Source organism: Kogia breviceps, chromosome 3 (assembly GCF_026419965.1).
Source record: "Kogia breviceps isolate mKogBre1 chromosome 3, mKogBre1 haplotype 1, whole genome shotgun sequence".
Lineage (NCBI taxonomy): Eukaryota > Metazoa > Chordata > Mammalia > Artiodactyla > Physeteridae > Kogia > Kogia breviceps.
The window spans coordinates 149,514,772-149,800,992 of record NC_081312.1 but is presented as its reverse complement, the minus strand read 5'-3'; the positions used below and the strand labels follow the sequence as shown (position 1 = coordinate 149,800,992).

At 47.8% G+C, this 286,221-nt stretch overlaps 3 protein-coding genes, 1 long non-coding RNA gene and 3 pseudogenes across 9 annotated transcripts; 5 read left to right on the top strand and 2 right to left on the bottom strand.

The window, feature by feature from the left end:
* Positions 1-27,462: 27,462 nt before the first annotated feature.
* On the top strand, positions 27,463-41,664 carry MFGE8 (milk fat globule EGF and factor V/VIII domain containing). The gene is made up of 9 exons (XM_059056474.2): positions 27,463-28,010; positions 30,727-30,855; positions 31,242-31,373; positions 33,424-33,605; positions 34,026-34,181; positions 34,875-35,019; positions 39,314-39,498; positions 40,619-40,774; positions 40,896-41,664. The coding sequence occupies exons 1-9, from the start codon at positions 27,938-27,940 to the stop codon at positions 41,031-41,033; spliced, it is 1,296 nt and encodes a 431-aa protein (XP_058912457.1). The 5' UTR covers positions 27,463-27,937; the 3' UTR covers positions 41,034-41,664.
* Positions 41,665-44,305: 2,641 nt separating this feature from the next.
* HAPLN3 (hyaluronan and proteoglycan link protein 3) lies at positions 44,306-60,231 on the top strand. Of its 3 annotated transcripts, XM_067029872.1 has the most exons (6): positions 44,306-44,444; positions 44,627-44,928; positions 52,473-52,653; positions 54,533-54,901; positions 57,325-57,627; positions 58,545-60,231. In XM_067029872.1, the coding sequence occupies exons 3-6, from the start codon at positions 52,530-52,532 to the stop codon at positions 58,829-58,831; spliced, it is 1,083 nt and encodes a 360-aa protein (XP_066885973.1). In that variant the 5' UTR covers positions 44,306-44,444; positions 44,627-44,928; positions 52,473-52,529; the 3' UTR covers positions 58,832-60,231. The 3 variants fall into 3 exon arrangements, with proteins under 3 accessions (XP_066885973.1, XP_066885975.1, XP_066885974.1); XM_067029874.1 differs by lacking the exon at positions 44,306-44,444 and having other exon boundaries at positions 44,871-44,928; positions 52,473-52,823; XM_067029873.1 differs by lacking the exons at positions 44,306-44,444; positions 44,627-44,928 and adding an exon at positions 48,726-48,819.
* Positions 60,232-61,177: 946 nt separating this feature from the next.
* ACAN (aggrecan) lies at positions 61,178-122,014 on the bottom strand. 4 transcript variants are annotated; one of them, XM_067029869.1, is made up of 19 exons: positions 121,427-122,014; positions 113,465-113,581; positions 95,562-95,638; positions 93,427-93,810; positions 92,319-92,493; positions 90,880-91,007; positions 88,632-88,925; positions 87,205-87,609; positions 85,198-85,372; positions 84,570-84,697; positions 83,177-83,470; positions 81,135-81,350; positions 74,949-78,245; positions 66,885-66,998; positions 64,971-65,129; positions 64,463-64,545; positions 63,455-63,599; positions 62,477-62,659; positions 61,178-62,103 (listed from the first exon to the last, which is right to left on the bottom strand). In XM_067029869.1, the coding sequence occupies exons 3-19, from the start codon at positions 95,629-95,631 to the stop codon at positions 62,027-62,029; spliced, it is 6,327 nt and encodes a 2,108-aa protein (XP_066885970.1). In that variant the 5' UTR covers positions 95,632-95,638; positions 113,465-113,581; positions 121,427-122,014; the 3' UTR covers positions 61,178-62,026. The 4 variants fall into 4 exon arrangements, with proteins under 4 accessions (XP_066885970.1, XP_058912456.1, XP_066885971.1 ...); XM_059056473.2 differs by lacking the exon at positions 113,465-113,581; XM_067029870.1 differs by lacking the exons at positions 113,465-113,581; positions 121,427-122,014 and adding an exon at positions 120,734-120,893.
* LOC136793842 (uncharacterized) lies at positions 121,321-221,048 on the top strand. Its single transcript, XR_010839817.1, has 3 exons — positions 121,321-121,783; positions 215,863-215,924; positions 217,222-221,048. It is a non-coding gene; the product is annotated as an uncharacterized lncRNA (long non-coding RNA).
* LOC131753899 (U6 spliceosomal RNA) lies at positions 137,746-137,845 on the bottom strand (annotated as a pseudogene).
* A 3,347-nt stretch (positions 221,049-224,395) lies between the features above and the next one.
* LOC131752530 (myeloid-associated differentiation marker-like) lies at positions 224,396-226,296 on the top strand (annotated as a pseudogene).
* Positions 226,297-233,960: 7,664 nt separating this feature from the next.
* Positions 233,961-235,010, top strand: LOC131752900 (myeloid-associated differentiation marker-like; annotated as a pseudogene).
* The last annotated feature ends 51,211 nt before the right edge of the window (positions 235,011-286,221 follow it).

Here is a 286,221-nt window from a genome sequence, read left to right as displayed (position 1 = left end):
ATTTATTTTTTCACACTTCTGGAGGCTGGCAAGTCCAAGATCAACGTACCAGCAAGCTTCATTCTGAGGCCTCTTCTCTTGGTTTGTAGGTGGCTGCCATCTCTCTGTGTGCTCATATGACCTTTTCTTTTTTTCCTTTATTTTAAATTTTAAAATTTATTTACTTTTTTTTGGCTGCATCATTGACATGTGGGATCTTAGCTCCCCGACCAGGGATCAAACCCATGCCCCCTACAGTGGAAGCGCTGTAAGACACCGCTTGGTTAAGCGGTGTCTTAATCACTGGACTGCCAGGGAAGTCCCACATGACCTCTTCTTTGTGTGAGTGAATAGAGAGAGAGACAGAGAGCTCTGGTATCTCCTCCCCCCACCCTCCTTTTACTGAGATATAATTTACATACAACACTATAAGTTTAAGATGTGATGATCATCTTATCATCAAATCATCAATGTGATGATTTGATACACAAATATATTGTGAAATGATTACCACAAAAAGCTTAGTTAAAACTTTTATCACATCACATAATTACTTTTTTTTTTCAATGTGCGAGCACGTAAGATTTACTCTTTCAGCAACTTTCAAGTATGTGATACAGTATTGTTAACTAGTCACCATGCTGTACATTATCCCCAGAACTTATCCATCTTATAACTGGAAGTTTGACCACCATCACTCATTTCCCCCATCCCCAGCCCCTGGCAACAACCGATCTACTCTTCTGTTTTCTGAGTTCAGCTTTTATTACATTCTACATACAGAATTTGCCTTTCTCTGTCTGACTTATTTCATTTAGCATCATGCCCTCAAGGTTCATCCACGTTGTTGCAAATTGCAAGATTTCCTTCTTTTTCATGGTCTAATAATCTTCCATTGTATATATAAACCACATTTTCTTTATGCATTCATCTGTTGATGGACACTTAGGTGTTTCCATGTCTTGGCTATTCTGAATAATGCTTCAGTGAACATGGGAGGGCAGGTATCTCTCTGAGTTAGTGATTTCATTTCCTTTGGATAAATATTATACCTAGAAGTGGGATTGATGGTTTATAAGGTAGTTTTACTTTAAATTTTTTGAGAAACCTCCATACTATTTTCCATAGTGGCTGCACTAATTTACATTCTAACCAAAAGGGCACTGGTGTCTCATCTTCTTGTAAGGACACCAATCCTATCAAACTAGGGCCCCACTCTTATGACTTTATTTAACTTTAATTACTTCCTTAGAGGCCCCATCTCTAAATACAGCCACACTGAGGGTTAGGGCTTTAACATATGAGTTTCGGGGGACACAAACATTCAGCCCATAATATCACCCATTTCTTTTTACTTTTGTAATATGGCTATTAGAATATTTAAAATTACAAATGTTGTTCACACTATATTTCTATTGGCAGCACTGGACTAGATGTTGGGTTTAAAAAAAAAAAAGAATTATAGTGGGCTGAATGGTCAACACACCCACCCAAATATGTCCATGTCCAAAACCTGTGAACGTGACTTTACTTAGAAAAAAGTGCTTCACAGATGTAATTAAGCTAAGGATCTTGAGAGGAGGATATCATCCTGGATTATCTGGATGAGCCCTATTTCCAATGACAGGCATCCTTATAAAAGACCCACAGATGAGAAGACACAGAGGAGATGAGGAGACAGTGTTACCCATGGATCCAGAGATTGGAGTGATGCAGTCACAAGCCAATGCGTGCCTGGAGCCCCCAGAGGCTGAAAGACACAAGGAAAGATTATCCTCTCCAGCCTTTGCTTACACCTTGATTTCAGACTTCCGGCTACCAGAACTGTGAGAGAACAAATTTCTGTTGTTTTAAGCCACCAAGTTTGTGGTAATTTGTTACAGTAGTGCTAGGAAGCCAATACATCAATAAATATCATTTACAGTATTAGGACACAGAATTGTGATTGGATCCATAAAGAAATAAATGTAATTCTTTGTACTACACTTGTGCTCCTTGAAGGAGCTGTTCTAAGAATCAAGGTCAAATGGATTCTTGTTTATGACACTCCATCTATTTCTCAAAATGATCTTGTTTCAGATCAGTGGTTGCTTTTGGTCAGAGAGGACTGACTGGGACATGAGGGAATTTTCTGGAGTGATAGAAATGTTCTTTATCATGATAGTGGTGTAAATAAGTGATGTTAAATGAGATTACACATTTGTGGCAGCTGATTGAGTGGTACTGTTAAGATCTGAGTACTTTTCCAAATGTATATTATACCTCAATTTTAAATGAAACAAACAAATACTTTCTGATGGGGTTCAGGGCAGGGAGCCCCAAAATTTGACACTGTGGCATGTTGACCGAGTTAAAGTTACTTGAGAAACAACAGGTGCAAGGACACTCTGACCCTCCTCTCTGTACCCCTGAAAACAGGAAATAAATCTCCCACACAAAAGTCCCTTCCCTGCATCAGGAGGTTAAGAGACACCCTTGTCCGCCAGAGATAAGGAATTCAGGGCCCAGAAGGCTGTGTAAACAAACTCTACTTTGTTTCTTCACTAATTATTACCCAAGCCTAAGTTCCTTTGTCTTGTCAGTTCTTCACAAATTTATTGTTTCTTTGTCTAAAAGATATAAAAGCTGACCTGCTTTGGTCATTTCTTTGAGTCTCATATTTCTATGAACTCCCATACATACCAGATTAAAATTAGATTTTCTCCTGTTAATGTCACGTGTCAATTTAATTATTAGACCAGCCAGAAGAACATAGAAAGGCAGAGGGAAATTTTTTCCTCCCCAGCACTTTATATATGGATCACGACTGTCTTATACTACTTTTTGTTTTCCCTAGAGTTTTAAAAATTGCTTCCCCGTTTTTCATTGATGGGGAGCAAAGAACATCTCTTTCATAAACATTCTCTGTTGGTTGAAATCTACTTTCTCCTTGAAAGCATTCTTCATGTAACTCCTGGACCTCTTGCTCTAACTGAGCCACTAATTTACAGGTCTGTGGACAACTGTCATTCTGGGATTTTTTTCCCCCATTATGCATTTCTTTTTCCTGAATTCCTTTGTCATTTTGCTAGAGTTTGTCCTTGAATTTTTTTTCTTTTTTCCAGAAAAGGTGCATGGGAAGTCAATAGTCTGAGTCCTTCCATATCTGAAAAAAAATTTTATTTGATCTTTTGGCTGGGCATACAATTATAGAATAAAACCAACATTCCCTGAGGACTTGGAAGGCATTGTTTCAATCTTCTAGAATCCAATATTGCTGATGAGATGTTTGAGGCTAGTTGGATGTTTATTCTTTTGCAGGTAACCTGTTTTTCCCTCTCCAGAAACTTAGGATTTCTTTCTTTCTTTTTTTTTTTTTTCATTATCCTTAGAGTGCTGTAATATCATCAAGGCTGTGTCTAGTTTTTTTGGAGTTTTGTTTTGTTCCTTTGTTTATCTTGCTTGACACATGAGTCTTTGCAAGCTGAAGATTCATGCCTTTCTTCAATTTATGGATATTTTCTATTATTTCCATCCTCTCTGTTTCCTTCCTTCTTTTCTCCTCTTTCTCTGGAATTTTCATATGGACTGTTCTCCTGTCCCTTACTTTTTTTTTCCCCTGTTTTGGAATTTCTTTATTGGCTAGCCCTTCAAGTGCTGGAGTTTCCCCAGCGACCAGCCAGAGGGTCTCTTGTCACTCATCACTTCCTCTCGGGGTGATCACATCTACTCCCATAGCTTACCTCCCTCCTGTATTTTGAGGCCTGTCCAAACCATAATGCCATAAGTCTCAGGAGTTCAGACACAAATTTCCTTCTACCTGCTCAGTCCACACAGTATTTCACAGATAACTAATAATCTTAACGAAAATCACTTCCTTCCCACTTGTAAAGAAAAACAACACACTCCTGTGTGTCTCCTTTACTCTCAGTTTGCTACTACAACACTTCTGACACTTCTGGTTGCCATATGTGTATTTGTGTTATTGGGATGGGAAGTTCTCATATTAAACAATTCTGTGACACCAGCCAGATGTCCTACAATTAGGTCAATTCTGACACTATCTACCTGGAGATAACATCAGATCCACAGGTTAAGCACTTCCCCCCTTCAGACACCCATTGTCAGTCACAGGTCCAGGTGGTCACCTGGGCTTCTGACCCACCAGCTATAAATCGGAGGTTCTCGCCACCCCTTCCTCGAGTTTGATTCATTCCTTAGAGCAGCTCATAGAACTCAGGAAAACAGTTTACCTACTAGTTATTTGTTTATTACAAAGGGTAAAGGAACAGCCAGATGAAGAGACTCATAGGGTGAGGTGCAGAAGCATCCTGAACACGGGCGTCTCTGACCCGGTGGAGTTTGGAGTGTACTACCATTCTGGCATGTAGATGCGCTCTTGTTCATCAACCCATCCTTTTGGCTTTTTAATGGAGGTTTTATTACATAGACACAATTGATTAAATCACTGGCCATGGGCAATGGAACATACTTTGCAACTCCTCTCCCCTTTGCAGAGGTTGGGGGTGGGGCTGAAAGCATCAATCCTCTGTTCACAGGGTTCCCCTGCCAACCAGCCCATCCTAGGGGCTTTCCAAAAGTCTCCTCATTAATATAAACTCTGGTGTGATTGTAAGGGGCTTGTTATGAATAACAAAAGGCATCTTGATGGGTCTTATCACTTAGGAAATTCCAGGAGTTTTAGCAACCCTGTGCCAGAAATGGGGGAAGACCAAATATATATTCTTACCATAAATCACAATAGCACACTATCGTTTCTCCAACTCTCTCCACATCCTTTGTCCCCTGTGTCAGTTAATGTCTTCACCGCCCACCCAGCCTCTCAGACACTGGCAGACACCTGCTTCTGTCCCCTAGGCCTCAGGGGAGTCTCCTACACCCACAGCACCTGTCCCTTCCTTTCTGTGCCATGGGGTCTGGCTCTGTTCCTGCCCGGGTTCTTTACTATCACCTCCTCCAGGGCTCCCTTTCTCTGTCCCACTATTTCCACTGTCCGTACTTTTGCGGAAATGAGAAAAGATGGGGAGGAAGGAGTGAGGAGGAGAAGGAAGTAGGAAGGAAGGAAAGATTAGAAGCTGGAGGGGTGGGTCATTCCTGACGATGGGCCTTGATCTGTACACTTGGTTTTTTTTTTTTTTTTTTTTGCGGTACGCGGGCCTCTCACTGTTGTGGCCTCTCCCTTTGCGGAGCACAGGCTCCGGACGCGCAGACTCAGCGGCCATGGCTCACGGGCCCAGCTGCTCCGCGGCATGTGGGATCTTCCTGGACCAGGGCACGAACCCGTGTCCCCTGCATCGGCAGGCGGACTCTCAACCACTGCGGCACCAGGGAAGCCCCCGTACACTTGTTTTTATACTGCTGGAATGAGGATAAAATCATGCTCACGGATAGCCTTAAAGGGGAAAAGAGGTCAGCAAAGGGCGACAGGCATGCTGAGGGGTGAATGTGGAAGGGGGTCATAGAGAGGTCCGGGAGAGGAGGTTCTGGAAGAGGGGAAAGAGTTCCCCAGCTCACTCTGTGCAGGGCTTTTTAGAACAAGTGTGTGTGGGGGGAAGGGGAATCCCTCCTTCTTCTCGGAAACCCCTCACTGAGGGAAACACCCCTCACTGAGGGAAACGCCCCTCAGTCCCAGCCCCCTCACTGAGGGAAACCACCCTCAGTCCCAGCAGCCCCACAGATAGTGAGGATGGCTCAGATCTGGGAATCCAGGAAAACCTAGATTGGTTCTGGTTGGACAGGAACAGGGTGGGAGAGAGAGGGATTTCTTTCAAGGAATGGGTTGATGGGTCTGAAATTTCTAGGACAGGCTGGCACGCTGGAAACTGGTGCCGCAGGAGTTTTTCTTACCCAGGAAACAGATTTTGCTCCTACGACATTCAACTGATTGGATGGAGCTGACTCACATGATGGAGGATCATCTCCTTTACTAAAAGTCAACTGACTCTAGTTACTCATGTCAACAAAACATTGGGCTGGCCAAAAAGTTCATTCGGGTTTGCCATACACTGTTGCAGAAACCTGAACGAACTTTTGGGCCAAGGCAATAGCTTCACAGCAACTCCTAGATTCATGTCTGATTAAATACTGGATAGTCTACCCTAGCCAGGTAGACACATAAAATTGACCATCATAAGAACAAGCAGATTTTGTGTTTCTATTTCAAGGCAGCAGAGAATCACGTGGAGTGGAAAACAGCAGTGTCTTCACATGACTCACCATTTTGAATGAAAGTCAAGCAGTTTCCTGAGGTTTAGCTCCTGTTGATTTGAAAGCCAGTTAGTTGGGTTTCACAAAAGTCCTGATGCTTTCCCAACACCAGTGCTTTCCAACCCGATGTTGGATAATGATGGGATGGAGACTCAGATTATTTCCGGTGTTTGAATTTTAATAGGAGTGGGCAGGATAGGCCAATAGGCAAGCCATGACACCATCTTGGGGGAACACTGCTGGGTTAGTCAGCTTCCACTGGGTTATGGTGCACTAACAAACCACACCCACATCTCAGTGGCTTGGAACAGCCATGGCTTGTTCCTCACTCACGTTACATGTCCGTGGCTACAGCTCTGTCCATGTGACTGCTCATTCCAGGACCCACGCTGAAGGAGGATCTCCTACCTGGAACCTGGTATTCCCACGGCAAAAAAAAAAGAGCAAGATTGCTGCAAGAAACACGCAATGGCTCTTCAGGCTCCCGCTTGGAGCTGGCATCAGTCACTTGCACTCCCATCTCATGGGTGGTGCTAAATCACAAGGCCGCGTCTGACACTGTGGTGGGGAAGGTACCCTCTTCCCTTCGTGGTGGAGATGAACAATCCTTTTACAGGAAGGGAGGGCAGCGGATAATGGGAACCACAGCACAGTATCCCAGGCCCAGTCCTCTTGCTTCTCAGAGTTACAACTGGCCTCTTTAACAGAATAATTTAACCAACACAGCTGATAGTGAAGAAAATCGTTTTACACCAGGGAGTCCATGGGAGGGAGCACAGTAATAAAACCAGGTGTTACTGACCCGGGTCCTTGGACTCTTTAACCAATAGAAATTGATAAGAAGCCAGATGAGAAATTTAGGCAAGTCTTTACTGGGACTCCGGCTGCAGCACGAGGGAGAGAAAACGAGCAACAGGACCCTTGCTTGCTCCCTGGAGGCAGGGGGACGAGCTGGTCCCTTAAATGGGATGACAGTAGGGACGGATCAGTGAGTCTGGCTGGAGGGACGGCTTAGGGTGTCTGCCCACCCTCTTTGTGGTGCTGTGTGCAGGGATCACGCACAGGACCCAGCTTTAGCTCTCAGCACCTCACAAATGGCAGCTGGGTTTTGGCCTTTTTGTATCTTGTTCATAATTTGCCCTAACTGTGCATGTATACAGTGATTTTTAGCCCCTTATAGTTCTTTGTGTTTCGTTGCTCAAGGAGATGTTTGTCCGGGTGCAAGCACTGCAGCGAAGGGTCCCAGGTCCCAGCCTACCTCATAGGCACTGGGTGAAAAGGTCAGAACTGGGACAGAGGGCTCTCTTTCCAGTTCCTGATATTCTGGCCAGGGTGTCAGAAGGAGGCCCAGCCCTCCTGGGGCTACTGGGATTTCCCTCTGGCCTGGGCTTAGGGCACTGCCCTCCCTGAGGTTATAGGGTCAGCCCATCTGGGACCTTGGTGGTAGGATTTTTTTGGGTATTTTTTTCCCTAATAAAGCGAGGGGACAGAAGGGATGAGCTGGCCACACTGTCTGAAACCTCAGGAAGTGCTGTGGTTTGGACTGCTGTAAACATCTGAATGCAGTTGGTGTGGTACGGGCAGATGCAGACGGAGAGGAGAACCACACTCTGGAAGCCACAGGCCCCGATTTCTCTGTTTATCATTTCCCCCTCAGCCCTGCCCCTTGTTTTGGTAAAAGAATCAGATTGTTAGAATAGTAGAATTTCAGATCAAAAGCAGAATTATATAATCATAAAAAGTAAGATTGAAAGGGACGGTGGGTATCATCTGGGTGCAGTCTATTGAAAAAAGAAAGCCCAGATATGGTCCATGACCAGCCTGAGGTCTCCCAGGGAAAACTGAGCATGCTGCATCCCGTCACCCCGGCGACCCAGCATCCAGTGGGTACTGGGTCTGTGTTTGCTCAATGAGAGAAGAATAATAAGGTGGACTCATCCATGGATCCCACTCCAGGACTTCTGGGCGACAGGGCTCTCAGTGAAGGGCCAGGCAGCAGTGTAGAGGTCTTCAAGATCTGAGATTCCTCCTTTTGCTTACGTAGTGGTGGGGAAGGGCACCATGATGCCTCTCCCGATTTGTGACTCCAGCTTTTCAAGATTGTATCAACTCAATGGAAAAGCATTTTTGGATGTCCTGTGAATAATCTATGACCCACATACCCAGCTAGCAAATCAGCACACTAACTCTTGGGCCTATGGGTCTGGCATTTCTGGTGGGGAAATAGCAGAAGTGTCAATGTTGTGGTCTGGGGGAAGTGAGACTCTGAGACTTTACTTCTATTTCCTTCATCCAGACATTCCCAAAGCTGGTGCTCTGAGATTCCACTTTGGAAGGTGAATGCTTACAGGTGGGAATGGAATGTAGGAAATGCCAAATTAAATAAAATTCAACAGGTTGTGTTAACAGTAACAAAGCCTATCTTTATTGAGCCCTTACTACCTGCCAAGCATTATTCCCAATGCTCTAAATGTACTTACCTAACAAAACGCCCATAAGGTAGATACTGCTATGAAAACACTGGGGCACAGAGAGGGTCAGGAACTTGTCTAAGGTCACACAGCTAGAAGACAGTGAGAGCTGAGATTTGAACCCTGACAGTCAGGCTCCAGAACCCACACTCAGCCTGTATCACATTACCTCTAGCAATGATTATCACTATTGATTGAGCACTTACCTTGGGGGTGGGAGTGGGGGAGCATTTGGCTAGTGCCTTAGAGCTACCATATTTCATTTACTCCGGAACAATCCCTTTAGGTGTGAGGTAATAGTTCGACTTAATGCATGAAGAAACAGGCTCAGAGAGATTGAACAACTCGCCCAGGGTCCCAGCATTAATTTGTGGTGCGACTGGGATTCCAACATTGACTTGATTCCCAGATGCCTGCTTTCCCAGGTTCTTAAATGTTGATAATTGTTGAAAGTGGATGATATATCCAAAGGGCTTAATTTTACTATTCACTTCACTTGTGTGTATATTAAAATTGCTTTTAAAAAAAACACACCAACTATGCCCTTAGCCACTGTATTGTCCAAATCCCACAGGTTCCTGTGTGTTTCCTTGATGGGTCAGGAGGGAAAGAGGGGAAGGTTAGACCTGGGTCAGCAGAATTTCTTTTCCAACCATAGAACCCCCCTTTTTTTCTTTGAAGCATTGTGTGAGACAGAGATTCTTCCTTTTTTTTAAGAATTAAAAAAAATTTTTAAATTTATTTTTGGCTGCTTTGGATCTTCGTGGCTGCATGCAGGCTTTCTCTACTTGTGGCGAGCCGGGCTACTCTGCGTGCCGTGCACAGCCTTCTCATTGCGGTGGCTTCTCTTGTTGCAGAGCACGGGCTCCAGTAGTTGCAGTACGTGGGCTCAGTAGTTGCAGCATGTGGGCCCTAGAGCACGAGGGCTTCAGCAGTTGTGGTGCACGGGCTCCGTAGTTATGGTGCACAGGCTTAGTTGCTCCGTGGCATGTGGGATCCTCCCAGACCAGGGCTCGAACCTGTGTCCCCTGCATTGGCAGGTGGATTCTTAACCACTGCGCCACCAGGGAAGTCCCAAGACAGTGATTCTGAGCCCTTTCTTTGGGAAGCGGATCTCTCTCTCTGTGGGGATACCCAGCCCTGCCTGGGTCTGTGCCATCAGAGAGCTGCCTCCTGGGTGGCTCTGGTCCTGGGGCTGGGTATCACCAGGAAGTCGGGAGGAGTGGGGGAGCTGGGTCCCATGGAGCTGGCTGTTAGAGGATGTGCTCCAGACACTGTCCAACCAGGCACTGAGGAAGCTTCGCTGAGCCGTGGCCTGGGATGTACAGACACACCCGGGGTACAGGAGAGGGTCCTGAGTATTTCCAGGTCACTGCGGGAGGTGGATGTGTCACGTCAGGCTGGGAATCTATTACCACAATGTGTCTTTGTCACACACCTTTTCATCTGCAGGACACTTTCCCACACAGCAATTCACTTTATCTTCATGACACTCAGGTAAGGTGGGCCGGGTGGTGTCACTTCCTCCATTTTATGGCTCTGAGAGAGGAATGTATGTGACTCACCAAGGTCACACCATCAAGGTCACACAAGGGAGAGGGGGATGTGACCCCGGTTGTCAGTACCCTTGCCATTCTCTCACCCAGCATCGCTGGGTTGGAATCTTTACTTTTGGGGGATCTCTTTGGTCTAGAAAGTGTGGGTGCAGCTGGAGATCAGGTGGGCATGCTTGGAAGGGACCACACAAGCAGGAGGGGTGGACAGAGCTGGGTGTGAAATGCCTGCCTTCAGGAGAGATGTGTTCTTCACGCAGGCTCTGGTTTAGGATGGCAAGAGGCTGGATTCTTGAGCAAGGGAGGCTGGAAGTGGAGGAGGAGCCATAAGGAGGGAGAGAACAGGTGCAGGAAGGGATTCCAGGGACCCCTGGATCTTGCCCGGTTTACCAGGCGTGTCCCTCTTGTGAGCCCAGCCTCCACCAGGGGCCGCGGGTGGAGGGATGCTGAGCCTCCGGGCCGACTCGCCCCTGGGCCGCCCCTCTCCTGCGTCCTCCCCTCCCACATTCCATCAGCCACTGTTCCGTGTACTGTTGTTTATTTCTGCTCTTAAACCTCCTCATTATTGTCTTGTGTTATCAGCAGGGGTTTTACTATGAGTGACACTGACCTTCTTTGGTTCTTTATTCCATGACTTTCTTAAAAAAGAAAAGAAAGAAAAAGAAAAGAAAAATAAGTCATTTGGATGTTTACAAAAAACAAAAGCAAGGTAGGGTCCTGTCATCTAGGCTTGGAAAGGCAGAGCCACCAATTACACTTCTGGGTAGGGGCAGAATTGTGATTCTGGTTTGATATTTTTTGTTTGTTTTGGTAAAACATGCATAAGGTAAAATTCGCTATTTTAACCATTTTAAGGTGTTCAGCTTGGCAGGAGTTAGTACATTCACAATGTTGTGCAACCATCACCACTGTCTAGTTCCAGAACATTTCTTCACTCCAAATGGAAACCTTTAATCTCTTAAGGAGTCACTCCTCATTCCCCTGTCCCCTACTCCCTGACAACCACTACTTGCTGTTTTTCTCTATGGATTTTCCTGTTCTGGATATTTCATATACACAGACTCATACAATACATGGCTACTTGTGTCTGGCTTCTTTCACTTAGCGTAGTATTTCTAAGGGTCATCTATGTTTCAGCGTGTATCAGTACTACACTTCCTTTTATCGCTGAATAGTATTCCATTGCATGAATATACCACATTTTGTTTATCCATTTATCAGGTGATAAACATTTGGGCTGTATTCCACCTCTATTGTGAATAGTGCTGCCATGAACATCTGTATACGTGTCTTTGTTTGAACATCTGTTTTCCATTCTTTGGGAATATATCTAGGAGTGCGATTGCTGGATTGTATGATATTTCTCTGCTTAACTTATTGAGGAATCCTGGTTTTGATTTTTGATATGTAGTTCGAATCCTAATTTTAATGTCAGTTCCCCATAGAATACATGTAGAGTGATACCAAGCCACTTTTCAGGACAGGGGTCCCAGCTCATACTGTTAGCAGCCTTGCCTGCCAGGCCAGGGCTAAGAGACTATCTCCCCCATGGGCCTGCCTGCACCCCCTTCCTGCCTCTGGCTCCTGGGAGTTTGGAGAACAATAATGGTAACAGCCAGCAGGCATTCAGTGCTTATTATATTCTAGGCACTGTTCTGGATAAAAAATGTGAATGAAAGGACACTTACCCTTTTATTTGAACCCCTGCCCATGGCTACCTACATTGTCCATTTTAATATGACTTCAGTTGTTCAATAAAAATGTCTAGGTGTGTATGGGATTGCGAGGTTATTTCACAAGCTTTGGCTTACTATGTCCCTGCCCCTCAATCACTGTCGGAGGATCATGTGTCTGAGGCCCTGCGACCAACAGGAGAGGCGACATAGAATAGTGATTGCTAACATCTGGGTTCAAATGTGGTCTGCACCACCTCTTAGCTGTGTGATCTGGGTCAGCTTCCTTAAACTGTCTGTGCCTGTGTTCTCCATCTAGAAAAATGAGCACATCTTCACAGGGTTGTCGTGAGGTTGATAAGCCTTAATACATGTAATATACATGTGCACATCCTAACTCCCAGAACCTGTGAATGTGACCTTATTTGGAAGAAGGGTCTTTGCAGATGTATTTAAGGTAAGGATCTTAAGATGAGATCATCCCAGATTATCCACAGGGGTCCTAAATCCAATAACAAGTGTCCTTATAAGAGAGAGAAGAGGCAGAAACACACAGGGAAAAAGCCATGTGAACACGGAGGCAGAGCTTGCAACAATGCAGCCACAACCCAGGGAATGCCTGGAGCCACCAGAAGCCGGGAGAGGCGAGGATGCACTCTCAACCTTGAACCTTTGGAGGGAGTGTGGCCGAACCATCACCTTGATTTTGCATTCTGGCTTCCAGAAGTGTGAGAGAATAAATTTCTGTTGTTTTAAACCACCAAGTTTGTGGCTTGTTATTTATTTTTATTTACTTATTTATTTGTGCCGTCACAGGAAACTAATACGCCACTTAAAAAACAGAACTCTTGCTAAGTGCTCGGTGAGTTAGTGACTATTATATAAGGGTTAGCTATGATCTTGTTTGCTAGGTGGTGTGAACTGCAGTCCAGGGTGTGCCGGGCCACAGAACCCTTCAGGCCTTACTTTGAGACTAGGGAGGGCTCTGCAACTTTGGAAAGGATGTGGTGGCCCACGTTTCTATCCCCAGAAGACACCCCTTCCCAGGGAACCAAGGATTGACCCAGAATTTCAGTCGACCTCTGGACTCGGGTCAGGTCCCCCAGCATCATGGAACATCTGGTCACAGGGAGATACTCCGAGGAGCTCTTCTATCAGGGCCCAGGTCTGGGGCTGCTGCTTTGAGGGCCTTTGGGACAGTGAGGACGTTCAGCCCACACTGCCCAGGGACAGAGGGCGAGTTGTGACCTGGTACAACCGAGGCCGGCTGATTCAGGGACCTCACTTTTGTCTACTCATCTCCTTGGCAGGTCACGCATGAGGCCCTGGCCGGAAACGCGGCCTCCAGCTGTGTTCAGTTGTGGTGGCGTTGTTCTTAGGGGAGGAGGAGGCTGAAATTCAAGGAATTTCCAAATGGAAATTGGAAGCAGCTGCTACACACAGTCAGGACTTTCTATTGTCAGACTTGATTTTAAGTCATTAAATACATTACCTTGTTAATCTTTAGGACCACCCCGTGCTGTGCGTGCTATTACTTTATTGCCCTTCTTAGGCATGGATCCAGGTTTGTGAGGCTCTGAAGCTTATAAAATTGGGGGGGCCCTCTTTAAAAAAAATTAAATAGCAATTATATAATAATACAAAATTAGGTCCAGAACCCTGACAAATGAAGGGTCGCAAAGCTTCGTTAGCTTTGCAAATGCAGAAATTAAATCTACAAGAGGCTATTTGCCCAAGGTCACACAGCCTGTAATCAGCAAAGGGGGACCATAAAGCCAGCTCTGCCTGACGCTTCACCATCACACTGCCCTTCCCTGCAAATGAGAACACACACACGTAGCATCAGGTATGTGCCAGTACTGTTCTAAGCACTTTAGTATGTGCCAGTACTGTTCTAAGCACTTTACATATTTTAAACCATTTAATTCTCACAACAACTCTGTGATGTACAAGTTATTTTTACTCCCCACTTTTGTATCTGAGGACATTGAGACACAGAGCAGTTAAGTAATTTTCCTGAGGTCACACAGCAGTAGATGGGAACCCTAAGAGACTGGTTTGCTGAGACATACAGTTGGAGTTTGTGGTAAACAGAGCCTAGAAGGTGACCTTCGGTCATCTTCAGTACCAAGTGCTCTTGGCTTCTCTAAGACCTTAACTTGTAACCCCAGCCAAAACTTTGGGTCTCAGCCTGAACTTATGGCAACTTTGTCAAGATCCAGGGTTTAAAAGAGAATAAACTGTACCTTAAAGAGATAGGGTGGTGAGTTTATCAGAACTCATCTTGTTAAACGATATGTATCATATTCTTTTTTGTTTTTAAGATTTTTTTTTGATGTGGACCATTTTTAAAGTCTTTATTGAATTTGTTACAATATTGCTTCTGTTTTATGTTTTATTTTTCTTTTTTGGGCATGAGATATGTCAGATCTTAGCTCCCCGACCAGGGATTGACCCCTCACCCACTGCACTGGAAGATGAAGTCTTAACCACTGGACCGCCAGGAAAGTCCCTGTGTCATACTCTTTGACCCAGTCATTCTTGTCATAATCTTTGACCCAATCTGCTCTGAAGAAATCATCTTAAGGATGATGTTTTATGCATAAAAATGTCAACTACAGAGTAAAAACTGGAAAATAATTCAAATGTTCCACAATAGCAGAATGGTTAAACAAATCATGGATGAAGAATTGGACAACAAGCAGACGTGATGTTTACAGAGTTATGATAACATAGGAGAATACTTACATCATTAGTTTAGGCTTTAAAAATAGTTTATAAAATTATATATGTAGTTTATTATATATCAAGGCATAACACATTATTATAAAACATAGTGGCTTAAAACAACACAAACATTTATTATCTCACTGTTTGTGTGGGTTGGGAATCTGAGCACAGTTTAGCTGGGTCCTCTGCTTCTGAGTTTCTTGAGAAGCTACAAAGTGTCAATCAGGGCCGTGGTCTCATCTGAAGACTCAACCGTGGCAGGACCTGCTTCCAAGCTCACTCACGTGGCTGTCGGCAGGATTCAGGACCTCAAGGCTGTGGGGATGAGGCTGCCCTCAGTCCCTTGCTGGGTGGCCCTCTCTATCAGGGCAAGCGTATGAGAAGAGTCAGAGAGAGAGAATGCCAGCAGGATGCAATTCAGCCCTTTGTAACCTAATCTTGAAAAACTGACATTCTGGGAATTCCCTGGCAGTCCAGTGGTTAGGACTCCATGCTTTCACTGCTGAGGATGTGGGTTCAATCCCTGGTTGGGGAGCTAAGATTCCACAAGCCGAGTGGTGCAGCCAAAGGGAAAAAAAATTTAAAAAAAAAAGAAAATGACATTCTGTCACTTTTGTCATACTATATTCATTATAAGCAAGTCACCAGCTCCAGTGTACACCCAAGCAGAGGAGATTACACAAGGGTGTGACCACCCAGAGGCGGGGCGGGGGTCAATGAGGGCCAGTTTAGAAGGCTGCCTATCACACATGGCACAATTTTTAACTTTGTCAAAATTGCATCCATAGGACAAAGATGAAAAGAATACAGGTGGCCGAATGATGATGTGGTTCCTTCTGGGTTAGAGGATTAAGATATTGTTTCTTTCCTTGTTAAAATGCTTCCTTATTTTCTAAAGTCCTGAGAAGGAGCATATAATTCTTGTGAAAAGATGTTGCTCAGTTTTATTGACTGCCCAACCAGGGAAGAGTCTGACCACTGTGAAGCCATGCTCCTGTGTGGGGTAGAGTCAATGCGAGGACAGTGGGCACAGGATCAGGCCACCTGTACCCATTGCCTTGGTCTTGCCCAGGAGTGGGAATGGAACATCCTGACTCTGAATTTGAGCAGCTGGACCCAGAGGAAAGAGGTAAACTGACACCAATGAGTTGCGAGCAAAAACCCTGGGTGACCTCTGGCCCATCCTGGATGCTGCTAGGGCAGGACTGCAGAGGCTGGCTTTAGACCCCAGTACTCTCATCTGGAGGATGAGGGGCCAATTCCCCAAAGACAGAGCCTGCTGCCTTGGTCTCCCCAGCTGAATACGCCAAACTCATTCTCAACTCATATCTTTGCTGTCACTGATCCTGCTTCGTGGAAAGCCCTCTCCTTTTTTTCTCTGCTTCAAGGCTCAATTTAAGATCCACTTCCTCATGGGGCTAGATCACCCCTGGGGATCCCAACTATGCAGTATAGAGTTACACCACTCATCCAACCTTTGGTCCTTTCTGTCTTGAAATGCCTCTTCTCCCCTTCTCTCTTGCAAAACAATAGTAGCTGATAGAGCTATGGGTCAGGTGCTTCCTATGGACAGTTTACATGCCTTCTATGGATTATCTCATTTAATCCTCAAAACAAGCCAGGCAGCTGCTTTTATCAAATCCATTTTCCAGACAAGGAAGCGGAAGCTGAAAGCAGCGTAGTATCTGACTTGAGGCCACATAGCTGGGAAGCAGCAGGGCCAGGACTCCAAGAACTTATACCAGTCTGCGCTTAACCTCTTTGTTCCTGACCTATCTTCAGATTAAGCTAGAAGCTCTAAGAGGTGCCTTAGACCTCTTGATGTCCCCAAGGCACAGCTGAATGGCTAGAACTAACTGGGCATGCAATGTCAGTGGAGAAGTGGGGAAGGGAGTGAGGGCATTTTGAAAAGGTTCATCTCCAGCTGATGCCGAGCTTGGAGTTGGGAGGAGAAACCACAGATAGAAACGTGTTCCCTCTGCAAATGGGCCTCTGGGGTGAACCTGGTCTGGCAGGAGGCTAGATTCTGGATCCAACCTCATTGCCGTTAGGCCCCAGCCCAAAGTCCTGCCTTGATCAGCCAGGGTCTGGGCCCCTCGCTCTTCTGAAGGCCGACCTTGAAAGCCAGGTCATCATGGAAGGGTCTGACTTTTACTTGGTGCTGGTGTCTGCAAAGATCTTAATAGTTTTTCTAGTTTCTACAGAGGTTCCCAGGCCCCTGGGAACAGGATTCCAGTCCAAGATCTACCATCCATAACTTTTTTTTTTTTTTGCTGTACGCGGGCCTCTCACCGTTGTGGCCTCTCCCATTGCGGAGCACAGGCTCCGGCCCAGCCGCTCCGCAGCATGTGGGATCTTCCCGGACCGGAACACGAACCCATGTCCCCTGCATCGGCAGGTGGACTCTCAACCACTGCGCCACCAGAGAAGCCCTACCATCCATCATTTTTAGCTGTGAGACCTTGGACAGGTCCCTCTGGACCTCAGGGTCCTGCCCGTTCCTGCTCTGCACTGTTCCTTGTTCAGCAGTGCGAGCCAGTGCACATGTGTGTGTGTGTGCGTGCGTGTGGTTGTAAACCCCACACTCTAACACCACTTCCTGTCACGCACTGGGCGTCCTGCTGGCATTTTATTTATGTTAACTCACTTCATCCTCGCAGCAATCCAGCGAGGTACTCACTATTACCCTTGGGTTTTGTTTTCTAATTCAAATTCTATTTTTTAATATAGAGTAGTTGAAGCAATTCAAAACTTTAAAGTTCCAAACAGTACACTCTGAAAAGTCTCCCTCCCTCCCCTGATCCTCAGCCACCCAATTTCCTTTCCTGGCGGCAATTTTTTGTTTATCCTTCCAGAGTCGCTTCATGAACACACAAGCAAACGTGTGTAAATATCATGCCCCTCCCCCACCTTCTCCAGTGGTGGCACGCTATCCATGCAGTCTGCACCTCGCCTCCTTTACTTTGCAATATACCCTCTCCTCATTATTTTAAATAAGAGGACCCTGAGGTTCCCAGGATTATGGAGCGGGGATGGCTAATCAGGACTCTCAGAATGCAAAGCCTGTGAGGTGCTGGTTCTGGGAGGGAGCATCCACTGGCCTGGGCCTCCTGGGTGTGCCTATTCAGGGCTTTTCCTCAATGGGCCTGGGCAGCTCTGATTGCCATACCTCCCGGTGCCAAGAGAGCTGGGAAAGAACCAACCAGTGGCCCAGCCTGGCAGAAGGTTCTAGGATCTGGAGATAAAAGGGTTTTGTTCTCTGTTCCCTGAAGACTGGCAGAAGTTGGCCTGTCCGGCTATGCTGCCTTTCTCTCTGCTCTCTATAAGAGCAAAAACGTTTTCTCTTCCTGCCAAGACCTGATGGCAGTTCGGCAGGTCCTGTGGTGGTCCCTCCAAGGGCCCGGCTCCCACGCCTCACCTCCTTTTGATGGCCTTGCTGGCGATGGGCAGCCACGGGGGTCCCTGCCAAGGCCTGGGGACCTGGCCTCCCTGGGAATGTGCATCTGCTCCATGTCTGGATCTAATTGCTGTGCTGGGAAGGAACTCTCCGTGCCCATGGTCTGCGCCAAGCGGACTTCTGGGGTTGGCACGGGGGTAGGAGGCCAGAGAGAGCTGGCTAGCCCGGCTGATGAGGAAATGTCGTCGGTAGATAAGTGTGTTTCTCTGCTTTTCCCTACAAAGAGCCCCATTGGTGGCCTCTCTGTCACCTGCTGTCCCCCAGGCTCTCTGTTCCTCAACAACACTCAGTCTGAAAGGTCCACTGGGAGGCTGCAGGCTGCTTCCTTCCGGTGCACTTGCTTCCCAGGGAGCCTGCTCCCGTCCAAGCTCGCTGGCTGAGGGAGGGTGGCCGGGCTGGAGCCTGGGAGCTGCCCACCGCTGACGGTTCTGATGAGGTTTCTTCCCAGGAGAGCCAGTGTCACAAACCAGGATCTATTCTTTTTGCCCTCAGAGCCTGGGCTTGCAAGCAAAACACCAGCAGCTGTGTGCCCAAGCAAACAGCAGGTGGGAGGTTTGTCTGGGTCGCATCCTCCCAACCGTGAAATGGGCACAATAAGGAGATCTGATGACTGTGAGGGAGCCCAGATGAAGCAGGGACAGGGGCAGGCTACAGCCCGAGTCTCTATGGGGGAAGTTTGGCTGGAAGAGAAGAAATAGAGGGGCCTGCTGGAGGGTGGGGAGAGGAGAGGGCTTTGTGTTGCCTGGGGTCCACACTTGCCCCCAGGGGAAGCGGGCTCTTAAACTGGCATTCGGGAGACATACCCCTAGGCATCTTCAGCAGTGAGTCTGTCCTTTGAGGGATGGCAAGGAGGGGCATCCAGTGTTTGGAGTATAGGGCCTGCCCCCTGACAACTGAGCAGCACGATGTGGTCTGAGCCCACTTCAAGGGGCTGCTGGTGGCAGCTTGAGGTAACGCAGGCCGGAGATTTCAGTAGCAGCAGTGGGGAAAATGGTCAGGGTGATTGGTGTGGGCAAGAAAGAACCTGTCGATTCTCTGCTCGGGGGAGGGAGGATGGCAGGACAGCAGTTTTTCAAGAATTCTCTCGGAAGTGCTGGGGAAGCCAACTGGGGACTGTCACTCTGAGGACACAGGAGCCAGGAGCCAGGTGCCAGTGCTAACTCTGAAGGGGGCGGGCTTTGAGACAATCCTCCACATTCATCAGGGAGGTCTGGCAACTAGTGGGCATCCACTTGCTACTTCAAAGAGGAAATGGGTTCTCAGAGTTCTGCTGAGATCCCTGGCATTGAAAAGCTTTAGAGCTGCAGCTGGGAGGCCTTATGGAGACAGGCATGGAGTGTGCGGTGTGTGATTCCAGCTGTTTGTCTGGTCTCTGAGAGCCACTGTGGTCTTTGCTAGAGTGTGTCACAGGGCCCCTATCGCCATCTGCCTTGTTAGCCTTGGATAAGCTTGCTTTCCCACTTGGCTTTGAGCCCCTTCTGGTCACCTTTATGTCCCTTTGGCACTCAGCACCAGCCTGGCGGTTACTAAATGCTCAGCATGAGGATGGAGAATTCAGTGAATCATCTGTAACTTTCCAGGGCCACTTTGCAAGGGTGGATAAGTAATCTGGATCAACTGTGGCTAGTAATTTGAGGAGTCCCTCCCTTCCTAATAGAAAAGAGGTCTTTTAGTAAATATAATAAGGCAGCAGAGTCAAGTTTAGAGGTGATGCGAAAGGTCTGCCTGAACAGCTGACTCTCACCTTGATGAATCTGACGGGGCCTCCAGCAGGCTACTAGACCCCGCGCATCATGTAGCTGGTCGTAGTTACCCCACCACAAAAATGGTAGAGCCACAGTTCCATCTCACTTTGGAGGAGTCAGAATTCCATGGCCTTCTCATGTGCTAATGTTGCCTTGGGGCCAGCAGGCACTCAAAACCTCTTAATTTCCTCCTGCCCCTTCTTCTCCAAGTATCTGGGGAAGCTGGGCTGAGGTGAGGGAGAGCATCTTTGCAGACCTGGGCAGGTGAAAGCACACAGGTTCTGACTTCTTCCTGAGTCTGCCCCCAAGTGAACGTCCCCATTTTCACATCCTGGATTGCCACCTTAGAGCTGATGATTTTCACATCTATCTGTATGGATCAAATGGCTCTCAGGAGCTTTGTAGCCAACTTCCTGGATGCTTTACGACATCTCAGCTTTACATTCCCAAACACAAAGATCACCGGAAGAACGATCGCCCCCTTTCCCTCCCCCCAAGACCCGAGATAGAGAGGCGAAGGAGGAGGAGGGCCACCCTCCGTTAAGGATGCAATTGCGCCTTTACAAGTGGTTATTTCAGAGCTCCAGCCGGCTCTTGAGTGCAGTCTTTAAGGAGTCTGTTCTGTCTGGGACGCTTTGCTTCCTGGCAGCCCAAGGGGCTGGGGTCAGGGTGGTGTGAAGTTCTAACTACTCAGTATCTGAGGGCCCTTAGGGACATTGTTTTGTCCTCCTTAAGGGTTGGGTGGTGCTATTTCTGAGAATGAATGTTTGCCCTTTGGAAACCTGGGAGTATCTGATTCAGCAATGATGCACTGGATTAGTGGGAAAATGAAGACGCTTTTCTGCAAGTCGCCTTGCTGGTGAGACCTTGAAGGGGTCTGGCCTTGGTGGGCCAAAGCTTCCCCAGCCAAAGGCCACCACACTGTCACGAGTCCCCAGGGCATTTATCAATATTCTAGGTTCTAGAAAGACAAATAGATGCTAGAATCTTAATTCTAGAAAGACAAATAGCTTAGACCTGTGGAAATGCTGGGGAAGGAGTAGATTCTGGCTCCAGGCCTGTGTCTCAGGGAGTTCCTCAGCTGAGGTTAGCAAACACTTGGAGAGTGAGGATGGGAGGGGTGCAAGGCTAGGAACTGGCACACACACCTCCCAACAAGGGTCCCCTGAGAAGGACTTAATGTCTTTGGATCAAGAGATTGGCAGTGCTAGGTAAGGACTTTAGGAGCTCCAGGTCTTGTTGAGAACTGGACAGTAAAACAAGATTCATTACAAACCATTGTTGACAAGGAAAAAAACTTTTCCTATGTCCTCTTATGATCTGTTTCTGAGGGCCTGTGAATTAAACTGACAAAAGACAGATTAACAAGAATTTATTTACACACAGGAGTGCTCAGTGGTGAGTAATTCAAAGGGGGGTTACAATTAGGGGTTGTGTATTAACTTAGCAGGGGAAAGGGAAGAGGGGGAAAAGGCTCCTATGGAAGGAATAGGCTTCTCTAGGAGAACTAAGGGGACATAAGAATGTTTGTGATAATATTTGTCTAAAAATGTATGAGTGGTCTTTCTGTCTTCTTCAGAGCCCTAAAACTCCTCCAGAGAGGGGTTTATGGTAGGTTTACTCTTGGTCTCTTCCTGGGAGCAGACCCACCCCAAAGAGGGCATTTATGGTAATCCTCATTTCTCAAAATTTTCTGCTTTTAGTCATATAGGGAAGCTCCGAGAAGGCTTCTTTCTGCATCTATTGAGTTTCAGATGTCTTCAGCTTAAAATAATCTCTATACCAACTCTGAGGTTCTGAATGGGCCCTCACACCACCTGGCTTGGCAGTTGCGCAATAAATATTTTTGAATGACTGAATGAACACAGTAGGGATTAGGTAGGGAGGATGTTGACTGATGGCCAAGCATGTGTGACACCAGGGATTGGGGCAGGAGATGTGGTCCAAATTCTGCTCTCTGGTGAGAAGGTTGCCCCATACAGCCAAGGTGGGGTCCCTCTGGGCTCAGCAGCATACTTAGAATCTGGCAAAGACTGGGTAGACCAACTTCTTCACTTTGCAACTTTACAAAAGTTTATCTGACATCTGCTAGGACTTGGGAGTTGAGTGCTAAGAGTTTTTGGGGCCGGAGCTATAGAGGAGTAGGTTTGGAGCAAGCGATCAGAAATTTTAAGTCTGCTACTCAGTTCATTGAGAGTTAAATAACAAAACTCAACCAAGTAAATTATAAGGATCTAATTGGCTTTATTGAACAATTCATAAATTGGGCAGCAACGCAGGTAGCAAGTAGAAAGGAGCTCTGCTGAGCTGGAGAAAAGGAAAGATTTTTAAAGGCAGAGAGGGGGCAGAAAAAGGAAATTCTTAGCAAAAAATGCATTGTTTCAGGCAAGGTTGCCCTCCTAAGGGGGATGGAATATCTCATTAGTGCTGACCAGGTAATTTCAGGTTGGTTAAAGATTACATTCCTGGGGGAGGTTGTAATTGCAATTAGGTTAGGTATTAAGTCTTGGTTTGCTAAAATGGGGCTTTAACACAAGTGATTCCATTTTGGACCTGTTGTCTCATTTTTTTTTAACAAGAGGGTTGACTTTTTCTTGGGAGAAATGGCAAAATGAGTGTCTGACAAATTCTCCTGGGGTTGCTGACTTGAAAAGGGGGCAGTAGTAGGAGAAAGAAGACAGGTCAGAGACAAGGCACCCATACCCTTAAAGGAAGGTCCTTTCAGCTGGAGGCTGAGAGGGTGTTGCTTGGGGGTTGGGGGGTGAGGTTAGCCTGTGACAAACCCTCCTGGGCCTGTGCTTTACTAACTACCCCTTGACCCTGCCCAACCTGGGGCTCTGGCTTCAACCCTCCCTGGGTTGATTTCCAAGAAAGGACTTGATGTTCTTCCGGAAATGGCCTTGCTCTGGACGCAGGCAAGAGATGGGTTGTCCAGATGTCCGGTTGGCTTTGAGCAGAGCGCTATAAAAATAGATCTTTCCAAGGCATTTCTTCCACATCCTTTCTGCTCTGTAGACCAAATCCCCAACCCTGGTGTGGGTGTATTTCTTTTCCACACAAGATGCTCACTCCTAGAACTGCTCTGGACCAGCAAGGCAACTTCCTTTCATGCCACTGACCTCCTGGTAAGGAGGAGGAAAGGAAGCAAACTTTGAATGAAGAAAATAAATGTGCCTGATTAGCAGCTTGGTAGAGTCACCAGGCAGGTAAGATGGGAAGCTGGGGCTCAAATCCAGGTCCCAGGTCTAAATCTTTCTGTAAAACACCCAACTGCCTGTCTCAGAGGAGCAGACAAACCAGGTGGGGAGACATCACAGGGCGCCACTCAACTGTACACAGGACACCATTGGCTGCTCTGAGCATCGGGGCTTCAGGAGTTCAGAGAAGGGGAAATGAGTTAGGGTGGAGGGAGTCACCAGGGAAATTAGTGAGCACAGTGGTCAACAGAAGTCCCAACAGAAGTGAGGAAAATCACATAAAGGAACCTCAGAATTTGGCCCACCCATTTGGTTTCAGAGAGAAAGCACTTTTACATTTTTAAACTGAAAGCATATTTATTCCCCAACGCTGGTCCCTGGCCCTTGGCCTTTGGCTTGAAAACAAAAGGAGGTTGTTCATTCCCTGGGCTGAGATATTTGCTCACAGATCATGATGTGTGCTTTGAGCATGTGGTCTAGGAAAGGGGGTGTGCATTTGGAAGTGTGAGGATGGGACTGCTGTGCTCTTCTGCTCCAGCCCATGTGATGCCTGCATTCTCAGATGCTGGAGAGCAGAAGAGGAGGGGCTGGACCAGGCAAACTCTTCCTTCCTCTCCACCTGGATGGAGTTGGGCAGTGTTGACAAATACATAATTGTAAACCGGCATCTTAGAGAAAGCGTAGACCTCAGAAATCACCTGTCCTCACTGTGCCTCTCAAACACTGTCCCCCTGACACATGCCCTTTGCTTAAATCTCTCCAGCCACAGGGAGCCCACTGCCTAAAACACCAATCTGTCTCCCAATGCATACATAGCTGCTGTCATTGGAGAGCATTTGAGCACTTTCTGGATGCTCCAGGCTCGTCTTATATTCTCCCTGTCCTAGAACCAGACATTTCTCCAAGGAACTCTCATCCCTTTTATTGGTGAATGGTATTAGAGACCAAGGTCTGAGCACTGAGGTGCTCATTGCTACTGGGGTGTCACTGTTTCTAGTCCCCCTCAGCAGACAGAGCTAGGAAATAAACATATGTATTATAACTCTTTTATATATACATATCTATAATAATTTCTATACCTACCCATCTGTATCTAGGTTAAGTTAAACACGAAGTCCTACTGGTATCTCTGATTAATCTAGTACCATGTGGATTATTCCAGCCTCCTCCCTTGCTTATCTATAACTTCCTTCTCCAACAGTGAGAAGTCTGACTCCTACCATCAACCATCCATTTACTTACTTGTTTAAGCCCCAGCATACATGCCCGTGTTAACCAGAATCCCCATGAAAAACAATTTTAGTGACTTTTATTGACTTTACTGACTAGGTTTCAGGGATTATGTACAGTTCTGTTTGTCTTTAGTCTTATAGTTTCCAGTCAAAACACTGTTTTCCAAAGTTACTTAGGTCAGTTCCTCTCCACTCCACTTCTCTCCTCATATAACAACAACTCAGACTGATGTTTTGTCATACATTTGCAATAAAGTTAGATTTTTTGTCACAATCTGGTGGCCCCCAGCATCCCGGTTGATTTTTTTTAAATTTGCATATGTTAAATTTCACTCTTTGTGCTATAGCGTCTATGTATTTGGCAGTTGGGTAGCATCATGTGTCCACCATCCTAGTATTATACAGAATATTCCATCACCTAAAAACTCCCCCATACTTCCCCTTTGCGGTTAACCACTCCTGCTTCCCCAAACCCCTGGCAACCACTCATCCATTTTTCATCCCTGTAGTTGTACTTTTCCCAGAATGTTATGTGAATGAAATCATATAACATTTAGCTTTTCTGGTCTGTCTTCTTTATCTTAGCAAAATGCGTTTAAGATTCATCCATGTTGTCGTGTCAATCAATATCTCAGTACTTTTTATCACAGATAACTCTTCCATCATATGGTTACACCACAGTCTGCCAATTCACCTACTGAAGGACATCTTGGTTGCTTCCAGTTTTTTTTTGGTTTTTTTTTTTTTTTGTGCGGTACGCGGGCCCCTCACCGTTGCGGCCTCTCCCGTTGCGGAGCACAGGCTCCGGACGAGCAGGCTCAGCGGCCATGGCTCACGGGCCCAGCCGCCCCGCGGCATGTGGGATCCTCCCAGACCGGGGCACGAACCCGTGTCCCCTGCATCGGCAGGCGGACTCTCAACCACTGCGCCACCAGGGAAGCCCTCCAGTTTTTGATGACTATGAATGAAGCTGCTGTAAACATTTGTGTACAGCTTTACATGTTGACATATGTTTTAATTCACTTGGGTAAACATCTAGAGTGTAACTGCTCCTGGGTCATATGGTAGGTCTATATTAAACTTTATAAGAAACCACCAAACTGTCTTCCATAATGGCTGTACCATCTTGCATCCTCATGGGCAGTGAATGAGAGTTCCTATTGCTCTGCATCATTGTCAGCATTTGGTATGCTCAAGGTTTTTTGGATTTTAAACATTCCAGTAGGTGTGCAGTGGTATTAAATGGTTGTTTGCATTTAAATTTTCTTAGTGAAAAATTACGTTCAGCATCTCTTCATATGCTTATTTGCCTTCCATTTATCTCCTTTGTCAGTTTAGATCTTTTGCCCATTTAAAAAGCTGGATTGTGTGTTTTCTTATTTTTGAGTTTTAACAGTTCTTTATTCTGGATACATGTTCTTTACAACATATGTGATTTGCAAGTGTTTTCTTAGTGTGCGGATTCTTTAATTCTCTTAACAGTGTTTTCACAGGGCAAACTGTTACTTTTGATAAAGTCCAATTTATCAATTTTTCTTTCATGGATCCTACTTTTAGTATTGCATTTCAAACTCATCACCCAAACAGAAGTCCTGCAGACTTTCTTCTAGAAGTTTTATAGTTTTCCGTTTTAGAGTTAGGTCTATGATCCATTTTGAGTTAAATTTTGTATAAGATGTGAAGTTTAACTTTGCTTTTATTTTTTTTTTGGCATATAGACGTCTGATTCTTCCAGTACCATTAATTGAAAAAAACATCCTTTTCCCATTGTATTGCCATGGCACCTTTGTCAAAATTCAGTTGACCATATCAGTGTTTACACTGGGGTCGATTTCTGAGCTCTCTGTTCTGTTCCTTTCTCAGAGCTTTTGCTTCCTCAGATCCTTCTAAGGCTGGCTTCTTATTCAGGGTCAGTGTGAAAGTTACCTTTTTAAAGAGGCCTTTCCGGGCCACCCTGTTTAAACATGTTCCCCTTTCCTCCTCCTTATTCAAATCACATCATATTGTTGTGTTGTCTTTGTAGCATTAACTAAGACCTGAAATTACCTAGTACTGGGTAAGAAAGTGTTCAGGCCAAGGAGATACCATCCCACTGAACTCTAATCACATTTTTCCAGTGTAAAAACTACACAAGATTTTTGTATATTAACCTTGTATTCTGTGACCTTGCTCAACTCATTTATTGGTTTTAATAGACTTTTTTTTTTTTGGTGTGTGGATTCTTTAGATTTTTCTGTATATGAGTGTGTCATCTGTGAATAGAGACAGAGATACTGTTACTTCTTCCTTTCCAGCCTGGATGTCTTTTATTTCTACTTCTTGCCTAATTGTCCTGGCTAGAACCTCCATTGCAGTGTTGAATAGAAGGGGTGAGAGCAGATCTCTTTATCTTGTTGCTGATTGTAGGGGAAACATTCAGTCTTTCACCATTAAGCATGATATTAGTTGTGAGTTTTTCATAGATATTCTATATCAGGTGAGAAAGCTCCCTTTTACTCCTGGTTTGTTGATTGTTTTATCATGAAGGGGTTTTTTACCAAATGCTTTTTCTATGGCTATTGAGTTGATCATAGGTAGTGTTTTTCCTTCTGAATAGTTTTAAGAAGGGCCTCCTGCCAGTAGTTACGTCTGACTCTAGTCCCAACTTATGTATCAACATACCTGGTACGGGAGATATCTGGCTGCTCTTTTTTTTTTCCTGTGTCTAGTCTGACTAGAACACTATTATTAAAATTGTTATTATTATTTTTTGTAAATAGGTAATACGTACAAACGATAAAAAAGAATCATTTAGGAAAAAGTCAACCATGACAAGCAAGTCTCTCCCACTCTGACACCCTGGTTACCTTCCCCTTTAGCAACCGCTATGCTCATTTCCTGGAATATTGAGGTGCTTTCCTGCTAGGAGGGCCAAGGTGAATAGTTGCCCCAGAGACTTTATGGCCTGAAAATCCTCAAGTATTTTCTATGTGGCCCTTTACAGAAAAAGTATGCTGATTCCTAATTTTTTTTTTTTTTAGTCTCCTACCATTTCAAAGGATGCTGCTATGATATACTATGATATTGTTGTGTAAATGTCATTTTATACTTGTGAGTTTTGGTAGAGTGAATTCCTATAAGTGGAATTGCTAGGTCTTACTGTCTCAGCATTTGTCATTTTCATAGATACTACCACACAGCTCTCTTGATAACTTGAACCAGTTTACATTTTCTCCAACAATGCATGCTTGAGCCTGTTCCCGTAGCCTCGCACTAACGGTGCGCTAATAATTTGATACTTGCCAATCTGATAACTGAAACATGGTACTCGTAATTTGCGTTCTTCTTATTATGAATAAGGTTTAGCATATTTTCTGAAGCCAACAGTTAAAAAATCAAAAAGCGAAGAACAAACAACTCCTTCTGAGCCCTTACTAGGCAAGTCGACTCAGGACTCAGGGCCTGGTCACCAACACCACGCGGGATGCCGGGCGTGGCCGGGGCTGGAGTGGGTGGCCGCGGAGCCCTCGGTTCCCCCCATTCCCTCCCAGCCGCGGAGCCCCGCCCCGAGTCCGCCTCTGGCGGGCCCGGGCGGAGCACGTAGCCCAGTGGGCGGTGCTGCGCTGCCTGATTTATTCCCGTCCAGGAGAAGGAGTGAGAACCGCCGGGTCTGAACAGCCCAAGCGCCGGGTCTCGGGCCCGCATCTCCACACCATGCCGTGCCCCCGTTTGCTGGCCGCGCTCTGCGGCGCTCTCCTCTGCGCCTCGGGACTCTTCGCCTTCTCCGGTGAGTCGATCGCGCCGCCCTCTCGCCCTCGCCCCTCCTCTCCGCGCCGCTCGGAAGTTCGCCGCCGCGCCCTCCCTCAACTTACAGTGTTTACAAACTTGGTCAAAGAGCCGGCGCCGAGCTGAGGGGCGACCTCTACGGCTGCGCCCGGGAGGGAGGCGGGGATGCTCTCGGCCTCTCCTGCTGTCTCCGCGCCTGAGGGCTTTTGGCCGGTGATAGAGGCTTGAGCTCTGGGCGGGGTCTCGGGACACTGGGTGACAGCCCAGCCTCCCCCAGGGAGATGGCTTACACAGAACAAAGGAATCTGCTGTGTAGGGCCTCTCTTTTCCCATCTGTAAAATGAGGCCATTGAACTGTGTCTGACTCGCGCACTCCTCCCCCCAGGAAGTTTCTAGGACTCTTGTATTGATAAGTCTTCTCCAGCCAACTTTCCCTGGTAACTCCCTTCCCAGCCCTGGCGGCTGGTCAGTTCACTGGAATTTTATCTTTTGCTTAAAAGTAGGTGTCTGGTCAGATAAGCGAAGGGCTGGGGAGTCGGTGGAATGGAAGGGCCTCCAGCTGGGACCCAAGAGGGGGCGAGGAGCCTGAGGAGGGACTTGGAAAAGGGCTCCCTCCTGAGGTGGCGGGTCCTGACTACCCCCCTCCCCCTGCGGCCTTGGGCTGCTGCTTTATCTTCCTTGGTCCTCCTCCCCCGCCTAGGACGCATCCTGCTGGCAGCTGGGCCTCCAGCAGGGTGGTCATGAGGATGCCCTATTTGCTTCACAGTGGGCTGAGGAAAGGGTGCCCACGGGGTGGGGGGAGATGGCAAAGACTCTGCAGGCACCCCCTCCATCATTTTCTCATAGAAATAGGATCGGCTGAAGCAAGTTGGGGGTGGGAGGGTGGGTCCCAGATGAGCCCTGGCTCTGCCACCCGGTGCCAGTCTGACCCCCAGGCCTGGAGTGGAAGCCTCAGGGCACTCCGAGCTCCCCCGAGACATGGAGAGCTGGCTGGGTCTTAAAAGTCCCTTGCCACCCCTCTCTGGCCCCAGAGTCTGAGCCCTGTCAAAATGTCCCTGGGGAAGTCTCCCAAAGAGGGTAGGACCCTGACATCCCAAAGGTGGTTTTGCGGAGGGTGACCTGGCTTTGTGGAAAGGGGGAAGTACCACAGCTGCAGTGTGCAGGTGAGTCAATCAAGGGCCTGCCAGGTAGGGGAGACCTTTCCCTTTCCCTTTTTCCCACTCACCTGCTTTGCCCTGGAGCAGTACAGGGAGAGGGCACTTTGGGAGGGGGAGAGAGGGGAGTTAGACCTTGCCAGGTCGGGAGCCCAGGGCTCTGGCCATTCTCAAGCCTCTGCTGCGGCAGCGCGGGCCGCCTGTCAGGTCAGGGAGGGGATTAACCTGCTATTTAAAGCCAATGACTAATAGCTCATTGGGAGCCACCTTAAGCTCCGGAGGCCCATGCTGAGGTGGAGCTCTGAGGCCTCCATCGCTCATTAACAGTGTTCCCTTCCCTGGAGCCCCGGCCCAGGTCTTTGGGGCTTTGGGATCTCAGGGGGGCCTCCAGCCTGGGATGGCTTGACTCTGCAGGGAGGAAAAACGATGTCTCATGTTTTACCCCAAATGACGGGTTTGGGTGTGGGGTCTGAGGCAGCCCTTCTGGGATGCTAAGGTCAGCTGGAAGGTGCTCCACAGGCCTGGTTGACCTAGTAGGCTGAAGTTCACTTGAGTCAAGGGACTGGGGACAGGCTAACAGTGCACATCTGTCATCCAGGCCCCCAGCGAGAAGCTGTGATGTCCTGTCTAGCCCTCTTCCTACCTCTAGTCGTTGTCCAGTTTTTCTCAAATCTGCCCTTCCTTCTCACCCCTTCGCCTGACTTCCTGTCTTACAAGGAGGCCTGTGACAGCCTCCTTGATGCTCTCCTGGTTTCCTACCTCACCTGCTCCTGTCATATTTCCACACAGAGCCAGAGGGATCTTTGTGTAGCCACAGGTTGCCTCCCCACCCTGGGCAGCACATCCACATCTCTGCAGATGGCCTTTTCTTGACATTCTCCATCCCCAACTAAGAAATGGCTTCTCCACTCCCACCTCATGCTTGAGAATCTGACTTTTTTTTTTCCTGGTGGGCGATGGTGGGGAGACTAAAGGAAGGTTAAGAGCCCTTGTTCTGCTGGATGAAAAGTCTAAACTTGTCATTCTTAAGAGTCCCTACCAGTCTCCCTTTTCAGTGATGTCTTACTGTTCTCCAGCATACCATGTCCTCTGTGCTTCTGCTTTTCTGAAGAAAGTTCTTTCCTCCTTCCCCAGCCCGACACCCTCCCACTCTGACTTTTTTTTTTTTTTTTTTTTTTGCCATGCCACAGGGCATGTGGGATCTTAGTTCCCTGACCAGGGATCGAACCTGTGCCTCCTGCATTGGAAGCACAGAGTCTTTACCACTGGACCACCAGGGAAGTCCCTTCCTTTCTGTTTTAAACTAGCTCAAATGTCCCCACCTCTGAAACTTCCTGCTCCCTGGCAGAAACCATCCTCTGCTGGCCCCTCATGCAGGCTTCTGTCAGAGCTCTGACACCCTCTTCATTACGTGGTGACTTGTCCACCTCTTTCCTCTGGCTTCTCGAGGCCTAGACTGCATCTGATTTCTCTGTCTCAGGGGCCCATGACGTACATGGTAGTTGGCACCCCAGATATTTACTCAATGAACGACTTGTTCCTGACTCAGAACTGTCATTGCAGGTGACTTCTGTGACTCCAGCCAGTGCCTGCATGGTGGGACCTGCTTGTTGGACCAGGACAAAACCCCCCCCTTCCACTGCCTCTGCCCTGAAGGCTTCACGGGCCTCATATGCAACGAGACTGAGAGAGGTACCCGCCCTGGGCCATACCTGCCACTTCCCACTGGCTCCCAGTTGCAGCCCAGGCTGCTGGGCTGAGCTCCTCCCGAAGTGGACACTGGTCCCCAGCACCCCTCCTGTTGCTCGCCAGCTTTTCCCTGGAAGCTCCCAGGCCACTTGGAAAGCTGGGTGCTTCCTTCACTTGGGCTGACTCACCTACCTGTGACCCTTCTTGGCTCCAGGCTGGCCCAGGCCCCATGGGGCAGATTGGGAGGGGGGAGGGGCGAGATGGTTGGGGGAGGTGGACAGTGGGCCGAGTTTGGGCAGAGGGTCCTTTTGGGCTTGGCCCATGTGCTGCTGCCTGGCCCCAGCTCCTTCCTGATCACCTGCCCATCTCACCTGCCTCCCTCTTCCCAGGTCCCTGTTTCCCAAATCCCTGCCACAATGATGCCGAATGCCAGGTGACTGACGACTTCCACCGAGGGGATGTCTTCACCCAGTACATCTGCAAGTGCCCTCTTGGCTACACAGGCATCCACTGTGAGATCGGTGAGTATCTGGGGGTGCCTGTTCCAGGGGGCAGACCCTGAGCCACAGTCCTGGCAGCCCAGGCAGTGTGCTGGCCTTATTCCTGCGTCAGGGTGCATTGAGGCCGGGGTGGTGTCGGAGGGAGGGGCGGGGGACCCTGTTGTCCCTCCCCAGGCTTCTTCCTGCCTGGCCTTCTCTCCTGGGACTGCAGGCCGGGCCTGATGTCCCTGCAGGGGAGTGAGGGCTGGTAGTAACTCTAGAGGTCGTGGGAGTGTTATTTTCTGTCACCATGAACCAGACACACAGCATTAGGGTAAAATCTTGGCCTTTTTCTACCAAGAGGGGAAAACCAACAGATTCTTAATCTTTTGGGGCCCAGGAGGTTACTTAATAAGGTTTGAGCCTCAGGATCTGACAGTTCTGGCCCAGGTTTGACCTCTGGCTTCATCACAGAGCTCTGAGAAGAGGGAGAGGCCTGGGCAGGCTGGGTCATCCCCTCACGGCCAGGCGCTCAGGGGCCCTGCATGTGCACAGGGGCTGACCCGCCTGGCCTGCTTGGTCATCCACGCGGCCACAGAATGGCGCTGGGCGGGTACCCGGCAGACCTGGCCAGCGTTGTCTGTGCACGCCGTCTCCCTCCTGGCCTGGCTGGGGTCCCTGCCACAAACCAGGAGTCCTCCTCACTTGCCGTGGGGTGGGCGAGGCCATGTCTAGGTACAGGGGTGGGGGGAGTAGGGGTGGCGGTGCCAGACGTCTGCAGTTCGGTGGGTCTGTCACTGAGCACTGTGGGCAGGGGCAGGCCGTCCTGGTTTAGGCAGATGTGGAGCTGGGCTCCAGGAGGAGGAGGGAGGGCAGGGCCAGCCCGGTGGGAGCCGGCTCCTGGGGGAGAGCAGATGAAGCACCTGTGAAGCCCTGCATGTTAGAGGAGACAGCCCTGAGGGCCTGGGCCCTGGGCCCTGGGCTGAGGCTGATGTGTCTGAGATACTGGGTAGAGGAATGCAGGGGGGTGGGGTCGCCAAGGCCAACGGAGCCCTGGGTGGGGCCAGGTGGGCCCACTGATTATGGTGCTGGGAGCCCAGGTAACCCTGGGTGTGCCTGACCCCTCCTTATCTGTTACATGGTGTGTTTCCTTGGAGCCCACCAGGACCACACAGGCCCAAAGAATGCACGTTTGGGGCCCTCTGGGTGTGGGATGGGGGCTGTGTGGACAGAGCAGAGCAGACCTGGGCTCAGGTCTCTGCTCAGCTAGTGGCCGGCTCTGATCTCGGGTGTGTGGCCTCCCTTGTGCCTCACTCTCCCTGCGAGAATGTCAGACACCAAGCTTGGCGTGAGCCTGGGGTGTTGGAATAAGAATTGACCTGTCCCGGCTTCTCTGCTTAGGAGCTGAGCCCCAGGCACACAGGCTCGGCCCCCAAGGACCATGTCGCTTGGCCAGGGGCAGCTTCCCAGATGGCTGGGTCAGGACCAGTAGCTAGAAGGGGCAAAGGGTATGAGGGAAAACAGAATGGCACTCACACCCCATCCAGAAAACTCCTGCCAGTGGGATTCTAGAAAACTCCAGGCAGATGTGCTTCTTGCTTTACGTGCAGTATGAGTACTGTTCACTGCTGTCTGAGGCGTTGCTTCTTCCAAAGCCATCCTCCTGGGGGAGCCAGGGACTGGGCTGGGTGTGGCCTTCCTCCTGATGGGGCGGGGGCACGAAGGAAGAGGAGGCCACGCTGGTATTCACTCATCAGCCCACCCCCACCTCAAATAATGGCTGCTCCATATCCTGTAAAAACGAGACCACCTACTGCAGCCTGATGGGGGACACCAGCTACCAGTCACAGCAGTACCATGAGTGCTGGCCTGCCCTAGAACCTTCTGGCAGCCCAGGGTCCCGACCCCCAGTGACTCTGCCCGGCCCCTCTCTTCCTCACTGTGCACCTTGTCTTGGTACCTCCTCCTTGGCCCTCATTGTCCCTTCATGGTCTCTGCTCTGGGTCCCCGGCAGAGGCCACACTGTCTTGTTCTTGTGTCCTCTGGGCCCCGCCTGCTCGGGTGGCCCTCTGACTGCCCCCTCCCCCCTCAGTCTGCACCTCGCCGCTGGGCATGGAGACGGGCGCTATCGCCAACTCCCAGATCTCCGCTTCATCCATGCACTTGGGTTTCATGGGTCTGCAGCGCTGGGCCCCGGATCTGGCCCGCCTGCACCTCACGGGCATTGTCAACGCATGGACATCCAGCAACTACGACAGAAACCCCTGGATCCAGGTATGGAAGGGACAGCTCAGGGGTGCATAGCGTGATGGAAATGGAGAAGGTGAGATGAGTGCACCTGCATTTGGGGGTCACCACGGGAGGGTTCATAACCGGGGTCCAGGTAGCATGGTAGCAGGTTCCCACGGGTGAAGTATCTTTAAGTAGAAGGCAGCTTTGGGGGGCCTGGAGTGCGTGGGTAGGATGAGGGGGAGTGAACGCTAGGCTGTAGAGGGGCTCTTTGCACTGTACGAGGCCTCTGGAAGCTTGTCCTTGTGTGCTTCCCTGAGCACTGGGTCCAAAACCTGGAGAGAGCCAGATGAGAAAGCCACCGTTATTTGTCCTGCTTGGGTTGTTCTCCTTCTGGGCTGGGGGAGTGATGGGGGTGAAAAGAACCTGGGAGATAGGGGTTCTGTCCTTCCTGTCCTGGTCCAGGTGAACCTGATGCGGAAGATGCGGGTGACAGGCGTGGTGACGCAGGGTGCTAGCCGCGCAGGCAGTGCCGAGTACCTGAAGAGTTTCAAGGTGGCCTACAGCACCAATGGGCGCAAGTTCCAGTTCATCCAGGGTGCAGGGGACTCTGGAGATAAGGTGAGGTTTGTTGTGAGCCCTAAAGAAGGGCTGTGGTCAGCAACCCCTGGGGCTCCAGCGCTGTTTGAGGGCCCCCGATGAGGTGAGGGTGTCCTGGGTGATTGGCCATGAGGTGGGTTTTCAGGTGTATCTTGGTTTGAAGAATTTGGGAAACCCAGATTGTGCCCATGCTGTGTGGTTAAAAGTAATAGCCCCACTTTATAGATAAGAATAGTGAGACTCAAAAAGGTTCAATGACTTGTTGAGGGTGGTGGTAGTGGTGGATGTGGGATGCATTCAGAGCTGTCAGGGATACCATGTACAGTCATACAGGTTGTACACTGCTCAAGGGTGTCATTACTAAGTCAGCACCATTCATGTCATGTTTGTGTACTTCTCTCTGTGGGAAAATTGTTATAAAAAAGTCTTTTCAGAAAGGAGTACCTTTCCTAATTTGCACAGAGGCACCCTATAGATCATAGGTGGCCCTGTGTGAAAGATGGGGGTTTATGCCCAGGCCCCATAGAGACTAAGGAAGATCTGAAAAGGGGAATTTGTGTGGAGGGCTGTGAGGTGGCCAGAGGAAGGGCTGAGCCCCTCCTGGCTCTGCTAAGCCCACCTCTGCCTCCAGGCCCAAAGAGGAAGGGGAGACCACCCCAGAAAGTGGGACTGCCCACACTGACCCACTCCTCCAATCTGCCTCTTCCTTCCTAGATATTTATGGGTAATGTGGACAACAGCGGCCTGAAGGTCAACCTGTTTGAAACCCCTCTGGAGGTGCAGTATGTGAGACTGGTGCCCATGATCTGCAACCGGGGCTGCACCCTTCGCTTTGAGCTCCTTGGCTGTGAGTTGAATGGTGAGTGCTGGAGGCTCTGTAATCCTCGGAGATGGCTTTCCCTGCCCCCTCTTTTCTCAGCCAAGCTGAGCTGAGTAGGGTGGCAGCAAGGCCCAGGAACCTGGGCTCTCACAGGAGATGGCCACAAAAGGGATCACCTGGCCATCAGCAGTCCTGCCCAGGTGTTTGCTCTTTGCTGGTTGGTAGAGGAAAAAAGACACCACTTCAATTTTCAAAATATTTTCACTTACTCTGATTGGTTCCTTGAGCTTCTAGAACATGTAGCATTAGTTCTGTTTTGCAGATGTCAGTTCCATGAGGACAAGGAGTTTGTTTTGTCCACTGCTGCATTCCCAGGGCCTAGAACAGAGCCTGGCTCATAGGCACTCAATAAATATTGATGGATGAGTGAGTGAATGAATGAATGAGGAAAATGAGGCCCAGATAAATTGTTTATCAGAGGCACACAGCTGGTAGGTATTAAAAGTTGGTCTGAATCCCTGGGCTTCTGACACCTACCCATCCACTTCCCCCAAACCTGTAGCCAGCATTCAAGAGAAACATGGGGACTTCTAGGGTCATAGGGCTGGAGATGGTACTTTTTTTTTTTTTTTAAGATTTTTTTTGATGAGGACAATTTTTAAAGTTTTTATTGATTTTGTTACAATATTGTTTCTGTTTTATGTTTTGGTTTTTTGGCTGAGAGGCATATGGGATCTTAGCTCCATGACCAGGGATCGAACTTGCACCCCCTGCATTGGAAGGTGAAGTCTTAACCACTGGACCTCCAGGGAAGTCCCCTGGGGATGGTGATTCTTGTTGCTCTTTCCGGAGAGATTCTCAGATGGAGGGATGGGGGACCAGGAGGGGATAGGTTTCTGCTGAGTCATAAAAAATCTCACCACTGGAGAAGGTCAGGGTGCAGAGGTTGGACTGAGGGCCTTGTCTCTGCCCAGCTCAGCCCAGCCTTGCCTTCTTCTCTTGAGGTCTGGATATTTCCCTCTTTTTGCAGCCACAGTGCCACCTCCTGGCCACCGGCAGAACTGTAGGGCTCACTAGGTAGAGCTGCAGAGCAGAGGTGGCTCTCTGTCTTTCTAGTCTTAACCGAAGACCCACCCTCTGCTCCCCCTCCCAAGCTCTGTGGAACCTCTTTCTGTCATCCCGTTTTAGTTACTGCCCAATACCACTCAGAGCTCAGTTCAGTGACTTTCTGTGTTTAGTCTTTTTTTTAAAAGTATGAACTTGAGCCAGCATATTCTTGCTCCCAGGGTCACTGCTTTTTGAGCCTAATTGTTCTTTTTTTTTAAAAAAAATATTTATTTATTTATTTAGGCTGCTCCAGGTCTTAGTTGTGGCATGCATGTGGGATCTAGTTCCCTGACCAGGGATCGAACCTAGGCCCCCTGCATGGGGAGCATGGAGTCTTAACCACTGGACCACCAGGGAAGTTCCCCAAGCCTAACTGTTTTAAGTAGGGAGTTAAAGACTTTGCCTTTTGCTAAAAGGAAATTCAGGCAATTGCTAAGGGACATAGTCAGGTCTGGGGCCCCCCACCCTGGGCTTCTCTCCCTGGAGTCCCTCACTACTCACTGTCATAGTCTGAAGCCTTTGGCTAATTGCCGGCCTAGGCCTGTCACAGCAGGTTACCTCCAAGGCCAAGAGAGGGTGAGTCTGGTGAGCCGAGGAAGTGAAGTTGTTCTGTCTGCTTCCCTCCAGGACTGGACCATCTCCTTTCCCTTGTAGGCATTCCGGTCACCTGGAGAGAGTGTTGGTGTGTGCCTGTGTGCACATGCGTGGGGTTGAGGTCTGGGCATTTCTGGGCATGCCCTGCACCAGGATTCCTCTTCACCAGCAGGCAAGGTGTCCTTGGTGAATTGATTAGTTATTTAACTCAGTAGACATTTATTAAGATATTTATTAAGCTCCTTCTGAGTACCTGGCTCTAGGGAGCAATATAGGTGAGATCCCTGACCTCATGGAAATTGCATTCTAATGAGGGAGACTGATGTGAGACAAGGAGCAAATAAAAGAAAGGTCAGATAGCAGCAAGAACTATGAAGGAAACATTAGAGGGAGATGCGATGAGGGTGATTTGGGGTGAAGAGAGGGAACAGCATGGGGACTGCTGTGTTGGGATGACATTTGAGTAGAGGCTTGAATGATGGAGATCAAGGCGTGTGAAGAACTTGGAAAGGTCATCCCAGGCAAGGAATTGACACGTATGAAGGCCCTGGGTCATGTGAAGGATAGAAGGGAGGCCAATGGAGCTGGAGCCTAGAGAATGAGGGGTAGCTTGGTGGGTGATGAGGCTGGAGAGGTGGGCAGAGATGGACCAGGCAGGGGCCACGTAGACCACTTTAAGGATTCAGGTCTTTATCCTGAGAACAAGGGGTAGCCATTGTGGAGGGAGTGCTAATAGGACAGCTAATAGGACACGATTAGAGTTGGGTCTAGAAGAGATCCCTTAGGCTGTATAGGGAGAATGGGGGCAGAGGGCCATTGTGAGTGAGGGGAGAGACATGTGGGAAGATAAGGTGGCTTGGATCAGGGTGGTGGAGTCAATGGATTGGGCAGGTTAGAGCCTTCTACTAAAGTGAGCTCCATGGACCAGCAGGATGAGCGTCATGTGGGAGCTTGTAGAAATGCAAACTCCCAGCCCCACCCTTGACTTTCTGAGACAGAATCCTCATATTAACAAGGTCCCTAGGTGATCTGTGAGAAGCACTGCTCTGTACCTCATTTTATAGGTGGGGAGTCTGAGGAGCAGAGAGGGGAGGGACTTCCCAGGGTCATGTAGCGAGTGGTGGAGCTGACAGTCCTGCTCTCGGTTTGATGCCCTGCCCAGTGCATTTTATGTGGAAGGCTGTCTGACATGCCGTAAGTGATGGGGGCATGAACTGCTGGAAGCAGATGATCTGTAGAAGGGTCCACCGTGGGCAAATGATGCCTTGACGTCCCCTGCAGCATGCTCCAGCCTTGGGCCGGCCTCATGGCCCTCCAGGTCTGGAGCCGTGGGATGAGCCACCTCCCAGACTCTCTCTGTGGGAGCAGGTTGGAGGTTACCTGGTGCACCACCGTCACGAGGAGATGGTATGATTGGTCGGCATCAGCACACTCTGGAGGCAAATATCTTCAGTGGCAAGGGAGCGAGCGTGTGGGAAGACAGTGAGGTAAAGCACTGGGTACTATAGTCAGCTCCCAGATGGAGCCATGACTTTCCAAGCCCACTCTCCCACTCCTGATTTTGCAAAGGGACAGGCAGTTGTGCAGTGGTGATTCTGCCACGTGTGAGACACGCCCATTGTTCCTTTGGGAGTTTTATCTCCTGCCCGTTCCCAACTGTTCTGGCCACCTGCAGGTGCAGAACAGCCTGGCACATTCCTGAGTGTTTGGAGCAGGCCTGAGTGAAACCAAGGCCAGCTTCTCAGGTAGCCCTCCCAGGCCTCTCTGACAGCATGCCAGGTAGTGAGTGTGTGAAGGCCCTCTGGGAGGGGCTGTGGAGCAGGGATACAGGGTTGTTCCTGAGCCCCAGGAATTCTGACTTTTCGGCTTCCACCTTCTAGAGAGCAGGAATGTTGTCCTGCTCATCGCTGGGTCACCACCAGGCAGACCTTCACGGCTCTGGGTGGGTGCAGGAATGGTGGACATAGTGTCACAGTGTGACATGGTGATTAGGAGTGTGTGTGTGTGTGTGTGTGTGAGAGAGAGAGAGACTTGGGCACAATGCTTAATGTCTCTCAGCCTCAGTTTTCTCATCTGTGGAATGGGGTTACTAATATCCTCTTCGTTCCAGTTTTTGTGTGGTAGATTAAATGACTGAAATCAGCATTGAGTCAGTGAGATGGTTGTTATTAGTACTCTTGACAGTTATCCTAGGACTCAGCGGTGTGAGTAGCAGCTGTACTGTAGGAGTAAAAGAGGAAGTGCTGTGAGTCCAGAGGAGGGAGAAGTCCCACCCAAGTGAGGTGGTCAGGGCAGGCTTCTTGGAGGAGGTGTCCCATGAGTCAGGCTTGAAGGAGGGTGGAGGTGGTGGATCAAAGCCTGCCGTGGTGCAGAGGGAGAAGAGCGGTGGGTGATCTGTGCAGAGCAAGTGAGGGGCGTGGGGTGGGAGCTGAGCTGAGGAGTGGGTGGGGCTGTCAGTAAGCAAATAGAATGGTTGGCCCTAAAAGGTGGAAGGATCTTCTGTCTGTTGGCCAAGAGGATGCCAGAGGTCGGTCAGGAGCCACAGAGTTCTTTCCCCTTCACCACCTCACGCTCACACCCCTGGGAGGCTGTGGACCCCAGATCTGGGTGACAGCACCCCCCTTGTTGGCAGGATGCGCTGAACCCCTAGGCCTGAAGGACAACACCATCCCCAGCAAGCAGATCACAGCCTCCAGCTTCTACAAAACCTGGGGCCTCAGTGCCTTTAGCTGGTATCCCTCCTATGCGCGGCTGGATAATCAGGGCAAGTTCAACGCCTGGACCGCCCAGACCAACAGTGCCTCTGAGTGGCTGCAGGTGGGTCAGGCTCCCTCTGGGGTGCAGGGCTGGGGTAGGCTGGCATTGGGTGGGTTTGGGTGGGGCTGTTGGATCTATGACCCTGGCCCAGCTCAGGCTGCTTCTCCCCAGAGGGAGTTTCTGCATGGCCCTGATTGTGTTCGGCTTTTCTCCTTCTTCCTCTTATATCCCCACCTTTCTTCTGATTCTGTAACTCAGAGCGGGGATGGTGGGGGAGCTCAGTGCTGCTTCCATCAAGGCCCCCAGCCCAGCTGGTGAGTGTGTGTGTGTGTGTGTGTGTGTGTGTGTGTGTGTGTGTGTGTGTGTGTGTGTGTGTGTGTGTGTGTAGGGGAAGGGCCACCTCCACTGGCTGCCACAGGGTGATAAGGCTGAGCCCACAAACAGCAGGGCAGGACGGAGGAGGGACACCTCAGGATTTCTCTGCCTGCACTCAGAGGATGCTCTCTAACTTGCTGTCTGAGAACACACCATGTGACAGCCCTTGGATTTCATTGAAATTGGGAAGCACAGGAGAGTCATGGAAAACCAGAACATCCACTCATTTTATAGATGAGGAAACTGGGTCCCGGCAGGGTGAGGATTTGCCTGGGTCTCACCTGCGTGTTGGCAGTGAGTTGGGTTTGCAGCCTGGGTCTTGGCACTGCCTGCACAGCTGGCGGCTCCCTGGGATGGGCAGGGAACTGGGGGGCAGGAGGGGCATCTCTAGGCCCCAACAAGCACATTAGCCTGTGGGGCTGGGTTCCATGAAGAGCTGCCTGCCTTTGGAGTCCCTCAGGACCAATGTCAGGCTGTGGACAGCCCTGCAGGGGCCTCAGGAGCAGATCATGTCCCTATAGGCTATGGCCTCCCCTGTCCCTGTTCCTATCCTGTGAGGGGTTGGCAGTGAGTTGGCTGGAGCCCAGCCTCTGAAATCTGAGCTTCATTGCAGCAAAGTGCTTAACAGTGTCTGACAAAGTAGGTGGGATTATTTATGCCCATTTCATAGATGGAAAATGGAGGCTCTGCCAAGTGAAGTACTTTTCCCAAAACTAGATTGTCTGCCCAGTGTGTCTGCCTTTTCCCACCTTACTGGAGATGGTCCAGGCGAAGAAGATGGGGTGGATTTTTATTTTTCCTGTAGATTGACCTGGGCTCTCAGAAGCAAGTGACAGGCATCATCACCCAGGGGGCCCGAGACTTTGGCCACATCCAATATGTGGCAGCCTACAAGGTGGCCTATGGTGACGATGGTGTGAACTGGACTGAGTACAGTGACCAGGGGGCCGTGGAAAGCAAGGTGAGTGTGTGTCCAGCTGTCCTTCCCTCCCCACTCCAGGGGTGCCCTGCGAGTGGGATCTGGGGCCCTGAGGGGAGGAAGGCTGGCTCTGGGGCCCTCCTGACCCCCTCTCTGTCTCTAGATCTTCCCTGGCAACATGGACAATAATTCCCACAAGAAGAACATGTTTGAGGCGCCTTTCCTGGCTCGCTTTGTGCGCATCCTGCCTGTGGCCTGGCACAACCGCATCACCCTTCGCGTGGAGCTGCTGGGCTGTTAGTGGTAGGCCCGGCTGCAGTGACCGCAAGAGCCGTGGGGGCACCTGCCCCTTTCCTGGTCCTCCTGGCCTTCTGGGCACCTGCTGCCTTTTCCACCCGCCCTCCTGATTGTAGCTGACCTGGGGGCGGGGGTTTCAGTCGTCTCTCCCTCCCTCCCTCCCTCCCTCCCTCCTCCCCCTCCCCCTCCCCCTCCCACGTGCCCCTGGTGCCTACCCCTCATGCCATCCCATTTTCTTAGGCACGGAGGGCATTGAGTAGGTCTGGGACGGACAGGGAAGGGCGACGTAGGGTGCGTGGGTCCTCCCTAGCGCCTCTCCCACACCCCCCATTCGCAAGACCCTGGAGGAATAGGCCCTGAGGCCCCAAGCTGGAGAGTGCTGGTCTCCTGCCCCTCAGCCCTGGGGCATGATGCTGCCACTCTGCTGCTGCCACCTAGCTCCCCGACACTTCCCCCTCATCTCCCTGGAGACCCCTCTTGACCCTCCTCCTGAAGCTGAGAGAGACAGAAGCGGGTGGGGTGGGTCTGTGGAGAGATGGGGGAGGAGGTGGCTGGGCCTGGAGGGCCCTCTGTGCTGGTTCTTCACCACCGAGTACACAGGCAGCTTCCAAAATATATTTATATCACCCACTGAACTCTCGCTGTGGTTCATCATTGCTCCGTCAAAATGGGCTTTGACTTGGGCTGGTGTCCCCACCCTGAGTCCTCCCCAAGCCCCAGCATTCTTGTGTTACCTGCCCGACTATAGAGAGGGAGGAGACTACTTGGGGGGGGGTCCCACTGGAGGGGCCAGGACTCTTCCCCTCAATTCTCCTCCTCCAGACCCATGCAGCCCCAGGGCCATCGCTGCTGCCAGGTGAGTGCCTGGGGCGGGGCCTGTGCAGAGGTTGTCTTCACAAATGCCTTTGCTCCCTTCCCACGCCAGGAAGACAGGCAGGGGCTGCTGGTTTTCCCCTTCGGTCATTGCCATTTTCTTTGCAACTGGAGCGGTGGGCTGGAGAAACTATTAGAAACTCAGTGAACCTGCGCTGCTTTCAGAGCTGCAGGAGCCCCAGGGCAGGGGGGTGGGGGTGGGGGTGGGGGGGTGCAGTGTGGGATGGGAGGGGCCAGGGCTCTGCCAAGTGGGCGGGGCGTTCCTGGCCCGGCACACTGGTTCCTGAGAGGCCACTGGCAACTCCACTCCAGGGCTGGGAGGAGAGCTCCAGGGGTACCCCTCTCCCCCCACCCCCTCACACCATGCAGGGGCCATCAGGAGGTGGCCAGTGGTAGGCAGTGCAGGCCAGTGATCCGGAAGTGGGGCTTGCAGATAAAAGAGGGACTGACTAGCTGGGAAGGGGCATATGAAACCACCCTAGTATTCAACACCTTGGGACACAAGATGGATTTTCCGGAACAGACTTTGGGAGCCATGCCTTTGTACACATAGGCACCTCTAGGCAGCAGATCTGGCCATGTGGCTGTCAAAGGGAGGGTGCGGCTTTGTTGGAAGTTCATCAGAGAAATTAGTCTGGAAGTGGCTCCCCCCCAAGAGCTCCTGTTGCCAGGGCTTCTTGGCTGGGCAGGGATGGAATAAAAGGCCCAGGCTGTGGTCTCTGAATGAACTGGGTTTGTGGGGCTCCCCACCCCTGGGAGTCTATTGGCTCACTTCTTCCTGTTTCAGAGCTCTCCTCTGTGGAGCTGCATGGGTTAGGTTTGAAGTCAGTCTTTCTGGGTGGTTGCTGGCTTTAGGACTCCCTCCTGGGGGCATTTCCTACCACCCAACCTGTTCAGGTCTCTCCTGGGGACTTAGCAGACAGTGGGAGAAACAGCTTTTTCCCTCCTGCGTCTCTGCTCTTGGATGCCTCCCCAATAAGTAACTGCAGCTCGGGCCTTGTTAGAATGCAGGAGTCCCACTTGAAGAGGGGAAACCAAGTGTCACTCCCATCTGTCAATTTGTCCCTCTTTGTGGCATTGAATATTTTCTGTGGGCCAGTCTCACTGGCTGGTTGGCTGGGTGGGCTGGTGTCACAAGCCCCCCACCTGGACCAGGAGATCCAAGGTGACTATGGAATTGCCTAAGCCACCCCTTAGTCCCTTCTTCCTGGTCATCTTTGCAGCCTTGGATGTGTTGGCCACAGCCTTCTGAAAGTCCCCTTCCTGGGACCCTGGACCTGGGCCCCCTCCCTCCTGACCCCTCTGTCTTTGGCTCCTCTCCCTGGGCAGCCCCCTCCACTTCCACACTGTTCACTATCACCTCCACAAATTTACTTTTTTATTCCTGACTGCAGTCCCGAGAGCCAGCTCTGAGATTCCACCTGCTGGCCAGCCCTGCCACTGGCTGGGACATTAAACTTGCCCAGCTGTTACAAAACTGGCCTTCTCTGCTGTCCATCCATTTCCCTACACGTGTGGCTGTCAGCACTGGCATCTGTTGACCCACCTCTCCCAGGAGTCTAGATTCCTTTCCGTTCCTGGTTTAAATATAGTGGAGTGATTGGGAGTGCAAGGCCTCAAGCTGGAGAACCTGGGTTCAAATATTGGCTCTGAGTGACCTTGGGCAATTTACTTAAATCTCTCTGGGTCTCAGTTCCCTATCTGTAAGGTGGAAATAATAGAACCGACTCCATGGCTTGAGACTGATGGAGAGAATGTACATAAGCACTGATGTAAAGCCTGGCCCATCAGAGGCCTCAAAACCTTTGGTCATTGTTGTTAGAAAAGCTTGCAACTTTCCTAACTGGAACTCGTGTGCTGTTTACTTCCCCCTCCAATCCATCCTGCATCCACTGCACAGACTGGTCTCTCTTCCTTATGGAGGAACTTTCATTGGCTCCCTTTTGCTCATCAAGCTGGCATTCACTTTGTGCAATTTAGCCTTGTCCACCACAGCTCTTTGTGCTCTGATTTGCTCCTGGCTGTGTGTATGTAATGCGTGTGTGTGCGGGCACGTGCACACACACACACACACACACACACACACGCTGTCAAGGTGTATTTAGGAAGAGGCTCTGGGTTCAGTGACCACTTGGCCAAGGCTGAAGGACCTCCTTAGGCTTTGCTGCTGAGGAAACGAAGGGGCTGTCCAGGCCAGGCCTCCTGTTTGTCTGGAGGGGAAAGAAAACACCCTGTCCAAACAGGCATCCTGGGAGGTGGCTGCTTGATGGCTGTGCTGACAGATGTCAGGATTCTAAGGTAGGGTCACCCCTGTTGGAGGACCAGTCAGAAAGGCTTCTGACCCACCCCCCCCGTGGGCTGCTGGGATCACCATCCCCCATCCTGTGCTCCCCCTCCTCCCAGGGTTCATTCAAGCCCTACCTACTATGGACAGCATCCCTGTGCCTGACACTGAGTTAAGAGGCTGACTGGTGATTTCCTGACGGTCAAACTCAGAGGCAGGAGGGATGTCAGCGCCCCCTTGCCTTCTATAGGGGGAAAGGTGGGTATACAGAACTCTCACCCCTCCCTCTCCTGAAGGTGGGGGGCAGCCATAGTCCACCTGCAGTGTGGAGAGGGGTTCCACCTGCTTAGTCCCAATGCTTTTGGTAAACCGGAGCGTTCTAATGAGACCCTCCCTCTACAAACTGTCCTCTTCCATCCTCTCCCACTTCTTTCTCCCAGATGTGACAGCCTCAACTCCTGGATACTCCCTTCGCAGTGCGGCCAGCAGCTCTGCGGGTTGGGTGGTTTCCAGCCGAGTCTGGAGATAGCCCAAGTCTGTAGCACCTCCTCCCTTTGGGCCCAGCCCGAGGGAGGGAAAGGGGCGTGTGTTCCTTTAAGGGGCTGGCCCGGCGGGAGCGCGGGGATTTGTCCGCTGCCGCTTCCTTTCTGGCCATTCAAGATCCCCAAATCCGCCTGATTCCTCGGACCCTGTCAGCCCGCAGCCTGGAGCGCTCGAGACGTCGAGGAGCCGCCTGGGGACGGTAAGTGGCTCAGAGGTGGCCGGGCTCCTGGGCCCCCCTGTGGGCCAGTTCCTCCTTTCCCGCTTTGGGTCTCCTGCAGGCCCCACGCCTCCCGGGGCAGGGTTAGGGAACCGGCCGGAGGAGTGAGCTGGGCACCGTGGGGCCAGAGCAGAGCTGGGTTGTGATCGCCAGCGCCGGTGTGGGGAGCTCCCTCGGCTCCAGTGGGTTGAGAGCAGCGCGGGGCGCAGGCTGACTCTCCTGGGACCTTTGTGCATAGACCCCGCGAGGAGGCAAATGCCGAGGGAAACCAGTGGCCTCCGAGACCACTACCCGGGTCCCCTCTTTCCCACCGGGAGCCACCGGGAGCCACCGGGTCCCTTCCTGTCTCATCCTGCCGCTGTCCCGCAGCCTCCAGCACAGCGCAATGCCCGCCAGGCTCTGCCCCGGGGCATCTGTCCGATGCTTCCGGGGGCCGCGGGAACCCTGGCAGGGGCTGGGGACAACTCGTGAGGCAGCGGGCAGGCGGACCTGCGCCTCTCGGCCTCTGCCGGCCTGCTCTGGCCATCCCAGGGAAAGCGCAGTGGGTGCCTGTCGGTTTCAGGCCCGGGTTCACCGGGGGTTTCTGTCTTAGGGACAGCAGAGGGGCGGGGAGGGCGGAGGGTAGAGCCCTGGGCGGGAGATGGGTTCGCTCCGGGAGGAATTTAGGGCTTTTGAGCAGCCAGGAAGGAAGCAGCTCCGGGCACTTGGAGCCAGCTCTGTCACCAGCTCGCTGGGTGGCCTCCAGCAGCCTGTGACCCGGTCTGGACCTTGGCGTCCGGCGCCGACCTCCGGAGTGCCTTTGCCCTCTGCAGCGGGGGGAGGTGATTGAGAGGCGCCCTGGCCCCTTTCCCGCAGCCTTGCCTGGGCCAGTGGGCTGGGAATGCTGGTAGGAAACACCTCCAGCTTCCACCTTCCGGGAACTGCAGGTTTCAAAGGCCCTTGTAAGCCTTGCCCAAACAGGGGGCACCGAAGTCAAATTCCTCTCGGGGAGCCGGGTCTGCTGGCGACCTGGAGAGCAATGCTGCCCTCTGCTGGTGTCTGGGAGACCTGTACTTCCCAGCTGTGTAGTCGGGGTGGTCCCGTGGAGCTCCATCTTCCTTCCAAGTCAGGGTTCAGCTTATTCCGGTGTGTGGAGGGGTCCCAAGGCAAGTGGTGCTAGGAAAAGCAAGGGATGGGCCGTCAGGAGACCTAAATTTTCTCTAACCTGTTTTCCGAAGATAAAGCCTTGGGTCTTCACCTCCCTTGGCCTCAGTTTTCCCAACAGTGGCTGCTTCTCTTCTAGACAATGAGAGAGAACAATCTACTGAAATCTTGTGAGACTCACTTTGTAAACTGTTAACAGTAGTAATCATAGCTAATATTTTTGGAGTGCTTGCCCCCTCCAGGCAGTTTTCAAAGTGCTCAGTAGCCATTCTCTTCCTTAATCTTCACAAAAAGGTTTTCTGGTTGGTATTATTGTTGACTACCACTTTACAGATGAGGAAACTGAGGCTCCGTGACTTGCCCAGCGACAGACTGTTAGTAAGTGGGTGGAACCAGAACTGATTCCAGGTGGCCAATCTGATTCGAGAGCCCGAAGCCTGTCACTATGTCTTCCGCCAACATGTATTAGCTACTATTTGTTGAGCACCTGCTGTGTGTCAGGGGCTGAAGAAAATTCATCTTTATAATTCTCACCACAGACCCACAGGGAGGTGCTACTATAATTATTTTTTACAGGGGAAGAAGTGGAGGCTCAGAGAGGTTGAGTAACTTGCCCAAGGTCACACAGCAGGATGCAGGTGTGTCCAGCCCTAATGCTGGGCCCAGATCTGTGTGGCCAAGTCTGGGCGCCCCAAATCAGCTGTAGCCGCTCACTGCCAAGGTGACTGGGCTGGACTTGAACATGGGCCTTCCAGCTGGTGACATCTCTGTGGTGGTCCTGAGGGGCTGATGGCCGGGGTAGCTAGCCTCAGGGAGCAGAGGCCGTCCATCGCTCCCCTTAGTGGTTGTGGTTGGGGATTGGCCCGGGGCAGGGCAGCAACTAGGCAGCAGTTACCACCCCTGATTCACACCCAGGACTCTGTTCTGTGTTTTAGCCTTGACATTCAGGGTGGTCCTTGTTCTCAGCCCCTGAGCCTGTTAGTATTCTGTTAGTATTCTCTGGAGACAAGGAAACTTCTGTTCAGATGAGTCCAATGACTTGCCCAGGGTCACTACTCCTAAGGAGGGTTGTAGCTCCTGGACACAGGCTGATCTTTCCTTCAGACTCATTTTGTTTTTCCTGGCATTCCCCCACCTATTCTAAGGTTGCTTGACTGCTGGGTCGACACCCCAGAGGTCTGTTAACCAGATCACACCTCTCCATTTGCAGCTGCGTTAATAAGCCAGGGAGTAAACCAAGGTGGGTGCTCAGACCGGAGAAGTAATGGAGAGAACTAGGGCTGTTTGTAGCTGGAAAGGAAGAGCCAGGATGAGGAAATGCACTTGACTGAGGTACAAAGATAACCAGAATAATCCTTTTAGAATGTAAATCAGATTCATGACACTCCTCTGTGGAAAACTCTTCCGTAACTTCCCTTCTGGGCTACAGCCTGGGGCCTGTGACTGCTACTTGGACCTCATTTCCTGCCACCCTCCCTTTCTCTATCTCTGGGCTCCAACCTTACTGGCCTTCAAGCTGTTCCTGCCATAGGCTTTTGCCCTTGCTGTTCCCTCTTCCTGCAAAGCTTTTTCCTGGGATTTTCAAAGCTCATGCCTTCACTGCCCATCCCCTTCTCAGGGAGGCCTTCTTGACCCATTCTGTTGACAGGACCCCCCCACCCCCTGCTTCATCCTCTTCTGTCACATGCCACATGTTCATTCACATCACATTATCCCACATCGTGTTTATTGTCCGTCTCCCTCACTAGAGGGTAAACCCCACAAGGACCCCTGGTTTGTAATACCAGTGCCTAGAACCATGCCTGGCACATGGTAAACGCATGATAAATATCTTTTGAATGAATGCGGTCAAGTCCCAGCTCCTTCATCTATTACCTGGGTAACCTTAGCCAAGCAACCTAGCATTTCTTTTTTTTTTTTTTTTTTTTTGCGGTTTGCGGGCCTCTCACTGTTGTGGCCTCTCCCGTTGCGGAGCACAGGCTCCGGACGCGCTGGCTCAGCGGCCATGGCTCACGGGCCCAGCCGCTCCGCGGCACGTGGGATCCTCCCGGACCGGGGCACGAACCCGTGTCTCCTACATCGGCAGGCGGACTCTCAACCACTGTGCCACCAGGGAAGCCCACAACCTAGCATTTCTGAATCTCAGTTTCCTGGTCTGTACAATGGGGATAATAATTCTGACATTGTGTGGCCTATAAGCAATGATGTTCATGAAAGTGTGTTGACAAGTAGAAGGCAGCCCTTAAGTATGACATATTGTTATGGAGATTGGCTAAAAACAGTTCAACAGAGTCCTGCCTCTACCACCTCCAGGCCGTGTCACCTTTAGACAGTTGCTTCATGCCTCGGTGTCTCTGTTCACTTAATTCACTTGTGGATGAGTTGGGGAGAATGAAATTCTCCTTGCTGATCAGGGTGGGGGTGGGGAGCTCTTGGGAGGATCAAGGGAGCTGTTGGATGTGGAAGCCCTTTAAAAGCCAGGGAGAAAGTGTGTTGCCCAGGCTCAAGGCTGTGAGTGTGTGCCGGGGTCTCTGAGGCTGGGAAAGGGTGCCTCGGAGACTTACGCTCTGCGGTTCTGGAGGGCAGAACTCTGGTTCTGGAGACACCAGAAGGTGCAACGGTCTGTTCTGCCTCAGCTCGTGTTTCCGAACTGTGAATTACCTCATCCGTGGTTGGTGAGAACCCTGGGGGAACAACGTCAGTAAAACATGGAATCGCATTGGTCTGGTGGTGAGTTTTTTCCAGCTCGCTAATGTATTGGAGTGACTGAAACAAGAGTTCTCACAATGAAAGAGAAAACCTTAGCAATGTATGAATTCCTTAAGATAAATGCTGCCAGTCCTGCAGAAAGTGCCTTTCTTTAATACAGATGTCCCTCGCTATCCAAATGCTTGCTATTCACTGTCCAACACAGAAACCAAATAGATTTGAATAACACAGCATCCCTCCCTACCTGGATCCCCCAAATTCTCAATATCCAAACTCTTGCCATCCCAACTCAAGGATGCAATAGATTTGATGAGGGAGGAATGCCTGTACAGCTGGTTTAGCTGCTAAACAGAACTTAGCATAAAGTTTTCTGATAAAAGTTGGAACCAGCTGAAGAAGTTGCAAAGACATTTCCTCTGTGTTAAAACAAAACAAAACAAAACATTGAAGAAGGTGACTTCACCCTGTGTCAGATTTTTAATTTTGGTAAATCATTGGAATTTACCAAAATTGGAATCCAATGCCCCCAAGGACCTACATGTTGAAGGAAGAAGCACTTGCACCAGTGGTGGGTGAAGTCTGCAAAGGACTGATTGATGGGACGTGGGGGCCAGTGTCAGTGGAGTGTTAACGATGCTGGGTGTTTTTTTTTAAGGATTGCTCTTGTTTTTGTTAGTGGTCTGGTTATAAAGTTGCATATGTTTTGAGTAGTCTGCCCCAAACTTATTTTTCCCCTAACCTTGTTATTTTTTAATGCATGATTTTACAAAAATACACATTTTTTTTTTCCAGGCAGGCGAAGATCACTTTGTGGCAGAAATGCCTGCATTTGCTCATCCTGGGGAAGCTGTTTCTCACTGGGGAGCATCTGTACTAGACGAAGTGCTAGAAAGAGGCTGGAAACGTTGCAGGTGGAGGCTGGGGAGCCCCTCTGCTCCGGGAGGCTCTGGGTGCTCAGGGACAGGGTGGACCCTGGGACATCCAGCCTCTCCAACCTCATTCCACTTTTCTCTGCATTCTAAACATGGAAACCCAAGGAAGGGAAAGGAAACTAACTCCTATGAGGACCTGCTCTGTGCCAGGCACTGGACTATGTGCTTTATACATATCACTTTCCCTAGTTTGATATTGTGGTTCCAGGCTTTGGAGCTGGAGTGCGTTCACATCCTGGCTTTGCTGCTTCCTAGCTGGATGACCTTGGGCAGATTATTTAATAATCTTTCTGTGCCTTGATTTTCCCATCTGTAAAATGGGGATACCAATAGGTCCCACCTCTAGAGGTTGTGGTGAGAATTAAGTGAGATAGTAAGTGCTCATTAAAGTCAGCTGTTAATATTTTTATGCTGATCATAGCAACCCTGTGGAGTTATTTCTTAGGCCAAGTGTGGCTAAGCTACGTTCATGAAGAGACTCAAATGTGGTTTCCTCTCCAGCAAGAGCTCCTAACTGTTCTGGAAACAAGAATGTTTCCTTCACAATCCCACCACCCTTTCAGGCCAATGCATTTTTCTTTTTCCTCCCTCCCTTCCTCTCCCTTTCTTTCCTTTTGCTGCTCCCTCCCCTTTCGGTTCCTGTTCACAGGCATTCTTAGGGCCACACACTTACAATCGTAGCAGAGTGGCAAGTCTATGTTCTGCCTTGTCTATTCTAAATGACACCCTAAGCACTTTCCACGTTGCTGCATGATAATCATAGTCATACTTCCAAATGCCTGCTGTCAACTCTGGTCTTTCTGCCCTACTTTCCACTCAGCCCCCAGAGGGATGTTTCTAAGATGTAGGTCTGATCCTGTGGCTCCCCTGCTTAAAGCCATTACTGGCACCCTAGGGCTTTGGGGACAAAGGACAGGCTGCTGAGTCTGACACACACGGGCATCTAGACTCTGGTCCTGCCGACCCCTCTCCCCTCCTTTCCCCTATATCAGCCAGGGCCTTGGCAGGAAGCAGAATTCACCCTAGATGTTTCCAATAAAGAGATTCTAATGATGCGATGACATTTAGAGAGGAAAGCCAACAAACTAAGGAGTTGGGGTGCAGAGACAAGCAATGGCAGTCGGTGCCCCCCTGGCCTCTAGGGGAAAGGGGAGGAAAGAGTGTTACAGAGCCATGAGAGTGGTGCTGGGGAGAGGAGCCTCCCGGCAGAGTTGTGATCCTGACGGGACACTGGTACTGCAGAGACACAACCTCTCTCCCCTCCTGCCCACCTCCCGTGTGTGCCTCCTGTTGGCTGAATCTAGCTGGAAGCCAGAGGGCCTGGGGGCTTGGGAGGAGTGATCAGTGCAGGGCAGAAAAGAGCAGAGATGGACCAGGGCGTCGGGGGGGGGGGGCACAAATGGACAACTGGCAACACACCCCAGCCCTCCACATGCTCTCTGGCCTCTGAACCTTTGCACTTGCTGCGCCCCCTCCTGGGCAAACCCTGCTGTCCTTTTCCACCTGGCTACCTCCTGTGTCTTCAGTCTAGTTTTCTGTACCTTATCTTTGTACTCACCACACGATATCTCCTGCCTATGACTCTGCCCCTTCCCTGGACTGAGCTCCTCCAAGGTGTGACCCGGCCTTTTAATTGTTGAGAGTACTCAGTAAATGGCAATGAGCAGGGCAGGGATGGGGGGAGGTGAGTGAGGCACTAGCTTCATGTGCAAATTTAAGGGAGGGGAGTGTGTGTGAAAAAAAACTCAATAATCAAGACATAATATTTTGGGACTCCCCTGGTGGTGCGGTGGTTAAGAATCCGCCTGCCAATGCAGGGGACACGAGTTTGAGCCCTGGTCTGTGTGCCGCGGAGCAACTCAGTCCGTGCGCCACAACTACTGAGCCTGCCCTCTAGAGCCCACGAGTCACAACTACTGAAGCCCGCGCTCCTAGAGCCCGTGCTCCGTAACAAGAAAAGCCACCGCAATGAGAAGCCTGCATATTGCAACGAAGAGTAACCCCCTCTTACCACAACTAGAGAAAGCCTGTGCGCAGCAACAAAGGCCCAACGCAGCCAAAAATAAAATAAAATTTTAAAAGATATAATATTTTAATGCAATAAAAAAAATGGAATCAACAAACTACAGCCCATGGGCCAGCTGCCTATTTTATTTGCATATCCACTGAACCTGGAATAGCCCCACAGAAGTATTCTAGGATAGTATTAAATTTTTTTTTTAACCTTGACCCAGGATAAGAAATAATTTCACACTGTGACCCCCCCCCCACCTCATCCCTACAGGTGTTTCTGGACTGAAACAAAAGCTCTGCAGTGCAGGACTCATCTTCACTAACTGTGAATGCAACCTGATGTTTTCTAGTCTAGTCTAGTCTCTTGGATGTCATTAAAAAATGCCACTCACAACTTTTCCAATTCAATCCCGGTGTTTGAAAAATAGTGATACTGTCATATCATCCTGCTTAATTTTCTCCATGGTCTTTTTGCTGCCTCCTAACTCCTGTTTAGGACTTGTTGGCTTGCTTGTTGCCCATCTTGCCTGCAGGGTGCAGTCCCCTGAGGCAGGGACCTTGTCTAGCTCATCACCACTGTCTCCTTGGCCTCGAGAAGGGTGCCTGGCACACAGAAGATGCTCTACAATTTCCTGTCGATCGAGCGAATGAGTGGGTGCTGGAACCCAGGGATCCCCGTCCCCCTGCCTCAGGGCTTCTCTCACTGGCTTGTTTTTCTCCTCTTCCCAGTCTGCCCCAGCCCCAGCCTTCCCTGGGACGCCTGGGCTCCGCCACGCGCACGGCGCCATGGGCCTGCCGCTCCTCGTCCTGCTGCTTCCGCTGCGCTGCGTCTCGGGCCTGCCCTTCTACAACGGCTTCTACTACTCCAACAGTCCTAACGGCTGGAGCCCGGGCCAGGGCCACGGAGAAGGTGGGTGGCCGCCTGGGTCAACTTCTGGCTCGGCCAGGTGACGAAGACCTGTCCTGGCCCCTGCAGTGATGTGCAGGTTCCAGGTTGGGGCAGGGGCGAGGGTATGAAGCCAGCAGCCCCTCTCCCAGCTGTGCAGTGCTCCAGCCTCATTTCTAAGATGAGCAGAACAGGTGTGGTTTGGTTACTCCGTGTCTGCTGGGCTCTCACATGCGGAGCCAAGTGCACTGTAGGACAGTCATTTTTGCTTTTTATACTTTCCCCAAAGTCCTGCCGAATATTCCAAGATTCTGCTTAAACATGACCTGCCCAGGTCTCCCCACTGGAAAGGGGGTTTGGGCTTAGGGAGATGTGAGTCTGAATTTCAATTTTGCCGCTTACTGGCTATGTGGCTTTGGGCAGGTGACTTTTTATCAGTGGTTTTACACATCTACTCTGTGTCAGGCATGCTTCTAGGTGCCTTACATATGTTACCTCATATGATCCTCACAGAAACCCTGACATAGGCGAGGCCTTGTTAGATGTAGCTGTTTTTCAGCATGAGCTCCTCTGCAGGGACCCTCCCTGTCTGTCTCCTGCTTACCCCCGAGGCTACCCCCTGCCCCCACCCTGTGTACCTCCAAGGTCTCAAGTCCAGACCCAAGGCCATGAGACCATGAGGCCCCTATAGAGGGCCTCAAGTTAGAGATGGGCCAGCCTTAGCCCATAAGCCTGGTTCTTGTGGTGCATGGGAGGCTCTGTGTTTCTTTGTCCCTCTGAGCCCTGACTATAATCTCTAGAAGTCCTGGCCTCATCTCACCTGTGTTTCCGGGTGTTTGGGAAGAGTCGTGGTGGACAGTGGACAGAGAGTGAAGGGCAGGCTGTGGTCTCCTGTGGCCAGTGTGTTAGGGAAGGAGACTCAGGGGGATTAGAGTCCCAGCCACCCACCCATCTGGGGGTGCTCTTGCTGCCCGCTACACCAGTTTGCTTCTTTTTTTAAAAAAAATATTTTCTGTTTTATCTTTTTTAAATTTTTGGCTGCATCGGGTCTTAGTTGTGGCACGTGGGATCTTCCTTGCAGTGCATGGGCTTCTCTCTAGTTGTGGTGTGCGGATATTTTCTCTCTAGCTGTGGCGTGCGGGCTCCAGAGTGCGTGGGCTCTGCAGCTGTGGTGCGCAGGGTTAGCTGCCCTGCAGCACGTGGGATCTTAGTTCCCCAACCAGGGACCGAACCGGAGTCCCCGGCATTGGAAGGCGGATTCTTTACCGCTGGACCACCAGGGAAGTCCCCCAGTTTGCTTCTTATACCTAACAAACCTAGTGGCTTAAGACAACAGCCATGTATTTTGCTCATGATTCCATTTTGGTCAGCATTTTGGGCTGGGCGCCATCTCTTCAATCTTGGCTGTGCTCACTTAATTGAGCGTGCCTGCGGTTGGCAGGCAGATCAGCTGGGGGCTGGTTAGTCTAGGATGGCCTCAGCTGGGATGGCTTGTCTCCGCTCTCTGTGTGGTCTCACCCAGCAGGTGAGCCCAGTCTTGTTCTAATGGTGGTTGGCAAGGTTCCGGGAGAAAGAGTAGCCTCAGCAGGGCCTCCTGGAGCCTCGGCTCAGAGCAAGCACCACAGAACAGTCACTTCCACCACATTCATTTGGTCAAAGCAAGTGGCAGGGCCAGCAAGGATTCAAGGTGGCCGGGGCAGGCATAGAGTCACCTCCTGATGGAAGGAGATGTAAAGTTGCGTTGCAGAGTGTGTGGATATAGGGAGGGGTGCAGCACTGCGGCCATTCTTGCAATCTAGAACTCCTGGGCCTGGCGGGAGCTGGGAGTGAGGGTGGGTTTGGCCTTTGCAGGGGTACAGACGTGCTGCAGCGGGTCCCCATCTGCACCCGCCTCTCCCCTCAGGCATCTTCAATGGAGTGAAGCTGGTGGTAGAGACGCCTGAGGAGATCCTGTTCTCCTACCGTGGGGCCAACGTGACCCTGCCCTGCCGCTACCACTACGAGCCGGCCCTGGTCTCTCCTAGGCCCGTACGCATCAAATGGTGGAAACTGTCGGAGAATGGAGCCCCGGAGCAGGACGTGCTGGTGGCTATTGGGCTGAGGCACCGCGCCTTCGGAGACTACCGAGGCCGGGTGCGTCTGTGGCAGGAGAGGGAGCGTGAAGTGTCACTGGAGATCCGGGACCTGAGGCTGGAGGACTATGGGCGCTACCGCTGCGAGGTCATTGATGGGCTGGAGGATGAAAGTGGCCTGGTGGAGCTGGAGCTGCGGGGTGAGAACCCAATGGGGGCTGGGTCCTGGGAGCTACAGGGAGAGGGCTCTGAGAAAGCATCCAAACCTCTGTGCTTTCGGCAGATAAACGTTTAATCCTCAGAACAACCTCAGGAGGAAGCTGCTCTTATTCTCAGCCCCATTGTACAGCTGAAAAAACGGAGGCACAGAGAGGTCAAGTCACTTACCTAAGGTCACACAGCTCATAAATGGCCGAGTAGGGGGTTTGACCTCAGGCAGTCAGGCTCCAGAATCCACTACTCCCTACTTCCTCTTGCTCACATCCTGTTCAGAGAGAGGGGGACAAGAGCGCAGCACACAGCTGATGGAGACAGAGCTGAGATTCAAGCAGGGTTGGCAGGCAACACAAGCAAATGAGGCAGCCCAGGGTGAGTGATAGGGAATGGTGGGGGGACTGGGGCACACTCCTGACCCCTCATCCCATCCGAAAGGAGCTGCTCTATTCAGGCCCAGCTGACGATGCCACATCAGAAACAGGCCTAGTGCAGCCAGATTTTCTGATTTGAAGAGAGAAGCTTATATTTTTATGTGAAATCTAACTAAAAAAAAAAGCAAACCAGTGCTGTGTAAGCCAGCCAAACTCTACATACTAGATCTTATGTATGGGTCCCTGTTGTGATCTCTACATGACTCCTACCTTCTCTGTCCCTAGGATGGGGCTGTGTGTCCTCATATATCTCCTACCTGTTAGGGAGGCAACTGGTGGGTATGTAGAGAAGGGTGACCTGACTCCATGTCCATCCCTTCCCAGCTGTGGTACCCTGGGTCAGTGCTTCACCCCCAGAGCTGCAGTCCCCTCACATGTAAAGTGAAGAACAAGGGTAGTTCCTCCTTTACCTCCTTCGAGGAGATGAGGATAAATGTGAGTCAAAGGCCTATCACTCAGTGCAGATCTTTGCCATCATCAGCCGCATCCCCAGTCCACGTGGCTTAGATGGTGGCCCAGAGGTGGCCTATGAAGTTGGGGATGGTGGGGGATAGGAGGGAGCCTGTGAGAGCCATTTGTCTGGGGACCGCAGAAGCAGCCTAGAGAAACAGGGAGCCCTCACCGTGTTCCTGCGGCTGGAAGGGCTGGGAATTTGGGATGGAACCAGGCATGAAATAAGCCGCCTGCAAACACACATGAAGGTTGTGTGCTGATTGTCGAGGCCCAGGGGCCTCTCTGCCCCCTCAACCTGGCTCTGCCCAGGGGCCTGGCTTCCTGCCTCAGGTGATATTGGGGGTGTGGGGCCCAGATGTTCCCAGGCCCCTGGCCACAGGAAGGAGATTCTAAGGACTCCAGGCCCTGCTTCTAAACAATGCCAGTCCCAGGCACTAGGGACACCGCCTCTCCTTAAGGTTTCATCTGACTTGGTAGAGACTGGATCTAGGGTGTTTAAAAATTTTTTTATTACGGTAAAGTTTCAAACATGAATGGTGACTTTTGAGGGAGCCTATGGTACCTATAAGACTCTGGCACCAGAAAGGGAAGCCCGCTGCCCAGGACCTCCCTGACCTTGAGCCTCCCCTTTATTAAGACCTTTTACCATCCCTCCTCTTCCCCTGAACTCCGCCTGTCCCACATGGAAACTTGTATTCTCCTAAGAAGCTTCCACATTAATGTTAGCGTTAATGTAGATGATGAGGTCTCAGCTACCGACAGGGAGAGCCAGAGCCCAACAGTGCTCCCTCTCCTGTAGATGGCAGTACCTCCTCACTGGTGTCTTGGTTCAGGCTGCTGTAATAAAATACCGCAGTGTGGGCGACATAAGCAACAGCAGCAATTCATTTCTCACATTTCTGGAGGCTGGAAGTCCCAGATCAGAGTGCCAGCATGGTCAAGTGAGGGCCCTCTGCTAGACTGCAGACTTCTCGCTGTGTCCTCACACGGTGGAAGGGGCTGGGGGTGGGGGGTGGTCTCTGGAGTCTCTTTTAAAAGGGCAGTAAGCCCATTCATGAGGATCCCACCCTCCTGACCTAATCACCTCCCGGAGACCCCACCTCCTAATACCATCACATTGGGCATTAGGATTTAAACATCTGAATTTGGGGGAACACATTGAGACCATAGCACTGGGGTTCTTGCAACAGCCCTGTGAATTAGGCCTTAGTCTCATTTTGTAGTTGGGGATATTAGTTAGCTGATTAATTCATTACCTTAACAAGCTAATCGTTTTCTGAGTACTGCTGTGTGCCAGTCTAGCTCTGGGAGGGAGGTGTAAAGCAGATATAGGCTCTGCCTCAGATTTGGATGTTGGACAGGAGATGACAGGTTTACAGAGTTTTTCTGAGGGATTGTGTGTGTGTGTGTGTGTGTGTGTGTGTGTGTGTGTGTGTGTGTGTGTTGAGGGGAGCATCTGTCCCAGTAGATTTGGGTCTCCAATCAGCTGGGACCATTCAAGCTGCTTTTTCCTCCCTCCCCAGGTGTGGTCTTCCCTTACCAGCACCCCCAAGGGCGCTACCAGTTCAACTTCCACGAGGCCCAGTGGGCCTGCGAGGAACAGGATGCGGTGGTGGCTTCCTTTGAGCAGCTGTTCCGGGCCTGGGAGGAAGGCCTGGACTGGTGCAACGCAGGCTGGCTGCAGGACGCCTCTGTGCAGTACCCCATCACGCAGGCCCGACACCCCTGCGGTGGCCTGGGCCTGGCACCCGGCGTGCGCAGCTATGGCCCACGCCACCGCCGCCTGCACCGCTATGATGTGTTCTGCTTTGCTGCTGCCCTCAGGGGTGAGTGGAATGGCTGAGCACAAGCCTGCGGATGGAAGGGCAGCGTCTGCGGAGCTTTCAGACCTCTCTGCCCACCCTGCTGGCACCTTTACCTGGAGGTCTGGAGCACCCGCACGTGTTGAAGCCATGTCCAGCTGAGGTTTTTTTTTTTTTTTTTTTTTTTTAAGTTTCCTGGTGTTCATTAGGGATGCTCTTTATTTTATTTATTTATTTTGGCCGCGCCTTGCAGCATGCGTGATTTTAGCTCCCCAACCAGGGATTGAACCCATGCCCCCTCCATTGGGAGTGCGGAGTCTTAACCACTGGGCCACCAGGGAAGTCCCCCAGCTGAGTTTTGAGTGCTTTGCTGCTGTTGCTTCACACCAATCATTGGTTTAGTCATTCATCAAACATTTCCTGAGTGCCCACTATGTTCTGGGGCCAAGGCTAGGCACTAGTCATCATAAACAAATAAAACAGTCTGTGTTTCACAAAGGAGCTCATTTCATGGGAAGATAAATGAATAAAAACAAATTGGTTCCGTGCCATATCCCAAGTGCTCAGAAAAGTGCCTGGCACATAGTAGGTGCTCAGTAAATGTCTGAGTGAATGAGAGACTCTGATTGGTCCAGCAGAGGTGGGGCACCAGCCCAGGGTGCAATTAGGGAAGGCTGGGGTGGAGTACCGATATGACTGGAGGAACCCCAGCCCCATGGCAGGTAGGATGGCACTCTCGGAGAGGGGATGAGGACTGGGAAGTTATCCCCCAACAGTATCCACGGGGATGCCCACAGCCTGGCATCTCCCTAGGCTCAGAGAGCTGTCAGGTCTTTGGGGGCTGGTTGGTGGGGTCTGGATGGGCTGGCATTGCTCCAGGCCCTGTTGTCTTCTCTGGCTGCCCACTCCACTGCCCAGCTCTCACACCCCACATCCCACAGGGCAGGTGTACTACCTCGAGCACCCTGAGAAGCTGACACTGGCAGAGGCAAAGGAGGCCTGCCAGGAAGACGGTGCCCAGATCGCCAAGGTGGGCCAGCTCTTTGCTGCCTGGAAGTTCCACGGCCTGGACCGTTGCGACGCTGGTTGGCTGGCAGATGGCAGTGCCCGCTACCCTGTGGCTCACCCACGTCGCAACTGTGGGTCCCTGGAGCCTGGGGTCCGAAGCTTCGGTTTCCCAGACCCACATAGCCGCAAGTATGGCGTCTATTGCTACCGGCCCCGCTAGCACCCGGGCTCTAGCTCTGTACTCACGCCTACCCCATCCCCTCACGGGCTGTTATTTATCGAGTAGTTCATTTTCCCTTGCAGGTTGGGGCAATTTTCATTTTGTTTTTATACTTTTCAACTTAAAAATTTTTTAAATACTATTTTTTTGTAAATCCCACCGATCCCAGATCTTCCCTTTACTCAGGTAGACACCCCAAGGCTCTCCCCCTCCATGAATTCTCCTGTCCCTCTCCTCCAGGACCTTTGAGGTTCATGGGCTCACGAGGGCTCTCTGCCATTGCTGAGTCCAGCCCCTTTCCCTGCCCCTGGGAGGCTGGCGCCCAGAGCTGGCAGTGGCACGAGATGCCAGGGCGTGGTGGCTGCAATCCTCCCTCCGCCTCAGCCTGAGGGAGGAGAGGGCATCCAGGGTGGCTCTGGAGCTGGGCTTTGGGCCTTGCAGCCTCCTGCCCTCTCGTACTTCTTTGGCAAGCAGCTGGCCCACATCAGCATGGCAGAGGAGCTAGGGCTGGAAGTGGGTCCCTGGGCTTCTGTGTGACATACCAGGGAAGAGAGAGACTTTCCTCCTCATTTTTTCCTTTCTTAGTTCCAAAGAGTCCATATTTTGTTCTCATTTTTCCCTATTTGGGGAGCAGCCCTCAGGTGTGTCTACTTTTTTTGTACAATAAATGGTGCTGTGACCCCTTCCTTCACCCCGAGTCCGTGCTCTGGGTCTCACTCTTTATCTCATTCAGGCTTAGGGCCCAGCTCCCTGCCCGGTGGGAATGGGGGACCCTTCTGTCCCAGACTTCAAAGGTCGACTGGGTCTGTCCACTGGAGTGGGTGGGAAACGCCATGGTCTGCACTTTGGGCTGCCGTGGTCTGGCCTTGCCTGCCCTGGGGACACCCTGCCTCCGGGGCTGGCCTAGCAGCTGGAGGTGCTGGCTCGCCCTCCCACCATCCCACTCCCGGCTGTGAGTCTGTGCAGACACAGCACAAGAGTGGGAGGTACCTCTCGGGAGACCAGAGGAAGCTGTGCCCTGCAGAGGATCTTGGAGACCAGCCCTCTCTGGGCCTCACCCTCTGTCCCCCCCTGCCCCCCATGTCAGCCTCAGGAAACCAGACTTTTTGCCTCTGCACAGGCACAGCTCTGTCACCCACAATCAGTACTTCACTCTATCCTTCACGTAGCCCAGTGCTTCTCAAAGTGTGGCCAGCACCACCATCTTCACCTGGGAATGTGTTCGAAATGCAAATTTCTAGATCCCACCCCTGACCTGCTGAGTCAGAAACTCTGGAGTGGGACCCAGCACAAGCCCTCTCGATGCTGATGCAGGCTCAAGGTTGAAAACCACTGACACAGTTGTGTTCCCAATGAATCAGTTAATTAATCAATAAATTGCATGATTATTGAGTTCCTACTATGTGACCATTGCTGCATCCTCTGCTTTTGTTCACTGATCCTTTCCAGAGCTGCAGGTAACCTGGGTACACAAAAATATTCACCAACAAATACTCAACCACACACGTACACGCCCAAAGAGACACTAGCAGACTCACACTGGCACACACTAACCAACACCCAGACACCTTCATAAACACAGAATCAATGCCCGCTGAGCAAGTGTGATGAGAGGGTGGCGCCGACCCGGCCTTCTAAGGAGAAGGCTGGCGGAGGGTCACTGCCTGGCGTGCACACTCCAGCTCGACTCAAGGTCTGTTGAGGGAAATCCATAAACAGTCGAAATCGTTTTCGTTGATATCCTACAGCCTACTTAAGGGCAGGATGCCCAGACCTTTGTGCTAGCAGCTAGCTAACCATTTGACCTCCAAAATGTATAAGCAAGATTCACTGTTCCTAGGCTGTCTGCAGTTTTTTTCTTCCCTTTTATAAATCCTGATTTTGCTTCTGTTCTTGGACTCTCTCTACCAATCTACTCTTCCTATATGAGCAAACAGTGTAAATCAGAGGACCAAACTCTGGATAGTGGCCAGATGTCTCACTTGAGTTGTTCTTTGACAGCATGCTAACTGGCAAATCCATACACAGCACCCGTTGGCTGTCTCTCTCTCTCTCTCTCTCTCTCTCTCTCTCTCTCTCTCTCTCTCTCTCTCTCTCTCTCACACACACACACACACACACACACACACGCACAATCCATCATACGCACAGGTACACTTGTGAAAATAAAGCACCACAAGTGTGACTGTCCCAGACTTTCTGATCAGACAGGATTTGCAAGAATTTGGGGTCATTTGATCAAAATGTTTCCCCACTGCCCCCATACCTAAGAGCCCCTTCAGTTGACCCTGGACCATGGTCGCCTTCTCTTTAAATTAAGAAAAGAAGGGAAAAGAAAAGAAATAGATCTCTTCCAATGTCTTTATTATCATTATAATTATCATAATCTTTAGTTTTCAAAAATATAAATAGGTGCACGGAACCCTGGTGCCTGCACGGTCCCGGGGGTGGGGGAGGGGGGGGAGGGTTGGGCGGCACTCCCACCGGGAAGGAAATGCCCCCTGCCCAGCCCTGCCGAGATCGAGATCCACACCTGCTAGGGTGGCAGACCCGGGTAAGATGACTCTGGAAAAGGGACCCTCGGAGGGAACCCGACCCCCACGCTTCGGAAGATCCCTCGATGGCTCTCTCCTGCCCGCTCACCTGCGGCCGGAAGCCACCCCCTCTCCCCCAGGCTTCTCCCCCCGCACAGATGGCGCAGCCCTCCTACTCCGTCTCTTCCCATACATTCAGCTGCGGTTCGCACTCTTCATGCCCTCAGGCCTCTGCCCCTTCCTCCCTCCTCCCTAGCTCTCCCTGGAGGTGAAAGAACCAACGATTGCACTGCTCTTGGATAAAGTCAGGAAACAAAAAAATTACCTTCTTTATTTAACTTAACCCCTCCCCTTCTCCCCCTGTCCCTGCGCTGGTCCCTGGAAAGGCACAACGGGAGATTGAAGAAACGTCTCTAAACTCAGTCCACGGGTAACAATACGTTTGCTTTGCTTTGGCATTTGGGAGGAAAATTAGATGCAGTTTTGGCGATTTGGGGGTGGGTGGGTGGGTGCACACACAATGTGGGATTTATTTTTTTTCCTTCTTTAATGGAATTCCTTATATGACAGAAAGCGACAAGGAGAGGACACCATCCCTGTGGGATGTCAGCCTGGCAAGGCTCCTGGGCTCAGCATCCTGGGCACGTCCTGGAAGCTCCTCTCAGTGGGCCCTGCTGAGGCGGCTCCTCCGCAGGGGCCGTGAGCTCCGCTTCTGTAGTCTGCGCTTGTAGGTAGAGGCTGGGGTGAAAGGGAGATGGAAACATCTGGGTGAACCCTGGGAAGAAAGTGGGCCATCCCAGCCTCTCCCCGTCCTGCCTCTTCTCCGCTGGCTCCCCTCCCTGCAGAAACCATGGGCTCATGAAGGCAGCCTGAGGCTTTACCCACTTCTTGGTTTTGATTTTTCTTGGAACCACCTTGGGCTAAGGGGCTTCGGGGCTGGTGTTGAAAAGGAAAGTGGGCCGCCCGCTTTCATCTTCACATTCTCAGTGCAAGTGAGCCCTCCCTGGGGTGCAGCGGACATCTGTGATTGAGCCCATGGATGGTGCAGACAGCGGGGGACAGGGAGGAGGACGTGTTGGCGGTATGTAACGCTGTGTGGGGCGATGCTCACGGTCTGTGCAGGTGATCCGAGGCTCCTCCCAGTGTCCGCTGGGCTGGCATCGGATGGTGGGTACATGGCGCTGGACAAAGCCCTCGGTGCACTGGTACCGCACCAGGGAATTGATCTCATACCGGTTCTTCTTCTGCCCGAAGATCCTGGCGTGCTCCACCACAGGGGGCTCTCCGCAGGCCACTGAGGGGCAAACACACCCTTCAGGAAGGGCTCTCAGAGGGTCTCCCATGATGCCCCATGCTGGTCATGAGCCAGTATGGCCCCCTCTGGCTGTGAGGAGATGGGCTCAGGGCCCAAAGAAGGGGCACGGAGGCTGAACACCCAGCAGTGAGCCCTGACTGCTGGGGAAGGGGTGCTTTCATGCTGCACTAAGAATCTGGAGAACACTGGTTCTAACATTTGGGTTCCTCGATGATTTAGAGCAGCAGTAAGGGAATAAAAGGGAGAAAGGTGGGGAAAGAGGGCGAGAGCCGGGCAGACTGTCTGTGACTTCTCTATGAAAACAGTGATGCAGGGGAAAGGGGGAACTAAAGGAGGCCTTGGGGGCCAGGAGTGGGAACAGGTGGGGAGTGTCCTACCCGCACCTAGGTGTCCACAGACTTAAAGCTGATGATCAAGGCTGAAAATTCTGACTCTACCACTGACGGGCTTGGGAACCCCAGAGAGGGAGGCTCCCAACCTATGTGTGATTGTGGGTGACTTTCTGTGCTGATATCCAAGGCGCTGTATGTGTGGAGGGGAGTCTGTCCTCCTGTGACCTTCACCCTCTCCCTGTCCCTAGTGGGCTGGCCCTTTCCATCAGTTCTGGGACGCTGGTATTGGGAGTGGCCCCCCAGGTCAGCTCCAATCTGCTAGTTGGGCAGGTGAGGTGACCTCAACAGCCAGGAGTCCGGGTGACTTGCCCCAGGTCACACAGCAGGAGCCTGGAGTCTTGATTCTCTCCACGCTGCTAATCCCTCCCAGGCTGCTGCTTACCTGTGCCCTTTTTACACGTGAAGGGCAGCTGGTAATTGCAGGGAACGTCATTCCACTCGCCCTTCTCATGCCAGATCATCACCACGCAGTCCTCCCCAGTGGCAAAGAAGTTGTCAGGCTGGTTGGGGCGCCAGTTCTCAAATTGCTGTGGGTGGGAGTGGGGAAGGGGTGAGGAGGGGGCAGCAGCAGTACAGCTTGGCCGGACCCCTGCTTTCCCTCCCCATCAAGCCCCTTCCTGGCAGTGGCGCAAAGACTGCTGGGAGTCTGGTCAGGGTTGTCCCAGGTGCCATGGAACCCACGCGCCCTCCAAAGAACTGCTCATACTGCCTGGCTGTGGTCCTTATCAGGAACTCAGAGCCCCCAGGACTCACGGTCCCTGTTAATGAGCTGGTGACGCCCTCCTCTTCCACATGGGCCAGCGGGGCTGGTCACCCAGGCTGCCTGCTTGGGCAGGACTGGGAGGTAGAGATATGGCTCCCAAGTCCAGACTCTGCCTTCCCAGGCTTCTCCCTCTAGCCTGACTCAGGGACAAACAAGTCCCCTTTCCTCTAATGTAACTGCTCCCCTCCCCCATGACCCTGTTCATATTCGCCTCTTCCAGAGAGCCCTCCCTGAGGTCCTTTGCTGACCTCCATCATTTACTATGTGTACTATTCACCTGGCATCTATGTTGCTTTCTATTTGTCTGTCTGTCTCCTTGAGTGGACTCGAGTCCTCTGTGGGCAAGGAACCACTCTAAAGCTTCCATGTTCCCTCTTGGTGGTTTGCCTTCATTCATTTATTGCCTTCCTCATCCCTCACCCTTCCTTTCATGCCATTATTCAGTTGTCCAGCCCTGGGCTGGTCTCTAAAGGAACAAGAACAAGACACAATCTCTGATCTCAGGGCTCCCGGTCCAGCAGCTGCTCAGTGAATGTTTGCATGTGATTTGAATGTGTCTCTCTCTGGGGGTCTTTATTCATCTCCTCTGGGCCGTCAACTATCCCGTGTGCCCCCAGCAGAACTCACCAAGGAGTGTCCATCTGACCAGCGGAAGTCTCCTTCGATGGTCTTGTCATTCAGGCCGATCCACTGATAGTCCTGAGCATTGTCTGGAGAGAGGACGTGGGTATGGGGCGCCCTGAAGGTGTCTGAGAAACTTGAGCTCGTAGAGACAGAGGGGATGGAGGGGTGGCAGGAGCTGGGTGGGCTCCTAGGAGCGTGACACCTGCCTCCAGGGTCCTGACAAGGGTCTTAGCACCTGCATGTTTGGAGTGCATTTGGACCATCTCCCTAAGCTGACATGGACTGGTAACAGCCTCGGGGTTAATCCAGGGCTGACCCTGACAGACAGTGGGCTGTCCTGGGTGCAGCCAGAGCCGGTGGCCCCTCAAGCTGCGGAAATGCCCTTCCCTCCCTCCCTGCCCCCCGACCCCTGCCGCCTCACTGGGCCCAAGTCCGCTGAGTGCTGTCAAGGGAGATCCTTCGCCCATGTGACCATTCTCCGCTTGGGCCCCTGAGGCCCGGCCGCACTCACTGTTGACAAACTCCTGCTCCTCAGGGGTGACGATGCTGCTCAGGTGAGACTGCTGCTTCCGGCACTGGCCCTCGGCGTCCACCCAGGTCGCCCGGTCGGGGAAGTGGCGGTAACAGTGGCCCTGGAACTTGGTCCAGCCCTTCTCACACAGCTTCTGGTCTGCAACACAGGTCAGGGGCTTGAGGAGAGGGCCTGGGGGCTGACTGGGGATGGTGTCTGCTGCCCGTCTCAGGGCAGGGATTCCTGCGTTCACCCTGCCTTCCGTGTCACTCCCCAAAGGAAGGGAGAGGCCTGACTGGATCGGGGCTCAAGTTGGAAGCCAAGAGGCCTGGCCCTGCCCCCTCCTCCCCCAGGAGCCTCTGGGAAATGCCAGGGACCCTTTCTTTTCCTGATATTGCCTCCCACCCCCAAAGCTTTTCTCCTGTCGAAGTCTGCTCTGCAGGGCTGGCAGAGCTCAGCAGCCAGGTAAAAAAGGTGGGAAGGTAGGAGGTGTTGAGGCTAAGGAAAAACATGGCTCAGAGGCTCTGAGGGGCTCCAGGGAGAAAGGGAGCTGCGGGGAAGTGTGTGAAGGGGGCAGCAGCAGGCAGTGCTGGGAGCATGAAATGGCCTTCTCCCTGTGGCAAATATTCTGGCACCCTGGGGAGGAAATCCTTGTAACTCTCCACTCCCACCCCAGACAAGACCCCATGCACCAATTTCTTGGAGTCTTGGGGTGAAGGTGGAGAATGGGAGGCTGCAGGGAAGGAGGGTCCAGGCCAAGTCTTTTCTTCCAGAAGTTCCTCCACCAGTCTGTAACCTTGGCAGTGCCTCCAAGGAACATGCAATCCAAAACTACCTTCCCACTCTGATTAGGAGTTTCAGTTGCTGTCTGGAAGTTTCTGGGATGTCTAAATTGAGAGTTCATTGAAAATGGTTTTGAGCCCCTAAACACTTCCAGTTCTGCACGGACCATTGCTACTAGCAACTGCAAGCTCCATCTCCCCCTTTCTGAGCTCGGGTGGTCCTGAGATGGGGAGACTAGGAAACACTGAAGGTGAGAGGGCTCAGTCTGGCCTCAGGAAGTTCCTGGCCCACAGCTCCCCTTGGCAGGGCCTGGCCCAGGTGCAGAAACTGAGGGGTTGGCAAGGCCCAAGAAAGGAAGCTCAGAGCCCTTGCAGCGAGGCTCTGTTCTCTCTGGCCAGCCTTTTGCCTTGCACAAGGAAGGGAGCAAGGAAGTGTGGACCGGAGTGGCACTGACGTGGCAGCTGTCACGGTGGCAATGAGGACAAGGTGACATACAGCTGTCCTTGTGCACGCGTGACTTGAGCATGCTGGTGACACGGGAGCTCTCAGACAGACAGACCATAGCTCTTGCCAGAGAAGAAGAGGAAGGCAGCTTGACCAGTGTGGCACGGTGGCTCCCAAGGCCATGGTGGGGCCACAGAGGTCCCGTGGGCAATACGGCAGGCAGACACATGCCCATGGCCATGCTGGGAAGATCCGGGGCTCTCATCCGGAGCAAGAACCAATGACTCCCACCCATAGTGTCCTTCAAGACAAATCCATGGAATTGGCTCTGTCTTCTTAGTCTGATGCATGCACCAACTTTGCTGGTGGCATCTGGAAGCCCTGGAGCAGGTTAGTGTTTGAAAGGTCCACCAGAGCCCCACCTTCCAAAGTGCAGGCTGGCCCGGCCTGCATGTCTCTTCTGCAGTCAGATCAGCCAATGCCCCAGAGGAGGGTTTCCGCAGGGAACAGCAAGAGAAGGAGTGAGAATGAGTGGGGCCGACTTCTCACTTGTGGCCCCTGAAGTGGCTGTCTGGATGGATCTTGGGGGCCCCACAGGGCCTAGAACCTGTGGTTAGCAAGGAAGGATGAGGGAGGAAGAGGGGGTGCAGCAGTTAGTAACATTAGCTGAAGCCGAGACGGTCGTACCGATCTCACACAGGTCCCCTTGGTAGCTGGGAAGGCATAAGCATGTGAAAGAGTCGATGGCGTCCACGCAGGTGGCTCCATTCAGACAAGGGCTTGAGAGGCACTCGTCAATGTCTGCAAGAAACCAAGGGCCACCATTAGGACTCCTGCTGGCAACTGCAGCTTCACAATTGCATGGCAGCTTCTTTATGGGTGGCCAGCCCTGCTGCTCTCCAGAGCCCCGGATTTCCTAAGAATTGTTGCTGCTGCTGCTGCTGCCGCCACCATTTTGGAGTGCTGAGCCAAAGATCCAACAAGGGTTTTCTTGGATGTGTGTGGTTCTGGATGGGCAAGCTTGGAGCATTGGAGCCAGGTTTCCCAGTGGGTGAAGGGATCTGCTGCTTCTGAGGGCAAATGCCTACTGTGAGAGTGAGCTTGGAGTTCCTCCAGGACGTCTTCTCTTGTGAATATTTCAAGAGGCCTTGAGGTCTGAATTGGCTCTCAAGCATGGTGGTGAGCAAGGACACTGGAATTCCAGTTCTTGAAGCTTGGTTAGAGCTCTTTCTTTTCCTAGCTTCTTCTGTAGTTATGAACCAAGGAAAGAGGACAAGGCCGTGCAGTACTAGAACAAACAAGCTAGAAGTGGTTCACAGACTATAGGATCATGAGAAAATGGCAGTGTGGGATATCCGCATGAGACTTGTTAGATTTTTTTTTTTTTTTTTTTTGGTTGCAGACACCTTCTTTGTCTTCAGTAAATAAGATTCTAGAGTATCTTATAAAGATGAAGCCAACATTGTTATCTTGGGGGAAGGGACAGAAACCCAGCCTAATATTTCCCCATGTAATCTCCTTCCAGTTTAAGGCCTCAGAACATGGACATCTCCAATGAGTCATGATTTCTAGAAGGGCTGCATCCTGGCCAGTGGGAGACCAGTGTTTGAAGCCAGTGAGGCACTTAGTAAGTGGCCACCCACCAGCACCAGCCTGGGATACTGGCAGGTCCCCATCAGCCTCTGTTCCCCAGAAGACTCTTCTTTCCTTCTGTTCTTCTGGTCCAGGATGTTCTTTGTGATCCAACTTCTTTGTGGGACTTACATTGGTAAGTCATTGGCCATTGCCTCAAATTTTCATCCATTAGCCAAGGTGAGAATTGAAACTCTTAATCTGGTCTTTCTGCACTTTCAGAGAGGCCAGAGACCTAGAGGATCCTTCTATTCTCTTTGTATTTGTTCTCCAAAAACACTGGCTGGGTTACTTCCTCTGGGAACATGATAAAAGGTATTGTGAAGCTCCTCTTCCTAGGGGATTAATAAAATTCTGGAATGAAAGGGTTCCACTGGCTTATGGGGGCAGCATGATATGTACAGCTATGTTCATACAACCTTCAGGACCTGGCATGTCTGTGGGTGGTCTCCACGTAGGCAGCTCCCTAAATATGTTCCAGGACTTAGTTCTTACCTCTCATAAGCACAGACTAGATCTTAAAGTCAGTCCTCTGATAAGAAGATAAAAGCACTTTCTTCTGGTTCCTTTTCACTAGTGCATAGCCGATGTCATTTAGACCAGAGCTGGGTTTGTGCAATGCGAGGCCTGAAAATCTCAAGTCCTCAGGTATGTCTCTCTTCCCATGAAGTTCTTGACTTTATTTCAGGGAGTGTACACCATGGGCTAGAAACCAACAGTTCCAAGTTTGAAACTGTTCCAAGCAAAACCAAAATGCATGGAGGAACGGACTGAAATCCCAGCATGCACTTGGATTCCCAGCATGCACCAGGATTCCCAGCAGCAGCAGCAGCAGCAATAGGTCAGGCCGGTGGGCGGAAGCTGGGGGAGGTTCTCCTGCTTCAGAAAAGCTACTGTTGTCTTTCGTCCATTAGCGTCATTATGGAAGATGGGAAGCACTGGGCAAGGGGGTATTAAGCAAATGTAGGCGCTAAAGCAGTTGTACAGAGCAGGGGACAGGAGTGGCCCGTGGGGAGAAGAGCCAGACATCAACACTGGGGCTTCTGGCCAACCCATGCGGGGAAGGGCGGGAGTGCGGAGGCCCCGAGGGAGGTCAGGCCAGGTAGCTTCCAGCGGTCCCAGAAGCTTATTTCACATCACTCGCCCCCACAAGGCGGCCTGAGGTCTAGGACAGTTTTCCTTCGGTGTTTGGCCAGGGCACAGGATCTGAGAAGGCTGCAGGGACTGAAACTCAAGGAACCAGGTTCCTGGGCTCAGAAGCTGTTTTATGCAGGGCCCTGGATTCACAGATGAGGAGGAAAGGAAGGGCCATAATCCTGAAGACCAGAGAGCCTGTGAGTGGCACTGGGGCAGCTTAGAGAGGCCTTCAGCAGTAGGGAGAGGGCTGAGCATCCTGTATGGGGCCTTCTCAGGCTTGTGGTGCATCCTCTCCCCTTCCACTGGCTTGGAGAGCCACTCTGGCCCTGATTTGCCCACCTCTTTCTGTGAAGGCAATTGGAACATTGCTTGTCTTCTGGAACCATGAGAAGAGTTGGGCTGGGCCCTGCTGTACTTTAGGTGCCCCAGACAAGGTGACAGCAGATGGAGGACAGGAAGGGCTTTGGGCAATGGGCATACTGTATGAAAGTAGAGAGGAAAGAGAGGGAGCCAATATCTCCCCCAAATCTTCTCTGAGCCAGACACTATGTCTCACACACGCTTATCCTCCCAGCGGCCCTATGGCATGGACGTCACTGGGCCATTTTACAGATAAGAAAACAAATGAAGTGACCTGCCCATGCTGGTAAGTGGGGGAGACAGATTGGAGAAGATGGAGGAGACAATTAGACCATGAGGATGAAAGTTGGGCCTCTGTTCCACATGGAGAGAGAGAAAGAGAGAGAGAGAGACACTGGAGGCCTGGATCTCAGCATCTCATGACCATTTCTGCTGCCCCAGCCAAGGGCTCACCGGTCATCACTAAGCAGGGACTTTGAGTCCTCTTCTCTCTACTCTAACCAAAAGGGATGGTTTGTTCCTGAACAAGGCCCTCTAGTGATATCTCTAACTTAAGGGAGAAAACAACTGAGAACCCTGGTAAAGGTGAGGGAAATAAAGATACTTGCAAATAATCACTTTGGCGTCTGAGTTGGAGACCACAGGTCTCTACCCTGAAGGGGTCTTGCCCAGCTGTTGCCTGGATCAGAGCCCAGGATTTCCAAGTTAGAGCTTATTTTGTTCATAGAAACGTTTGAATGAAGTGACAGCAGGCACTTTTACTCAAGTGATACCCAAACAAAGGGGTTGCCACTCGTAAATAGCATGGTATGAATGGTACCCCTCAAGTTGTTCAGTGTACAACCTGTGCAGCTGTATGCGGTGACCCTGGACATGACTTTCTTGGACAAGGATAGGGGGAAATTCTCCTCAAGAAGCACAGAGACAATTTCTTAGCTCAATAGATGCTCTTCACCCTTCAAAGACCTAGGATCAATCAGGATGAACAGAATTGAATACATACACTCACTTTCTGGTGTATCACAATCGACAGAAGGATTACAAGAGCATATTTATCAGTTCCAATTTGCTTTAAAAACAAACATGATTAGATTGAAAGTATGTTATAGTTATTTATACTATCAAGTTGTTTATATTTTTAAACTTTGATCTTGAATGTAACTTTAATATCCTGCTAAATTCAATTAGTTGCCTGTTAAAATCTGCCCATGGACTTCTTGGTTAAGTCAAGTCAAGAAGGTGTAATTTGTATTTTCACCTGTAACCCTGTATTTTCACTTGCTTGGAAAGCACTTCCCCCCACCTCCCAGGGATAAGGTGTCACTGGAATTCAAACATCACCCCACTAGGGGGAAAGACAGGGTCAGGTCATAGATCAGAACCCCAAGTCCACAAAGTAAAAGATGTCAGTTAAACAGAAAAGAGGCTGATTAAATTTTAAGTTCATGCCCTTCTAACCAAGGAGTTTAGAGAAATGCAGGCAATGCCAGTGATTCCTGGCAAATTGGACATGAGATCTGATTTCTCAAATTTAGCTGCCCATTAGAATCACTGTGGTAGTTAATCTTTAGATTAAAAAAAATTACCACCAGCACCAGAGCCCCCCCCCCCAGACCAAGTGAATGAGAATAGCTCAGGGCGGGGCCCAGGTATGGTGCTTTTAAAAAGCATCCCAGGTGATTCTAAGGAGCAGCCAGGATTGAAGCCTCGGGATCAGAAATCTAATCCCCACAGGAAATACTGCATTAGCAGTGGAGGTGGGGAGGATGCTTCTGCTTTTTAAGTGGATTCGAATAGGATAGTCCTGCATTTTTTTTTTGGCCACGTTGCTATGCATGCGGAATCTTAGTTCCCCGACCAGGGACCAAACCTGCACCCCCTGCAGTGGGAAGCGCAGAGTCTTAACCACTGGACAGCCAGGGAAGTCCCCAGTCCTGCTTTTGATTGCTAAAGAATCTAAGTATTCATTAAACATATTTATTTTGATGTAAAGAGTAGAGATTAATAATTTATCAAGAACTTATTTGTGCAACGCTGACTAAACAAGATGACACTGATCTCTACGGTCTTTTAACAACCTGTGGTTCCCAGTTCTAGAGCCAGATGACAGGTGGGTGATCTGTGGATACTGGACACCTTCTGCAGTCCTTTTGGAAGCACCAGATCTTGAGCTTGAATTGAACAGGAGTGACTTGGGACCCCAGGGGTAGAGTCATGGACAATGAGACCCCAGATTTTGCATGTGGATGACTCTTACCACTTGCCCTTTAGAGATGACAAAGCTTTTTGTAATCAGTGGCTTGAGAGATGGGGAAGGGGAACTGGTCAGATGTACACAGATGATCTTAATCCTCATAGCATTGTTTCTCAGCTCTGCCTGCACACTGGAGTCACTTGGGAGTTTAAAAAACCCCAGTGCCAAGGCCACAGGACCATTCCAATCAGAATCTGTGGGAGCGGGACCCAGTGCCAAGGCCACAGAACCACTCCAATCAGAATCTGTGGGGGTGGGACCCAAGGATCAGAATTTTTTTGAAGCTGAGAACCACTACCTTTGACCCTATTTACAAATGAGGTAGTCAGGGCTTGTCTGTGTCTAGCTGGACCAACTCCAATTCTACAGCTGTTCTTCATTCTGGTTCCCCTGAAGTCTGGCTTCTAGCTCTAAGACCGACAACCGGTTGTTATGTTCAAGAGAAGTCTTCTTATTTAACCGAGTGTGTTCAACAGCGAATACCTCAATTCTTGATTGGACTTGCTCATTGAAGTTAGGCAAATCACTTAACCTCTCTGTGCTGCAGTTTCAAATGGGGATGATTACCAAGCTCTCAGAGCTGCCTAGGAAGAAATTGTGGGAAAGAAAGCCCTTTGGAAATATACACCATTAGAGAAAAGCTGTCCTTATAGCAGATTAGTTAAGGGCCATTGTCACCTACTTCTAATTTCAGAGGTGCCAGGACATGAGCCTTGCTGTGTGACTTCTGATACCAGTGTCACAGTTTTGCTTCAAGCATCAGGTTGGGGAAGCAGTTGCTAAGAATGGAGAGAGGTGTCGGAAGATACCAAAAGAGGGCAAGGGGGTTCTGGTCCTGGCGGCTGCCCCCACCCCGGAAGTCCTGTCGGGCTCTGAGTCTGTTCCTCGCTGACCCAGGCTGAGCTGGCCGACAGAGCTGAGCTCCACAACACTTCACCCAAGATGGGCCCCCTGCTGCTCTCCACCTGCACACCCAGACGGGTGTGTGTGTGTGTGTGTGTGTGTGTGTCTGCACACCTGGCACGATGACCCCCAGGGGCACTGCTCACGGGACAGACAGAGCCACGCCCACTGCCAACAGAAGACTTTGTGTGCTGGAAAGCGCACAAGGTGTCCCCAAGTTTTCATCAGGGGCGGGCTCTCCCAGGACAGAGGCAGCGCTCTGCCTTCCCCTTGGGGGTGGATGACAGAGGAGTATGTCTATAGCCCCTGGGGTCACTGTGGCTCAGTGGGTCCCCTCGGTAGAAAGGCCAGGACCTTCCAAGGAGAGCCTACCTTCTCTGGCCACGGAGGCCCATAGCGTTCTCAGTTACGACCCCGCACACGTGGGCAGAGGCTGACCCCAAATCGGGAGAGAGTGAATAGGTATTCACCTTAGTGCCTGTTTATATAAACATACATATTTCCTGTCTAAGTGCCAAGGATACAGCATCTTTATATTATGAGTATGTAATGTATTATGAGGTGTTATTTTGCATATATATTAATGTCTACAAACACAGAATGCTTCTTTGTGTATGATGTAAAGGTATTTTGCATGTGTCCTAGGTATGAAGCCCTTTTAGGGAAGGCCTTGGGTCTCTGATGCCTGACTTCAGACAGGGCGGGGCTAAGGGCCTGGGAGCAGCGCAGAGAGCTAACCCAAGAATCTGAGCTTGGAGGGGACTGGGCGTTTCTTTTCTCAAGGGTGGTGATGTTAATGTGCTGAAATGTCCTCATGGCCACAGGCCTCACGGTGTTCAGGGAGCGACAGGTAGATTCTAATCATCTTGTTTTCAGGGCCACCTCCAATCAGAGGATCCCCCAGGCTCCTCACTCATGCCACAATCTGCTTGGGCAAACAGGGGCCCCAAGGTGGTGGGTGCCCAGGGATGGGGCACTGCTGGGTCACAGCTGACCTGCAGCCATAAATCCTGGAGCTGGGAGTGACAAGCTCTGTCTGTGTCATCTCCTTCAGGGCAAGAAGGGGACCCAAACGCCGCCCAGACGCAAGCATGGAGGGGACCATAGGGGCTTTCCTGGAGGGCTCCACTCTGCATGATGCAAGGCAGCCTCCATGGAGATTCCCTCCCAGGAGCTGTGGGGCATGACGGGGTCTCAACACACACCCTAGGTCAACGTTTCTTTGAAGTCTCAAGTTTTATCTTCAGAATTCCAGCACGTTTTGCATTCTACTCATAAAACAATCATTGGCTCGACAAAAAAAAGAACTACTTCTCAGTTTAATTACTTGACTCTTTTCTCCTAAACCTCCATGTAGACCAGATGCTCTAGAAAGACGTGCCGTGTTTACCCTGTGACTGCTGCCCAGCACGTCACTGTGTACTCTCCTTCCCAGCGTGAGAAGCCTGAGCCCCAACTGACCTTGGTTGCCGCCTCCCAACCCCTCTGCCTGCACCCCCCATGGCCAATGAGGCTCTCACCTATGTCGCAGTGCTTGCCGGTGTGGCCAGGGGGGCACAGGCATATGATGTGTCCCTCCGTCTCCGGGCAGGTCCCAGCACCGCAGGGCTCCTTGGCACAGGTGGTGGGGTCTGCAACCCCCGGGGAGAGGCTGAGCATCAAGAATGTAGCTGCCTGGGGTACAGTGCAGCCTCTACGACCTCGAGGGTGGGGCCTGAGGCCCCAGAAGCCCACAGGGCTGGCTCTGGGTCAGCACGCTTCTGAGGACTCTGTCCTTCCTGATCCCCAGTATCTGGGAGCGGTTGGGGGCTCTCTGACTGGGGAAGGTCTCTCAGTACACAGGGGGAGGCAAGGGATTCCCAACGCAAAAAGCAAAGGAAAATCATCAGCCTCTGGTGCCCAGTGCCAGGTTTGTGTCAAGGTGAGGCCATCACTATAGTACAGAGGATTCACCTGCACAGGGTGAGGGTGGGGAGGCAGGGTCTAAAGGTGGGACACAGCCAAAATGACGCTTCATAGTTCCTTGAACTGTGCAGGCTTTCACCCTGCACAAAGCATATACTGGGGCATAAATGTCCTCAGCAGATTCATTCTCTCATCTCACGCTCACTCCATGGGAAAGGGGCGTGAGCAGAATTTCCAGCACTATCTAAATAGTACTTCCCGTGCCAAGTACAGACAGTCGAATTCACGTATAAATGTTTGTGTCATGTAACTCCACTGTAACAACAATAATCACGAATCTACAACAAGTGTGCACTGTGTGCAAAGTATGATGCTTGTTCTCTACATATTTATATCTTGCTTAATCTTCCTTGGTACTATTCCCATTCTACAGATGACGTTCAGAGAGGTTAAGAAACTTGCTTGAGGCTGCACAGCTCATCTGTGCTCAGAACTTGAATCTACACGGCTACAGTCTGAACTACCCAAACCCATTTAAAGGAAAATAATCCCAACAATACCTGCCGTGGTTGCCTCTGATTCATCTGTCCCTCCTGGAGAGGTTGGGATGGAAGCATCAGCTGGGGAGGTGGGTGTTTCGGCTGTTTGGGTCTCTTCTCCTGAGTGCACGGGGCTTGAGGACTCGATTTCTAGATGCACCTCTGCAGGGTTCTGGGTCTGCTGAGTCCACTTGGATTCCGGGATGGTGGTGCTGATGACAACATCCAACCCCGAGGTGTGACCAGACAGGTCTCTGCTGATTTCAGTCCTGTCTCCAGAAGCCATGGGAGTGGCCGAAGGTGAGCCTGATGCCTCTGTGCCCACATCATAGGTGGTGGTTGACTCCCCACTCACTTCCGGGGCAGCCAAGCCCTCCCTGGGGCCTTCCTGAAAGGCTGAGGTGCTACCTGTCACTCCCAGGCCTGAGGCTCCCTCCAGATCAGCTTCATGGAAGGCGGAGGTGGTTCCACTCAGATCAGGGGACCTGGAAGCGCCTCTGCTGGCCTCGGGGGCGGCAGATGCTCCCACCTCAGCCTCAGGATAGGGAGACGTCTCGCTGCTAGATTCTGGGACTGATGATGCTTCTACTCCAGACCCGGGGAACCTTGGTGCATCCCCAGATGCAGAGGCTTCTCCACTGGACTCAGAACGCTGGGGGTTGTATGTTACAGGGGGTCTCTGGCCCAGTTCCTGGGAAACAGTTGGTTCAGTAACACCCTCCACAAACTCGGAAGTGATTAAAGTAACTTCTGGAAGTCCTGAGGCCTCCCCACTGGTGCTCGTGGGTGCAGAGGATTCTCCGCTTACATCAGTGGTGCCAGAAAAGTCCCCACTAAAATATGGAGTACTTGATGGCTCTCCACTGGGCTCTACCAGTCCAGACTGAAGTCCACTTAGGTCCAAAAGTCCTGAATGGTCTCCAGACATGTCTGGTGCTCCAGAAGGGGCACCACTAAGTTCCAAAATGCCCGAAGGCCCTTCTCCTGCTTCTTGGGCTGTTGGAGCCTGGGTTACAGATTCCACCAAAGTTCTGTCTACAAGAGAGACAGTGGAGAAACCAGATGGAAGTCCATGGGCGTCATATGCTCCAGAGGGCAGGCTGCTCCCGCTCTCAGCTCCAGAGGGCTCTCCACTGACCTCAGCTACTCTGCTTGGCAGGCCACTGAATTCTGGAGGCTGGGGTGTAAACCCACTGGAGTCAATTACTCCAGAAGATAGTCCACTGACATCCACTATCCCAGATGTGCCTGAGAGACCTGCCTCTCCTGAAGGGAGGTCACTGAGGTCCACGGACCCTAAACCTTCTTCTTCTTTAAATGTAGTTGGGGTCACTTCAACCAAACTGGTGTCCACGAATGTAATGCCAGAAGATTCACCACCGCCACTCACGGCACTGGAAACCAGGTCAGGGATTCCGGATGTTGTCCCACTGAACCCTGGTAACCCCGATGGCTGCCCACTGAGATCAGGGGTCCCGGACGTTTCTCCACTCAGGTCGGTTATGCCAAATGGTGGACCAATGCCAGAAAGAACTCCAGAAGCTTCTGCGCTGATTTCCGGTTGTCCAGAAGACAGTCCACTAAGCTCAGTCACACCAGATGTTTCCCCAGAAAACCCTGATGGCTGCCCACTGACCTCAAAAAGTCCAGATGTTCCCCCACTAATGTCAGGAAACCCTGATGGCTGTCCACTGACATCAAAGAGTCCAGATGTTTCCCCACTGATGTCAGGAGACCCAGATGCCTGGCCACTGAGTTCAGCTCCTGAAGAGAGTCCGCTTGCTCCTCCACTAATGTCCAGTTCACTGAAGGGCAGCCCAGATGTTTCTCCAGCACCACTGATGCCAATGGTTCCCCTTCCTTCTAGTTCACCTGCAGTGGTGGCTGTGACCACTTCCACCAATGTAGTATCCACTAGGGAGACAGTTGGGAACCCAGATGGAAGTCCACTGAAGTCAGGAAGGCCAGAAGACGGGCCACTTCCAAGGTCCACCCCAGAATACTCACCACTAAATCCAGAGGGAAGGCCACTTGCTTCTGGAGCTTGCCCACTTCCTAGAGTTCCAGAAGGTATTCTGCCAAGGTCCAAGACTCCAGAAGCTGACCCAATCAAGTCTTCTTTTCCAGAAGTCAACCCACTAAGATCCTCAGCTCCAGAAGCAGAGATCTCCAGACTTTCCCTTCCAGAAGGAAGTCCACTAAGGTCCCCTACTCCAGAAGCAGAGGTCTCTAGATGATCCTCACCTACGGAAGGAAGTCCACTGAGGTCCTCTACTCCAGAGACAGAGGTCTCTAGACCCTCTCCTCCAGAAGGAAGTCCACTGATGTCCCCTACTCCAGAGGCAGAGGCTTCTGGACCTTCTCCAGAAGGAAGCCCACTGAGGTCCCCTACCCCAGAGGCAGAGGTCTCTAGACCCTCTCTTCCAGAAGGAAGTCCACTGAGGTCCTCTACTCCAGAGGCAGAGGCTTCTGGACCTTCTCCAGAAGGAAGTCTGCTGAGATCCTCTATTCCAGAGGCAGAGACTTCTGGACCTTCTCCAGAAGGAAGTCCACTGAGGTCCTCTCTTCCAGAAAGGAGTCCACTGAGGTCCCCTACTCCAGAGGCAGAGACTTCTGGACCTTCTCCAGAAGGAAGTCCACTGAGGTCCTCTACTCCAGAGACAGAGGTCTCTAGGTCCTCTCTTCCGGAAGGAAGTCCACTGAGGTCCCCTACTCCAGAGGCAGAGACTTCTGGACCTTCTCCAGAAGGCAGTCCACTGAGGTCCCCTACTCCAGAGACAGAGCCCTCTGGGACCTCACCTCCAGAGGGTAACCTGTCAACTTTAGGAGTGCTGGTCCATGTAATTATATCTTCATCTCCTGAAGCCAGTCCGCTTTCCACAGGCAGGCCTGAGCCCACTGTAGAGGTGAGCCCACTGAAGTCAAGGTCTTCAGAGGGCAGTCCACCTGCAATCTCCCCTGAGGGTTGCCCACTGGAGTCTAGGTGTCCTGAAATTTCTCCACTGCCTGTGAAGTCACCACTGACTTCAGGCATCCCAGATACCTCCCCAGCGCCTGGCAGCTCAGTCCTGCTGGGCACTGGGGCTGAAAGTGTGGATGGCTCCTCTGAGGGGAACAGCTCCTCTGAGGGGAACGGTTTCTCTGAGGGGAACGGTTCCTCTGAGGGGAATGGCTCCTCTGAGGGGAATGGTTCTTCTGAGGGCAACGGCTTTTCTGAGGGCAATGGCTCCTCCGAGGCTGAGGGCACTTCCGTTGCAGAAGGGACTTCTGTGCTCTCCTCTGTTGCTGTGCTAGTGGGAAGCCATGTAGGAGGGACCCCTGGAGGAAAGGAAGAAGAAAGATGAGGTGTGGATTTAGTAACTCTGCCCCACTTTAAGCTCATGCAGAGAAGCTGAACTCCATTCCTTCCACAGTAAAACTTTTCTCTCAAGAGCTCAGAGATGTGTCCAGACATTTGCTAATGGAACCTCGCACAGCCTCTTGGGAAGGATGGGGACCAGAAAACTCCCCTCCACCCTCAGGCTATGCCTTGTGAGACCCTAGAGGGCTCCATTCACACTAGCCACAGAATGTGGGGGACTGGCTGCCACTGAGGACAGTCAAGGTCACCTTTCAAGTACTTCCACATTATTACCTCATTTATCTAAAACCATGATTTGTAAAGTGTGGTCTCCAGACCATCAGCACCAGCATCACCTGGGAACTTGACAAAAAAGCGAATTCTCAGATCCTACCCCAGCTCCACTGACTTAGGAATTCTGGGGCGGGACACGGCACTATGTGTTTTAATAAGCTCTCCCTACCATGCTGATACTCCTTGAAAGTGGGAATTGTTCATCGGGACCCATCCCTCTGAGGCTGAGAGGGCCAGGTGATGTTTGCAAAAATACGTCAACTTTTTCAATTCTGAGAGCCCTATTACAGAGGATTTGGAAAATATGGAATAAAAAAAGAAAAGAACAGAACAGAAAAGAAAACCCCGCCATCCTAAATAATCATGGTTACATTATTTTCTTTCTGTCTTGTTTCCTTTGGCATTTAAAAATAACTAGCGGGGATTATACCTTGCATGTATTTTTGGGCTAATGTCCCAGGCATAGAACATGAGCACAGAGGGTACTGGGTCTCAGTGGGCAGGTTTACAGCCTACTCTCACTTAAAGGAGAATCCTGGAGGGGGGTGGGAAGTTCGATATAGCAGTGGTGACATGCACGATGATTTTAGATGGATATATATACACACACACACATACATGTATTGGGTTGGCCAAAAGTTCGTTTGGATTTTTCTGTAAGAGGCTATGGAAAAACCCGAATGAACTTTTTGGCCAACCCTATATATATATATATATATATATATATATATATATATATATATATATATATATATATATATATATATATATATACACACACATACACCCCCCCACACACACACACCACATATCAGAAAATAGCCACTTACAGATATGGTATAACATTTCTCTTTGAAATACATCTATGTTTCTTTTCAAAAGGAAGTCAATGTAAAGAAAAAGATACAGAGTTAATAGCAGTAGAGATGGTTCCCCAATAAGGCTCAAGTCAGAGAGGTGGTGGGGAACTGAAGAAATATTGGAAAACACTTCTATGGGGCCACTGGAGTTCCCTCCCATGGATAACTCCCGTTAGTGGCTGCCCGAGTCCTGTGCCAAGCCACACACTCATGCCAAAGAGGACTTGGTTATTCTTGTCCTGGTGACGGTCAAGGAAAGGGCCTCAAGCAGGTGTGGCTGCTGGGTGAGGTCATGGGGTTAGAACCCCACCTGCTCCACTGATGCACCTTTACGTTCTGGTTTTGCATTTCCAGCACCCAGAGGAGCACTTGGTGTGGCCAAATTGCTTGGGAACTGTGCACTGAATGACTGGATAAATTAGTGGGAAGCTTTGATATATTCCTTTCTTCAAATGCAAGTACCCCTGGGTGAGCCGACTCTAAAAGGTGCACACAGGTGACTGTGCATTGCTCTAATTCAGCCTTACCCAAAGTGGGCTATGTTTAAAATGCTCTGTGAAGGGGCTTCCCTGGTGGCACAGTGGTTAAGATTCTACCTGCCAGTGTACGGGACACGGGTTCGAGCCCTGGCCCGGGAAGATCCCACATGCTGCATAGCAACTAAGCCCGTGCTCCACAACTACTGAGCCTGTGCTCTAGAGCCCCCGAGCCACAACAACTGAAGCCCATGCACCTAGAACCCGTGCTCCACAACAAGAGAAGCCACCGCAATGAGAAGCCCTGAGAAGCCCACACACTGCAACGAAGAGCAGCCCCCGTTCGCCACAAGTAGAGAAAGGCCATGCGCAGCAACGAAGACCCAACGCAGCCAAAATAAACAAACAAACAAACAAATAAATAAATAAATAATGAAAATGCTCCATTAAAAAGAAAAGACCCTGTGATCAGATTCATTTGGCATGCACTGAATACATTGCCCCCCTCTGCCTTACAGTGCATATTAGCATATACAAGGCTATAAGAAGGTCTGCAGTGGGGGAAATCTGTATCTTCCTGTAAGCCAGGATTTCCCAAACCTTATGGCTACAAAACACTTTTTCCAATAGGGTTTGGGGTCTTCCGATTTCATCCCATCAAGTCCCATCTGATTTAATCATAACAGATTTCCTCAGCAAGTTCTGACTGAGGACGCCTGACCCAGAAGAGGGACACGGAAGGAGAAGCAGGGCAAGGAGACAGGTGACGGTCAGACTGCCCACAGCCACCCACTGCCAGGCCCTTTCCCCTCTACTGGAGCTCCTCCTGCAAGAGAGTTTTTAAGAGGTTAGAGAGTAGGGGTGTAAATGCAGGAGCACAGAGTGGGAGCCCTCTGATTGACACAGTGCTGGGCATTTGGGGTGTGTAGCTGGAAGACAGTGCGGAGAGAGAGAGAGAGACAGAGAGACAGAGAGAGAAAGAGAGAGACAGAGAGAGAGGGAAAGAGGTGTGTTTTATGAACAAAGCTGCCCTTTCTCTCCCTTGGGGGTTGGTCCTAGAGGCCCGCTGAGGTGGCCGCAGTTGCCCACAGTGGCACACTTAGCTAGTGTAAGGGCTGGGGAAACAGAGCACAAGTCCCAGGGGGAGATGACCCTGCCCTCCCCCAACTGGGGCACACCCTAGGCTGCCAGGCGTGTGATGCATCGGGACGTGTCCCGGAGCCCGAGCCACACAGACCTGGCAGTGGGGAAGTGCCTGCTGGTGTGTAGGCGGGCTCCCATTCCGTCTGGTTTTCTGGCTCTGTGGTGAAGTCTGGGATTGCAGTCGTCTCCTCCCCAACAGGGACAGCAGCCACGCTGGGCCCCACTTCAGCAGTGATCCAGTCTTCCACCTCAGGGCGCTCTGTGGGTGCGCTGCCCTCCTCTTCTCCTGGAGAGGGCACCGCCGAGATGCCTAAAGGGCATGTGGGTGGTGAGGGTTCCTTCTTACCAGTGACCCAATCCAGGCTGGCCCTTCTTGAGAGGAACTAGGGGATCCTGAGGGGGGCCAGGCCTGTGCACAAACCTTGCTGGTCCTTGGCTTCCCACCGCCCCACCCAGTCCAGTAGGATGGCTCTTGTCCTCAATTAATAAGAGCCGTTTGCATCAGCTATATCGATATGCACGCACCATCGGCACTTTATTTCAGGGTGGTCTGGGGCACCTCTTCTGCAGAATCTATTATACCTGCCAGGCGTTGTTTAAAGGTGTTATGTATATAAAATCATTTTATCCCACAATGGCCATGTGAAACAGACACTATTATCTCATTTACAGATAGGGAAACTAAGGCACAGAGTTAAGAGACTTGTCCAGTGTCAGTGGTTTGTAAGTGATAGATCTAGTCTTTGGACCCAAGTATCTGGTGCCAGACTCTCTGCTCTCAAGTACTGCAATGATGTTGCCTTTCTTGGGGACAGAAATTATATTCCAAGTGTGTCTGGATCAAAATCAGGAGAGTGCTATTTAAAATGCATGAAGCCATCCTGGCACTGATGGCTGAAGGCAGGATTCATTGACTGGGATAATTGTTCTGTTTTAGTGGGCTAGATTGGGAAGGAAGCCAAACTTCTTGGCAGTTATATAAGAGGCTGAGTTTACGGAGGGTTGGGCATGGATGGTGGAGATGCATGGGAGGAATTTACTGGGAGGCTAACTGGCTTGGCTTCTAATTCCCAGAGCAGGGAGAAGGGTACTGGGGCAAGAGCCTCATCAAATCCTCTGGGAGGGGACTGGCTTTCTTAGGCTGGCAGAAAGGGACTGAACTTTCTTTGAATTAGGTTTTAAAAAGGGACCTGAAAGTCTGGGAAACTTTGGGGCACTCAGGGTTTTTAAAAAATTAACGTTATTTTGAAATAATTACAGATTCACGGGCAGTTACAAATATACTGAGTTTTGATGTATAATATGTAAAATATGGCACAAGCCATTACTACAATCTACATTCTAGGCAGTGCATCTAGACCCGTGGACCCTGTGAGAACTCATCCAATCAGAACCCAGAAAGGCCTTGGCCATGCCCTGGCCATGCCCACTGAGTTGTTTGATGACATCACTCTCAGAACTCTAGTAACATGGCATCGAGTACCCAGCATGGATCAATTTAAAATGTGAATTTTTGGCGCTTGGTGAAGAATAATAATTTGACTAAACTCATCACAGAAATATTTAAAGGTAAAAATTTGACAAAGGTGTACAAATTAAAACAGTATATATATGTGTGTGTGTGTGTGTGTGTGTGTGTGTGTGTGTGCTGTGTGTGTGTGTGTGTTATTTATTTATAATAATAAAGGTAACATTTACTGAGCATTTATTGTGTCCTAGGCACTATGCCAAGCATTCTGTGTGCACTACCCTTGTTAAACCTTCCAGCAACTCTTTGAGGTAGGAACTATTGTATCACTATTTTATAGATGAAGCAGAGGAACAGAGAGGTTAAGTGACTTGCATAAGGTCACATAGCTACTAAGCAGCAGAGCCATGATTAAAATTCAGGTCTGCCTGATCTTAGAGCCCAAGTTCTTACTCATTTCTCTCTATGTGTCTCTGGGAGCATTTTAGAAGGATGTGCTTGCCTTGGGGTCAAAGCCTAAGGTCATGCTAACTCCAGAGCTGCCCCTGCCCAGAAAAACTGACTTTTTCCTCTTTGCTGTGATGGATGGACGGAGGTCAGGAGGGATGAGCCAGGGGAGTCACCACCCCAGACAGAAGGGGTGCCGGAGGGGAGGTGAAGGCACATACCTCGGAAGCAGAAGGCGTGGTGCCGGGACAGCGGGTCCAGGAGGCCTGTCTGGTTGGGGTAGAGATAGACGGTTCTCACACCTGGCTTGTCCCCGCCGCAGGCAGGCCTTGGGGTGACGATGGGGTAGCGGAGGCTGCCGTCAGATAGCCAGCCTGCGTAGCACTTGTCCAGGCCGTGGCTCCAGGCAGCATAGAGCTGGCCCGTGGTGGCCAGAGTGGCGTTTTGGGTTTCACAGAACTCCTGTGCTTCCTGGAAGGTGAACTGCTCCAGGCGTGTGGCGAAGAACACCTCCCCTGGGGGCAGAGGCAGATGGCAGGTGTGACCCTCCACCCTCATGGCCAGAGCAGCCTCTGCTCACCCAGGGGCAGGGCAGCTGAACTAAGATGAGTTGGTTTCTCACCATGGAAAGAACCTCCCCTGCTTCCCTCCTTTCTGGATTCTCCAGTCACACTTAGACACCCCCTCCTCTGGTTGAGAGAACTCCCTTGGGCACCCTGTGCTCCCCTAAACCACAGCACTTAATCACTGAGCACTGAATGTTGTGGACCTGCCAACCCACCCGCCCCACTGTCATCCCCACCCTGTGAGCTCATCGAGGGCAGGAGGCGGGGCCTGTAGCCGCTGTTGGGGGTTGGGGTCCTAATACTCAGAACAATACCCGGGTCTCTGTCTGATTTGGGGGAAGGAAGTTCACATTTACTGAAAACCTGCTTATACCAGGCACTTTTCATGCACGTCTTATTTAATACTCAAAAAAGTCTCTGACATAAGCACAAATCAGCCACATTTTATAGATGAGGAAACTGAGGCCTAGAGAGGTTAAGTAACTTGTCCAGTTCCCAAAACAAGTGAGGGGCAATGTTGAGATCTTTCCTGAATACGAGCATTTCCAAAATTAGGTCACTGGAACGGTAATTTGGTGATTTTAATTGAAATGAAAAGAAATGAAATAAGACCAAACAAAGGGTCTGTGTTTAACTAAGCTTGGGCGATGCTTGGTTAAGCAGAGTTAAAGAGATTTTTTTTACTGCAGGACTTCTCAGAGCCTTTGATTTGTTCGTGGGCATATTGGGATTCTCCATGAGGCAGAAGGTGTATATAATGCTTTTTGGTATAAGTAAATTAATTCATTTATCCATAGTACTTATTGCTTTTTCAAGAAACCAATGCTCCCCTGCAATGCTGGGGAATCCACATGAACCATCTGGGAGGGAGAGGAGGGGCCTGACCTGAGAGACTGGCTGGGAAGCCCTTCTTTCTTAAACAGGATCCTTCCCCTGCTCCCCGCCCAGGTGGGAATGGGATTAGGTGGGTGGTAATTCCCTCTTCTCTGTGTCACCCTGTCAGCGCCCTGCCTGTCTAGAGACCGAAATGTGAGAACGTGGTCTGTACCATCGAGTCTGTCCACGTAGCAGTAGACATCGTAGGTTTCTGATGGTGGTCGCACGCCATAGGTCCGGACCCCTGGGCTGCTGTCCTTGTCACCCACACACGGGGTCCGTGGGCTCACAATGGGGTATCTGCAGAGGAGGATGGGAGGGGCGGATGAAGGCCTGTTCTGGGGGCTGGGGATGCAGGGCCTCAGAGTGTGGCCGGCAGGTCTCACTTGGGGACTTGGGCAGGGTGTGTCTTCTGCTGTCCGGTGGGATTCAAACCAGGAAGGAACCTCTCATGCAGCACATTGCCTGTGTGGCTGGGGGAAGGGTCTGGGGGCCCCTGGGGGATTCCTGGCTTCAGAAGAAAGCCCACGGCATGGAAGGGCCAAGCTGGGGAGGACTGCGGGGCTTGACAAGGAGCTCTCTCTATGTCTCTTGAGGTGAAATGGCCAAGGAGTTAATGTCACCTGAGGCCCATCCCCACTGTCTCAGAATATGCCTTGATTCTGAGGGAGAAATTAAGGGATTCGCCAGAAACCACTAATTAATGAGCATGCAGTGTGCTGGGTGCCCACTCTGGCTCCCCAAGCCTGACCTCTCATGGTTGGGTTTGGGTTAAGAGGGGAGCCCAGCTAGTCTGTCACCTGACGGTCTGGTCCTGCAGCCAGCCAGCATCACACTGCTCGTAGCCTGCTTCATAGGCGGCCTGGAGCTGTTCGGGCGAGGCGATGACAGCCCCGGTGCGCAGGCAGGCCTGCTGGGCCTCCTCAAAGGTCAGTGAGTAGCGGGATAAGCCCGGGCGGTAGTGGAACACAACTCCTGGGTCGGGGAGGAGAGGGAGAGAAGGAGAGACAGGTCAGGCTCAGGGCATGGACCAGGTGCCACAATACCAGTGACTGTGGTGCCTGGTTCTCAAGGCTCTGCAGGTGCGGAGGGAGCCCTGGCTCCTGGAGGAATGACCTCCCTTCATCCCCTCCTTCCTTTCCTACTCCCGATCTGATTCCTAGTCAAGCTAGTCCTCTCTGCTTGTTCAAACCACTCTCGAGAGAGAGAGCCTTCTAGGACTCTTCTGCCGTTAAGTCTTCCCAACCCTCCTTTCTGGGCTCCCCACTCCTAGGATGCTCATTTTTCCCATTACTCTTTAAATCAAATGCATTTTCTCTTATGATGGAAAGAATAAACAATCATTACAGAGCATTTGGAAAGTACAGAGAAGAATAAGGAAGAAATCAAACAGCCACTGCATTTCTTCCACTTGGCCCAGGGCCCAGGGTTCAGGGGGTGGGTGGTCCTCCTGAAAGTGGCTGCAAGAGTTTGTGTGGGTGCACTGGGGAGTGAGCTCATAGCTTTTGCCAGATTCCCAAAGGGTCTGCAGTCCACACGGCTTATCCTGCAGCCCCTACTTACTCTGACTCCCCCATTGCATTCAACTGGACACACATTTGCTTTTGACACTGCCCTGGGTGACTGGCCTGTTTATGTCACAGCTATGGATCCCAAATCTGAGTCTGCCCCTGTTCTTGTCCTGTTCTGGGTTAGACGTTCATGTGTCCATTGGCACCTTCCCATGTGGTGGCCACATGGAGAGAGCGAGGGTCTCTCCAGCCCTGGGCCAACCCTGGGAATCAGCTATTGTTGGTGTTACTCCAAAACTTCTACACAATTCTTCCTTCTCAACATACTGTATTAATCTGGGCAATTCAGGCTGAAATCTCACTTGGTGGCATCGTGGGTGTGATGGTGGATGGCAGTGTCCATTTGCCCCTCCTCCAGGAGGGGACACCACCAAGGTGCTTAAGGAGGCCACCCCAGTACGTCCTTCCTGATCACGGACTTGAGTCTGGGGACCAGCTGGGCTTTATGTGATGTGACATCCTAATCATCCAGACACTTATTAAGCACCTGAAACACCATCATCCCAGAACTGGGGTGGCAAACATCTTCTGGAAAGGGCCAGACAGAACACATTTTAGGCTTTGTGGGCTAAATGGTTTCTGCACAACTATTTAATCCTACCATGATAGCCCTAAATGGCCACAGACAACATGTTACCAATGGGTGTGGTTTTGTTCCAATCAAACTTTATTTGTGGACAATTAAAGTTTGAATTTTATATAATTTTCATTATATGTCACAAAATATTCTTCTTTTGACTTTTCCCCTCAAGTATTTAAAAAGATTCTTAACTCTTAGTTCATAGGCCATATAAAAACAGAGGATGGGCTAGATTTGGTCCACGGGACAGTTTGCTGACCCCTGTCCTGGAGGGTCAGTGCTGTGAGAGGCCCAGGGGTCACCCAGTGCAGCCGAAATCAAGCAGTTCTATTCTGCGGAAGTGCCTGATGGGGGTAGGAGGGCCCCTGGGAAAAAAAGCCCCCATTCTCCATCACACTTCACCTCTACCTGTCGATATATACCACCTATGACTTCATTGGAAAGAAATGCTTTGTGGCAAAAGAGCCATAGACACACAAAAGAGCGTGGGTATCACTGGTCTGGCCCATCCCCCTTGTTTCACAAATGAGAAGAGTCAAGTCTGAGAGGAGGGAGGCCTGTCCCAGGTCCCAGGTCAGGCTAAAGGTATAGAAGACCCCCAGGCCAAGCTCTTTCCACCTATCCCCGATGCAGCCCCCTGAGGGGCGGGCACTTACCCCCTGGCAGTCGTGGCTGCCCAGGGACCTCGGTTGCACCTGGGGCTGCAGTCACCTGCACGACGAGGTCCTCGCTGGTGAAGGCCGTCGGAGCACCCAGGCCAGGTGTGGACTCCTCGGGAAAGGCCCAGGGCCGGGTAGCCTCTCCGGTCCTGTTCTCGGCCTCAGAGAAGGTGGTGGCCCCTACTTCGGGGGCAAAAGTGAAGGGCTCCTCGGGCTCCAGGGCGGTAGGGGTGACGTCAAAGACGGGTTTCACCGTGAGGATCATGCTGCCTCGGGCTTCACCCTCGGTGATGTTTCGGGGCAAAGGCAGCTCCACATCAGGCCAGGTCACCGTCTGGATGGTGATGTCCTCCTCACCACCCACCCCGAAGAAATTTTCTGGGATGTCCACAAAGTCTTCACCTGGGCCCGGGGGTTAAAGACAGGCATTAGTGCTCAGCCTGGGGCTGGCTTGGGGGAGATGCGCAACGGATCGCCTCCTCCTCTGCTAAGGAAGGAAAACACCTACTGTGTGCCTGGTACCTGGCCAGGCCCATTGCAGGGGGCCTCATCGATTTGAGTATTTATTATAGGGGTGCCCACGGTTTCCAGACTGCACGAGAATGCAGTCACCAGAGCATAAGACTGACCAATCAGCTCACTGCTTGTAAAACCATCTTGTTCCAACATCCCTTCCTGATTAATGCCAGCCAGTTGTCTCCTTACCTATCTTGTGAGTATCTGTTGACCATCTGATGTTATAACTAGCCAACCGGACAATGTAAATCAGCTACAAAGGGAAATGGAAAAATCTTCCCAAGGATGCAGGGGCTCATGAAGTTGATGAAGGTGACATGAGAGAACTGCCTGCCTCAGTCATGAACAAACGGGGGTCTGGCAGAAACAAGCCATTGAGTAATTAACAAAGAGAGCAACTATGAGGATGCTAGAACTTCAAACAGGGTGGTAGGAATATTGAAAGGTTAAGAGAAGCTTTGGGGAAATCCTAATTATTTTTACACAAGGTACCCTCTTCATCTAAGATCAGGCTGTGGAAGTTAAACATGAAATGAGATATGTTGTTGTGCTAGCACCAGTTTTGTCATAAAATTTACTCAACTCCAAATTATTCATTGTTTTTTTTCCCCCTCCAATAATTAGCACTTAATTGTAAGTATAACCTAGACTGTGTAAAATATAAGATAAAAACATTTTTTAAAGTTTTAGTTTAGTTTTACTTTTAGGCCTGGGTATGCTGCAGCCTCCAGTGCTTCTACCTTAGTTCCCCTAGGAACCCGTGAAAATAGGGGGTGCTAAGATAAGGGGTTCAGGTACCCAGTGGCCCTTTGGAAGGGGTAGAAACCAGCCCCCCACTCTCAGATCTCATCCTCTGGGCCCGAGTTTTGGTGGCACAATCCCCCTTCTGGCCTCCAGCCCAAGCCCACCTGTGTAGCAGATGGCGTCGTAGCGGGATGAGGGGTCGGGGTATCCCGTCTGGTTGGCGTGCAGGTAGACGGTCCTCACGCCCAAGAGGTTGCCCCCGCAGTTGGGCCGGGCCTTGGAGATGGGGTAGCGCACGCTGCGGTCGGCCAGCCAGCCGGCGCTGCACATGTCCATGCCACTCTGCCAGGCCAGGTAGAGCTGGCCTGTGGTGGCCAGCTGGGCGCCCAGCCGCCGGCACTCGTTGGCTGCCTCCTGGAAGGTGAACTTCTCTGGGGATGTTGCATAAAAGACTTCGCCTGCGAAAGACACAGCCGGCAGGGTGAGGAGCTCCCTCCCACGCCTGCCCCGTGTCCCCAGGGAGATCCATGTGGTTCCTCCGGGTTTGGCCTCTAACTTCTCAAAGCCCTGGTCCCACATGTCTGTATTTCAGATCCTGCCCTCCACTTCCTATGGGCTTTTGGGTGGGGTGATGTCAGTTTCCTAAAACAGGGACCAATAAAGAATCTGCCAAAAAGACAAAGAAGTGAGGAAAGTGCAGAGCAAATGTGAGGCCCTGGGAGGAATCTCCTGCCGGAAAGCATCTTCGCCCACACTTTGCTATGGAACTTCCTACCACCGGGGCATCTCTCCTATGAGTCAAGCATTGCCCACTGGAACAATCTTTTTTTTTTCTTAAACTGATTTAAAAAAAAATATTTATTTGGCTGCGCCAGGTCTTAGTTGCGGCACGTGGGATCTTTGTTGAGGCATGTGGGATCTAGTTCCCTGACCAGGGATTGAACCCAAAGCTCCTGCATTGGAGTGCAGAGTCTTAACCACTGGGCCACCAGGGAAGTCGCTGGAGCACTCCTTTTTTTTTTTTTGCGGTAAACGGGCCTCTCACTGTTGTGGCCTCTCCCGTTGCGGAACATAGGCTCCGGACGCACAGGCTCAGCGGCCATGGCTCACGGGCCCAGCCGCTCCGCGGCATGTGGGATCTTCCCGGACCGGGGCACGAACCCGTGTCCCCTGCATCGGCAGGCGGATTCTCAACCACTGCGCCACCAGGGAAGCCCATGGAGCACTCCTTTTTACAATTCCAAATTCTGATGGGAAAAGCAGGCATCAGACTTTGACCCTAATAGCAGTGTTTCCCAAATTGGGGTCTCTAGGCCCCGAAGAGTCCATCAGGGCAATGGTGGGGGCCTGTGGGCTCTTTTTCCAGTTTTTGAAAACCTAACAAGGTTGTGCTGCAGGGAGGGATAGGGTGGTGGGCATCGCCCCGGGGGTTGCTCTGGTTGTCCCTGCTCAGTGGCAGCTCTGGTTGGCCCTAATCAGTGTCCTTAATTAGCCCAGAGTGGGAACACAAATATTCGTTACTTAATCTACCGGCTTGGGCCCTGGGGTGAGAATGAGGAAGGGGTCACGGTGGTGAGGAAGCTGGGGGCGTTCCCTGCCTCGCGGTGGGCCAGGTCGTCAGCCTTTCTCCTGCCTGGGCGCAGCCGTGATCTCGTGATCTCGGGGTAGCGGTGGAGGTGCAGCGTTTGCAATGTCGAAATGGGTGAACGAGTGCTGATGGGGGAAGGGGTGTCATCCACTTGCCTGGGTAACTTGCTCAGCTCTGACTGTGACCAAACTTAACTCCCTTTACAAACCAGAGAAAGACGATAGGTTCCTTCTTGCTGCCCCTGGTGCTCTCCAGAGCTAGCCCGTTGGGGCGGCCTGGATAGGGCTGGGGGCTGGCAGCACAAAAGCTGAGAGAGGGCAACTGGGAGGCCAGCTCTCCCGGGAATGACATTTCTGATAGGCTCCCCCTGGAGTGGCCTGGGTGGGAGGGGGTCCTTTGTGAGGGTGACAAGGCTGAGCTGGGCTTTAATTGTGCGGTGGAGCTTGGGACAGCGATGGGCTGGTCAAGCAGCGGGGGTCCTGGCTGGGAGGAACAGTCGCAGGTGAGAGACCAGCTATAAATATTCTTGGGCCCAGTGATGGCCCAGTTTGCAGGTACCTGGGGCCACTGAGGCCCTCCCCAAAGTGGAGAGTGAGGGGGGCCAGACCCTTCCTTCCTGAACTCTTCCCTCCCCCACCCACGCTGGGCATGATGAGGCTGGGGGCCAGGGAGGTGGGAGGGGCAGGGGCGGGGAGGAAGGCCGTGTTGAGTGTGTGATGTCCTGGGTTAACGCCCTGCCCAGGAGGAGGCCCCTGTGATCCTGAGGGTCAGCAGGATGAAGGGATTGGGGAACCGGCTCTTGGGAGGGGGGTGGGTGGCCTCACCCTCCATCTCCTCTGCGAAGCAGTACACGTCATAGGTTTCATTGGTGTCGCGGATGCCGTAGGTTCTTACGCCGGGAAACTCATCCTTGTCCCCATAGCAGGCTTCCCTCGGAGTGTGGATAGGATACCTGCCGGGAACCCAAAGTAGGGATGTGACAGTCAGGAAATGGAGGGGGCCAGTGGCCCGTGCCCTTGTATCCTCCTCCCTTGTGGGAGGAAACGGTGACTTACTGATGTGTTTGCTGAGATCTGCCTAGATCTGTGGGCTACTTGTTTCTATAGCCTTTTCCCCAGCTTTATTAAGATATGTTTCCACCGTTACTGGTGATTAAAGGCGGACCCCTTTACTGAATATTTATTGGTACCAAGCACGTTCTATCAGGAGCTTGCAAATCTTTTCTGTAAAAGGGCACATAGTAAATATTTTAGGTCTTACAGGCCATAGGGTCTTCATTGTGACCCTGCCATTGCAGTGCGAATGAAGCAACCACAGACAAAATAACAGGAGTGGGTGTGTTCCCATAAAACTTTGTTTACAGAAACAAGGGGTGGGTTGGATTTGGCCCATGAGCCATAGTTTGCTGACCCTTGCTCTGTATCATGTGAGTCTCACATCAGCCAAATGAGGTGCTATGACAGCTCTATTTTAAACTGGAAGAAACTGGGGCCCAGAGATGTTAAGCAATTTGTTCCAGGTCACACAGCTTCCAAGTGTCAGAGTTGGGATTTGAGCCCAGCTCCTTCTGAGGCTGAGGTGTGGGCTCTTGCACTATGCTAGGCTGTTGTCATATCTTGCTTTAAAAAAAATGGCTAATGGGTTTTGTGTCCTAAGATCTTTTGCCTACCCCAAGATTACAAAGGTATTTCCCTTTGTTTTCTTCTTGTGGCTTTGTGGTTCTGGCTTTTGCATTTAGAGCTCTGATCCACCCCCAATGAACGGTCTCATCTTGCTTTTACAGGCTTGATCACACAATTGCAGTCCCTTGAAGGCAGGGCTCTGACTGTCCTGCTGCGCAACCTGTTCCTCAGCAGCTGTGCTCAGGGAAAAATGCACCAAGAAGCTTAACTTACGTATGTCTTGCCTTATCAAAGACAAACTGAATGTAAAGTGGTTTACAAAAATGTATAAACGACAAAGGTTTAAAAAGATGTAAGTGAAGAAATCATGGCCAAGGGAAAAATGAGTAGGAAGAATAATCATGTGTAATTTGCTTGGAGAAGATGTTCATGTAGTGCAAAGTTGCTAGTGGTCACTCACTCCACCGCAGGACAGAAGACCAATGATTTGGGACTGGTCATCGGGGCCTGACCTAGAACTGGTCAAGGCATCCCTTCAGCCCCAGCTGAGGTTGGGCTCTGTGTCTGGCTGGCACCAGCTCAGCGCTGTTCAACGTTCCAGCCCATCATCCACCCTACTCCGATGGTAGCCTGGGGCTCACCTGACAGTCTGGTCTGCCAGCCAGCCGGCGTCGCACTGGTGGAAGCCGTCCTCATAGGCGGCCTGCAGCTGCTCGGGAGTGGCGATGATGGCGCTGTTCTGCAGGCAGGCCCGCTGCGCCCTGTCAAAGTCTAGGGTGTAGCGTGTGGAGATGGCTCTGTAATGGAACACGATGCCTGCAAGACACGTGATGGCAAGAGAGCAGGTCAGGCACAGCCTCTCGTCACCCAGGCCCTTGCAGAATTAGGGCAGGAGTCAAGGGGATGTAGAGACATCTGGTCGGGCCCCTAGCTGATGGGTAGCTCCTGTCTCCACATTTGCATGTGGTCCTTCTGCCTTTCCTGGAACACCTCTGGTAATGGGGAGCTCACTACCTCACAAGGCACCTTTTTGGAAACCTGTGATAATTCTGATAATCAGAAAGTTCTTTGACTTGAACTAAAGCCTGCCTCCTTATAATTTTTTTCTGGTCATTCCAGGACCCTATATTTGCTTTGCAGAAAGGGACACTTAGAGCTCCATGCACCCTCAGCCCAGGGGCATCCTAGTGGGAATCCTGTTTAAGGCACAGGCAGGAGTGGACCGTCTTTGGCAGAGTCTCCCAGCAGGAAAAATCTGGTGCTGACTGGAGTCCTGGAGCCAACCAAGGACAACCATATTCCTTGGCCCATCGAGAGCAAGGGAACCAGGGAGTCCTCATCCCTTTCTTTGGCTTCTGGAACTGGAGGTGGGGGAGGGAAAAGACACCTGGGTAGAGAGTCAGGAGACTGGGGAAACTTCATTCAGGCAAGTCACTTAACCTCAGTTTGCTTGTCTGTAAAATGGGGATGATCACAAGGTAACCGAATCACAGGACTGATGGGAAGAATAGACTGTCATTTACATGCGACTGTGACCCTGAAGAATTTAATTCATTTAAATTCCAGGGAGAGTGATATTACCAGCTCTGTGTTACAGAGGAAGCAACTGAAGTTAAGTAACTTGACTGAGGTGCAAACCATCAGGGGGAGGAGCCGGGATTTGAAAGCCAGACAGCCTGGCCCGAGAGAGGATGCCATTCTGGTTCTTCCTGCAGGTGAAGCAGGGCCCCTGTGGGAGGAGGCTCTCACCTTTCACCACGACCTCCAGGGTGGCCTTGCTGTCCTCGATGCCGTGCATCACCTCACAGCGATAGATCCCAGAGTCATTGGACCTCAGGTTCTGGATTTCCAGGGTGGCGTCGCTGGGGATGGCCGGGTAGTTGGGCAGCGTGACCCTGTCTCGGTAGGCACTGTTAACCCGCACCTGCCCTTCAGTCGCCACCAGCAGCACCAGCTCCTTCTCCTTGGAAATGCAGCTCCACTTGATTCTTGGGGCGAGGGGGGCGGTGGAGGGGGCGGTGGTCACGGGGTGCATGGGGTCGATGAAGTAGCAGGGGATGGTGACGGAGCTCCCCAGGAGGACCCGCAGCGGGGACGGTTGAGGGATGCTGACACTCAGCGAGTTGTCAGGGTCTGCGCGGGAGACACGGGGGTGGGAGACAGACCTGTTAGTGCCCAGAGAGGACCACCCAGCCTCCCTGTCAGTGCTTCTGGAAATGACAAAGTCCCACGAGTGTGCTGGTGTCTATCCTGTGCCATATGGAATTCCCTTTCCAGAGCAGCTTTCTCAAGACCTCCGGTCTCTGTGCCTCAAGACAGGAACTATGGAGCCAGAAAGGGCTGCAGAGGAGGGCAGGGGAAGCTTCAGAGGGGAGACCACCTCTCTGTTTCTCAAACTGGGATACCCAAAGCGATGCCAAGCCATAGGATAAACAGAACCCATCTTCCTGGAGTGACAGCTTGACTCAAAAATTGGCAAAAAATTATCTGGGGATAGAAAAAATTATTATAGGGAGGAAAAAAAATCCACACAACTTTTAAAGCTAAGATATAAAAATATCAAATACTTAAAGAGGTCTGCTTCAGGCTCCATCCTGACCTTGCAGGAGGATGAATCGTTCTCTTCTGCTGTTGGGGGATTGCGAGCCTAGCTGGAGAAGCATCAGAGAGGATCGGACATTTAAGTCCGCAAAGGGTCAGACTGGGGTGGGTTGGGGTGGGATATGATTAGACTCCACAAAAACACATGGAGAGCATTGATAGGGAAGATGCAGCGTGTCTGCCAAATCCTGTTAGAAGTTAAAGATCTTCCTGGAATTGGAAAGAAAGATCCTTTGAAAAAATAGCACCTTTCATGGAGATTCAGACACTTATTGAATCTTTTTCTCCAGGAGAACCTAGAGGTTGAAAATAAAGATGTTTCAGGTTTTTGTGGGTGGCAGATACATAACAAGGCAGGGAAAGGGGAGCCAGGAATGTTTGGGGTGAACTCTAACCTTCTGATGTCCTGGTCGGTCACCACCAGGCCCTTCACGGAAACCTCCCTCTCTGATACTCAGCCCTAGCACATGATACAGTGTGGTTTTAGTGGTGGTGGTTCTCTGGGGACAGCTGGAAGTGACAGCAGCGCCTGGCTCTAAAGTTTTTAAAGCTCTCAACCAACCCTCGTGAACTGGGTGGCCTGTGTGGGCAAACCACCCCAGGTTATAGCCAGGGGTGGATATTTGTGGGTCCCAGAGCAAGAGTACACATGGAGACCCATGGACCATATGTCTAAATATTTAAAAGCTATAAATCAAGCCAACAGATTGTTAAGTAAAACATGTTCTATCTTCTTATTTGACAGTGATACTTTTCAAAATGAAAAGCCAGATTCAAATTTAGAATTCTTGGATTCCTTAGAGTTTTGCATTGAGATGTGTTGGCCAAGCTGGAGGAGGGGAAATCAGGACCCCTTCTCTTCCCACCACAGCTCTGCACTTAGAGGGGTCTGTGTGTACCCCAGTCCTCACATTCCCAGCTCTGTCTACACTCAAACAGCCACCCCTTCACCTCTCAGACTGGAGGCGTGGTTCCTCCATGGGAGGGTGGACCCAGAGGAGCGAACCATGCAGCCCTGGAAGTGACTTGGGTCCAGCTGGACAGGGAATTGTGGGCATTCTGGGTACCCAGAGGGAGCATAGATCTGAGCGGACACATCTCACTGGCCCGACAGATTCCTCATTCTTTAGGGAGCTTTGGGGCTGGAGGAGGGTAAGAGGGGCCTCTAGAGTGATGGCCCAGAGTAAACGCCAGGGCTAGCAGGACTAGGTTCGGCTCCCCGCCACCAGAGTCCTGTCCTCAGTGACTGCTGGTAGATGAGACATGAGCGGGGATGCCCTCACCTGAAACTTCTGCTGAGATGGCTGCTGCGATGACTCTCAGAGTCACAAACACGAAGAGTAAAGTGGTCATAGTTCACCTGGAAGAGAGGAGTCATTCGGAGGTTCAGATACACTGAGGTTGAGGGTCATGTGTCACATGACAAGTGTGATAAACTCCTGGCCTGTGGATCTGAAATTGCATCAGGATAAGGAGGCTATACTGTATAAGCACAGGGAACTCTGCTCAATACTCTGTAATGACCTATATGGGAAAAGAATCTAAAAAAAGAGTGGATATATGTATCCGTATAACTGATTCACTTTGCTGTACAGCAGAAACTAACGCAACGTTGTAAATCAACTCTACTCCAATAAAAATGAAAAAAAAAAAAAAGGTAAGGAAGCTGCATGTGACTCGAGAGATATCTTCTCCAAGAATCCCCTCCTCACAAAACCTTCGTGGATTTCTCAGTTTAATTACCGGTGTGAGGCTGGAAACCTCCTCCTACCTTTTCTAGGGAACCTCTCATCTTCTGACCAACAAAGGCTCATCCTAAAGGATCCCTGCAATGGTTGATTTTCTGTCAACTTGACTGGGCTCAAATATTTGGTCAAACGTTATTCTGGGTGGGTCTATGAGGGTGTTTTGGGATGAGATTAAAATTTTTTTAAAAGGTTTTTCTTTTTTTTTTTTTGATGTGGACCATTTTTTAGTCTTTACTGAATTTGTTACAATATTGCTTCTGCTTTTTATGTTTTGGTTTTTTTGGCTGTGAGGCATGTGGGATCTTAGCTCCCTGACCAGGGGTCGAACCCACACCCCCTGCATTGGAAGGCGAAGTCTTAACCACTGGACTGTGAGGGAAGTCCCAAGGATGAGATTAACTTTTAAATTGGCAAACTGAGTAGAGCAGATTGCCTGGCTAATGGGGGTGAGCCTCGCCCAATCAGTTGAAGGCCTGAGTCAAACAAAACGGCTGAACCTCCCCCGAATAAGAGATAATTTCTCCTGCGTGATGACCTTCAAACTGCCTTCAGACTCGAACTGAAACATTGGTTCTTCCTGGGTCTCAAGGCTTCAGACTCAGGCTAGAACAACACCCTGGCTCTCCTGGGTCTCTAGCTTGCCAAAAACCTCAGTAATCATGTGAGCCAATTCCTCAGAATAAATCTCTTGCTATATGTATACACACATCCAAATGGTTCTATCTCTCTGGAGAACCCTGACTAACACAATTCCCCAGGCCCGGAAAAGTGACATGAGTTACCCAACCTCCCTGATGAAATCTGGACCCGCCACTAATTTCAAATTCAGGAATCTTGTGCATTTTAGGATGGATGATGCTCCAAGATTTGGGGCACAATTCAGGGGCCTGGTTCAAGTCAGGGGAAGGATGCTCACCCAGAGAGCTCTGTGGGATGGACAGATTAATAATTTAGGAGAGAAATGAGAGCCCAGGATCCCTGGAGCCCTCTTGCTGGCCCTAACAATGACTTCATGTGAATTAGAGAAACAAACTTTCCTTATTGCCATCTGCTGGAAAACTGTCACGCTAAGTATACTAATCTTTGAAGGGCATCCCCTGCATAACTGGGATCCTGACTCCAAGTGGGCGAGTGCAGGTAGACCCCAAGAAAACCCATCTGAATTTGCAGGAGATCAACCAGAGCCGTGGTTCTCAACTTTGGCTGCACGTTGATATCACCTGGGCTTCAGCCTGGTCCTCAGACGTTTTAAAAGCTCCCCAGAAGGTTCTAACATGCAGCCAGGATGTGGGCAGTCACACTGCCGATGCCTGTGACTTGCACCCCATGACACGTGCCCGTGGATGTTTACTGAGTTGTTCTGTTGGATGGACCTGCATTGGCGCCTTCCCTGCCCTCCTCTCAGTCTGTGAGTGTTTAGTCTTGGTTTAATGAGTGTTTGCATGTTCCGCCGGAAGGAGGGAGGAAGCCTGGAACTAAAGACAAGAAGGGAGCTTTCAGAGGCTGAGAGTAATGCCCAACTGAGGCTGCGGCCAGTGTCCCTGACCTTGACTGTGTCAGCGTCTGATGGCCCAGCAGGCGTCGCTATTGGCTCAGTCACCATCAGCTGGGGCCGGGTGGATGTGAGGATGAGGGCCTCCTGTGGTCCCCATCTCTGGAATCTGTGCGGGAGGGGCGGGCAGGGCCCAGGACTCTGGGGACCCTCTTGGGTGACCCCAGTCTGTCGTTTGAGTGATCTTTCCACTGCTATCCTTCATTCATTCCACGTACGCTGGGCCCCTGAGGGATGAAGGGCCGTCTGTATGGGTGCTGCAGGAGCCCCAGAGATGGAGCCATGAGGCACAAAATGAGTGGGAACTCTGGGAAATCCCAAAGGCTTAAGAAGGAGCCCCTCTCTTCTCCTCAGGGATTTTTCTCCTTAGAGGCTGTCTTCAAAAAGAAAAATCTCTGGGGCTCCAGGTTCTGGCTCTCTCAGGTCCAGTGTGATCTGCCACGGCCAGGAAATATTCCCCCGGAGGCTAAAACGGTCCAGTGTCTCCTTCACTGTGAGGAGGGGCTAGGCTTGTGGGCCCCCCTCTTCCCAGAGCCTCAGGGAAATTGTGTCCAGACACAAGGCCGCCTGTTCTTCCCTCAGAACACCCTTCACGGGGAAGTTCTGTGTATGTTTTCGGAGTTGTGCTTCTTTCCTCGCTCTCTGAACAAGCCTGACATTGTCCGGGAGGCAATGGTTCTCTGTGGGGCTTGGGCCCGCTCTGTTTTTCTCCCTGGCCTCGGCCACGAATGAAAAGGGCAGGGAGTGGGCATGGGGGGGGGCGGGGTGTGGGCAGAGAAACTCATTTTATTTCTTCTTTTTTTTTTAAGACAAACTTTGGGATAGAAACATCGCAATAAATATGCTCTTGTGTTTGCGTGTGTTTTCTCAGCTGTAAAGAAAATAGGGAGAAATTCCATTCTGTCTGGGTTCCAAGTGTCCCCAGGACTCACTGAGCCTTTATGTGAGGAGATGGAGTTTGCCAGTCCCGTCAACAGGGAGGCCTTTCTCCACGGGAGGCAGAGTTAGGTGTGGTGAGGGGATTGGGTAGCTGGGACTGAGGAAGGGGGAAGGGGGCGTCTGAAATGGAGGGAAAGAGGAGCCTGGAGAGTGGGAAGTGGATGCTGGGTGAAGGCAGGGGTGTGTGAGTGGAGCTTCTGTGGGAGCCATGTGTGTGAGGTTGGGTTCATCATCAAGGAATCGGCTTTTTTAAGGAGAGAATTATTAGGAGGCTTGATGGGAGAAAGTAAGCTTGCTAGTGCTTTGAACCTGAGCTGAGGCTGTGTGTGTGTGTGTGTGTGTGTGTGAGAGAGAGAGAGAGAGAGAGAGAGAGAGAGAGACCCATAGCTGAACACAGGAAAACCCTCCACCTCCTCATCAGCTAGACTCTGTCCCATGGTTGCCAACCCTGCTGGGCCTTTGACCTTTATCCCATCAGATTATGGGATTGAATGGGCAGCCTTCCTGCTTGCCCTGAATTCCTATTCCAGCAACGTGCAGTGGAGACCCCCAGACCTGGGTCCGAGTCCTGGCTTGGCTACCTCCTGCTCTAATAACACAGGACCCACCTCCACCGCTGTTTCAGAGACCGAGTAGGATAAGGTGCCAGGCAGGCCCTGCTTCTGGAGGGCGGGGGCTATGTCTCTGGCTTGGCCCAGCCCAGGGTCTGGTACTCAGCAGGCATCCACCAGCGCCACTCTCCTCCCACCTCCCTGGTGTCAGGCCTGGGTGAGCCCCTCAGAACGTGGGGACTGGAGAGAGTTTAGTGGTTACAGGGAGGCTTCTTGCCCTGGGATGAGGGTTGCACTAGATGACTTTCCAAAAAGAATAAAACTGTGTTTGCTTCAAAAACATCACCACCCTAGCAAACATTTGGAAAATAAGGAAACTAGAGAAAATAAATCACCATAATCCTCAATCCTAATCCAACCATTATTCATGTTTTGATAGTTTTCCTTCTGGTCTTTTTCCTTAGGCATCTACTTGCGTTTCATGGAGTTGTAATCATTTTGCATCCTATTTGCTTCTTCCACATACATAGCACAGTGGACCAAATGACTGCTTTTGGTTCCTTCAGAACTGATGGCTTTGGGGTTTTACAATCATGACCTCACTGCCGGAAATCCTTTCTATGTGGCCGGGACAGGTGGTCTTCAGCCTCTAATCGAACAGGAAGTGCTCATTCCTTCACGGGGTGACCCACCCATGGCTGGATAGCTCCAATTGTGCTCAATATATTCCAGGACAGAGTCAAGGTGACCCACCCCTATTACAATTTCCACCCATGAGTTCTACCCTCAGGGACCACACTAAACAAGCCCACTCCTCTTTTATGGGACTCATGCCAGATCTTCAGGGGTCTACTCTGCTCTCCCATCTGCTGTTCTCCTATGGAGATATTCCTAGTTCCTTCAAATGTTCCTCATGTGGCTTCTCCTCCCTCCCTGGAGCCACAGAAGGTCAAAGCTGGGATAGACTTCAGTGAACATCAAGTCCAACTCTTCCATTTTACAGGTGAAGAAACTGAGGCCCAAGGAGGTAAGTGATTTGCTCAAGGCCACACAGTAAGTTGGAGATGGAGCCAGGACCAGCGCTCTGGTCCCGAGTTCTCAGGACTGGCTGTCTTAATGCCAGGTTTGTGAGCTCCACAAGGCGGCGACCGTGTCTGCTTGTTCCTCACTGTCTCCCTGGCCCCCAGCAGAGTATCCAGCAGAGAGAGAGGGCAATTAGGAAATATCTAATGAATCAATGAATGAATGAATGAACACATGGGGGCCCAAGCACCTTAGAAGTCACCTCCTTCAACCCCAAGGCTCTGAGGGAGGAGGGTTGGGCTGGAGGCCCACATTTGTTGAGCACCCATGAGGGACACAGCCCTTTGAGGGAGACCCTTTTGCAGTCAATAAATCTCAGCTAGAGACATATATTGCTTGCTTGTGACGCGCACCGCAGTAATGATTCGTGCTAGTGCATCAGTACAGTGTGTGACTTTGGGAAGGTCACAGTCCAGGGGCTTCCCTTCCCAGGGCTCCAGGGAGAGCCAATGCTTGGCACTGGTCACGATGGGAGTATTTACACCACGGAAATCGGGAAACACTACAAACAAGGGCTTTTCTTTTTTTTTTTTCTTTCCTTTTTTGAGAGTGGGCTTACCAGCACACTCTTGGAAATTACTAACACTAAATAAAGACGGCGGCCGGCGGAAGGGTAATGAGCACATCTCCTTTTCTAATGAAGCCTTATTCCTCCTTCATTTTGCTGTCCTGCATGAGTTCTGAAGCTGACCCTGAAACGAAGGCCAGTTTGCCAGCCTGAGGGCAAGGTGGGCTCACAGTCACCTCCATGTCATATTCCCAGGCCCAGCCTGACAGCCACATTAGTGTGGACTCAGCAAATGTTTGCTGGTTAAGTGAATGTATTCACTCCCCCTTCCCTGACCCTGCAGGGCCCCTGTGTCCTCCATGAAGCCTCATCAGACGCTGCCCCTCAGTTCAGCTCTCCCAACTGTGACTGCTTGTACAGCCACTTTGGCACTTCTTTTTCTCTATTGTTTTACATACATTAGCTTGGCCTCATCATGCAGACTGTGACCTCCTTAAAGTTAAAATCAAGCCTTAAGTGAAAAAAAAAGTCCTCCTGTGTTAATTCACACAGTGCGGGTCGGGTGGGGAGTGGGTTGGGGGTCGGGAGACAAAAAATGGTATTTGACACCTACTTTTTAAATGAATGGGTGGATGCTCAATTTAGTAGACTGGTTGACCAGTACCCAAGGGGCTCTGTGTCTGTGACTTAAGTCCTGAGGAGGGATTCAAGAGGACCAAGGTCAGCCATTCCCCTAGCCACCAGCCTCCAGCACATCATTTATTTGCAGGCTAACTTCCCAGTGGTGCCTCTTCTCTTATCACTCATGGATCCGTGCATACAAGTGGTGGCATATGCACTTGAGATTGGAGTTTTAAACCCAGCATAGGGGAAGTGGTAGGGCTCCCACACCAAGGACACATCTGGCCAGAGTGACCCCAACTGCAGCTGCATCATGAACACCCATCACGGCATTCAGTCTAGCATAGACGCACTGAGCCCCTGCCGTGGTCGCCGAGGACAGGGCTCTGCACATAGTAGCCCCACAACCAACACATGCTGACTTGATAAGAAGTTACACCCAAATACAGTTTATGCCTCGATCTAATTTAAATGATGCCGCATGCGGATAGTCTTTTGATCTGCAATGATAACAAACCATGGGACCCCCTCCCCCACCAACTTGGTTAACCTAGGCTCATTCCTGCATTTGCCCCAAGCCTGGGCACAGGATGTGGGTTCAAGTAAAATTCTGGACTGTAAGTAAGATCCTAATGCTGCTGGTGTCGTCTCCAGTGACACAAGACCTGTCAGTCTCAGAGCTTCTCCATGTTCACTGACTGAGGGCAGCCCTCCCCGTTCCACCCTCAGGCAACAGTGAGCATCTTACAGTCAGAATCAGCTTATACAGTGGTTTCAGGGACCATCTGAAGACTACCTTTATGAAGGGTCTACTATGTGCCAGGAACTATACTCTGATCATAATGTTACATAACGCCATGCTTAAAAAAAACCTTTCAAAGATTGGTTTTGTTATCCTCACTTTACAGATTGTGAGATAACTGCTCAGAGAGGTTAAGCAACTTGCCAAAAGTCACACAGATAGTAAGTGGTTGAACTTGGCTTGGAACCCAGGTCTTATGGCTATAAATTCCACGTTTCTTCTCAACATTCCCAGCCCCTCTACATTTATTAGTTTTACTCATTCATTCCACTCTTCAGTCAACAAACATATTTAAATTCAGGGGAAGATAGGGGATGTTCTCGTTGAATTTAAGACCCAGAGGGTTTTAGGGATTGGTAGAGCATAAAATGAGTCCCTAATTAGTTCATCAGAGGGAAATTCACATTTACTCCACCTCTGCCCAGGACTACAGAGCACCTGAAATAAGGGCAGGGCTGGGGGGATCTTGACAAAGATTAACACAGGGTCCAGCCTGGAGGAGGTGAATTCCCAAGTGAGAGTCCTGACCCACTCTTGGACCTTCCATCAGCAGGGAGGTCCCCGGCCAGAGCTCCGAGTCCTGTCTTTCCCTGCATGCCTAGAAGTCCAGTGGAGGAATGGCCCCTGCAGCCCAACATGGCAGCTCTTCCCCAAAGTCCTTCAGGCAAATTGCCTGAGAGGTCCAAAAAAAGATGGCCACTGCACAAATCCAATTCTGCTCTGCTGGGCTGCAGGCAGTCCTTGTTAACTTCCTTCCAGGGGTCTTCAGGGCTGGTTTTTTTTTTTTTTTTTTTATTGCGGTACACGGGCCTCTCACTGTTGTGGCCTCTCCCTTTGAGGAGCACAAGCTCCGGACGCGCAGGCTCAGCGGCCATGGCTCACGGGCCCAGCCGCTCCGCGGCATGTGGGATCTTCCCAGACCGGGGCACGAATCCGTGTCCCCTGCATCGGCAGGCAGATTCTCAACCACTGCGCCACCAGGGAAGCCCCAGGGCTGGTTTTTAAAAGAGCTCCAATCAAGTCATTCTTGATTGAATGGGCCACGTCTCAGCCAGTGTCTGCAAAGGCATGAACATCGCTTGTTCATGAATAATTGGCCTCCTACAGCCAACTCACCAGAAAAGTCAATAGAGCTCTCCCTTGGGCTGGGTGTTCTGGACCTTTCTAATGTCCCACCCTGCCACGTGAGGAGCCTTGCCTCCACCAGCTAGAAGAACTGGCCAACTCCTTGCAGGGAGAGGCGACACAAGGGAAGGAAGCCCCTTCTGAATTTTAGCTTCAGACATCAGCCCAATGAGCTATTTCTGCCAACGTCAATCTGTGGCCAAACTCACTGTCCTTACCAGGGGCCAGGAGGATGCTGGTCCCACAACAGAAACAGCACTGGTCTTGGTTTGCTGAAGGTCTATGTAGGTTTGAAGGTAAAGGCCCTCCCTGCAGAGGTGGGTCATGGGCACAATGGGAAACTGGAAGGAGTAGACCCTAGTTCAGGGCACAGAGCACATAAAAGACTTGAGAAAATGTCAATTTCTCCTCTCTCGGGCCTTTCTGTCGTGATTCTCTTCACCCACCAATAAAGGTCCTTGCTAGTAATAACTGTTTGACCTGGATCTATTGTGACAAGAGATATTCTGTTCTTCATCTTCTCTCTGGGGTCCACTTTCAACCCCATGCAATTTCCTCAAATGGCCTCTTCTCAGTTTCCAGGGAGACAATATGATTTGGGAGAAGGTGGGTACCTTAAAAATACAACCTGAATCCATACCGTTGACTCATCGCTTGCTATCTGGGTGAGCTCGGGGAAGTTTCTTGGCAGCTCTGGTCAGAATATCCATGAACGAGGCCTCTGGAAATGGCTAATTTCCAGTTAGGAGGAGAGGCAGGGAATGATGATTCCCACGACAAATTGCTCTAAACTTCTAATTTCCTTTAAATCATCAATCAGAAGTCTTCATGTCCCCTGAGTAGTGTGATCCCGGGTGGGGTGGCAGGAGGAGATGGAGGAAGGGAGATTGTATCACACTGGAATCTTGAATGAGTCAGGGATGCTGAGCTCAGGTCAGGAGGGACAGCTAAAGCAAAAGGGATCTTGGCCTATATTTCGTGGAAGAACAGGACGAATGTCCTTGGAATGAAGTCCACCCCTGCCCATGGCCTGTAAGTTCCTACATGAGATGCCTACGTTCCTTCTCACACCTCATCCTACCTCGATTCCCAGCCACATTCTAGCTGTTTCTTGAACATAAAAACTTGTTTCCCTCTAAGGGCTTTTGTACCTGCTCTTCCTTCTTCCTGATACCTTTTTCTGGATCTTTCCCTAGTTGGCCACTTTTCATCATTTCAGCCTCAGTTCAAAGGTCCCTTCCCTGACCACCCTGTTCCCTCACCCCTACCCAGTGCCTCCCTATCACGTCACCCTATTATTGTTTATTTATATCATTATCATTGTTAGAAATTATTGCCATTTTCTGTTTGTTTGCTTATTGTCTGTTTCCCCTCCTAGAATGTACACTCCATGAGGGCAGGGACTTTTGTCTGCTTCGCTTACTACTCTACACACTTCAGGTGCCTGGAACAGTGCCTGTCACATAGCAGGTGTTCAACAAATATTTGCTGAATAAATGAATGAATGGTGCTTCATGAACGGGTAATGTTCTTTCTGGATTAAGCTCTGGAATGGAAGGAGTGTTAAGCTTTAGACTGATCATAACTGTTGCAAGTGATTTCAAAGCATTCTTGCCTCCTCAGTCCTGGAATATGTTAGAAGCTCTAGGAGGAAGGGTAACTCCAAATGCGGCTGACAGGGGTAGCCTAGAGCATGCCACGGCCCCTGGAAAGATTCATCCACCCTCCTCTCCTGTTAAGAGAGGACCAGGAATGGTCAGGATAGGCCCAGGGACCAGCAAGCAGGGAGTGGTGGGTGACCCAGGAGATAGCATCCAGGGACAAAACAGAACTCAGAGTCATGCTGGCAGCCTGATGAAGCCTGCTCTTCTAAGGTGCTGGGAGTCAGCAAAGTGCAGAGCTGGGAAGGAAGGCCAGCCATGATGGAACTTCCTAGGGTGGGAAGGAAGCAGCCAAACCTGGCCCCGAAGCCTATGACTGGACCAGGGTGGGCCCCAGAGGGAAGAATTCAGCTCAACACCACCAACCTTTCCCCATTATTCCCACCTCTCCACACTCCCAATTGCAATTTCCTTGTAAAACCAGTTTAAAGTGCAGAGTGGTACATGGCAAGATTAATGGCTCCTGATTCACTCACCCAGGGACACTGAGCTTTTGCCCTGCTCTCTTTGTGGAAAAAACCCTGGTACTTGGGACATGCCCCTTCCTGTTCTCAGCCTTCCGTTCCAGCCCGGGCACTTTGGAGGTTTTCTCTGCATTAATTTCAGACGTTGTGTAAATATCAGACCTGGGAGTTTGGAAAAGAGTATCCTTCAGCCCAAACTTTCCATCAGGCACAAGCACCTTTCTTGGGGCAGGAATCTTGGGCCAAGAACTGAGTTCCCTCGACTTGGCGCTGGCCACCAACCTGGCAGGACAGAGTGCTCCTTCCTGCAGGAGTTTGGGAAGGGGCTAGGGGACCCAGCATGACTCCTTGGTGGCCTCTCTGGGTGGAAACTGAGCCCAGGTTTCAAAAATGATCTTCAGTAAAGGTTTCTAGAAGCCAAGGGTCCTTGCCAGAAAGGGCCACCAGGCATTTGGGGTTACAGCCAAATTCCTGAACAAAGCAGAGGGCCAGGTGCCTGAGATGCAGCTGAAAGGAAACAAGGGGCAACTAGCCCACCCCCTTCAACTCTAGGGGCTGATGCATGTTCTTGGAGTTCAGTCCTGGGGTCTAGTCATTTGGAACCAAACCTCATTCTTTGGACTCTAGTTTGCACGCCCTGATTCCAGGACTGGGAAGACTTCGTAGAGAACATCCACTTAGCTCCTTTTGGGTCATGTTTCTCTTTGAGAGCCAAAGGGAGCTGTGGGCCTGGCTCCCAGAAGGTAATCTCTAAGCCCTTATTTAGCTGGGGGCTTTGGGCCATGCTGGATAGTCTATGCTAACAGTGTGATTTACGGTGGGGGTCTTGGGTCATGTGATATCAACTTGACCTCTGGAGGGGCTGGAGACTAAGGTCAGCCATGTGGGTGGTCAGCCATGTCTATATGACCAACCTCCAGTGAAAACCCTGGACAGCCAGGCTCAAGTGATCTTTCCTGGCTGTCAACACTCTGTGCATGCTGTAACCCACTGTTGCTGGGAGAAGTAAGCATTGTCCACATAATGCCCTGGGTGAGCACATCTGGATGCTCATGCCTGGTCTCTCTGGGACCCTGTGCTGCGTGCCTCTTCCCTTTTCTAATTTTGACCTGTATTCGTCTGCTGTAATAAACCGTAACTTGTGAGCACAGCAGCTTTGCTGAGCTCTTTGAGTCCTTCCAGTGAATTACTGGACCAGGAGGAGGTCTTGGAGACCTCCTGAAACTGCACCTTTCTGCTCCATCAGGTTAGTTTGTCCTGCCCAGGGTGGTTCAGTGTGGGTTGAGTAGACAGTGGACAAGCCCTCTTCTTCCCACAGCCGTCCTTCAGTGACACTGCTTTCCCTTCTTGGCGCATGTGCTCTGAAGAGCTGAGCATTCTTTTTTTGGCCCTCATGTGGAAGGAATAATTGCCTTTCATCTGGAAAAGTTCCAAGGACTTCTTGGCCCTCATCCCTCTCTCGTTTCCTCTGTCAAACACCCACCATGTGGAAAACTCTGCAGCAGGTGATGAGGAGGATTTAAGGAAGGACCAGTGTGAATCCCGCCCTGGGCTCACCGTGGGAGATGGGAGATAAGACGTGGGAATAAATCCTACAATACAAGAGGGGAGCCTCTCTCAATGAGAGGGCTCCAGAAGCTACGATATAGAAATCACTCCTGTTGGGAGGACCTGAGAGAGCTTTGAAGAAGAGGTGGCTTTTGAGCTGAGCCTTGAACGATGAGGACACTCTGGGCATGTGGAGGTAGGGAGAGGGCATTCTAGGAGGAAGGGACCACATGAACAAAGGCATGGCGAAAGGAGTGGATCCAACTGGTGGAGGATCAAATAAAGTTAGAAACAAAGCTGGGCAAGATTCTGAGGAGCCTCCATGATTGGGCTAATGAGTTTGGCTTTATTCTGTAGGTGCTGGGGGGCTCTCGGGGGTTTGGGGAATGACCCGATCTAAGGTGTGTGTCAGGAGGAACTCACAGCCCCCACTACCTCTGCTGGCTGATCCTTGCTCTGTGAAGTTCCCATGGAACTTGAAGTTCACCTCCTCCATTACAGCAGGCGCACATGCTCCTAGAGCATTTGTCTGCCTCTGTAGGGAGATTTCACCCACTGGGGTGTACACTGGGCTTGCCCATCCTTGGGTCTCCCTCACCCACGAGCACCTACCATAACTACTTCCTCTAAAAATGGTTGTCTGGTGAAGGTCGAGCCCAGGCCGGGCATGGTGCGCAGCAGCAGCGTGAACTGACAAATCATGTCATTCAAGGCTCACAGTCGTCCTGGGAGGGGCACCGTTACTAGCCCCATTTTTAGAAAGGAGGATACCGAGGCTCAGCGTGCGTAAATGACTTACCGTAAATCCCACAGCCAAGGAGTGGCCGAGCCAGAATTCAAACCCAGATTAGTCTGACTCCAAAACCAGTGCTCCTAACCAATTCTCTGCTTCCCGTGCCCGTGCCAGGGATGGGGGCAGGTGCTGAGGATGCAGCCTGTCACGGGTTTGTTCTTGTCACCCAAAGACGTTTGACAATCTGTGGCCTCAGCTTAAAAGCACGATTCAAAGAACGGACATTGGTTGTGTGCCTCCTACACGGGGAGGCTTCGCATTTTGACTCGAAGCACCGAGGCACCTCGGTGCTGTAGAATAAGACCCCACGAGGCAGAGAGCTTGCTCTCTGAGCCCCTCACAGACCTCTCTGACTCTTGACTTGTTCGAGAATAGTCGGCGAAGAAGTGCAAACATCGACATGAGATGATGTTGCCCCCACCCTGTTCCCGTTTCCTCCCTTTCCAGCTGTCCCTGGTGTGTCCCCAGTTCTCTGCCAGCTGTTCCTGGCTGTGCGACTGTGCCCTGCAAGGCTGTCAGGATTATGGTGCCCAGCAGCCTCCCGACAGGATGCCAGAGCAGTGAGCTCCATGAAAGCGCCTTCTAGGGATTCACGCCACCTGCTGCCTCCCAGCTCCTCCCACTCAGGCTTTCTTCAACGACATCGTCCTCACAAGACAGCTACCTTTCCCTTTTTAACAAACTGATCTCCTTCTTAAAAAAGCTGTGATAAAATACACATAATATTTACCATCTTAACTATTTTCAAGTTCATATATTTTACAGTTCAGTGGCATTAAGTGCATTCACATCGTTTCTTAACCATCACCACTATCTATCTTTAGAACACTTTTCATCTTGCAAACTGAAATTCTGTACCCATTAAACAGTAACTCCCATTTTCCCCCCTCCCCTCTCGCCCAGCCCCTGGCAACCACCATTCTACTTTCTGTCTCTATGAACTGGACTACTGTCTTTCCTTTTGAGGAGGCAAATCTATATCTGTAACCGGAAACATATCTAGAGATCTTTGCATGCTATTTCTATTGGACAGGTTCTATGTTTTTCTGGACTGTTTTGTATATCCAAGGAGGCCTTCACACACTCAGGGCTCTCCCGGGTACTACCTGGCCTCCAGCATCCTGGAACGCCTTCACATACCCCAGAGAGGAGCTGCGTCTTCATGGGGTTGGGCTCTAAAGCCACACACAAGATGGAAACCGGGTACGATCAAAACTCGCCTTGAAAATCTCTTAGGAAGGTGTCATGGCAGAGCCCCCCACATTCTCTCCTAAAGAGTTGAACACAATCATCTTTCTTCCATTACTGGGTGGGACTGTTGTTTGTTTATCTGAGCAGCAGATGAATTGCTTGTTAGGAGGGCCATGTTGTATGAGAAATACATGTCATGAAACACGAGATACACGTGTGGTGCCTCAAAATGCTCTCACTCTGAGAGGAACGAGGGAACAGAGGCCAATTCTGGGAGCAGCAAATTTGAGCCCCTTGTCTCTGGCTCACTGGGAACACAGACCCATCTGCGGAATGCCTGCAGAGTTTCTTATTAAAGCATGCTCTCTCCTAGTGACCGCCACTGCGCTGTAGCTGAGCCTCCAACCCAGGAAAGCCTGATGCCAATTTCCCTTGATGGAAAAATTCACTCACAGCTGTACAATCAGCTGGACAAGGGCAAGGAACTAGGGCTCTCTGCATCACATGACGAGCAGACATCACTTTCTCCGACATAGCCTGTGGGCTTTCCGGAAAGTCAGGGAAAACTTTTAATTTCTCCTTTTGTATTCCCTACTGTGTCCAATAGAGAGCCTGGCATGTAGAATAGTCCAATTATGGAAAACTGCTTACTGACTTGGAAACATGTTCACCCTGTATCATAAAGCTCAAAAAGCAAGTTGCAAAATAATATGTAGAATGCAATTCCATTCTGTTCCTGCATATACCTATTCACAGAAAAAAGACCAGAAAAATCTGGTCATTGTTGGGAGGAGAGTTTATAGTAGATTTTAATTTTTTCCATTTTGAGCATTTTTATTTCCTAAACTTTCTATGCTATTCTTTATTATTTTTTAAAAGAAAAATGTTTCTAAAAATAAAATGAAATTTTATATCCTTTAAACAAGTCTACATTCAAGACAATCGCACTAGAAAATAAGCTCCAGTCCTGCCAGGCTGTTAGGAGAACTGGAGTTTGTGGGTCAAAGCCAACGGACTCCCCAGTGACCAAGGTGACAGCCAATTAGGGTTGGTGTGGGGAGGTGGGGAGGAGTGTCTCAGGGAAAAAGGGAGGAGGGAAACAGTTCTCTATGTGTTAGAAGTCTTGGAAACCTTCTGGGAAACAGAATTTTCTTCTGTCACAGTGAGTGTTCAACAGACTCTGGGCCCAAGGTCTTTCCAGCTCATGGCTCCCTCTCCTGAAGGTGGCCCTGACTCTGAGACAAGGAATCCCCATGAAGTTCAAGGGCATGGTGTGCAGGAATAAACAGGGCTTTACACCCCACCCCCCTGAAGGACAGGCCCCAGACTGGGTAACAAGCCCTCGTGCTTCTCTTTCTTATGCTAGATGTCAGGGTCTGGTCTGGGAAATTCATCTTCTCTCGGGGCATAGTGCACGGAATAGCCAGGAAAGCATGAACTTTATAATCAGATAGTCATGAGTGCAAGTCCTGGCCCTACCACTTACCAGCTTTGCCTCAGTTTCACTATCTATAAAATAGGGATAATTAGACCTACTTCATAGAGCTTCCTGCTGACTCGGCATGAAGTGTGTATACATGGGGAGTTTGGTTCAGGTCATGGGAGGGCATTTATATCCTTTGTACTCAACTTGCCCAGTCTCTGGTTAGCTTACACGCACTGACCTATTGGAAGATATATCATTTATTTAATCTGCCTTCCCTGAAAGAGCTTCCTTTATATCTTACAAATGAAGCATAGATCTAAAATATAACAGCAAGTCCATAAAGGATGCCATAGGCTGAATTTTGTCTCTCCCCCACCCCAAAAGATATGTTGAAGCTCTAACCCCCAGTACCTGTGAATGTGACCTTATCTGGAAATAGAATCTTTGCAGATATAATCACGTTAAGATGAGGTCATTACAATGGTACAGTAGGCTTGCTGCAGTTTCCAGGTGTGTCGGGAGACTTGTGCTAGCTTCAAGGTGGCAGGGAACATAAGGCTCTTGCTGCATCCCTCAGGTCCCTTCCTGCTCCAAGCTTGTATGACTACCTTAAGAGCATAAGTGGGCAGGAAAGCAGCTGAGGACCTTCAGTTTGGGCAAGAGAAGGCAGTCACATGATCATCCAGCCCACTGCTACAAAACGTCAGGTTCTGAGACACCAGGAATGGGCCTGGGGATATTCACTATGAACAGCTTCGAGAGTGTTTCGAGAGCACTTGCTCTGTGCTACGTACCTTGGTTTAGCTATGTTATCTTGCTTTATCCTCCCAATAAACTTATGAGGGGAGAGTCATTATACCCAATTTGCAGGTAAGGAAACTGAGGCATGCAAGACTAATCAACTCTGGCAAGGTCATACTGCTGGCGAATTGGCCAAACTGGGCCTGGAGCCCTTTGACTTGACTCCACCCCTGGAAGACAGTGGCCTGATGGATTTCTTGGTGAGTCCAAGTGCTAGATATCATCAGGGAGGGAACTAGGAATAAAGTGTAGATGACAATACGCTGGACTCTCCACCACAAAAGGAAGACAAGGTGGAGCTGGAGTTCAAGGAAGGCCCAGAGTGGGCGGGGCCTGAGAGGACAGGTACAGAGCTGGGCGGGGGTCATGTTGCTCAGTGTGGACAGTGAAGGCGCAGAAGAGCTGCCCACTGAGGTCTTCAGAATCATGAAGACGCTGAGCTCTGAGGCCAAGGAAACCTCGTCTTGTTCTCTATCCTCTCCCCGGTGCCTGGCCTACCTCCTACCATGTCGTGGGTAGTGCTGGGACCCTGCAGCTTGAAAGATGTACAGGAAATGAGATGAAAGACAGCCCATGGCCCATGTTGGGTGGCCCAATGATAGCATTTGAAGCTCCAAAGGTGTTAGAACCTAAAAATGTATATTTATTTCTAGAAGCAGCTGCTCCCCAAGACATTCGAGTCATCATGAACTGCTAAGGAAAGCTTGGAAGGGGAGTGGCCATTCCTCTCTCAGCTGGGTCACACTGATGGCAGAACATCAACTGGCCCAGGTGACTATGCAGAGTCCCTGGGCTCTGGCCAGGGTGGGATGGGGCTACTAAGGTGGCTGGGCCAGTGGGGACTGTTCTTAGACAGCCGCCATGTTCCGGAGATAGAGCACTGAGAGCTGGGAGACTGGGCCCTAGATCCAGCTCTGACAGCCACACCTCTAGCCAGGACATACTCTTTTCTAGGTCCCAGCTTCCATATCTATGACAAGAGAAAGATGCACCACACGATGGCTTTCAAAAGACACAAAATCAGAGTTGTTCTCATAGAACCTGACACAGACCCTCACAATCACTGCCCATCTCAACTCACTTTTGTGGCCCCTGAGGGGTGTCAGAGATACCCGCCCCCCATGCCAACTCCCTGTGGAGCATGGTTTGAAAAGCACTGGATTGAGGTCACTCAGCAGACTTTTACTGAGCACCTACTGCATGCTAAGCATTTTCTTGGTGTTGGAGATAGAAGACGATCAAGACAGACAGGGCTCCTGTCCCATGCAGCTTTTGTACTTGGAGGGGCTGGGAACAGGGCAGACAACCACCAAGGAAAACAACCAAGCAGCAACTTTTAGATAGTGATAAGCTACAGAGAAAATGCAACAAAGGATTGCTGGGGCATTGGGGTGGAGGTGTTCATCTTCTTGAAATTGGGTGGCCAACTTAAAGGCTTTACCGAGGAGGTGACATTTGGACCTGAATGACCAGAATGAACCAGCCATGCAAAGTGATGTGGGAAGGGCATCCAGGCAGGGGAGACCATGCGAGCAAAGGCCCTGAGGTGGGAACGAAGTGGGAGGCCAGTGGCTGGAGGGTGATGGGTGAGGGGAGAGTGAATCGTGGATGCTGAGATGGTGGGGAGACAGCTCCTGAGGGCGTTGGGCCGAAGAAGGGGATTGGGCTTTATTCTTAGTGTGAGAGGACCACATCTCTACGGCCTTCTAAGAGCCTCTGCAATCCCCAGGGGGCTGAGGCGGGTGTGATTGCTGCCTGCATCTAAGGGTAGGTCATCCCACAGGGTACCTGCAGTGACTGAGGAGTAGTCCAGACTAGTTGCCAGTTTCCAGCCATCGAAGTTGCCTGAGCCTTATCTGGTGTATATAAGAGTCTTGCTGACCCCCGTGGGTAAAGCCCGGGTGCACCCAGGCACAGAGAGGGCAGAGAGAGCTCCTGAGAGACGAGCGATGGAGGCCAAGGCTCTGAGTCAGTGCTAGGAGCTTCCTTGACTAACAAAGCCACTCCGCCCCCCAACCTGGCTACATAGCAGTCCTCTCCCTCAGGGATGGGTTTGAAGACAAGCTAAGCAATCAGGTTCCCTCACACCAGGGGGACCCTGTCTCTTAAAACATCACCAAAGCAAGTTACAGCAGAAGCCACTGCAGGCTGGGCTTAGGAAGCAAGTAGGAATCCCAGAATGAGGCTGCCCTAAGGGGAATTAAGGGCTGAGGAAAGGGCTGAAGAAGCCCCCTGGCTGGGCTGTGTGGGCCTGGGTGGGGGTGATGCCCACCGATGGAGTGGTGAGGACAGGGGACAGAGACAGGTAGGTAGACAGGGCACCTCTTTGCTCAGCTCTGGGGCTGCCATTCCCCCCCCGGGGATGCTACTCACTGAGACTCCTGGGAGACTGGTGCCCCCTGGACTCGGACAGCCAGTAGAGCACACAGGGTTAGGCCTGCAGCCGATGGGGTAGGAGGGGTGTGTGTGGAGCCGGCAGGGCAGTCAGATCTGGAGAGAGAAAGTTTTCAGAGGCAGGACTCAGCCAAGGAGCCAGGGCCCCACCCTCCAGAAAACCACACTGAATGTTCTACCTCTCTCCCCATTTTTCTTTTAAATCCAGGGAAAAAAAGGAACTGAAATGAGCTTCCAACATGACCAACCTTTAAAAGGAAGGTAGCAGGTAGGAGGTGGAAAAGGAGAGGTTGGGTCCAGCCTTGCCCTGGGGGTGGAGAGGGCTTGTTGGGTCAGTGACTGCGTTTGAAGTTTAGGGTTTTAAGCTCTACTTGGTGGGGTCTCCCTTGTCCTGGGTTGGCCCTGGGGCCCTGGTGCAGCAGCCTCATTCCTGCTGCAGCATCAAACCTGGCTGACTGCCTAGATCAGCATCTCTAGACTGAGTCCCTCACTCTGCTCTAGGGAAGAAGAGTTCTCTGGTCACATTCAATGTGAGGAACTTGATGGAGATTTCCAATGCCCCTTAGCATATTGAGAAGTCCTGCAAGAAACGGGCACTTTTTATTCTGTTTAACCCTTAGGGATGAGATCCTTTTTGCATGCAATGCTATTGACATCCCTGGAAGGAATGTTCTACTTTGGGGAATCCTGACCTAGCTTTTTCTGCCCCTTGGGACAAATGTACTTTAATCCAGGGTCAAGGACAATTGTATTATGGAAGAAGGGCCCCTGTCTCAGGCAGGAGAGGGGAGGCAGGCTTCCACTTTCTCACTCCCCTAAAGGACAACGGTGAGGCCAGAGGCTGTAGTTCTGTCTGCAGGGAAGGGAGGACAAGTCACCTTGAGAGGCAGGGCTAGAGGGAGGGGCTTAGAACCAAATGCAACAAGAGGAACTGTTTTGGGCTTTAAACTAGGGGTTCAGAATCAGGACTGCATTAGAATCACCTGGGGAGAGTTTGAAAAATGCAGATGACTAACCTGCCGCCCACTACCAACAACCTCTGGGGGCACATGAGGCCTGGGAAACCCTTGCTTCTCAAAAGCTCCTTAAATGTTTCTGATTCTAGGGACAGAGGTTACCTCTGGTGACAGCCTTCCAGGCCCCCTTTTCAGTGCCTTGTAAAACTGGCAAACATCTGCTACATCCCTGAGTCATCCTAAAATCCAGGTGTTCCCCTGAACCATCTGAATAAGCAGGTCAAAATGAGGGGGTTTGGTCCGGAGGAGGAAGGAGCATCCTCGATGGAGAAGGGAAGTAGTGGGGGGAAGGTCAGGGAAGATCCAGGGTTTGCTGGGGAAAATACCCCTACATATGACCCACGGTGGTGGCCAGGACAAGGAAGCCCAGGTTTCCTGAGAGAGATGGGAGTCTGGGCTCCCCGCTTGCCCTGGACATTTCTCTTCTAAAGGGTTTTCTTCCCAAAAGCAACCCTGGGGCCAGGAAGGACCCTGGAAGGACAGAGTCAGAAGGTGGCCCAAGGATGGGCAATGGGTGGTCCCAGGACAAAATGTGTCCACAGTTGGATGGGATGGCACAGTGTTTATGTGACCTAGCACCTCCTATTACTGGTTTGGATGTGACATATGATGCGGAGGGAGGAGCCTCAGAAGCCTGGTTAAAGCCTTGGCTCTGCCAAGAGCAGCCTGTGTCCTCCCAGTCCAAGGCCCTCCCCTCTCTGGGACTCAGTCTCTTCACCCGCATGATGAAGGAGCCAGGTGATTTAAATGTCTCCTTAGTCCGCCTGTGCTCTAATGCTTCATGATTCTAAGAAGGCTCAGGGAAGTTTGCTGATTTCCCAAATCCACCCATTTGGCTAGTGGCTTTCAGTTAGGCCTTAATTTGTTGTGATTTCTATTCAACGTGGTTGAGTAATAGTTCCATTTTAAAGAAAGGAAAATGGAGGTATTCAGTGACGTGCCTGCACTGAGATAAGTCTCCAGGTTCCTGATCCTGATTTGGTCCTCTATTCAGCAGCTTCCTCAGTTCTGATGTCCTATTCCTCCCTCCCTCCCCCCATGGGGATCCAGCTCTTGGGACTGTCACAGCTCAATGGCTGTATCTGCAGTTCCCTCTAGAGGGCGCTGCTGCCTAGTGTGGTAACCTGACCCTAGCAGACACTGGGAACCAGAGGTCCTGGCTTCTGGCTTTCTTGGGATAGAGTGGCAAAGTGGAGGATGCCTGTTTGGGTGTTGCTGGCACTTTCCTTGCCAAGAATTGAGAGGAATTTATAGTGCAGTGGTCCACTGGTTTGTTCATTCATTCATTCAGTCTGTCTGTGCCCAGCACTGGCTTGGGCACAATGCACACCAGATACAAAAGAGTCCTGCTTGGGCTTCACAGGCACCCCCAGAAGGCAGCTTCCTGGACAGTAATTTCTCACTGGATCTCGACCTGTGAGGGCAGGGCTTAGTATCTCCATTTTACAGATAAGGAACTTGAGGCTCAGAGAGGTGAAACAATTTCCCCACATCACACAGCCAGTCAGTGCCCAGGTCATGTGACTTCAAGTCAGTGCTCTTGCCCCTGCACACACTGGAGGATGCACACATTGGGCTTCTTGCTGAAGCTAACCGTTCTCCCATCTTCTCACCCCTTGCTGGGAGCTGTGTGTGTGAGGAGGTGCTGACCCTGCACCCCTAGAAGCAGAAGGCATTGTGGCAACCGTGTCCCAAACAGCAACCTTCTTTGACCTCATGATCATATGTCTATACCTGCTGATACTGTAACTTTCCATAGTGGGACCTTTAAAAACCTCAGGTAATCATAACAGTTGCTATTTTATTGTAGGTCTACTTTGTGTCAAGTCCTTAATTTGCCTTATCTTGAATTCTCTCAGCTGTCTCACAAGCCCAATTTCACAGGTGCAGAAACTGAGGCTCAGAGAAGATGACTTGTCTAAGTGCTCATAATTCGGATTTCAACCTGTATCTGGGCCACCAAAGTTCAAGTTCTCTCTACTTTACCTCTGTGCCCCTGGCTCTTTTTTCATTTGTTGTCTCCTTTTTATTGCCTGCCAAACTCTCCCTTCTTGCCCTCCTACCCACAGCTTACCTTCCTGCTGTTACACACAGTTGGACATGGCCTGACCCAATGACTAAATGAAGATCTGGAGCAGAGTTTCTTAATCTTGGCACCAGGGACACTTTGGGCTGTATAATTCTCTCTTGTTGAGGAGAAGGCACTGTCCTGTGCATTGTAAATGTTTAGCAGCATCCCTGGTCTCTACCCACTAGATGCCAGGAGCAGCGCTCCTCTCCCACGGTGACAACAAAATTGTCTACAGACACGACCAGATGTTCCCTGGGGGGCAAAATAGCTCCCCAGTTGAGAACCACTGCTTTATAGAAATGAGGGGTCAGGGTCAAGTTGATTATAACCTGTCTTCCCCATTAGACCATGAGTGGCTGGAGGGCAGGAAGAGTGAATTGTTTTATTCACTGCTGTGTTACCCACACCTAGTGCTGTGCCTGGCATGTGAAAAGTGCTGCTGAAAGAAGAATGAATGAATGAATGAATGAGTAGTTTCCACGGACATGGTATGTTTCAGGATGAGGGCCTGAAGGCCTAGGTTCCCTTCCAGATCCTCACTGAGCTGCAATGGGCTGGCCTGGAGCACAATACCTTTTCCTCTCTAGGCCTTGGTCCCCTTTGCCATATCATAAATAAGGGTCCTCACTGGCCCTGAAGCCCTGGACATCTGTGGTCTGGGAACTGCCATGTTCCACCTCAGAGGCCCGGAGTCCAGGGGTTGAGAAGAGGGGCCGTCTCCCAGGCCGGACACTGAGATCTGCCCAGTCTTGAGTTTCTCCTTCCTACTCTTGCTCCTCAAGTCAAATCAATTACAGAGAGACGGGAAGTCCCCCCCACCCCCGCTCCCTCCCACCCCAAGACCATATGCAGCAGAGGTGGCTCCTTTTTTGGGTGTGTGTCTTAAAAGGAAAAACATGTAACCTCAAAGGTAACCAAATATCCAAATCACGGTGCCCAGCATCACACACCCCAAATCCACCTATTCATGAGTTTAACAAAAAGCTTCTTTAGGATACACTGTAAGGCCATTGAGAGGGAGAAAAGTCACCTCTTACACGCCCAGGCCAGCCCACAGGGCCGCCCTCTCAGCACACACATACGCACACACACACTCACACACTCTCTCTCTCTCTCTCTCTCTCTCTCACACACACACACACACACACACACACACACACACACACACACACACACATACTCGGCCGCTTACAAGAAGGCTCTGAGTTTTCAAAAGTAAACTCTACCGTTTCCGTTCTTGCCCTGGATTCAACTTTTGAAAAAAGGAAACGTTTTACCGTTTTCCCTACAAATTCCGTCTCTCTGGTCCTCCCTTTGCCTCAATCCTGCTCCCTCCCCTCTACACCTACCCTTGCCCGCCCCCAGCAGCCCACCCTCTTCAGTCTCCACTCCAGCCCCCACCGTGCCCAGGGGCCCAGACTCCCTGACAGGGATGGGGCTGTTCTCTTAGGTCAGGGGAAGGACAGCAGCCTCCCCAGGGGAGATGCCACACAGACAGCCCAAACTTTGCTCCCTGGAATAGGGCTTTCTTAAGGAAGGAGGGTGGTAGTAAAGCTCCCCTCAGGACCCAAAGCATGGCTCAGAGGCAGCCTGGGGACAGCGGGGGAGGACGGCTCCTGGCTCCCATTTCAAGATGTATTCCCATCCACAGACCCCCTTTACCAGGGCAGCCCATTAGCCCTGTCCCTTCTCCTGCTCCACTTGTAAGCAGGCTTGTCCTCTTCCTTGAACTTGCCCTTCACTCCTACCTCCAGCTTCCATCCCTCGCTGCCTCTACTCCCATGATACTTAAGGGTTTTGTTCCTATAGGGGCAGCAAGGATGCCCCAGTGCCCGCCAGCTGGAGCCACGAGGCAGGAATTTCTCAGAGACAGAAATATCATCAGGATCAGAGTCTTTCAAATTCTTTTGATCACAGCCCGCAGTAAGAAATACATTATACAAATATCAAATTTGTGTCTGTGCATATACATATATATTATCAACATATATATACTTATGTAGACCTGCATAAGTATATATCAGAAAGAAAAGTTTCCAGAAGCAATACTTACCTTTATGACATGGGAGGCAATATGAGATTATTCTTTCCTATTTCATTAAACCTCCACGAAATTGGTTTCAAAACCGGCAGTTGGACCACTCCTGTTCTAGATGTTCATGTGGGAGCGGACTAAAAATGACACTCCGAACAGGGTCCTGTGGGCTTCCCCTGGCTCATCTGAGGTCTTCCTAGTATCCAACAAGAAGGGCCTTGGGGGGACCAGGTTCTAGAAGGGATCATTAAAAAAATCCACACCAAAAGTTGGACACATGGTCTTTTACTAAGACAGAACTGGGACTCCAAAGAGGCCTAGAAACCACTAGAGGAGAAGAATTCAGGTTTGTGGTACCTGCTGAGAGCCGAACAAGGCACCCACATTGGGTCTTTTAATCCTCACAAAAATCCCCAATCGGAGGTTTTCATCCCCTTTTTAGAGAAGAGGAAACTGAGTTTCCTTTGTCAAGGAAACCTTGACGAAGTCATGTAGCTAGTAGTTGGAATTGAACCTGGGTCTGCCTTGGCCGGCAGGCTGCCCACCCACATGGCTCTTTCCCACCAGCTCAGCAGGTGAGCTCTCTCTTGGACTCCCTCTCAGTCTGGGGAGTCTGACAGGCCATTCTGGGTCTGTGAGGATGGAGGGTGCCCCATCTTGGCAGGGGCAGGGTACAGGCTGCCTGGGATAGGAGTGTGCGTGTGAGAGGGTGACAGGGGCAAAATGCGTGCCTGGGTGTGAGGAAGGGCGTGGAGACAGGTGTGGCCCACACCAGACAGTGCAGGAGCTCACCCTTCAAGTGCACAGACTTCCTCCAAAGAAGTAATCATATATGTTGTTTTCCCCTCTGGATTCTTTGCTCTTGTGTTGATCAGAGGGCTTTCAACTAATAAAGGAAGAATGCCAATTTAAGTATGATTTTCACTGAAAATTCTAGGAAGGAAAAACTTCTACTTAAGATTAAAATAAGTAATAATAATAATATCGAACAGCTCTGAGTACCTATCCAGTGGCAGGTACTGTGCTAACAGCTTTGCTTGGGTCACATCACAGCTTCTGTTTATTGAGGACCCGCTATGGGCCAGCACTGAGCACAGAGCCTGGCACCTAGGTGGTGCTTAGTAGATGTCAGAGAATGAATGAATGAATATACCAGGCGTTTAGCTAGAAACTGCACAGAAATACATCTAATTTAAACACAACTTGATGTAACCTGAGGAATTCCAGCGTTTCTCTGAGAGAGATTTTCTTCCTTTTGATAATTCCTCCATCCCAAACTTCTTAAACTGGAGAGATCTTTTGTTCTGTAATTTTTTTCTTTCAGGTTAGAAGTGTCTCCCCAACCCCACACTCCCACCCCTAACAAGCCTTTGGGTTTTCTCCCCCATTGATTTTCCATTCCTGAGTAGTCTCTTCCTGGCTCAGTGACTGACAGGCCAACACGCCAACATGGATCTTCACAGAGCCTCCTAAGCCCCTTTGCCCCTTCTCCTTGGAAGCCCAGAAGACAAGGAAGAGAGAGGAGGATTTGATCCCAGACCTCCGGACCCTTCAATCAGTACTAGTGATCAACTATGGCCTCAGAAAACCTAGATTCTAGTCCAACCCCTACTCCTAAGTCACAGTGCAACCTTTAGTGAATCATCACACCTTTCTAAGTTCACTTTCACTTATCATGAGATGAGATGCGTGTGTTTCAGACTGTCAGCTACCCGCCCACCACAGCATCCAGGAACCAAAATGCCACACTAACCCAGTTCAGCTTTGCATCTTCCTTCCTTCCCTCCTGGTAGCCAGCCACCCCCGCAGAACTGGAATTTACGCATCAATCAAAATGCAGAGACCTGGGCTCCTTAGTGGTGAAACCCTAGAAAAACCCCATCAGAACCCCGCTATGACTGCAAGGAGGAGAATGATGAAGAAGTTTGGTTTGGATCCTGTCCCCCAATAGGAGATGACTCCCACCCCTACAGTTTGCTATAGCCTAGAATGTGGGTTCCACTGGCATTGACAACTGCCTACCCAACCCCAGGGGTAGGAAGTGTTCCTGCTCCACCATCACTGGCTCCTTCTGCAGAGGGATCCAGAGATGGAAAGGCAACCAACCCATGGCCATGTGTCCTTACCTCCCCTCCTCTTCCTTGAGAAATGCCCCTTCTTGGTGGCATGTTCAGGGCGCTGCTCTTGTCTCCCTTGCTGGCAGCTCAGGAGCCCTGTCCCAGGCTCTGCCAATTCCTCCTGGCTTTCCCCCACCCCTCCGGGTGCCCAGTGGCCAAGGAAGTGGGACCAAAGGGTTCTCTCAGCCTCTACTTAGGCACCTGCTGGGTATCTGACACACTGCCGTGTCATTTCGTTTATTCCTCAGCCACTCTGCTGCTGAAGAGGCCTCCTCCTTCCCTACTGACAGAGGGCAGGCCAAGGCTCAGGAAGATGAAGCAACTCCCCTAGCTCAAAAATAGCACAGCGGGCTTTGGACCCACAGTTTCCTGACTCTGGAGCTGCTACTATGTCCACTATGGCTCCTCCCAGACCTTGGGGCTTGAAAAGTGGGTCCCTTAATTCTGGGGACCAGGAGACAAGAGCCCCTCCTCACATGTCCCTTCGCCCCATTCACTCTGAGTCTGCAACGGCCAGAAAGTTTGCTCAAGTCCACTGCGGACGCAGCCGGTGGACGTCGGGGCCCTCAGCACACACCTCCCCAGGGCGTTGGGGGAGACGAGGCAGCACAGCCTCCAGCACAGAGGGGGCAGCCACAACACCGCTCCCGGCTCGCCAGGCGCCCTGGGAGAGCCTCTCTCTGGAGGGCAGGAGACGGTTACCTTGAAGAGTTGGGCTCCCTTCTCCAAGAACTTCAGTCCCATACACTTGGCGAGGCAGCGGGGTTTCCTGGGGCCAGGAGGCCCGGGTCTCGCCGCGCAGAGGGGGAGACGCTCTAGGAGGGCGCTGCGCACCTCTCCTCCTGCCGGCGTCCTGTCCGCAGGTCCCCTCGGGCGGAAGCCGCAGCGGCAGCGTCTGGGTTGCGGAGTCCCGGCCGGCCTAGGGAAGGGACACTGAAAGGCGCCCGGAGCCCCCTGGCACCCGTGTCAGAGGCCGGCCGGCGAGGGTGTTGAGAGAGAGACTTGAGCAGCGCCGCGCGCGTCCTCAGCTCTGCGAGCCCCCTCTGGAGCAGCGGGAAGGTAGGTGGGCGGGCGGGCACGGCGCGCGCTGACACATACATAGGGGCGGGCGGGGGAGGGGAAGGCCCAGGAAGGGGGCGGGAGGGGGGCGAGCGCGAAGGGAAACCCCCCCCCCCGGGGGACCCGAGGGGCGGCCGACAAGGGGAGGGGAAGGCAGAGGCGTCTGGAGCGCGCTGGTTCCCAGCTCCGGATCGGCGCGCGGCTAGGGAAGCCGCCGGGCGCGCAGGGCGCGAGACGAGCGCTCTCCGCCGCGGCGCGGCTCCGGCAGCCCCGGCGCCCGCGGGAGGACAGCGGCGCGGGAAGGGCTGGAGGGCCCGCGTCTGCAATGCGGTCGGCCGCTCCGCAGTTGGAGGGGCCCGGGAGGGCTGTACCCGCACTGGCAGCCCCTACGGGCCCGGCTCCGCAGCCGCCGCGGCCGGGCAGGGCTCCCCGGCGCCCGCGCGGGGGTCTGCAGCTGACGCCCCTCAAGATGCGATCGAGAGGGGCGTGGCCTGGCCCAGGCCACAATTCGGAAGGACCCTCCTGAAGAGCTGGCTGAAAGTTTTGGGGGATGCGGCGAGATGTCAGGGGAGTGCGGAGTGGGGCTGGAGGTGGCGGTGGGGAGGAAGTTAGGGGACAGCGGCGAGGCCTGCTGGGGGCTGGGAGCCTCAAGACCAAAGGCTGTGGGTTTTCAAAATCTAGGAGAGACCAAGGACATCTCAAATGAAGCAGGAATTCTCCAGAGACCACCCTCCTTAATTTTGTTTCCACGCAAAAGAATAAAAGAACTGACAGGTTTTGAAGACCTTCTGAGCTGGTTGCTTAATACACATTAATGTCTCATTTAATTTTCTCAAAGAGCCCAATGAGGTAAATACAAGTAAATATTACAACTAATCTCCCCTTGCAAAAAAAAAAAAAAGTGAAAACTGAGGCTCAGAGGGTAATGGAGTTACCAGTCAAGGTGGGGTTTGAATTCAAACCCAAGGTCATACTCTCTGCTGCTACACAAGCTGCTGGTTCAGCCTTAGCACTTTGGGGGACCCAGGCTGGCTGGCGGCCTTCGGGGTCCTTATGGAGGAAGCTGCTGGTTATTGACACTAAGATTTAGTGGCCTTGGTCGGTGTGGTAGAAGCCGCAAGACCCCTCACTGTGCAGGAACTGAATGGAGAAGGCCAAGAAGTGGGATCTTTGCGGGCTGCCCATTACAGAGGTAACAGACCCAGCTTTTCCTTGGTTAAAAGGAGTCAGAGTGCCTCACTTTCCCCAGTGTGAGTCCTCTGCAATTATGTGGGTATTTTACTGGCCATCTCTTCTGCGGGGCAGGACTGGCACTGGCCCAGCACATTCTCTGGAGCTGCCCCCCACCCCTTCCCTGCACAGGACAGTGAAGCCTAGGGAGGGCGTGGTGCCCACTCCACCCGCTGGTCCTGGGAGCTGGGGTTAAGGTGTTCCATTGGTTGGCGGTTCTGGCTTCACCAGTGTTCTATCTGAGTCTGTTGGCTTCTCCGAGTCAGGTCTTGAAGTTGCAGAGCACTTTGGGCACTGCTGACAGGACAGTGACCAGAGCCCCTTAGGTGGAAATAGCAACTTTCAAAGAAATGGGATGAAATCTTATTAGTTACTGGCCCTAATGTCGGGACCAGGGGAAATGACCTTTCTAGAAAAAAACAATCTTTAAAATTCCAACAGGAGGGTCATGAATTCTCAAGTCAGTATTCATTCATCAGATGCTCTTGGTGAGAACAAACCGCACCCTCATCTGTGAAATGGGGCCATATCTGACATATATCCCAGGACACGTGGGGTTAGTGAAGGACAATTCAATTCAAGGACAAATATTAATTAGGTAATCTTTGTAATGAAGGGAATGAATGTTTATTGATCATCTAGTTTGTAACGAAACTAAGAAGCATATAATAGGCACCTATTGTGTGCCAGACACTGCTTGATACCACGGCCTGGCAGGTGGCTCTCATTACCATTTTACCCACTAAGAAACTGAGACTAAGAGGCCACCTGGGTAGTGAATGAGTGCAGGTTGGCATGACTCCACACTGCCAACCTTTACAGGCTGCAGAAAACCCAGCATGATGGGAAAGCATTTGGATACTTTAAAGACCGTGTTGAGAGAATCAAAGGACATGAGTGTCTGAAAGCCCTTGGTGGCATATGGACGTTCCTGTATTCAATGCAGGCATCTACACAAGGGAACTCGTTGTGTAGTATTTCTGATCCTGGTCATCTCTCCTCTGCTCAAATACTTGGTAGCTGCCCACTGCCTTTTCCAGGCTGCCTGACCTGGTCTGCTGTCATACGCAAGTTCTAACCTCTCACTGCTCGGAGTAGTCTACAGACTAGCACAGTCAGCTGGGAGCTTGTTGGAAATGCAGACTCTCGTGCCCACCCCAGACTCAGAATCTGCATTTTAATAAGACCCCCCAGGTGTTTTCTATACCTGCTGATGTTTGAGAAGCACTGTGCTGGCATTGTTCAGCAGGTTTACTCATTACAGAACAAGAGAATCTCTGAGCTAGGAAGGGCTCTTAGAGAATGTTGAGGACAACTTTTTCTGGGTCTTCACTCAGCCTGGGACTGAGTTCTAGGGCAGGGCACTGGAGACAGCCCTCCTAGGATGCCATGGCTCCATATCCCAGTAATTATGGCTGTGCGCCACATCACCCCAAAACTTACTGGCTTAAGACTCATTTACTATCTCTCATGGTTTCTACGGGTCAGGAATCTGGGAGAAGCTCGCCCAGGCAGTTCTGGCTTGGGCTGTCTCATGGGGTTGCAGTCAGATGTCAGCTGTAGGCCCATCATCTGAAGGCTAGACCGAAGCTTGAGGATCCAGGTCAAAGGTGGCTTACCCACATGGCTGGCAAGTCATCGCTGTTTGCTATTGGCTGGTGGCTTCAGATCTTCTCCATACAGGGCCTGCTGGTGGAGCTGCCTCATGGCATGACACCTGGCTTCCACCACAGTGAGTGATACAAGAGCCCAAGGGGAAGCCACAACGCTTTTATGTCCTAGCTTTGGAAGTCACACATGGTCATGTCCACTGTAGTCTATTGGTCACATAGGGCCAACCCTGTATTAGTGTGGGAAGGGACATACCAGGGTGTGAATACCAGGCATGGGGATCGCTGAGAGGCATCTCGGAGGCTGGCTTCTACCCTCCATTAAACTGACTGTTAGAGGATGGCCAGTCTCCCAGTCCATCTAACTGTATCATCATGTTATTGTCCCTTACGTGGTGATACCGTGTAAATGCCTCACTAAGTCCAAGTGTAAGGTGTTTTCAGAATTCCTCTGAAGCATCTTTCCAATACCCCTGTATGAGTAAGGGGTCTAGCCTGCTCTCTGGGACAACACATCTGTCTCAATTTCTGCAGGACAGGCTTCATTTAGCCCAAGGGTGTTTTCATATCATCCCTCTATGTCTCTCCTCACAGCAGAATGCCCTCAGGTCCTTCAACTATCTCCCAAAGGAGTTTCCTTCTGGCTTCCTCACTCTCTGGAAACTCCTGTTTGTGGATGCCCCTCAAATGTGTAATTCCCAGCATTGGATGCCCAAGCTCAGCTGTGGACTGACCAGGGCAGAGCCAAGACAACCTTTCCCTCTCACCGTTTGGGCATTCTGCTCCTACTGGCACCACCAAAGATTGGTGAGCCTTTGAGCTTATGCTTTTGGTTGATATGGAAACTTGTGGACAGTTGAAACCATCAAGCTGTTTTCATGCTGGCCACCACGAAAGGGCTTCCTGTGTATCTCAAGCAACGAAACAGGGTTGAGGAGGGGAAGGTGCCCTGTATGTTTAAGAGCATTGGATGTGAATCCCATGTCTGGCACAGAGATCTTGGGCAAGTTTTGTAACCTCTCTGGGTCTTGGTGTTCTCATCTGAAAAATGGAACTACCTTATGGAATTGTTGTGAGAATTAGAATGAGCTAGGTTGTCAGCACCTAGCGAATGATCTGGCTCGAGGTGCGAGGTGGTTAGCTTTCTTCCCTGCTGCCCATCTTTGAAGTTTGATGTCCCTGAAGAAGTGCATTCTCTTCTGTATACTGGTTTCTGGGTTTGTAAAAGAAGCTAAAAATACTCACCTCATAGGAGTGTGGCAATGATTAATACTATATGTAATGTGTGTAGAAAACGCTGTGATCCTTTCTGGAAGCAAAGGGCCATAGAAACATGATAGAGAAAAGCCTTCTTATTGCAGAACTGGGCCAGGGAGTGGAGTCTTCTGAGAACCAGTGGAACATTTGAAAAGTGCCATTTTATTTCTTTAACACCGTGCGAATGACAAACTCAGAGGGAAATGTTCTAGTAATAAAGAGCATGGGGTACGTTAATGAAACACTTACAATGCCACACTGGACTGTGTGGAAGAATGATGTACAGTAACAGGAAAGTGCTGTGTCATTTAAGACATAGAAGTTGAAGGGCACGTTTAAGGAAACTTTCATTCCTTGAAGATTCAGTTTGATTTTTTTCCCCCGAATTCATTGCAGATTTTATTTTCAATAAACCCCGCCATTTATAAAAGAGGAAATCAGGGCAAGCAGTTTACTCGTGACTCACTTGTGTTTTTTGTTTGTTTGTTTTGTTTTGTTTTAATTTTTTGGCCGTGCTGCACGGCATGCGGGATCTTAATTTTCCCGATCAGGGATCGGACCCGTGACCCCCTGCGTGGAAGCGTGGAGTCTTAACCACTGGGCTGCCAGGGAAGTCCCTCAGTTGTGTTTTATCACCGAGAATATGCAGGGAGTGATGCCAAGTGGGGTGTTACCGTGTTGGTTTCTACCGTCATAGTCGTCATCATCATTATCATCATCGTCACCAATTACAAAAACACTTTTCAGGCAGGTCTGGGGTAAGAAGAGGTGTAGAAGGATGCTTCCCTAGGTAACTCCAGGCCCCAAAGCTCCTGAAAGCCTCCCCATCTTTTCTCTTCCCCACCCTGCATCCTACAGGGCACCTCCCACACCCGGGCCTGAGCTGGCTCTTCTCTGCTCTTCCCTTTATTCCAGCCGTGAGTCTTTGGGGACTGACCGCCCAGACCTTGTCACACTGGGCTTGATGTTTTCATTTTCTTTCACTGGTAAATTTTTCCTAGATTTTTACACATTATAGTACAGATACAAAATATGTATAAAATGAACAAATACGGTACCCCACAAACAAATGCTTGTTAGAAATGAAATATAAGAGGGACAGACAGCAACTCCATAGTTTGAAAAATGATCTGCTAAGACACAGGCATGACTTTTCCTCACAAAACTTGGTACTCATTTGATATACGGTGCTGGAGAATAGTGATCTTGACATTTTGGTTGTTTCTCTTGATCTATTTGGTTTTTTAATGTGTATTCCTTCAAGAGGAGAAAACCCAGAATATATAAGAAAACTCAGAATATGAGAAAACGTCTTATTTAGGTAGATTATCTTTTATTCTTAGCACATTTACTTGTTAGCATTTTAATCTTGAAAGAGTCATAAAAATAGGCATTACAAATGCTGGAGGGTTCTCTGACTGGTCTCAAAAATCCCAAGTTTAAAAAAATGGGATTTCAGTTTCTTCATGGGCTAGCACAGCCTCATCATCGTGGTAATATTTATTGGTTTGTTTATTTGTTATTTATAATATTTAATATTTATGATTGTGGTAAAATATAAGTAACATAAAATTCATCATTTTAACAGTTTTACGTGTTTAGTTCAGTGGTATTAAGTACATGCACATTGTTGTGCATCCATACCCACCATCCATCTCCAGAACTCTTTCATCTTCACAAACTGAAACTCTGTACCCATTAAATAGTAAACTCCCCACGCCCTCTCTCCCTCCAGTGTCTGGCAACTACCACTCCACTTTCTGTCTCTGAGTTTAACTACTCTAGGTACCTCGTATAACCGTAATCACACAGTATTAGCCCTTTATTGACAGCTTGTTCATTTAGCCTAACGTCTTTAAGGTTCATCCATGTTGTAGCAGGCGTCAGAATTTTCTTTATTTCACAGTAATGTTTACTGGGTCCTTACCATGTGCCAGGCCCTGTGCTAAGTGCTTTGTTAAACCTCACAATGATCCTGTGAGGTCTTGTTGCCTCCATTTCTCTGATGAAGAAACCGAGGACAGGGAAGTTTAGTAAGCTGCTCAAGTTCATGTAGTTGCTAAACGGTAGAACCAGGCATCTAATCCAGGCCACCTAGCTTCAGAGCTCTCATACTTAAAGAAAATGTCAATATCAGTCATTTATTGAGCACCTATGTGCTTGGTACTATGCTAGGCATTGTACCATTCCCCCCACCCCCTGCTTTCTTTCTTTTGATATGTAATTTACGTAGAATAAAGTGCATCTTAAGTATGCACTTTATTCTATGTAATTTTTTTACATCTACAAACACCATTGTAATCACAACCAAGTCAGGATGTAGAACATTTTCAGCTCTTTAGAAGGTTCCCTTGTGCGTGTTCTAGTGAGTACACCATCTCCTGTCCCCTTCTCCCCTCTGCCCCCGCCCCAGGAAGATCACTGTTCTAACCTCACTGACAGACCAGTTTTTTTTTTGTTTGTTTGTTTGTTTGTTTGTTTGTTTTGCGGTACGCGGGCCTCTCACTGCTGTGGCCTCTCCCATTGCGGAGCACAGGCTCCGGACGCGCAGGCTCAGCGGCCATGGCCATGGCTCACAGGCCCAGCCGCTCCGCGGCACGTGGGATCTTCCCGGAGCGGGGCACGAACCCGCGTCCCCTGCATCGGCAGGCGGACTCGCAACCACTGCGCCACCAGGGAAGCCCGACAGACCAGTTTTGTCTATTTTTTGCTCGATAGAAATGTGATCTTCACATGACTACTCTTTTTTGTCTGGCTTCTTTCACTCAAACCAGAGGCAAACTGGAGAGGGTGTGGCCCACCGAAAGGGACAGCCACTAGCCAGCTCCAACTAAATGTCGCCATTCAGGATTTCAGGCTCAATGTTGCTGGGTCATGTAGTAGTAGTAGTAATAGTAGTTATTATTGTTGTTTTCCTTGAGAAGCCAAATATCTAGATTTTTATGGAATATCAGATTATGATTAACTTGAAAAGTTATAGTACATGTCAAAACACTGAAGTATAAGCAAAATTCATCTATGGGTGGTTGGATAAATACTATGGTGATGGCAGTGAGAATGGACAGGAAAGGACAACTGAAAGGAAGAATCAGAGACACTGGATCTTGAGGGAGAGAGAGAGAAGCGAGAATGAAGATGGCCTCGGGACTTCCCTGGTGGTCCAGTGGTTAAGACTCCATGGGGAACTTAAAAAAAAAAAAAAGAAAAAAAAAGGAATGGCCTCAACCTTCTGAAGCCGAATGACTGGGAATGGGAAGTCCCTGTCAAGAGCCAGGCGGTCAGGAAGGACAGCTGGCTTGGGGAGAAAAGACCAGAAGTCTCCTTTGTAGCCAAGTTGGGTTTTCCGAGGTGGAGGGACATCCAGAAGGAGGTGGCCAGCAGGCAGAGAGGAATGTGGGACTGGGGCTTGGGGGAATGCTCGGCCTGAGATTCCACACGTCTGCTTTTTTTTTTTTTTTTTTTTTTTTTTTTTTTTTTTTGCGGTATGCGGGCCTCTCACTGTTGTGGCCTCTCCCGCCGCGGAGCACAGGCTCCGGACGCACAGGCTCAGCGGCCATGGCTCACGGGCCCAGTCGCTCCGCGGCATGTGGGATCCTCCCGGACCAGGGCACGAACCCGTGTCTCCTGCATCGGCAGGCGGACTCTCAACCACTGCGCCACCAGGGAAGCCCCACACGTCTGCTTTTAATATAAGATCAGGGAACATTAAATTCCAGTCCACAAATGCTAAAATATGCTTTAATTTCATACTGTAACTAATTAAGGGAGACAGTAGAAGGGCAGAAAAGGGGGAGGAAGAGAGGCTGTTGGAGAGAAATGCAAGGATGCGCAGAAACAGGAAAGGAATGCCAGAGACCCTGACGCACCAAGGAAAAGAGATGCATGTAAGGGGGTTCTAGAGAAAAAGAAATGTGGACAAGTATCAAGCAGTGAGCTTCCATCAGCCGTAGACAAAACTAGGGTTTGATTGCATGACAGCTGCATCTTGTGGCTATTAGGACCTTGTAGCTAATGAATTTTTAAATTCATTTTTTGAATGACTATTTCATTTTTGCAGCTATAAGCACAAATACAATATGAATCTGATGCTTCGTGGCCCTTACTCCTAGGCCCAAATAAATGATATCAACATCTATGACCTTCTTATATACACTGGCCAGATTTCACCATGGAACCATGGCGTCAAGTGCACCTTCGGTCCCAGATCAAGTCAGAAGTCCAGCCCTGCAAAAGTCACCCCAGCCTTCCTGAGGATCCCTGGCTTAATAAGGGCATGTATAGTTCAGGCTAGAAGTTCTCCACAGAGTTGTGTCAGAGCCAGTTTAACCTTTGAGAGATGAAGAAAAGAGACATGGTAAAATTCATTCAGCTTAGGGGGTGGTGTCGTTTAATTGTTCTTCTTTCTTGCCTCCCATCTTCCACAATTGAAGGAATAGGACCACTGAGTCCCACTACTGCCTAGAGAGTAAAATGGTCGACCAGGTCCTAAGTTTTGTGTGTGTGTGTGTGTGTGTGTGTGTGTGTGTGTGTGTGAAAGGAATAGTAGCCATACAGCTACCAAAGGGACACTTACAATTTAATTCAGAAACAGAAAATTGACAAATGAGAGTGACTTAAAGCCATAATAAGAAAATATGTATATATGAGAAAATTAATACTCAATAAAACTCCCTGATTGAGAGGTGATAAATGACAGATGCAGAGGAGACAATGGTTAGCATTGAGTGGGGTGAATCAGGGAAGACTAAGAGGTCAAGGAAAGTCTATGAATTATCTGGGGGATAAATAAATAGAAATTACACTGGAGGGGCAGAGGACTTCCTCCCCAAGTACCCTCAGTCTGCAAATCAGTTGTTGCCTGTGCCCAGGTGAGCTGGGCCCCTTTGCCTCTCCAAATCTCACACCCGTACATTTCCTCCCCATCACTGGCCCCTCTGCATGCCTTAGTTGGAAACGTGGCTTTTGCAGAGGCAAAAGCCAGAGCACAAGGCCCCTATTCACCCCGCTGGGTTTGAAATTCTCCTCCGAAATTCCTTTAACTGCAAACGCCTTCTCCCAAGTACACTGTGCATCTTTTCAAATTTCAGACATAAACAGCCGTGTAGCCCCACCTGGCAACCCCCTCTTGCCCTCCTGATAAAAATAGAAAGGGCTGAGGTGGGGAAAGCCGTGGACACAGTGGGGTTTTGTGGATCAGCTGTTCGCACGAGTGTTCCTGACCCCTCTGCCTATTTTGGGAAGGGGTTTCTCTCGGAGGAGCTTGGAGCTGGATTCTTGGGGCATTTGTCATCCATGGCACCTTGGCCCCTTCCATTCTGGGCCCAAGACGCATCTCTGTGGTTGTGTGTTTAACTCTGTGTCCCAGGGAGAAACACCTTTACCTGTGGTTATTGGCTTGGGTGTCAACTCTGGTGACTGTGGGGGATGGAAAAAGTGGTGGCAAGAAGCGCAGGGAAGCAGCTCGTTTGCAGAAGCCACTGGTGTGAAAACTGTCAGCAGGCCCCCAAGTCAGGCACCATGACCCCACGAGCAGGTGAAGGGCTTTTAGAGGTGATAAGCTCTTACCTTGTACACTTGGTTCTGCTGTATGGGACAGGGGTGAGCGAGCAGGGCGAACTGGCAAGTTCCCTGAGCTTGGCCTTATGAGACCTGTTCTAGGTCCAGCTGTAGCGTTTACCAACCATATGACCTTGGACCTCAGTTTCCTCCTCAGTAAAAGAGGAATTGCAATATTCCCATAGAAAGACACAGATGGGATCCTGCTGCTTCTCTGCTTACAGCCATCCAGTAGCTTCTGGTTACATTCAGGACACCACGGCCAACAGAGCTTGAGCGACCTGGCCCTGCCTCTCTCACCTCATCTCCCCACGAGGCACCTTACTCTTCCCCTCTGTGTTTTGGCTCCACTTCATCTTCAGATTGTACGTTATTATTTTTTTATAGATTGATTTATTTTTGGCTGTGTTGGATCTTCGTTGCTGCACGCGAGCTTTCTCTAGTTGCGGTGAGCAGGGGCTCCTCGTCGTTGCCGTGTGCGGGCTTCTCTCATTGAAGTGGCTTCTCTTGTTGCCAAGCACAGGCTCTAGGCACGTGGGCTTCAGTAGTTGTGGTGCACGGGCTTAGTTGCTCTGCGGCATGTGGGATCTTCCCAGACCAGGGCTCGAACCCATGTCCCCTGCATTGGTAGGTGGGTTCTTAACCACTGCGCCACCAGGGAAGTCCCTCAGATTGTACTTTAAATACAGAGAGGCCTTGCCCGACCACCCAACTTCTCTGCCTCCCCCAGTTTCTATTATGACATCTCATTCCTTCCCTTCCCAGTCTAGACCACTCCTTGCTGGTGTGTATTTTGAGCTGTTTACTTGTGTAGTGTCCACCGCCCTCTCTCACCAGACTCTGAGCTTCAGGAGGGTAGGGACACATATTGTCGGCTCCCATCTCAGTGTGGGGCATTGCAGCCTCCCAATCGATATTTGTTGAATGAATGAGTAGGTCTAGTTTTCTCTCCTTTGTATCCGCTGTATCTGGCACATTTAGAGAATCTAGAAGTGAATCATAATAACTCACATGCGTTGAGCACTCTGCGTTAGGCACTGTTCTAAGCATTTTATGTCTAGTAACTCATTTAGTAACCATAGTAATCTTACTGTTTGTTAATGGCCCTCACAACTTATTCCTGTTTTACAAAAAAAGAAACTGAGGCCCGGAGAGGGCAAGCCCCTTGCTGCAAATCATAGCTAGTGAACGGCAGAGCAGAGATTCAATGCCAGACAATTAAGTCCCAGAGATTGTGGCTTTAACCTCTCACCATCCTGCTTGAATGAGGAGTGAGTGAAGGAGAGCAACTAGCTCATGGCAGGGGCTCATAAACATTCATTTATCCTTTCCCCCTCCCTGTCCACTTGGTTGAAAGGGTCAAATTAGAGCTATATAAGACAGTAAAGATGTGTAAGGTATATAATCTCTAAGGGTGTGTAGGGTGAGGCCTCTGTACTGATCAGCCAGCCTCTATCAGCCAGGAGAATTTCCTGGGCATGGTGGGGTTAGGAGAAGTCTAAATGACAGGAGAGAAGGGTGATGACAGGCCAAGGCCATGGGCTGAGGCTTGAGCTGGCAAGAGTGGGGAGCAAAAATGACTAGAAGCTACAAACCGCATGAGATAGCAAGTTAGACAATTGATGGGAAAGAGGAGTACCGCTAGGATGCATTAGGACGTGAAGCTGAAGCTGATGACCCAGCAGGGCCGTCAAGTCAGGACCCACAGATGGGAGTTCTCCTTTTCCAAGATGAAATCACAGAAGATGTAAAGTTAGTTTTTCTTTAGTCAAACCTGGCAAGAAGTGTTCGAGCTCCGGAGTCTGACGTCAGACGTCAGTTCATATGTCTTGTTTCAACTTCTGGCATTTGCTTGGCAGACTAAAGTTTGCCACCTGTAGCTGCCTAACCCTGACTCTAACACTGAACCAGAATCTAACAAATCCAGAAGAGTTGGCATCTTTGACTCAGAGGAGATTATAGATTTGGAGTCTTCAAGCTGGTTAGGATTCTGTGGCATCCTTACTCTTTCATTGTGTTAGGACTGAGGTGTTGACTTGGACCCCAAATTAAAAGTGGATGATGGGGAAGCAAAGCAGTATGGGTCACTGGGAATAGTGATATTGACCTTGTGCTGTGCTGGTTGGCCTTTGGCCCATGTTTAAGTCAGGATAGGCTGGGTTATGCTTCAGTAACAACAGTCTCCAAATCTCAGTGAGTTGAAATAACAAAGATTTAGTTCTTGCACACGTCCACTGTGGATAGTTGGGAGCTTTGCACCAGGTCATTATCCTCCAGGTCAGGCTGATGGAGCAGCCACCATCTGGAACATTGCAGGTTTCCATGGCAGAGGGGGAAAGAGAGCCCTGGAATGTTGTGTATCAGTAGTTAAATGCTCCAGCCCAGAATTGGCACATGTCACTTCTGCTTACAACTTACTGGCTAGAACTAGTCATGTGGTCCCATCTAGCTACTGTGGGAGAGGAAGTGTAATCCTATGTGCCAGGTGGATGAAAAGCTGGAATATTGTGAAAGGCATGATTACTGTCTCTAGTCAGTATCTCAGTGGTCGAATAAGGTTTGGGTTCCACCTGGCTATTTCGGTCCCTGGGATCCCTTCTTAAGGGGTCAGAATATCTCCCAGAGTAGGTAAGGGGGATATGATGCACAGGGGGCTGGAGGTGCAGTCTGGATGGCCCCATCATTGAATCCTTGTTGCCAGAACAGCCTTCATACTCTGACAAGGGTCTTGGACATTTGGTGGAACCCCATTTAATGCCCATTTGCCTGTGGTCTAGACCCACTCTTCTGGAAAGAAAGGAGGGCAGCCTCCTCCTTGTGTTCCTTACCTGGGCATTTGGGACCTGGAGACCCCACTTAAGATGTGTTCAAGTCTTTGACACAAGGTGGTGGGTTCAGTGTGCTTGCCAGGGTGAGGGCTCCTCTTCACTCTAGGATTGTTAGCTCTGCAGAAAGCCCCTTTCCTTCCCCATGGCTTTCTTCCTTGTCTTCTGGGACCAGATCTTGGAGGCCACTGGGCTCTCCAAAAGGTGGAGGCATCACTGGAGTTGGTTATAGTCTTGCAAGCTATTCCCATTTGGGGACCTCTTGCAGGCTTACCTGCTCAGCTGGTCAGTGAGGAGCTCTGATGACACCTAAAAATGATACAAACAAAGAATGATTATAAGAAAAGAATGGAGCATCTTGTGCGGTGAGAGCAAGGATGCAGGAGGCATACCTAGAGCCACAGGGCTCCGCTTTCCTAGTCGCGACTTGGCCCTGGCTCCAGGAAGCCTGCCCTTCCTCACTCAGCAAAGGAGGGAGAAGCTTCCTGGCTTATTGGGACAAGGGGAAGATATAGGCTAAGAGATTCCAACCTGTCTCCTTAGGCAAGGCACACAGAACAAAATCCAAGGGTTTGTGCTGGGACTAAGGCCTGAGAAGCCTCAAACTGCTTCAGTTATGGTCCAGGGAAGCCATGGGGCCTTGGCCTGGGTCCATCCGTGAGAATCTAGGAGTTGAAATACTGTGGCCTAGGAAAAGCCAGGAATGGGGAGTGGTGGTGGGGATTAGGAACCAGGTCATAAGAGAAGGCCTAACCATCCATAGCACCCCTGCGCTATGTAAGATAGGGCTCACCTGGAGGCAGGTAAAGGCTTCATGAGGAACCAGAGCTAGAGCAGATGCAGGAGGGGATCAATGATTCAAGTCAAAGAAGTAGAACCCTGGGAGCATGAACGCCTGGCTGGAGCTGTGGATTGGAACCTGGGATGGAGGAGTCAAGAGAAGGGACAACCAGGCAGCTTGTCTACAACAGGGGCCTTACTGAAGGTCATGTCTTGTCGTTGGGGCTTTGTTGGTGAAGAATCTAGAGAAGTCATTGGCATGACTGGCACATGGCATAGCATGGGCCAAAGACAGGAGGCAGAATAGAATGCCTGGAGAGGCCACCCTGAGTAAGCTTGACTCGAATGGGGAAGGGGCCAAGGGGACCCAGGACACACTAAGGGGTTCTGAGCAAGAGGAAACTGGCATTGATATTTCTTCATGTAAAAACCCTGCCCCATTGTCAGGGCTCAGCTCAAATGCTACCCCATCTAGAGAGTTCTACAGTAATCTAGGGTCAAAATATACCTTCTTCTATGATTCTATATCTGTCAGTTCTTGTCATAGGTGCCTTGTGCTCGAGTGAGTTACGGCTGTCTCTCCCAACAGCCTGATCTCCCTGTGGACAGGACCCCACTGCAGGGGACTCCCAGCTCAGCACCTGGCTCTCAGGTATCTGAGAAGCCAAGGGGAAGGCAGCAGGACGTGATGGGTCCTTTCCCCATCTTCCAGAGTGCTGCTTCTCCAGGGATGTTCCAGGACCACCTGCCTTCCAGGTACTTGGGCTATTTGTTTAGAATTCACCCCAGACTTGCCAAATCTGACTTTCTAAGGTTGGCCCCCCAAATCTTCACTTTTTTGCTTTCTTTTAAAATTACTGTTGGGACTTCCCTGGTTATCTATTGGTTAAGACTTTGCCTTCCAGTTCAGGGAGTGCGGGTTCGATCCCTGGTCAGGGAGCTAAGATCCCACATGCCTCGTGGCCAAAAAACCAAAACACAAAACAGAAGCAATATTGTAACAAATTCAATGAAGACTTTAAAAATGGTCCATATCAAAAAAAATTAATGTTAATGAAGCATAATTTATGTATAACAATATGTAACCGTTGTAATAAAGTTTGACGAGTTGTGGTAAATTTACACAGTCATGTAACCATCATCTCCATCATGATATAGAGCATTTATTTCACACCAGAAAGTTCTCTTTTGCCCTTTTGCAGTCAATCAACTACCCCACTTGGCTCCAGATGACCACTTCTATTTGTTTCTAGAGATTCATTCCAGAATCTCATATAAATGGAAACATGTGATGTGGTAGGTTGAATGGCAGTCCCAAAGATGTGTCCTAATCCTTGGAACCTGTAAATGTTACCTTATTTGGAAAATGTCTCTGCAGATGGGATTAAGTTAATGATTTTGAGATGAGGAAATACTTCTGGATTATCTGGGTGGGTCCTAAGTGCCATCACAAATGTTTTTATAAGAGAGAAGGAGAGGGAGATTGAATACCACACACACACAGGGGGAAATCAGTGTGAAGACGGAGGCAAAGATTAGAGGGATGTGGCCATAAGCCAAGGAATACTGGCAGCCACCAGAAGCTGGAAGAGACAAGGAATGGAATCTCTCCCAGAGCCTCCGAAGGGAGTTGCAGCCATGCCGACATCTCGATTTCAGACTTCTGGCATCCAGAATGCTGAGAGAATAAATTTCTGTTGTTTTAAGCCACCAAGGTTGTGGTAATTTTTCACAGAAGCTCTAGGAAATTAATGCATGTAGTATGCAATTTTTTGTGTCTGATTTCTTTTGCTCAGCTTGATATTAATATTCCTCCATGATATTTGTGTTCATAGTTCATTTTTCTTATTTCTAGTAGTATTTCACTGTATGGATATTCCACAATTTGTTTATTCATTTTACCTATTGATGAATATTTGAATTGTTTCTAGATTCAGAGTATTATGAATAAAACTGTTATGAACAAGTTTCTGTGTGTGTGTGTGTGTGTGTGTGTGTGTGTGTATGTGTGTGTATACATGTATTTTATTTCTTTTGGGTAAATATCAAGGGGTGGAATTGTTGGGTTATACTATAAGCATATGTTTAACTTAATAGGAAACTATCAAGTTCTTTCCCAAAGTGGTTGTACCATTTTGGATTCCCATGAACAATGTACGAGAGTTCCAGTTACTTCACATTCCCACCAACACTTGATTTTGTCAGTCTTTTATTTATTATATATGTATATGTAATAAATAAAAATATATAATTCAACTTTAATTAAAAAGGTATGATCTATATATTATATATAATCTATAATAAATATACATATTTATACTAGAGTTAGTTATAGGTTATATTTAATAAATATATATGTACTATATATAATAAATATACTGAATATATGTAGTACACACATAAATTCCGAAAAACACTTACTTGTTAAAAAAAATGCTTCTTTTTTAACAAAAAAATAAAAGTTAAAAAGTTCATGATAAGTGATGTACAAAGGTGATACTTTAATATTACTGGAAGATTGAAAATACTAGTAGTTTTAAGTATAGAAATATATAAATATGAACCAAATGATATTTAGTGTAAAGTGTAGATATTTAGTGAAGTGTAAAGTTGTAGACTTGAAATCTTTCATTTTTATTTTCTTAAATTTTGAGTTAAAAACCAACATAATTCTTCAAATGTCATTTTACAAATGTTATGGTCAAAAAATATGGAACACTTCCAAAATTTGCATGCCATCCTTTCACAGGGGCTGTGCTAATCTCTGTATCATTCCAATTTTAGTACATCAGTCTTTTAAATTTTAGTTATTTAAATGAATGTACAGAGGTACTTCACTGTGGTTTCAATTTGCATCTCCCTAAATAAGCATTTTTTGGCGTGCTTATTGGTCATTTGTATATCTTTCTGAAATGCCTGTGTAAATCTTTTGCCCATTGTGTGTGTAGGAGGTGTTGTTTAATTTCTTAGTGAACTTTAAGGGTTCTCACTGAACTTTACAAGTCCTTTGTTGAATATAAATATTGCAAATATTTTCTCCCAGTCTGTGGCTTTCCTTTTCATTTCCTTGACAGTGAATTTCAAAGAGTGGAAGTCTTTAATTTTGACAAAGTTCAGATTTCCAGTTTTTTCCCTGTATAGTTAGTGTTTTTTGCATCCCACCTAAGAAATCTTTGCCTACCAAGGTCAGAAAGATATTCTCCTGTTTTCTTCCAAAAGTTTTATAGTTTTAACTTTTATGTTTAGGTCTGTGATACATCTTGAGTTATTTTTTGTGTGATGTGAGGTAAGAGCTAAGATTAACTTTTTTTCTTACAGATATTCAGATTTTTCAGCACCATTTGTTGAAAAGACTAGTTTAGCCCCATTGAATTACTTTGGCCCTTTTGTTGAAAATCAGCTTGTAGGTTGTTTACCCATTCATCCATGGACGGATCATATGTTTTTTTGTTGTTGTTGTTGTTGTTTTTTGTGGTACGCGGGCCTCTCACTGTTGTGGCCTCTCCCGTTGCGGAGCACAGGCTCCGGATGCGCAGGCTCAGTGGTCATGGCTCACAGGCCCAGCCGCTCCGCGGCATGTGGGATCTTCCCGGACCGGGGCACGAACCCGTGTCCCCTGCATCGGCAGGTGGACTCTCAACCACTGCGCCACCAGGGAAGCCCGGATCATGTGTTTTTGAAGCTACTTGATGATATTACTTTTTAGATTTCTTTTCCCAAATGGTTTGTGGTTCAAATCTGCATTTTTACCTAGCACTTTGTTGATTCTTGTACTGGCTAAAGTATGAGACCCTTGGGTCATAGGGCATTGGTTCATAATCAGTAACAGAAGTGATAATCACCCAATGCCACGGCTCCACCTTCAAAGGGCCTGATTTAGCAGGTCTAGAGTAAGCCCCCAGAAGAAAACTTCCCTAAGAGCTATTAATTCTTTGCTTAAGAACAATGGGTACATCCTCTCCTTTTCATTCATGTGTTCCTTAGACACATAACGACTGGCTCTTCTGCTGGGCTCTGAGGTGCCTCAGTGAACAAGGTTTGTTTGAACAAGCAAACAGGCCAGTGCAGCCCCGTGTGTGCAGATGGGTCCAACAGAGCCTTGTGGGAAGAGTGGGTGAATGGTGGCCCTGGGTGCCACTGTGGATGCTGCAGTTTGGGGATACAGGGAGCCTCTCTTTGTCCTGCAAAGACCCCCATGAGGCCTAGCTATACCCCCGTGCTGGTTAGAGTCTGAGTGTGAATTCCTTCTTGAGGTTAAGACTGCATGTCACGTTCCCTACACTTGTGAACTTTCTGGCCTTGTCTGGGGACGGCTACGTCACGCTGTCTCCAAGTGCTCTGTCCCTAGTGGAAAGTTTTGGTCTCTGGAGGTGCTGAGAGAAGGCAGCTCTGTTGGGTCTGGTGGATTCTGTGACTGCTGAGCTGTCCGCATAACTTGGTCTCGGTCCACCCTGCCCTGTTTGTTTGCCGTCTGGATCACTTCTCCTAGTATGGTTGACTGTCCCTCTTGCCCAATTTCACACCAGAGCTGAAGCCATTTGGCCTTTCTTCCCCCCCTCCTCCACCTGATCAGTGCTTCTGGGCACGTTGCCTAGCCTGATTGCTCAAAATGTGCAAACCCAGCTCAATAGACAGGGCATCCAAGCCCTGGAGGCATTAACCAAGCTCAGCTTTACATGGTTTTCTTTCTGGTCTGGGCTAGAGCCCTGCAGTTCTGTAAGGAGAGGGGAGCCTGTTTGCTGTTCCATAGAATGGTCCAGAAACTCCAGCAACTGGCTGTTGCCCTGGAAGTGGAGGTAGCCTGGGTGCTGGGGCACAGCTGCTTTAGCTCTGAAATTGGTCAGAAGCAGTGGTTCTCAGCCCTGGCTGCACACGAGTATCAACCTGGAGAACTTTGAAAGCTCCTGAAGCCTGGGCTGTATCCCAGAGCAATTCAGCCAGGATCTCTGGAGGTGGGATCGGGGGTTACAGTATCTGTAAAGTTCCCCAGGTGATTCCAACACACTGCTAAGTGTGAGAGCAGCTGCTCTATCTAAAAGGCCAACACCATTGAGACGAGGTGAGGCAGAGTTGGGAGGTCTGGAGCCAAACTTAGTCGACATGCCTCCCTGGATGAAACATGGCACAGTCTATTTTGTTTTTGATTAAAATTATAGGGGTATCACCCCACTTTCTTTTTAAAAAAAGTATTTAATTTATTTATTTATTTTTGGCTGTGTTGGGTCTTAGTTGCGACATGTGGGATCTTTGTTGCGGCATGCAGGATCTTTCATTGTGGCTCGAGGGCTTTTCTCTAGTCATGGTGCACGGGCTCCAGGGCACATGGGCTCTGTAGTTGTGGCGCGCTGGCCTAGTTGCCCTGTGGCATGTGGGATCTTAGTTCCCTGACCAGGGATCGAACCCGCGTCCCCTGCATTGGAAGGCGGATTCTTTACCACTGGACCCCCGGGGAAGTCCCTCACCCCACTTTCTTTAAATTTCTATTTCAGCTGTAACTGATGCTCTTCCAGTGTCCACCCTAAGATCACCTTTTGGGTGCAAAACATACTCCCTCAGGCTGGGGAACAGGCTGCAAAGGGCATAGGCTTTGTTTGGCTCTGTGTTTTCAGTCCTTTGCACGCTGCCATGATACCGCGGATTGGTGATTACTGGCGGAGCAGGGCAGTGACTCAGGAGAGCTGGTTGGTCTAGGGGCTTTAGGCTCATTCTTTAGGCTTCTCCTGTCCCACCTCACGACTCAGCCCTGATTCTCATCTTGGGCTTGTCATCCCCACAAACCCCCAATCCAAGCATCCTGCTTTCCTACCACGATGCCTTCTCCTTCCGGCCACATTTGGCCCCCATCCTGCTACATCCTCAGTGGGATCTCGCCTTTTTTTCTAGTCTTCACCCTCTCCTTCTCTCTTACCCAACCTATCATTTCAGTAAGTCTTTTGCCAGCCGCCTACACTCCTGCACCCATCCTGTATTTTATAGAGAAAATTGAAGCTGTAGATTAAAATTCTGCAACTTCCAAATCCTGCAGTGTCCTCACTCATCCTTCCCCTGACCTTCCTGTTGCCATAGTGGAACCTCCTTCCTCCTCTCTGAGGCCAGTCCTCCAGCTCACCTCAGAGACCCCTTGCATCCCCCAACCCCACTGTCTTGTCAGGACATCTCAATGGTGATCCCTTCTCTCTTTTGTATTTTCAACCTCTGGCTTTCACCTCCATCAGTCTACTGAAACAGCTTTGGTTGATGTTACCTTTTAACTCCCATGTAACCAAATCTGTTGGATTTTTTACTCTCTGTTTGACTGACCTCCTGACCTGTCAACAGCAGGAGGCACAGCTGACCACTCCCTTCTTCAGGTCCCCCCCTCCCTGCTCTCTCCTGACTTCCTTCTACCTCTCTGCTCACTCCCCCTCAGTCTTCTTTGTAGACTCATTCTTTTCTCACAAGCCATTAAATGTAGACATTCCCCAAGCTGGGTCCTAGGTGCCGTTATCCTTCTGTTCAAAGCCAGTTACAAACTGTTCAAAATTCATTCTTTTGCTTGTGGATGTCCAGCTTTCCTAATACCATTTGTTGAAGCAACTGTCCTGTTTTCATTGAATGGCCTCCACTGCATGGCACCCTTGTTGAAAATCATTTGACCATATATTCAAGGGCTTATTTCTGGGGTCTCTATTCTTTCCATTAGTCTATATATCTATCTTTATGACAGTGCCACGCTGTTTTGCTTATTATAGCTGTGTCATAGTTTCCTCTTTGTCACTTTAAAAAACGTTTAGTTTCTGTTTTTTCACAGATGTATGTGTGTGTCTGTGTGTGAATACAGCTTAAAGAGTCAATTATACTTTAAGGCTTATTACTCTACCTCTCAAATCAGACCCTGCCTCTCTGTTTTTTGCTCCCTGGAGGCAACCACTTCAATTCTTTTATCTTTTTCCTTTGGAATTCAGCTCTATATCCTTAAGTAATATGAACATAGTGATACTTCTTGGTTTTTAGGTTCTAGGAATTATCTATTGACTTCTCATTGGTTGGAAATGAAGATTTAGCTCTCTTTCACCACCATCTCCCAAAATGTGCACACTTTCTGTCCCCATCATCCTCCTGGTAGACTTAAATCATAATTTTGGACAAGTCAGTAAGAACATTACTGTGACAGTGGAAATGTGCTTCACAGCTCAGCCATGTAGCATACTGTCATATATTTTCTTTTCTTACAGAACTTCTTGTTTTCCCTCGACTTAAGAATATTTTTATTTGTTTGCTACATTTTCTATGTATGTATCATTCATTCAACCCCAGAGGGTGCCTGGGAGCTCCCTTAGCAGAACTCTGCTGAACATGAGGAAGCCTGTAATTTGGGGATGGGTCATATATCCCTGAACAGGACACCTTCCTTTGCTAGCAAGAGGCTTGTCCACTGAGAGGCGATTGGAGTTTCCTTCTATATATAAGGTGCTGGGCTAGGGTGACAGGGATGGATGTGACAGTATTTTGCACACCAGGTACTTACACTTGAGTAAGAGAGATGGTGTTGAGGCAGTCATTCCAGTTTGAGGCAAACTTTGATGAGAAGAATAAGAGCAACTGCAAATCTGAGAGAGGACAGGTTAGGAACAATTATTTCTAAGTAGAAGATTCAGGAAAGGCTTTAGCAGGGAGGTGGTATTTAAGCTGAATTAAGATTTCAATGGGAAAGGTTAGTGGTTCAGAGAGAATGACATTTAGGTGCAGGGAAAAGGAGGAAGCAAATTTACAGAGATTGGAAAGTGTACTGTGGGTTCAGGGAAAGATGGGAGGCCCAGTGTGGCTATGACGGGGGATGCATGGGGATGCATCAGACAGAGGAGAGCTAATTCTGTGCTTGGGCATCTCCGTGCTAGGACTGGGTTCAGTCTTTTATAGGCACCAAACTAGTAGTTCTCAAAATGTTATCACCTGGGAATTTGTTAGAAATGAAAATTCTTGAGCCCCACGCAGACTCATGGAATCAAAAACTCTGGGAGCGGGACCCAGCAATCTGTGTTTTGACAAGCCCTCTAGAGGGTTCTGATGCATGCTAATGATTGAGAACCATTACCCCATCCAATCTGATGCTTACAACAATGCCATAGCTGGGCACTCATTATCCCCACTGTACAGATGGGGAAGCTGTCTCCGAGTGAGAAGGTAACTTACCCAAGGTCCAGAGGGGTGCTGAAGCTGGCTTGCACTGGCTCTTGAGAGCAAATTATAAGCATCTCTTCCCAACTCTAAATTTAGTGATGTCATATTGGTAGTTTGAAACTGGCCATAGTGGAAGTATTAACACCATGGAAACTGGTAAATGCCACAAATCAGGGTGTCAAGCCCACCCCGTGAGCCAGTTGTTAAACGTTCACCGGCATAGCACTCTCAGGGCACTCGGTTGGTAAGTGGTTGGTAGGCCTGGGTCTTGAACCCTGACAGCCTGGCTCCTAAGTGCATGCTCTTAACCACGAGGTTAAACTTATTCTGAAAGTCTGGAAAGATGGTCTGGGGCCACAGTGTGGAAATCTTTTAAGTGCATGGTAAAAATTTGGGCTTTATTCTGTACACACTGGATTTTTCAGAATTTTGAATGGGTAAGTGATAGGATTGTATGTTTAGGCAGGAGAACTAAATTGTTGGCTGTGGCTTTTCACTTTGCAAATATGGTGAAAAGATGGGATGAGGGGGTGTTGTATGGAAAGTCAAAATACATAGTTGCACTCCATAGAGAAGGGCCTCCACAGCCAGGGGGTTTCCCATTCACAGAAGAGGTCGTGCAGCACTGCAGAGCAGATGCCTCGTGCCTCACAAAGCCTTCTTGTTCTACAGGAGAAAGGTCCCCTGTCTCTCACTCCAACCGTCTGCCACAGCTTGTACTGGCCTTAACGCAGCCCTGCTGGCCAGAGGTGTCTCAGGATTCCCTGGTCCAGGTCATCATTCACTGTGCAGCCACTGTAGCAGACCAAGTGGTCACTTACCCACATTCAGTCCTCCTTCCTCAGGGAACCTCGAGGGTTTTCAGGCCCCCTTCAAATCAAGGCAGCCGTGCGCCTCTGGGAAGGGTGGACAACCCTTGGATCCCAGAGAGTGAATCCTGATTGTGTTTAAACCAGCAGTTCTTAGGACTGTTAAAAATTGAGGACCCCTAATGAGTTTTTGTTTATGTGTTATATCATTGATTTTACCAGATTAGAAATTAAAGCTGAGAATTTAAAAATTATTTATTAATTCATTAAAAAAATAACAGTATAGGACTTCCCTGGTGGCACAGTGGTTAAGAATCTGCCTGCCAATGCAGGGGACTCGAGTTCGAGTCCTGGTCCGGGAAGATCCCACATGCCGCGGAGCAACTAAGCCCGTGTGCCCCAACTATGAAGCCTGTGCTCTAGAGCCGGTGAGCCACAACTACTGAGCCCACCTGCCACAACTACTGAAGCCTATGTGCCTAGAGCCCGTGCTCCGCAACAAGAGAAGCCACTGCAATGAGAAGCCCGCGCACCGCAACCAAGAGTAGCCCCTGCTTGCCACAACTAGAGAAAGCCTGCACACAGCAACGAAGACCCAACTGAGCCAAAAATAAATAAATAAATTTATAAAAACAAACAACAAAGAAACCCCCACTGTGTTATTAAAAAAAAAAACAGTAGACCCATTACATGTTAACATATTTTTTATGACAAATTAGTATATTTTCTAACACAAAAATATTTCATGGGACTATCTAGTTGTAAAAGAGAGGAGTATTCATGTATTGTATAGGTGAAACTTGCTAAGAGAGTAAATCTCACCACACACACAAAAGATAGCTGTGTGAGTTAATGGATGTGCTAATTAGCTTGGTTGTGATAATCATTTCACAATGTAACACCTGTATCAAAATATCATGTTGTACAACCTAAATGTATACAATTTTTATTTGTCAATCATACCTCAATAAGGCTGGGGGAGAAAGGAAAGAAAGAAAAAAGGAGTATTTGAATAGCTCTTTCATATAATTGGGTATTTTTCTTTGATACTACACCAAAACTCAGCGAGAGGTAGTTTTGAAAAAGTTAGTTGTAATTTGCTATCTGAAATGAGGTCAAAGAACTTTTCATACCCTGTTGCAGGAAAATCTATGGGTGTACCTTGAGCTTTGGGTGGATCGTCTACCCATCTGTGATATTTGGAAAATAACTGGTTTACTGAGTATGCACATACTACAAATGTTGACATATTTTGTTATACAGCGTAGAAAATAAAATCATATTTGTTAACATCACCACCAAAAAGCTTTTATTGGGAAGCTGCCAAAGTCATGATGTCAGACACAAGTTTTCCAAAATTTGAAATTTCATTTGAAAGCTTGAATTTCGTCATTGGCCACAAACACTGTCAGTTGTTTTCCTTGAAATGACAGGCTCACTTTGTTCATTTTCGAGAAAATGTCTGCCAAATACACAAGTTTGAATAACTATAGTTTGGCAATTGTTGTTTCACGTAAAAATAATGTTCTCTGAAAAAAGTGGCTAGTTTAGTTTACAACTCAATTGTACAAATGCTTTTTCTCTAGACAACCATTTTCATACATCAGACATGCTGTTTGCTTTTATGCTTTATGCATAATTTTCATTTCATCACAGGATATTAAAATATCATGTTAAAAAAAGACATGTTTAGGTGTTGAGATTTAATAAAATTAATAATTCTTACTGCTTCATCAAGGACATCCTAAAGTGAAACTGGCTTTTTTTAAACTGGGAGAGCATGATACCAAAGTATACAATGATACTACTGTTTGCCACTGCTTGGGTGCTAAGACCTCAGCAGTTTAACCCACCACGCCTTTTGCTTCACCAGTGCAAATGTCAACATGGTTGATAACCCTTAAGATAAACCATAAGATTCAAAAAAATTTCTTCAACACTGAATATTTTAGCACCACTCGTCTGTTGCCGAGCATTCACATAAAAGATCTTCTTTGATGATTAGCTAGGGCTGATCTTGAACAAATACAAACAAAGCAGCTGACACAGCCACCCCTGTGCATTTGTCCATTTATAAGACAAATGTACAATTCTGCCAAGAGATCAATTCAGTCTTCATGTTGACAAGTAAATTGTTAATTCAACAAGTTGTCATATCACTGGGAAATGGCAGTGCTGTGATTTTTTTTTTTTTTTTTTTTTTTTTACTGAGTTTTCATTCAGTAGGCATTCAGCAGTGTCCACTGGACAAGACTTTTCTTAGTCTTTCGATTAATGCAGTTTGATGACTTATTCTGTCAGATGCTTCTGTGGCTTCTCACTTCTAGTTGGAAGAGCTGTAACAAACCATTTCTGGCTTTTTAAGAGCTCATAACATCTACGTTTAAAATATTTAATTCCTTTTTCTTTAAACTCTGGTTTTAAAATGATGCCACAACTCAAATGGCCCCATCAGGGCTGGGACAGGGGTGAGGCAAGCGAGAGTCGAGGGCACAGGGTTTAAGGAGGTACCCACTCTGTCTCCCTGCACTTGTAGGAGCCTGAGAGCGAGTGCCTCCTGACATTCTGCACCCTGGGAACCTCACTAGCCTCCCCCTAGAACTGGCTCTGGGCACCAAAACGACATTCAGAAATGTTCTGTTGCATAAGGCACAATGAGGTAAATAATTAATTTCTATAAAGCTGAGGGAGAGATTGCTTTCATCCTATTTTTGCTTCTTGTTCACAGTTCCTCCCAATTTCTTTGGAGTAGATTCCTCCTATCAGTAGTCAGCCAACTCTCTGACATATCACTTTCATCTTCTTCAGGATCTTTAGATTTAGTGATGGGTTGAGAAAGTGAGTCTTCTAAGCACCCCTTTTAAAGCTAATGATTGACAAATGTAAGAAAATATATATTATAAATAAATTTATAAATTTCAGAATAAAATATTATTAAATTCTAAAGTAAGAGTTTGAGATCCAATTTAAAAATTAAGAAAAGTTTTTGAACATTTAGTGAATAGTATTTCAAAACGAGCAGCAAATTGTACATCTTACATTTCTATGTAGGTGCAAAAGAAACTTTGGGATTTCGAAATAATGGTTTGTTGGATGATAATGAGGTCACAGAATACAGCAGCTATAACTAAAGATATGGGATTCCTTGGTGGCGCAGTGGTTGAGAATCCGCCTGCAGATGCAGGGGACATGGGTTCGTGCCCCGGTCCGGGAAGATCCCACATGCCGCGGAGCGGCTGGGCCCGTGAGCTATGGCCGCTGAGCCTGCGCGTCTGGAGCCTGTGCTCCTCAACGGAAGAGGCCACAACAGTGAGAGGCCCGCCTAGCAAAAAAATAAAAAACAAACAAACCAATAAAGCACAGTAGAAGTACTGAGCACAAACTGAGTTAATCTCTGAAAATACATGTATTGATATTGATGCCCTAAGCTTACTTTTCTTAGAAAATTCTAGAAAACAGAGCAATACACAAGTATACATTTCATGAACTGTCTGATATTATATATCGTTATATATCATGTAGCCTCTGGGAAAATCTACTATATAGTCAGGAAAAAATGAACATGAACAGGACATATGAAGTCTTATATTATTTTGAAAATTGTTTTAATTATTTTGTTTTAATAATTTTAATTATTATTATTATGAAAATTGTTTTAATCTTACATACCCATTTAAAGGGGTCCCACATGCCACAGAGCAACTAAGCCCATGCACCACAACTACTGAGCCTGTGCTCTAGAGCCCTTGAGCCACAACTACTGAGCCCGCGTGCCATAACTACTGAAGCCTGTGTGCCACAACTACTGAGCCCACACGCCACAGCAACTGAAGCCTGCACACCTATACCCTGTGCTCTGCAACAAGAGAAGACACTGCAATGAGAGGCCTGCGCACTGCAACGAAGACCCAATTCAACCAAAAATAAGAATAAAAATAAAATAAAATAATTTTTAAAAAAGGATCACATTTGAAGAACTGCTGGTCTAAGATAATGTTAGTCCCCTTGCCAGTGATTGGTTTAGGCATAGTTATGTGACATAATTCTGGCCAGTGAAACATGAAGAGAATTCTGCTGGGTGGTTTCTGGGAAGGTTTCCTAGTCCTTAAGAGAGAAATGCAAGAGATAATCTCTTCCTCTACTGGACATTGTTGGGGTTGGATGTAATGCCTGGAACTGTTGCAGACATTTCATGCCTTTGAATTTTGCTGATTCGTGTCTTCCTTTCACACTCCATATCAAATATGTCAGAAAATTCCATTAGCTTTACTGTTAAAATATACCCAGCATATGACCTTCTTCTACCACCTCCACACTCCCCACTCCAGTCCAAGACACCATCATTTCTCACTTGGATTATTGTACCAGTTTCTTAATTTTTCTGTCCCCCTTGCTCCCCATGTTATTCACAGGCAGCCAGGCTAAGTCTTTTTTTTTTTTCTCCTTCAATATAAGTCTTTTAAAAAGAAATCCAGATCATGTCACTCTTCTGGTCAAAACCTTTTGATGGCTATCCTTCTCTCAGGATAAAGGCCCAAGTCCTTACTATGACCACAAGGAAGTACTGATCTGGCTTCCATATACCTCTCCCTGCTGCCCTGTCCCTTCCTTACTCATTCCATCTTCCCTGGTTGCCTTCTGCTCCTCAAACAAGCCAAGCATGCTCTTCTCCCAAGGCCTTTGCCTAGTGCTCTTCTTGATGTCTGCATGGCTTCGTTCTAACTAATACTCCCTTAGTTCTTTTGGGCATTTGCACAGAGACACCTTCCCATTACCCCAAGCCCCACCTGGGACCTCCTACCCCTTTTATCCTGCTTAATTTTTTTCCATGGCATTTTCATCTTTGACATATTACATAGGAATTTGTTTGTTGCCTATTTACCCCCACCATAATTCAAGTTCCATGAGGGCTTTGCTTTGTTCAGTACTGTAACCTCATCACCTAGAAAAGTACTTGGTACTTAGTAGTGATCATTAAATACGATTTCCAGAAAGGTAGAAAAATGTGTATGGAAAAGAGGAAATAGTGACTAAGAATTTCATAGAATGGAAAGAAATAAATTAATTTTTAAAAGTTCATAGAGTATTAAATGGGGTACATTGACTCAAGACAAACAAATACTCAAGTTAGAGGCATTACAGAGAAGTCTCAGAACACCAAACACAGGAGAAAATTCTGAAAGTTTACTTTCAGAAAAAGCAGAAGAAAAAGCAGATCATGTACAAATATAAGAATTATACTGACGTCAGATTTCTCATCAGGAAGCAATGAGGCATGGGAAAGAAGGACTTGTAAATAACTTACTAAGATTTGTCATTCTCTAAAAATAAAATTTTAAATAAAGGGATAAAAATTGTTTGTGACAATCAAGAACCAATTCTGGGTAATACCAGTGTGGCAGAGTGGGGATGATGTTGAGGAGATGTAGAGACTGGAAAGAGGTGAGTGAGTGCCAAGGGAAAAGAAATTCACAATGGAAACGAAATTCACAATAGAAACTAAACATAAGTATCATACTTAAAAAGTTAGGGGAAACAACTAGAAGAATAAAAATAGCATATACAACTTTCAGTCTAGCATAAGAAAATCTGATTCATGCAATGGAAAGTAGGACAAAGAGAGAAAACACATAGAATAAATACAAAATAAGATGGTAAATACAGTAAAACACAAAGTGAGATGGCTGAAATAAGTCCCAATATACCAGCAATTAAAATAAATGTGAGTTAAACTCACTGATCAAATTGGATGACAAAATAAAAACAAAACAAGATTAAGCAATATGTTGTCTTCCAGAGACCGTGACAGATGAAGTGTTATTCCTAACCCCTTTTTCCTTGTTGCTTTTCTTTATAGAGGTTGAAACATTAAATTGTTACTCTCATAATCTCCATTCTAAGTGAAGTGGCCTTGGGACCCAGTTCTATGCCATGAGACATAAGTGGAAGTCAGCTTGACCGAATTTTCACAAAAAGCAACAGAAAACCCTCATAAACCAATAAAAAAAATTAGAGTAGTAACCAAACACTTCCCTACATCAAAAAGCCCTAAGATCAGTTAATTATATGAACCATTTAAGGGACAAATAATCCCTATCTTATACAAGTTTTCCAGAAAATAGGAATGAAATTAATAAAATGATTACATGAGGTTAGTATAATCTTGATTTCAAAACTGACAAAAGACATCACAAGAAGAGAAAATTATAAGCCTGTTTAATTTATAAACATAACTGTGAAAATCCTAAGTGAAACATTAATTGAACTAATCTAAAGATGTATTTTTTAAAAATCACAATGAAGTAGAGTTTATCCCAGGAAAGCAAGAATGGCTCAGCATCAGGGAATAAAGTCAATGCAATTCACCATGTTAATGAGTAGAGGAGAAAAAACACACCAAGGACAAAGAGACAATCTTATCTGTTTTGTGCAATAGATATACACATGGTTTTTCATAAAGTGCACACCTAATTATGACTTTTAAAATTCTTTGAAAATTAAGAATGGACAGAAACTCCCTTGATAAAGGATATCTACCAAAAACATCATACTTAAAGAGAAATTTTAGAGGCATTCCTTTTCATAATAGGAATTAGACAAGGTTGCTTGCTATTTGACATAGCAATTGAGGTGCTGTGAGTGCAATAAGACAAGAAAAGAAAATAATAGGGAGAACAATTAGGAGGGAAGAATTAAAACAGTCATCATTTATACATAAGATGATCAATTACGTAAAAACCCAGCAGAATAAACAAACCTCTGGCACTACTAAGACAGTTGAACAGATCTACCAGATTCAAGATCAACTTGAAAAAAATCAGCAACATTTCTGTAGTCCAGGAAAAACCAACCAGAAAATGGGATAACATTTGCAATAGTAACAAAAATTTTAATGACAAAAAAATGCTTGAGATATTTATAAATACAATTTTAAAATTAAAGTCTTAAATGAATACATGAATAAATGAAGAGATAGACTTATGCTATCCAATCCATAGCCACTAGCTACATGTGAGCACTTAAAATGTGGCTAGTTCCAACTGAAATGTGGCATAAATGTAAACACTGAATTTCAAAGACTTAGTATAACAAAAGAATGTAAAGGATTTCATTAGTTTCTTTATATTGATCACATGTTGAAATGATGATATTTTGGACATATCGGGTTAAATTAATTTCACCTATTTCTTTTTACTTCTTAAAAAATATTGCTACTAAATTGTTAAAATTACATATGTGGCTCACATTATATTTCTGTTTCACAGTGGTAGATCATGATTATGGATGGTATAACTTAACACAGTAATGATGTAAATTGTCCTTTAATTAATCTATATCCAATGCAATTCCAATCACAATTCCAGCACAGGGGTGTGTGTGTGTGTGTGTGTGTGTGTGTGTGTGTGTGTGTGTGTGTAACTTAGAAAAATGGTTAAGAAAAGATATTAAGGGGCAATTTACAGAAAGTGAAACCTGAACTTTTTGAAGAGATACTTTACCTCAGTAGCCATAAGAAAAATAATTTTAAAAAGCAATAGCATTTTAAATGCAATATTGGCAATCATTAGAAAGCTGAATAATATCAAGTGCTAAATAATATCAGATGGTGAGGAAGCAGGAACCCTGATACCTTATTGGTGAAAGTGTAAACTGGTTACAGGCATTCAGGAAACCAATCCAGCAATACTTAGTGAAACCAAGTGAGTGTGTATCTTGAAAGTCAGCAATCCAAATCCTGGACATGTAAGTCCCAGAATTTCTTGCAAAGATCCATAAAGGGACATGTACATGGCTGTTCATCATTACATTATTTGTGGTAGCTAGGAGTTGGAGACAGACCAGGTATCCATCAACAGGCAAATGGACCAAGGTGGTGGGGGTGTGTGGTGGGCTGTTATGCAGTAGTGGTCGTATGCAGAAGGGCTAAATAGCAACACTATACACTTTACAAATATAGGACCATGATGAAAAAGTTAGAAATAGAGTGAATCTCTAACAGTACCACTTACATAAAATAAAATCATAAACACTTACCATAGTATTATCTTTTCAAAGGCAGATACATATAAAAAATGCATATTAAACAAATTTGAATGCAGTTGTCAATGGAGAAGGTTGGGAGGATCTGGGGAGAAGAGCAAGAAATGGAAGAAAGAGAAAGTGGCCATGTGGGGAAAAGGATGCGTATGATCTTCTTTTGGCTACTTGAAACCCTAAAATAAAACAAAATAGTAAAATAAAATAAAATGATAAAAATTTCACCAAGTGCATAATTATTTGACAGGATCAAGAAAACAGTTACTTGTCTTCTGGGGAAAGTGCTCTGCCCTACGTTGCTCCTGAGAACGCACTTTTTTTTAAAGAGGCCTTTCCTGTGGCCTCACAGTATACCAGGCCTGTGTGAGGCTCCTGGAAGCCTGCGTGGAGAGTGCAGAACAAACTGAAACCCAGTTTCAGTTTGAAACAAACTCCTTCCCCTGAGCGGTGGACTGCTTCCCTGGTCAGGCCTGGGAGGCACCTTGGTCAGGCGGGCAGATTGCGAAACACAGCGGGGTCTCTGTGCAGGCCTGAGGTAACCCAACAGGAGCGAGGCTGCTCCTCCTGGGCCTCAGAGAATGGGCTTCTCTGTGTGCGCTTGTTTGCTTTGGTTTCGAGCTAAAAAAAAAAAAATTATTTCACACATAATTAGGGCTGTGGCAGCGAGATTGTGCTCGAGGTGCTTTTACTGGAAATATCAAGAGGAGGGACAAGGCAGGGCTGTGTTCCTCTTCCAGCAGGGGCTGGAAGCAGGAGGAGAAGCCCCAGGCTGCATGGATGGGACAACAGGCAGTGTTCAGGGCAGAGAAGCAGCTTTCACGGAGGCAGGCCTAGCTGTGAGGGGCTGAGGTTGGCTGTGGAGGTGGCAGTGTGTGGGCTGTGTGGTGCGTGCCTGGGGTGTGGTGGCTGAGGACTGTGCTGCTCCCATCTCCCAGCTGCCTGTGGAGGAGGACAGGCGTCCTCACAGGAGGAAGAGGTTGGGGGAGCAGGCAAGGGGTGAGAAGGAGGCAGAGGCGAGAGGTGCAGGCCACAGGAGAGGCTGAAGGGATGGGGAAACAGATGGACCACACACTTCCACTTGAGTCTGCACAGCCCACGTGCCCAACACCGAGCTGGCCCCGTGGGAGCAGCCTGGCACCGTGGAACCAGCCCTAAGCCAGGCGCCAGGTGACCTGGCTTCCAGTCCTGACTCTGCCTATGACTGGATGGGTCTCTGGACCTTTCTGGGACTCACATGGATTCTCCACCCCATTAGGGCTGGACCCTCAGCCTTTTGCAGGATGACAGCTCATTAAAAAAATATGTTTTGGGGGCTTCTCTGGTGGCGCAGTGGTTGAGAATCTGCCCGCTGATGCAGGGGACACGGGTTCGTGCCCTGGTCCGGGAAGATCCCACATGCCATGGAGCTGCTGGGCCCGAGAGCCATGGCCGCTGAGCCTGCGTGTCTGGAGCCTGTGCTCCGCAACGGGAGAGGCCACAACAGTGAAAGGCCCGCGTACTGCAAAAAAAAAAAAAAAAAAAAAAAAAAAATATATATATATATATATATATGTTTGGAGAACACCAAATACCATATCTCCCTCTCGGAGATTCACAGTGCACATTGTGTATTAGAGGCTGTGAGGGAGGAGTCCTGTAGAAAAATACAACCTTGTTTCACTTGGAATTTGTATAACATAGCACTTTCCAAAACATTTAATTATAGGGACCCCCCCACTCTATTTTGCATAATGTCTATTAACATCGTGTGTATTCAGTTACTATTGATGAGTAATAAACCATGTCAAAACTTAGTGGCATAAAACAACCATTTTATTATGCTCCCAGATTCGGTGGGTCAGAAACTCGAACAGAACACAGGAGGGATGGCTTGTCTCTTCTCCATGCTGTTTGGGGCCTTGTCTGAAAGGCCTTGAAGGCTGGGGGTAACTATGGCTGCAGGCTGTCTTCACTCATGCGCCCGGCAGTTGACGCTGTCTGTGGTTGGGACCTCAGCCAGGGCTGGGAGCTGGAACACCTCTGCGTGTCTCATCTGCGTGCCTCGGGCTTAGCGGCCTCTGGGTAGTCGGACTTCTTACTTAGCTGGTGGCTTAGGGTTCCCAGGTGAGTGTTCCAAGAGACCCATGCAGCAGCTACATGTCTTTTATGACAGCCTTGGGTGTCAAGGTCACATTAAGAAGAGCAAGTGGGATGGGAGAGACTGCTGTGGCTACGGTGGGAAATTACACTGCCGCACTCTGAGAAATGGTGGGTTAAAGCTCTGAGGACTTTGAAGGACCTTTTGAAATTCCACCAGGGCTCTGTCCTCTGGGTCCTGCACCCCTATTCGCTCTCACACTCAGGGCCAAACTTCCAGGTCCTGCCCTCCATGCTGCCCCTGGCCTGGCTCCTCCCTGCCCTGCAGCCCCACATGGCCCTAGAGAGCATCACAGGCTAGAGAAAGCCCACAAGGGCTGCGATTTCACTCAGGTCAGTAGGACCCACAGTTTCCTTGTTGTTCTGATTCTGAAGTCCCTTTGGGTTGACTGCTCATTTCTTCCTTTTAAGACAGGTTTTGCTACCAACTCTCCTGAGTCGGTTTCCAACAGGGTCCTTCTTCTGGTGTCACTTGGGGCAATAGCATGAGACTGAGTTAGGTTCAGAAGTAAAGGAAAGCTTTATTCTTTGATAAAAGAATAGAGAGGTGCGAGCTCACATTCTAGAGTTCATGCTATCCCTGAAAAGCTTTTGGAAGGGCTGCTTTATCGGGCTTTTGTCAGCGGGAAGGAGGTTGGAGTTCCAGCACATGGCCAAATGCTGCCATCTTGAATTGAGGTGTTTGCACAGAGTTTTTGCACACCGCCCATGGAACTGAAGTGTTGGGTTCGGCCATTTCACACTAGGAATTCTGGTCTGAAGTGCCAGGGGCCAGGCTTCTGCACGCTGTACCCTGTGACTAGACTAAGCACACACACACACAAAAAGGTTAGACTTTATTTTGTTATCCAGATTCTTTGTTTATTCACTGAGAATTGTTAATGGACTTTGCCGGTGACAGTTTGGTTGGGAAGCTTTGGAGAGGACAGGATTGACCAAGCCCTTCTGGAAGGCCTGTCTTGTATCTGCTTCTGGGAGACCATTTCTCCCTGACCACCCCCTATTTTTTGTCCAGTTTTCCCCACTTCTAAATCCACATCCTTTCCCACAAAATTCTCTTTTTCCAAACCAGTCAACCCAGATACAGCTATAGTGACCAGCGTACTCAATGTCAGTTAATTAGTGCAGAGAACACTGAGCACACAAGAGGAGAAGGCAGCTTGGAGTTGAAGGATGAATGGAGGTTAGCTGGGTGGGTGGGAAGGCAGGGGGAGGAGGAGAATCTTCCAGATGCAGAGAATGGCCCCTGGAAAGATGCTGGGGAACAAGGAGCATGCCAGGCACTTGGACATGGTCTGTCAGTGGGTGTGCAGAACTGCCGTGGAGGGAATGTGAGATGAAGCTCTTGGAATCAACCATTCGAGAGAGGTTTTGTAGATCTTATTCAAGTCTTTGGATTTTATCCCAAGAGTAATCAGAGGGAAGGTTTTAGAGAGGGAGGGGACTTGATGATTTTCATTTTGGAAAGACCCCTCTCTGGCTGTTGCTGGAGGATGGACATGAGGGTGAATGTGGACAGCTGGGAGGTTGTTGCAGTGTTGACGTGAAGACGGAGAGAAGTGGATGGCTTGGGCAGATGTTTAGGAGGCAGGGCCTGGCTTCGGCGCCTGTGTGGTGCTTTTTCTATGAGAAGGAGCCCTGGAGAAGGATGAGCTTCAGCTGAGAAGACGAGAGTTTGCATCTGGGAATGGTGACTTTGGGCTACCTCTGAGATGTAGTTTTCAAGGAGGTAGTTGGATATGAGGGTCTGAAGTTCAGAGAAGAGGCTGGGGCTAGATACACAAACCTGGGAGTCAGCTCCCTGTAAATGGAGCCGTGGAGAGGACCATCTTGCCTGGAAAAGCGTACAGAGGGAGGTGGCAGGGACCCGGCGATGCAGAGGTGCCTAGTGATACGTAAGAATTCTAGGTTAAGAACTTTAGCAAAATCCTGGGTGTCTCCAACTTATCAAAATCCAGATGGGGCCAACTGAGCCTCTGTCTTTCTGCTGGTGCTTGAGATGGCCCAGTCTCCCCAAGGAGTCTCTGCCCCTCCCCTTCTATGGAGAGAGAGGACAAGGTGTAAGGTGAGAGCTTCTTGGGATTGAAAGATCGAGAGAGATCTGGGCCTCTTCTGTGTTTTTGGAGACTTCTGCTATATTAAAAATAAACAAATTCCAGAACATAGTTATAGAAACTGTGGCAATTTTTAAAAACTTTTTATTTGGAAATAATTCCAAACTTACAGACAGCATGCAAAAATAAAACTGGTACAAACATACCTATAACCCTTTACGCAGATTCACCTCCTGTTACCATCTTACCCATTTGCTTCCCCCCTTTTCTCTCCTTTATCATCTCTCTATCTATCCATCTATCACCTATCTATCTATTTTCTTTTCTGAGCCATTCAAGAGTAAGTTATATATTGGGTTGGCCAAAAAATTTGTTCGGGTTTTCTGTTCCATCATATGGGAAAACTCGAATGAACTTTTCGGCCAACCCACTACGTTTTGGCTCTTTACCCCTACATAGTTCAGTGTGTATTTCCTAAGAATATGGATATTCTTATACATAACCATAGTACAGTTATAAACTTCATTAATTTAACATTGATACAATACTTTTATAAAATCTAGTATTTGTATTCCAATTTTTTCAGTTAACCCAATAATGTTCTTAATAACATTTTTCCCCCTCCCATATAGGATCCTGCCTAGGGTCAAGGCTTAAATGTCATGTCTCTTTAGCTTTCTTTAATCTGGAACTTTCCACAGCTCTCTTTGTGGTGCATGACATTGGCATTTTTGAAGGAATACAGCTTGCCCTCCCCTTCTTTTAATTGAATGTGCCTCACTTTGTGTTTGCCTAATGTTTCTTGATGATTAGATTGGTGTTTGTATTCTTGGCTGGAATACTACACAGGTGATAATACGTCCTTCCAGCGTATCACATCTGGAGGTACATGATACCCCTCTCTCTCTCATTGATGATGCTAATTTTGATCCCTCAGTCTACATGTTCTCTAACTTTTTCATTGTAGTATAATTATTTTCTCCCTTGCAACTATGGGGAACACTTTAAGACCATGTAAATATCCTGTTCCTCATCAAAATTTCCCCTGGGATTTAGCATCCCCTAATGCTTCTTCTTGCCTGTCTTTACTATCATGGCAGCAAAATGATGATTTTCCAGTTCCTGTACTCCCACCACATTTAATAGTTGACTCTCATATTGTATTTTAACCATGAGTCTTTCCTGTCCCCTACTTATTTATGTACCTATTTATTATCAGCATGGACATGAATTCCCATTTTTTCCCAATGGTTTATAATTCATGACTGTACTTAAGTGTAATACACTGTACTTAATTACTTTGATGCTCAAATTGTTCTAGATTTAGTCAGTGGCTGGTCCTTCAAGCTGGGTCCCATGTCCTTTTGACACGTGCCCATCATTTTTTGAGCACTTACTTTCCAGCATAACAAGATGTTCCAGGCTCATCCTGTACCAACCCTTCCCCAGGCCTGGAATGAGACTTTTCTTTAAGGAAACTTGATTCTTTTAGTGGAGAAGAATATTAGAGACCAAGATCTGAGCATTCGGCATGCTCATTGCTACTAAGGTGGCTTTGCTTCTTGAAGTTGTGGTGTATTTAAAATATTGACATAAATTGATGTTTTTATAAAAATGCAATATAATAGAATTGAGCTACTTGCAAGTGAATAATGGGATTTATAAAACCATATTATTTCGCAGTGCTTGGTGGCTCTGTCCTGGGACATTGAAACCAAGTGACGATCATCCCCTTCTGTCCATCATGGCAGCTGATATCTGTGACTGTACAAAATGCCTTATTGGGGAGAATTTCAAAAGTCTGAGTTTGAAACACGTTGTGAAATTTGAAGTTCAAGCCAAATGGCCCTTCTCTGATGCACCCCAGGTCCCCCATTCCATCCACCTCCTTATTACAGGGTTAATATTTGAATAGTATTGGTTACAAAAGTACCTCTTCAGCTTCAAATGCCTGGTATTGTTTACCTGAGGAAAAAGCTCCTCTCTGTGACCTTATTGCCCTGGCCTAGGGCTGACCACAGATGCTGACCTTCCCCCAGTTGGGCACCTCAGTCCATCTGGTCTCCCAACAGTAGACCTTTCTTTGGCCCCTCTGAGCTTTCCCCTTTTTCCTATAAATAGTTGTAAAGCATTCTGTGCCTCCTGAGCTGAGCCCAATCAACACCAGCGAAAAGCTCAGATTGGCTCTGATGTCAAAGATGGGCATAGTCTTGTGTTTTGAGAAAAAACACTCATACTTAATCTTTTTATTATTATAGCCTATTCTGCATTTAAAGCTGTGGCCTTACCCTCTGACCCATAGTACCCTGGGTCTCTGAGCTGCAGATCTTCTGGAGGTTTCCCAAGGAAATTGGGGCCACTATACCCCCAGGATGCCCTGTAGGCCTTACCCCACCAGGGAGAGGTTGGATATTGGGTCCTGAGTATTGGAGCCTTGGGGCTCGGGAGGAAGGTGTTTAAGCAGCCTGTCACAAGTCAATCTAAGAAGGCTTTATTGAATTAGAGCCCCCTGCAAGGGCCTGTCCTGCCTCAAGTAGCCTCAAGTCCAATTCCTGCCTCAAGGAACCTCAGTTTAGTGGGGAAACTGCCTCAACCAACTCGAATACAGTAGGCTGTGGCTTCTGCTTCAGAGAGAGAGCAATTGCTGTGTCAATCCAAAGAAGAGAGAATTTCCTTCAGCTAGGAGGAGGCTTTCTGAAGGGGGTGACCTGCCACTGGGACGGTGAAGGATGAGGAAGAGGATGAAGTGAGGGGAAGGAGAATGGGGAGGCGAGGTTGGAGGCAAGCCTCACCTCACACACCCGGCTCCTCCCCAAAGTCTCACTTGCTGCCTTCTGCTGAGGCTTCGAGGCCTGGTTTTAAACAGGGATTATGTGGGACAGAGCAGCCAGATGGCTGTGGGAACTGAAATCCTCCCGTTGTGGGTACTTAATGGCACCTGGGACAGGGCCTATGTTTTGTGAGCGTTCACTGCCCAACACAGTGACCTTGGAGTGAATTCAAAGTCAGGAGTCCCAGGAGAGCATTTGCCACCACTCACCTCTGTAGGGCAGATATCAGGAGAGGAGTCCCTACAAGGATGGGATTGAGGTGAGAGCAGGCAAGGAAGGACATTTCTCCCCTGGGTACATACCCAGCTGATTCAGGAAAAGGAATAATTGATCAGTCTGAGGAGGGGAGCTGCTCAGAAGCTGAAAATGACTTCTTGTCTTCAGTCTGGTTTAAGAGTAGGCCTGTCTGGGACAAGGCTCTGAGAACATGAGTTTGTTTCTTTTCAACCCTGCTTCCACCTCAGGGCCTTTGCACCTGCTGGCTCTTCTTCTTGGATTACCCTTTCACTGAACACACACTCTCCCTCCTTCATCCCCTCCAAGACCTTTCTCATCTGTTACCTTTTCAATCAGGCTTCCCTGACTTCCCTGCAAAAAACTGCAGCACATTTCCATACTGGTATTTCCTCTTCCTTACTCTATTTTTCTCCATTGCAATTATTGACACTTGACATGCCACATATTTCATTTACTTATTTTGTTAATTGTCTGTCTCTTCTTCTTTCCCTGCTGCACACAATAGAATGTAAGCTCCATGAGGGCAGGAATGTTTGTCTGTTTTGTCCACTGCTTTATGCCTAGTGCCTAGATAGGTATTTGGCCCGTATTAGGTCCCCCCAAAATATTTGTTGATAGACATAGAACCTCTTTGAGCAAAAAGGCCAGGCTGACTTGTCTGAGCACTGCATTCAGCAGCAGCATCTGGGTGACAATGTGATCTCAGCAACCTTGGCAAAAGGCCTCAAGAGAAAACACAGCAGAAAGTCTCTTTTCTGGTAGTTGAGGCTTAACACTCAATCAATTTCCATCTTGCCCACTTGTGAGAGCTTTTTGCAAATTAAGCTGTGCTGTGTGACATCCCCCATCCTCCCTGGCTGGTGCTCAGTGGTGGGATGCTTTGGCTGGCCTTATGCTTCTTGTCAGAGCCCATTCTCTCAAGTTGGGGGGGTTCTTTTTCCTGCAGAATGGATGCTTTGCATCCTCAAATTTGGGCACAGATTTTACAGGTAAGCCACAGCTCTTAGGTAGAACAGGAGCCTTTCCTTAACTCTAGACTTATTTATTCCACCGCCTACTTGACATCTCCACTTGGGTGTCTAATTGGCATCTCACTATATGGTGTCCAAAAATGAGCTCCTGATCCTTTCTCATAAATCTGCACCTTCTAGAATCTTCCCCATCTCCGTTAGAGGTAACTTCATCCTTCCAGTATCTGAGGCATGAAATCTTGGAGTCAACTTTGACACCTCTTTCTTCCACACCTCATCTTTAATATGTCAGGAAATCTTTTTCACTCTGTCTTCAAAATGTATCCAGAATCCAACCACTTCTCACCACTTCCATCTTACCACCATGGTCCCCACCATTATCATGTCCCCTTTGAGTTACTGCAACAGCCTCCTAACAGGTCTCTCTTCTCCTATTTTGTCCCCCTTTAGCATTCACATGGAAGCCAATATTAAAACCCACATCAGATCATGACACTTCTGTACTCAAAACCATTTATCATCTCCCCCCTTCACTGGCTCTACTTTCCTTCTCTGTATTCATCTCCACTACTCTCTTTCTTACTCCATTCCAGCTGCTCTGGCCTCCATGATGTTCCTGGAATATACCAGGCACACACCTGCCACAGGGCCTTTGCATGTATTGTTGCTCAGAGCTCTGTCTCCATTGCTCACCCTCTCTCTTTTGAGATTTGCATTCAAATACCACCTACTCAGATCATTCTGTCTAAAATCCAAATCTCCTCTAAATACTACATTCCCCCTTTCCTTGCTTCATTTTCTACTTTGTATTTATTACTAACATACTACATATTTTCACCTTTTTCTCTTGTTTATTGTCTATCTCCACTACTAGAATAAAAGCTTTCTAGTGTCTTAGTCTGTTTGGGCTGCCAGAACAAACTACCATAGGTTGGGTGGCTTAAACAACAAATATTTGTTTCTCACAGTTCTGGAGGCTGGGAAGTCCAAGATCGAGGCATTGGCAGATTCTGTGTCTGGTGAGGACCTGCTTCCTGGTTCATAGATGGCTATCTTTTTGTAGTATCCTCACATGGCAGAAGGGGCAAGGTAGTTATCAGGAGTTTATTTTTTAAGGGCACTAATCACATTCATGAGGGTTCCACCCTCATGACCTAAGCACCTCCCAAGGGTCCCACCTCCTAATACCCACCCCCTTAGGGGTTATGATTTCAATATATACATCCTATATTTTGGGGGACACAGACATTCAGTTTATAGTGCTGAGTATTTTAGTCTGTCTGGTTTCCCAGAAGCAGACCCTGAGGTGAGGATTTGTGGGCAAGTGTTTTATTAAGAAAATTTTCCCAGGAGAAACAAGTGGGGGAGGTGGGGGGGCACAGGGGGAGTGGTGGATATCAACTCCTGGGCACTTCCTGCTTTGCAGCAGTGAGTAGTTTGGAGGAGAAATGTCCCCAGCAGCCCAGAGCAGCCCTCTGAAGAACACAGATGCAAGCCTTTAAAAGCAAAGCACATAGAAGCTGGAGAGGACTCACAGACCAAATAAAGGGGATCCGAGATAGAGCATTTATAGTGTCAGCTATAATGGGCAAAGGTTCCATTCAGATCCCTGGCCTGCACTCCCCCTCCCCCCATGTTAATTTGTCTTCGTTATCTGTCTTCATTCATTGGGTACAAGGGGCTTACACAAAAATACAAGATCACTTCCGGAAGGATACACAAGAAAATGACGACAGTGACCACCTCTTGGGCCTGAGAGAGAAGAGTCGGGGGAATTTTGCTTTTTACATTTATCCCCTTTGTCACTGTTGGAATATTTGCCACGAACACGTCCTTGAACTATGGTTTAAAAACCCACGTGTGTTTTACATTCAGCCCTTCCTTGTTTTCTTTCTCAAGCACCTTCTAAATGGGAGGGTCTGTGCCATGCCGTGTGAGGACACAAGGATGTTGCCTGGTCAGGGAGGTAGGCAGAGCTGTGACAAAGGCTCCAATGACAAGAGTCCAGATAAGATCACAAATGAGGCAACAAATCCTCCCAATGGAAGGCAAAGTGGAGAAGTGAGGAGGGTCTCACAGAAGAAATGGAAGTGGGAGGAGTGGATCTAGAAGCAAGAGCCCCATTTAGCTCAAGATAAGGGTTGAGTTTATATCCTCTGTTCCTGGCACCGGGCTGGGCCTGGGGGTTTGGGCCCCTGGACCCGGGTAAATGCGGGAAGTGTGTGGTTGACTGAGGGAACTCAGCCCAAGCTCAGGCCCACAGGCAGTAAGGAGCTGGTTTGTGAGGAAAAGCAGGAACAAGCTAGGGCCAGGCTGTGAAGAGTGCTGACCAGGATAAATGGTTGTGACTTAAACAGCGTGTGGCAACCTTTTCTACACAGGGAAAGACTCTGTGCAGTCACAATAATTTGGAAGGGGGTGAAGAGGGCATTTTAAATTCCCACTTCATACCTGATGACATATTCCAGTCCTTCTTGGACCTCATTTGCACTCACTGTGCACCACAAAATGATATCCTGTCTTGAGTTCTGTAATCATTTTATGTGTCTTGGTAACAATAATAATGATCAAAATTTCTTCACATGCCTTTTATTAATATACTTGATACCTAGTGAGTTAGTGCCATGTGCCAAGTTTACAGATGAAGGACCCCGCAGCTTAGATTGTTTTGGAAAGTGGGGCAACTGGTCCTTAGATCAGGCCTTATGACCTCACACACCCTGGGTTCTGGCTGTTATGACACAGTTGTCTCCTGCCTGGGCTGATAGTAACTTGGAAACAGGATCCATATTTCATGCTTTCAAAATCCTGTGGTATAACATAATGTGCAAATTTCAATCCACAAAATCCAATGTGCAAAAAAAAGAGTAACTTTATCTTTCTGAGACTAATCTCTGCTCTAAGTCCTGATTCCCCTTCATGGTGGAAACACTCTCAGTCAACCTGTGGTTCCTCTCACTTCCCCCTTGGGTTGTGGTGTCAAGGGGCTGGGGTTAGGGCAGCGACACATTCCTATGTCATTCCTGTTCCCGTATGAGAGACCCTTCAGGTTGGATAACTCTCCTTGTCCTTTAGGGCCATCCTGGCACACACAGGTGCCTGCCTGCTCTTCTGGGTCACAGGAACTTGGTGATCTCACTGAGACCTGCCTGCCTGCACACCCCACCCAGACATTTCTACTTTGGCTTGTTGCCGTCTCTCCACTGCTCTCAGATTTTCTGAACCCATCTGGCTCTGTCACCCCCATTTTACCAGGGGTGGGGCAGAACAGGCTCCACTGCCTGCGGACACACCTGCATTTCAGTTCTCTTCATTGCCATCCAGTCTCTTACCCGTAATGGTGGGTCTCATCCAGCCCTGGGCTCCAAGGCTTGCTTTGACATTGAACATTCTCCCAAACTGATTGCCTCTGCTAAAATCCTTCCCATTACCTCTAGGGCCTCAACTCAGAAGCCAGGAAAAGACTCATTTTCCTGTTTTCCTCTATCATTCGGCTTTATTATCCCTTCTCTGAGGCAAAAGATCCCACATGCTATGTCTGCTGGAATAGGGAAATGACCATGGGGTCCAAAGAAATACAAGATTCAAAGGAAAAAAACCACAGTTGACATTTCAAAATATTATATAAGCACAGTGGCAATATGCTCATCCCATAGTAAAATTTCCTGATTTTATTGATTATAAATTGTGCCAACATGTGTTGTGATAAACCAGCTTGGAGGCAGAATGCTTGGGTTTGGATCCCAGCTCTGCCACTTACTTGCTGTGTGACCTGGCACAAGTTACCTACCCTATCTGTGCCTCATTTCCCTCATGTTTGAAATGGGAACTGTTGCTGTTATTGTTATAACTTTATAGAGATGTTACAAGGATTAAATAAGCAAATGTGTGGAAACTGGCACACAATAAATGCTTGATAAACATTATTCTTATGGGGTGTTGGGTCCTTGGGCTCACTTACAGCCTTGTAAACCCACTTGGAAGATGATTCAAAGCCTGAAGTTTGGAATGATATCCTGATACTGTCTGGCGTAGTGCCTCCCCTGCCCTCTGCATATATCTCTAATAGCTCTCATCAAGAGATTAAAGCTGCCACTTTCTTGGGTCATGTAACAGGCACTGTGGTTTGGCATGGAAACTAAAGTCCCTCTGGGGAGATATAACTTCATATTCACCAGTATTTATATGAAGGAAGATGAAGTATTTACAATAAGAAATCAAACTGATTTGCTTTCCAAAAGCATAAACCATAGGAATCCAAATACAATGAAGATGAACAGAAAGAATCGATATCCTAGAGGCAGCCTGTACCTTAGAAGTTGTCGACTTAGTTCTTTCTGTATTGAAGAATAGGGCTTCCCTGGTGGTGCAGTGGTTGGGGGTCCGCCTGCCGATGCAGGGGACACGGGTTCGTGCCCCGGTCCAGGAGAATCCCACATGCCACGGAGCGGCTAGTCCCGTGAGCCATGGCCGCTGAGCTTGCACGTCTGGAGCCTGCACTCCGCAATGGGAGAAGCCACAACAGTGAGAGGTCCGCGTAACGAAAAAAAAAAAAAAAAAGTAATAAATAAATAAAAGAATAGGAGGTCTGGGATGGGAGAAAGGGGAGGGGATTTGCCCAGGATCACACTGGCCAGTAGGAGAGCTGAATCTAGAACCAGGTAGGTGATCTGCTTTCCATTTATGGCTCTGACTTTATCCAGTCACCCCAGTTCTCCAGGATGCTCCAGCAAAGGCACACATCTTGGGCACACATCTTTCCTTTATATCCCTTTGTACTTTCCTCCCCTGACAAACTGAATGTAAAGGAACTCTGAGGTCCATTTACCTCCCAGCCTCAGAGCCTAGGGCCACTCTTAGCATAACTCCCAGTCTGTGGGCCCTGGGGCAACTCATTTTCTTTCTCTAAGCATTAAATCATTTCTCCTTTGAAAATGCATAATGCAGCGTGACCTACTGACTTTGAAGTGTAGTGAGGATCAAGATGTGATAATGTAGGCCAAAGTGCTTAGAGTTTAAATGGACATAAATAAGAAGCAGGCATGGCTGGCCCCTCCCTCGGATGTGTGGACTCTACCATGCCTTTGAGACATTAGCAATCAATATACACAAGGACAGCTCTGCCTGTCATAAAAACCTTGCGAACATGTATCTAGGACACACAAATCACTAAGTCCACAGCTCCTGCCCCGGTAGGAAGAGCAATCGATGGCAGTAACCAAAGACTGAGCCATGGGGGCCTCTACCCAAAAACCCCTCTTCTGTCCAAATTTGCACACTTTGGTGTCAGTGTTTCTTAACTAGAGACCACTAGATGAGACTGGATCTTAGCCAGAAGTTCCTGATTTAGTGTTTAACGAAGTGGGCCCCTGGCTCCTTGTTTCTAAAAATCTGCAGGCTGCTTTAGAACACCTTTGCCCCACTCCCAGACCCACAGGACTGGCTGTGTCATTCCAGGGAGATCCCCAAGCTGCAACCTGCACCTTTCTCTCCATTAGACTGATTTCCAGATTGTATTTTGATTGTCTGATTAGAGTTTGGGGCTGTGAAATTAGAGCTCGGCAGTAGGTTCAAACATTTCTTCTGGGTAACTTTGAGGTCCTCTGAACTTCTGTGCCCAAGGAGTCACTAAAGAGGAAATGAACCCTAACCCTCATCATAGATATAGGGACTGGTGCATTTTAAAACAGACAAACAACTTTAGAGGTTTTTTTCCCCCCCTAATTACAAAAGCAATAATACATGCTTATTATGGAAATCTTGGAAAATATAGAAAAGGACAAAGTCAAAAAGTAAAAATCATTTGTAATCTCACTTAAATCTCACTTTGGTGTATTTTCTCAGTTTTTTTTTTTAAAGCATGTATATGCATTTCATATATTTCAGGGGTGTGCTGATAAGAAAGCTCTCAAAAAAATTCCTGATTTATAGCATTAGCCAATATCTATCTTATAAATACCCCACCATGACTGATTTCAGCAACCAATAGTTTAACAAGTGACTCAAAATTTTTGAAGACGTAACAATTGGCCTACACAGGCCAGTAAGAGTCAGCTCCAGCATACCCCTGGTTGAGATCGTATGGGGTGAGATGTGTGCACTAAATTATTTCATTTAATATTATGTTCTGAACCACTTTGCAACCATCCTTGTAATACTTGATTCCGGCAAGATCACAATGGATGCATTGGGAGAAAGGTTGTTAGGGGAAGGATATTCGCCCCACAGCTTACTTATTACTTGCGAAGGGATAAAAGTACCTTTACAGTGAAGACGTCTGGCAGCAATCACCTCAGGCAAGGGATCAAATGTGTCATCCCCAATAATGGAACAACTGGACATGATGGGCCTCTTGATGTGATACAGGGGGAAGAACACAACATTGCCTGGGTGGTATATTTGTCAAAAAAGTTTAATGTAAACCTAATTACGAAGAGACCATCGAATATTCAGGTTGTGGGATTTTTGGCAAAACAAGCCTGAGCTCTGAAAAAAAAGTCAGTGTCATGAAAGAAAAAATAAAAAAGGGCTGGGGACTGTAGATTTAAAGGAGACTAAAGAGATGTGACAGCTAGGTACAACATATGATCCTTGACTGGAGGCTGGGTTTAAGAAAAACAGCTATAAAGGCCATTTTGGGGGCAACTGGAAAAAGTCAAATATGGGCTCTAAAGTAGATCATATTATTATATCAATCTTGATGTCTTGGGTGACATAATGGTAATATCGTTCATGTAGGGTAGAGTGCTAGTTCTTAGAAGGGGCGTTGTGTGCTGCAGTGCTTAGGAGTGGAGTGACAGTGTCTGCAGTTGACTTTCAAAGGATTCTGCAAAACAAAAAAAAAGACAAAGAAAGTCCCCCCTCACCAAAACTCCCAAACAGCAACACACGCAGATATAAATATAAAGGGGGATAGAGAGAAAGTGGCAAATATTAACAATAGGTGAATCTAGGTAAAGGACATATTGATATTCATTGTATAATTCAAATCTCTGCCAGTTGAAGTTTCTTTAAAAATAAAAAATTAGGCTAAATTTTTACATTATGCTAGTTTCCTTCACAAATTATTGTTATTTTAGTAATGCATACTATTCCACGATAGAAATATGCTATAATTTATTTAGTCCAATCTACTGTAGATAGTATATTTTTACTGTTATAAACTGAACGTCCTTACAATGAAAGCTTAGCATGCATTTATGATTGTGTCTTATGGTGGACTCCTTGTTACCTTAACCAAAGGTAAAAAATTTTTTTTTAAATTTATGTATTTTATTTATTTTTGGCTGCGTTTGGTCTTCATTGCTGTGCACAGGCTTTCTCTAGTTGCGGCAAGTGGGGGCTACTCTTTGTTGCGGTGAACGGGCTTCTCATTGCCGTGGCTTCTCTTGCTGTGGAGCAGGACCTCTAGGTGCACGGGCTTCAGTAGTTGTGGCTCACAGGCTCTAGAGCGCAGGATCAGTAGTTGTGGCGCACGGGCTTTGTTGCTCTGCAGAATGTGGGATCTTCCCAGACCAAGGATCTAACCCGGGTCCCCTGCATTGGTAGGCGGATTCTTAACCACTGTGCCACCAGGGAAGTCCAATGTAAAGAATTTTTAGGCTCTGGGATGAATCCTCATGGCTTAAGCTTACATGAGACTGAATTGTCAACTAAATGCCAGGTTATTAATGTGAACAGAAGAAAACATCCCTGTGGCCTCTTTCAGAGGGTTGGGTGAAGGATAAGGATGTATATCAGAAAAATTAAGATGCTCCACACAGGAAAAGTGGGGAGCAGGGGTGCAGGCAGCATATTAGAGGCACCTGGTAGCTTTGAAACAATAATAGGCCCAGATCCTACTCCAGGAAATGTTGAATCAGCATCTCTGGGGGTGGGAATCTGGCAGTGGTTTGCTTTATAAGCTCCCCAGGGGATCATGAGGTGCAGCCAGTGCTGAGAAAAGCTGATGTTGTAGGATCCAGAAGAAATGGTCCAGGAGTAGAGAGGTAGCCAGGGTGGTGAGAGGGAAGGGTGAGAAGAGTTACTAAGTAGCCCTAAAAAGGGACTGGCCAGAAAGAGAAAATGGAAGTGATTAAGAGGGACTTGAGAAAGTTATGTTGGGTGGGACATGATACAATGTGACTTCCTTCTTTCTGACTCCAGGGACCTCTAGTAAATTTATAATTACTTTTTAATGTTTTTGCAGTTGGGCTTATTTTTGGGGGTGTGTGACATCTAAACTTGTCTCAAGGTGAGGACCAGGTGAGAGTAGAGGTGGTCTGAAGATGGCTCCAGTTACATTAATTCACAGTGGGAGGGAGAGTTGACAGGGATGCGAAGGACAGCATCATATCTTTTCTTGCCACCTGCCCTTTGGGGCACAAATCCATGAGCTGGCTCTGTGGGTCACTCTTATTTCTTCCTGTTGAAACCACGGTAGAGGTCACAGAATTATAATCATTCTATTATTTTATTATTAGGTTTAAAAGACAGTCTTTTGATCAGAACACGCCAGAGTTTCCAAGGTTGTATCGATTCAAAGCCAATCAAGGTAATTCAAACCACAACAGAAATCTCTCTTTGAGAAAGCTCATTTTAATCATTTTTCCCTACTAAAATGACATACTTGCTTCTTATTACATTTTCTTATAGTATAAGAGATAGATAGGCTTCCTATTCTGAAGATATACCTGGGAATTTTAAGCAGTAATTAGTGATAGCTTTTCAGCTTCGTTTTGCATCTGCATCAGAAAACTGAATGTCTTCTTTCTCCATAGGGCCTTCTAAGGCAATTTTTGAGAGGTGAGAAATACTGGTTATATGAAAGTTGCTTTTTCTCCTTTTTTGCCACAATTGCCTATTTAGGACAGCCATCACCAAAAATAAGACGTGAATGTCAATGAAAGCAACAAGGGTACTTTTTATTTCCTTCCATAAAATGCATAATTCTTTTAAAATAACAGCGTATAGGTAAAAGCTGAAATGTATGGTTTTTAAAAATAAATTTAGATCATTTCAAGCTAGGACAACTTAAGAAACAAAATGTTGCATTATGTGGTCAACCCAGTCTTCCTTTTCATGTTTGTTCAAAGATGAAAAGAGAAAGTCAGGATGCATTTTTCTACCTTACCAATTCTTAGGTGATTTATCATTTTGGAATTGATTAGAGCAAAGAGAAAATACTATTTTTAAAAATGTATAGAAGACGTTCCTACTCTAAAAAGATTTTGAAGGCTTTTAAAAGTAAAATTCCTTGCAAGTAATCTAGGTTGGAGTCACACACTCAAATACTCACAGGGACTGTGCAAGAAAACCAAGTAATTTTGATATTAGATGACCCCTGGAACTCAGTGTTAGAGGTGCAATAGGGAATGCTGGAGACTGTGGAAAACTGGAAAGGGTCATCTGTGTCTAAATATTTCTCAGCATCAGCATAGCCTTTTTTTAAAAAAAATGAAAGGCCAGAAATCTGTATTTTTATGTTGTTTTTCAATTCTTAAATGTCAATGTATAATTCAAAACTGATTTGTGGGGAAGGTTTGGTTCTCACGTTGACAGCCTGAGACATCTTATCAGATAGGAAAAACTGAAGTGGAGTGTTGGCAGAAGGGGGCAAATGCACAGAGTGTTCTGGAAGAAGATCTGGAAAGCTTGGTGACGGACTGGGTGCAAGGAGAGGAAGAGCCTGAAGGCTTTGGAGGACTCAGGATTGTGGACTGAAGGAGAGCTTGCTTTGGTGAAAGGAGTGTGTGTGTGTGTGTGTGTGTGTGTGTGTGTGTGTGTGTGTGTGAGAGAGAGAGAGAGAGAGAGAGAGAGAGAGAGAGAGAGAGAGAGAGATGGGTGAGGGTGGGAGGGTTGGGCACGGATGGGAATCCAGAGGAAAATGAGCTCTGTTTTAACAAGTTGCATTTGAGATCATGGTTGGGCATATCCAAGAGGAAAGGACAAGGAGGATGTAATTAACCTTGAACTCAAGATGTACCTACAGCATTAGGCAGCTGCAGTGTTATATGATCAGAATTAGTGTCTGGCATCATCAAGGTGGCCTTTGTTTGTACTGTCTTGCTCTCTGCACTTATCAGAAGATTGTACTCTGTTCTGGATACCACTTAAAAAACAAACACTCTTTTTCTCTTAAATTACAAAAGTAATACATTTTCCATACAGAAAAGTGGGAAAAATGCTGAAATTGAGAAAAGGAAAATTGCCTATAATCCTACCATCTATAATAATAATTAATGGCTTCATATATATCCTTCTTGTCTTCTATTTGTATAAATATATACTTAAATAGTTTACAGAATTGGAGTTATATGGTAAATACTGCATTATAATATGCTTTTTCCCCATAACATATCTTGAACATATCAATAAAATATCAATACCATATCAATAAAATAATCTGCTATAATATGATTTTTAATGACTATTTAACATTTATTCCATTTGATGCAGGAATCAAAATTTAGAGCTAAAAATGCTTTTGCACACAAGCTGCTTCTCCATATTAAATAATGTCATCTTTAATTCTAAATCTTTGCACACATTCCTGGTTATTTTCTGAGGATAAACTCCCAGAAGATGGAATTAGTAGGTATGCCAAGGCAAGAGGGCACTCCTGAAAACTTGAAACAAGAAACAGAATGTATTTTCTGTGAAGCAAGGGAAACTTGAGACAGTCTTCCTAAACAAAACAAAGGAATTCAAGGATTAGGGGAATTTCAGGAGTGAGGATGTTAGGGACTGGTTGAACTTTAGCTGTGGAGGTGTGGTTACTGAAGTGCAACTATTGCTGATTGGCTGACAGAAGCATAGGACTTTTTCTGATTGGCTGGCTATCTGGAAGTGTGGGACATTCATTGATTGGCTGACTCTCAGAAGCTTGGATTCTGGTGTGAAGCTCGTGAATGGAACAGGTTTTAAAGTCTTTGTGGTGCTTAGTTTTTACTATGGCTGCAGAACAATTAGTCTTTTTCTGCAAGAAAAGAGGAACTTTTAATTCTCAAGTCAAAGGGCCAAATTGCTGAATATACCCATATATCCATAACATGAGATCTACCATCTTCACAAAATTCCAAGTGTACAATGCAGTATTGTTAACTATAAGCACAATGTTCAGCAAATTTCTAGGACTTTTAAAAAATCTTAGATGACTGAAACTTTATACCCATTGAACAGCAACTCCCTATTTCCCTCTCCCCTCGGTCCCTGGCAACTACCCTTTTACCCTGTGCTTCCATGAGTTTGATTACTTTAGACACTGCATATAAGTGGAATCATGCAGTATTTGTCCTTCAGTGACTGGCATATTTCAGTTAACATAATGTCCACAAGCTTCACCCATGGATGCATATGACAGAAGGTTTTTGTTGTTGTTTCTGTTTGTTTTGTTTTTTTGTTGTTTGTTTACAGCTGGATAATATTCCACTGTACATATATACCACATTTTCTTTATCCATTTCTTTATCCATTCACCCCTCAATGGATATTTAGGTTGCTTTAGTCTCTTGGATATTGTGAATAATCCTGCATTGAACATGGGAATGAAAATATCTTTATGGAATCCTGATTTCAATTCTTTTTGATAAATATCCAGAAATGGGACTTCATACTGTTTTCCATAGCTGCTGCACCACTTTACATTCCTAACATTCAGTGCATAAAGTTTCCAATTTCTCCACAACCTCATCAACACATGTTATTTTCTGCGTTGTTTTTTTTCTTTTCAATAATAGCCATCCTTACAGGTGTGAAGTGATATTTCATATGGTTTTGATGTTCATTTCCCTGATGATTTGTGATATTGAGCATTTTTTCATATGCTTGTTGGCCATTTGTATGTCTTCTTTGGAGAAGTATCTATTCAAATCCTTTGCCCAATTTTTAATTGGGTTATTTGTTTTTTGTTATTCAGTTTTAGGAGTTCCTTATATATTCCAGATATTAATCCCTTACCAGATATATGGTTTGCAAATATTTCCTCCCATTTTGTAGGTTACTTTTTCCCTCTGTTGATGGTTTCCTTGGTGTGCAGAAGTTCTTTAGTTTGATGTAGTCCCACTTGTCTATTTTTGCTTTTATTGACTGTGCTTTTAGTGTCATATCCAAGAAATCATTGCCAAGACCAACGTCATGAAGCTTGTCCTCTATGGTTTCTTCTAGGAGTTTTATAGCTTCAGGTCTTATGTTTAAATCTTTAATTCATTTTGAGTTGATTTTTGTTTTGTGTAAGATAAGGGTGCAATATCATTCTTTTACATTTGGATATTCAGTTTTTCTAGCACCATTTGTTGAAGAGATTACCTTTTCCCCATTGGGTATTCTTGGCACCCTTGTTGAAAATCAGTTGATAGTATACGCATGGGTTTATTTCTGGGCTCTCTGTTCTGCTCCATTGGTAAACATGTTTGTCTTTATGCCAGTACCATACTGTTTTGATTAGAGTAGCTTTGTAATATGTTTTGAAATCAGGAGGTGTGAGGCCTTCAGCTTTGTTCTTCTTTCTCAAGATTGTTTTGGCTATTCAGATTCCTTTGTGGTTGCATGTGAATTTTAGGATTGCTTTTTCTATTTGTGTAAAAGATGCCATCAGGATTTTGATAGGAATTGCATTGAATCTTTAAGTTGCTTTGGATGGTATGGACGTTTTAACAATATTAAATCTTCCAGTCCATGAACATGTTATGTCTTTCTGTTTATTTGTGTCTTTAATATATTTCAGCAACATTTTGTAGTTTTCCATGTACAAGTCTTTTGCCTCCTTAGTTAAAATTATTCCTAAGTATTTTGTTCTTTTTTGAAGCTATTGTAAATGAGATTATTTTCTTAATTTATTTTTGGATTGTTGTTTTCCTTTGGTACCCTATTTGAAGAAATATATGCACAGACTAAAACACCTCTGGAAGAGATCGATAATGATAGGAAGGCTAGAAGTCTTGCTATATGAAGGAAAGCTTGAAAAACACAGTGAAAACTATCCTTGTATAGAGAAGATCAGGGTGGATGTGACTACTTTGGTAGTCAAAGCCAGTGACTACCAAAAGGCAGACTTGGTTTTCTCTAACAATGGAAGCTCTCCAACTTTGGAATAGAGGCATCATTAAAGGTTCTATATTTGCTAGACACTCATCATACAAGCTGGTCAGGAGTTTGGTGTTGCAACACTTTAGACCTGTGAGTGAATCCTAGCTGTGCCATTTGTCAGGTCACTATGTGACCTGGGGCAGGTTATTTAAGCTCTCTGAATCTGAATTTTTTTCACTTACTGAGTGAGAAAAATAACAGTATCTTCCACATAATAATACTATGAGATCTATGCATAGCACAGTAAGTCATAATTCTGAAGACTTAGAGTGTTCTTTGCTCTTTGGTGATTTCAGTGAATATTATTGAGAATTTTAGTGAATATTATTGAGAGCACATGGCAATGTGCCAGGTGCTGTGCCCTCAAGAGGATTATAGAGAGGCAAAGATATGATCCCTGCCCTTGAAGAGATTTCAGAGAGACAAGATGGAAGGAACTAGTCTTGACACTGCAAGCTGGGGACAGGGCATTTTCCAGAACGAGGAACAAAAGTGCATTATCATGTATGTACAAACCATGTAACAAACATACAAATATATTTGCAAATTAACAACAGCAACAAGAAAACAAAGAAAAGGAAGGAAAGAAAGTAAGGAGGTAAGAAAGAAAACCACAAAAATGCTTACATTGGTTCGGTAATTTTTTTTGCTTTATTTTCCAAATTTCATGCAATATTATTGTAACCACATGAAGAAATTTTATTCTCAGCTTCTGCTGAAGAGTTCATAGAAGGGGAAAGAATGAGGAAGGACGAGAGGACCGTTGACATTTGGGTTACATTATATTTAAAAATAACTTTATTTTTCAGTACTATAGAGAAACCCATATTTGGTGACATGAGTAGATTTTAAGGACAAATTTAGCCTGCTACCATCTGCAAATAACTTTTAATCCTTTAGTTGCATCACTATTTTTGTAGCCAATAAAGTGGTACTGATTTATGCCTGCTTTTAAAGAAACCATTTAGAAAAATGTTGTTTCCAGTCATTGAAACAACAAGCTTGAGAATTTTTAGATTCACAAAAAGCTATTTTTCTGAGGGTGGTTAGATTCTAAATGTAACCCTCATGTAAATATATAGAAATATCATTCCAAGTCACAAAATAAAGCTTACAGGTCAAAGACCACATTCAAATGAAGCTTTTAATAAATATTTCAGTAAATGAAAAGTGCACTTATTTGCTCAGCAGATATTGATTGAGTCCAGTGGCTGGCCATGTCTCCTGCTCTGTGCTGGGGATACCCATGCTTGGTATTGTCAGACTTTACCTCTCTATCCCCTGGAGAGGTTAAGCAGAGTTCATTGGCCCCAGGTCAGGAGTTGTAGAGGGTTAAACTTGAACTGGATGACTGCTAAGCTTCTGTGTTCCTGAGACATGGCAGCTGATTCTTGCCAATTCTATGACATGGCTTCGTTTACAGCCAGATAAGAAAGAAGCATGTGTTTCTTGAGTGATTTTATTCTTATCCCTAAATTTCTTACTAAAGGCATAATGCAGGCATGGCAGGTATGCTTAGCTATACTGAGGCTGAAGTAAAGGTCTCTCAGCAGGAGGGAATGCTTGAGACGTCACCATACCTTGGTTACTCCAGAATTCTTTGTTTTTACTTTCTACCTTGATGAAAAAATTAGCAATTGTTACCTATCTCAGAAAAAAAAAAATGGTACTATGAAATACATTTTGCATTCATTGATATTAATGGGGACTGGGTAGCCTACTGGGAATGATCCCAAACTGTGTCCACACTTAGGGGTTCAGACACACAGGAATGGGGTGGAGAAGCCAACAGACACTTAATTGCAAGGGGGATGAATATTTGAGAACCTGGAAGAGAAAGAAGGACACCACAGGAAAAGGAGGACAAGCCATGGTGAGACTGACTCAGCAGAGAGGTTGAGGATTGAAGGGGACCAGCATTTCATTACTCACAGTATTTGGCTGTGACTTGAACTTGCCTGAGCCCGATCCCCCTGGAAATGTATATGTGGACTGGGGAAGAAGGGGCTGTGCGTGTCTAACCCCTGGGGACCTGAACAGCTCTAAGAGAGTGCACCACCGGGCACCTAGGAAGTGAGCTCTGGCACCTAGCAGGGGCAGTTGAGAGCATCAAGGTGTGGTCAGCACTGAAGATGAGTGGTTCAGATGAGTGGTGACAGCAGCAGGATGGTGAGCATGGTGTGGAGTGCCCGGGGCGGGAAGCTGAGGTGTAAGATTAGAGTTTTAATTTACATGCCCCCATCTCCAGAGCGTAGAGCATCTTATCAAGTTTGTTAGTCATTCCACCTTCCTCTTCTTTAAATTGGATCTCCATATCCTTTGCTCATTCTTAACTATTGAGCTTGACTTTTGTTGATATTTAAGAAGTATTTTACAAATTCTGGGACCAATCCATGTCAGTTAAATCTGCTGCAAATATCTTCTCCCAGCCTGTGGCTTGTCTTTCTCTCTCTCTCTTTTTTAAAATAGTGTCTTGTTATATAGGAAGTTTTAATTTTAATACTATCATTTTTATCAGTCTTTCACATTATGGTTTACATGTCTTTTATGTCTTATTTAGGACATTCTTCCCAGCTGCAAACATAGGATAAATATGTTATTCTACGTTTCTTGAAAATTTTCAGAAATATGAATTCTTCTGTCACTAGTTATTGTTGCTCATTGCTATGGTTTTGAAATTCATCTGTGATTAGTGTAGCTGTAGTTCATTCATTTACTGATCCACAGTATTTCATTTTATGACTAGATCATTATTTATTTATACATTCTAACAAGGGACATTTCATTTGTTTTCTTTTCTTTGGTCTGTTACAAATGACACTGAAATAACATTCTTGTACTGTCCCTTGGGGGCATATGGAGAAGTTTCTGAGGGTGGAATTGTTGGGTCATAGGTTAAGCACATCTTTTTTTCCCCCTCACCTTAAACTTTACTTGGTGAGGAAAATTGTTTTCCAAATTGGTTGTATACAGTTACACTCTCTCCATAGATGTAGAAGTGTTGACATGAACTTATGACATTGCCAACACTTATCTTTATTATTTCCTTCCTTCAGGTTTACTCTGTTTTCCTTTCTTAAATGTCTTGGGTACGTTGCTGATTAGTTTTCAGTCTGCTTTTCTTATATAAGCATTTAAGGCTACAAAATCTCTGTGTACTGCTTTAGCTGCATCCTGTAAGGTTTTTAAAATGAATTAAAAAAAAAAATTATTTATTTATTTATTTATGGCTGTGTTGGGTCTTCATTGTTGAGCGCAGGCTTTTTCTAGTTGTGGCGAGTGGAGGCTTCTCATTGTCGTGGCTTCTCTTGTTGCAGAGCACGGGCTCTAGGCACGCAGGCTTCAGTAGTTGTGGCACGTGGGCTCAGTAGTTGTGGCTTGTGGGCTCTAGAGCTCAGGCTCAGTAGTTGTGGCGCACAGGCTTAGTTGCTCTGCGGCATGTGGGATCTTCCCGAGCCAGGGATCGAACCTGTGTCCCTTGCATTGGCAGGCAGATTCTTAACCACTGTGCCACCAGGGAAGCCCTAAAATGAATTTTTAAACATAATCTCCAACTTATAGATAAGTTTCAAGTAAAGTATAAAAAATTTGTCATGGAGCATCAGAGACCAACCAGGGTAAGAAGGATACATGTCTGCTTAGGAGAGAGGTGGCAGCAGTAGCAGGAGGTTGGTTTCAAGGGGGATGGATCAAATGTGTCACTATGTCAAGGATAATGGGAGCCAGATTTCTCACTATTGGCAAAGGAGTTACATCAATGGAGAGGGAGATAACTAGAGTGAACCCTTGATGTTGGATTGGAATTGGAAGCATTCATGTGAGGTCTGTGGGTACCCTCCTTACCCAGCTTGGGCTCTGACACCTGACATTAGTCTGCTGCTCTGTGCGGCTGCCCTCCTCAGCCTGCTGGGACTCCGGCACCTCCCATCAGGCAGCCCCTAGCCTGGCAGATGTAGTGCTCACCAGCTTTGGGCTTCAACACCCCACACCAGGCTGCTTCCTTGCACAGACGCCCTCCTCTCCTGGCTGAGGCCCTTACTCCCCACGCCACACCGCCCTCCTGCATGGACGTGCTTCTTATTCCACTTGGGCTGTGACATGGGTTCCAGGTTACCCTTCTCAGTGGGCACCTATCTTGCTTTGTCCACCTGATAGCTTAAAACTGAATGGGTCAGGAAGGGAAGTGAAGGAGAAAGGCATCCCATAAGTTTTGATACATAATATTTTCAATGTCATTCAATTTTAAATAATTTCTAATTTCCCATTTTAATTTTTCTGTAATCCATCCAGAAGTTTATTTCAAAGTTTCTAAAAAATTTACAGTATTACATTTAGTCATCTTTTGATTCTTGATTTCTATCTTAATTGCATTACATTCAGGGCATATGGTTTATATGCAGCTGATTCTGATTTTTTTCATGATTTGCTTCGTGCCTAGTAAATAATAAACGTTGGCAAATGTGGTATGTGTTCCTGAAAAATATTTCTAAGTGTTGGATACATAGTTCCAAAAATGTTCGTAGACTAAACTTGATTGCATTATTTAAATATACTGTCCTTACTAAATTTTTGTCTGCTTGATATATCGTTACTGAAAGAAGTATAATAAATCTGCCATTATTATTGAGGATTTATAAATTTCTCCTTGTAATTCTATCACTTATTGTTTTATAAATTTGGACACTCAACTTATGTTATTATAGTTGTTATAGCTTTCTGGTGAATTACTCCTTTTATAATTATGCAGTTATTGATATTCTCAATAATGCTTTTACTCTTTAAAATTTAATATAGCCATAGCAGCTGGGTTTTTTTTGGCAGGGGGTGGGATTAGTATTTCTTGGTATATCTTTTTCAGTCTTATTTTCAACATTTCTGCTTCATATTTTGACTGTTTCTCCTATAAATCTTGCACATATAGTTGTGAATTTATAAATTTCTATCACTTTTTGATTTGGGCACACATTTTTAAAACCAAATTTGGCAAACTTTTAAGTGTTGATTTTAGACTTTCACCATTTGTAATAATTCCTAATATAGTTATTATTTTTACCATCTTACTGTATGCTTTCTCTTCACCTTGCTTTTTATTTTTTACCCCCTCTTCACTTTTTCTATCATTCTTATCTTGTCTTTAAAAATTTCCCTCTACATCATAAGCATTTGGTGAATGCTGGCTAGTGTGATTTCATTTGGTGGTCAAGAAAACCCTGTGCTATATGTTATTCTGCATGGGTGTATATTTGGAAATCTTGAATTCACTTTATTTTAGCTCTCAGCTCTGAATATTCAGAACACTGGCTTCCTCCGAACCTATCAGAGCTCTTAAACTGAAAACATCCAGTTTTGTATCTTACATTTTCTCCACTTAAATATATCGTGACAATTTTTCTCATGTCTATGCCATGTGATGTCTATATAAAGTCTACTGTTGGCCATGAATTTGTTTCCAATTGCTTTGTTATAAGTAATGTCGCAGTGAACATCTTTGTGCCCAGATATAACTCCTCCCTTAGGATAAATTCCTTGATTGCTGATCATAAGGAAAAACCATTTTTAAAGGCCTTGCCTCCTGAAATAATCACACTCTTTTGTGTGGACGTTTTCCAGCAGAGTATAAGAATGCTCAGAGACCATTCCAACAACTCCCTTCCCAAGGTCACACTGACACCCCCAGGAGCAGGGGTGGTCAGGCTTCAGGCAGAACCCCAGTCAGATGCAAGAGAGAGGCAGAGGATCGGGTAGGCTACTGCCCGGGTCCTAGGAGCACTGGGTGGGTGTGGCTTGGGACTGGGATCTTGGGGTGAGAGCCCAGTAAACCTTCCTCCCTCCCACCTGCTGTCTGTGTAGTGGACTCTGCACTCAGACTCCCCGCAGCAGGACCAGGCACGGCTCAGAGAGAACAAGACACTCGGTGTCTCCGTTTTGCAGACCCGCCGCTACTCCAGAGGGTCTTGGGGAAGCAGGCCTTGGGGGCTAGGAGGGAGGAGCCCTTGGACACCTCCCCCCCACCCCATTCCCCGGCACTGGATGTACTTTCCGCCCTTCTAGTGCAGAGAACAGCCAAGGGGGCCGGCCCCGTGTTTGCCTTAGCGCCTGCTCGGTGAAAAGCCAGTTTGTGCTCAAATCGCTGCGATCCCTTGACTCCGTGGTAGCTTTGCGTCCCCCGGAGGTCTGGGCGCTTCTCTGTGCTCTGGAACTTTTCTCCAGAAGTGCGGGGGGAGGGAGAGGGGCCGAGGCTAAAGTCGCCGCCGCCACCGCGGAGCTGCCAAGGCGCTGCGGCCGCAGGAATCCGGCGGGTAGCGGCGGGACCGGGGCCGGGAGGGGCACGAGGACTAGCCGTCCTGCCGCCTGCCCGCGGCACAAAGCCCGCCCTTGTTTGGCGGCCTCGGATGCACGCCCTGGGCCCAGACCTCCCGGGGTCCTCTCTGGCCCGCGCGCGGAGCCGAGTGTCCTGACCACGCCGGGAAGGGGACGTGCTGCCTGCCGCAGACTCCTGGAGGGGGTTCGCGCGGGGGTGGCGTGGGGGCGGGGGTGGTAGACACGCTCTGCCAGCGATCCTGGGCCCCAGCCTTGGGCTCTGCTCTGCCAAGGAAGGCCAGGCCCAGGCCCTGATTGAACCCAGCCAGTGGGGTTTCTCGAGCTGTGAGTCATAGGCATTCGCCACCTACGGAGGCAGTAAAGGTGCCCTTGTCACCATCACCGGTCAGTGGGCATGATGGGGGTGCTGGGGTTGGTAGTGCGGTGGAGGCAGGCACAGGCGCTGGGTGCCTTCCCCTGGGCTGTTTTCACAGAGCATACGACTCTGAGCGTGCCTTGGCCAGACTCATCCTCAGAGGTGGATCTGCCAGCACAGCCCTGCCTGCCTGCCCCGTCCCTTCAGTACACCCTTATCACCCTTATCACCCACCCTTATCGCCCACCATACACCAGGAGTGACTGATCTTTTCCAAAGCCTGGCAAATGGCAGCAAGGCGCTCCTGAGCCGGAGTCCCCTGACCCTGCATGGCATTCCTTACACTTGCACCTCTCATGAGGATGGGCATCCATCCTTCCTCTCACTTCTTGACTTAGCATCCATTTATTGAGCAGCTGCTGTGTGCCAGGCACTATTCCAGGTGCTGGGAGTACATCAGAGAACAAGGCAGACCTACTCTCTGCCCTCAGGGGTGCTGTGGCCTGACTCCAAAACCTATTCCTTCACCACTATTACATTGACTTTGGCAGATCACTCCCTGCTGGCCTTAGCTTTCCCTACCTACAGATTCAACATAACGGGTCCACAGGACAGACTGACAGTCCTGTGAAGCTTTTTGCTAAGGATCTGCTTATTGGTGACTGGCAAAGAGCACTGTGGGGAGTTAAAAAAAAGGAAATTCCAGGGAAGTGAGAAGAAACATGTGTGAAAACTAGGCACCACACTAGATCAGCATTAAATCAAACCAGGGTCTGGTTAGAAACAAGTGCAGACCTGCTATTTCTCACTGAGTCCTGTTATTTTTACTCAGCAAGTTCAAGCAAGATTTCATGGTCACATCCAGAGGGCGGGAAAGAAGAAAGCTGTGATTCTCAAATGCAAGGCTGACCCGTTTGCTGTGTAGGGTGGGTGTGAGGGTGGGAGTTTGGGGGGACCGTGCTAGGCAACATCTGAACACAAGGACATTGGTGACAAGACCATAAGCTGAATCTTCGTTTGTCTATAAACTGTCCATTTTCTCCTTGTTCAATGGCTCCCATGACCACTGAATTAAGCATAAACTTCCCACGGGCCACAGCTTTAGCATGACTTCCAGTCTGTTCTTGTCAGTGCCATCTCACATGATGTTTCTCACCTGCCCCTAGCTTCAGGCAAACAGGACAATGTGTTGCTGCCTGTGTGCCCCTCTGTCTTAGCACTTGATAACCATGGTAACTGACGCTTGCTCAGCATTCACTATGTGCTAGGTCCTGAGCTTTCCTTATCCCACTCCTACAAGGTAAGAAGTATTATTACCTTGACAGGTGAGAAACTGACACTAAGAATAGTTCCTGACTTGGCCAAGGTCACCTGGTAAACGGGAAGTTGAACACAGGCCTTCCAGTCCCCAGAACCTAAAACCTTGACTATTACAGAGACCTTAGGAATCACAGTGCTGTGCCCTGTGTGGTCTCTAGAAAATGATGTTATGAAAATGCTAGAAGTTTGGGGTGAGATACCAAAAGTAAGAGTTGAGACCAGTTGGCGTGGACCTCTCAGGAGACCCCAGACTGTCTCCTGTTAGATTGTTCTCTCTTCCCCCAGCCCACGTTTTTATGGTGCCCCACCTTCTCCTCTAGCCGCCGCCCCCCCCCCGGCTGACTCGATAGAGCATGAGTTCCCGGGACAGTGACCAGCAGCACCTTCCCTTCCCCAGCACGAGCACGCCAGTCAGCAGAGATGGAGCCACAGTCCTGGGGGATGGTGTGCTGTGATTGTCCAGGCTCACTGAAATCCTCACGCTGGTCAGTCGGGACTTTTGATACAATTTAGGATAACTGAATGCCACGAACCCTTGCCATGTTGGAGGGAGACAGGCAAAGGGACAGGGTAGTGGCTCAGGTGCTGTGGCCATAAGAAGGAGCCTCCTAACTTCTGATGGAGACCAGCACCCAACCCAGAGGAAAGGAGAGAAATGTTGCAGTCTTCCATGATCTTCTAGGTTTCCAGGAAGCCCCCCAAAGTGCCAAGTTGAGAGTCCAAGAGAGCAGAGTGGGTCGTAGGCTGGTGGAAGGAGGCCACTTGTTGCAGGCCTCCCTGGGCTTTGCCCACTGTGCGTTAGGCCCAAAGGTCAAGTGAGGCAGTTGAGAAAAAATCCCCACTGTGAAGTGTCTGAGGCCCTTCTGAGATGAGAGAATGGCGCCTTTTCAGCAGCCCTGCTTGGAGCCAGGACAGTATTCCAGAGGGAGCAGGCTGGTGAATGATCATCTGTCTGCCCAGATGGACCAAGGCCTGGCCCACAAGGGAGGAGACTCAGATTCTGGTTTCTGTTTGTGAATTCAGGGGCTCTGGAGTACTTCAATAAATAAACACCTATTTATTGAGCTCCTACTGTGTGCATAGCACGATGAAGGACACAAAGAAGCACTGATTTGGAAAACCACAGATCAGAATTTATTCATGCAAATGAGTTTGCTCCCCGGGGAGGCTGGATACTCACATATCCAGTGAGGCCACCACTATTTGAGAAACTACTCCCAGCCCCTTCTCCAAATGATCCTGAATTTTCTCAGTGAAGATGGTGGGTGTTTTCCAATTAAAAATAACTAGTAGTCATTTGGGGCTCATTTGCCCATTGCTTACTATGAGCCAGACATTGTTCTTGTTGCTTGGGGATGAGAATATCCTGAAAGTGTTCATGGTTTGCTAGGGGTAATCAGCAGGTTGGCCAGCACAGTGACCAACTGGTCATCTTTCTAAGAGGCCCCCTGACCCACATGGTCTGGGAATGAGGCCAGCCTTCAGGGAGCATAGCTCATGCCGGGTATAAGGTAGCAGAAAATGACAATGCCCAGGGGTTAAGCACAATGTCAGGCAGCCTGGGGATGCTGGGGGAGCAGAGAGGAGGGAGCCCTGACCACACACAGGAGGGATGGGGAATCAGCCAGGGCTTTCCTGGAAAGGATAGCAATTGCCAATGTTTACTGAACACTCTTAATGTACTAGGCATGAGGCTAAGAACTTTACATGGATTAATTATCTTGCTTTATCATCACAGCCCTTCCAGGGAGTTACAGTGGGACTTCCTGGGGTGGGGGGGAGCATATCCAATGTTGGGGGAGCATGGGTTTTGGGAGGCGGACAGACTCGGGTTTGCACCCGTGCTCTCCCACTTCTTGCTGAGTGACAGACCTTAGGCACTAACCTCTGGGCATCAGTTTGCTTATCTATAAAGGGGAGCTATTGAGACCAATTTGGCAGTGCTATTATGAGTACTAAAAAGGATAATTTATGTAAAGCCTTTAGCAGAGAAGCCACTCAATGAATATCAATCCTCCTTTCTCTTCTTAAAGAGATCATTCAGAAGGACAACACTCCCACTCATAGGTTGGTGGGACTAAATTTGCCGTGATCCTGGCCATCACGGGCCCGTTAAAAATGCAGGAAACACCTGGCTAGGTCAGAAGTTGGCACAAGAACCCAAGGAACTGACCACTTCCAGTCCTGAAGAAAGGACTGAAAGGGAAGGGAAAACGCCTATTATTTTAGTTTTTGCTGATGTACTTGAATAAGTTTATTCCCTGGCTCCCAATTTGCTGTCTCTCTGGCAAAATTAATAGTGATGCTACACATCCTCATGTTGGCCCCTCTGCCGTGCAGGACACTCTTATGGGCGTTGTCTCAGTGAAATCATTGTCTCATACCTATTCTCCACCATGTGGTGTGCAGAGGTGATAGCCCCATTTTCCAGCAGGGAAACTGAGACCCAGAGTAAGTGCCATATCATTAACAAGTAGAGTCAGAACTAGAAACCAAATGTCTTCTGAGTTCCACCCAGAGCATACCGCGAGGCACGTACTGGGGTGCAGGCAGTTTATTTGACAGGTCATCCTAGCAAGGGAGTGGGGATAGTGAGACAAGGAAAAGAGGAGAGTCCATAAAGGTACATTTAAAAATATTTATTTATTTTTGGCTGACTTGGGTCTTCGTTGCTGCGCACGGGCTTTTCTCTAGTTGCCTGAGTGGGGGCTACTCTTCCTAGCGGTGGGTGGGCTTCTCATTGCGGGGGCTTCTCTTGTTGCGGAGCACGGGCTCTAGGCTCGCGGGCTTCAGTAGTTGTGGCTTGTGGGCTCTAGAGCGCAGGCTCAGTAGTTGTGGCGCACGCGCTTTGTTGCTCCGTGGCATGTGGGATCTTCCCGGACCAGGGCTCGAACCCGTGTCCCCTGCATTGGCAGGTGGATTCTTAACCATTGTGCCACCAGGGAAGCCCCATAAAGGTATATTAATAGGCAGGTTACAGATTGGGCAACTGAGCTTCCATCTCACTGCCGGCCCTCTGAGAAACCACGTGGGACATGCCTCAGACTTGGGCTCTTCTCTACTGCCCAGGACAGGAGGTTGGAGCATGAATCCATCCACCCCTGTCTTCTGTTGGTTGAGGGTTGCCTGAGGGGGTGTGAATTCCCTGGCTTTTTTTAGTTTCTGGCAATGAATGAGCTCTGGTTTGGGAGAAATCTCTCAGACAGATCAGACAAGAGAGGAGGCAGGTGCTGACTGCGAGGCTTGCTTCTCTGAGCCTCGGTTTCCTCAGATGAGTATTTACCTTGTAGAATTAGAAGAATCAAAAGAGATGAGATATAAAAAGCACTTAGAACATTCACAGTACACTTCCAGTTGAGCCGTATGAAATTGCTGATATCCAACGATTTTTGGCCCACAAAAATGGAAATTTCAGAGTTCAAACTATGAGTTGGGTAAGTGCCAGTATATATTAACACTTACTATTATCAGTTGTAGTATTAGTTTTCATGTTTTGTGAACACAAAGGAAGGCAGCTGGGAGTCCTAACTTCCTCCAAGTCCTAGAATTGGGATCTTGGGTGTTTATCTCTTCTTCCAGGTGCAGGAAGGCCTCACAGCCTGGGTTAGACAGCAGGGGTCATACTGAGAAGGACAGACTCAGGGTCCTGCCCCTTCCCTCTCATGACTGGCCTCCCTCACGCCTCATTCTGGGTGGGGTCTGGAATGCTCTGCTCACCCAGAGTCCAAATGCCACGTCCTGCTGAGCTCAGGAGGAATTTCACAGCCTCTGTACAAACCCAGTCTGGCTGGGCCTGACCCCTGGCCTCTCCCTGAGGGCTGCCTCACCTCTGACTGTCGGCGCCCCGAGCTCTTGAGTGCAGGAGGTGTGGTAGCCATCCCCACACTCATGGTAGCTGATCTCCATGGCTCCCCATCTCATGAACTCCTGGGCATTTACACACCTGATTTGGGATGTTTTTTGGCCTGCTAAGGGAGAGAAGTGGCCTAAAATCCTGAGGACACAGCTGGGGAAGTACTGCTGTCTTTTTTCTCTTGTCTTCCTCCTTCCCCAAAGAACAAACACCCTCAGGACACAGCATAGAGTCAAAAGACAAATGACACACTGGGGGGAAATATTTGCAATCTATATTACAGGTAAAGTGATGCCATATAAAGAGCTCTTTGAAATTGAGAAGAAAAAGTGCAAAAAACCTAACAGACAAATGGGTAAATGACACGCGCAGACAGTTCATAGATAAAAGAAAGGCAAACGGCTCTTAACCGTATGAAACTGTGTTCAGTCTCATGAGCAATCAGAGAAATGCACATTAAAACTTCATTGAACTATCATTTCTCACTTATTAAATTGACAATTCACTCTGAGGCTGTGCTGTCTTGTGCATCGCTACGCGAGGGCAGAACGGAGGGGAAGTTGGCAGTACCTAAGTGGCACATGTAGTTACCCTTTGACCTGACACTCACCAGGAATCTACCCTGAAGATACAGCTCAACAAATAAGTACATGGTTATTCACTGTGGCATTATTTGTAAAAACAAAAGATAGGAAGAGCCCAAATGTCCAACAAAAGGGGGCTTGTTGAATAAACCCTGGTATGTCCAGGTAGTGAATACCAGGCAGGTCTAAAAAAGAATGAGGAAAAATCTCTGTGAATACATGTATGTTGACTTCTAGGATATACTGTTAAGTGAAGAAAGCAGGAGGCCAAACAGAATATATAGTGTTACCTTTTGTGTAAGAAAGAAATGAAAATAATAATTAGATACTGTTTGCAAAACAGAAACTAGAGAAGATACTTACATATTCAGTGGGGATGGGCTGCTGATGAGCCGGGTGGAGAAGATAAGGATGATAGACTTTTCTGAGTACATCATTTCATATACTTTTAACTTTTGAACTATGTAAATGTTTTATGTATTTGAAAGCAAAATTAAATAAAAGGAAAAAATATACTCTAAAACTGAACAGAAACAGATGAACCTAACTCCATGTTAAATTGATAATATTACTTCATGGAGAAAATAATGATTTCAAACAACTTCTTAACATAGACTTCTGACTAGAGTAGAATATATTTTAAGGAGAAAAACAACTGCAAAGAAAGTTAAAATTTCACTTAGTAGGCTTATTGTTAGAAGTAGTAATAGTATTGTAATTTTGAAACGATTTTACTTTTGTGAAATAAAGCAAAAAAGAAAATATATTAATTTTATTAGGAACCAAGATTTTCAATATAAGAGAAAAGAGATACAAATATAAAAATAAAATAAATTAGAAAAAATTTGCAGTATTAAATTTGCATTAAAAAATTGTAATATAGACGCATGGCTTTTAAAGGTTTATTTTCTATCTATGTTCTTAAAGCACTTAAAGCAATGACACCCCAGTGGCGATGAGCATACCTAGTGCCCAGATCTTGGTTTTTAAACACTATGGTGCCTTGCATCTTGGCTGAGCCCAGCTCTGGAGCAGGAAAAGTATAAGATCAGCCTGGAACATCTTTTGTGTCAGAAAGCAAGGCGGCACTCAAAGATGAATGGAACTTATGTCAAAAGAACACAGGAACTAAATGGAAGGGCCTTCTTCTAAATAAATGTGGCCCAATTTGAGCCAAATCATAAGAAAAATGATGGTTATTAATTGTAACACTAAGAATTAAAGAGTCCTAAGAGACTCCCCCCCCCACTGCAGAGAGAGAGAGAGAGAGAGAGAGAGAGAGAGAGAGAGAGAGGGCATGCATGAGCGAGTGAGCAGGGGGGAAGGGAAAGTTCTGTCTCTTTTAAACTGAAGAAAGTCTACTTGTACATGTAAAAAGAGTGATCGAATTAGGAACATTTCACAAGCTCCAATGTAGCAATTGATATAGGTGAAGATCAGCAATGGATGCCAAAATCATTAGGTAAAAGGTCAGTGGGGAACTGCCCAGTGTCAAAATAGCACTCCACAAAATTACTTATTTCAAAGAGAAAAACATACCTTTAGGATGGAAATACCTGGAGGTCATCACCATAATCCGAAGATCAAATAGCATCACTCAGAGTGAGGCAACCTGATAATATATGCCTTCTGGTGTGATGCAATGTAAAGAACACAGAATCACTTAGGAAACTTGTTTAACCTGAATTATTACCAAAATTTGTTTAACCTCAATCTACTCAAGCATCTAATCCTCACTTCTAGTTTGTAAGAAATATGGAGATTGAAGAACAAGTGACACAACACCACGTGGACACAGTCAGGCAATGTGGGAACTTCTATAAAGCTTAGACTCTTCAAAGAGCCAGTATTATGGGTCTGGCCACATAATTTATGGGGTCCAGTGCAAAGGGACATGTGAGGCCCCTTGTTAAAAGAGCAAGAACAAAATGCTTTTAAGGACACTGTAATATAAAGTGTTTTCCTTCTTCTATGGTTTCTCTCTTGATTGGTCATATTTAAAATTTGCTATTTAATGACATTTTAAGTAAAGAGGAATGAGCATTATTAGCATGAATTTTCCCGTCCATCTTTATTTTGTGCAATGCCACTTTTAACCACAAATAAAAAAGTACTTAATTCATATGTGGAATCACCAAAATGATACAACTTGTAGTTCATAGTTTGTACATACATGTGTATTTGGTTATTACCAGAAGAGTGGGGTTGCAGCACGAAAATAACAGCTGCTTTTATTTCATTTCTTTTTTGGGGGGGCTGCATCGGGTCTTAGTTGTGGCACACGGGATCTTTGTTGAGGTGCGTGAACTCAGTAGTTGTGGCGCGCAGACTTAGTTGCCCCGCGGCATGTGGGATCATAGTTCCCCGACCCGGGATCGAAACCATGTCCCCTGCATTGGAAGGCAGATTCTTTACCACGGGACCACCAGGGAAGTCTCTATTTTGCTTCTTGATACACTTTGCCAACACTCTCTACCTTCCATGTACTTATAAATAAGGAAGTCCTGTAAGGGAAAGATTGCTCTGTCTTTCCCTTTCCTTATATGTCATCATTTTCAGATGAGTTACAGGAAAGCATGTTACAAGGAATTAAGGTGAGTAAGGAAGGATATGATAGGATTCCTTGGTCATGTGTGTCTCTTAGAACCCTCTTGCCTTTGTTCTGCATCTGAAGAAAGCCTCTGGTTTGAACGAAAGTGCCCCACTTACCCTGTCGTAGATGTAACATACATTATGGGTTCACTGGAATTGTGTGCTTGTGGGCTATTGGGGACTATACACAGAAGGGTGGCAGAATGACAGCAGACACACATATTGTGCATTTTTCCTCTGCTCATACACATTGTCCTCTCAGACTTCACTCATAAAACACGAGTTCAAAGATAAAATTTCAGGAGAAATTAAGAATTTCAGGAGAGCAATAGCAGGACATCAAACCAAGCACTGGGTCCTCCTGAATACAACTGCACAAGTCATGCATCCTTGGTCACGGGGGACAAAATGTGGAGAGAGTGCTCTAGAGCAGAGGTAGGCAACCTATGGCCCACAGGACAAATCTAGCCTACTGCTTTTTTTTTTTTTTTTTTAACAGCTACAAGCTAAGAATGGCTTTTATATTTTTAAATGGTTGTTAATCTAAGTACCTACCTTGATTTTGCTTCTTGGCCTGAAAAACATAAAATATTTAAATACTATCTTGCCCTTTGCTGAAAAATCTATAGATTCCCTGGTCTAGATTAAAAGAGACTAAAGAGCAAAACAACCAAATGCAATGGGGGAACTTTAATTGGATCCTTGTCTGGGAGAGAAAACAGAAAAAGTCGTTCTTGGGACAATTGAGTGTGTATTCATAGAGTATATATATATATTCATTGTACTAGTTTTTCAACTTTTCTGCACACTTGTATTTTTTTCATAATAAAAATTGGGGGGAAAAAATACAGGCCTAATGAGTTTCCCTGCCTATTGGGGGTTTAAAATTACTGTAATACAGGCTAGGTTTGAAATATACCATAGATAACATTAGAATGCAGGGATGCACTATGCTCCCAGGCCTAGCATGGGGAGTATCATTCCTGCTCATATTGGGGTTCCTGGGGTGCAATCATTGGTGTGTTGTTAAATGTTTAACAACTGGATCGCCAGGAAAAGAAAAGCCAGTTTGTAGCATTTGCCAATTTCCGTCGTATCAATACGCTCACCATGGCTGATTTAAAACTACCAACCTGACGTTACTGAACTCAAAGTTGAGAAGACATCCTCATAAAAACAGCTCTCATAGGCCCATGCGAGTTGGCTGCAGTACACCACTACAGTCTGGCCTGACAAAGGGTCGGACCAGACAAAATGCATCCTGATTCCTTGGGCGTTAAGGGAGGGCTGGTGGCTGGAACTTGGACCTCAGGAAAGAAGGCGCATATCAGCTAAGATTTCCGGTACAATGAGCCTCCCAGCTTGAGCCACCCTCCTGCCCTGCTGGCACATGGCGCCTCTTCACTGCGCTCCCCATGGATTCCACAGTCTCCGAGCTGGATGCCCCACCTCCAGCTGGCTGCTCACCATTTCCAGACTGTTCACAGCACACCTTCTTTCCTAACAGTCCATCCTTGCTCAAGGCTCCTGGGGCTCTCCACCCAGAGTCTGAACTTCTCTGACTAGGTGTTCTCTCCTTGCTCCGCTTCATTTCCCACACCAGCCCAGCGTTCATCCTCCCCTGGCTGCCCCACAAATACAACCTATGTATTCTTTCCCTGCCAATTCTCACTAACATTTCCCTGGCTTGGAATGTCCTACTCTCTCCTCTCTAAATTTTACAAGTCTGTAAATTCTGGTTCAAGACTCACACATTCCAGGAATCCCTCCCTGACTGTTGCAGCTCACAACTGACTTCCTTCTTCTTTATTCCTCACCTTCACTGCAGTGATTGCTTCCATTAATCATCACCTCCACCACCACCTCCAGTGCCTTCGTCACCTCCACCACCCCTGTTCCTTACCTTCAGTAACTAACACCACTATCATCACCACCACCAATACCTCTACCTTTATCTTCATCTCCTACATCACCTCTACCATCACTGGCTCACAACTTCCACTACCACTTCAACCACCAATGCTCTATTACCTTCACTATCACTTCCTCCAACACAATTTTCACCTCCTCTAACTTTGCTTCCACTGACTTCATCTCCTTCTTCACCCCCACTACTGCTCCATTATCTTCCCTCCCCCTTCTACCGTCACCACCTCCATTATTATCGCTTCCACTTCTGTCTTCTCCCCTGTCACTTCCATGTCTTATTCTCACTCGTCAACGCCACCATTATGACCACTGCTCCTTATTTCTTTCGCCTCTATCCTTAGTGCCTCCTCCTCATTATTATCAGATTTTTCTTAACTGTTCCATGTCCCTACCTTCAACACTGAACATAGAAACCTCATATCTGGCCCTTGCCTGTAAATGATATCCGTGCAAACATGAGCCTCTTCCTGCTGAGATAAGGAGACTTGTATGAAGAAAGTAAAGTCAGACAGTGCTCAAGCCCACGGACAAGGACATTCACAGCCTTTCTTGGGCACTAGAGCTTGGCACATATGTGAGTAGTGGGGGAAGAGAACATGGGATCAGTTCAGAGGGTGGCGCCACCGGCTCAGAAGCTCCCACTCTGAGTCCTGCTTCCCTATCATTATCAGAACCAGGGTCCCCCAGGCTTGAGGTCAGTGATGCAGGAAGCAGAAGCGGTGCCAAGCCGGGTTGGACGAGTGGTCAGTCCGGCCCAGCCCTTGGTCGGCCCTGTCTGCAGGCTTGCTGGGAAAGCGTGCTGGTGTTCCAAGGCTCCAACCTCAGGTGGTTAAACATAAGTGCCAAACATCCCCAGCTTCCCTGAATAATCACTGTGACGCTCCCATCCCTGAAATTATCAAAACCCTCCTTGAACCAATTTTTGTTTGCCTCCCTACCATCTCTAGGGTGGATTAATTCCAGATGTTTGCAGTTTCCTGGGCAAAGTACTGCTTCCTGTTATTCCCCCCCCCCCCAACCCAGAGCATCCCTTTCTAAGCTGGTTGGGGTTACACTCCCTGCTTCCACCATTTTGACATGCTGAACCTCCTTCACATTCTTCATGACACGAACACTTTCTCTCTGCTTCTCAGTGCTCTTGAGAATGAACAAGACAAAAATGTAACTCTCTTTTCAGTCTCAGTTCCTGGGTGCTCTGATGGGCTTAATCACTCTTTCCCCGTGTGTAATAATGCCTTTATCGCTGGGGAATGGGAGTGAGTTGAACGGGGCTCCATTTCATGAAAAGCATGCTGTCAGTTACTCATCCAATTCCTATGTATGTGCCTTCAGGGTAAATTCAGAAGAGGAGCAGGGCATACAATTATTTTTCAGATTTGGCCTCTCTCACCATCCTGCTTCCCTCCCTCAGGCCCCTGCCATCTGCCAAACAATCACAGCTCTGTGCCTTTGCACTTGAGGCTTCTCCTCTTGGAATGCCCTTCCTTCTCTTCTTCTTCGGGCTCAAGACCCAGTTCAGACACTGGGTCCCTAGAAGTCTTCCGTGTTACCCGAGGGGGGACTAGATGCCTTCCACTGGGCTCCCAAAGCCCCCTATACTCCATCAATTAGAGCATTGATCACACTCCACTGTAACTGTCAGGTTAGGTGCCCCCATCATCACCCCCTAAATTGAGATCTCCACAAGGGGAGGCTCCATGGCTTCCTCTCTGACTTGAAATAGCTTGTACTATTGATTTGAGATATCTCCTGTAAGAAGTTCCTTGAATTATGTTTTTGACCTATAAACCTTATTAAGACAGCTCATAAAAGAGAGGCTTATGGATGAGAGAATTCATGCTTCTACAGAGAGGAGCTTGCCTTTTAGACTGAACAGAGGAGGAGAACACCAGGGGCTTGGGCGGATCAGGAAGTGGTGCAGGCGTCTGGGGTGGTGAGACTCAGCGCCCTGGCTGGGGACCACCAGCTGCCTCTCTGGGGTGGGGGCTTCTGGGTTCCTGTGCTTCCTCAGACCCACTTCCCATTTTTGAAAACATACCTTTTCCTCTACGATGATCTGCAGTTTCACCAGCCCAGCCAAACAGGTTCATTATTTAGCAGCTATTTTGGAGCCCTAGCTCACATCTTTCCTGGACTTTCAATAGGACATTTTAAATAGTCTTGTGGCTTCCTGTGGACTAGTTACTTTTAAAGCAGAAAATTTTTCTATTTATTTCTATTTTTCCCTAACAATATTTTCCAATAGTTCCTCTTACTAAAAATGACAGCTTTTTTTTTGGTTCTGACCCTATCACCAGGAGGTAGAGTTTAATCTAGTATGTGTGCTGAGGGGAGAGGTTTACCCAAATATTTCCTGTGTAAGATCCAGGTCACTCAGGACCAAGCCCCGTGTGTGTCCTTTCCCTGTGGGTTCTAAAGCTATAGTGCCTGCCCCAGGAAATGCTTGTGTATCTCCTTGTCAAACATCTCTTCCATTCTGTGTTTGGAGGAGGTTATTTCCTCTTTCAGAAAAGGTGTCATGTTGGACGTGCACAATCAACATGGGTGGACACGTGTTCCTGGCCCAGGGCTTTCCAGGATCCCCAGTCCACACAGTCCTTCCCTGGCAGTGTCTGTGGGAGGAGAGGAGCTGAGCGGCATAGAGGGCAGCAAGGTGGCTGAAGGTCCAGCTCTCTGGAAGCAGAAGCAGCTCCACTGTGGCTTTGGACCAGTGAACTGGATCCCAGTGTTCAAGAGTCTCATTGGATGGTGGGTGCCTACTCATGACACATAAAAGGGAGAAGTTTCCCCTCAAAGATTTCACTCTCCCTGGCCTCTCTGGCAGAGCCTTAGTCTTTCCCCTGTCCTTTCCAACAGGGTACATACACTCTGTTTAAGCAAGGGGCAATGTCAGGGCCCAGTTGATGGACTGTTGCTCTCATATATAGCTTGACAGGGCTCCCTTAGGTAGCTCAGATCAGGACCACCCCCACCTCTAGCTTCATCATCTAAGCAGATCTAAGCAGTACCCTTCCAGGGACCACCTGCTCTCATTCCCTTTTATCAGTCTCCTTCCTGGACCAAGACGTGCAGCCTCCTGCATATTCCTTTCTGGTGCTCTGTGTCCTCTTGAACCTAAGACTAAAGTCAGCTTAGAAGACATTTCTATTTTATACTTTCAAGTATGCTGGGTATTGCAAATAAACTTGCTCTGGACATTCTTTTTCATGTCTTTTTGGTGAATATTTGTACTCCTTTCTGTTGGCTGTATATCTAGAGGTGGAATTGCTGGGTCATGGAGTGCTATTTACCTTTAGTAGATCCTACCAAATGTTTTTCCAAAGCAGCTGAAACAACTTACCCCCCCACCAGCAGTGTCTGAGAGTTCCATTTCTCCACATCCTCCCCAATACTTGGGATTGTCCATCTTTTTAATTTCAGTCTTTCTGGTGGGTGTCTCATTGTGTTATTATTTACATTTCTCTGATAAGTATTTGATGTTGGGGATTTTTTCAAAGTAGCTATTTTGGATATCTTTTTTAAAGTTCCTGTTCAGATATTTTCCCTATTTTTTAACTGAGTTGTTTCTCTCCTTATCACTGACTTGTGGAGTTTTGAAAGTAAACATTCTAAATAGGACTTCTTTGTCAGATATATGTATTGCAAACATCTCTCAGTTTTTGGCTTATCTATTTGTTTTCTTAATAGCATCTTTTGTTGAACAGGTTATTGATTTAAATGAGGTCCACTTTTTAAGTTTTTTAATGCTTAATGCCTTTTGTGTCCTCTTTAAGACATTCTTGCCCTTCCCAAGGGCATGAAGATATTGTCTTATGCTTTCTCATAAAAGATTGTTTTACTTTCCTAATTGAGGCCTGTGATCCACTTTGAATTAATTTTTGTGTGAAGTATAAGTTAGGGGTAAAAGTTAATTTCTTTCCAAGTAGATATCCAATGGCTCCACCATCATTTATTGCAAGACATTTATTTTTCTCCCATTGAAGAGCAATGGAGCTTTTGTTGTAAATCATAGCAGCTTTTTTTAAAATTTATTTATTCATTTATTTAATTTTTGGCTGCATTGGGTCTTTGCTGCTGCATGCGGGCTTTCTCTAGTTGCAGTGAGTGGGGCCTACTCTTTGTTGCGGGGCGCAGGCTTCTCATTGTGGTGGCTTCTCTTGCTGCAGAGCACAGGCTTTAGGCACACGGGCTTCAGTAGTTGTGGCACACGGGCTTCAGTAGTTGTGGCTCACGGGCTCTAGAGCGCAGGCTCAGCAGTTGTGGCGCACGGACTTAGTTGCTCTGCGGCATGTGGGATCTTCCCGGACCAGGGCTCGAACCCGTGTCCCCTGCATTGGCAGGCGGACTCCCAACCACTGCGCCACCAGGGAAGCCCATTCATAGCAGCTTTATTCATCATAGTCCTACAATGAAAACAACCCAAATGTCCATGAATGGATAGAAAAACTGTGGTACCTCTATACAATGGAATACCACTCAGCAATAAGAAGAATGAACTATGGATAAGCACAACGACATGAATGACTCTCAAAAACGTGGAGGAAAAGAAGACAGAGACAAAAGAATGCATACAGTTTGGTTCCATTTATATGAGGCAAAACTAATGCACGGTGATAAAAGTCAGAACAGTGGGTCACCACCACTAGGAGCGTATTGGCGGGATAGGCTGGTTTGCAAGACACTTGTTTTCTCAGCATAATCACCCTGGCAATAAAGGTTGAGAGAAGAGATGAGGCATCAGGTAGGAGGCTGTTAAAAATACAGAGTAATACAACCTGTTCCTGTTTTAGCTGGGTTATTTCCATTTCTGCTCTGAGCAGGCTAGGGACAACTGGACCTTTCCCATACTGTCAGGGCATTAATTACTTTCTGTAGAGTCCCAGAATGTGGAAACTCCAAGAGTCCTAAATCATTAGTTCTAGAAGCAACCTTAGGGCTCATTTGGCTGAGCCATCTCATTTTATAGAAGAGACAACTAGAGCTGACAAGAAAGGGGACTGTAAAAATGAAAACGTGGATCAAATTTTTTATTCCCAAAAGCTAAAAATAGTTTTATGATCATTATTATTTTTGTCATCAGGCCTGCTAAGACTTTGCAGACTTACTACATGGCAAGCACTGTGCTAAGCCTTATGTAATTAATCCTCCCAACGAAGCTGTGAGGGAGATGCTAGTGTTAGTGCATGGTACAGGTGAAGAATTTGGAGCTTGGATGGGCCCAGGTCACACAGCCACATCTGCCTAACTCAGTGCTGCCCGAGTCTTCATAACTACTCACGGTGTGCCCGTCCAGTGCTTCCATTCCTCAAACATGTGGTTGTTGTAGACCTCAGTGTTCACCTGGTCTTTGAGTAGTCCTGGCCTTCTGTTCCAGGAGGGCCTGGATCCACACAGCATCTTCATGGGTCCTCCCCTGTCTGCTGTGGTCCCTGAGGCTGCCATGATATGGGAGCTATCTCCAGAGGTGCAGATGTGAAGGGCCCTCACCCAGAGCTTGTTCCCTCCCATCTTCTCTATCTTTTCGGGTTTCTGTCCTCTGTGTAGTGTTGGGCCAGCCCCCTTTGGGCTCCCCTTATGGAGCCCAGCCTTGAAGGGTGATGTGAGGCTGCATTTTGTATGGACCTGTGGAAGGCTCATGAGCAAGTGTGAAAGATGACTCATCTTCACACCAGCCCATGGTTCCCCTCAACCCCTGAGCCCCTGGATTCTTGTCCCAGATTTTCTCAATCTTTACCTATTGGGTGGAGACTTTATAGATAGAAGTGACATATTGAGAAGAAACCCTAAACCAACTTGAGATTCCTTTTCTGCCCTGCAGACCATGAGACCACGTTTGTACGTGTGTGTGTGTGCACACACACATACGTTCACGGGGCCAGAGCCACAGGGCTCCAGGATTGGGACTGCCTTTAACCACAGAGGCAGATCTGTGCAGTGGGATTTAAGTGGGGCTGGGAATTAACTTTCTTCCTGACTCACTTGGCCCATCCCCTAGTATCTCCTTCCCTGGCTGCGGGTGGGTGGGTAGGGGTCATTGCTTTATGTTGGTGACAGGCCTCTATTGGGAGTCCTCACCCTCCCTTGGATCTGAATACAGCTGCCTGCAGCTGTGCTGAGTCTCCAGGAGATATAATCCCAGGGGTCTCCAGCCAAGTGCAAGGGAATGTTATGCCCACTGGGTGAGGAAGAGCTGGGCAGGACAACCCAGAATCAGGAACTTCTGCCTCCCTGCTCCCTGAAACCCTAGGCCAGAGGCAACCCTCAGCAGCCTCCTGCCTACCTGGCTTTCCCTGGGGAGGGGAAGGGGAAGAAAAAGAAGTAGAGAAAAAACAATGAGGAGGAAAAAGAGGAAAAAATAAGGAGGAGGATCCCCTTTTCACTGTCTCAATTGTATGCCCATGGTGCCCTTCAGGACCCTTCCCTGAGGAAAACGTGGGGATGGAGGGTTAGCAGATACCTCATCCCTGAAGAAGTGCTTGTGTTTTTTAGGGGCTGCTTCCAGACAGGGCCCCGGAAGTGTCTGTTTTTAAATATAATCATGGAGGACTTCCCTGGTGGCGCAGTGGTTAAGAATCTGTCTGCCAATGCAGGGGACACGGATTTGAGCCCTGGTCTGGGAAGATCCCATATGCTGAGGAGCAACTAAGCCTGTGTGCCACAACTACTGAGCCTGCGCTCCAGGGACTGCAAGCCACAACTACTGAGCCTGCATGCCACAACCACTGAAGCCTGCGTGCCTAGAGCCTGTGCTCTACAACAAGAGAAGCAACCACAATGAGAAGCCCACGCACCATAACAAAAAGTAGCCCCTGCTCGCCACAACTAGAGAAAGCCCACATGCAGCAACGAAGACCCAATGTGGCCAAAAATAAAAGAAAATACTAGGATACCTCATTTAAAAAATAAATAAAATCATGGAGTTGGCTTGAAATACTTTAAAAGTGTGCTGGTGTCAATAGTTGGGTCCTGTGCAGTCATAAATATAAGACACTAGTTTATGTACTTGTTTGTCTGTCCAGCAAATGAATGTCCCCTGCTGTGTTAGGCCCTGACGTGGCAGAGAACAGAGGAGTCATGAACCCTGCTCTTGAGTCCCAGGCATTGTCGGGGGAGGATTTCCTGCAGAGGCAGGCAAAAATGGATGATTCTCAGGGAAAGTGATGAGCCCAGGAGGAAGGAACCAGGAGACAGCAGAGACAGGAGACAAGACTCTTCTAGTCCAGAGTCAGTGGAGGGACACCTGTTTTTTGTAACAGTTCTTCATTTACATATCGTCTCTGGCAGCAGTTAGAGGGCTGTGACAGAGACCACAAAGCCCGCAAAGCTGAAAAGAATTACTATTTGACCCTTTACAGAAACTGTGTGATAACCCTAACCTAGACTATAAGCTACTGGTGGACAGGATCTGATCCTTATTTTGGAGCCCAAAAGTCCTTAACGCACTGTACGATGTGTACTTGTTGCTCAATAAGTATTTGATGTGTGAAAAAGTGAGGCTAGAACAGACTATAGGTGGGACATAGCAGAGAGGATCCAGGAAGGTTTGGTGCATGAAGGGAGTGGGAAGTGCAAGAGGAGCACACAATAATCCTCTGTGTTCAAGGATTACATTTTCTGGAATTTGCCTACCCACATGTTCTTACTGAGGTGGGACAAGGTGATGCCCTGCCTTCTTATCTCAGCTCTCATACTATAAATAAGTGGCCTTTTTTGCTCTATTTAGTGACATATTTTTTACATATATGTACTTTGTGTGGGTGATTTTGCTGTTTAGGATGGCCCCCAAGCATAGCACTGGAGTGCTATCTAGACTTCTTAAGAGCAAGAAGGCTGTGATGTGCCTTATGGAGAAAATACATGCTTTAGATAAGCTTAGTTCAGGCATGAGTCATAGCACTGTTGACTGTGGATTCAATGCTAATGAGTCAACTACATCTATTAAATAAGATGCCCTTAAACAGAAATGCACATAAAGCAAGGTTATGTATTGATGGTCGATGAAAATGTGACCAGAGGCTGGCAGGAGCCTAACCCCATACTTCCCCTAGGAGCGATGTTTCAGTATTTGCTAATTCAGTGTTCACAGTGACCTTGTGGAACATAACTACAGAGAATAATGAGAATTTACTGTAGATCAAATGGCAAGAAATAGACAATGCCTATTAGAACCGACCAAGAGAAGAGAAGGGCAGTGTGGAATGAAGAGGATGCAGGATGGACAGGAGGAGGTGTCAAGGAGATGGGATTCTTTAGTCTGAACGAGGGCCAGCAGCTGTGAAGCTGTGAGGAGGACAGCTGGGCCGTCAACACTTTTAGTCAGAGGTCACAGCAAGGGCCAGGGACCCACACAGAGAAATACCTGAGCCCTGCAGAGATGCGATGGGAGATGGTGCCCACCTTGGATGGAGGCAGGGCAGGGTGCAGGTACACCTGGAAGGGAACTCTTTGGGAATACATCAGGAGGGCACCCCAAGGTGCAGTGGGGGGTTGGACCTTGAGGATGAGGAGCCATCCCTCCCTCCATGCCATGGGAGATGGAGTGGACAGGACCTTCCAGCCAGCACCAGGCTTCCCGAGCCTCAGACACGGGCTTGTGACAGCACACATCTCCAGAGCAAGCCCAGAACTGCCCTCGGAGCAGAGGAGTCTTTCCTGGGCACCAAGCCTGCTCTGTGGGCCAGCTGGCCTTGGACAAAGTCTGGGGCAGGGAGGCATTAGCAGAGCAGGAAGAGGGGGCAGAAGGTCAGGCCAAGGCTGGGGGCTTCAGGGGCATGTCTGCCCTCTCCCCTGTGTACCTGGGAGGGGCAGAGGACTCAGAACCATAAAGCCCCCTCCATTCAGAAACCATCTGCCCACAGAAGACTGGCTGTGATCAGACTGATTTAGTCCTTACCAGTGATCTGAAAGTCAGGAGGCAGAAAACTGCTTCCCGACCCTGACCCAGGCACACCTCGTTATGTCAATGTTCTGTTTGCACACAAATAACCTTTTGTTGGCATTTTAAAAAAACGATTAAGTCATAGGTTTTCAAACAGGAAAGTGCCTCAAGAAGTCCAGTTCCTTACCCTGGAGCAAGTAGAGTATTATTATTGTGCCCACGTTACAGATTAGGAATAGGGCACAGGGGCCCTTATAGATAATAAGGGGCAGATGGGGACCTGAATGCAGGTCCCTTCTTCCTAGGGTCTCCCTCTAGACTAGCTTGGCTCCCCCCATGTGGTTTTGGGACTTGACTTTCTCCATTCGATCCCTGTTTTCCTCCAACATGTCTCAGTGTAACGGAGCCGTGTGCCTGCTGTGATGTGCACTGGTGCATCTCTTCCCGCTCCCGATAACTTCGGCCTCTCTGTCCCCCATCCTGGCTCTCTGGTCTCAGGCCCTGGCTCTCGCAGTCCTCTGTCCATGGCTGCTCTCTGTGGCCTCAGAGAAGAGTGGCTGTGAGGGTGCAGACACGGGTGGGCTGCCTCGTAGAGCAGGGCGTTCTGTGGCTCCCTGAAAACAAGGCTTACTCTGAGCCATGCTGCGGAGGCCAGCTGCTGGGGGAAAGCAAAGGAAAGAAAGTCTGTCTCAAAAAGCCCAGGTGAAGGTGGCCAAGACAAATACACTCAGCCAAGGGAACAGGAGGGCTGGAAGATTCCAGATGCAGAGGCCTCCCTGCACTACCGCGATCTGACCAAGGGGCTGGGCAGAGGAGGGAGGGAGAGGAAGATGCCGGGCAGGATGTCTTTACCCGCTGCCCTGTGAGCCCAGGCAGGAGATGTTCTCCTGGGGGCAGGCCCTTAGTGGGTGGGGGCTGCGCAGGATTCAACCCAACAACACAAGCTTCCGCTGGAAAACCACAGCCTGCAATGGGAAGCAGGGGAAGGGGTGTGTGGACAACAGCCGGTGTTGTCCCAGCTGATGACCAGCAAGGCAAGGTGGCTTTCTGCCCCTCTCTTACCCACTCCAGGCCCCTGCCTTACTCACTCTTGTGTCACGTGGCTCTTCTGTCAACACTGGCTGAGCGAGAGGTGCTGAGGGAAGCTGGGGGTCCTTCCTTTATTACTGTTCTGGGAAGCAAACCTGGGCCTCACAGAAATGTATGTTCTGAAAGGACAGCTCGTGGTCTCCCAGCACGAGACGTTTACCCAGGGCGGGCCCCAGTAAGTCAGGGGGCCACACGTCCTGGGAGAGAGTCACGCCAGGGGGTTGCGGGCCTGAACAGCAGGGTGTCTTGCTGCCGCCTCGTCCCTAACCGTCTCTCACTGGCACAAGGAAAGGGAGGGCAGCAGCAGCAGACAGCGCCGGCGCGAGGGAGAGGACCACGCTGGCTGGGGCGAGTGCAGGGACTTGGCTGCGCAAATGGCCCTGCGGCTGGGCCACCACGCAGAGGCTCTGGGATCTGCAAACAGTGGCCCCCTCCTTGAGCGCTGGCAGCAGACCTGTGTCGGCCTGATGTCACACACACCGGGCAGGCCCAGAGGGAGCAGGGCAGTGGGGCAAAGGCCTCCATGGGCAACCTCACCATATGTCTGAGGCCTCCTGGCTGAGACCCAGGGGTCTTTTCCGAAATGTTGAAGGGCTGGCCTCTGCAAGAGAGTGATGCTGCTCTCTAGGGCCCCCCGAGGGAATTGGAGTGATGGATCAAAGAACCTGGAGACAGTTATCCTCAAAATAAGGAAGAGGGACTTCCCTGGTGGCTCAGTGGTTAAGAATCCGCCTGCCAATGCTGGGGACACGGGTTCGAGCCCTGGTCCGGGAAGATCCCACAGGCCGCGGAGCAACTAAGCCTGTGCGCCACAACTACTGAGCCCGCGTGCCACAATTACTGAAGCCCGTGCGCCTAGAGCCCGTGCTCCACCACAGGAGAAGCCACCGCAATGAGAAGCCCGTGCACCACAATGAAGAGTAGCCCCCGCTCGCTGCAACTAGAGAAAGCCCGTGCGCAGCAACAAAGACACAATGCAGCCAAAAATAAAGAAATAAAATAAATAAATTTACATTAAAAAAAAAGGAAGAACTTGTCAGTAATTGTGAAATCTCTCTGAGGACAGATAAGGTATTTTAGAAGATAATGAGTTACCTTCCATTAAGTGTGTCCAAACAAAAGGTAGCAACTACTGTGGAGAGACGTTTGGAGGGGAGTCATGAATTGGATTAGTGGCTGCCATAGATTCTCTTAAAGGCATGTCTCACCTACCTGAAAGTCTTTAAGTCCCAGGAATTGAGTCAGTGACATGCACATTGGCAAGTGTTTTAATCTCACTGAGCCTCAGTTTCCCCATCTGAAAAACAACATGTCCGGGTCGCATCATGGTGGGGATCAAATGAGCTTTGACACCCTCAAAGCTATAGTGACATGTAAGATAACACTAACGTAGGCTCTCAGTAAATATGGGTGGCTATTAAATATTCAAGGTCAGTAGCTGACACCAATGGCAAGACCCCCATATCTACTGAAGTCTCTAGTGCCAAGCCTTGCCTCATTGTTCCCTAAATCAGCAGTCAAACTGACACACACACACACACACACACACACACACACACACACACGCACGCACACACTCTCACCTCCTCCCATTCTGAAGAATCTTTCAGTTCAGTCAGGGAGCAGATCCCCTTCTGTCATCTGGTTAACTTTTACTTTTTTTAAAAAAAGACTGAACTCAAAGAGCATCTCTTAAGTTCTTTATGACCTACTTGCCCTGTTTGGACTAGACCTTCTCGCCTGAGCTAGTATTCCTATAGGTCTTCTGTAATGGTCTGTTTCCTTGCGTATCTTTCCCACCAGGCTGAGCTCTGGGGGCCAGGGGTGGTGTACAGTGCATCATCAAGGCAGGAGAGTTTAATGGTAAAGACTACGTGCTTTTGGAATTGAACATACCTGGTTAGAGTCCTGGTCTTCTCTTGACTAACTGCTGCAGGACCTTGGCCTCCTTGGCAGGAACTTGAGTCTCAGTTTTCTTGCCTGTAAATGGGAAGAATAAAGTGAGGATAGGGTGGGATGAACTGGGATATTGGGACTGACATATATACTCTATTGATAGTATGTAAAAAACTAACTAAATAAAGTGAGGATAATACACTCAGAGTCATTTTGAGGATTAAACAAAGAAGGTATGTAGGAGTTTAGCACAGGGCCAGGTACACAGTAAACGGGCAATAGATTTAGCTATTGTGATTGTGATTATGGATTATTTGTTCCTAAGGCACAGTGGTAGCTTAGAGTGTGGGTGACTGAACGGACGGAGAAAAGACTGAACTAATAGACATTCGCCTGTCCCCTGGCTGGCAGGGCTGAACTCATAGCGACCTTCTGTGGTGGGCCCCCTGTACTCTGTCTCCCTGCGGTGGAAAGTGCACTGTGTTAGGGATCAAGGAGCAAGGAGCCCCTTAAGGCAGGGAACTGAGGGATCAAGGGGCTGAGGCTTTATCTTGGGTCCCACCAGAGCCACTCTGAACACTTCAGAGGAGACCCAGGAGGGAGGTCCTTGTTGGGGAGCCCTGGAAGGTCCTGGTGCCACAGCCTGGGTCCCATCCGCTCTTGTGCAATCCTCACTCCCAGGGTGACTGTTGCCCCTGGAGTTTGCTTAAGGAAAGTGGCGGAGGCAACATGAGCTTTGGAGCCACTCGGCGGCTGCTGTGGCTGCTCAGGCAGACACACAACAAAGCAGCCCATTGAAGGACAGAACAACCAAGTCCCATAAACAGCCTTCAGAAGGGACACCTTGTCCCACATTTACAGAAATGCACCCAGGGTCTATTTAAAGACCCACACACTGGAATAAGCACAAGTAGGTTTATTTCTGATTGTCCACGTGGCCCCCCTGGGATTGTCTCTGAAGAGTGAATCCTATTTCCCTATTGTCCCCACACACCCCCAGACATTTTAGCCTCTCTGAGTCTCTTCATTAAAACGAACAAACAAACAACCTAGTCTATTCGATTTTTAAATGTTTTCTTTCTGAAACATGGTTTAGCCAGATCCCCCTTCGAGGGCTGAGCTTTGGCCAAATATAGGTGTTTAAAATTTAATTATTTTGATGTTACCAAGTAGCAGAGACCTCTTTTCTTGGGGGAGGTACCGGGTATGAAATAGAGGCCAACTGCAGACTTGGAGCCTATGATGACTCCTCTCTGCCTGGGCAGAAAGAACTTTTAAAATACAAACAAGAGGCAAAGGGTCCCTGGGCCCAAACTACCCGCTTCTAACCAGCCACTCGTAGGGAAGGAACTGAGGAAGGGAAGGGCAGTGCCAGGTGTCAAGCTCTGAGCTTGGAGTGTGTGTGTTACAGCCTGGGTGTCGCTACAGGGAGGGGCAGGGGGTGGGGAGCTCTGGGGTCAGGCAGACGGGGGTTGAAATTCTGGCCCCACCAGGGAAATGTCTTACCTGTCTGTGCCTCAGTTTCCTCGCCTGTAAAAGAGGATAACAAAAGAACCAGCTCATAAGGTGGTGGCAAGGATGACGTGAGGTGATATTTGCAAAGCATTTAGAACAGTGCCTGGGTCATGATAAATAATCAATAATTATTATTCCCACATTAGAGAGGAGGAATCAAGGCTTGCAGAGATCGGGCGAGTTGCCCAAGGTCACGCAGCTAGCCGTTGGTGGAAATGGGTTTCAAGCCCGAATCAGCTTGGTCTAGAGCTAGTGGGCTTGCCCTCACCCTTTACTGCCAAGCAAAGGAAGGGGATTCCTGCTGAGTCTTGAGCTGAAGAGGCTGAGGGGAACCTTGTCTACCCTTTCCCATACCCACAACCTAAGGGGGCCCAGAGAAAGAAGGTGAGTCCTAGGATTCTGGGATTATTTAAACACTGACATTTAGCCAGTGCTTCCTACTGTTTCTATCCAACAGGAATACAGTTTTCACTATGGGCCAGCTCTGTTCCAAGCACTTTACATGTACCTCACTCATTTAGTTCTTATAATAATCGCCTATGAGGTGGCTAGTTATTGTTATTAGCATTATTTTTCAGTGAAAATCATTTATTATAAAACCACTGAAACTTTCCTTAAAAGGTCAAGCTTGGGGCTTCCCTGGTGGCGCAGTGGTTGAGAGTCCGCCTGCCGATGCAGGGGACACGGGTTCATGCCCCGGTCCGGGAAGATCCCACATGCCGCGGAGCAGCTGGGCGCGTGAGCCATGGCCGCTGAGCCTGTGCGTCCAGAACCTGTGCTCCGCAACAGGAGAGGACACAACAGAGAGAGGCCCACGTACCGCAAAAAAAAAAAAAAAAAAAAAAAAGGTCAAGCTTGCGATCACTTGAACGTGACAGAATTAAGAACGGTTTCCCCCACTCCCATCCTCAACCGCATATTTCATGGCACAAACAAAACTGGATGGAGCCTTAGCCTCCCAACCTCCAGGGCAGCACTCCTGCGAGCAACACCATCCTAGTCCTGGGTCTGCCACCAGCAGTCATCTGGATAAGGGATTCTGGACCGACCCTAGCCTTAAACGAAGCAGCCCCAGGCCCACGCAGAATTTAGCAGCCATCTGGTCCAGAGCGCTTGCTCGATTTCCGAGGATACGAGACTGGAAAGACATTGCCACAATGAGGAGTGTCATAACATACTGGTCAAAGGGTGCTCCAATGATGAAGATCCAAGACTCTGCATCCTGGGACCGCGTTGATCACGAGGAAGACCCTGAACCACATGTAGAAGGCCGTCAGCATCTTGCCGTCCTGGCCAAACAATGCGGTAACATCCACAGTTCGACGTAAATGACCTCTGGGTTGTGGCGCCTCTAATCTGTCTCTCAAGCCCCATGAGCCAGAGGGGCACAGGGAGGAACATGGGCCCATTTCTACAGATGAGGAAACTGAAGCACAGAGAGGTTAAGTAGCTTGCTCAAGGTCACACAGCTAGCACATGCTGGGATTTAAACCCACGTCTGGCTCCAGAATCCGTGCTCTTAACCATCATGTCAAATGTTTTATATTCAAAAACATTTAATTCTGCAGCTTGCCCCTCTCCCCGCCCTCAGCACCCCATTGCTTTATCCTTTGCCACTTTTTCTTTTCTCTATAGACCTTGTCACCCTCTAACTTAACATACACTTTACTTATTGATTATGTCTATTGTTTATTGTCTCCCCACTATCCTTAATGAATATAAGTACCACTAGGAGCTTGTTTTGTGCACTGATGTATCCCAGGCACCCAGAACAATGCCTACACACAGTAGGCACTAATAAATACCAAATAAATCATTAGATGAAGAAGCAAAGGGGGTTGTGTTATATCAAGTACATTAAGCAATTTGTTCAAGCACTCATTTGGTTGAGTGGTGACACAGGACTCAAACCCAGATCTGACTTCATAATGCTCTTCTTAATCATGGGTTTTCTTTTAAGAAATGATGTGTTTAACCATACACACACACACACACACACACACACACACACACACACATATATATATATATATATACACATTGTTTTAAACCAACAAAACTCTGAGAGAAGTCATGTCGGGGCTTATTGTTTGCTGGCAAACATAGCTAACACCGAAGTTGGCAGGTGCTATTTTGAGAAACCAAAAATCAGAAGCAAGTTTCATAAGCAGGGCTGGGTAGAGACTTTGAAAGTTGCTATGGGCCTAGAAGAATGGGCCCCATATGTAATCAATATGAAAGCCACACTAAACCAATAGCAGTGTAAGGGAGGCCAACAAAATTTTCATTTGCCCTATAATAGGGACTTTGATGCATGTCAAAATTCTAACTTCTTAAAAAAAAAATCTTATGTGTGTGTGCCCCTGCTGTTCTGGTGCACCAAGAGACTGAGCTGGACTTGGGGATGACACAGTTCCTGCCCTTGGGGAACTTAGTCCGGTGGGGGCAATCAAAATGTAGCGCCCAGAGACTGTGGTGCGTGGTGTGTAGAAGCTTAAGGATGAGGCGCTTGGGAGCACAGGGGTTTGAGAGTTTCAGGGCAGTCACCCAGAAGAGGGAGGGGACATTGGAACTAGTTTCTCCCATGTTCCAAAGTCCCTGAGTTTCGTCCATTTGGCAACCAGACATCACCACCCCTTGCAAGGACCAGGGGTTGACAAGGTCAGGGCTACTCATCTCCATGAGGTCCTGTAGGAACACAAGGCCTGGGATGATGCTGGTTGTCAGGACCCTGCCTCCTGTAGTCTCAGAACGAAGCCCCTCCTGAGAAACTAGCGCCCCCTCCAGGCAGCATTCCCTGAACACCACCTCCAGTCTCTGCTCTTAGAACAGTTGTCCTTCCATTAGGCCCATACTTTACAATCAACCCCGTGGGGCAGAGCTCTTTTCTCACCCACGCTGTAGCGCCCTGCCTCTTTCCTCTGCTGTGCCTGACTCACAGCCTGCGGATGAGCGTGCTCCAGAGATGTCCAGCTGAATGGGCTGTGCTTGTCCTTATTCAGCCCCAGAAGCATTGGTTAGTTCCCTAACAACTCACATTTGTCAAGCACCGGAGCTGTGTTCCTCGCTTTGCTGCTTTATCTCAGTTCTCACATCAACCCAGGCATGGGGGTGCTGGCATTATTTCCATTTCACAGATGAAGTGACAGAGGCAGAGAGAGGAGTCAGGTACTGCCTGAGTCACACAGGTTACAAGAGGCAGTGCTGACCTTGATGGCAGGCTGTTGACTCTGGATCATCACAGTGTCTGTACTGCCTCCCACATGTGTAGGTGAGGGGCCTGAGGGCCTGAGGATGGGCCTGGAAGGGGCAGATATGAGGATACCCTAGACATAGGTCCACTTCCTCAACTTAAGCTCACTCTGGACCCAGAGTGTGGGCATATTCCTGTGATGTCTTTCTGCTCCTATCCTTAGGTGGAGGTCCAGGCAGACCCCTTGCCTCCGCGCCCCCCAGCTCTCCTGGGACCCCAAGAGCTGATGTCCCGCAGGCTTGCCCTCCTATGGAGGTCCTGTGCTCCAGACCTTTCCTGACCCATCCTCCACCCCTGCAGGGATTCTCTGGCTTCCCAAGGTACTCACCCCACAGGAATGCATTAAAGACAACTGTCCTTCTTCCCTGAGCAGGGCTCTCTGGAGACATGGCACTAAGACAAAGATGAGAATTTCAGTGGTGAATTTAGTAGGGCCTGTATCATCTTCTCCAAAGCTGACTTAAACCTTCTGATTAGAGCTCCTTCCTCCAGGACTCCTAATGCTTCTGTGCTGGTCTCCCTGTCCTCTTGCCACCTCTCCTCCTGGAGCCGTGTAAGCCCAGGAGGCTGCCTCAGCCGCAGCGTAAGGGCTCAGCACTCTGCTCCCTGCCAGACCCGAGGGGAGCAGCCTGTGGGAGCAGATTGCACCTTGGGATCAGCTCCTACTGCTTCATGCACCAGGCCTCTAAGGGCTACAGGACAGAGCTTAAGCTCTTCATTCTTCAACACTGGGAAATTTCTGGCAACCTCAGGGAAGGATTTTATATTTTGTCTCCTGTTTTTCTTTACTAGCCAAGGGATGGAAAATGCAGAAAACCCTGTACTCAGCAAAAACCTCCCTCTATAAGGAAATAGCAGGAAACCGCGTTCTACGATGAACACGAGGCCAGCTTAGGTGTTTCTTGGAGCCTCTGGCTTGGTTCCATAATGCCTGATGGCCCAGCCCAGGCGAGCTGCCACCCCTGGAGCTTGGCAAGCCCACTTTGCTTTGTGAGCCCCTTGTCCTGGGCTGGTCAGGCCCTGGGGAAGGCACAGGCTTTCTCTGTGATTAACAGTTTTCTATTTATTACTGACTCCTCTTGTGCCCCTTCTTCCCTGCCCCCTGGCTCATTTTTCATGGAAAAAAACAACAGTTTCCATGATGAGCTCAGTATACGGGCAGGAACTAAACCTGTCTGGGCCTTTTGCTTCCCCATTGGAGGGGTGCGGATTAAGTGACCTGTGGTTTTTGCTTGGAGCCAACATTCCATGATTCTATGGTTTTTCTTGCGGAGGAAAGCTTCTCTCTGTTCTTGAGTCTGCAGACTGTGCCTGAGGGGGAAGGCTTCCAGGCAGAACCATCATGTCCCCTCCTAGTTTACTGTGAGTAATCCTGTCCTCTCCCCCACCTAGCAACAACACACACATACACACAGTGTATTAAGCAAGCATGCCTCTCATGGGGTGCCTTCTTTCTTTCATTCATCCACCCATCCATCCATCCATCCATCCATCCATTTATTCGCTTATTCATTCATTTGTTCCATGATTGTTCCTTAAGTGCCCACTGTGTCCTGCAGACACAGAGGTGGTTGGATTCCCTCCCTGCCTTTGAACTCACAGACTGGTGGGGGAAGGGCACCATGTAGATCAGACAGGCCATGCTGAGTGAAAGGTCTAGTGCAGCAGTCTGGCAAGGGGTTGTGAGGAGAAGTGGCCATAGCATACTGGTCATATCACCACCTCCTCAATTTATGCTTGCTCACACTGGACCGAGAGCGCAGGCATATGCCTGTGAGGTGCCCTAAACGCTCTGGAGACCCAACCAACCCAGGAGGGTTGGCCAAGGTTCAGGAAGAGCATGCAAGTGGGGAAGTTGGAACCAAACCCAGGACCCCTGAATGTTGTCAAGTTGTTGATTCTTATCTTGATGACAGCTAGTAAGACTCAGGACTCTGAAATAAGACAGGGTGAAAAAAAAGCACTCAGGTTTCATTGTAGAATTCCAGAGTGTTGTCATCTACTTCCACTTCCTCTTGGCAGGCAAGGAAACTGAGGCATAGATCGGACAAGTCGTGTGCCTAATGTCCCCAGCTAGGAAGGGGCTGAGCTGGGAGAATGCCTAGGTCTCCTGACTCCAGGCTGTTCTCCAACAGACTCTGGTTCAGCCACACTGCTGTAATTGCTTACACCCCACTTCCTAGAACTTTCCCTGGGAGGTCCCGAATCAGACTGGCTGGCCACAGCAAATGCTGCTGTGCTAGCAGAAGGGGTGAGCTCATCCCGTGAGGTGATGTGGCAGGATCGTGGTAGCCTGGGCTTCTGCTGCCATCTGAAATCATGGATGAAAATAGCTTGCCTGTGGTCTATTGATACCCAATACTCTATCATCAGATTGGGGAAGTCAATTAAAAGTGTCTGGTTTCCCCCCGGAGGCCTGGGAATTGCATGGAAGCCAGAGACCAGTGGCCAAAAGGAATGGGGCCATAACTCCCCTTTTACAACACCAAAGCCAGAGGCTGCAGGCTGCACCTAGCTGGTCTGCAGGAAGCAACAGGCAGCTTCCAGGGACTGGCAAAACCAGCTCTCCAGTCTGAAGAAAGGCTCAGACTCAGGTTGCAGGAACATCTGGCCCTCCTGGAATATGCACAGGAAACAGCTCAGGATGGGAGGACCCTGGGATTGCCCTGGAACTTCCTGTGGCCACTGGAGCAGAGGCCAGGAGACCAGGCTGGTATGAGTTGGGAGCCACTGTGGCTGGTTCCAAATGGGACCTAAGGGATACTGGTTAATGTTCAGACCAAGGCTGAGCTATGAGTGCCCAGGGGAATGCAAACTCCTCTCCTGTCACTTGTGAAACTCAAGAATGTGGACCTCCTTCTCCTCTCCAGCTCGATGGTGACCTGGGCCAGCCAACAGGAGGCAGAACCAGGCTCTGCAAGCCTTACTCTGGCTGAAGTCAAACCGTGCCTCTTCTCCAAGACAGCCTGACTCTCTGTGGGCTGTAGGTCTGATGTAGCTCCACCTCATTACTCAGCCAGCTCCCCTTCCACATTTTCCCCCATTGTCCTTCCTCTTTTCAGGCCCCCAGGTTCCAACTTGTCTTGGCTGGATGGTGAAAACTGTGAGAGCACAGGGGTAACATGCTGGGCCAGTGGTTTTCCGACTTGAGAATCCAACATCCGAATCATCTTTGAGGGCTTGTTAAAACAGAATGCTGGGTCCCATCCCAGAGTTTCTTGGGTCCTAAGAACATGCATTTTGAACAAATTCCCGAGTGATGCTGTTGCTGTGGGTCCAGGGACCACACTTTAAGAAACACTGTGCTGCAGGAAGATCACCTCTGTGCTTTGTGACCACCTAGAGGGGTGGGATAGGGAGGGTGGGAGGGAGGGTGACACAAGAGGGAAGAGATATGGGAACATATGTATATGTATAACTGATTCACTTTGTTGTAAAGGAGAAACTAACACACTATTGTAAAACAGTTATACTCCAATAAAGATGTTAAAAAAAAAAAGAAGGCTCTTATTTGGTAAAGCATATGCTGTTTAAAATGACTGTATATTGGGGAGAGGGATAAATTAGGAGTTTGGGATTAAAATATACACACTATTATATATATAAGCAACAAGGACCTATTGTAGAGCACAGGGAACTGTACTCAATATCTTGTAATAACCTATAATGGAAAAGAATCTAAAAAAGAATATGTATGTGTATATATACATATACATATATACACATATATATGTACATGTATGTGTATATATATACATATATGTACATATATATGTATGTATGTATAACTGAATCACTTTGCTGTACACCTGAAACTAATACAACATTGTAAATCAATTATATTTCAATAAAAAATAAAATAAAATACAAAAAACAACAAAAAAAGAAACACTGTGCTGGACAATGACCAGATGAGGAAGGGAGCAGCCTTAGCTGACATGACCGGGGAAGGCCTCCCTGAGGAGGTGACATTGAGCTGGAACTGGAAGGACAAGGAAGAGCCAGACATGCAAAGGTCTAGGGGTTCCTAAACTCTTCTGTGTCATGGGCACTGGGACAGTCTGGTGAAGCCTATGGACCCCTTCTCCAAATGATGTTTTTAAACACATAAAATGTATGGCACAGGGTTACATGGGAAAACAATTAAATTAAAATCCACCTCAATCCATGGATCCCCCCTGGTTAAGAACCCCGAGAGAAGGAGTGCTTGGGGGAGAGGGAAGACCAAGTGCAAAGAACCTGGGGTGGAAATAACTCAGCAGATTGGAGCTCAGGTCAGAGGGCTGAGCATCATAGGTGGAGGGGAGTAAAAGCAGGGGCCTGGAGCTGTGGCGTTGGCTTTCGCCTGTATTCCCAGCGTACTGGGAGACATCGGGGCTTTCAAACAGGGCAGAGTGGTGATCAGATTTCTGTTCTAAAAGATCACTTTGGCTGCTGGACGGAGAACGGGATGTTAGGGAGACCAGAGGGAAGGCAGGAGACCCATGCGGGGTGTTGCCAGCCCCTAGGTGATACACAGGACCTGGCTTTGACTCAGAGTACGCAGAGAGAGGAGCCTGGGGAGTCAAGAGAGATCTGGGAGGCGTACTTGAGTGAAATGCCTGTGTGTTGGCCACAGGGCAGACGCAAGGGAGGACAGGGAATGGGGGTTAGAGCCTAGTGCTGACTGTTCCTAATTCACCAAGCGACCTTGGACCAATTGCTTCGCCTCCCCGGTCCTCAGGCCCTAGTGGGTAAAGGGAGGGGTGGACTAAACTCTAATTGCGAGTCTATAAGGGTTCAGTGCGGGATTGGCGAACCGTCTGGCTAAGAAGTGCTGTTTGCCCCCAGGGAGGGTGATGCCCGCGGTGGCGGCGCCCCTGTGGCTGCCCAGCCTGGCCTGCGGGCGGCTCTGCCGGCGGAGGGGGCGGCGGCCGCCGCGGCAGCCAGGTGGCGAAGCGACGCGGCGGCGACGCGGCGAGGCGCCTCGGTCCGGCTGCCAGCGGCGGCTCGGCGTGGTCCAGCAGCGCCCGCCCAGGACAGTGAGAACCCGAGGGAGCTCGGGCAGCCGCGCGGGGGTGAGGCTACAGCGCCCCCCTCCTCCGCCTCTGCCGTCGCCGCCTCTTTCTTCTTCTACCCCACTCCTCTGGGCAGAGCCTTTGGAAAAAAGGGAGCGGCAGAGAGGCAGAAGGCAGCTGGCCGGCTCCGCACCGCTCACCCGGGCAGCGAGTGCTCCAGGGGAAAAACTGCCACCTCTCAGCCCCGGCTCCCACCTGCCCCTATATCCCTCCTCGCTGAGTCCACGCGCCCGACCCCTGGAGGAGGGGGCTCTCCCCATCCACTGGATGCCGGAAAGGGAAATGCTTCTTCCAACTTCACTGCCACAGGCCCCTCGTTCCCTCCCTCAGATCTTTGAATTGCAGTCTGGAGATTGCTTTCTGGGAGGCTCGGTCACTTAATCTACAAACTTTATTGAAAAACCGCTCCTTGCTGGCCCGGAGCTGGAGCCCTGGTTGCTACGCAAATTAACATCCAATCCCTGCCCTGGAAGAACACCCGTCGAACGGTGGAGACGGAAATGTATAGTAAGATGAATTGAGCACCCACTGTTTGCCAGGTTTTGAAGGTAGGTGGTATTATCCCCATTTACAGATGAGTAGACAAATACCATACATGGTGGACTAAGATAACAGATGGGTGAAATTACATTTTCAAGACAGTATTTAAAACCCTAAAGAAATGAATCTCTTAGGATATATAGATCTCTCTTACAAAACCCACCAGAATGGCTACAATTAAAAAGACTGAAAGTACCAAGTATTGTCAGGGATGAGGAGCCACTGGAATTTTCAGACACCACTGGTAGGAGTGTAAGTTGGTACAAACATTTTGGAAAATGTTTGGCAGTAGTCCATTAAAGCTAAACCTACAAAAATCCCAATGATGCAACAATTCCACTCCCAACTGCACTGAGTGCTTATATCCATCAAAAGGCATGTTCAAGAACGTTTATAGATGCTTTATTCATGTGTAATAGCCCCAAACTGGAAACAACCCAAATGTCCAGCAACAAGAAAAAGGGTGAATAAATTGTGGTATAGGCACATGGTGGAATATTATGCAGCAATGAAAAAGAATGACCTAATGCTGCAGACAACAACATAGATGGGTCTCACGGATAATATTCAGTGCAAAAATTATGTACCGTTTAATCCATTTACATGAAGCTTCAGGACAGAAAAACTAATCTAAGGTGATAGAGGTCAGAATAGTGACTACCTTAAGAGGTTACTGATTTAGGGGGACACGGGGAATCTTTGTGAGAGCTGGAAATGTTCTAAATCTTGATCTGGGCAATGGTTACACCAGTGTAAACATGTGTAAAAACGAATCAAGTTCCACACTGAAGATTTGTGCACTTTACTTTTTGAAAGTTATATCCTAATTCAAACAAAGAGAAACAAAGAGCTCCTGCCTATCAATAAGGAAAAGCTAGGAAACACAAAACTTGACAGGCAAAGAATACAAATTGGTAATTCACAGAAAGAGAAGTCCTAAGAGCTAACAAGTATTTCAAAAGATGCTCAATCTCATTAGCAATAAGATGAATATGCATTGAAACATGATATCACTCGACACCCATCAGAATGGAAAAGATTAGCAAAGTGGACGGGTACTCAGTGTTGGCTGGGATGTGGGGAGGCGGGGGCCGGAGCACTGCTGGAGGGCAGGCAGGTAACTAGTTGGCTCAGGCAGTGCCGAAGCAGTGAAGCCAGCTACCGTACAACCCAGCAATCCCACTACTGGGCATATACCCTGACAAAACCATAATTCAAGAAGAATCATGTACCAAAATGTTCATTGCAGCTCTGTTTACGATAGCCAGGACATGGAAGCAACCTAAGTGTCCATCAACAGATGAATGGATAAAGAAGACGTGGCACATATATACAATGGAATATGACTCAGCCATAAAAAGAAATGAAACTGAGTTATTTGTAATGAGGTGGATAGACCTGGAGTCTGTCATACAGAGTGAAGTAAGTCAGAAGGAGAAAAACAAATACTATATGCTAACACATATATATGGACTCTAAGGAAAAAAAAATGTCATGAAGAGATTAGTGGTAGGACGGGAATAAAACACAGACCTACTAGAGCATGGACTTGAGGATATGGGGAGGGGGAAAGGTAAGCTGTGACGAAGTGAGAGAGGGGCAGGGACATATATACACTACCAAATGTAAATTAGATAGCTAGTGGGAAGCTGCCACATAGCACAGGGAGATCACCTCTGTGCTTTGTGACCACCTAGAGGTGTGGGAGAGAGGGTGACGCAAGAGGGAAGAGATATGGGAACATATGTATATGTGTGACTGATTCACTTTGTTGTAAAGGAGAAACTAACACACTGTTGTAAAACAGTTATACTCCAATAAAGATGTTAAAAAAAATCTGTAAAAAAAAAAAAAAAAAAAGAAGTAAGTGCCTACTTTGGGACCGAGATCCAACTCAGTGCTTGTGCAAATTGGCAAGGGGACTGGAAGGATGACATGTTCCCCGCGACATTATTTATGGGAGTGCTGTGTTGGGCGCAACTTTGGTGTTCATCAAAGGGAGGGATAAGTAAGGTGGTGGGGACACACTATGAATGCTGCGCAGTAGTTAGAAGCAACAAACTTCTAACTGCAGAGTAGGCATGATGGAGCTCAAAAAATAAGATCAAATGAAACACGTAAGAAGCAACTAGATTTACAGTATAGTACTATGTACATAAGTTAACTCCCCCCGACCGCACACATGACAGCTCTGAGCATTTTATGAGGATATGTTCATAGTTAAGGGATTATGTTGAATATCAGAGTGGGTGCTTAAGGGAGAGTGAGAGTAAAGATCGGGAATGAAGGAGAAAAATAAAATATGACCCCGCCATTCTACTTCGAGAGAGAAATGAAAGTATATGTCCACACAAAGTTTTCTATATACATGTTCACAGAAGCTTTATTTATAAGAGCCAAAAACTGGGAACAACTCCAATGTCCATCAACAGATAAATGGACGAACAATTTGTACTATAACCATACAGTAGAATGCTACTCAACAATTAAAGAGGAGAAACCATTGATACACACAACAATATAGATGACGTGCAAAATAATTATGCTGAATGACAAAATCCAGACAGTATGACTCCATTTATATACATTTCTAGAAAACACAAGCTAATCTATAATGACAGAAAGCAGATGAGTGGTTGCCCCCAGAGTTGGGGATAGGAGGAGGGGAGAGGTGGGAGGGAGAGATTACCAAAGGGCACAAAGAAACTTGTGGCTTGTGGGGGTAATGAATTTGTTCATTACCTGGATCACGGTGATGGTTCTTCGGGTGCATGAACATGCCAAAGCTCATCAAACTGCACACTTTAAATATTATTCTTTGTCAATTAAAGCTATAAAAAAGAAATAAAATAAAAAGGGGCTTTGCATTAACTAATGGTCATCATATACCTTGAGCTAAAGGATATAATTAACCCAACTCTCTGTGCTTGAAATTAAAAACTTAAAACAACAGCAACAAAAAATACAAATAAAGCAATAAATAGAGCTTAGATGATTGAATTATTTGCCCAGGCCTCACAGCTGGGATGCTGACTCCTAGACTATAACCATTATACTCTGTGGCTCAGGGCTTGAACTAGTATGAGGTGCTGTACAGGCACCACCGTCACCCAACCTTTAGGCGTCACCTCTGGGAAAGGAACCGGGCACTCAGAGATGGGGTGCAAGGCCCTGACCTCTAGGTCCTCCCCATCCAGTTGGTCAGATGGTCACAATGCTGGGTAAAGTCAGGGAAGGCTTCCTGTAGGAGGTGATGCTTGCGTTCCAATAAGCGCTTGGCCCAGAGTAAACACTCACTGAATGTTATCTATTTATTTTTACTATTCCCCATGATTTTAGAGAGAGGAGAGTGGAAAGGAAGATGGCATTCCAGACAGAGGGAAGTGCACCAACCAAGGCAGGTGAGCATGTTGGGGAGTCGCGGATGATTTGGTTTAGCTGTGACTGGGGAGTGGGGCAAAGTACCAGAGAAGTCTTTTCAGGGCTGGTTGACATTCCCCTGAAAGTGAGCCTCCCATAGGACATACGGGCATGGGATAGTTCAGGGCCGGGTATGATGGAGGGGTCAGAGAACACTGGGTGGCTCCCCCAACTATATAGTTTGGCCTGGAGCTTTGCATGGTTGACCAGGAATCTCAAGAATAACCTTGGTAGCTGCCCCCCTCCTCAGCCCTGTGCAATGTAACCTGCGGGCGGCTTTAATCCATCAAGAAGGGGTGTCCTCACTGAGTCTCTTGCCTGCCTGACACATAGTAGGAAATCAACAAATGTTAGGTCCCGCTCCTGCCTCCTTCCTTTCCCTGGATGCTTGCAGACTGTGCCCAATACCTACCCTTGGGGCCACTGTCCATACAAGGCCTTGATAGAAAGTGGACAGGCAGGCCTGGGCTGAGCCAGGTGGAGCCTGAGTCTAGAAAGGGTCAGGCAAAGGCTATAGGGACCAGTAGGCTGTCGGCTGGGTGGAGAGAGGGGGCTGTTCCTGATTCTCTGCCATGAAAAAGCCCCATTGTGGGGTCTTTGGGGGAGAATATATTTATTTTGTTTCCTGAGCTGTGTGAACAGTGCGCTGTGCTGCCTGGGTTGAGAGGGCTCTGTGTGGCTAGGGAGGGATTACATCCCCCTCCTGGGTGGTGTGTTATGAAAAGGCCTCATTCAGCCAGGCCTGGCTGCCCACCGGCAGCCCAGGCTCCTGCTCTGTCCCTGGGGGCAGCCTGGTGTCCCTCCCTCTCTCCTTGAGGTGCAGGCTTGGGGCTGCGTGTGGATGTGTGACAGGCAGCCAGTATAGGCCCAGTCCCTGAGGGGCTGCAGCTCACCTTCAGGTAGAGTCCGTCAACTGCACACCTCAGGGTGGAGCTGGCTGAGGGACTGGGGCTCAGACACAAGAGCCGTTTGGTCCCTGTCTCGACCTGAGATGTTACTTACCTTTGAGGGAGGTTTCACATCCAGTCACAGAGATTTGCTGAAGGAGACCTTCACCACACAACTTTAAATCCGTGTTCACTGCTGGGCCACGTTGCCAAGGGGGCCTCTGAATGTTTGTATAATTTCTATGATTATTTTGTGAATAGCACGATTATGTTGCATTATGTTTGGGTGTGTGTGTGTGTGTGTGTGTAAAGAGTGTTAATTTGTTCACAGGAAATGTTTTTAACGCAACTCAATTTTTGTAACCCTGTTTGGCATTTCTTTATTTTTCAGTACCCTGGGAGCCTCAGTCCCTGGAGGTGGATCTGGATAGTCTGGACCTCTGAGGGCCTTTGGCAAAGACAGCGTGCATCCTGAGCATGTCTGGACATGAGGGGTGAGGTGAGCAGGCAGGGTGCCTGAGTTCCCGGCAGCCACGGGAGCCGTGGGTGGAAGGGCTGCCTCTTGGCCAGCCAGCCCCATGAGTAGGCAGAGAGGGCAGGAAGGGGGTCCTTCTGTGAAATTGACTGGCTCCCCAGGTGATCAGGCCCCTGGTGGGGAACATGAAGTTCAAGTCCTTGCGGGGCCGTTCCCTGCCTCTCCCGCTGTGCTGGGCTCCCAGGCCGAGCGTGGGTCGCCCCTCACTGGACGTGCTCCCCACCCTGCTCAGACCCCCACCCCATTTCTCTACTGCCTTTCTGGGCTCACACCATCCACCTGGCTCCACTAACAGAACCCTTCTTACTCAAAGTTTAAGGGGCAGAACCCAGAACCCCCAGCTGCCATGAGGTCTTATCTCAGTGAGAGGGTAGCTCGCTGTCACTGTCCTGCCTATTGGACTGGCCCTCTGCCTTCTAGCTCCAGCTCTGTCTGCGCCTCACTGAGTGACCTTGGGAAGTCACTGAGCCTTGGTCTTCCCATCTGCACAAGGGGAAATTGCATTGGTTGGTCACTGAGGGCCCTTGAAGCTCCAATTTCCTGTGAGTCTAGAAATCTGGATGCAGGTATCTGTGGTCAGACTGAAAATATCTTTACATGGGTACCTGGGACGTCATGCCTGCCTCCTAGCCACTCTGTGTGCCCCAACACTGCCCCAAAGGGGGTTTCTCCTGGACATTTGCATCTATGCTCTTGGGGAGGTTAAAGATGTTTGACTAACGTACAGCCCCCTTCATCCCTCCCCCTCTTTGCAAACAATCCATAGAGGAGGGCTTGATACTGGCATCTGGAGCAGAAATGGGTGGTGGGGAAATGAGGCTAAGGAGGGAGAGAGTTGGGAGTGGACTGCACTAGAGGGGTCACTGCTCAACTCTGGGGAGCCCTGAGCTCCCAGCTGCCCATTCTAAAATAAGGTCTGAATTCAGGTTATGGCCCATTGTGCCACTGGAGAGGCTCCCCTCCCAGAGGAGTAAGAGGGCCATTTGCTCTCCAGCAAGACTTCCTGATGGGGAGGCATCTCTGTGCGCCAGGGTGGCCCTGCACGTGCTCTTGGCCTTGGTCTCGTACTCAAGGGTGAAAAGAAGGTGAGTGGAGCATCTGGCTGGGCATAGCTTAAACGCCTGGGGGATGCATATACCAGCAACTCTGGCTGAGATGTGACATTACCCCGAGCTTGCAGGACAGGGATCTGGCTTCCCTGAAACATGACCTAGTCATCCCAGAGTAAGCTGGGTTGTTCTCAAAGGATGAAGGATGGATTCATGGATAGATGGATGGATAAAATTAAACTGATTTGAGAGAAGAATATCTAATGACTTTCTGTAGATGACTCTCTTATTTAACAGGAGAGGAAAACTCAATTTTATCTCAATGTTTTGAGCCTGATGAACTAAGAGAATGAGTCTGGAAGAGAGGGCTGCTGGTTAGGGTGGTGGAAAGGAGACAGATGTTTGGCATGGACTATAGTTGGGATCAGGCAAGGATGGCTTGAGTTGAGACCTGTTGAGTTTGAAGCAACAGAAGGAGAGCCAAGTGGAACAAGGGATACTTGTCAAGGTGGGGATGTAGATTTGGAAGCTTCATACATAGAGATGATAGCAGAGGTTCTGTGAATGAGTCAGTCCTCAAAGGAGAGACATTACAGCAAAATATGAAGAATGAGGAACCTTAGGAAGCTTGAATTAATATTACTTGGTTTATAAATGGGCAAACTGGGCTCCAGAATTTGTCATTCGTTCACCTGACCATCCATCCATCCATCCCACTCTACAAATGTATTTATTCAGAAGCTATAATGTACAAGGTAATATTCCTGAAAATGTTCATGGGTAAGGGACTAACAATGGATAGTCAGCAAGGGGAGAGTGGAGAGAGAAGCGTCTGGGAACCAAGGGAGGAGGATGTTTCAGGAAGGCCAATAACATCCAATCTTGTGGAGCTCAAAGAGCAGGAAAGCTAAGGAAAACAATTTGGATTTGCTCTCTGGTGGATCCTGGGAGAGAATTTTGGTAAACTGTTGGCAAGGGGGAGTCATGAATGAAGGGGCTAAGGAGGGATTGTCTATGCTTCTGGAAGATGGACAGGAATACTTTTTGTCTCTAGCTTCTGCTTCATGCGTTTCAGTGGTGAAGCATTCTGTGCAACCAGCACGTTCACCAATTACAGTACAGCCATATTGCCTGAAATGTCTAAATAGGATTCCATCAGGACAGAGTCCCCTGAAATAGAGCAGATGCTCTATCACCTACCATCTAGTCATTTACTAGTGATAGCATGTGCTTTGGGAAAAAGCCCTGTGCCAGATGTCAGAAGACCTGGTTTCTATTCCTGGCTCTGAGGCCAATCAACTGGATTACCTTGGCCAGATCATTCAAGAAGAGCTCTTTATCCATACACCAGTGAGGTTACTTCCCACTCCTTACCTGGTATTGTTGTTCACTTTGGACTCCCCCCAAATATATTACCTTGCAAATTGTGGCTGCTAAATAAATACATTTGTTGTGTGGATGGATGGAAGGATAGACGGGTAGGTGGATGAGCTACAAATTTTGGAGCTCAGTTTGCACAACTATAAACCAAGGGACATCAATTCAAGCTTCCTGAGCTTCCTTCCATCTCCAATCATCTATGACTATGCTTTTTTTTTTTTTAATCACAAGCAGAATTCTTCCAAAGTTGCTTAGAGCTAGCACACCTGGTCCGATTAAGCTTTTGTAGACCATTCCATTTAATCTCCTTGAGGTTAGAGACTGGGCCATCTATTGTCACAGCTCCAAAGCCTTTCTTCTATGATCAGAGATAGGATCTTAGAAGATTGATGCTAAGCGTTCATTGGAGGAAAAATAAATCACTTCCGACTATACTCTGATTCTCTAGAGACACATTTAAAGATATGTAGCATGTGGTTCTCATGGTAGAAAACATGCCATAGTGTTTGCCAGCTACTCCAAGATTGTTCTTGATGACAAGACATGTCCCTGTAGCCAGTTTCTGGTGAGACATCTGCATGCGGCTTTGTAGTTTCAGGATGTCCCTCCATCTGTCAGCCCATCAACAGAGAATCTGGGAACATCAGCACAGAGACCCGGTCCCAGTGTAAAAGGTAAGCTGACAGCTTGGAAAGCATCCAGAGGCGAGTGGTCAGGAGGGTGAAGGGTCTGGAAATGACTGAAAATGAGGAGTGGTTAAAAGAACTAGGGGTATTATCCAGAAGAGAAGATGACATGGTAGCTGCTGCGAATGGTGTAGTCCAAGCTAACTTGGACTAAAGTTGGTACTTTCTTCTCTGCATGGGCCTCCTGAGAACAAACCTGTGACTGGTGGATGGAAGTTACGGGGAGGCTGATTTCAGCTCATTTTAAGAACTTCAGAAGATTTTTTTCAACTGAGTTATGAGAATATAGAGTTGACTGCCCTGGGAAACAGACAGTGGGTGACAATTGCCAAGGATGGAGGAATGACCAGGTGACTTCGGAGGTCTCTCTCAGTGTGGAGATTCCAGGATTCTAAAGAATTTAGAACCGGAGTAAAGAGAAAGCTCTTTACTTTGTCAATTTAGAAAACATCTGCTGCTCTTCACTGTGCTTCATCTCATTCCCAGCTGATCTCCTCTAAACACAGTTCTCTATTCAGCAGTTACGGTCTCCCATCTGAAGTGATCATAAACCTCTCTACTCTCTCTTAAAAAAAAAAAAAAAGGATCTTTTTCTTTTCCAAATAAAGAGCTTAGGAGGTCTCAGCAAGACTGTACCTACATGGAGAAATCCCATAAGAAATAACTTAGGGCTTCCCTGGTGGCGCAGTGGTTGAGAGTCCGCCTGCCGATGCAGGAGACACGGGTTCGTGCCCTGGTCCGGGAAGATCCCACATGCCGCGGAGCAACTAAGCCCGTGAGCCATGGCCGCTGAGCCTGTGCGTCCGGAGACTGTGCTCCGCAACGGGAGAGGCCACAACAGTGAGAGGCCCGCATACTGCAAAAAAAAAAAAAAAAAGAAAAAAAGAAATAACTTAAAAATTAAGTAAGCAAACAAACAGTGAACCTCCAAGCCAAAATTATATAGCAGTGAAGGCCACACCCCCCAAATTCAGGTTGTCCCGCTGTCCAGAACACAGAGCTTTTGTCTGTCTTCAGTATCTCTTCAGGGATGATGGATTTGCCTAACCCAAGATTGGACCTCTTAAATTGAGTTCTGGGCACGGGTAGGTGGGAAACTCTCTGAAGCTCACAGCCCCTGAAGGTGGATAGAGAGGGAGAAACTCTGTCTCCATGGCAACTAGGGGTCCCAAGCATAAATAATCTTTTTTTTTTCACCTGGAGCCAAGTCTTCGAAAAGTGACTCAGCCTGAGGTTTGCACACCGTGGGCCTCCTATCTGGTGGTGTTGATGTCAGTGGAGCCTCTGATGGAGAGATTTTCTTGGAATTATTCAGAGTATGGCCCACAAAATAGAAATTAATCTATCAACTGCAAGGCCTAAAATAAAAACTGATTCGCAACCACTTTATTTGTGACAACAGCACTGCCAACTAGAAGTAGCCCTTGGCTCCCCGACCCAGGGTTCAATTGGAATTTTTTTCACAGTAGCATAAACGTCCAAGCCAGAATGGCTCTTCGGGATGATTCAACCCCTTCATTTTACAGATGAGGTTTTGTTTGAAGCTTAGTTCCAAGCAGGATTGGCATCCAACAGGAAAGCATTAACATTTTCCAGAAGCAGCCCTTGCTTCCCAGCTGAGGGCTACTTTAACACAAAAGTCCAAGTCTTGTTTCAATTAGCTCGGGTGCTCTGGGCACAATTACTAGAAAATGGGTGAGTGAGGGGGAGACCCCAGGTAAAAAAGCCTGGTGACGTGTCGACGGTCACCAACTGAGCCCTCACTTGTGTGGTTGGTGATGGAGGGAGCAGCTCGTTCTAGGTGGCAGCTACCGGTCATCGGGGGCCACTATGGGAGAGGCACCTGAGGGACAGGGCGCAGGTAGAGGTGGCAGCTTCTGTCTCCACCAAGGTGGGTACCAGATGCAAGGGCGCCGCCTACTGGCCGAGGATTCCAAGGGGCTCTGCATCCACTGTGGGCAAAGAAACTGTACTGAGCTAAATGTGCTGGGCTGCTTCTCCAGGGCTCTGACCTGTTTGGAGAGGAGCCTTTTCTCCAGCTGCGTCCCCAGCACCCTCCCCCCTTCACCAACCTTGGCTCCTGCACCTGCTGCATCTGACAGGTGAACTAGGTTCCACCACAATGACCAGGTGTCACAGAGAAGGGGCTCCAATTCCCTGGGTCACGGGCTCTCTATGAACTCACTGAAGACCCTGCCTGCATGGGTTTCTCTTCTGCGTGTGTGTGTGTGTGTGTGTGTGTGTGTGTGTGTGTGTGTGTTTGGGGAAAGGGAAGGCGGAGTGAGGGAGGTTGTGCTGTGCTGACAATGCAGGTCTGTTCTGAAGCCCAGAGGAAAAAATTAGTACAAAGTAAAAGAAAGAAAATTTTGGCGTTTCCAAGAACACTTAAATAATTGCTGCTATTCCGGCCCTCAGATTGGTGGTGTGTCTGAGTAATAGTTCTGGCCTGAGTCCTTTATACCACACTGTGTCCCGCAGGGCAGGCTGGCTCTGTCCTGTCTGTAAGGATTTCCCCAGGGTGTGTGGTGCACTGGGGGACTCCACGGCGACACAAAGGAGCCAAACTCTGGACTATAAGGAGAGGTGGTGAAGATGGTGTTTCGCTGTTGAGGGACACTCTTCGGAGCTCACAATTCATAGCATTTCAGACATGTAGAGGCTTCTATGGGGCCTCCTCAGTTCCACTCCAGGCCCCTCCTCCATGGGGAAGGTTGGCTGCATGCCTGCATCCCTTCTGGGTCAGAAGACACCTACTGGGCTGCCTTGGGGCCACTCAGACCCCGGAATCCCCCCCAGTCATCCCCGCTCTGCCACCCCGGCCCCTGCCCCAGTCCCGGGTGCATCCTCAGGGCTGTCACCTCCCAGAGGGCCAGGAGGTGCCTCCTCTTTCAGCTCCTGCCCTTAAGAGGGGGCTTATAATCCGTCCATCCTCCACCCCCTCCCTGGGATACCCTGAAAGCCTCCACATCAGCATCCAGACGCAACAACCTTGTCCATTTCCACTCCCTTCTTCCTGGCTTGGACACTAATCACCAATTTCCCAGGCCAGAAAAATCCTTGCTCAGGTAGTACTACTCCTAGATCTTTCCAGACTCACACCTGCATGGAAGCTTTGGAGTTTAAGAGCCAAACATTATGTTAATTTATTCTGTGGTTCCCCCAGGATGTTTCACCTTGGATTAATGCTGGGTTGGTGTCTCCCTATCCAAGTGGGGAAGAGTCACATTTTAAGGCAAAATTGGGGGGAGAGGATTCAAAACAGTTCCTACTACACATGTCATCTTGTCCCCACTGCCTTGCTCTCACCCCATGGCTTATCCCTCTTCTGGGTGGGGCTGTGTCACCTCAGATGGCAGCTCCTTCTACTGATGGCTACAGGGAGGAAAGGCTGGGACACCTGTCTCTTTGGGTTGCTATGGAAGGAGCCCATGGCCCTGAAGGTGTGTCCTGGGTTCCCAGAACCTGAGCTTTGGTCCTGGGCTCCCACCCATGGACCCTGCTGAAATTCTGGGCTGCAGAGCAAAGGCTTCAAACCCATCCATGGCTTTGGCATTTGTATCTGGGGTTCCCACCACCTAGCCATGCCACCTTAGGGAAGGACTTAATTCCCCCAACCTTAGTTTTCTCATCTGTAAAGTGGGGTTAGCAGTACAATCCACAGTCCCTTTTCTGAAATCCTTGGGGTCAGATATGCTCCAGAATTCAGAATTTCTCATCTTCAATCATGTAACTTGGTGTATCTACTCTATAGGACATAACACCCACTGGGGTCTGAAAGCACTTTGTAATCAAACACATTAGTGTTTCTGCCACTGAACTTTTGAGCAGTCACACTACATAAAACAAAGACCATAAATTGTCTTGTGTCTGTTCAGTTCAAATTTTGTTACCAAACAATTTTTGAAAAACTTCTTGTTCAGTTTTCAGAACCTTGAAGGGTTGTGGTGGTTACAGATAAGGGTCAGGCTACCCTGTGTCTCTGTAGATAATGGCATGCAGCACAAAGAGGTAAAAAAATGTTCATGATTTGATGCCAGACCAAAAACAGCTGTGAACCTTGGGATAAGACAAGTCTCCTGAGAAGGCCAAGGGTGATGGGTGGGGAGAATCATTCTGGAGCAGCTGTACCGTTACCCAAGTGAGTGGACAATTGGTTCGAACTCCAGAGATCTTGAGCCTCAGCCATCACAGACCCCTGAGCCTTTCCAGGCATCTGATCAATCCTCATCCAGAGCTGAATCTTTCTCTGGTGGGTCCTCGGTGAAGACCACTGCCATGTTGGTGGCGGTGACCAGTAGGACCAGAACAACCACCACATAACTGTCCTCAGGCCTGGGCTCCCCAACCATTATGGGTTGCTGCCTCAGCCGGCTTTAGCTGCTCTCCTCCTGCGTGGCCGTCTCCCTGGGGGCCAGCGTGGGCACCTGGAGGGGGGCCATGGGTAACAGGTCCATGTTCATCTGGTGCTTCTGCTTCGTCGTGACCCTCATCACCCTCGTAGTCGAGGTATGTGAGCTCGAGGATCACTTCCCCTCCTCCTGGGCAACTTTCTCATCACCTGCAACTGCTCCTCTGCCCTCCTCTGCCTCTCAGCCTCCATCATCTACCCCACCACCTACATTCAGTTCTTGCCCGGCAGCCGCTACCAGGACCGCACTATCACCTCCACTGCATTCTCCTGCCTCGATTTTGTGGCTTATCCCATGGAAGTGGCCTGGACTAGGGCCCAGCCCAACATGATCACAGGCTATATGGCCACCGTGCCAGGCCTGCTCAAGGGGCTGGAGACCATCGTGGCCTGTGTCATCTTTGTCTTCATCAGCAGTCCCTACCTGTACCTGCACCAGCCGGCCCTGGTGTGGTGTGTGGCCGTGTAGCCCATCTGCTTCCTCCTGGCATCTGTGGCCCTCCTGCTGAACCTGGGCAAGTGTGACAACAGGCTGCCCGTCCCCTCCCCCATTTTCCAGGTTGTGCTGACCCTGCTCTCCGTCCTCCTCTACGCCACCACTCTGGTCCTCTGGCTGCTCTACCAGTTCAACCAGAAGTTCGGGGGCTAGCCCCAGCGGTCCAGCGATGTGAGCTGCAGCAATAGACTCACCTCCTTGGTGTGTACCTGGAGCCAATGACTGGCTGTGGCCAGTCTGACAGCCATCAACCTGCTGATTTATGTGACTGACCTGGTGTTCTCGGCCCACCTGGTTTTTGTCAGGGGCTGAGGCTCTGCACGGGGCTCCCCGATTCCCTCTTGTCAATGGAGGTTTCTACACCGAGCCCTGATGTCCTCTGATGTGCTCTTCCTGGCCCCCTCTCTCCCTGCTCACATGCTTCCCCAATCATCTCGCTCTCTTTTCTGCTTCCTTCCCTGTTTTGTGTGGTTGCCCAGATCCTTTTTTGCCTCTTTCTCTTGCTGCTCTCATCTTTTCTACGTTTTCTTCTTTGGGGCCCATTTTGGGTCATCTTTGTTTTCTCGTCTCCTGTGTCCTGACAGCCTCTTCCCCTTTTTCTTCTTCTGATCCATCGGGACCCTGAGCTTCTTCCTTCTCTGCTCACCGCCCTCCCTATCCCACCCCTCTAGGTCATCACAAAGTATCAAGCTGACCTCCCTGTGCTATGCAACAGCTTCCCACTAGACGGCCCTGTTCTTAAAGGCAGAGTTTCTTTTCTATTTTGGAGGGGAAGGTGGGTTGAATGGGTGTGGATTTCAGCTGCTGCAGTCAAAGGAATTGCAGTGCTTGAGTATGTGGTGCACACACGTGTTTCTGTATGTCAGTGGCTTTTTGTTGCTGCTTCCTGCTTCTCTGGGACTCATGCATAAAGTGACCTATATAAATGTAGAAATATATATATATATATATATATATATATATATATTTCTTTTTTCTTTTTCTTTTAATTACCTGGAGCTTCTGGTCCCCGTCAGCCCCTGCTGTCAATCAGAGAGAGAAATCTTGTCCTTTCTTTCACATCCATAATGTTCTTTTTTTAAAACCTCAATACAAAGATAAAAGAAGAAAAGAAAACAAAAATGAAACCAACAAAATCCACAGATCCTAATTGCCCCCAATTTGACTAGAAATCAGAAGCAGCCTAGCTTTTAAAGGGGCCTTGCCAGCTCCTGGATGCCTCTCTTTAAAGGTGTGTGCTTTGTGCATACTGAGGGTGTAGTTGTGTGTGTGTGTGTCAGTGGGCATGCATGCATTAAGACCAGCAGCCCTTTGTATAACTGTTGGCAGGGAAGTCACTCCAAGCCTTCTTTCTCTCCTGTCTTCAGCCACAAAGGCTCAGAGTCCAGCATCCTAGTGTCACCAGGGCCAGAGAAGCCAGGCAAGTCGAGCTGTGGGGAAGAGGCAGGGGAAGGGCCTGCACTGCTGCCACTCGCTCCTGTACTGGGATGAAGCAAGAAGCAGGCAAATCTTAAGAAGGAATGAAATAAAATTCATATTTTAAGACGAGACAAGAAAAAGTTATTTGGCAAAATTCACTTAAAGCTGGGTTAAAAAGTTAAACAGATTTCTTTATGGCAGGACTTCTTAGGACCTTGTATAGATTAGTATGCATTACAGAATTACCCAAAGAGGTATACAGCAGTAAGTGATTCCCAAACTTATGTGATCAGGGAACTCTTTTTTTTTCGTGGAACATCATGGACTCGTGTTCCATGGGATACCCTTTGGGAACCATCTATCACATCTCCCCCCACCCACCCACCCACTGCCCCCAGACTGGTTCAACAGCTTGGCTTGAAAGGCTGTAACAAAATCACCTCCCATGGTGGTCCATGCCCCTCTGGGGCAGCTTTCATTCCTTAGGGGGTACAAAGCCCACTTGCCCTGCTCTCTGGACTTGCACAGAGAATTTCAATCCCTGTTCAGCTGGAGAGTTCTCTGAAAAGTTCTCAAGTGTCCTTGTGTTTCCCGTCCTTATGTGCTCTAGACTGAATGTCTCTGCATTAAGTCAGGTGCTCCTTCAGGGCAGGAACTGGGCTTTGCTGTGGGATCTGCAGTGCCCAACACACAGTAAACACATGGTAAATAGTTGTTTAGGACAGAAATGAATAGAGCCTCCACAGTTCTCTCACGAACACCTCAACTGTGCCCCCATCTCCAGACCTTCCACGGTCCTGGCTGCCTGTGTTGATGGGCTGTGGAGTCACACATGGTGGCTCACATGTTTCCTGTGACATTCAGTCTCCAATGCTCATTGCTCCTTGGATACTTGACTCTCCAGATCCCACAACTCTCTTACACATAATCTCACGACAGCATCTTGATCCCTCCTCAACGCCTTTGCACAAGCTGTTCTTTTGCCTGGGACATGGCCACCTCTTTATCAGTCTTCAGATCTCTGCTGAAACGTCACCTGTGTAGAAGGATCTTCCAAAAGTACATCTGCCCATCATGCTCTATCCTAAGACCCTGTTTGTTCTCTTCATCGTGCTGGTCACTACCTGAAGTTTTCTTGTTAGAGTATTTAACAAGTTTATGGGTTTGTCATCTGACGCCTCCACCAGAGGCTCCACGTGGACAGATGTCTAGACTGTGCTGTCACCTCTGTGTCTCTGGGCCAAGTCAGTCCTGGGTATGGTGCAGACACAGTACATTTTGGACAAATGAACAACTGAAATCAGTAATCATTGGGGGAAGGGGGTGTTCTTATCACATGCACACAAAATGATAATTATTATAATAAAGGTGGTGGGAGAAAACTTTGGAGGCTATGAATATGTTTATGGCCTTGATAGTGGTGATTGTTTCATGGATATATATTTATCCCCAAACTCATAGAGTTGTATACATTAAATATTTACGTATGTTTACATGTCGATTATATCTCAATAAAATTGCTTTTTAAAAAATAAAATGTAGTTAAAAGTGCTACATAGTAACATGGGAAAGTGAGTAGAATATTTAAAAGACAAATCACATGTAGTACAATTATAATAATATAAAAATAAGTTTTTATGTTGAAATAAATTACAAAGAAATACATGTTTCTATTACTTAAATAAAAAACAAACCATCAATCATGGAGGTCTTGTCATCCAAGAGGACTCAGACTCTCTTTCCACATTTCATCATAAATGCTCCTGTCACCGTTCAGTCAAACTCCCAGGGGCAGAGCGAGGCTTTGAGTCGCTGACGTTCTAACAGAGGCTGATTCATGAGGAGCTGCCTCTGGCTGCCTGGCTAACTCCGTGCAGTCGAGCCTGTGAAAGACCCTTGTCATGTTTCACTGTGTGGTCCTTCACTAGGATTGGCTAGGCTGACCGAGAATTTTAATTTTTTGAAAAAATTCAAACCATCTTGAAACACACAAGCCAAGCATCCAGGTGCAGGTGGGAAGGATGAGCACGTTTATTGGGAGGCTCCTCAAGGAGATGCAGAGGCAGGAACCCAGGCTGCCTCCCTGATGCTCTGGTTGGTGTACCCCTTTCCTAGACTCACTTCCCAAAGCACTCAGTACCCGGGTGCCCAGAGGGAGGGGCGGGGGTGCTGAGAGCACCTGGCATGGGGTCTGAGATGGTTAAGGGAGCAGGAGGCAGATGTGAGGCTATAGCTGCCCTGGGGGGCATCAAATGTCTGGCACTCTTGGCCCCTCCCCATCATCAAGACCAGTTGAATGTTTGTTCCCTGATTATTTTATAAATCTGCCCCCATTTTCCACCTCTGAAAGTGTCTTTGCTCAAGGCCCATCGTTACACACCTCGACTGTGGAATTAGCCTGGAGACTGGCCACCCAGCTTTTTGGCCGGCCTCCATTCTGTTTTCCTCCTAACGGCCAGAGTGACAGTTCCAAAGTGGGAATGTGATTGATCAGCCCCTCCTTACAGAATGTCAGTGAGGCATCATCACTTACAGCTAAAATCCAACTTATTTCTCAGGTGTTCAGGCCCATCCACTTTGGACCCTGTCTGCTGCACCTGCAATACCTCCCTTACTCCCTGCCTCACTTGTGCTCAGATAAGACCCAGGAGCTTGTGGTGACCTGCCCACACCAGGCTCCTTCACAGAAGTGTCAGTCTGGGAGCAATGGGAGATGGAGTTGGTAGAATCCAGTTAGGCTTCCTGGAGGAGGTGATTAAGGGTCAAGTCTGAAAAGACAAATAAAGGTTAACAAGCAAAGAAGAGAGGAAGAGTTTTGGGTTTTGCGATTTGCTCAAGGATCTCATGAATCTTCAGTGGTGGAGTTGATGTGACTGCGGCTTGTGTGTGGGAGGGGGAGGGAGAAGGGAGAATTGAGCGTGGCCAACTGGAGGCCAGTCTATATGCCCACTTGGGTCAAGAATGAGGCTGTGGGGTGGCAGAAGGTAAGGAGTTGGAGCTGAGACACTTTGAAAAAGCCAGGACCACGTGGCCTGCAGAGCAAGAGTAGACAAGGAAAACCATGTCCTTCAGCAAGAGGAAATGTCAAGGCTGATATCTGCCTCCACAGGAGGTTTGGATTGTTTTTTTTAAGGCTCCACAGAAGAAATCAAAATCTCAGGGCTTCAGTTCTTGTGAAGTGGGCCCAAATGTGCACGTTGTCTGAGGTCCAACAGCTCTAACCTGGGAAGTTAACTCAATCAGTGCCCAACAGACGACCGGCCTGGAGGGTCCTGAGCAGATGCAGTGCAGTTACTCTGGGTGAAGCTCCCTAACCCAGGCGGCAGGGTCCTCCCAGGAGAGAGGGGTCCTGTAAAAGGGGACTCTGAGTTTATGACAGAGTACGCGAGGGAACAATCCGCTGTGAGTCACAAGAGCTCCAGTGAACAGACACCAATCTGAAAGAGAAAACACACAGATACGCTTAATACAATTAAGTGCATTAGAAAAAGACACCATGAAGAGAGGACAGGAAGATATGAGAGAGAACCCTGATGAGCTGAAGAATGTCCTCCTAAAAGTCATATCTACTCAGAACCTCAGAATGTGGCCTTATTTAGAAATAGGGTCTTTGTAGAAATGATTAGTTAAGAATCTTGAGATGGAAATCATCCTGGATGGAGGGTGGGCCCACAATCCAGTGACTGGAGTCTTTATAAGAGAAAGGACAGAGAGACTTGCACACACAGAGTAGAGAGAAGATGAGCACGTGAAGGTGGAGGCAGAGACGCAGTTAAGCGCCCACAAGCTAAGGGGCCTCCAGAAGCTAAAAGAGCAAAGGAATGACCCTCCCCTGGAGTATCAGAAGCAGCACAGCCCCCCCGACCCCTTGATTTCACACTTCTGGCCTCCAGGACTGTGAGAGAATACATTTCTATTGTTTTAAACCACCAAGCTCGTGGTTACTTGTTGCAGTAGTCCTAGAAAACAAAGATGAATAAAAAAATGGAAAACAGAGTCTTTGTCATATTTTTATAAATTTCCAGAGAAGCTTGCCCACCTCTGGTTCCAGAGCATGGTGGTCACATGGATCCAAGGACCCCTTGTCCTAATCCTGTGGTGTCCCAGTGTGTGAGACTCACAGGGTAGGATCCACTGATCTAGAGAAGGGTGGTCGGTCTAAAAGCCCACAGGAGCCAACGGGGAAGGAGGTAAGTAAGGGGGATGGAGACGACTAAGACCCACTGGAGAGGACCACCTGCATCTGTCGGGGGGATAGTAGAAAAGCAAGATGCACTGTGCATGACACGGTCTCATGTTTATAAAATGGGGAAAAAAATTTACAGATACCCCTGCAAACGTGTGTGCATAAATGTACACACATGTCTAAATATGATTTCAGATCATGTGAAATGTGTTGAAGGCTGTATCTGAGGTTGAGGACATGGATGCTCCCTGGACGGAGACGTGGTTGCTCCTATTATCAGGGAGGAAGGCTGGCCACGCCGAAGAGAGGAAACTGGGCACATGTGATGTGATCATAGTCCTGCTTTATGTCAATTATACATGAGAATAAGAAAACATAGAAAATACTAAACAGAGATGAAGAATGAAAAGCAATATAAAGTAAAGGGGGTAGCCGCTGCTCAGCTCCAGCCACCACCCCACCACCCCCAAGGGAACATAGCCCAGTGCCACAAGATCACATCAACATGCCTGGCTGCTGGGCAGGCAGGGCTCAGCCACATCTAAGATGTGCTCTGATGGGGGCACCATTTCCACGCTCACAGATTAGAATGGAGGAGGTGCAGGTGGGAAACTCAGGCAAACCTGTTGCTTTACAGGAGGAGGTACTGCGGCCCAGAGAGGGCACATGCCTTACCCAGGGTGACATAGCTGGAACCCCCATGCTTCTCCTTCTCCAAGTTCTGCTTCTGTGGCCTTAAATTAATCCAAAGTTGTCATTTAGCCCTAAGCCCTCACTTTGTGGAGGTAAGTTGGGAACAAATTCGGGGACAGACAGCATGACACCCCCAGCTTCCCTCAGAGCCAGTGCCCCTCCCCCCACCCCTGGCAGTGCCCACTGGAAGGCCAGCAGGCTCCAGGGCTCCACTGGCAACTGGGGATGAAGGAGCCTTGTGAGTCCAGGTAGGTTCTCGGGGTTTGCTCTGTGTTTCTCTTTCTAGCCACAGCTTTTCCCAGGGTTTATTATGAGCAGAGGTGACAAGGCCCCTGATGGCAGGAAGCTGGCTGCGGGCTCATTAAGCCCTGGGGGCACCTCTCGGCCAATAGTCCCTTTGAAACAGGGCAGCTGTTCCTGAGGAGGGAGCAGGCTGGGGAGGAGCTCTCAATCCCCCACACCCTGGGACCCTTGCAGGAGGCCCTGTGTGAGGCAAGACTGCAGCCCTGCTGGCAGGACTGTCTCGGGCAGGTGACCTGGGCGATTCCCTGGTCTCATGGTCCTTGCCATGCTCGCCATGTGTCCCCTGTCCCAACCCTGAAACCCCTTTAGGCCCCTGTTCTCCCTCTTTCAGTTCCATTCCAGGCCCCTCCTCCATGGGGAAGGTTGGCTGCATCCCTGCATCCCTTCTGGGTCAGAAGACACCTACTGGGCTACCTCGGGGCCACTCAGACCCCGGAATCCTCCCCAGCTCATCTCCACTCTGCCGCCCCACCCCAGTCCGGGGTGCATCCTCAGGGCTGTCACCTCCCAGAGGGCCAGCAGGTACCTCCTCTTTCAGCTCCTGCCCTTAAGAGGGGGCTTATAATCCGTCCATCCTCCACCCCCTCCCTGGAATGCCCTGAAAGGCTCCACATCAGCATCCAGACGCAACAACCTTGTCCATTTCCACTCCCTTCTTCCCAGCTTGGAAGCTGCTAGCCAGTCTCCCAGGCCAGAAAAATCCTTGCTCAGGCAGGACTATTGCTAGATCCTTCCAGACTCGCACCTGGATGGCAGCTTTAGAGTTTAAAAGCCAAACATATGTTAACTTATTCTGTGGTTCCCCCAGGATGTTTCACTTTGGAGTAATGCTGGGTTGGTGTCTTTTTTCCCAAATGGAGAAGAAGCACATGTTAAGGCAAAATTGGGGGGAGGGGAAGGGATTCAAGCAGTTCCTACTTCCCATGTCATCTTGAGGGGTCTGCCTTGCTCTTACGCCATGGCTTTTCTCTGTTCACCCCTGAAGCTGCTGGGTCACCGGGTGGGGTTGGGCTCAGATGGCAGCTCCTTCTAGTGATGGCTACAGGGAGGAAAGGCCGGGACACATGTCTCTTCAGGTTGCTGTGGAAGGAGGCCATGGCCCTGAGGGTGTGTCCTGGGTCCCAGAGCCTGAATTTTGGTCCTGGGCTCCCACCCACACACCCTGCTGAAATGCTGGGCTGTAGAGCAAAGGGTTCAAACTCACAGCTATGGCACTTTTATTTGGGGCTCCCACTTTCTAACCATGCAATCTTAGGGAAGTACTGAAGTCCCTGAGCCTTAGTTTTCTCCTCTGTAAAGTGCGGTTAGCAGTACAATCCACGATCCGTTTTCTGAAACACTTCAGGTCAGATATGATCCAGAATTCAGAATTTTTCAGCTTCAATCATGCAACATGGTGTATCTACTCTACAGGACATAACACCCCACTGGAGTCTGAAAGCACCTTGTAATCAAACACATTAGTGCTTCTGCCCCCGAGCTTTTGAGCATTCACACTAAGTGAAACAAATAAAAAACATAAATTATCTCACATCTGTGCAGGTCAAATTTTGTTACCAAATGAATTTTTAAAAAATTCTTGGTCCACTTTCAGAGCCTTGAAGGGTTGGGATTGTAGATAAGGACCATCCTAAGCATCCTGTCTGCATAGATAATGGCACACAGCTGAAAGAGATTAAACAAATGTTCATGGTTTGAGGCCAGACCAAACATGGCTGTGAGCTTGGGGATAAGACAAGTCTCCTGAGAAGGCCAAGGGTGATGGGTAGGGAGAATCATTCTGGAGTAGCTGTGCTGTTACCCAAGTGTCTGGGCCATTGGTTCAAACTCCACTGATCCTGAGCCTCAGCCATCACAGGCCCCTGAGCCTTTTCCAGGAGTCTGACTCCAGAGCTGGAGTTTTCACTGGCGGGTCCTCAGAAAAAACCACTGCCGTATCGAGAACATAGACCTGCACAATCATCATGACCTCCACATGATCGTCCTCAGCTCTTTGACCATCATGGGCTACTTCCTCAACCCGCTGCAGCTGCTCTCCACCTGTGTGGCCGTCTCCCTGGTGGCCAGCGTGGGCACCTGGAGGGGGGCCATGGGTAACTGGTCCATATTTGGTGCTTCTGCTTCGTTGTGACCTTAACATCTTCATAGTTTGGTTACGTGGGCTCCAGTCCCACCTCCACCTCTTCTGGGACAGCCTTCTCATCACTTGTGCCTGCCATGCCACCCTCTCATGCCTCTCGGCCTCCATTGTCTTTGCTATCACCTACATCCAGTTCTTGCCTCACAGCCCCTTCAGGACCACAGTGTCATCGCTGCCACTGCATTCTCTTGGATGGTTTCTGTGGCTTATGCCACCCAAGTGGCCTGGACCTGTGTCCTGACTGGCGAGTTCTCCTGCTATATGCTCACCTTGCCAGGCCTGTTCAACAGGCTGGAGATCTTCATGGTCTGTGTCATCTTCACTTTCATCAGCAGCCCCTACTTGTATCAGCAGCAGCCGGCCCTGGTGTGACACGTGGCTGTGTACCCTATCTGCTTCCTCCTGGCACCTGTGGCCCTCCTGCTGAACCTGGGCAAGTATGAAAACAGGCTGCCCGTCCCCTCCCCCATTTTCCAGGTTGTGCTGACCCTGCTCTCCGTCCTCCTCTACACCTCTGCTGTGGTCCTCTGGCCACTCTACCAGTTCCTCGAGAAGTTCGGCAGGCAGCCCCAGCAATCCAGTGATGTGGGTTGCCGTGATGGACTCACCTCCTGTGTGTGCGTCTGGGAACCATGACTGCCTATGGCCCTCTTGACAGCCATCAACCTGCTGATTTATGTGACTGACCTGGTGTTCTCGGCCCACCTGGTTTTTGTCAGGGGCTGAGGCTCTGCACGGGGCTCCCCGATTCCCTCTTGTCAATGGAGGTTTCTACACCGAGCCCTGAGGTCCTCTGATGTGCTCTTCCTGGCCCCCTCTCTCCCTGCTCACATGCTTCCCCAATCATCTCGCTCTCTTTTCTGTTTCCTTCTCTGTTTTGTGTGGTTGCCCAGATCCTGTTTTGCCTCTTTCTCTTGCTGCTCTCATCTTTTCTACGTTTTCTTCTTTGGGGCCCATTTTGGGTCATCTTTGTTTTCTCGTCTCCTGTGTCCTGACAGCCTCTTCCCCTTTTTCTTCTTCTGATCCATCGGGACCCTGAGCTTCTTCCTTCTCTGCCCACAGCCCCCCTCCCACCTCCTAAGGTGCTGACTCCACATCACACAGCCCTCTGCAGCTGTTCACACCCTGGGCCTCCGGAGGTGCCTCACAGCCAAAACATGCCTGTGCCCCTGGCTGTGCCTTCATTGGGGTGTGTGTGTGCGGGTTTGGGGTGTGGGGTGGGTAGCTAGGCACTGGGCCTCCTTTCTTCCAGTGGAGGAGGGTGTACAGTGCACCTCCCCTTTAAGTTAAAAAATCCCAAAACCTCTGGAGGTCAATAATTCCCAGTGGGCAGGAGACTTAAAACAGAGACTCGGACAACTAGGTCCCCCCTCGTGCTCAGAGCCACCTGAGATTGACTCCAGGATTTTTGCAGGCTTACTAAAACCCACTGCCTAGAGGCCATTTAGAGGAAGCAAAGGGTGGATGCCTTTCATTCCAGCTACTCTTAGAGGAATCAGAAAAGGAGCTGGTGAAGAACTGCAAGGTCTTAAAGACAACTGTCTGAAGTATTTGTGAGGGCCAGTGTTCAAAACACTGCTCTCCTGCCTCAGTGTTCAAAACAGCATGTCCGGGGCTTCCCTGGTGGTGCAGTGGTTGAGAATCTGCCTGCCAATGCAGGGGACACAGGTTCAAGCCCTGGTCTGGGAAGATCCCACATGCCATGGAGCAACTAAGCCCATGTGCCACAACTACTGAGCCTGTGTGCTGCAACTACTGAAGCCCGTGAGCCTAGAGCCCAAGAAAAGCCACTGCAACAAGAGAAGCCACTGCAATGAGAAGCCCACGCACCACAATGAAGAGAAGCCCCCGCTCGCCACAACTAGTGAAAGCCCATGTGCAGCAACAAAGACCCAACACAGCCAAAAATAAAAACAAATAAATAAATAAATTTATTTAAAAAAAACAAACAGCATGTCCTGCCTCTGCAGGGAGAAGAAAATGGCCACTGCCAGCCTTAAAGGTGATGTTAGGTTGGTTTTTTGTTGTTCTTTTTCTTTTCTTTTTTCTGGTCAGGAGGGCAAAAATTTGTGAATAGCCCTATTCCTAAAGGGGAAGTTTCTTTTCATTTTCTGTTTTTTCAGAGGGGTGGCTTTGGAGGGTGGGGATCGCTTCTACCATAGTGAAAGGAATTGCATGGTTTGACTGGGTGGAGCACACAGAGGTGTGTTTCTGTGTGCCAGTTGCTTTCTCTGCTGCTTTGTGCTTCTCTGGGACTCATGAATAAGGTGGTCTATATGAATATATAAATGTATATATATATATATCTTATTTCCAGGAGCTTCTGGTTTGCATCAGCCCCTGCTGTCAATCATAGAGAAAAGCCTTGTCCCTTCTCACATATGTAATTTTTTAACCTCAATATAAAGATAAACAAAACAAAACAAAAAACCAACCCCGCCCCCAAATCAACAGATTCTAATTGACCCAGATTTGCCTAGATCTCACAAGACCTAGCAGATTTCCCTCATCACCCAAACCACCTTCTATGGGAGCCCCTCCCACTGTCTCCACACCCACACCTGAGCCAGAGCTTAGGGAGTGGCCCATCCCTGGGAAACTAGAGGTTGGGCCCCATCCGAAAGCCCAATATCCTGTCCTCTAACTCTTCAAAGGCCTCTGTCAGCCCCTGGATGCCTCTCTTTAAAGGTGTGTGCCTGTCTGCCTGCTCAGTGTGTGTGTGTCTGTCTGTGTATGTGCATGTATGTCCGTGTGCACGCCGGCCTTTTTCCTCTCCTGTTCTCAGTCACAAAGCCTCAGCATCTTTTGAGTCACCAGGCCCAGAGGGGTCAGGCGAGCAGAGCTGTTGGGGGAGGGGCAGAGGAAGGACCTCCACTACGGCCACTCACCCCTGTGCTGGGATGAAGCATGTGATCACCTAGTGGCAGGTTAGGTGGAGGGGGAGAGCTCCCAGGAGGGGGTCCCCATCACAGGCAAATCTTAAGAAGCAATGCAATAAAATTCATATTTTATTGAATTTATTTTTATTGAATTTATAAATATGAATTTATAAAATTCATATTTATTCAAATATGAATAAAATTCATATTTTAAGGCAAGAAAAAGTTCAATATAAAAATGTTCTCTGCCCATTTGGGCCTCCTCCCTCCCCTCTGGTGTGCATTGTGCCATCTGCATTATGTGTTAACCAGCCTTCCCTAAGGGCAGAAATATCTGCTCCACTATTAAGAGCAATTTTCTTCTTCTGGCCTCAGCCATGTAACTCCTTAGAAGATAACACTACTCACTTATGACCTCATTAATGTCACTAGCTGTATTATTTGCACTCTGCCTTTTTTACAAGATAATTGTTTCTTGCATGAACAAATGTGTGATTGAGCCTCTGATAAAAATAATGATGACCAGGTGACTTGAAATGATCAAACCTATGTATAGTCTATAAGATCCATGATTATAATAGTGACACTCCAGATTTGGAAAGAAGCAACAGGAGGGAACCATTTCCTGGAGCTGACAGACTAGTAAGATGGCTGGTCCAGAGGATTTTGGCTACTGTTACCAGGACTAGGTGAGTAACAGCACCTTGAGTGCCCTGAAATGGGCATTCCGAGCACCTTGGGACAAATTTGCGATGAAATGCCTCCCAAACCCTGGTCAAAATTAAGGCCGAAAGGGAGGGGATTGTGATATAAAAAATGTTGCCCACCACCCAGTTCAGCAAGAATCAAGTCATTAGCCACTGCAGTCGCTGACCTACAATCCACCCTGAAGAGAATTTAGGTCGAACATCAGGATGAGACACAGTGATCTGGGAACACTGGCAGTACTGGCCGTCAGATAGCCAGAGTTTTTCAGGAGATACTTTTATGAACCCAGTTTCTTGCATCTTCCCATACTTAGAAAAGCACTAAAACCATTAATTATGGTCTCTGGTCCTTTCGAAGAGCAATAACTTTGCCAAGATGTGTGCATGTACTCCTTCCCCCAAATCACATACATACTGGGCTCCTGCCTTACCTGTTCAGAACAGTTCTCAGAGCTTTCTGAAAGACTGTCTCTTGGGTCATATTCCTCAGGTTGGCTCAAATAAAATTTTCCATTCCTTTCTTAGATTGACAATTGATTAATTTTTCATCAGCAAAAGCTAGTATGCATTGACGTCTCCCCAGTCTGTGTGCAGGAATGTCATATTCTTCTATTTTCCTGAATCAAATTGAACATCACCCTGGGACCTCACTGCCCAGGAGGATGGAAATGTCTCTGTGGTTTAGTACAAGAATTGCCAAGGATGGGCTCACCTGAGGCACTCGTTGTCCAAGCCTCACGGTTCATGAGGGCAGCAACTCCATCTCTCTTATTTGGTGGGGGTTAAGGGTCATTTGTCACAATTCCAAAGCAAAGTCCAGTCCTCTCACTATGGACCTCAAAAGAAAATTTAAAGGTCCTCTGCTTAGTTCAACCCTCTTGTCACAGAGAAGGTGCAGCTGGACTCCAGGGAGGGGGCAGGATTTGTCCAGAGTCACCCCGTGTATGGCAGAGTCAAACACAGGACCCAGGTTTCCTGGTTCCCAGGCAGGCTGCCTCTCCACTGCCTCACGCTGCTTCTTACAAATGTGGCAGCAGCATCCTCCAGGCTGGGCTTATGCCCCATCCACCCTAGTTCTGCCACAAACCTGCCACGTCACCCTGAGGAGGTCACTCACTGCTGGGTGAGTCAGTTTCCTCATCTACAAGATGGGGGAGGGGGTGCCAGAGACCCCTGGTCCCCTCCCAACCCTGCCTCTTCCTGGTGCCCCTGGACTGTGCCAGTCTGGGAGACTCAGACGTGGAGGTGGAAGCCAGCTCCCTCCCCTGTGTCCACCATCTGCTTGTTTCCCTCCTGGCTGCTGCGTCCTGTTTATTGGTTACATCCTTCCTGATTAGACAGATCCTCCTTCACCACCTCCTGTTTGGCAGTAAACGTACTTCTCTTTCACAACATGAGTTTCCTCAGTCACTTACTGGTGGTCAGACTGTCCAGTGATTCTTTTCAAAAACACAAACTACTTCCAGGTACCTCCACAGTCTGAGGTCCCCCAGACGCCCTTGTTCCTGCACATTCTTGACTTCCCACTTCTTCAGAGTCCAGCTCAGCAGCCCCAGTGCTCTCGCCCTGTTTGGGGACCTCGTGTTCCTTTAGGGAACGCAAAGTCCTTTCTGCTGGGATACAGAGGGGCTGATCCCAAGCAGGGCAAGAGGAAACGGAAGTCCAGAGTGAGAGAGAGGCAGATCCAGGGTCCTCGGCTGGGTCCACAGTCACACGTGGTCCTGCCTCTGGTGAAGTGGCCCCACTGCCCTGGTCTGGTGCCCCTGGGGATGAACCGTGAGTAGCCTGGAGGGCAGAGCCCAAGAGATCTGGTTTCTAGTTCCAATTCTGCCCCAGGGTAACTCATGACCACAGGTGCGTCTAGTCCCTGCTCTGAGCCTCAGTTTCCCACTCATAAGGTGAGCAGATTGGGCTAAAATTGTGGTCTGGAGTGCTAGGGTTCTGGTGAGGCTGTGGGGTAGCAAGTAGGGTATTGGATTCGCCTGGCACCTTCTCTACCCCGAGCAGCCTGGCGCGAATCAAGCTCCACCCAAGATCTCATTTGAAAATAAAATTGGAAACAACCATTGCTCATCTTTAGGATGCTGGTTTATAAACCAAGGTACAGACAGAAGAGGGAGTACTATACAGCTGGAAAAAATGAGGATGCTCTCACAATAATGATAAGTAAATATCTCCAGGATATATTTACTCAAAACAGTAAGATACAAAATGGTGTCTAGTTTGCTATTTGTGTGTAACAAAATGGGGAGGATAAAAAGTTTAACCTGTATAGACTTGATCTGCATCAAGAAGCACGGGAAGGACTCCTGTGAGTGCCGTGGAGCAGTTACCTGGTACTGATGGGAGAGGGTACCTGATGGGAGAGTGGATGGAGTCCCAGGTAGAAGCAAGGTTTCTCACTGTATGGCTTTTTAGAGCATTTTGATGTTGAAACATGTAAGGAAATTACTTTTTAAGACAAAAGAATTTAAGTTTGAAAAATATACCATGTGGAGAAGAAGGGTCAGGGAAAGGATAGTTGGCCAGATGGTTTCCATATTCCCTGCAGCCTTGATGGACAGGCTCGGGGAGGAGGTGAAAGATGCCCACACATGCCTGTCTGAAAAGGCAGAGCCATGGGAGGCCGCTTAGTTCCCAGGGTCTGGGGCAGGGGAGCTGTGGCACCCAAGCCCACCTGCTGGGTGGTCAGGGCCTCCCCCAGCCCTTTAGCACACACAGCTGATGGACAAGCCCCCCGGTTCCAAGGCTCAGGCCCTTTCCTAGCTCTCTGCTTGGCCTGGGCTCCCTGTCTGCGGGGCAGTGGCCAGAGCCGCCCCACCCAGTGGGTAGAGCCTCCTCCACACAGCAATGACTCCAGCTGACGCCAGCCCCAGACTGTGGCCTGAGCCGCATCCAAAACAGAGTCCAGGGCACAGATGTTCCCATTTTCTGGCTCTGGACCAGCTTCTTGGAAAAATCACGGAGCCGGCCTTCCTCAATTTACCTTTGAGCGGAGAGAAGAGGGAACCTTTTCTCCTGCGGCCTCGGGCACCTGGCTCTCTGCCCTGGTTGGGGGCAGCAGTGATGGCTGCCAATCCATGCGGCCCTTGTCTGTGTGGCTGGCTCCTGTCTGAAGGTCCCTGTGCAGAAGCGGGTGGGTGGAAATAGGATGGTGAAGTTCCAATCAGCCCCTGCCTAAAGTCTCCACACTCCTTCTGGCATTTTCTGGCTGGCTTGACAATAGGAAGTGGTCTGGCTGAGATGGGAGCGCTGCTGCAGGACCTCTGGGTGGGGCACTGCAGTCACAGCAGGACACACAGGAGCAAGGAGATGACTCCTGGAACCAAGAGAAGAGGGAAAGGGCTCAGCATTTACTGAGGTTCTATTACCTGCTGAGCTTTGCAAGGAGACAGACCTGTATTCAAACCCAGGCTCTGTCACGGAGTAGCTGTGTGATCTTGTTTAAATTACATAATGTACTCTCTGAGCCTCAGTTTCATCATCTATAAAATGGGGATGACAATAATAGTATCCCTGAAGATGAAGTGAAATAGAGGTAATAAGTCACCTAATCAGACATTTTGTACGAAAAAGCATTAGCTACTCTCTCCCTTTGGGTATAAATTTCAAGGTCAATGCCAAGCAGAGTTTAAGACCCACACCCACATGACTGGGTTCAAATCCCAGCTCTGCCACTTACTACCTGTATGATCTTGGGCCAGCTAACCTCTCTGTGCCTGTGAAAATGGGGACAGTGAGTACATAATTCATAGGGCTGCTGGGAAGCACAAATGAATCCAGAGCAGTGCTTGACCTGCAGTGAGCACGACACGTGTGACCTCTTATAATTGTTGTGTCAATGACAGCCCAGCTGCAGCCCAAGTCCTCATGGACCCCCTTTCTTAGCTGACAAAATGTGGGAGCTGTAATCTGAGGTCTCTTCCGGAGCCAGGCTGGGCTGGTGAGGGTTCGTCCTAGTTGGTCTTTTCTGGGTCTGCTTCTGACCAGGGGTGGAGAGATGGGGGGTGGATGCTCAGGCCAAGCCCATCCCCTCACCTCCACTCCAACCAGCATCTGTTTCCCATAAAACAGTCCAGCGCTCTGCCTGGAAGGAGAGTCCAGCTTCCTCAGGAAACAAAGTTCTCCAAAACCACACATCTGGGCAACCAGGCTGATCATGGGGTGGGAGTGTGGGTCCCACTGGGCCTCCTTCCCTCCTTACATTGGCCCTGACAAGCCTCAGGGCCAATGACACCCTACTGCCAAGGGAAGTCACTCCCCTCGTCCCAGCTGCAGCCGGCCTGCCCCTCAGCCTCCCGGCTGCCCACTGCTGCCAGCAGCACGGCATCCCTCAGGCCACCTGGTGACCACAGTGGTCTGAGTCCGTGCTGAGCTGGGGCCAGCTGCTCATCAGCCCAGACCACTGCCTCCAGTAACACTCTTGTTGCTAGCCTGGGACCACTCCTTACGCAAAAAGAAAGAGCTTGTGCTTCTTTCTGTCGCTTTGGGCAGATGAGGCACTTCCAGAATATTCTGTTTCTGGACCCTGGCAGAGGCTGGCAGGGCCCCAGATCCCTCCATCATTTCTTTCACCATCTGCCTCCTACCACAGCACCCTGGCACCCCAGCTTTCTTCTTCCCCCCAAACTCAGTTTAAGCTTTGTTCCTGTTGTCAGCTGGAACTTGCTCAAATATAGGCACATAAAGACACCATTTTCTATATCTTCAAGTAAATAGGGCAGGTCAGCCAGCAGCCCATTAGTAGGAAGCCATAACTTTTGTCTTGAAGTAAGCCTGATATGTTGTGAGTATATTATTATGGCCCTCTTATAAAATAGAATGCAAAACTCTACATTTACTTTCAAGTCAAACAGGAGACTTCAAAGATAAACACTAACACTAGATCCACCAAGTAAGGGTATTGTCTCTTTTGTTCATTAATATATTCTCAGTGCTGAGAAGAGGGCCTGGAACATGGCAGATGTTTGCTGACTGTGTATAGCACAAGAGTACAGCCTGAGGATCCAAGGTGGACCTCCTGACCTATGCATTCCAGCCCTTCTGCCTTTAGGGAAAGTGTTTGAGAATCAGTGATTTGTGTGTTATTTCATTTCATCCTCCAACAACTCCAAGGTATTGTGTGATGCACACCTCCCTGCATGGATCCATTGAGAACCTGAATTCCCCACCATATTTCAGGATTCCTCTCTCTTGTGAGTCTTGGTGAGAGACTGGGCCACACGCTAATAAGAAACTTAAAAGGCCAGACAAATATTTGACCTGACCCATAAGTGGGGCCTGGACACACACCTAAGGAACAGGTGACACACAGACACCAGGTCACGTCAGAATTCTTTCTGCTGGGGCTTGAAGTAGCTAGCATCCAGTGTGTGCTTCCAATGGCCAAGGTGCCTGGGCCAGCCTGCCCAGCACCACTCCTTCCTGGTCTGAGCCTGTTCTCAGGCTGGTCCCTCCCTAATAATTCTCCAAGCTACCCAGCATCCTTCTAGTATAGTTGTTCTCTGCTTAAGTTGCCAGAGAGGTTTTCTGCAGGGAGTAATCAAGAATCTTCATGTCTAAAAGCAAGTGCTATTATTTCCATTTTCTGGATGAGGAAACTGAGGTTTACAGTAGCATTGCTTGAGCACAGTACTAATTGTGCCAGGCTGTCCTCTGGTCTCAGTTCAGGGATGGGGGCCAGGTTAGGCATGTAAGGCGAAAGGCCCTGAGATGACAAAGAGGAATTGGAAGAGTTCTGAGTGGCTGGAGAGAGGGAAGTGATTAGGCCATAGAAGTAAAAAGGGCTCAGAGCGTACCGGGCTTTGGAGGTGATGCTTTGGAGTTTGTGTTTCATCCTAAGAGAAGCCATCAAAGGTATCTTAGTTTTTCAGTCCAAAGAGAAATTGAGGGAAAGGAGGGAAATAGAGGCATCAGCTGGAAGCTTATGGCAGGTGTCCAGGTGAGAGAGATGAATGGATCACAATTACATCTTTGTTCAAAGCTGCCTTTCACTGGGCAAACTTCTGTGACCACCCCTCCACTTCAATGTCTCTGACCCTCACACTAACACTGGGAGGGTTATCATTACCCCCAATCTACAGATCAGGAACAAGAACCTCAGCAGGACCTCCCAGCCCAGAAACCACTGAGCGGGGCCTGGCCTCCAGCCCTCTGCCAGCCAGGTCCCACCCTTCCCTCGGCTGCACCTCGGGGCAGGCTCCTGGGGCTTCCAAATGGCAGGGGAGCTTCAGCCGTGGTCGCTGTCTTCCAGCTTTTGCTTTCCCTTAGAGGAAAGATGCTAACTCACATAGAAAGAATTTTTATTAAAAGTCTGCGCCTCCTTTCCGTAGACTCCAGTGAGTCCTGGGTGCAGTTAACTCTGAACCTCCAGGCCCAGCCAGCTCCCCCTTAGCCTGAGCTCTTCCTCCAGACGGAGGGTCTTGGGTGGGGGTCTGTCGAGCAGAACTGCTCCCCCCTCCACTGGAGGACACTTCGGGAGCAGAGCTGGGACCGGCTAGCAGGGCGGAGTCTGTATCCCTCTCCCTCTGTCCGAGCCCTAAACACTGGGGGGATGGGCAGGGCAATGAAGAGGTGAGGATGTCCCATCTTGAGCGAGGGACCAGCTTAGTGCCCTAAACTCAGGTCCCCAACAGCATCCCCTGGGCTCCCCAGCAACTGGGAACAGAGACCAGAGGTTCTGCCAGGAAACAGCACATCGCTTGAACTCAGGGTGCTGGGCCCAGGCCAGCGTTTGCCTTTTCTTCCACGTCTCAGCAAAGCTACTCAAACCCTCTCAACCCCCAGCAGGAAAAGCATATGTTCTTTCCATATAGAGGAGAAATTGTTCCATGAGTGAGTAAGGTTCTTGGGCGCGGAGCCAGGCTCAGCCCGCAGCACGCTGGACAGGAAGCAGGCAGCATTCGTACCACTCCTGGAACCGGACTGGGCTGTATCCTCACCTTCCAAGATCTTTGGATGGGGCCAGGCTCTGGGCAGCAGGGGCAGGACGTGTACCTGAAGACAGTTAGCAGGTCAGGGTAGAGAATCCTTTCCCTGCATAGAAGCTCTTTTCTCCATTTGGGCTGGGCTGTGGGCAGAGGAGGGCGGGAAGGAGGGAAGGCTACGGGGTTTGAGAGGGGTGGGCACCCTTTCCAATCCCTTCCTCATTCCAGCAGCAAACAGGTGTGAGTCAGAGGTGACCCAGGTGAGCTCAGAGAGGCATGGCCACTTTAGACTGTCCTTTCCAAACACCCCAGATTCCCCTTGATGCCTTCAGGGTGAGGGGGCAGGAGGTGATCGCGTCCCTCTGTCGTAGTTCATTCTGCCAGAGCCCCGTGAACATACAGGTCTTTCCAAAGCCAGCCCTGGGCTGGAGGATGCTGCTGCTTTCCTGGGATCAACTGAGTCCTGGTGTCTATTTGACTCATTTGTTAAGCATCCACTGAGAATGGAGCTGGAGAATTGGGCAGACAAGGGACGGGGAGGCCAGTGTTGGGGTGGGTGGAGGGGCAGAGGGGAAATTGGTCAGGCTCCACATAAGGGGAAACATTGGAGAAATTGGGGATGTTTAACCTGGAAAGTCGGAGACTCAGGGTTGAGACGGGAGACATGAAGATGATGTGAAGATGGGTAACGAGATGGAAGGTGATCGGTGGACCGGGGGGCAAAGGGGACTGGACACTAACTTGGAGAATCACAGTGGAACAGCTAAAGGGATTGGGAAGAAGAGACCGGAAGGCAAGGTGGTGCCGAGGAGCCCAGCTCTCCCTTCTCCCTCTTGCCTGGATGGACCCTGACCTACGCTTTCCAGATCTGAGGGCAGAAGACCAGGAGGGAGTGGTCTTCATGGGGAGAAGATTCCAGCTGCTGCCTGACCAGACTGGGGCAGATCTGACTATAGCCCCATTTGTTTCCATGATGGCTACAGGAGTTGGGACTAATATCCCCATTTTACAGAGGAGGAGACTGAGGTGAGACTTGCCCAGGAGTGAGTAGAACCACTAGGTAACAGCAGGGCTCTTGGGTGTGTCCCAGGTCTGCTCTCTGAGGATCTGCTCTGGGCCACTGGGAGTGGGTCTGCTGAGCTCACAGAGGGAGACACTCAAGCCAGGTCAGCTGACTGAAGCTGGGGTCCCTCTGGAGCATCAACCCATGCGCTTCCCACGTGGCTGTGCTTCCCTCCACTGAGAAGCTGGCTGTGCAGGAGGCAGGGAGCTCATGCTTTGGGAAACACTGCCCAAGCAACAGGTGACTATAATGTGCAGCCACGGGTGAGCCACCAGCCTAAGGACTGAGCAGACACCTATCACCGGTCCAGCCTTGCCCCTTGGGAAGTGGAGTAAGGCCATCTCCTTTGGCTGCCTGTTCATACAGAAAGAGGCCATAACCTGGCAAGTTGTGTCCTAAATAGCCCACTGCATGGAAGGGGGCTCCAGGTGAGGTTAAGAACCCAAGGGATTCAAATCCAGGCCCATCCGACCCCAAACTCCAGTACTTTTCAGTCAGACATCTTTACAATGGCAGCCTCCCATTTGTAGCACTGACCTCTGGGGACCTGGTCTGGAAGGGCGGGGAGGTGCAGCCTGACCTCTCCGGTCTCTCTCCTGCCCTGGGCCTAGGGTTTAGGGTCTTGACTTCTGCTCTTACTATTTTTATGAACCTTGGAAGCTGGCGGGGGGGTGGGGGGCGGGAGGGCTGGCTGCCTGTCTGGCTGTGCGTGGCCACCAGGTGGAGCCCTTGGGCTTTCTCTCCCACAGGCTGCTTTGCAGGCAGAACCAGCAGGAGAGACACTCTGGCAGGAGGTGTGAGAGGCTGGGTCCTGAACATGGTTAGGCGGCTGCTCCAGGGACCCTCTAGATGCCCTCGCTCAGCCACTGAGCTGAGGCTCAGAGGGGGCTAGTACAGTGGTATAGCCTGGCCTGGAAGGTGAGCCCAGGCTCCCTGACTCCCAGCCCAAGGTTCCTTCCAGGGCTTCAGGTTTCCTTGAAAGGAGAGGAACAAGGATTCCCAGAGGAAAAGCTTTCCCAAAGGAAATCTCTAACCAGACCTCCTGCATTGGGCTCTGGGGTTTGGATGGCCCCAGGGAAGAGAAAAGCTGGGGAGGCCCCCCTACCTCCCAGGTGGGCCCTGAGGTGAGGGTCAGTCCCCAGAGGGCAGCGTGTGCTGTGGCCCCGGCCCCTCTCCTGGGCTCCCTGCCTCCTGCCCAGCCAGCTTTTCAGTGGAGGGAAGCACAGTCACGTGGGAAGCACATGGGTTGATGCTCCAGAGAGACCCCAGCTTCAGTCAGCTGACCTGGCTTGAATGTCTCCCTCTGTGAGCTCAGGGACCCTGGCCATCAAAGGGGATGAGAAGGGGACTGAGATCCCATAGGCAGGGTGTCCAGCCCCGGGCTGGGGGTGGTGGGGACCCATAAACAGCAGCATCACCACTGATCTTAATAAAAGGAAGAGCTGGTCCTTCTCCCCCTCTAGACTCCTGACCTACCTGGGTCCCCACCCACTTGGAGTAGTGCTGGCTGGGTTTCCCTCTCTCCTCCTCACTCTCCTGTGAGATCCTTGAGGTCAGGGCTGCTCCACCACTCATCTCATTATTCCCAGAACTTGCCACAGGCCCTGGTGTCCTGCCAGGGAGTGAGGAGATGGATGGAGTGATGCAAGGAAGGGAGGATGGAGGGATGAATCCATTCTCACCCATCACTGGAATAAGAGGTCTCGTGTCTGACCTAAACATCCTTTCCTCCTTAAGTTCCACCACCTGACAGAGCTCCTCTACTTCCCTCAGTGAGCACACATCACACAGCCCAGCACAGGATGAGGACCAAGTAACACGGTGGCCGACATTTATCAAGGGCTCGCTGGGCACCAGGCACAGTTCTAGGTGCTTCACATGCATGATCTCATGTATAGAAGATGCTATTATTCTGCTAATTTTATGATGAGGAAGCTGAGGTACAGGGAGGTTGAGTAACTTGACCAAAGTCATAAGAAGATTAACTGGTAGGTCCGGGACTTGAATTCATATTAAGGGAAAAGATATCAATACTTGGTAATTCCTCAGCCATGTAGGGGAACTGACAAATCAAATCTCTTCTCCTTCTGTAGCAGCACAAGTCCCATCCCTAGCTTGGAGAGGAAAGTATCCCAGGCTGGTGGGAGAGTGAGGGTCAGCACTCAGGGGTCTTGGTTTCAGCACCAGGCACTGGAAAAGGGAATTTAACCAATATTTATTGGCACCTATCATGTGCAAGCCATGTTGTAGCATCTCCCAGTTTAAAACAAAAGAAAACCCTTCATCCTACACCTGCCCAGCTATTGTCCTTTCTCCACAAGCATCCTGAACACGATCTACACACCCCTGTCCATTTTCCCTCCTCCCATTTGCTCTAACCCCGGCTCTGACTTCTGTTCCCACCTGTCCATGGAAACCGTTCTCACCAGGTCACCAGTGAGCACCATGTTGGTACCTTCTCATCACTAGACCTCTCAGCATAATTCACCTGAGTCAGGAAACCCTTCTCTGGAGGGATTTTCCTCCGGCTGCACAGCCTCTCCTCTTTCCTCCCTCCTCCTCCTCTCTATCATCTGAGTGTTTCGGGTCCTCAGGACTTGGGCCTAGCAAACCCCTGCCATGTGCCAGGCCCTCTTCTCAGCACTGGGGATACATTAATGAACAAAGGAGAGGCTACCTCTACTTGATGGATCTATATTCTGGTGTTTATCTTTGAAGCCTCATGTTTCACTTGAAAGTGAATGCAGCGTTTTGCATTTTATTTTGTAACAGGGCCATAATAATATACCCATAACATATCAGGGTTTGTTTTCATACAAAAGCAGTGGCTTCCTGCTCTTGGGCTCTTGTCTGCCCTGACTATTTGCTCAAAGATACAGAAAACTGGCTTTATCTGCCTATGTTTGACACAAAGAACAAAGCTTTCCTGGGTTTGTGGGAGGGGAGAAGAGAAAGCTGGGGTGCCAAGGCCCTTGGGAGGGGCAGGGCAGAGGGTGAGAGAGATGATGGAGGGATCTGGAGCCCTGCCAGCCTCTGCCAGGATCCAGGAACAGAATATTCCGGAAGTGCCTCCTTTTCCCTAAAGCACCAGAAAAAGCCACAGGCTTATCATTAAAAAGTTTACAAATAACAAATGCTGGAGAGGGTGTGGTGGAAAAGGAACCCTCTTACCCTGTTCGTGGGAATGTAAGTTGGTGCAGCCATTGTGGAAAACACTATGGAGGTTCCTCACTAAACTAAAAATAGAGTTGCCATATGGTCCAGCAATCCCACTCCTGGACATATACCTATACAAAGCTATAATTCAAAAAGATACATGCATCCCAATGTTCATAGCAGCACTGTTTACAATAACCAAGACATGGAAGCAACCTAGATGTCTGTCATCATATGAATGGATAAAGAAGATGTGGTATATATATATATATATATATATATATATATATATATACAAATAAAGGAATATTACTCAGCCTTTAAAAAGAATGAAAGAGTGCAGCAACTTGGATGGACCTAGAGATTATCATACTAAATGAAGTAAGTCAGACAGAGAAAAACAAATACCATATGATATCATTTATATCTGAATCTAAAATACTACGACAAATCAACATATCTACGAAAAAAAACCATACTCAGATATAGAGAACAGACTTGTGGTTGCCAAGAGGGATGGGGAGTGGTGAGGGATTGATTGGGAGTTTGGGATTAGCAGAGGCAAACTATGATACACAGAATGGATAAACAACAAGGTCCTACTGTGTAGCACAGGGAACTACATTCAATAGTGATAAACCAAAATGGAAAAGAATATGAAAAGGAATATATACACATGTAACTGGGTCACTTTGCTGTACGGAAAAAATAAACACAACATTGTAAATCAACTATACTTCAATAAAATAAAATTTAAAAGCCACAGTCTTTCTTTTATGGGATTTGTGTAAGGAGTGGTCCGAGACTAGAAACAAGAGTGTTAAGGGGGGCAGTGATCTGGGCTGATGAGCAGCTGGCCCCAGCTCAGCATGGACTTGGACCACTGTGGTCACCAGGTGGCGTGGGGGATGCTGTGCTGCTGGCAGCAGTGGGCAGCCAGGAGCCCGAGGGGCAGGTGGGCTGCATCGAGGACCAGGGGAGTGACTTCCCTTGGTGGTAGTGCCAGGAGAGTGTCATTGGCCCTAAGGTTAGTCAGGGACAAGGTAGGGAGGGAAGGAGGCCCAGAGGGACACTCCGACCCCATGAGCAGCCTGGTTGCCCAAATGAGTGGTTTTGGAGCTTCCTGAGGAAGCTCACTCTCCTTCCAGGCAAAGCGCTGGAAGCGTTTATGGAAAACAGATGCTGGTTGGAGTGGAGGTGAGGGGATGGGATTGATCTGAGCATCCGCCCCCCCATCTCTCCAACCCTGGTCAGAAGCAGACCCAGAAAAGACCAACTAGGACAAACCCTCACCAGCCCAGCCTGGCTCCAGAAGAGACCTCAGATTATAGCTCCCACATTTTGCCAGCTAAGAAAGGAGGTCCATGAGGACTTGGGCTGCAGCTGGGCTGTTGTTGACACAACAATTATAAGAGGTCACACGTGTCACACGTGTCGAGCTCACTGCAGGTCAAGCACTGCTCTGGATTCATTTGTTCTTCCCAGCAGGCCTATGAATTATGTACTCACTGTCTCCATTTTTACAGGCACAGAGAGGTTAGCTGGCCCAAGATCACACAGGGAGTAAGTGGCAGAGCTGGAATTTGAACCCAGTCACTTGAATTTAGGATATTAAACTCTGCTTAGCGTTAACATTGCACCTTATACCTAAGAAAGATAGAGTAGCCAATATTTTTTCAGCACCATCTGTCTGACTTATTACGTCTATTTTATTTCATCTTCAGGGATATTATTATTGTCATCTCCAATTTGTATATGATGAAACTGAGGCTCAGAGAGAATGTTATGTAACTTGTTCAAGGTCACACAGTTACTCCCTGACAGAGCCTGGGTTTCAATACAAATCTGTCTCACTGCAGAACTCAGCATATAATAGAACCTCAGTAAATGCTGAGTCCCTTCCCTCTTCTCTTGGGTCCAGGAATCATCTTCTGGGTTCTGTGTATTCTGTTTGGGCTGCAGTGCCCCACCCAGAGGTCCTGCAACAGTACTCCCATCTCAGCCAAACCAATTCCTATTGGCAAACCAGCCAAAAAGAAGGATTGAGAGCATGGAGACCTTAGACAGTGGCCGACTGGAGCCTCTTCGCCTGTCATCAGCCCACCTACATCCCTAGAGGGACCAGCCACCCAGACAAGGGCCACATGGATTGGCTGACTACACAGGCCCCTGAGGCAGGCAGCCAGGTACCCAAGACCACAGGAGAGAAGGGTCCCTCTCTGCTCCACTTAAAGGTGGATTGAGCAAGGCCGGCTCCGTGATTTTCCCAAGAAGCTCATCCAGAGCCAGAGAATGGAAACATCTGTGCCCTGGGCTCTGTTCTGTGCTCAGGTCACAGTCTGGGGTTGGTGTCACCTGGAGTCACCCCTTCATGGAGGAGGCTCTGGCTGGCCAGCTGATGAGGGCAGCCTCTGGCCACTGCCCCGGAAGACAGCAAGCCCAGGCCAGGCAGGGAGCAAGGGAAGGGCCAGAGGCTTGGGCGTCAGAGGGCTTCTCCATTAACTTTGTGTGTGCTAAAGGGCTGGGGGAGGCCCTGGTCACTCAGCAGGCGGGCTTGGGGGCCACAGAACCTCCTCCCCAGACCCCTGGACCCAAGGCGCCTCCCATCGCTCTGTCTTTGGAGACAAGCATGTGGGGGCATCCCTTAGCTCCTCCCCCAGCCTGTCCATCAAGGCTGCAAGGAATATGGAGACCATCTGGCCAAATATCCTTCCCCAGATCCTTCTTCTCCTATTGGTATATTTTTCAAACTTAAATTTTAGTTTCTTAAAAAGGTAATATATTTATGTTTCAAAATTAAAATGTCCTGGGCTTCCCTGGTGGCGCAGTGGTTGAGAGTCCACCCGCCGATGCAGGGGACACGGGTTCGTGCCCCGGTCCGGGAAGATCCCACATGCCGCATAGCGGCTGGACCCGTGAGCCATGGCCACTGAGCCTGTGCATCCAGAGCCTGTGCTCCACTATGGGAGAGGCCACAACAGTGAGAGGCCCGCATACCACACACACACACAAAAATTAAAATGTCCTAAAAAGCCATACATTGAGAAACCTGGCTTCCACCTGTGGCTCCATCCACTCTCCCCTCAGGTCCCTTCGCCCACCAGGACCAGGTAACTGTTCCAGTAGACTCATGGGAATCGTTCCTGGTCATCTTGATGTAACTGAAATATATACAGGGTATGTCAATTTTTATTTCTCCTCAATTTATTACACAATAAATGGTATGTAGTGATTACATACTACATATTGATCTATAGCTTATTGTTTTTACTTAAATATTCTGCACTTATTTCCTTATCATTATTTTGAGAACATCTTCATTTTTCCAGCTGTATAATATTCCTCCTCATGGCTACACCATGGTTTATTAACCTGAATCCTAAAGAAGAACACATGGGTTGTTTCCAACCTTTCTAATCTTATTCTTCAATGAGATCATGAGTGGGAGCTTGATGCACTCCAGGATGCTCGGGTTAGAGAAGGTGGTTGGTGACACCAACATCCTACTTAAATCTGCTCCCACCACACCAGAACACTAGGGCTTCAGAGAGCACAGCTCAATAAACTACGATTTTAGCCTAATCTCCTCCTTTTGTAAATGGAAAACAAGCTCAGATCAAGAACAAGACTCATCTGTGGTCATGAGTTACCCTGGGGCAAAATTGGAACTAGAAACCAGATCTCTTGGGCTCTGCCCTCCAGGCTACTCACGGTTCATCCCCAGGGGCACCAGCCCAGGGCAGTGGGGCCACTTCACCAGAGGCAGGACCACGTGTGACTGTGGACCCAGCCGAGGACCCCGGATCTGCTTCCCTCTCAATCTGGGCTTCTGTTTCCTCTTTCCCCGCTTGGGATCAGCCCCTCTGTATCCCAGCAGAAAGGACTTTGCGTTCCCTAAAGGAACACGAGGTCCCCAAACAGGGTGAGAGCACTGGGGCTGCTGAGCTGGACTCTGAAGAAGTGGGAAGTCAAGAATGTGCAGGAATAAGGGCTTCTGGGGGACCTCAGACTGTAGAGGTACCAGGAAGCAGTTTGTATTTTTGAAAAGAATCACTGGACAGTCTGACCACCGGTAAGTGATAGAGGAAACTCACGTTGTGAAAGAGAAGTATGTCTACCACCAAGCAGAGGTTGTGGCGAAGGAGGGTCTGTCTAATCAGAAAGGATGTAACCAATAAACAGGACACAGCAGCCAGGAGGGAAACAAGCAGATGGTGGACACAGGGGAGGGAGCTGGCTTCCACCTCCACGTCTGAGTCTCCCAGACTGGCACAGTCCAGGGGCACCAGGAAGAGGCAGGGTTGGGAGGGGACCAGGGGTCTCTGGCACCCCCTCCCCCATCTTGTAGATGAGGAAACTGACTCACCCAGCAGTGAGTGACCTCCTCAGGGTGATGTGGCAGGTTTGTGGCAGAACTAGGGTGGATGGGGCATAAGCCCAGCCTGGAGGATGCTGCTGCCACACTTGTAAGAAGCAGCGTGAGGCAGTGGAGAGGCAGCCTGCCTGGGAACCAGGAAACCTGGGTCCTGTGTTTGACTCTGCCATACACGGGGTGACTCTGGACAAATCCTGCCCCCTCCCTGGGGTCCAGTTGCACTTCCTCTATGACAACAGGGTTGGGCTAAGCAGAGGACCTTTACGCTTTCTTTTGAGGTCCATAGTGAGAGGACTGGACCTTGCCTTGGAATTGTGACAAATTAAATTTTAACCTTTAATCCCCACCAAATAAGAGGGATGGAGCAGCTGCCCTCATGAACCGTGAGGCTTGGACAATGAGTACCTCAGGTGAGCCCATTCTGGTGGTCATCATTATTTTTCTCATAGGCTCAGTTACACATTTGGTAACGCAAGAAATAATAATCTTGTTAAATAGGCAGAATACAAGTAATAAAGCCAGTGATATTAAAAAGTCATAAGTAAGCCTTGTTATCTTCTAAGGAGTTCATGGCTGGCACCAGAAGAAGAAAAATTCATCTTTATTCTGGAGCAGGTATTTTTTCCCCTGGGGAGGTTGGTTAACACATAATGCAGATGCACAATGCACACTAGAAGGGAGGCAGGAGGCCAAATGAGCAGAGGAAATTTTTATGTTTAAATTTTTCCGGTCTTGCCTTAAAATATGAATTTTTATGAAAATTGCTCTTTTATTGCTATTTTATCCTCTGGGTTTCCCATGCATGTTTTAGCTGTAGGAAGATTTCCTTGAACCTGGAGATTTGGGACCCATGGAATGGGTAGCATGCAGTATTACTTTAAAAGGTCTGCATTTGCTCACCCAACCTCACCTATCCTCTCGGCCCCAAGAGTGTCCAGCCTTATGTCTCATCCAGCTGTAGGCCTAGATGTGGTCAATCCAGGTTGCATCACAGCCCCTGAATGAATTTTGTAAGTATTTCTTTCCCTATCTTTGTTTTTTTTAAAATTATTTTTATAATGGGGTTTAGCTGATTTTCAATGCTGTGTTTTTGCTGCTTTACACACAATTGTTTCACTTACAGAGATATCAATAAACACTTTTTAAGATTCTTACTACTCAGATATATTCTTCTGCAGTGAATAGGGTGTGTTGAGTCCAGTTCATTGAGCAATGAGTAGGTCTTGTCTATTACATATTTGGTTTATGGAACGGTATCTGTGCTATTTTCAAACTCTTGTTTTATGCATCACCCCACCTCACCTTCCCCCTTAAGCAGCCATAAGTGTGTTTTCTAAATGTGTGATTCTGTTCTGTTTTGTAATTCAGTTCATGTGTAGCAATTTTTACATTCCCTCTATAAGTGATATGATACGTTTCTTTTTCTGTGTGACATTATTTCACTTCGAATCATCATAACTAAATCCACTCATTATGCTGCCACTAGCCTTATGACATTGATTTCATGGCTGAGTGATGTTCCATTGTACCGTTTGACTGTTGCAAGGTTAGATTTCTTTGTAGTGCTGATTTGCATTGCCCGCTTGTTTCGTTGGGCAAACAGGGTGTATGCGCTTTTTCCTGAAAAACGAGGTGCTTTTTAGAAACCTTTCCCGATCACACGGTGTACCATCTTCTGGGTTTCCCATGCATGTTTCAGCTGTAGGAAGATTCCCCTGAACCTGGAGATTTGGTACCATGGAATGGGTACCAGGCAGTATTACTTTAAAGGGTCTGCATTTGCTCAACCTCATTAAACCTCTTAGCCTGAACAGTGTCCAGCCTTACGTCTCATCCTGCTGTGGGTCTAGATGTGTTCAATCCATGTTTCGTCACAGCCCCTGAGCAAAAGTTGTAAGAATTTTTCTCTCTCTCACTGTTTTTTAAAAAAATATATTATTTTATTGGTTACAGCCGGTTTTCAATGCTCTGTTTCTTGCTGCTGTACATCCACTTGATTCACGTACAGAGAGACATCAATAAATTCTTCTTCAGATTCTTACCTGTCGTATATATTCTTTTCCGGTGACTTGAGTGTGCTGAGTGCAGTTCTTTGAGATACCGTGTAGGCCTTGTCGATTATCATTTTGGTATTTGGAACGGTATCTTTGCTAATTTCATCCTCCTGGATAATGCCTCACCACTCCCCACCTTTCCCGTTTAGTAGCCTTATGTGTGTTTCCTACATATTTGACTATGCTTCTGTTTTGTAATTTAGTTCACGTGTAGCCATTTTTGATTCCACCTGTAAGTGATATCTTATGATATGTGTCTTTTTCTTTCAGACTTATGTCACTTAGAATGATCATACGTAACTCTTCCCGAGTTGTTACAACTGGCCTTATTTCATTGATTTCCTGGCTGAGTAATATTCCACTCTACATAAGTACCACTTCTCTTTTATCCGTTTTTTCCTCCCAAGGATATTTAGGTTGTATCCAAGTCGAGGCTCTTTAAACAGAGAGGCTGTAAACGTTGGGGTGCCTGTGTCCTGTCGATTTTTGTTTTTCCCAAAATATACACCCATGAGTGTAAGTACCCTATGCTCTGTAGGTCATTTTAAACGATGTTTTAGTAAACACAATACACTTCTCCAGAGTGGCCGTTGGCAATTTACATTTCCACTATCAGCCTCACAGGGCTCCCTTTTCTCCTCTCCCTGTCCTGCATTTCTGGTGTTTACACTTTATGAGGATGGCCCTTCCGACTGATGCTAAGTGATACCTCTTTGTAGTGTTGATTTGCAATGCCCACCTATTTGGTTGGTTAAAAAGGGTGTATGCCCTTTTGTTGAATATATTCAGAAAAAACGCATACCCCCTTTTTGGCCAACTGCATCGTTGGCGATGTTCAGCCCCTTTTCATGTGCTTTAATGGCGAGTCCTTTCTACCTCTTCAAATCCCTTTCCTGCAATTCTCCCTTGCTTACAAGTCCTTTTTGGTGACTTACCTCAAGACGTTTTTTGATGATAGATATTTTCAACTCTGCAGTTTCATGAATTTTAGTGCCCCTAAGTTCCATTTTTCAACTTGTGTTTTTGGGAACTGGCCACAAAACAGCGGGATTTCCTCAAGCCCTATTCTGTTTCCATGGGCAATCTTAGCCTTTGGTCGATTCATCTTCCTGATTGGAAATTACAGTGACGTGCCTGTCCGAACACCTAGGACTTGTCTCTCATGGTTTCTCATCCTTCCACTTCATCCTCTGGACAAATTCCAAACTATGTGCAACAGGATGTTGAAGGTGCTGATATCTCCAAGTGGGGAGATTGTTAGGAAAGACACTGGAGGGGTGAACCCGACTACCGGGAGATGAGGAGATGAGATGCCTTTTCCAAACTCTTCCCGATCAAATGTTGTACCATCTTCTGGGGGTCACAGGCGTGTTTAGGAAGGGTCCCGTGCATGTAAGGAGAACTCCAGGGATTTTTCCAAATCACTGTCTCCCCGAACCCCAAAGTGGGAAAATTTTAAGCTACGGCTACACGTATGTTCATTAAGGGCCTTGGGCAGTAGGGAGAGTCTGAACTTTATATGATTGAAGTCTTCAGGGTCAGAAGCGCTCACCATCGGCCTCCCTTAGGTTACATTTTATCTGTCGTTGATAGATGATGTCGATAAAATATCTATTCTTTTTCAGATTATTTCACCTTATAGGTTATTATAAAATATTGAGTGTAGTTCCCTGTGCTATACAGTAGGTCCTTGTTGAGGATCTACTTTATACATAGCAGTGTGTATGTGTTAATCCCAAACTGTTGTACCTCCTTCCACCTTTCCCCTTTGGTAATAATAAATTATAAGATTTTATACTTCTCAGAAATGGGGGAGCTGAAAGAGAGGTATCATTTTCAACGGAAAAGCATTCAAAACAAGATTGAAGCTTCAGCCAAGATCATTAGATGTACATCCTTGGAAAGAAATCACTTCATTTCTCTAATGTTGACCTGACAAATAAGACAAACCCCTTCACTGAACTTGCTTATAATAATAAAGTGTTGGAAATATCAAATGGAAGTGTTGGAAACATCTTATTTTACCCGAGCCTTATACACTGCTCTACGTTAATTACAGTTTGGCTCACACATCTGTTCATTGAAGTTCCAATGTTCTCAATTTCCGTCACTGATCCTGCAGAGTGGGCCCCACCAAGGGTCCCCTGCCCAGCGTCACTGGAGCAAAGAGAACGAGACTGAGTTTGGTTCAGAAGCAAAGGAAACTTTATATTTTGATCAGAGAACGGAGAGGTGAGAGCGTGCGCGCCCCCGCGGGCTGTGGGCCGGGCTGCTGTGTAGGGATCCCTGCAGCGTCAGTGGGACGGAAGGGGCGGAGCTCTAGAGGGCCGGGTTGGCTGGAGCTCAGGCTCCATGTCGCGGAGTCTGCATGGGGCCCCGCGAGCTGAGGTGTTGGCACAGCCATTTTGCACTAGGAAATCGGGTCTGAAGTGCCGGGTGTGGGACCTCTGCATGTGGAAACCTAGGAGCAAATGAAATTAGACAAAGCACAAAGGAAAAAAAGGTGAGACTTAATTTTATTGCCCAGATTCTCTTTTTATCTCCCAGGAATTTTTAATGGGCTTTGCAGGTGACAAACCCCTCCTCTGCCTTTTGTCCCATTCCTCATTGTTGGGGCGCTGAGGGTGCAGACCCCTCTTCTGTAACTTCTTCGTGCTGAGTTGGGAGTCCTTATACCTGGGGGGGCAGGGGCAGGACTTCTCCCCGGCAGCCTCCAGGTGAGGCTGATTGTTCCCAGGCCTCCTGCCTCACTGCTCGTCCGCCTGAGCCCCAGCTTTTGAAGTGTTATAGATTCTAATGACCTTTAAGGTTGCAGGAAGGAGATGCTCAGAGACGCTGGGGCGGGGGCCGGTTTTACCCTGCCCACATTTTTTCGGCCACCTTAGGCTGATGGTTTCTGCCAGCCTAGATGCTCTGACCAGTAGTCTGCGCTTTCTTCAATTAGGCCCCTGAATTAACGTACAATCAGCACCAGGTGTCAGAGCCCTGTCTGCTCAACTCCCAGACAGTCCAGGGCCGGTGGTGATCCAGGACCATGACGGCCACTGAGTCAACGGCCTTCTGAAGTAGCCAGGAGTCCAGCCGGTCTCATTGGCCGCCATCACTGCGGTGTCTGTAGGCTTTTCTATGGTGACAGTGTTATTTACTGTTCCCCCGCCAAGCTTATTAGCTCCCCTCTGGGTGCAGTAAGGCCTGCAAGCAGTAGTCTGCTCTTCTGTGGCACGCTCTTGTTGTTTTCTGAGAGAAGATCCATCTCAAGTGATGGTCACACGAGTCATCATGGGGACCCGTTGCCCCCGGTTGTCCCTCTGGAGGTTGGAGTTGGAGGGCTTCCTCACTCGAGGTCAGCGTGCCCACGGAGCGACCCCTGAAACTTCAGGGCATGGTGGGTGGTTAGGATCACCAAGTGGGGTCCTTTTCCCTTAGGAGGGAGCTGGCCTTGCGGGCTGCTGATTTCCAGGTTTTTAGATACCCCCAGTATCCTGGACGGATGGGGCGGCAGGCCAAGCCCTTGGTGACCATATTTTCTCCTACTTGGAGGGCATTCTTGCATTATTCCATTTCAAGTGGTCCCAGTTTTTGCACTAATACTCCAAAGGTGATTCACCTTTGATGGGGAATGTAAAGGTCAAAGGGTTTAGCTAAATTAGGGAGGTCCAGGGCAAGGGTCTGAATTGACTGCTCTTTCCATTCTTGAAAGGCCGCTTCTGGATTCTATTCAAACGGATCATCATCTTTTCTTTTCAGTGTTTCATATAGAGGCCCAGCTATTAGACTGTACTTAGGGATCCAGATGCAGCAAAGCCTGGCCTCCCCAGGAACCCCTAAGCTGTCTTCTAGTTTTAGAAGGGGTAAGGCTGCAAATGGCTTCTTCCCTTTCCTGGGCTTCTCCAACCTTCTGTGAGAATGAAGCCCAGGCAGGTCACCTTAGTCTGTGATATTTGAGCCTTTTTGTTGGACACCTTCTATCCTTTATTGGTGAGGTAGTTCAGAGACCACCTTAGTAGGGCTGGCGATCAGAATGTCATCTGCATATTGAAGGAGGGTTCCCTTCTCCAGAGGTAGATCTTTGAGGTTTTAGTTAAGTTTCCCCAAAGGTGGTGCGGGAAGTTTTGAACCCTTGGGGGAGGACGGCCCAGCAGTACTGTCTTCCTTGTATGTTGAGTCCTGCCAGTCACAAGCCAAAATTTCTGTGACCTCTGGGACTAATGGAATACAGAAGAAAGCATCATGTAAGTCTCATACAGAATACTATGTCCTGGTGGATGGTACAATGACCAGCAGGGTGTAGGAATTAGGAACTATTGGATGCATATCCTCAGTGGCTTCGCTGACTGTCCCGACATCTTTACCAGTTCCCCAGTAGCCCACGGGGCTCTCGTGGTCAGGCCCCTCGCAGGATATACAGCTCACCTGGGCAGGTACCCAGCAGCCCACGGGGCTCTCATGGTCAGGCCCCTCCCAGGGTATGGAGCTCACCTGGGCAGGTACCCAGCAGCCCACGGGGCTCTCGTGGTCAGGCCCCTCCCAGGATATGGAGCTCACCTGTGCAGCTACCCAGCAGCCCACGGGGCTCTTGTGGTCAGGCCCCTCCTTGGATACGGAACACCCCTGTGCAGGTACCACGGCAGGGCTGGGCACACAGGAACCGTGCGCATAGCCCTCATTGCAGAGCACCCCCATCTCACCTGTCACTCAGAGCTGACACAGAGCACCTCAGAGCAGGACTTGAACTAACAAACAGCAGCTCCGACAGGTCTGTGACCCTGGGCTTCACTCTGTGTGGCCTCCCTCCGCCTGGTCTTCCAGAGACTTCCACTGCAGCCGGGGCACCAGGCCTCTGTCTCCACCCACCACCCCTCCTCTCCCTGACTCCTGGGTTCCTCTCATTAGGAGAGGGTCTTCTTGAAGTTGTCTCCCACTCATGGGCCAGATAAAATGATTAGAAAACAAGCCAGAGCTGCAGCCCCTCGTCTATCCTGAGTCTCAGGACCCTACATCTGTTCCTTGGACCTGGCCGGTGCAGCAAGGCCCATTTTCTGCAACTGTGAGCCCCTGAGGGGCAAGGATTGGCTGACCTGGGCAGCCAGACGCGGCTGGCCAGCCCTCCCCAGGTGTGCCTGGGCTGAGGTCAATATAAACACCACTCCAGGCAGCAAGAGCTCCTGCAGCTGTGCCTGACGCCATATTCTCTGCCCCGTCAGCAGTCTGGGGCCTGGGCTGGTGGGAGGCAGTAGGGCCCACGGCTCTGTGGGTGGCCCGGTGTGAGTGGGGCTCTGCTGGACTTTCTGCAGGAGTTGCCAGGCTGCCACCTGCTAAAGAAGAGGATGTGTCACCCATAGCTGCCGCTGGAATTTCTCCCCGGGCAGAGGTGAGGAAGGAAAAAAGCAGTGGGGGCCGGGACAGGAGGGGTACGTCAGGCAGGGAGATGGAAAGCTTCCAGAAGAGTGCCCGGGGCCAGGACCACCCTGGCTGGCCTGCAAGCACCAAGTTGGCCTGTGTGCTGTGGCTGGTGTGGCTCCACGGCCCTTCCTCTAGGCTTTCAAGTCCTTGCACACATTCATGTGTTTTCTCTGGGAAGGGTGGGAACAGTTCAGCAGCAGCTGGCCTGGGGCTCAGCTCATGTTTACTCAGAGACGCCTCCTCACGGTCCCCCAACTTTTTAATGAGGATGCTCCTTGCGGGAGTGCTGCTGGCTGCATGGGAGATGACTCCCCACCTCCGACTAATTTCAGAATTGTTTACCACTGGAGCAAGTGCCCTGATAGGGTTTTCCTCTGTGTGACCAGTGGGTTCTGTTTTTTTTTCTTTTTTGGTTCAAGGTAGGTTTTATTCCTCTTTCTGTATTTATAGATATAAGCATGGAAATAATTCATTCATATAAATACGTCTATGGGAAGGAACGAACTTTTTTTCTGTTTTATTTTTTAAATAATTTAAAAATTTTTAATATAATTTTATTTTTTTATACAGCAGATTCTTATTGGTTATCTGTTTTATACATATAAGTGTGTATGTGTCAATCCCAGTCTCCCAATTCATACCACCACCACCACCCCTGCCACTTTCCCCCCTTGATGTCCATACATTTGTTATCTACATTTGTGTCTCTATTTCTGCCTTGCAGACCGGTTCATCTGTACCGTTTTTCTAGGTTCCACATGTATGCGTTAATATACGACATTTGTTTTTCTCTTTCTGACTTACTTCACTCTGTATGAGTCTCTAGACCTCTCCACGTTTCTACAAATGACCCAATTTCATTCCTTTTTATGGCTGAATAATATTCCATTTTATATATGTACCAACTCTTTTCCATTCATCTGTCTATGGGCATTTAGGTTGCTTCCATGACCTGGTTATTTTAAATAGTGCTGCAGTGAACATTGTGGTGAATGTGTCTTTTTGAATTATGGTTTTCTCTGGGTATATGCCCAGTAGTGGGATAGCTGGGTCATATGGTAATGCTATTTTTAGTTTTTTAAGGAACCTCCATACTATTCTCCATAGTGACTGTATCAATTTACATTCCCACAAATAGTGCAAGAGGGTTCCCTTTTCTCCACACCCTCTCCAGCATTTGTTATTTGTAGATTTTCTGATGATGCCCATTCTAACTGGTGTGAGGTGATACCTCATTGTCGTTTTGGTTTATATTTCTCTAATAATTAGTGATGTAGAGCAGCTTTTCATGTGCTTCTTGGCCATCTGTATGTCTTCTTGGGACAAATGTCTATTTAGGTCATCTGCCCATTTTTGGATTGGGTTGTTTGTTTTTTTACTGTTGAGCTACATGAGGTGTTTATATATATTGGAGATTAACCCTTTGCCATTTGCTTCATTTGAAAATATTTTCTCTGATTCTGATGTTTTCATCTTGTTTATGTTTTCCTTTGCTTTGCAGAAGATTTTAAGTTTCATTAGGTCCCATTTTGTTATTTTTGTTTTTATTTCCATTTCTCTAGGAGGTGGGTCAAAAAGGATCTTGCTGTGATTTATATTGTAGAGTGTTCTGCTTATGTTTTCCTCTAAGAGTTTTATAGTGTCTGGTCTTACATTTAGATCTCTAATCCATTTTGAGTTTATGTTTGTGTATGGTGTTAGGGAGTGTTCTAATTTCATTCTTTTACATGTAGCTGTCCAGTTTTTCCAGCACCACTTACTGAAGACACTGTCTTTCCTCCATTGTATACCCTTGCCTCCTTTGTCATAGAATAGTTAACCATAGGTACGTGAGTTTATCTCTGTGTTTTCTGTCCTGTTCTATTGATCTATATTTCTGTTTTTGTGTCAGTACCAGATTGTCTTGATTACTGTAGCTTTTTAGTATAATCTGAAGTCTGGAAGTCTGATTCCTCCAGCTCCTTTTTTTTCCCCTCAAGACTGCTTTGGCTATTCTGAGTATTTTGTGTTTCCCTATAAATTTTAAGATGTTTTTTTCTAGTTCTGTAGAAAATGCCACCAGTAGTTTGATAGGGATTGCATTGAATCTGTAGATTGCTTTGGGTAGTGTAGTCATTTTCACAATATTGATTCTTCTAATCCAAGAACATGGTATATGTCTCCATCTGTTTATATCATCTTTGATTACTTTCATCAGTGTCATATTTTTCTGAGTACAGGTCTTTTACTTCCTTAGGTAGGTTTATTCCTAGGTATTTTATTCTTTTTGTTGCAGTGGTAATGGGATTGTTTCCTTAATTTCTCTTTCTGATCTTTCATTGTTAGTGTATAGGAATGCAATGGATTTCTGTGCATTAATTTTGTATCCTGCAACTTTACCAAATTCATTGATTAGCTCTAGTAGTTTTCTGGTGGCATCTTTAGGATTCTCTATGTATGGTATCATGTCATCTGCAGACAGTGACAATTTTACTTTTTCTTTTCCAATTTGTATTCCTTTTATTTCTTTTTCTTCTCTGATTGCTGCAGCTAGGACTTCCAAAACTGTGTTGAATAATTGTGGCAAGAGTGGACATCCTCGTCTTGTTCCTGATCTTAGAGGAAATGCTTTCAGTTTTTCACCATTGAGAATGATGTTTGCTGTGGGTTTGTCATATATGGCCTTTATTATGTTGAGGTAGTTTCCCTCTCTGCCCACACTCTGCAGAGTTTTTATCATAAATCGGTGTTGAATTTTCTCAAAATCTGTTCCTGCATGTATTGAGATGATCATATGGTTTTTATTCTACAATTTGTTAATATGGTGTATCACATTGATGGTTTTGTGTATATTGAAGAATCCTTTCATCCCTGGGATAAATCCCAGTTGATCATGGTGTATGATCCTTTTAATGTGTTGTTTGATTCTGTTTACTAGTATTTTGTTGAGGATTTTTACATCTATATTCATCATTGATATTGGTCTATAATTTTCTTTTCTTGTAGTATCTTTGTCTTGTTTTGGTATCAGCATGATGGTGGCCTCACAGAATGAGTTTGGGAGCGTTCCTACCCCTGCAACTTTTTTTTTAAGAGTTCGAGAAGGTTGGGTGTTAGCTCTTCTCTAAATGTTTGATAGAATTCACCTGTGATGCCATCTGGTTCTGGGCTTTTGTTTGTTGGAAGATTTTTAATCACAGTTTCAATTTCATTGCTTGTGATAGGTTTGTTCATGTTTTCTATTTCTTCCTGGTTCAGTCTTGGAAGGTTATATTTTTCTAAGAATTTCTCCATTTCTTCCAGGTTGTCCATTTTATTGGCATAGAGTTGCTTGTAGTAGTCTCTTATGATGCTTTGTATTTCTGTGGTGTCTGTTGTAACTTCTCCTTTTTCATTTCTAATTTTATAGATTTGAGTCCTCTCCCTCTTTTTCTTGAGTCTGGCTAAAGGTTTATCATTTTTGTTTATCTTCTCAAAGAACCAGCTTTTAGTTTTATTGATCTATGCTATTGTTTTCTTTGTTTCTATTTCATTTATTTCTGATGTGATCTTTATGATTTCTTTCCTTCTACTAACTTTGGGTTTTGTTCTTCTTTCTCTAGTTCCTCTAGGTGTGAGGTTAGATTGTTTATTTGAGATTTTTCTTGTTTCTTGAGGTAGGCTTGTACTGCTGTAACCGTCCCTCTTAGAACTGCTTTTGCTGCATCCCATAGGTTTTGGATTATCATGTTTTTGTTGTCATTTGTCTCTAGTTAGTTTTTGATTTCCTCTTTTATTTCTTCAGTGATATCTTGGTTATTTAGCAACATATTGTTTAGCCTCCATGTGTTTGTGATTTTTACGTTTTCTTCCCTGTAATTGATTTCTAATGTCATAGCATTGTGGTCACCAACAGCTTCTTGATATGATTTCAGTTTTCTTAAATTTACTGAGGCTTTATTTGTGACCCAAGATGTGATCTATCCTGGAGAATGTTCTGTGTGCAGTTGAGAAGAATGTGTAATCTGCTGTTTTTGGATGGAATGTCTTCTAAATATCAATTAAATCTATCTGGTCTATTGTGTCATTTAAAGCTTGTGTTTCCTTATTAATTTTCTGTCTGGATGATCTCCATTGGTGTAAGTGAGGTGTTTAAGTCCCCCACTATTATTGTGTTACTGTCAATTTCCTCTTTTATAGCTGTTAGCAGTTGCCTTATATATTGAGGTGCTCCTGTGTTGGGTGCATATATATTTATAATTGTTATATCTTCTTCTTGGATTGATCCCTTGATCATTATGTAGTGTCCTTCCTTGTCTCTTGTAACATTATTTATTTTAAAGTCTATTTTATCTGATATGAGTATTGCTACTCCAGGTTTCTTTTGATTTTCATTTTCATGGAATATATTTTTCCATCCCCTCACTTTCAGTCTGTATGTGTCTCTAGGTCCGAATTGGGTCTCTTGTAGACAGCATAGATATGGGCTTTGTTTTTGTATCCATTTAACGAGCCTGTGTCTTTTGGTTGGAGCATTTAATCTACTCATGTTTAAGGTAATTATCGATATGTATGTTCCTATTACTATTTTCTTAATTGTTATGGGTTTGTCTTGGTGGGTCCTTTTCTTTTCTTGTGTTTCCCACTTAGAGAAGTTCCTTTAGCATTTGTTGTAGAGCTGGTTTTGTGGTGCTGAATTCTCTTAGCTTTTGCTTTTCTGTAAAGCTTTTGATTTCTCTGTCTAATCTGAATGAGATCCTTGCTGGGTGGAGTAATCTTGGTTGTAAGTTCTTCCCTTTCATCACTTTAAACTTGTCATGCCACTCCCTTCTGGCTTGTAGATTTGCTGCTGAGAAATCAGCTGTTAACCTTATGGGATTTCCCCTGTATGTTATTTGTCATTTTTCCCTTGTTGCTTTCAATAATTTTTCTTTGTCTTTAATTTTTGTCAATTTGATTACTATGTGTCTCAGCAATTTTCTACTTTGGTTTATCCTGCCGGGGACTCTCTGCACTTCCTGGAATTGGGTGGCTATTTCTTTTCCCATGCTAGGGAAGTTTTCAACTATAATCTCTTCAAATATTTTCTCAAGTCCTTTCTCTCTCTCTTCTCCTTCTGAGACCCCTATAATGCAAATGTTGTTGTTTTTAATGTTGTCCCAGATGTCTCTTAGGGTCTTCATTTATTTTCATTATTTTTCTTTATTCTGTTCCATGGCAGTGATTTCCACCTTTCTGTCTTCCAGGTCACTTATCTGTTCTTCAGCCACAGTTATTCTGCTACTGATTTCTTCTAGTGTATTTTTCATTTCAGTTATTGTATTGTTCATCTCTGTTTGTTCCTTAATCTTCTAGGTGTTGTTCCTTAATTCTTCTACGTCTTTGTTAAGAATTTCTTGCATCTTCTTGATTCTTGCCTCCATTCTTTTTCCAAGGTCTTGGATCATCTTCACTATCATTATTCCAAATTCTTCTTCTGGAAGGTTGCCTATCTCCACCTCATTTCATTGTTTCTGGGGTTTTATCTTGTTCCTTGATCTGGTATAAAGTCCTCTGCCTTTTCATTTTGTCTATGTTTCTGTGAATGTGGTTTTCCTTCCACAGGCTGCAGAATTGTAGTTCTTCTTGCTTCTGCTGTCTGTTCTCTGGTGGATGAGTCTATCTTAGAGGCTTGTGCAAGCTTCCTATTGGAGGGACTGGTGGTGGGTAGAGCTGGGTGTTGCTCTGTTGGGCAGAGCTTTAATCCACTTGTCTGCAGATTAAATAAAACTTTAATGAAAAGTTTAATCCGTTTGTCTGTTAATGCATGGGGCTGGGTTCCCTCCCAGTTGGTTGTTTGGCCTGAGGCGACCCATCACTGGAGCATACCTTGCTCTTGGTGGGGCTAATGGCGGACTCTGGGAGGGCTCAAGGAGTATTTCCCAGAACTTCTGCTTCCAGTGTCGTTGTCACCACAGCCATCTCCCGCCTCTGCAGGAGACCCTCTAAAACTAGCAGGTAGGTCTGGTCATTCTTCTATGGGGTCACTGCTCCTTTCCCTGGGTCCTGATGTGCACACTACTCTGTGTGTGCCCTCCAAGGGTGGAGTCTCTGTTGAGACTCTGAGTCTCTGAGTGTAGTTGAGACTCTGAGTGGAGTCACACAGACTCTGGGTCATATGAAGCTTCTATGCTTTGTGGTTCTAGAAATCCTATAGGAGATGGTCCATAGCAGGTGAAGCTAATGCTGTCAGTAGAGGTGGTGAAGCCACAGATATGCAGATCCTACTAGAGGTGCCGATGTACATACAGGACAAAATCAGCTCATGTTAATGTAGTTCAGGTACATTTAAGATGAATGCAGTCATGTTAATGCCTAACATAATCTATCTTATGCCTCTCCTCAGAGACCCCCTCAGTTTCTGAGGCTCCTGTAAGTCATGTACAGGGGAATGGAGAGTGGGCTTTGTCCAGTATGAGCCCCGACTTACCCTGTATGTATCTTAGGATACCTTGTATTTCTGTGGTGTCTGTTGTAACGTCATCTCTTTCATTCTGATTTATTTGGGCCCTTTCCTTTAAAAAACGTACTACTGTTGTCTTTTATTCTTTACAGAAGTTTAATAAGTGTTTGATCTACTACCCTTACTCTGTGTATACTTTTTGCAGTGAGATTTTAACTTTTGCTTGTTTTCTTGTTGCTATCCATAATTAGTGAGACTTCTTTTAAGCTACCTTCAAAATTGCTTATAAAGCTGCTTTATTAGTGATGACAGAGCCTTAATGGAAGTCGTGTTCTGGTTGTAAATTAGAATGCAATGTGCCAGCAAAAAGCCCCTTAAATTTATGTCTCATTACTTCTTGTTTGTAGTTTTAATTTAATTTAATTTTTTATCAGAGAAAATATTACAATGTTTTCTTTCTTCTAGGTGGGCAAGATGTGGTTCTTTTATGCATATACAATATCTATGCTTTGGATCCTTTTCGCATGAAGGTTATGACACAATGTTGAGTAGTCTGCTCTTGGTTTTCGGTAGGTCTTTGGTGATTATATATTTCACATGTGTTTCTATATCTCTATTAACCCCAATATCCTAATGTATCCAATGCTCACACATTTCCATTTGGTGAACCATAAGTTTCTTTCATGAATCTGTGCTTGCCTGTCTCTGTGGAAATATCTTCATTGGCATCCATTTTTAGGTAACACCTATGAGTGATAGTATAGGATATGTCTTTTGCTTTCTGACTTAGTACAATTTGCCTGATTACCTCTAGAATCATCTATGGCCCTGCAAATGACATTGTTTCATTTTTTCCCTAGCTAATATTCCATCTGTACATGTACAAGTTCCTCTTTGTCCACTCACCTCTTGATGGACTTTTTAGTTGCCTCCATGTCTTGGCTATTGTAATACTGCTGCAATGCAGATTTGCCTGCCTCTGTCTTTCCTATTCTGCCTTCTTAGGTTATAGGCCCAGAAGTGAACCTGCTGTATCATATGGTAGCTCAGTGTTTACCTTGTAAAGGCAACTCCATTCTGTTCTCATTAGTGGCTCTTTCCAGGTTATGTCCCACTGAAAGTTGAGGGTATGCATTTCTCCACAACAACTTCAGCATTTATTGTTTGTAGTTTTCTTGATCATGGTTATTCAGAGTGATGTGAGCTGATACCTCTTCGTGGTTGAATTTGAATGTGTTTCATAATCTGTTGAAGTTAAGCTTTAAGACATGTCCTTTTTCTTTTTCAAACTGTGATTACAGCTTAGTTCTCCAAAGTATTTTCTTAAAGTATGTGTCACATTTTGAAATTCTTTGGCCATTACCTCCCTCAAGACATTTTGAGGGCAATTTCATTTACAGCCCTGCAGTACTTGTTCATATGAAGTGACCATTAGCACAGGCTTTAAATTGCTTTTGCAGGTAACAGCTAGAGGGAGGCAGCCTTTCTACGTTCCCCACGCTGTTACTAGGGAAACAGACCTTGCGGCCAGTGGTGTTCCTTGGTTATAAATTAGAGTGCAATGTGCCCTGATAAACCCCCAAAAGATTATGTCTCCTTATTATGTTTGTTTTTTAACTTTAAGTTATATTTTTTATTGGAGTAATATTCCATTGTGTACATGGACCAATTCTTCTGGGTGCATTCCTCTGTTGATGGACATTTTAATTGCTTCCAAGTGTTGGCTATGGTAAATATTGCTGGAGTGCAGGATTTCCAGTCTGTGACTTTTTGATTCTCATTTTCTCAGGTGATAGGCCCAGCAGTGGGTGTGCTTCATTGACTGCTACCTCAGTGTTTACCTATTCAAAGCACCTCCACTGTGTTTTCATTAGTGGCTCTTACCACGTCCCCTTTAGAACCAGGGCTACGCATTTCTCCACAATCCCTTCAGAATTTATTGCTTACAGCATTTCTGCTGAAGGCCAATCTGACTGGTGTGAGCTTATAGGTTTTTGTAATTTGGATTTGCATGTCTTTAAAAATTCCTAAAATTCATCATTTTTCCATGCCTTTTTCTTACCTGTTAAAAAAAAAGAAAAAAGTGTGAGTACAATATACCTCTTGTAATCGTCTCCTTGGAAGGATGCTCTCTTTCGAATTCTGTCGATTATCAACCCCAGGATTTTTTTGGAGGGCAGGTGTCATTTACAGGCCTGCAAGTTTGGTGAATATTTAGTGACGATTACCACTGGGTTTAAAGCTGCTGTTGTGTGAAATGGCCACAAGAAGGCAGTATTTCTTCATTCCCAAATCTGGATACTAGGGCAACAGAGCCTTTCTGGAAGTCGTGTTCCGGGGTTGTAAATTAGAATGGAACGTGTCAGGAGAAACCCGCATAAGTTTATGTCTCATTACTTCTTTTTGGTTTTTAAAATATTTTTAATTGGAGTAATGATTAGAATATTGTTTGTCTTAGGTGTACACAATCTGGATCATTTGTACATTATATATGTTTATTCATGTACAGATCCTCTTCCCATGTAAAATATTACAGAGTATTCTGGAGACCTCCTTTGCAATATGGTCAGTCTTTTTGTTATATGTATTTAATATGTATTTGTATACATATGGTAACTCTAATCTTAATTTATCCATTACCCCCACCTTTCTTTTTAGATAAGCATAGTTGTTTCTCTAAGTCTGTGAGTGTCTTTCTGTGTGGAAATATATTCATTTTTGTCAGTTATTAGATAACACCAATAAGTGATATCATACGATATAGGTCTTTTGCTTTCCAACTTACCTCATGTTCTGTGATCATCTCCAAGCTCATCTATGGTGCCTCAAATAGCAGTGTTTCAATGTTTTACATGGCTAATATTTCATTGTGTACATGGACCACTTCTTTATCCATTCATCTGCTGATGGACATTTAGGTTGCTTCCATGTCTTGGCAATTGTGAATAAGGCTGCAGTGCAGCTTTTGCAGCTCGGGTCTCCTCGATTCTGGTCTTCTCAGGTGAGAGGCCCTGAGGTGCACCTTCTGTATTGAATGGTAGCTCAATTTTGGTTTTTAAATGCAGCTCTTTTCTGTTCTCATTATTGCCTGTTACCACTTTACTTTTCACCAGCAGGTAGAGGGTACACAGTTCTCTAAAAGCCCTTCAGCACTTATTGTTTGCAAACTTTGTGCTGATGGTTAGCCGACTGGGGTGAGTTAAAACCTTTTGTAGATTAGAATTGCATGAGTGTAATAATTCTGGAGGTTGAGCTTTTATCAATTTTCCTTTTATTTTTAAAAATGAGGAAAACCTACCTCTTCATACTATCTTCTTAAGAAAGTAGCCTGTTTTGAATTTTTTTGTCCATTCCCTACCTCAGCACAATTTTTGAGGGCAGGTGTCCTTTACAGCCCTGAGTCCTTGTGAATGTTAAGTGACCATTAGCTGTGGGTTTAAAGCCGCTCTTGCGGGAAACGGCCACGAGGCAGCAGCATTTCTCCTTTACCAAATCAGGTGACTAGGACAACAGATCATTAATGGAAGTTGTGTTCTATGTTGTAAATTAGAATGGAATGTGCCAGGAAAAAGCCCTTTAAGTTTATGTCTCATTACTTCTTGTTCGTAGTTTTTATTTTTTATTACAGCAAATTTGATTACAATGTTTTGTATGTTAAAGGTGTGCAAGATGTGCTTCTTTCACACACACACACACACATATATATATATATATATATATATATATATATATATATATATATTCTTCTTCAGATGCTTTCCCATGTAGGTTATGACACAATGTTGAGTAGTCTTCTCTTGGTATTCTGTAGGTTTTTGATTATGTATTGCACAAGTGTTTGTATATCTGTTAACCCCAATATCGTAATGTATCCAAAATTGACACCTTTCCATTTGGTGAACTATAATTTTGTTTAATGAATTTGGGATAGCTTTTCTCTATGAAAATATCTTCATTGGTATTAGTTTTTAGGTAACACGTATAAGTGATATGATAGGATATCTGTCATTTGCTTTCTCAGTTTCTACAAGTTGTGTGATTACTTCCAGACTCATCTATAGTGCTGCAAATGGCATTGTTTCATTTTGTTGCTAGCTAATATTCCATATCTACATGTATCATTTCTTCTTTGTCCACACATCTGTTGGTGGATGTTTTGGTTACTTCCATATCTTGGCTATTGTAATACTATGCAATGCAGATTTTCCTGCCTGTGTCTTTCCAATTCTGTCCTCTTAGGTTATAGGTTCAGGAATGGGCCTGCTGGATCATATGGTAGCACAATGTTTACCTTTTAAAGGCACCTCCATTCTGTTCTCATTAGTGGCTCTTTCCAGGTTATGTCCCACTGAAAGTTGAGAGTATGCCTTTGTCCACAGCACCTTCAGCATTTATTGTTTGTAGTTTTCTTGCTGATGGTTATTCTGAGTGGTATGAGCCGATACCTATTTGTGGTGGAAGTTACATGTGTCTCATAGTTCATGGAGATTGAGCTTTAAGGCATGTCCTTCTTTTTTGCAAAGTGTGATTGCAGCTTAGTTCTTCAAATTGTTGTCTTAAAGTACGTGTCCCATGTTGAAAATATTCTGCCATTACCCCCCTCAAGACTTTTTGAGGGCAGGTTTCATTTACAGTCCTGCAGTACTTTTGCGTATGAAGTGACCATTAGCATAGGCTTTAAACCTGCTTTTGACTGAATTGTTATGCTGTACACCTGAAACTAACACTAACTTGATTTAATATTGTAAATCAAGTATACTTCAATTTTTTAAAAAAATAGATAGCATTATCCTTTGTTTCCAGGATGTAGAAATGACCAATTTTGCTACTAATGTTGCTTTAAAAAGTGTTTTGAATTAAGAAGTCTTTAGTTTCTTTGAGTAGATAACTTTGTGAGAGCTTCCTTTAGACATAAGTAATTTGGGGTTCTTTTCCACTGCACACATTTATTAAAAGGGGTTTTCACTGCTTTCATGTCTACCAGTTGTGAATGAGGTTCCTGTTTGGCTGCACTGTTTCCAGCATTTGTTAGTTGTGTATGTGAGAGAGAGTCAGGGAGGGAGGGAGGATTAGATATAAGGGTTTAAAATATAGTACTGTATTTATGTTTATCAAAATTTTCATTTTGTCTCTATTTTTCATGGGAAATCTTCTAAATTACTCTTCATTATAATTAATTATAGGTTCTTAGTAGTCTTATGTCTTAGTTCTTACTTTAATCTAGCTTTATAGTTTTCTTTCTATAATAAAGATCTTTGAATTTTGCAAGCTTTGTTATCATTTGTCACTTAGTTATATATTATAATAGAAATGATATATAACTGGGCTATAATATATAATTTTCCTTACTTATACATGTTCTATTCCTTGACCTTTATTTTATGTTCTATTCCTTGATAACAATTTGGATTCTGTGACTTCTTTTTGATCTTGATTCTTCTAATGATTTTAAATGATACTGGTTACCTTTTAAAATCTGTGTTCCTCTTTGATACATTAAAGAAAATCTTATGCCCTTAGAAAACATACACACACAATAAAAAGTCCCAATAACTGTTTTGTCTCTAAAACAATCCAGTTGTTTTCAATGTCAATCAAAATATGGGAGAAGAGGGGACAGAGTAGAGTGATTGATTGCCATGGCAGTTACAGACACAATCTGAAGTAAATTATTTGCTTCTCCCTCTTATTTTAAAATCACAAAAAGCAATATAGACATGAATATGAATTACTTCTACAAAGTGTAGGTCATGTAATCTGATGTAGCTGAGGAGCTAAGTTTTTGTTTTACCAGCAGGCTTAGAGTCCTCTTAGAAAAATAACTGCCTTTGTTGAGAAAAATACCTTGATGAGCTGTTTGGTAATAGAAAGGGAATGCTTGCATTTTAAGGGTTACTAATGGGTCCCTAATTAAAAACAATAATAAAACAGAAGTTTAGGGTTGGAAACCAGTAGAAATAGAAAAAGCCCAGCAACAGGGCAGGAAGCAGATCTAGATGGTGACAGTTGTTTGTTTTTTGTTTTAGAACAGGGAAGCTTATCACTAAATTTTAAATTATCTATGGTACCGTGCTGGGTAAGGAGAATTATTTTCTCCTTCCCTTACCCCTAACTCTTCAGTCAAATCTATTACACAGAACTGCTGCTTGCAAGTCCATCTGGAGGAGGTCAAGCACACAAAGTTATATCCTACTTCAGGGGTGGGCTGAGACAAGGACAATTGCCTCCCTTCCTTCCTGAGGTATAACTTGTAAAAATTGGCACTGATGGAAAAAATGTCTAGCTCCATTCAGAAGTTTCCCTGCCCTTCCTCTTGCAAGCAAGGGAGGTGGGCTTGGTTACACACAGTCTAGATCGTTGCAGGTTATGGTTTGAGAGGAAAGAAAAGGATAGACAGAAAACAAGAGTAAATGGTTTTGTTTTCACTTTCTCCCTTTGGTGGTAGAGAAAGGAAGCTTCAAGAAGAATGGAACCTAATCTGCTTAGGTGGTTACTCAGCTCATCCTGTCTTTCACTTTCTTCTCACTTCCCTTCTTTCTGTGTGCTCCTTCTTCCTCCTGTTTCCCAATTCTAGAACTTTCCATTAGCTGATGCATGGGGTTGCAGGGTGAGGGGGTGCTGCAATGAGAGGAAACATTGCTGCAGCAGCTCACACTCCACTCAGAACAGGCTTAAATGTCACTTTGTTCAGTCACCTCTCACCCAGATGGAAAGGGAGGTCTGTATGTATCATCAGCTGCATCCATTACGGTTTTTCACTGCCTACCTTTCCTCTGTATAAACCCATCTTCTACTGAATGTGAACTGTTTCTATGCATTGAAAAATTAAATTTGTGTCACTAGTCCTAAAAAAAAAAAAAAAAAAACAAAAAAAAAAAAAAAAAAAAAAAAAAAACCAGCTTTTGCAGGTACCCGCCAGAGGGCAGCAGCCTTTGTAAGTTCCCCAGGGTGGTATTAGGGAAACACACTTTCCGGGTGCTGGTGTTTGTTTCTCGGTTATCAATCAGAGTGGAAGGTGCCCCAACCCTAACCCGTACCCTGACCTGCACCCTGACCCGTACCCTAAAGCCTAATCCCTAATCCTTACCCCAAACTTCATTTTTGTTGCTATTTTAGATAATATTTTTCTAATAAATTAGAGTGGAACGTGCCCGGATAAAACCACAAAAGGTGATGTCTCCTTACTTTAAAAAAAAATTGAATTTATATTTTTTATTGGAGTAATATTCCGTTGTGTACCTGGAGCACTTCTCCTTGGTGCATTGCTCTGTTGGTGGACATTTTCGTTGCTTCCAGGTTTTGGCTATGGTAAATATTGCTGGAGTGCAGGAATGCCAGCCTGTGACTTTAAATTCTCATTTTCTCAGGTGAGAGGCCCAGCAGCGGCTGTGGTGGATTGACTGTTAGCTCAGTGTTTCCCTTTTCAAAGCACCTGCATTGTGTTTTCATTAGTGGCTCGTACCACGTACCCCTTAGAACCGAGGCTACGCCATTCTCCACAATCCCTTCAGCATTTATTGTTTGCAGCATTTCTGTGGAAGGCCATTCTGTGTGGTGTGGGCTGATAGGTTTTTGGAATTTGGATTTGCATGACTTAAAAACTTCCTAAAATTCCTCATTTGTCCACGCCTTTTTCTTACCTGTTTAAAAAAAAAAAACGCTAAAAAGTGTGAGCACAGTGTTCCTCTTGAAATGGTCTTCTTGGAAGTTTTGCCTTCTTTTGGTTTTCTTGGTCGATTTTCGACGTCAGGATTTTTGGGGAGGGCCTTCAAGATTGGTGAATATTTAGTGACCATTAGCACTGGGTTTAAAGCTGCTGTTGTGTGAAACGGCCACAAGAGGGCAGCATTTCTCCATTCCCCCATCTGGGTAGGAGGGCTGCAGAGCCTTTCTGGAAGTTTGTCTTCTAAGGTTGTAAATTAGAATGGAATGTGCCAGGAGAAACGCCCATAAGTTTACGTCTCATTACTTCTTGTTAGTGGTTTTAAATTTTTTAATCGGTGTAATGACTAGAATACCCTTGGTCCTATGTGTACTCAATCTGGTTCATGTGTACATTCAGGTACAGATCGTCTTCCCAGGTAAAATATTACAGAGTATTCCGTAGACCTCCCTTGCTATATGGTCGGTCTTTTGGATACATGTACGTAATCTGTATTGGTATAGGTATGGTAAAACTAATCTTAATTCATGCATTGCCGCCACCTTTCCTTTTCGATACACATAGTTTGTTTCTGAAGTCTGTGTGTGTGTGTCTCTCCCTGTGGAAACGTGTCCATTTTTGTCAGTTGTTAGGCAACACATATAAGTGATATCGTAGGATGTATGTCTTTTGCTTTCCAACTTACCTCATGTGCTGGGATTATCTCTAGGCTCATCGATGGTGCCTCAAAGAGCAGGGCTTCACTGTTTTCCACGTCTAATAGTCCATCGTGTACAGGGACCACTTCTTCTGTGTCCATTCATCTGCTGATGGACATTTAGGTGGCTTCCATGTCTTGGCTATTGTGAATAAGGCTGCCGTGCAGCTGTTGCAGCCTGTGTCTTCTCGATTCTGGTCTTCTCAAGTGAGAGGCCCAGCGGCAGGCCTGCTGGATTGCATGGTACCTCAATTTTTATTTGGAATCGCAGTTCCTTTCGGTGCTCGTTATTGCCTGTTGTACCAGCTTACATCTCACCAGCAGCTAGAGGCTAGAGAGTTCTCTAAAACCCCTTCAGCACTTCTTGTTTGCAAACTTTGTGCTGATGGTCAGTCGAATGCTGTGAGTTGAAACCCTTTTGTAGATTAGAATTGCATGAGGCTAATAATTCCTGAGGTTGAGCTTTTATCCATTTTCCTTCTTTTTTTCAGAGAGTGAGTAAAACTTACCTCTTCATGTTATCTTCTCGAAAATTTTGCCCGTTTTGATTTTTTTGGCCATTCCTTACCTCTGGACATTTTTTTGAGGGCAGGTGTCCTTTTCAACCCTGAGTCCCTGTGAATGGTAAGTCACCATCAGCTGTGGGTTTCGAGCCGCTCTTGCTGCAAACGGCCACAAGGCGGCATCATGTCTACATTTCCAAGCCTGGGGTTTGGGCAACAGAGCCTTCCTAGAAATCGTTTTCGAAGGCTTCAAATTAGAGTGGAAGGTGTGAGGGCACCCTCCCCCACCCCCCAAGAGCCTATATCTCCTTACCTGTTGTTTGTTTTGCAAATTTAATTTTTATTAATTATCAGAGCAAATTGGACAAAAATGTTGTGTTTGTTGTAGGTGGACAGAATCTGGTTCCTTATTTCTATGTATCTATCTATTCATCTTTGGTGCCTTTCCCGAGTAGGTGATTATAGAGTGATGAGTAGACCTCTCTTGGCAAGCCAGAGGTATCTTGTGATTATATATTTCATATGTGTTAGTACATGTCTGTTAACCCCCATATCCTAATCCATCCATTCCTTACACCTTTCCACTTGGTTAAAAATGATTTTGTTTTCTTAATTCGTGTGTGTCCTTCTCTTGGAAATATGTCTGTGGCTATCAGGTTTTAGGTAACACCTCTAAGTGATGTCCTAGGATATCTATCTTTCGGTTTCTTTGTTACTTAAACTCGGGTGCTTGCGTCTAGGTCCTTTTATGGTGGTATTAAGGGCACTGTTTCATTCTTTCCATGGCTAATTTAATATTGCATCGTGTACAAGGACCACTTCTTCTTCGTGCATTCACCTGTTGATGGCCATTTCGGTTGCTTCCAAGTGTTGGCTATGGTAGGTATTGCAGGAGTGCAGGATTGCCAGCCTTTGTCCTTTTGCCTCTGGTGTTCTCAGGGGACAGGCCCAGCCGCGGGGCTACCAGATCATATGGTAGCTCAATTTTTAACTTTAAACGCACCGCCATTCTCTTCTCACTACTGGCTGTTACCAGTTTACTTGCCACCAGAAGCTATTGGGTACACAGTTTTCTAAAACGCTTTCGGCATTCATTCCGTGTAGACGACTTTGCAGATAATCGTTCTGATGGCTGTGAGGTGAACGTCGTTGTAGATTGGATTTGCGTGGCTTTATTAGTTCCTGATGTGGAGCATGACCCCATGCATTCTTTTTAAACAAAAAGAAAAAGAATGCAAAGAGAAAATATGAAAATATGCCCCTTGATATTGTCTTTTTGAAATGTTGACGTCCTTAGAATTTTCTGGTCGGTTTACGACCCCAGGAATTTTTTCTGTGGCCCGGTGTCCTTCACAGTGCTTCCAAGATTTTGAATATTAAGTGACTATCAGCGCTTGGTTTAAAGCCGCTGTTGTGTGATACGGCCACAAGGCGGCAGCACTTCTCCTTACCAAATGTAGTTTCTAGGGCAAAAGAACCTTAATGGGAGTCCTGTTCTAGGTTGTAAATTACAATGGACTGTGCCAGGGAAAAGCCCTTTAAGTTTATGTCTGAGTACTTCCCGTTCGTATGTTTAATTTAATTTTTATTTTTTATCACAGCAAATTTGATTACAATGGTTTGTATATTCTAGATGTGCAAGATGTGGTTTTTCACCCGTGTACATATATCTCTTCTTCTTCGGATCCTTTCCCCATGTAGGTTATGACACAGTGTTGAGTAGTCTTGTCTTGGTAGTCCGTAGGTCTTTGGTGAATATATATTTGACATGGGTTTCTATATCTATGTTAAGCCCAAGATCCCAGTGTATCCCATTTTCGCACCTTTCCATCTGGTGAACCATAACTGTGTAATAAATCTGTGATTGCATTTCTCTGTGGAAATATCTTCTTTGGTATCCATTTTTAGCTAACACCTATAAGTGATATGATATAGGATATATGTCTTTTCCTTTCTGACCTAGTACAATTTGCCTGTTTACCTCTAGAATCATCTATGGCCCTGCAAATGACATCGTTTCATATTTTTGGCTGGCTAATACTCCATCTCTACAGGTAGCAGTTCTTCTTTGTCCACCCATCTCTTGGTGGACTTCTTGGTTACTTCCATATCTTGCTCTTTGAATACTGTGCAATGCAGATTTGCTTGCCTGTGTCTTTCCAATTCTGTCTTCTCGGGTTATAGGTCCAGGCATGGGCCTGCTGGCTCATATGGTAGCGCAGTGTTTACCTTTTAAAGGCACCTCCGTTCTGTTCTCATTAGTGGCTCTTTCCAGGTTATGTCCCACTGAAAGTTGAGAGTATGCCTTTGTCCACAGCACCTTCAGCATTTATTGTTTGTAGTTTTCGTGCTGATGGTTCTTCTGAGTGGTATGAGCTGATACCTATTTGTGGTGGAAGTTACATGTGTCTCATAGTTCATGGAGATTGAGCTTTAAGGCATGTCCTTCTTTTTTGCAAAGTGTGATTGCAGCTGAGTTCTTCAAATTGTTGTCTTAAAGTACGTGTCCCATGTTGAAAATATTCTGCCATTCCCCCCCTCAAGACTTTTTGAGGGCAGGTTTCCTTTACAGTCCTGCAGTACTTTTGCGTAGGAAGTGACCATTAGCGTAGGCTTTAAAGCTGCTTTTGCAGGTACCGGCCAGAGGGCAGCAGCCTTTGTGAGTTCCCCAGGGTGGTATTAGGGAAACACACTTTCCGGGTGCTGGTGTTTGTTTCTCGGTTATCAATCAGAGTGGAAGGTGCCCCTGACCTGCACCCTGACCCGTACCCTAAAGCCTAATCCCTAATCCTTACCCCAAACTTCATTTTTGTTGCTATTTTAGATAATATTTTTCTAATAAATTAGAGTGGAACGTGCCCGGATAAAACCACAAAAGGTGATGTCTCCTTACTTTAAAAAAAAATTGAATTTATATTTTTTATTGGAGTAATATTCCGTTGTGTACCTGGAGCACTTCTCCTTGGTGCATTGCTCTGTTGGTGGACATTTTCGTTGCTTCCAGGTTTTGGCTATGGTAAATATTGCTGGAGTGCAGGAATGCCAGCCTGTGACTTTAAATTCTCATTTTCTCAGGTGAGAGGCCCAGCAGCGGCTGTGGTGGATTGACTGTTAGCTCAGTGTTTCCCTTTTCAAAGCACCTGCATTGTGTTTTCATTAGTGGCTCGTACCACGTACCCCTTAGAACCGAGGCTACGCCATTCTCCACAATCCCTTCAGCATTTATTGTTTGCAGCATTTCTGTGGAAGGCCATTCTGTGTGGTGTGGGCTGATAGGTTTTTGGAATTTGGATTTGCATGACTTAAAAACTTCCTAAAATTCCTCATTTGTCCACGCCTTTTTCTTACCTGTTTAAAAAAAAAAAAACGCTAAAAAGTGTGAGCACAGTGTTCCTCTTGAAATGGTCTTCTTGGAAGTTTTGCCTTCTTTTGGTTTTCTTGGTCGATTTTCGACGTCAGGATTTTTGGGGAGGGCCGGTGTCATTTACAGGCCTTCAAGATTGGTGAATATTTAGTGACCATTAGCACTGGGTTTAAAGCTGCTGTTGTGTGAAACGGCCACAAGAGGGCAGCATTTCTCCATTCCCCCATCTGGGTAGGAGGGCTGCAGAGCCTTTCTGGAAGTTTGTCTTCTAAGGTTGTAAATTAGAATGGAATGTGCCAGGAGAAACGCCCATAAGTTTACGTCTCATTACTTCTTGTTAGTGGTTTTAAATTTTTTAATCGGTGTAATGACTAGAATACCCTTGGTCCTATGTGTACTCAATCTGGTTCATGTGTACATTCAGGTACAGATCGTCTTCCCAGGTAAAATATTACAGAGTATTCCGTAGACCTCCCTTGCTATATGGTCGGTCTTTTGGATACATGTACGTAATCTGTATTGGTATAGGTATGGTAAAACTAATCTTAATTCATGCATTGCCGCCACCTTTCCTTTTCGATACACATAGTTTGTTTTTGAAGTCTGTGTGTGTGTGTCTCTCCCTGTGGAAACGTGTCCATTTTTGTCAGTTGTTAGGCAACACATATAAGTGATATCGTAGGATGTATGTCTTTTGCTTTCCAACTTACCTCATGTGCTGGGATTATCTCTAGGCTCATCGATGGTGCCTCAAAGAGCAGGGCTCCACTGTTTTCCACGTCTAATAGTCCATCGTGTACAGGGACCACTTCTTCTGTGTCCATTCATCTGCTGATGGACATTTAGGTGGCTTCCATGTCTTGGCTATTGTGAATAAGGCTGCCGTGCAGCTGTTGCAGCCTGTGTCTTCTCGATTCTGGTCTTCTCAAGTGAGAGGCCCAGCGGCAGGCCTGCTGGATTGCATGGTACCTCAATTTTTATTTGGAATCGCAGTTCCTTTCGGTGCTCGTTATTGCCTGTTGTACCAGTTTACATCTCACCAGCAGCTAGAGGCTAGAGAGTTCTCTAAAACCCCTTCAGCCCTTCTTGTTTGCAAACTTTGTGCTGATGGTCAGTCGAATGCTGTGAGTTGAAACCCTTTTGTAGATTAGAATTGCATGAGGCTAATAATTCCTGAGGTTGAGCTTTTATCCATTTTCCTTCTTTTTTTCAGAGAGTGAGTAAAACTTACCTCTTCATGTTATCTTCTCGAAAATTTTGCCCGTTTTGATTTTTTTGGCCATTCCTTACCTCTGGACATTTTTCTGAGGGCAGGTGTCCTTTTCAACCCTGAGTCCCTGTGAATGGTAAGTCACCATCAGCTGTGGGTTTCGAGCCGCTCTTGCTGCAAACGGCCACAAGGCGGCATCATGTCTACATTTCCAAGCCTGGGGTTTGGGCAACAGAGCCTTCCTAGAAATCGTTTTCGAAGGCTTCAAATTAGAGTGGAAGGTGTGAGGGCACCCTCCCCCCCCCCCAAGAGCCTATATCTCCTTACCTGTTGCTTGTTTTGCAAATTTCATTTTTATTAATTATCAGAGCAAATTGGACAAAAATGTTGTGTTTGTTGTAGGTGGACAGAATCTGGTTCCTTATTTCTATGTATCTATCTATTCATCTTTGGTGCCTTTCCCGAGTAGGTGATTATAGAGTGATGAGTAGACCTCTCTTGGCAAGCCAGAGGTATTTTGTGATTATATATTTCATATGTGTTAGTACATGTCTGTTAACCCCCATATCCTAATCCATCCATTCCTTACACCTTTCCACTTGGTTAAAAATGATTTTGTTTTCTTAATTCGTGTGTGTCCTTCTCTTGGAAATATGTCTGTGGCTATCAGGTTTTAGGTAACACCTCTAAGTGATGTCCTAGGATATCTATCTTTCGGTTTCTCTGTTACTTAAACTCGGGTGATTGCGTCTAGGTCCTTTTATGGTGGTAGAAAGGGCACTGTTTCCTTCTTTCCATGGCTAATTTAATATTCCATCGTGTACAAGGACCACTTCTTCTTCGTGCATTCACCTGTTGATGGCCATTTCGGTTGCTTCCAAGTGTTGGCTATGGTAGGTATTGCAGGAGTGCAGGATTGCCAGCCTTTGTCCTTTTGCCTCTGGTGTTCTCAGGGGACAGGCCCAGCCGCGGGGCTACCAGATCATATGGTAGCTCAATTTTTAACTTTAAACGCACCGCCATTCTCTTCTCACTACTGGCTGTTACCAGTTTACTTGCCACCAGAAGCTATTGGGTACACAGTTTTCTAAAACGCTTTCGGCATTCATTCCGTGTAGACGACTTTGCAGATAATCGTTCTGATGGCTGTGAGGTGAACGTCGTTGTAGATTGGATTTGCGTGGCTTTCTTAGTTCCTGATGTGGAGCATGACCCCATGCATTCTTTTTAAACAAAAAGAAAAAGAATGCAAAGAGAAAATATGAAAATATGCCCCTTGATATTGTCTTTTTGAAATGTTGACGTCCTTAGAATTTTCTGGTCGGTTTACGACCCCAGGAATTTTTTCTGTGGCCCGGTGTCCTTCACAGTGCTTCCAAGATTTTGAATATTAAGTGACCATCAGCGCTTGGTTTAAAGCCGCTGTTGTGTGATACGGCCACAAGGCGGCAGCACTTCTCCTTACCAAATGTGGTTTCTAGGGCAAAAGAACCTTAATGGGAGTCCTGTTCTAGGTTGTAAATTACAATGGACTGTGCCAGGGAAAAGCCCTTTAAGTTTATGTCTGAGTACTTCCCGTTCGTATGTTTAATTTAATTTTTATTTTTTATCACAGCAAATTTGATTACAATGGTTTGTATATTCTAGATGTGCAAGATGTGGTTTTTCACCCGTGTACATATATCTCTTCTTCTTCGGATCCTTTCCCCATGTAGGTTATGACACAGTGTTGAGTAGTCTTGTCTTGGTAGTCCGTAGGTCTTTGGTGAATATATATTTGACATGGGTTTCTATATCTATGTTAAGCCCAAGATCCCAGTGTATCCCATTTTCGCACCTTTCCATCTGGTGAACCATAACTGTGTAATAAATCTGTGATTGCATTTCTCTGTGGAAATATCTTCTTTGGTATCCATTTTTAGCTAACACCTATAAGTGATATGATATAGGATATATGTCTTTTCCTTTCTGACCTAGTACAATTTGCCTGTTTACCTCTAGAATCATCTATGGCCCTGCAAATGACATCGTTTCATATTTTTGGCTGGCTAATACTCCATCTCTACAGGTAGCAGTTCTTCTTTGTCCACCCATCTCTTGGTGGACTTCTTGGTTACTTCCATATCTTGCTCTTTGAATACTGTGCAATGCAGATTTGCTTGCCTGTGTCTTTCCAATTCTGTCTTCTCGGGTTATAGGTCCAGGCATGGGCCTGCTGGCTCATATGGTAGCGCAGTGTTTACCTTTTAAAGGCACCTCCGTTCTGTTCTCATTAGTGGCTCTTTCCAGGTTATGTCCCACTGAAAGTTGAGAGTATGCCTTTGTCCACAGCACCTTCAGCATTTATTGTTTGTAGTTTTCGTGCTGATGGTTCTTCTGAGTGGTATGAGCCGATACCTATTTGTGGTGGAAGTTACATGTGTCTCATAGTTCATGGAGATTGAGCTTTAAGGCATGTCCTTCTTTTTTGCAAAGTGTGATTGCAGCTGAGTTCTTCAAATTGTTGTCTTAAAGTACGTGTCCCATGTTGAAAATATTCTGCCATTCCCCCCCTCAAGACTTTTTGAGGGCAGGTTTCCTTTACAGTCCTGCAGTACTTTTGCGTAGGAAGTGACCATTAGCGTAGGCTTTAAAGCTGCTTTTGCAGGTACCGGCCAGAGGGCAGCAGCCTTTGTGAGTTCCCCAGGGTGGTATTAGGGAAACACACTTTCCGGGTGCTGGTGTTTGTTTCTCGGTTATCAATCAGAGTGGAAGGTGCCCCTGACCTGCACCCTGACCCGTACCCTAAAGCCTAATCCCTAATCCTTACCCCAAACTTCATTTTTGTTGCTATTTTAGATAATATTTTTCTAATAAATTAGAGTGGAACGTGCCCGGATAAAACCACAAAAGGTGATGTCTCCTTACTTTAAAAAAAAATTGAATTTATATTTTTTATTGGAGTAATATTCCGTTGTGTACCTGGAGCACTTCTCCTTGGTGCATTGCTCTGTTGGTGGACATTTTCGTTGCTTCCAGGTTTTGGCTATGGTAAATATTGCTGGAGTGCAGGAATGCCAGCCTGTGACTTTAAATTCTCATTTTCTCAGGTGAGAGGCCCAGCAGCGGCTGTGGTGGATTGACTGTTAGCTCAGTGTTTCCCTTTTCAAAGCACCTGCATTGTGTTTTCATTAGTGGCTCGTACCACGTACCCCTTAGAACCGAGGCTACGCCATTCTCCACAATCCCTTCAGCATTTATTGTTTGCAGCATTTCTGTGGAAGGCCATTCTGTGTGGTGTGGGCTGATAGGTTTTTGGAATTTGGATTTGCATGACTTAAAAACTTCCTAAAATTCCTCATTTGTCCACGCCTTTTTCTTACCTGTTTAAAAAAAAAAAAAACGCTAAAAAGTGTGAGCACAGTGTTCCTCTTGAAATGGTCTTCTTGGAAGTTTTGCCTTCTTTTGGTTTTCTTGGTCGATTTTCGACGTCAGGATTTTTGGGGAGGGCCGGTGTCATTTACAGGCCTTCAAGATTGGTGAATATTTAGTGACCATTAGCACTGGGTTTAAAGCTGCTGTTGTGTGAAACGGCCACAAGAGGGCAGCATTTCTCCATTCCCCCATCTGGGTAGGAGGGCTGCAGAGCCTTTCTGGAAGTTTGTCTTCTAAGGTTGTAAATTAGAATGGAATGTGCCAGGAGAAACGCCCATAAGTTTACGTCTCATTACTTCTTGTTAGTGGTTTTAAATTTTTTAATCGGTGTAATGACTAGAATACCCTTGGTCCTATGTGTACTCAATCTGGTTCATGTGTACATTCAGGTACAGATCGTCTTCCCAGGTAAAATATTACAGAGTATTCCGTAGACCTCCCTTGCTATATGGTCGGTCTTTTGGATACATGTACGTAATCTGTATTGGTATAGGTATGGTAAAACTAATCTTAATTCATGCATTGCCGCCACCTTTCCTTTTCGATACACATAGTTTGTTTTTGAAGTCTGTGTGTGTGTGTCTCTCCCTGTGGAAACGTGTCCATTTTTGTCAGTTGTTAGGCAACACATATAAGTGATATCGTAGGATGTATGTCTTTTGCTTTCCAACTTACCTCATGTGCTGGGATTATCTCTAGGCTCATCGATGGTGCCTCAAAGAGCAGGGCTCCACTGTTTTCCACGTCTAATAGTCCATCGTGTACAGGGACCACTTCTTCTGTGTCCATTCATCTGCTGATGGACATTTAGGTGGCTTCCATGTCTTGGCTATTGTGAATAAGGCTGCCGTGCAGCTGTTGCAGCCTGTGTCTTCTCGATTCTGGTCTTCTCAAGTGAGAGGCCCAGCGGCAGGCCTGCTGGATTGCATGGTACCTCAATTTTTATTTGGAATCGCAGTTCCTTTCGGTGCTCGTTATTGCCTGTTGTACCAGTTTACATCTCACCAGCAGCTAGAGGCTAGAGAGTTCTCTAAAACCCCTTCAGCCCTTCTTGTTTGCAAACTTTGTGCTGATGGTCAGTCGAATACTGTGAGTTGAAACCCTTTTGTAGATTAGAATTGCATGAGGCTAATAATTCCTGAGGTTGAGCTTTTATCCATTTTCCTTCTTTTTTTCAGAGAGTGAGTAAAACTTACCTCTTCATGTTATCTTCTCGAAAATTTTGCCCGTTTTGATTTTTTTGGCCATTCCTTACCTCTGGACATTTTTTGAGGGCAGGTGTCCTTTTCAACCCTGAGTCCCTGTGAATGGTAAGCCACCATCAGCTGTGGGTTTCGAGCCGCTCTTGCTGCAAACGGCCACAAGGCGGCATCACGTCTACATTCCCAAGCCTGGGGTTTGGGCAACAGAGCCTTCCTAGAAATCGTTTTCGAAGGCTTCAAATTAGAGTGGAAGGTGTGAGGGCACCCTCCCCCCCCCCCCAAGAGCCTATATCTCCTTACCTGTTGCTTGTTTTGCAAATTTAATTTTTATTAATTATCAGAGCAAATTGGACAAAAATGTTGTGTTTGTTGTAGGTGGACAGAATCTGGTTCCTTATTTCTATGTATCTATCTATTCATCTTTGGTGCCTTTCCCGAGTAGGTGATTATAGAGTGATGAGTAGACCTCTCTTGGCAAGCCAGAGGTATTTTGTGATTATATATTTCATATGTGTTAGTACATGTCTGTTAACCCCCATATCCTAATCCATCCATTCCTTACACCTTTCCGCTTGGTTAAAAATGATTTTGTTTTCTTAATTCGTGTGTGTCCTTCTCTTGGAAATATGTCTGTGGCTATCAGGTTTTAGGTAACACCTCTAAGTGATGTCCTAGGATATCTATCTTTCGGTTTCTTTGTTACTTAAACTCGGGTGATTGCGTCTAGGTCCTTTTATGGTGGTAGAAAGGGCACTGTTTCCTTCTTTCCATGGCTAATTTAATATTCCATCGTGTACAAGGACCACTTCTTCTTCGTGCATTCACCTGTTGATGGCCATTTCGGTTGCTTCCAAGTGTTGGCTATGGTAGGTATTGCAGGAGTGCAGGATTGCCAGCCTTTGTCCTTTTGCCTCTGGTGTTCTCAGGGGACAGGCCCAGCCGCGGGGCTACCAGATCATATGGTAGCTCAATTTTTAACTTTAAACGCACCGCCATTCTCTTCTCACTACTGGCTGTTACCAGTTTACTTGCCACCAGAAGCTATTGGGTACACAGTTTTCTAAAACGCTTTCGGCATTC

Bases quoted from the DNA above. Each gene is read 5' to 3' on its own strand.
- MFGE8 (XM_059056474.2), top strand. From the start codon at position 27,938: ATGCCGTGCCCCCGTTTGCTGGCCGCGCTCTGCGGCGCTCTCCTCTGC. The intron at 33,606-34,025 runs GTATGGAAGGGA...GTCCTGGTCCAG, and splicing joins ACAGAAACCCCTGGATCCAG to GTGAACCTGATGCGGAAGAT. The intron at 39,499-40,618 runs GTGGGTCAGGCT...TTTTTCCTGTAG, and splicing joins GTGCCTCTGAGTGGCTGCAG to ATTGACCTGGGCTCTCAGAA.
- HAPLN3 (XM_067029872.1), top strand. From the start codon at position 52,530: ATGGGCCTGCCGCTCCTCGTCCTGCTGCTTCCGCTGCGCTGCGTCTCG. The intron at 54,902-57,324 runs GTGAGAACCCAA...CTCCCTCCCCAG, and splicing joins GGTGGAGCTGGAGCTGCGGG to GTGTGGTCTTCCCTTACCAG. The intron at 57,628-58,544 runs GTGAGTGGAATG...CACATCCCACAG, and splicing joins CTTTGCTGCTGCCCTCAGGG to GGCAGGTGTACTACCTCGAG.
- ACAN (XM_067029869.1), bottom strand. From the start codon at position 95,631: ATGACCACTTTACTCTTCGTGTTTGTGACTCTGAGAGTCATCGCAGCA. The intron at 87,610-88,631 runs GTGGGCTTGGGC...CCCCGGGCCCAG, and splicing joins CGACGCCATCTGCTACACAG to GTGAAGACTTTGTGGACATC. The intron at 63,600-64,462 runs GTGAGTTCTGCT...TCCCACCCACAG, and splicing joins GGTCAGATGGACACTCCTTG to CAATTTGAGAACTGGCGCCC.